Below are 286,562 nucleotides of genomic sequence, written 5' to 3' on the forward strand. Positions count from 1 at the left end.
ATTCATGGGTGGACAGGCAGGCGCGCCCTCGTCCCGATCGGTCATTCATTCATTCATTCATTCATTCAGTCAGTCAGTCAGTCATTCATTCATTCATGGGCGGACGGGCAGGGGCGCCCTTGTCCCGATCGGTCAGTCGGTCATTCATTCATTCAGTCAGTCAGTCAGTCAGTCAGTCATTCATGGGCGGACGGGCAGGGGCGCCCTTGTCCCGATCTCGATCGGTCATTCATTCATTCATTCAGTCAGTCAGTCAAGTCATTCATTCAGTCACGGGCGGACGGGCAGGCGCCCCTCGTCCCAATCGGTCGGTTGGTCATCCATTCATTCATCCAGTCATTCAATCATTCATTCATTCAATCATTCATTCATTCATGGGCGGACGGGCAGGCGCGCCCCCGTCCCGATCGGTCCGTCGGTCGGTCATTCATTCATTCAGTCAGTCATTCAATCATTCAGTCAGTCAGTCAGTCATTCATTCATGGGCGGACAGGCAGGCGCACCCTTGTTCCGATCGGTCATTCATTCATTCAGTCAGTCAGTCAGTCAGTCATGTAGTCATTCATTCATTCATGGGTGGACAGGCAGGCGCGCCCTCGTCCCGATCGGTCAGTCGGTCATTCATTCATTCATTCATTCAGTCAGTCAGTCAGTCAGTCATTCATGGGCGGACGGGCAGGGGCGCCCTTGTCCCGATCGGTCAGTCGGTCATTCATTCATTCATTCATTCAGTCAGTCAGTCAGTCAGTCAGTCATGGGCGGACGGGCAGGGGCGCCCTTGTCCCGATCTCGATCGGTCATTCATTCATTCATTCATTCAGTCAGTCAAGTCATTCATTCAGTCACGGGCGGACGGGCAGGCGCCCCTCGTCCCAATCGGCCGGTTGGTCATCCATTCATTCATCCAGTCATTCATTCATTCATTCATTCAATCATTCATTCATTCACGGGCGGACGGGCAGGCGCGCCCCCGTCCCGATCGGTCCGTCGGTCGGTCATTCATTCATTCATTCAGTCATTCAATCATTCAGTCAGTCAGTCAGTCAGTCATTCATGGGCGGACAGGCAGGCGCACCCTTGTTCCGATCGGTCATTCATTCATTCAGTCAGTCAGTCAGTCATTTAGTCATTCATTCATTCATGGGTGGACAGGCAGGCGCACCCTCGTCCCGATCGGTCATTCATTCATTCAGTCAGTCAGTCAGTCATTCATTCATTCATTCATTCATTCATTCATGGGCGGACGGGCAGGGGCGCCCTCGTCCCGATCGGTCATTCATTCATCATTCATTCAGTCATTCAGTCATTCATTCATTCATTCATGGGCGGACGGACGGGAAGGCGCACCCTCGTCCCGATCTGTCGGTCGGTCATTCATTCATTCATTCAGTCAGTCAGTCAGTCATTCATGGGCGGACGGGCAGGCGCGCCCTCGTCCCGATAGGTCGGTCTGTCATTCATTCATTCATTCAGTCAGTCAGTCAGTCAGTCATTCATTCATGGGCGGACGGGCAGGCGCGCCCTCGTCCCGATAGGTCAGTCTGTCATTCATTCATTCATTCATTCAGTCAGTCAGTCAGTCAGTCATTCATTCATGGGCGGACGGGCAGGCGCGCCCTCAGCAGCTGGGAGGACGGGCAGGCGCGCCCCCGTCCCGATAGGTCGGTCGTCATTCATTCATTCATTCATTCAGTCAGTCAGTCGGTCAGTCAGTCAGTCATTCATGGGCGGACGGGCAGGCGAGCCCTCGTCCCGATCGGTCGGTCGTCATTCATTCATTCATTCATTCAGTCAGTCAGTCAGTCAGTCATTCATGGGCGGACGGGCAGGCGAGCCCTCGTCCCGATCGGTCGGTCGGTCATTCATTCATTCAGTCAGTCATTCAGTCATTCAGTCATTCATTCATTCATGGGCGGACGGGCAGGCGCGCCCTTGTCCCGATCGGTCGGTCGGTCATTCATTCATTCATTGTCAGTCAGTCAGTCATTTAGTCATTCATTCATTCATGGGCGGACGGGCAGGCGCGCCCTCGTCCCGATCGGTCGGTTGGTCATTCATTCATTCATTGTCAGTCAGTCAGTCATTCAGTCAGTCATTCATTCATGGGCGGACGGGCAGACGCTCCCTCGTCCCGATCGATCGGTCGGTGGGTCATTCATTCAGTCATTCAGTCATTCATTTAGTCATTCATTCATTCATGGGCAGACAGGCAGGCGTGCCCTCATCCCGGTCAGTCGGTCATTCATTCATTCATTCATTCAGTCAGTCAGTCAATCAGTCAGTCAGTCAGTCATTCATTCATGGGCGGACGGGCAGGCGCGCCCTCGTCCCGATTGGTCGGTCGGTCATTCATTCATTCATTCAGTCAGTCAGTCAGTCAGTAATTCATTCATTCATGGGCGGACAGGCAGGCGCGCCCTCGTCCCAATTGGTCGGTCGGTCATTCAGTCAGTCAGTCAGTCATTCAGTCAGTCATTCATTCATTCATGGGCGGACGGGCAGGTGAGCCCTCATCCCAATCGGTCAGTGGGTCATTCATTCATTCATTCATTCATTCATTCATTCATTCATTCATTCATGGGCAGACAGGCAGGGGCGCCCTCAGCCCGATCGGTCATTCATTCATTCATTCAGTCAGTCAGTCAGTCAGTCATTCATTCATGGGCGGACGGGCAGGCGCGCCCTCAGCGGCCGGGCCGATGGACGGGCAGGCGCACCCTTGTCCCGATCGGTCAGTCGGTCATTCATTCATTCATTCAGTCAGTCAGTCAGTCAGTCAGTCATTCATTCATTCATGGGCGGACGGGCAGGCGCGCCCTCGTCCCGATCTGTCGGTCGGTCGGTCATTCATTCATTCGTTCATTCATTCATTCATTCATGGGCAGACGGGCAGGCGCGCCCTTAGCGGCCGGGCCGATGGACGGGCAGGCGCACCCTCGTCCCGATCTGTCGGTCGTCAGTCAGTCAGTCAGTCAGTCAGTCATGGGCCGACGGGCAGGCTCGCCCTCGTCCCGATCGGTCCGTCGGTCGGTCATTCATTCATTCAGTCAGTCAGTCAGTCACTCACTCATTCAGTCATTCATTCGTATTTATTGAGCGCTTCCTGTGTGCCGAGCACTGTACTAAGCGCTTGGGAACTACGAGCTGGCGACCTCTAGAGCCGGTCCCTACCCAACAGCGGGCTCACAGTCTAGAAGGGGGAGACGGACAACAGAAGCAGCGTGGCTCAGTGGAAAGAGGCCGGGCTTTGGAGTCAGAGGTCGTGGGTTCAAATCCCGGCTCTGCCAATTGTCGGCTGGGTGACTTTGGGCAGCTCACTTCACTTCTCTGGGCCTCAGTTCCCTCATCTGGAAAATGGGGATGAAGACTGTGAGCCCCCACGTGGGGCAACCTGATCGCCTGGTAAACTCCCCAGCGCTTAGAACAGTGCTTTGCACATAGTAAGCGCTTAATAAATGCCATCATTATTATATTATTATTATTAACAAAATAAATAGAATATGTACAAGTAAAATAAATAAACAAATAGAGTAATAAATACGTACAAATATATATACAGGTGCTGTGGGGAAGGGAAGGAGGTAAGACGAGGGGGGATGGCAAGGGGGAGGAGGGGCTTCATTCATCCATTCATTCATTCATTCAATCGTATTTATTGAGATCTTCCTGTGTGCAGAGCACTGTACTAAGCGCTTGGGAACTACAAGCTGGCGACATATAGAGACAGTCCCTACCCAACAGCGGGCTTACAGTCTAGAAGGGGGAGACAGAGAACAAAACCAAACGTATTAACAAAATAAAATAAATAGAATAAATATGTACAAGTAAAATAATCAATCAATCAATCCATCGTATTTATTGAGCGCTTACTGTGTGCAGAGCACTGTACTAAGCGCTTGGGAAATACAAGTTGGCAACACATAGAGACGGTCCCTACCCAACAGCGGGCTCACAGTCTAGAAGGGGGGAGACAGAGAACAAAACAAATTAACAAAATAAAATAAATAGAATATGTACAAGTAAGATTAGTACAGTGCTCTGCACACAGTAAGCACTCACTAAATACGATTGATGATGATAAATAAACAAACAGGAATAAATACGTACAAACATATATACAGGTGCTGTGGGGAAGGGAAGGAGGTAAGGCGGGGGGGATGGAGAGGAGTAGGAGGGGCTTCATTCATTCAATCGTATTTATTGAGCGCTTCCTGTGTGCAGAGCACTGTAGTAAGCGCTTGGGAACTACAAGCTGGCGACATATAGAGACGGTCCCTACCCGACAGCGGGCTCACAGTCTAGAGGGGGGAGACAGAGAACAAAACCAAACATATTAACAAAATAAAATAAATAGAATAAATATGTACAAGTAAAATAAATAGAGTGATAAATACGTACAAACATATATACATATATACAGGTGCTGTGGGGAAGGGAAGGAGGTAAGTAGGGGGGATGGAGAGGGGGATGGAGAGGGGGAGGGGGGGCTTCATTCATTCATTCATTCAATCGTATTTATTGAGCGCTTACTGTGTGCAGAGCACTGTAGTAAGCGCTTGGGAAGTACAAGTTGGCAGCATATAGAGACGGTCCCTACCCAACAGCGGGCTCACAGTCTAGAAGGGGGAGACAGACAACAAAACATATTAACAAAATAAAATAAATAGAATAAATATGTACAAGTAAAATAAATAGAGTAATAAATATGTACAAACATATATACATATATACAGGTGCTGAGGGGAGAGGAAGGAGGGGGCTCAGTCTTGGGAAGGCCTCCCTCAGCTCCCCCACACACACACTATTACTCTTCTTCCCCGGACCTCTGTTACGTCACGGATTCATTCATTCAATTTATTTATTTTATTTGTACATATTTATTCTATTTATTTTATTTTGTTAATATGTTTTCTTTTGTTGTCTGTCTCCCCCTTCTAGACTGTGAGCCCGCTGTTGGGCAGGGACTGTCTCTATATGTTGCCAGCTTGTACTTCCCAAGCGCTTAGTACAGTGCTGTGCACACAGTAAGCGCTCAATAAGTACGACTGAATGAATGAATTTATTGCACGCTTCCTGTGTGCACAGTACTGTACTACTAATACTAACACTAATAATTATGATGATGATGATGGTGGTATTTGTGAAGCGCTTACTATGTGCCAAGCACTAAGCACTGGGGTAGATACAAGGTCATCAGGTTGTCCCCCGTGGGGCTCAGTCTTAATCCCCATTTTATAGGTGAGGTAACTGAGGCCCAGAGAAGTGAAGTGACTTCCCCAAGGTCACACAGCCGACAAGTGCTGGCTATTCTGGTAAACATTTTTAGTGGGATCATGCGATGTGATGAATTTATTGCCCAAGGCATAGTCATGGTAGCGAAAGATTTGGATACCTATTGTGGTACGGTTACAAGGTACTCGAGTTGATGATGCCAAAGCCTTGATTTCAGCTAGTGGTCTTAAAATTCTTGCTTGTGATGACCTGGATGAAGCTTCTAAAATGTTTGAGTGAGTCTGCCATGATATTATATAAAGAAGCAAGAAAAAAGCTTGAAATTACAGTGACTGGTAAACAGAAAACAGATCAAAGGACAAAGTCTTGAAATGTTATATCTATAATTCTATTTATTTATATTGATGCCTGTTTACTTGTTTTGAGGTCTGTCTCCCCCCTTCTAGACCGTGAACCCGTTGTTGGGCAGGGAATGTCTCTATTTGTTGCTGAATTGTACTGTCCAAGGAGAAAGGGAACAAGTCCCAGACTAGGCAGCTAAAATAGCAAACTCAAGGCTCACAGCTACTGCTCCAATTTGCCAGACTGCCAGGATGACCTCACCGAAAGCTAAACAAAGAGCTGAACCAGGAAGGGAAACCCAAACAGAAATGCCCAACAAAAGCATAGACTAGGGCTGATTATCGAAGAGGTAGCGGCAGAATAATCTGTCCATGGACTCTGGGTATATATTAAGCCCAGAACCTTCCCACCATGACATCGTGATCTCCTCATGTTGTGATTTCACAACTATGAGAATGAGGAGCAGGGAGAGCTTTACAATTCCTGAAATGAGTGAGAATAGTCTGGTAGTTCAAAGCTTGTACACCGGTGAAGCAACTGTGCTCCCAAATACTTTGAATTCTGAACTCAAAATTCAGAATTTCTTGAGCAAGAGCAGTGTTGAAAGCCCAGAACTTCCGCAGGCAGAACGAATGAGTTTCAGGGACTCCCCAGAGAGTTACTTTCAAAATTTATTAAGTACTGAGCACTGTGCTGAATGCTGAAATGAACACAAAATGAACAACTCTCACAAAGGTCCCTGTCCTCATAATCTAAGTAGGGGAGACCACACAGAGAAAAGGGAAATACATTCTGGACAGCAAATTACAAATAATGGGAGCATTTAAAATAAAAACAGTCAATAACCAAAGTCACGGATAGATAGATTGCAGATAAACAGTTCTTGGAGAAGCCGTGCTGATGTTCCTCCCCATTCTAGGAGGTAATCCTGGTTCCCAAACTGCTGTTTGTTTTCCAAAGTCCTAACAATTCTATAAGCTTATTGCTGGGGGGACAGGGGAAGGATGACAAATGTTGGGTGGGATGGTGCAGCAAGCACAGTCTACAGCCTAGCACATCTTGAATGGTTCCCTTAAGTGCCTTAAGTCCCCCTTTTAGACTGTGAGCCCACTGTTGGGTAGGGACTGTCTCTATATGTTGCCAACTTGTACTTCCCAAGCGCTTAGTACAGTGCTCTGCACACAGTAAGCGCTCAATAAATACGATTGATGATGATGATGATGATGCCTGCCCTAAGCCAACTGTCCTAGCTGCCCCAACGCCCATTTCGTCTCTACGTGGAGGAGCAAAATTTGGAAAACTCAGCTAGAAAAACTAAATCAGAAATGGCAACTCGGATGGCATCTAAATGGCAGAAATGTTTGATGCAATTCCCCCACTCCAACGTTACTTAAAAAGCACTGGGAAGAGAACCAGTCAACATGCAAATGGGGTTGAAGGGTGGGGTGGGGAATAAAGGGGATGGAAACCAACTGAAGTAGAGAAAAAATAGGTGGAAGACTTTACCTAGGCTAAAAGATTGCAAATATGATGATGCATTCTGTGAATTAATTGGCTGAAGTCATTGCACGATGAGAAACAGTAGAGCCTAGTGGAAAGAGCATGGGGCTGGGAGTCAGAGGACTTGGGTTCTAGCCCCGGCTCTGCTACTTACCTGCCATGTGACCTTGGGTAAGTCACTGAACTTCTCTGTGCCTCAGTTCCTTCATCTGCAAAATAGGGATTCAATATCTGTTCTTCCCTGTTAGACTGAGAACCCCATGTGGGATCTGATTATATGGTAACTACCCCAGTACTTAGTATAATAGTGGGCACAGAGTATGTACTTAACAAATCCTATTATTATTATTATTACCAACTCCTATATCAGATAACCTGTAGAAAACTGAGGCGGCGCCTAAAGATTGGAATAAAGCCAATTTACAGTTTATATTTAAAAGAGGTAAACCTTGGAAGTCAATCTTACAGGTCATGCCCTATATCCAGAAAAATTCTGGGAAGTCAGGCTTCTTCAGAAGGAAAATCCAATAGCACAAAAACAAAATGTGACTAGGCACAGGTTAAACAGAAAAAGACCTAGGTGTCAAAATGAGGCATAAGTAAGCTTAAGGCAGTGAAGTAGCACTGGCATTTTAAAAAATCAACAAACAATACAGGTTTGCAAAAACGCCAGCATAGCTCTGGTTAACATACTAGGTCCAGTTCTGAGTCCCATAACTAAAGAAGGAGGTGGAGAACTCAGGGGTGATTCAGAGGAGCCTTCCAAAAATGGTTAAAAAGGTTGGAAAACAAGATGTGTGGAGAGGTTACAGAAACTGAGATTAGTCAGTCAGTTTAATAGAAGCGTTTGAATACAGAAAAGAAAGGGTCTTTTCCCAGGGGATGGTGTTCAGCCGCCCCCCAACTCCCCTAAAGATGGAACACAAGGAAATAGTCTTAGATAAAAAAAACATGAGACATTTAGGTCAGATATTAAAAAGGATTTTTTTAATGGTGAGGGTGGTTAAACGCTGTAATACATTACTGCCTCATGGAAGTTATTTTAAAATAGCAGAGGTTCACATCTAGTTCCGACAGGTTTCTGACAGAGAAAATGATCTCTCAAGGTCTCATCCAGCACTAAAATGCTGAATCTATCTTTCTACAACTAGGAAACTTTATAAATGATTCATTAATCCCTTAGTTTAATCACTGACAAAATAGTACACTACTATTCACAGTAGCAACAATAATCAGGATAGCCATTTGTTTAAATATGTAGTAAGCATTTACCATTTGAGCGGTAATCATAATAGACTCAGCCACTTGGTATTGCACTTAACGTCCAATCTATTATGTAAAATGGATCTGATGGTTCAGTCGAAAGGCAGTCTCTCCAGCTGGGTGTTTCCGTAACACTGGAATCACTTTTAGCTGCCTGTAGATGTCCTGCCTGTCCACAGAGTGGCTGGTTGGCTCTAGCAGCTCCATGTCCCGGAGAGTGCATTATTAGAATGGCTTCTGCGACACTGAGGACTCTGTAAGAAGTTTAATTGTTTGGTAAGAACACTAACTGGTGACAAATGATCACCAGAAAACATGAAAAAAAAAACCCACCCAGATTTCTCAGCATTCCGATCTAAGAGGAAAGAAGCTCCATTCGTAGAATCCCCAAACTGCCCTGAATTGAATTTATAAAATGTTAGGCAAGAATGACATCTAATACATTTACTGCATTGCTGACTTTGAGGGATTCTTAGTCTCCCTTTGCATGTAGGAGGGCCCAAACTGGGCATCCCTGGTAAATCGAGCTACTTCGTGACCTGCAGAAACTCCTAAGCATGGATAGAATATGGCCCTGGGAGTTTGAAGGGCCTAGGTTTTAATTCCGGATCTTCTACTTGTCTGATGCGTGACCTTGGGCAAGTCACTGACTGTCTCTGTGCCTCGGTTTCTTCATTTGTAAAACAGGGACGGAATACGTACTCTCCCCCCTACTTAAGACTGTGAGCCTTATTTGGGACAGGGACTGTGACTGCCCTGATTATCTTGTATTTACCCCAATGTTTTGTACAATCAGTGTTTAGCACAATGCTTGCCCCATTGTAAGAGCTTAAACACCGCAATTATTATTTACTATTATTAAAAGTAGTAATGATACAGCATATTATCTTTTATGTGGTCGTTTGTATATGTCAGGACTCTCTTCTATTGAACTTTAATGCTCTAAGGACGTGCTGAAGCACAACTTCAGTCTGTGAGCCATAGTCATCGACTGCAGGGTAACAGCAAGCAGTAAGGTCACTGACATACTGTAACCAAAGACAAGGTAGCTCTTTTTAAGCAAAGTCTCTATAAAGTTCAAGAGTTGAAGACACCAAGCAAGCAAAGAGCAACATTGGCTAGGGCTGCTAACCAGTGGACAATCGATATGTGTGCTCAAAGTGGAAAGGGCAGTAGGGCATGAATCAGCTTTCTTAATCATCAACATGGGAAGCAAGACAAATATGGCCTACAGCACCACAGTGAGTATTCTGGGATTATTTCAGTGGAGATTGAATATTTCTCTCAAAACTGAAGAAAACCTAGGCACAGACAAACAACATTCAGGTGTTGATTTAGATTAGATTAGATTTTACTCTATTTATTTATTTATTTATTTTATTTGTACATATCTATTCTATTTATTTTATTTTGTTAGTATGTTTGGTTTTGTTCTGTCTCCCCTTTTTAGACTGTGAGCCCACTGTTGGGTAGGGACTGTCTCTATATGTTGCAAATTTGTACTTCCCAAGCGCTTAGTACAGTGCTCTGCACATAGTAAGCACTCAATAAATACGATTGATGATGATGATGATGATTAGCGTGTAATTGTATAATCTTCAACTTTGAAGATTCAACTTTGAATCAGGAAAACTGATCTCGCCACTGACCCCTCGCCCATGTCCTGCCTCTGGCCTGGAATGCCCTCTCTCCTCAAACCCGACAGACAATTATTCTCCCCTTCTTCAAAGCCTTCAAAGGTACATTTCCTCCAGGAGGTCTTCCCTAAGACCCCCCCGCCACTTTTCTTCTTCTCCCATTCCCTTCTGTGCCACCCTGACTTGCTCCATTTGTTCTTTCCCCCTCTCAGCCCCACAGCAATTATATACATACCTGCAATTTATTTATATTAATGTTTTCCCCGCCCAGACTGTAAGCTTGTTGTCAGCCGGGAATGTGTCTGTTTATTGTTGTATGCTCCCAAGGGCTTAGTACAGTGTTCTGCACACATTAAGCGCTTAGTAAATATGATTGAATGAAGCACCCAACAAATACCATAAACAGTGCCCTGATTATACCCCTAGGGATTATCAGCATCGTAGACCATTTCTATATTTTCATCACAAAAATGCTTCCTCTGCCCTCAGGTCAAAGGTCCTTACTGGTGTTACTGGTCTCAAAATGTTGAAACAACAGCAGCCATTGGGGGGGACTGGAAAGAGGGCTGGTATAGAGGAGACATAAAGGAGCCAGGGAATGGCTCCGCCGTCGACCCCGGGCTCACATCCTCCTGTGGGCTGGAATGCCCTCCCTCCACACATTTGCCAAGCTAGCTCTCTTCCTCCCTTCAAAGCCCTACTGAGAGTCACCTCCTCCAAGAGGCCTTCCCGGACTGAACCCCCTTTTTCCTCTCCTCCTCCCCATCCCCCCGCCCTACCTCCTTCCCCTCCCTATGGCACCTGTATATATGTTTGTACAGATTTATTACTCTATTTTGCTTGTACATATTTACTATTCTATTTATTTTGTTAATGACGTGCATCTAGCTTTATTTGTTCTGACGACTTGACACCTGTCCACATGTTTTGTTTTGTTATCTGCCTCCCCCTTCTAGACTGTGAGCCCCTTGTTGGGTAGGGACCATCGCTATATGTTGCCAACTTGTACTTCCCAAGTGCTCAGTACAGTGCTCTGCACAGTAACCGCTCAATAAATACGATTGAATGAATGAATGAATGAATGAATGAGGGAGGTGAGAGGCTGAGCTGTGACTGAAAGACTTTTATTACTCTATTTATTTATTTATTTATTTTACTTGTACATATCTACTCTTATTTTGTTAGTATGTTTGGTTTTGTCTCCCCCTTTTAGACTGTGAGCCCACTGTTGGGTAGGGACTGTCTCTATATGTTGCCAATTTGTACTTCCCAAGCGCTCAGTACAGTGCTCGGCACACAGTAAGTGCTCAATAAATACGATTGATGATGAAAGACTACTCAACAATTCAGTTATCCTCCCTAGGGCTCCTCTCTATTAGGGAGCATAATCAGGAGATGATTATAGTATTTTGTTAGGATAAGAAAAGACTAAAACAGCCCTAGATTTGTTTGGGCATACTTCCTCAGGTTGTTTTAGATGAAATAATGCAATAGTCCTGGCACTGTAACCTAAGAAAGCAGGGAAAAGGTTACCTAAATTTATTGTGTTGAAATTTTTCCACCTGGCAGGTTTAGGTGAATCATTCTGTTGGGTGGTTATTTAGTACCAATCTGCGTGGCTCAATGGAAAGAGCACGGGCTTTGGAGTCAGAGGTCATGGGTTCCAATCCCAGCTCCGCCAATTCATTCATTCATTCATTCAATCGTATTTATTGAGCGCTTACTGTGTGCAGAGCACTGTACTAAGCGCTTAGGAAGTACAAGTTGGCAACATATAGAGACGGTCCCTACCCAACAGCGGGCTCACAGTTTAGAAGGGGAAGACAGACAACAAAACAAAACATATCAACAAAATAAAATAAATAGTAAATATGTAAAGTAAAATAGAGTAATAAATATGTACAAACATATATACAGGTGCTGTGGGGAGGGGAAGGAGGTAAGGCGGATGGGATGGGGAGGGGGAGGAGAGGAAGGAGGGGGCTCAGTTTGGGAAGGCCTCCTGGAGGAGGTGAGCTCTCAGTAGGGCTTTGAAGGGAGGAAGAGAGCTAATGACGAATTGTCAGCTGTGTGTGACTTTGGGCAAGTCACTTAACTTCTCTGTGCCTCAGTTACCTCATCTGTAAAATGGGGATTAAGACTGTGAGCCCCCCATGGAACAACCTGATCACCTTGTAACCTTGCCAGTGCTTAGAACAGTGCTTTGCACATAGTAAGCACTTAATAAATGCCATTATTATTATTCAAATTTCGTGGGAGAACCAGGCTTGTATGGTAGAGCCCTATTCTCCAGCTAGCTTCTCTGGTATAATTTAAAAGTATGGGCAGAGCCATCTTCAAAGACATTTATTGTATCTTGAGTGGAAAACTGCCAAAAGAGGAAAAGTTTACAAGAACCGTGGCAACGGCTCTGCTTAATTGTATGGTAGTGGAGTTTTGGGTTTTTTTCTTTTTAGCTGAGGGTTTGAGGTTTTGGGAAATTTGGAATTGGCCTCAGAACAAATGGCATTAGGCTAAGTGTATTAAAGGCAGAAGCTAGGTGAGACATTTGTAAAAGAGCAGTGATTTGAGTCCTTTAGAAAAGGCAAGGACGGCCTGAACTTCAGGCATACAGTGTTCCCCCTGTGCCATTCTCTTTGCCTTTTTGCTGAAATATTTTGATCCCTTAAGATCCCAGGGCCCTTTGGAAAATAGTTGATGATTTAGCACCATTGTCCTTACTCAATTCCAACAGAGTTACAGTTGTAACTCCTTTACTTATAACTCCTAAAATTATAGTTTGATAAGAAGGCCTTCTTTACTTCCAGTGGTGAGATCTTTTATTTTAGCTGTCTTTTTTCTTTTGTTTCATTTAAGGAAATATGAATTTAATTTAGGGAACCTGGGAATTTTCAGTGGAATGTAACCTTTGCATGAAAAAATATTGAGTTTCTCTACAGTGATACTAAAGAAATATCACATGCTTTCTGGAAATCACAAATATGACATATGTCTGATTGCCAATCCTAACACCTTTGGCTGGCTCAGTTTCCTCTCCTCAATTTTTAACCAAGGATGTTCTGGGCCCGATATCGTTCTCAATTAGCAAGCGTCAACCAACTCCTCACAGAGTTTTGACTATCACCACTATATGGCTCACCTCCAAATCTATGCAACTGCAATCTTAACTTCTCATCTGCTCCTTAAATTCCCAAGTCTTTCTGCCTCTGGGACAACTTCTTCTGGATGACCCACTGACACTTTAAACTCACCCCAAGCTGAACTCCACATCTCCTCTAAACCTTCTCCTCTTCCTAACTTTCTCATACCTCCTTCCCTTCCCCACAGCACCTGTATATCTGTATATATGTTTGTACATATTTATTACTCTATTTATTTATTTATTTATCTTACTTGTACATATCTATTCTATTTATTTTATTTTGTTAGTATGTTTGGTTTTGTTCTCTTGTCTCCCCCTTTTAGACTGTGAGCCCACTGTTGGGTAGGGACTGTCTCTATATGTTGCCAACTTGTACTTCCCAAGCGCTTAGTACAGTGCTCTGCACACAGTAAGTGCTCAATAAATATGATTGATTGATTGATTGATTGATTGACTGCTGAAACACTCTACCCTCCTGCCCCGCAAGCAGGAAATTTTGGTGTCACCTTTGCTAACCCTTTCTCATTTGTCCATCATACACGATCTTTCTCAAAGTCCTTAAGATTCTTCACAGATCTGCCCCTCCTCTATCCTTCAACTACCTTCCAAATAGACTATTAGAACAACCTATTTAATTGACTGCCTGTAATCAGCCTCCCCCCTTTTCTGTCTATCTGATTGGCATCTACTTCTCACTGTTCAGGGGCTCCTGGAGGAAACTGGAGAGCAGGATCAAGGATTCTATGGAGATGAAAAGGAGACTCCAGTATTAGAGAAAAAGGGGTGTCCTTGTGAAAAGAGCCCTGGCTTGGGAGTCAGAGGACCTGGGTTCTAATCCCTGCTCTGCTACCTGCCTGCTGTGTGGCCTTGGGCAAGTCTCTGCGCCTCAGTTTTCTCATCTGTAAAATGGGAATTCAATTCCTGTTCTCCCTCCTGGTTAAACTGCGTGTCCATGTGGGACAGGGACTATGTCCAAGCTGACTGTCTTGTAACTACCACAGTGCTTGGCCCATAGTAAGCGCTTAAATACTATAATAATACTCTGGGTACACGGCAGTTTCAAGCTCACATTCTGAGGATACCACATGCTCTGGGTGGTTTTTGTTTTTTTGCTTTTTAGTTCGCCACAATTGGATGCTTTCATATTGCATAACGTTTGTGAGATTTTTCAGAAAATGATCATTGACACACGCGTAGCAGGAATTTGAGGAAGGACCTAGATAAAATTATCTGAACAGCAAAGATTGCCAAAGGTTTTGTTTTTTCCTCTATCTTGAAAGAAAATATTTTCTTGAAATATGTTTAACATCATTACTCACTGATCATGCTTTTTAAAAAAACGTAACAGGGAGAACTGATGCTATTTTTGCTGCTGCCTAGCTTTCAAACACACCCACATTCCAACCTCTCACTAAGGTCTCTGGGCAACACAGGTGAGATCAATGAATTTCTTTGTGATGTACCAATCCAGAAGGGGTGGGTTCCATAGCCGAGGGTGGCTACTCTGGAAAAGGGAGACTTGCATAATTCTTTAGTTGGAGGTAAAAGAAGTCACTCAAAGAAACTGGGAGGAGCAAGGGTGAAGGCAGAGAGTGTTTCCTTTAATGTCTGAGAATGTAGTAACACTAGTGGCTGTGACTCCTTCAAAGGCAGAGGGTGGAGGTAACATTCAGTCAAATCATAGAGTCACTTTTACCAGGATCCCGAAAGACTAGCCCCTAAGGACTGGCTTGGCAAGCTCCACATCACTTGGTGATTAGTTTCTGTACCTTCAACCCTGAAGCAAAACCACCTAAGAAGTAATTCCTGAACAACTATTTCAATTGTCCATCAACCATTCTATTTGTTCTGATGACACCTGTCCACATGTTTTGTTTTGCTGTCTGTCTCCCCCTTCTAGACTGTGAGCCCGTTGTTGGGTAGGGACCGTCTCTATATGTTGCCAACTTGTACTTCCCAAGCGCTTAGTACAGTGCTCTGCACACAGTAAGCGCTCAATAAATACAATTGAATGAATGAATGAATGAACCAGTGGTACTTATTGAGGGCTCACTGTGTGCAAAGCACTGTACTGAACATTTGGGAAAATACATATAATAGAGTTGGAAGATGCAATTCCTGCCCACCAGGAGTTTAGTCTACAGTGCTCTTGTAAAAGTGCAGCTGAGTTTTAATCTTGGAATTACTTACAGTGCTGTGCTGTGAAGTTTACCTTGGCTTATAGACTTGTCTTCTTCTCCTCATTAAGCTTTAAAGTATTTTGACTGAACTGAATAAGGGGATTAAAGCCAATTTCAACTTAACATTACTTCATACCAAATCTATTTAGTATAGATAGTGCCATCTCTAGTCGAGTGCCATAAGGTATCTTTTTGCTAAAAAGGATGCAAAAGAACATGTACTTATGTTGATTGCTTTCAATCTACTGAATATACATTTTACATTGTTTTGGGCAATATTTTTTGATTTTTGGATTGCTACAAGACACTTTTCATTATTTCCTATAGGTAATTATACTTAGTATTCTTGGCTTTATACTACATATTTTATGTCTTATCACTTTCACCTACCAAGTTCAACCCACACTTCACCACGGAGGGAGGATGAAATAGAAGGAAAAGAAGGCTTGCTGAGCCTATGCCCTCAGTGGTGAGGGTTTCTGACTGAAGAACCCTCTAGGGCATCTTGCGTGGCAGACAGACTCAGTAAGATTTCGAAAAATAGCTGGCTAACGTGTGCGGGGAAGACACCAATGTGGCTACTCTTCAACTGCCCGCTCATCACTGAGGTTACAACACAGCATGAACCTGTCCTGCAATCGCTGGTTTTCCTGATGGAGCCAACATGGGTGTTAACTGGGGTATTTTTTAATTTTTAAAAACTTTAATGGCATTTGTTAGGCACTGTCTATGACTCAAGTACTGTTCTAAGCATTGGGGTAGATTCAAGTTCATTCATTCAATCGTATTTTCTGAGCGCTTACTATGTGCAGAGCACTGAACTAAGCGCTTGGAAAGTTCATATTCAGCAATAAAGAGAGACAATCCCTGCCCGCACCGGGCGTATAGTCTAGAGGACAGTCCCAGTCCAAAACGGGGCCCACAGTCTAAGTAGGAGGGAGAACAGGGATACACTGGTAAACTGAACCAATGGTACTTGGAGAGGAGTTTCTGCTCCTGTGACTTTGAATGAGAATCACCGGGTCGAGCGACAGGGCAGTTGTGATCCTGACCCTGCACCAATGAGGTTAGCACTCAGTACAGTGCTCTGCACACAGTAAGCATTCAATAAATGTTATTGATTGGTTGATAATTTTCCATTTGACATTTAGCCTAATATTGTGCTAGTCTTAAAAGAACTTAAAAGCATTTTGCAGGCTTCCTGGCTGTAAATTTAAAACAAAGAGGATTCTGGGGGAATGTTTACATCGCACTAAAAATGCTACACTGCTGCTAAAAGAAACAGGCTCAGAGTACCTGACATTCTGATTGAAAGGATTCAGGAAGACACAGGCATTTTAGCAAACCACATGAAAAAAAAGCCCCTACCCTAATCAATTCACCCATTTAAGTGAGTAGCCAATTTCTCCCATGGATCCCTCAAAAGCTTCTGTGGCACTCTACAGCACCTCTGGGACACCCTAGCAATCCTACATGCCATATGGGATTCACTGGCATAAAATGATTCCGGTGAGAATTTGCTACTCGGAAGGAAAATATTCCTGGAAACTTTCTCTTGAACTCATCCTCCCTTCTAGTGGGTTATCTGAGGATAGACATTGTTCTTGCAGTCAGTTTCTCAAAACATGTATTTTTAGAGCAGGAAAAAGTAAATTCATTTTCTTACCGCATGTTCATTGGATAGCTAAAATGGCTACAGAGAGTCATTGAATGTAATAAGAGAGCTATAGTGTTCAGACTTAGTGTTCTTCATCTTACAAAATGATGAACATCCTGAACCAGAAACTGGTTGTTCTCCAAAGATGGGTAGAATAGCAGATCATAAATCAGGGGGTGAGGGCCAATCAAACAAAAGTCTCCTAATTTTTATCTTTCTCATCAGCTGTCTTCAAATGAAGAAAAAAAATTATTTTCTCGTCCCTGAATATTCCCCCCCGGGGTGCCTAAAGTTCATGTGGGTTCTGACTGATGAAAGCACGGCAGCCATTTCAGAATGTCTGACAGATGTGATGAATGGATTAGGCAGAGAGTCAAAAGCCTTCTAACTATCTATCACAAAAGACTGAGGGAAGAATCGAAATCAGTCCTAACAAGGGCAAGGTGGATTATGCCGAAGGTTCGGAGAAATGAAAAGTCAACTTCTTGGAAAGGACATCACCCTTCTTTGTGCTTGGGTGAAATTTAGGAGTCATTTCAGGCATTGTGCATAGCTGCTGCAACTTCAGGATAAAAGGAAAAAAAATGAGTTAATCACACGGCAACTAAAAATCCACAGAAGGTTCACTACTAAAGAGGTTAAGTGACTACGATTGGGCCCATGGGATTGGTTAGCTCCCAGGATGTGAGAGATAACAGAGGTACAGACTGAGAGAACATCGCTTTAGGGCAAAGGTCAGTTAGTGATGAATGAATGTGGTTTCAACTGATGACTGCTCGGAGGCAACTGAAATTTAATTTGTGATTTTTTTTAGAAGTTATTATGCTAGGTAACTATGTTGTGCACTCCCAATCAGTTCTCAATAAACAGGTGTCCATATAATCATAGCCATTACTACATTTGGCACAAACTTTAGCTTTTATAGTCTTAAAATCAGTGAACCGGGGCCAAGAGGAGGAAGGGAATAAAAAGAAGTCCCCTAAACAGAATCCCTCAAATATTCCAGAAAGTCTTAAATGCTTAAAACTTCTCTCCCAGTCGGCCAACCATGCAACCACATGCTTGGTATCTGAGACAGTTCAGTCCAATTATGTGAACCCATACTTTGAAGGCTAACTCACCTCTGAACCATAAGAAATTTATCTCTGCCAAATAAGGCCCATGGGCACATAGGCAATATGGATTGAGTAAGTCTTGACTGCCAGTTAACAGATGAGTCGAGTCTGTTAATACTGTGACTTTCGTCATTTCTAAATCTACCAAAAGAAAATTTTCACACATAATGAGTTAGGTGACCTATTTAATTAGTGTGTTACTTATTTCAATTTGTGTTGGAAGTAGTCAGAAAGTATGGCCTATTAGCCATAGGGACAAGGTAGGTCTTTCCCTCTAGACTGTAAACTCACTATGAGAAGGGAATGTGTCTACCAACTCTGTTATATTGTATCCTCCCAAGTGCTTAGTACAGTACTCGGCACACAGTAAGTGCTCAACTAATACAACTGCCTGATTTGGGGACATTTTTATATTCCTGAACAGCTCAAGAAATAGGCCTGGGATTATAGTAGAAGCAGCATGGTTTACTGGAAACAGCACGGGCCTGGGAATCAAGAGGACCTAGGTTCTAAATCTGACTCTGTCACCTGCCTGCTGTGTGATCTTGGGCAAGTCACTTAACTTCTCCGTGCCCAGTTCCCTCATCAGCAAAATGAGGATTCAATACTTGTTCTCCCTCCTACTTTGTCTGTGAGCCCCACATGGGACCTAATTATTTTGTATGTGCCCCAGCGCTTAGTAAACGGCTTGTGGCACAGAGTAAGTGCTTAACAAATACCACAATTATTATTAGCACTAATACTTCCATCGCGGGAGAAGAAGAGAAATATATGGACCTCCCAAATTCCATGGCCAAACCTGCTTTTCTCATGTGCCCAACACTGATTCCTTCTTCTCTACAGAGGAATTGAAGTGACTGATAAGCATATTCCTGGGGTTAGGCGAAGGGTTGTTTTGAGAAAGTAGCAACCTGACTAAATTTGGTCCAGTTAATAACTGTGGTATTTGTTAAGCACTTACTATGTGCCAAAGACTCTGCAAAGCAATTGGGGAAGATACAGGGAAAGTAGGTATTGAATCCCCAATTTGAAGATGAGGGAACTGAGGCAGTGAAAAGTTAAGTGACTTGTCCAAGTTCACACAGTAGACAAGCTGCGGAGTTGGGATTAGACTGTCAGAGGACTCCCATTCCTGTGGTAGACTCATACTGAAATAGTTGGATGAGGAACTACTACAACTACTACTAAGGGAAATCAGCTCTTTTAAATTACATATTTTCATAAAAAAATACCGATAGGTGACTCAGACATTTTCAACCTTTGCTCAGGAACATCATTCAATTCGGCAACTTCTGAAAAATAGTCTTCCTGTAAAGAGGTATTTAAGGCACTCAACACAGCTGGACTCTAGGAGGGGTGCTGGAAGAATAAATTAAAGAGAATGAAGGGGGGAAAAGCACAGAAGGAAGGTGCGCAGTGGAAAAAATATCCAGAAATGATTTTTTAAATGGAGTACGAAAGAAGAAGCATAGCATGTAGAATTTAGTGCTTAACCAGGAAAAGCATTTTAAATATCAAGGGAGTGGGGAGGGTTTTGCAAATGGCAGTGTTCTCAAGCTGCTCTTTGTATTAGTCTAGTTCTTCTTGTCACCTGAAAGGCGGCATCACCATGGGTAGATTAGATCATGCAATGAAGGAAAGCCCAATGATGGCTTAATGAGGTGCCTGCAAGCTATTGGCACAGCCTTCCAATCTCGAGAGTTCAAAGGAAGCTCTGTTCTCTTACCAACCTCAGGCTTTACCTCACTGTGGATTTTAGCTAAGGGCTAGGAGGGGGCAGTACTGTCAACATCATAGGTGCCTGTGAAGCCATGTTTAAGTGGAATAAATGTACAGATTGCTGCCACCCTCATTTTAAATCCAGGGCCAAGTCATGGAGAAAACTAGTTATGACATAGCGTGCAAGGTGAATGAATCACTGGGATTGGGATTGAGGCATGCTGGCATCTATTATCTCCGGGTCCCACCCACATCTCCTTAGGGTTCACATCTTTAGACGGGGTTTGTTTTTGCCATTGTTGGTTTTTGTGGTTTAAGGGCTGGATGGGCATCAACCTGAGCCTATGGAGGACTACATGAATCTGTTACTGAACCATGGGGAAACAGCACAGCTAGGTACAGCCGATATCAAATTGGATTTTGCACTGACATCTGCAGATAGACTGGATGCCAGAGTGGGCAGCTCAGCCTGTTCTGGTTGGTGATGGGCAGTAGAGCCACTTTCAAAGTGAGATGCTTTGGGTCCTGGTGCATGGCAGCTAGGTTTGGAACAGTCACACTTGGGCGGCATCAGCGGAAGAGGTGGGAGTAGGAATTGACAGAGACTTTCTGATTTGTGGCCAAAGGAGCTGGAGTTTAGACTCCAGCCATCCAGAGCAATCACCAAAGTACCACCAAGTGTTCCTAATTCGGTAATTTAGGAGTTTCACAGGAGTAAAAAGGGGTCCTTGGTAATCATAATTTGGCCCACTTAGATGGTGGGCTCCAGCACAGCTGTACCACTTAAACAAGAAAGGTTATCTGCAAAAAGACCAGTTGAATTGATATGCAGGGGTCACCAGCACCAACTTTTCACTGTGACTCTGGGGATTATGTACTCAGAAGGTAATGGCTGGGAAGGTACCCATAGAAGTTTCAGTATCGCCTCCTTCCTTCTCCCACTCTCATTCCTTTCTGCTGAGCTCTGTGGACGGCTATCCTGCCCATCTCAGAGGGAGGGATAGGGCACCCCAACTCTAAATCCTTGGTGTAATCTAAGAAGCAATCTTTGAAACAATCCAGGACCTACTTGTAAGCAGGGAACATGTCTACCAACTAACTCTCTGGTATTGCACTCTCCCAAGCACTTAGTACTGTGCTTGGCACACAAGAAGTGCTCAGAAGATATGATTGACCTCTGCCTCCACACAGGGCCCTTTATTGAGGTGCCCTGGACACTGACTAATCTAACTGACCAAGTAGATATCACTCCCTTCGTTCATCCCCTATAGTAGAAAATGGTTATGAAGACAGGGTAGGATAATGCCTTGCTTCCCACAGTGCTATACTTTTTTTTAATGGAAGCACTGGGGTAGATACAAGTTAATCAAGTTAGACACAGTCTCTGCCCCATATGGGGCACACAGTCCAAGTAGGAGAGAGAACTTTGACTGCACATGACACCCATGCTCTTTGTAATGGTTCTAGGGATGAAAAGTGTTAAGGAGGAGAGTAATCTGCCTGCCCAAACCCAGTCCTGGCCTCTCAGTGGGTGGGGTGAGTGCAAGGACAGGTGTACCAAGGTGGGTAATTGCTCTTGGGGCTTAGGGGGATCCATCTGTCGTGCTAAGTCCCACCATTAGAGGAAGTGCTCTGACTACAGACTGACTTTAAAAACACCCAGATTTCCAAGGTCAGGATTTGAGGCATGCTCTTTGGCTGGGGATAATAACAAAAATTGTGGTATTAAGTGATTACTATGTGTCAGGCACTGTACAAAGCGCTGGGGTAAATACAAGCAAATGGGGTTGGACACAGTCCAACGTGGGGCTCACAGTCCTAATCCCCATTTTACAGATGAGAGAACTGAGGCACAAAGAAGTGAAGTGACTTGCCCAGGTCCCACAGCAGACAAGAGGGGGAGCCAGGATTAGAACTCTGGTCCTTCTTACTTCCAGGCCCATACTCTATTCCCTAGACCATGTGGATTCAAGGCAGTTCACAGCAGGCATGTTCTAAATTATAGAACTGTATGTTCATTCATTCAATCGTATTTACTGAGCGCTTATTGTGTGCAGGAGACTGTACTAAGCGCTTGGGAAGTACAAGTTGGCAACGTATAGAGACGGTCCCTACCCAACAGCGGGCTCACAGTCTAGAAGGGGGAGACAGACAACAAAACAAAACATATTAAAATAAAATAAATAGAATAGTAAATATGTACAAGTAAAATAAATAGAGTAATAAATACGTACGAACATATACAGGTGCTGTGGGGAGGGGAAGGAGGTAAGGCAGGGAGATGGGGAGGGGGAGGAGGGGGCTCAATCTGGGAAGGCTTCCTAACCAAGGAGTCTTCGCCTTCAGGCTCTTCCTTCTAACTCTTCTTTCCTACACTTCCTACTTTCATATTACATCAGTTAATCAGTCAATCAATGGTATTTATTGAGCACTTACTATGTGCAGGGCACTGTACTAAGCGCTTGGGAGAGTGCACTGCAACAGAATTAGCAGATACGTTCCCTGTCCATAACGAGCTTACAGTCTAGAGGGGGCCCACTACTTCCTTCATTTTTGGGTGAGTGGCCACCACCATTTGGGTCCCCGTCCCTAGTTGAGCTTTAGGACCCCCTTCAACCCCAGATTCTGCTCGGAGTTACACCTCCCTTCCTCTGCTGATTTCTTCCAGTGCTTAGAACAGTGCTTGGCACATAGAAAGTACTTAACAAATACCTTCATTATATTCTTCTTCTATTAGAGTCTGAATAGGAAGGAAAGGTTTGGAAGCAGTAACTATTGTAGTTTTTCAGAGGGGCCGGCAAAGGACCGTTCTTGTGGGAGTATTTAAGGGTGAAATCATTCATTCAATCGTATTTATTGAGTGCTTACTGTGTGAAGAGCGCTGTACTAAGCGCTTATATTCGTGCCCCCTTGACTTACTGGCTAGGGGAAGGGGGGCAGCCCTTCCCTGAAGTCAAACTCATTCTGGCCTACAGAGATCAGGGTCATCTATCCTGGCCCGGTCCTGCTGCTGACCCAGGGGAAAGTACAGTTCTGGGAATCTAAAGAGCTGGGTTCCAATTCTGGTTCTGTCTGTAGCTGGCTAATGTGGGTGAAGACCACAGGGGCAATTTACAATGTGCTGGACCCCTGTACACCTACTTGCTTGTGGCATTCTGTGCCCCAGAGAAAGGATGACTGGCCAGAAGAGGGTGAATCACTACGTAAATCACTGGCACTGAAATCAATTCCTCTGTGCAGGTCCCTAAGTCTCAGGAGTGAGACTCAATTACAGTTTTGTTTTTTATAGTATTTGTTAAGTAGTATCTGCCAGGTATTATAGTAAGCGTTGGAGGAAATATACACTAATCAGGTTAGACACAGTCCAGGTCCCACATGGGGCTCAGCCTTAAACCCCTGGCCCAGAGAAGTTAAGTGACCTGCCCAAGGTCACACAGCAGGCAAGTGGCAGAACTGGGATTAGAACTCAGGCCCTCCTGTCTCCCAGCTCCGTGCTCTATCCACTAAGCCTCGCTGCTAAATTTCCTGCCAGGAGACTCCATCATCATGCGGGTCCACAAAGGTCTCTGCAGCCCAAGCGCTTAGCCCAGTGCTCTGCACACAGTAAGCGCTCAATAAATACGATTGAATGAATGAATGAATGCAGCCTTGGTGGCAACTTCTCACTTTGAGGGCAAGGATGAATAGGAGATAAGGCCTTTTCATATGGGGAGGAAGTGGGAGGGGATTTGGGGGAGTCAGACAAAAGGACCGGATTTGGGGTCTTTAAAAGCCCTTCTCTGAATCGCTTAACCCTTTCTGGGCTGGGAAGAAGTTCTCAGGTCATCATCACCATCATCAATCGTATTTATTGAGCGCTGACTGTGTGCAGAGCACTGGACTAAGCGCTTGGGAAGTACAAGTTGGCAACATATAGAGACAGTCCCTACCCAACAGTGGGCTCACAGTCTAAAAGGGGGAGACAGAGAACAAAACCAAACATACTAACAAAATAAAATAAATAGAATAGGTATGTACAAGTAAAATAAATAAATATGTACAAACATATATACATATATACAGGTGCTGTGGGGAAGGGAAGGAGGTAAGATGGGGGTGTCAAAGACCCGGAAGGTGACAACTAGGAATCTAGCCCCCCAAAACCATGGGGGCAAAACAGTGGCTCAGCCTTCACACCTTGAATCCCCGAGGAGCGAAGGTCCCTGTTGCCCCTGGAAAGTTGGCCCTTAATTATGCTGCCTATGTTTGTCCGCTGTACTCAGCGAAACCTATATAGTACTGACCCACTGAAGAAGAGCGGGCGGAACCGGTCGGTGGTTTTATTATGGCGCTTAGAACAGTGCCCAGCGCTTAGAACAGTGCTTTGCACATAGTAAGCGCTTAATAAATGCCATTATTATTATTATTATTATTATTATTATTATTATGGCATTTGTTAAATACTTACTCTGGGTCAGGCCCTGCACTAAGCACTGGGGTAGACCCACGCTAATCGGGTTGGACACAGTCCATGTCCCACGTGGGCTTCACAGCCCCCCACGGGACAACCTGATCATCTTGTAACCTCCCCAGCGCTTAGTACAGTGCTTTGCACATAGTAAGCGCTGAATAAATGCCATTATTATTATTATTATTATTACTCCCCATATTACAGAGGAGGTAACCGAGGCCCAGAGAATAATAATAATAATGATGGTATTTGTTAAGCACTTACTATGTGCAAAGCACTGTTCTAAGCACTGGGGGGATACAAGGTGATCAGGTTGTCCCACGTGCGGCTCACAGTCTTAATCCCCATTTTACAGATGAGGTAACTGAGGCCCAGAGAAGTTAAGTGACTTGCCCAAAGTCACACAGCTGACAATTGGCAGAGCTGGGATTTGAACCCGTGACCTCTGACTCCAAAGCCCGGGCTCTTTCCACTGAGCCACGCTGCTTCTCTAATAATAATAATGATGACGATGGTATTTGTTAAGCGCTATGTGCAGTGCACTGTTCTAAGTGCTGAGAAGTGAAGTGACTTACCCAAGGTGACACAGCCTACAAGTGGTGGAGCCCTGGATGTGCCCGGGTCCTCTGAGTCCCGGGCCCTTGCTGGGTCCACCGGGTCCGGTTGGCTCCGTTGCTCCTCGGGGTCAGGGGGGAAACCTCGGCGAGTCTGAAGTTGATTCATTCAATCGTATTTATTGAGTGCTTACTGTGTGCAGAGCACTGTACTAAGCGCTAGGGAAGTACAAGTTGGCAACGGTCCTTACCCAACAGTGGGCGCACAGTCTAGAAAGTTGATTGACGGGCCCGACCTCCTGGGCCCAAGACTTCCAGTCTTGAGGGCGGCCTGTGGAGGGGTCGCCTCCATTTTGAGGCCCAACTAGGCCTCAAGCAGGGGAACGGACCGACAGGTTCAGATGACCGGGTCACCCAGACGACACAATAATAATGGCATTTATTATTCCCTTCAAAGTCCTACTGAGAGCTCACCTCCTCCAGGAGGCCTTCCCAGACTGAGCCCCCTCCTTCCTCTCCCCCTCCCCCCGCCTTATCTCCTTCCCCTCCCCACAGCACCTGTATATATGTATATATGCTTGTACGTATTTATTACTCTATTTTACTTGTACATATTCTATTTATTTTATTTTGTTAATATGTTTTGTTCTCTACCTCCCCCTTCTAGACTGTGAGTCCACTGTTGGGTAGGAACCGTCTCTAGATGTTGCCAACTTGTACTTCCCAAGCGCTTAGTCCAGTGCTCTGCACACAGTAGGCGCTCAATAAATACGATTGATGATTGATCGATTCTAGACTGTGAGCCCACTGTTGGATAGGGACTGTCTCTAGATGTTGCCAACTTGGACTTCCCAAGCGCTTAGTCCAGTGCTCTGCACAAAGTAAGCGCTCAATAAATACGATTGATCGATTCTAGACTGTGAGCCCACTGTTGGGTAGGGACTGTCTCTACATGTTGCCAATTTGTACTTCCCAAGCGCTTAGTCCAATGTAAGAGTAAGCGCTCAATCAATAGGATTGATTGATTGACCTGAAGTTGATTGACAGGCCCCGGAGACTCCGCCCCCTGGGGGGGGCGCGTGGCCGGTGGGGCGGGGGCGGGAGGTCACGCGCCGCCCTGCCACGCGGCACGGCGCCAGGCGATCCGGCGCGTGCGCGGGGGGCGGGGCCTGGGGGCGGGGGGCGGGGCCCGGCCGGCGGCCCGGCCAATGAGAGGCCCGCGATTTGTCAACGTCACAGCGTGACGTAAAGGGAGGGCTGAAGAAGGCGGCGGGCGGGTTGGCCGCTCGGCCTCCCGCTTTAGTTCCCCTCGGCGGTCGGCGGTGGCGGACGCGTCGAGCGGGGCCCGGGGGAAACCTGCGTTTCCCGGGCGGGACACCAGGTAACATTCCCGGCTTCTTCCTTCTCCTATCCCTGCCCTTCCCTCCGCCGCCCAGCTAGCTCCCTTCAAAGCCCTTCTCCCCCTTCTAGACTGGGAGCCCGCTGTTGGGGAGGGACCGTCTCTAGATGTTGCCAACTTGTATTCCCAAGCGCTTAGTACAGTGCTCTGCACACAGGAAGCGCTCAATAAAGACCACTGAATGAATGGATGACTACTGAGAGCTCACCTCCTCCAGGAGGCCTTCCCAGACTGAGCCATCTCCCCCGCCTTACCTCCTTCCCCTTCCCACAGCACATGTCTAGGTGTTTGTACGTATTTATTTGCACGTATTTATTCTTTTTATTTTATTTTGTTAATATGTTTTGTTGTCTGTCTCCCCCTTCTAGACTGTGAGCCCGCTGTTGGGTAGGGACCGTCTCTATATCAATCAATCAATCAATCGTGTCTGTTGAGCGCTTACTGTGTGTAGAGCACTGGACTAAGCGCTTGGGAAGTACAAGTGCTCAATAAATACGAATGAATGAATGGATGAATACTGAGAGGTCACCTCCTCCAGGAGGCCTTCCCAGACTGAGCCCCCTCCTTCCTCTCCCCCTCCCCATCCCCCCCGCCCTACCTCCTTCCCCTCCCCACAGCACCTGTATATAAATATATATGTTTGTACGTATTTATTACTCTATTTTATTTGCACATATTTATTCTTTTTATTTTGTTTTGTTAATGTGTTTTGTTGTCTGTCTTCCCCCTTCTAGACTGTGAGCCCGCCGTTGGGTAGGGACCGTCTCTATATCAATCAATCAATCGTATTTATTGAGCGCTTACGGTGTGCAGAGCACTGGACTAAGCGCTTGGGAAGTACAAGTGCTCAATAAATACGAATGAATGAATGAATACTGAAAGCTCGCCTCTTCCAGGAGGCCTTCCCAGACTGAGCCCCCTCCTTCCTCTCCCCCTCCCCATCCCCCCCAGCCTTACTTCCTTCCCCTCCCCACAGCACCTGTATATAAATATGTGTTTGTACGTATTTATTACTCTATTTTATTTGCACATATTCTTTTTATTTTATTTTGTTAATATGTTTTGTTGTCTGTCTCCCCCTTCTAGACTGTGAGCCCGCCGTTGGGTAGGGACCGTCTCTATATCAATCAATCAATCGTATTTATTGAGCGCTTACGGTGTGCAGAGCACTGGACTAAGCGCTTGGGAAGTACAAGTGCTCAATAAATACGAATGAATGAATGAATACTGAGAGCTCACCTCCTCCAGGAGGCCTTCCCAGACTGAGCCCCCTCCTTCCTCTCCCCCTCCCCATCCCCCCAGCCTTACTTCCTTCCCCTCCGCACAGCACCTGTATATAAATATGTGTTTGTACGTATTTATTACTCTATTTTATTTGCACATATTCTTTTTATTTTATTTTGTTAATATGTTTTGTTGTCTGTCTCCCCCTTCTAGACTGTGAGCCCGCTGTTGGGTAGGGACCGTCTCTATATCAATCAATCAGTCGTATTTATTGAGCGCTTACTGTGTGCAGAGCACTGGACTAAGCGCTTGGGAAGTACAAGTGCTCAATAAATACGAATGAATGAATGAATACTGAGAGCTCACCTCCTCCAGGAGGCCTTCCCAGACTGAGCCCCCCCTTCCTCTCCCCCTCCCCATCCCCCCCGCCCTACCTCCTTCCCCTCCCCACAGCACCTGTATATAAATATATATGTTTGTACGTATTTATTACTCTATTTTATTTGCACATATTTATTCTTTTTATTTTGTTTTGTTAATGTGTTTTGTTGTCTGTCTTCCCCCTTCTAGACTGTGAGCCCGCTGTTGGGTAGGGACCGTCTCTATATCAATCAATCAATCGTATTTATTGAGCGCTTACGGTGTGCAGAGCACTGGACTAAGCGCTTGGGAAGTACAAGTGCTCAATAAATACGATTGAATGAATGGATGAATACGGAGAGCTCACCTCCTCCAGGAGGCCTTCCCAGACTGAGCCTCCTCCTTCCTCTCCCCCTCCCCATCCCCCCAGCCTTACTTCCTTCCCCTCCCCACAGCACCTGTATATAAATATGTGTTTGTACGTATTTATTACTCTATTTTATTTGCACATATTCTTTTTATTTTATTTTGTTAATATGTTTTGTTGTCTGTCTCCCCCTTCTAGACTGTGAGCCCGCTGTTGGGTAGGGACCGTCTCTATATCAATCAATCAATCGTATTTATTGAGCGCTTACTGTGTGCAGAGCACTGGACTAAGCGCTTGGGAAGTACAAGTTGGCAACATCTAGAGACGGTCCCTACCCAACAGTGGGCTCTATATGTTGCCAACTTGTACTTCCCAAGCGCTTAGTCCAGTGCTCTGCCCACAGTAAGCGCTCAATAAATACGAATGAATGAATATGTATATATATTTGTACGTATTTATTACTCTATTTTATTTGTACATATTTGTTCTATTTATTTTATTTTGTTAATGTGTTTTCTTTTGTTCTCTGTCTCCCCCTTCTAGACTGTGAGCCCGCTGTTGGGTAGGGACCGTCTCTTTATGTTGTCAACTTCTACTTCCCAAGCCCTTAGTCCAGTGCTCTGCACACAGTAAGCGCTCAATAAATACGATTGAATGAATGAATATGTATATATATTTGTACGTATTACTCTATTTTATTTGTGCATATTTATTCTATTTTATTTTAATATGTTTTGTTGCCTGTCTCCCCCTTCTAGACTGTGAGCCCGCTGTTGGGTAGGGACCGTCTCTTTATGTTGCCAACTTCTACTTCCCAAGCCCTTAGTACAGTGCTCTGCACACAGTAAGCGCTCAGTAAATACGATTGAATGAATGCATATGTATATATATTTGTACGTATTACTCTATTTTATTTGTGCATATTTATTCTATTTTATTTTAATATGTTTTCTTGCCTGTCTCCCCCTTCTAGACTGTGAGCCCGCTGTTGGGTAGGGACCATCTCTATACGTTGCCAACTTGTACTTCCCAAGCGCTTAGTCCAGTGTTCTGCACACAGTAAGCGCTCAATAAATACGATTGAATGAATGAATCTGTGTGTGTGCATGCGTGGGTGGTCCCCCGATTCAGTCGTCTTCATTGAGCTCTGACTGTGTGCAGAGCACTGGACTAAGCGCTTGGGAAGTACAAGTTGGCAACATACAGAGAGGGTCCCTCCCCAACAACGGGCTCACACGGAGCCCGTATCTCGTCCGAGCCCTCCGCGGCGATTCATTCCTGGCGCTTTGAGACCTGGGAATTTGGCGCCCCGTATCCCGTGACCCGCCGAGAAATCACGGAATAAAGGAAGTTAATCACCAGCAGGAAATCTGCAGCCACCCCCTTATCTAAGAGTGAGGGGGCTGGCCTAAGGACGGCGGAAATCAAATCCTCTTGGACTGTAACTTGATATTAAAAAGAGGGTGACGTTCATCTTTTGATGGAGTTCATTTTGTAAATAACTGGACTGTTATCGACTTCAGCTCTAATGGCTCTATTAAAAATAAACTACTTAATCTAATCTACTTAAAAAGAATCTATTTAAACACCTAGGAGCCCTTGAAAGTTACGCCTACGGCATTAATACTAACCGCAATGACAGTGCTATGAAACACTCTTCTTTGAAGTATATCCGGGAAATATACTAATGTTAATGCCAACTTCCTGTGTGCCTCATATTGTACTGGACTCAAATCAGTTCATTCTTTGGCTTTTCAGTGGTGAGGGGGCTGGCCGAGGGACGGCGGAAATCAAATCCTCTTGGACTGTAACTTGATATTAAAAATAGGGTGACCTTCCTCTTTTGGTGGAGTTCATTTCGTAAATAACTGGACTGCTATCGACTTCTCTAATGGCTCTATTAAAAATAAACTACTTAATCTACTTAAAAAGAATCTACTTAAACACCTAGGAACCCTTGAAAGTTATGCCTCCGGCATTAATACTAACCACAAAGACAATGCTATAGAACACTTTTCTTTGAAGTATATCCGGGAAATATACTAATGTTACTGCTAACGTCCTGTGTGCCTCGTATTGTACTGGACTCAAATCAGTTCATTCTTTGGTTTGGTGCCATGTGAACTGTTTATCACAGAAATGGATTCACAAGACCAGAGGATTGGTTTTGAAGGATAGAGAACTGGGGTGAAGGGATTCTGAATAGTGAACACAGTTGTTAAAGGGAGAAACTTTCATTGTTTTTACAATTATCATGCTTTCAAATCCATAAAAGTACAGGTACTATGTCTTGCTATATTGTTGTCCCGCACTTTCATGCCAAGTTTTTCTTCTGAGAAAAGCAACTCAAAGCAAATCAGTGTTAAATGTAGATTTAAATAATAAAATTTGGATCAGGCGTCAGTATGAAAGATCAGCTTTTTCATGTTGCAAAATCTAAAAGCAGGATCCTAAGGGTTTGCAGGACTGTCTAAGATAAAATCCTGAGCTTCCGGCCCTTTCCTCACTTGTTTGAGTATTGTGAAGAGGTGCTGCACAGCACTCCTGAGATGTATAAATCAAATTTAAACAGATTTGTAAATTGACATTGGGGGTTAATGCTGACAAGACAGACCGCTGGAAAAAAGGTTTTACACAGTAGCATGGGGTAGTTCAGATTTCGATGTTATTTCCTTAAAGTACAGATCAGTGTGGAACAAGAATTAGTTTAGAGCAAGGTACTGCTGAATCAAAAACCTAAAAAAGAACAGATTTACTTAATTCCCGCTCCTTCTGAACTGAAGTAACTGCCTATGCTCAAGCAACTTCTGCTTACTATCATCAAGTGCATGAAATAACTCAGAGTCCAGTCAGTGGTAGGAGAGCTCTGATTGAGACCTGTGCTGTAAAACAAGTTCCAGAGCTTCAAAAAGGCAGTTAAGATATTCAGGGAAGGGATTTGGGATTGAACTTGTAACACACTTTTTTGTCAATCCACAGTGTCTTCTTTCCTCAACTGAAAGGATTTGGGGGAAATGACCCTTTGAATAGCATTCTTTAAATCTGAATCTATCAATGGGATATGTTTCACTTTTTTCCCCCCTACTGATTCTTTTGCCCAGGCACAAGTCTGAAATCAAGTCAGCTTCAACTACTGTTAGTAGCCCTTGCTCCATATTGGAATAAGAGCATTATAAAGGTGTTCTGAAGTGCAAAGTATTGTTGCTAACTAACTCTGTGCTCCAGACCAGTTGGTTTAAAACACGGTTCTTGTTCTAATTTTTGTTTCACCTAGGGGCCTGTTATGCTGCTGCCACAACTTTTTATTGCTTTATGTAGGAGAGAATTGTGAAAGAGGGTGTGTTCATGTGATATATCTCTTTTTGGATTTTTTGAGGTCTCCCCATATGATTTGTGAAGTTGAGTCATGTGTATTCATCTAGATGAATGCATGGGCTTCTGCTTATAAGTTTAAAACACTGTCCCCCAAACCACAGCCACTGTGAAGTGACTAACTTTGAATATTTTTCTTATTAAATTCCAAACTTCCTTTTCTGCTGTCCCGTCCTCTGCCTCCATCCTCTCACAAAACAGCAACAAAAAAGCCCACTGCTGGTAGGGACAGCTGTGTAGTAATAATAATAATTTTGGTATTTGTTAAGCGGTTACTATGTGCAAAGCACTGTTCTAAGCGCTGGGTAGGATACAAGGTGATCAAGTTGTCCCATGTCGGGCACAATCTTAATCCCAATTTTACAGGTGAGGTAACTGAGGCACAGAGAAGTTGAGTGACTTGCCCAAAGTCACACAGCTGACAAGCGGCAGAGCTGGGATTTGAACTCATGACCTCTGACTCCCAAGCGCGGGCTCTTGCCACTAAGCCATGCTGCTTCTCTATTTTCCTAGTAGTAAAAGTCTGTGAGGCAGTGGGGCTGTGTTTTGTGTTACTACAAGGAAGGAATTTGGATGGTTCCTTCCACTACCCTGGTTCAATCCCTCATCATCTTCCAGCTTGACTTTTAATATAACAGCCTCTGTATGTATCCAGCCTTCATTTTTCTCCCCTCTTCAGTCTCTATAATACAGTGACCCAGGTCATCAACTTCAAACACCATCTTAGGACACTTCACACCCATCCTTCAATGAAATTATACCCGCTGACCCCTGGCATCAGATTCTCCTTCAACTCTCTCCTCACCTACTAGCTCATATTAATTCCCCTTCCCAGCAACCGTCTAACTCTACCTCGTTCAGAAATCCAATCCATGGTACGTGCTTTTCCCCCTCTCTCCCTGTAATTCATCAAAATGGTTTCTCCCCACTTTTGAAACCTTTCTTAAAGGTCACTTTCAAGAGGCATGCCCTCATTAATCCCCATCTTTTGGTACTATCACTATCCACACTATCAGCCACCTCAGCACTCAGCTTGTTACCTGTTTAATTGCTTTTTTTTGTGTTAACATTTGTATTTATGTTCTTGTTTCTGTTCCATGAGGACTGAGACTGTGAGCCCCACATGGGATAGGGACTGTGTCCCACTTAATTTGCTTGTATCCTCCCCAGTGCTTAGTTCAGTGCCTGGCATACATAGTAAGTGCTTAACAAATACCATCATTATTTAAATTTATGGGTGAAGCAGTAGGAGGGAAGATAGGGTCGGGGAAAGGGAGTTTAGTCAGGGAAGGCTTCCTAGAGGCAGTATAATTTAAGTAGGGTTTTAAAGATGGGGAAAGTGCTGGTTTGTTGGATAAATAGGGGAAGGAAGTTCCAGGCAGTGGGAGGGATTGAGTAAAGAGATGGGTGAGGTGAAAATGAGGGGCAGTGAATGGTATTAGAGAAGCCATCTGGAATATAGTGAGAGGACTGAGGAAAAGTGAATGGGGGGTGGGGTGGGGGGGGAGAGAACTGATTGAATCTGATGGTAAAGAATTTCTGCTTGATGCGGAGGTGACTGGGCAACCATTAGTGGGGAGATGTGCAGTATGTTTTTATTTTTTTAAAACAAAAGAAACCAGGCAGCAGAGTTAAGTGTGGACTAGAGAGGAGAGAGATAAGGAGGCCAGCAAAGAGACCAATGCAGTAGTCAATGGCATATGGCAATTGCTTGAACCAGTCTGAAGGCCATTTGGATGGAGAAGAATAAGGGAATTCTGGGCATATTGTGGAGGTAGAATTAAAGAAAATTGAGACATAATAATAATAATGACATTTATTAAGTGCTTACTATGTGCAAAGCACTGTTATTTGTCTTCCAGAGTCTCAAAGTTTTGAGGTCATTTTGTCAATCTCAAAATAAAATCAATTTCTGGCTAGAACACACACTTAACACCAGATGTTCAATTCAAAACAATAATGCCACTTATTGCCTACTGTCCTGTAGAATATTTCCATCATGGTGGGTGAAGAGAAACCTGTGAGAAACCGTCGGTTAAACTCCTCGACTTATGAGACCCTTGAGAAAGATGAAAACCAGAGAAGACCAGAGGAAGGACAAGTCACACAAACCCCAAATAATGGTGAGAACTGTGCAGTTTGGTCATTGAAAGGCACAAATAATCTTACTGTCTAGGTTATTTTGTGAAGCTAGTATAGACTCTTCAAGAAGGGGGTAAAAGAAGTCAAGGGCAATAAATGCATAGCTAAAGTCAAGTGGAATTCCAGCTAGTAAATTGTGAGGAGTTTTTTTTTTTGGTGGGGGGCGGGGGCTGGATGGGGAGGCTAGAAGGGAAAGGGTTTAAGAAACATATCCTTGACCCGGGGTAGGATCTAGTAATCCTTAGTTTTTTAATTAAAAAAACCCCATTGTATCCTGGGTTTTTTTCCCCTGCCCCTAACTTTTTTATGTATATATTATAAATAATAACAATAATGGCATTTATTAAGCGCTTGCTGTGTGCAAAGCACTGTTCTAAGTGCTGGGGAGATTACAAGGTGATCAGGTTGTGCCACTGGGGGCTCACAGTCTTAATCCCCATTTTGCAGATGAGGTAACTGAGGCCCAGAGAAGTTAAGTGACTTGCCCAAAGTCACACAGCTGACAATTGGTGGAGTCGGGATTTGAACCCATGACCTCTGACTCTAAAGCCTGCGCTCTTTCCACTGAGCCAGGCTGCTTCTCAATATAGATATTGCATCAGAATCATTACTCTATTGTGAAGTTGAACTGGGTTGATGTAATTAAGGATTTGGAGCATAAAACTTGTTTGTGTAGTAAACAAGCAGGGTGAAACTGTAAGACTGTCACCTGAAGATTCAACTCTTAAAGATCTCCACTTCCTTTCTCCACTTCCTCTTTAGTTAATCAGTGCTTTTCATTGAGTACCTATTATGTGCAGACCACCATTCGAAAAACACTAGAGAAGATATGGTAAAAGACATGGTTCCCGTCTCAAAAACTTACAGTTTAAAACCAATTCTATAGTTTCCTTGGTTTAGCTTGAAGTGGTTGCATTGAAATTCGAAGTCATCTTTTATTTAGAGAGCATTTGTTTCTCTTCTTAGTAAAATGTCATTTTGAAAGCACCACACTATATCCCCAGGTTAACTCCACTACCCAACACTTTTTGTTTGTTTTGAGTACTGCTGGTCTTTTTACAGACCTGTCTGTGATCTGGATATATGTACTTAGTAGGCAGTGCAGCCCAGCTGGGGGAAACTGTAGAACTTTCCTAACAGCTGGTGGTGTTCAAAAAATGAGAGAGAACAAGTAGGAGTCCAAAGCTAAGCACTTTGGCCTAAGGTTACGTGGGAGGGGAGGAGAAGCAAAGAATGTTTAAGGTTAATATCCTTTCTCGGGACATAAACATGTCCAGTGGTGCCCCTGCTGCTGATCCCAGTTGTCTAATGCTGCAGGATATGTGCTTGGTCTTCCCCCGCCAATCCCCCCCTAGAATCGATTTAATATTCTCCAATTCTAGGTAGTATACTTTTTTTATATTGTAGAAGGTAAAAAGTATTTCTTAGTTTTAGCCTACTTCCTAAGCCTTTACTACATCAAATTCCATATAGATTTCTTATATCTCTGAGTCTCAACTGCAAGCCTTATCTTGATATAATTTGTCAATCAAAACTTGTTTCTTTTTCTTGTTTGGCAACACACCTCGATTTTTCTATGCAACTTAATCATAAAATCAGAATCACCCTCATTATTCAGTGATTTCAGTGGCAAGGGATATTAACAGTGGTGCCAACCTTTCACTTTGATCCTGGTAGAAGGGAGATTTAAGAAGACAGGGAATAGAGGGTTAAGTGGGGGAAGATGGAAGGAGTAGAAGAGGGAAACTGTAAGCTACTTGTGGGCCAAGATTGAATCTACCAACTCTGTATTATACTTTCCATACTATACTTTCCTGGGGGTAGTGGAATGTAACAGTGATCCCTGTTCATATGACCAAGAAGGGTATCTTTCCCCTTCCTTTCCCCATCCCTCACATCTTCCCATCCCAAGATTTGCTGAACTCTTTCAGATTGTCTGAATAAATGCATATATGTATATGTCCAATTTAGGTTCAACAGCCTTCTTAGTGGGACACCATGTTTCAGACTCCTTTTGAACACCCCTGCACACCTTTGAACTCCGCTGTCCAATTGGGTCTTCAATCATTTATAGAAATTAGGTGAACAAAGGAGAGGGAGAAGAAGAAAAAAGGGCTTAGGGAAGGGCTCTTGGAGTGATGGCTGGTACCTCCTCTGCGGTTAGCTGTCCTCTGTTAAAGTAATGAGTCAGATGTCCTTGTGGATTTAGGGGGGCTTGACCATCCCCCATTTCCAATGTCCTGAGGAGTATTCAGCTCAGCTCCCCAAAGTTGGGGGCTGTGGTGGGGTGTGTCCTTCAACTACTTCAGTGGGAAAAGTTCCCCCTCTTTTAAGGGATGGTTAGCCTCCATGGTTTTATATTGTGTTGATATGCCCTCTTATTAGGGAGAAGTAGGGGTATCTCATAACTAACTTGATTTTTCAAGGATGATTATTGTATCTTTTATAGTCTTGAATTCAGTTCCAATGGAAACTGTCACCCAGTTTTAGTTTGGAGTGCCTGACACTGACTCATTGTGGCATCGGTAGACTTAAACTAAGAAAAATTTTAAGTCAGTTGGTTTGTGCACTCATCTCAGTGAAAATCTGGAAATACTTTCTAGATGGTGGGGGAAACATATTTAAGTATTAAATAATAAAGGGTGGTACACTTTGCCTATTTTTTGTTTTGCAGGGGATGGGGTGGGTTGATATTTAAGTATAAGTGATCTGCCTGGGTTTCATTAGGGATTTTTGCACCCAGGGCTTAGAACGGTGCTTTGCACATAGTACTTAACAAATACCATTATTATTATTTGCAGCTTTTTTTGGTGGGGGGGACGTGTTGGGCCAAGGCTTACATTAAAAATTTGTAACTTCTGCTAACCTTTTACCCACTGACAGATCATGTTTTTAAAAAAAGAATGTCAGTCAGAAGTTTCTGTACACAATCAAAGGGTGATGTGACTTAACTTTGCTTTTGAATTTCAGCAACCATGTGAATAGAAGCTCCTGTTTACAACCTTTAGCCCCAGTTCATATCCCAATGCTCTAGAGTCCAGTGTGATGCAAGTGAGATGAGTTAAGACTTTCAAAAGGTACTCCAGGTCAGTAGTAGTTCATGGCAGGAATAGATAAATGGATTGTGACTGCCTGTTATCCATTTGACTTAGAGATGAGGTAAATGATTCACTGACCCCTGTGGCCCCCCACCCCCGCCAATAATTTGATTGTGAAGTCTATTAGTGCCGTATACTACTTCACATGTAAGTATCTATATCCTAGCACTTTTTTCCCACAAGGTCTAAGGCTTGAGGAAATATGTATATGAATACCAGGAACAAGAAGAATTGTCATCTCATGCATGTTAGCCAATCCTCTTGGACATAGTAAGAACAAATCTTTGTAGACAGAACTGAATGTGCTGAAAACTATTATTTGAAGGTCCTCCTGACATATATCTAAAGGTCCAAGTAGTTACTTATTAATAGGCCAGTCAGTTTTGTCATGTCTGGAAAAAATTATTCAAGATGCTTTATGGTACATTTCTTCATTTTTGGCTGTTAAATATCTGAGTAACATTTCCATGTGATGGCTTACACCAGTATATTTTGTAGAAGAGTATTTATTGGAAATTCTGTACTGATATATAAAAATACCTGAAATGATGAAGTAAGGAAAACTTTACAATGGGAAATAGAGATCTTCAAAGCCAGTTTAACAAGATTAGTTAAAACACACAAACCCTTGCCAAATGTACTTACGCAGCACATCAACCAGGCATTTGTGTCTATTGTATGGAGTACTGTGGACTTTATTTAGGAAACAATAGATTGAATTCTCCTACTTTCAGTTCATGGCAGAATTAGATTTAGGAGATGTCAAGGTTGACACAACCTTCTAAAGTTGGCTTATCATGCTTTCAGGGTTAGCCTTAGAAACCTTGAATTGAATTATGGAGCTAGTGAGACTATAGCTCTTTAAAGAACCATCTCAAACTTTAACTGTGGGGGGGGGGTAGTGTCCCATTTTTATTAAAGTTTTAATGGACTCACAAGTCTAGAAGTCAGATCAATTTATGCTTTGCCTAACCCCTTTGCAAATGTAAAAACTGATGTTTTTTCTTTGTTTATTTGGTGCTGCAGCTGTTCTCTCTGATACTGCTTTGTGCTCCTAAAAAAGCCTCCTGGTTGCAGCCCTCTGAGCATGGTTTGTGTAAGGAAAAATTTTAGCCTTTTCTCCATCTGGGGTGAGCAGTGCATTCATAAGTAAGCCTGCTGAAACCCTAAGGCCCTGCCAGCAGCACATGCTGCATGTTCAGTGATTGAACAACAAATATCGTGGGTATTGTACAGGTAATAGAATGTGCTGTTGGGTTATTGTTAGGTTCAGCATTGTAGATCTCAAGGCCTGACCAATCAAATCATATTCATTTTGTTAATAATGTGCATATAGCTTTAATTCTATTTGTTCTGACGACTTTGACACCTGTCTAGTGTTTTGTTGTCCGTCTCCCCCTTCTAGACTGTGAGCCCAATGTTGGGTAGGGACGGTATCTATATGTTGCCAACCTGTACTTCCCAAGCGCTTAATACAGTGCTCTGCATACAGTAAGCGCTCAATAAATACTATTGAATGAATGAATGAATTTATTGATTACTGTACTAAATGCTTGGGAGAGTAAAATACAGCCGAGTTGGTACACACATTTTCTCCCTACAAGGTGCTTATAGTCCAGAGGGATGGACAGACAGTATAAATAAATTACAGAAATGTAAACAAGTGCTGTGGGGCTGACAAAAGTATCCAAGTACAAGGGTGTTGCAGAAGGGAGAGGAAGTAGAGGAAATGAGGGCTTAGTTGAGGAAGGGCTCCTGGAGAAGATGAGGTTTTAATAAGGCTTTGAAGCTGGAGAGACTGGTCTGTCAGATATGAAGTGGGAGGGAGTTCCAGGCCAGAGGCAGGATGTGGGCTAGAGGTCAGCAGCAAGGTAGATGAGATCGAGGAACAGTGAGTAGGTTAGCATTAGAGGAATGAAGTGAGCGTTCTGGGTTGCAGCAGGAAATCAACCAGGTGATATAGGAGGGGACAAGGTGATTGAGTGCTTTAAAACCAGTGGAAAGGAGTTTCTGTGTGCATCATCGTCATCATCAATCGTATTTATTGAGCGCTTACTATGTGCAGAGCACTGTACTGAGCGCTTGGGAAGTACAAATTGGCAACATATAGAGACAGTCCCTACCCAACAGTGGGCTCACAGTCTAAAAGGGGGAGACAGAGAACAAAACCAAACATACTAACAAAATAAAATAAATAGAATAGATATGTACAAATAAAATAATAAATAGAGTAAAAAATATGTGCAAACATATATACATATATACAGGTGCTGTGGGGAAGGGAAGGAGGTAAGATGGGGGGGATGGAGAGGGGATGTGCAGAGGGGTAGGGGCAACCAACCACTAGTGGTTCTTGAGGGGGCAGATGTGGACCAAGTGGTTTCGTAGAAAAAAGATCTGGGCAGCAAAGTGAAGTGTGGGCTGGAAAGGGGAAGTCAGATTAAGCCCCCCCTTTTCCTCAGCTCCCCGTCCCCTCCCCCTGACTCACTCCCTTTGCTCTACTCCCCCCCCCAACACCCCACAGCACTTGTATATGTGTACATATCTATAATTCTATTTATATGAATGCCTGTTTGTTTAGTGTCTATATATCTATAATTCTATTTCTGCTGATGCTTGTTTAATTGTTTTGATGTCTGCCTCCCCCTTCCAGACTGAGCCTGTTCTGAGCAGGGATTTTCTCTCTTTATTGCAGAATTGTACATTCCAAGTGCTTAGTACAGTGCTCTGCACATAGAAAGTGCTCAATAAATATGAATGAATGCGTGGAAGCCAGCAAGAAGGCTGATGCACTAGTTAAGGTGTGGTATATGTGCTTGGATCATAGTGGTAGCAAATGGTAGACATAGCATTCCAGGGTCTTATCAGAATTTTTGGTTTAGAATATCCAAGTGTGGAAATCCTCCCACCTTTGAGTGCCTCAGTCTCACTGCCGACCACTGGCCCACGTCCTGCCTCTGGCCTGGAATGCCTTCCCTCTTCAAATCCCACAGACAATGATTCTTCCCCACTTCAAAGCCTTATTAAAAGCACATCTCCTCCGAGAGGCCTTCTCTGACTATGCCCTTTTTTCCTTTTCTTCAACTCCCTTCTGCATCACCCTGACTTGTTCACTTCATTCTCTGCCCCCAGCCCTACTGCAGTTATGTATATAGCTGTAATTTATTTATATTGATGTCGGTCTCCCTGCCTCTAGACTGGAAGCTTGTTGTGGGCAAGGAATGTGTCTGTTGTTGTACTTTGCCAAGCACTTAGTGCAGTGCTATCACTGAAATACTTGCCTTTTCCTCTAATAGTGCCTTGTCTTCTTCCTAGTTGACCCGGGGGGGTGGGGCGTGTGTGTGTGTCCAAAAGACCAAGTTGGCTCCCTTTGATAATAGCTCAGATCTCACTGTTCATGGATAAAATATTGACAAGAATTGCTTAACAAAAAGCAACCCATATGAGGCAAAGACCAAAACTGCTGCATAACTACTGAATTAATGAGCAAGGATACTGCATGGTTATCAGACACTTCTGGAGGAGTTTCTGGCCAATCAACATCTAGATGGGGGCATAGAAGGGTTATGGAGAGAAATTGTCGGAGAAATTTGAGGGTTTCTGCAAGGGGTTGCCTGTCCTCACCTCTTCTCTTGCTTTTCTCTCAAACCCCCCTAGTTTGGGTTTTTTGGCCATCTGTTCCCTCGCTAAAACTCCTAGTTTGGCTTTTTCAGCACACTACCCCCAAGCTTCTGCCCATCATATGTTAGTGCTTTTAGGATTAGTATTTCTTTGTCTTATGCAATAAGAATATAGTGACAGACAGTATTCAATGTGCCAAAGTCTGTACTTCTGCAGTGTATCTGTATCTGGACAGTAATATCTAGAAACTTAACCAGGAGCAAGCATACTTATTGTATTGAATAGTGGTTTGGATTATAAAATTCTACTTAATTGAAGTTGAAAATTGTTGTCACAAGCTCATCGTGTCTGAGGAGGTGCATTTCAGATGTATAATTGTAGGTTTAAATGATTTGTTCCCCTTCCTACCTGGGATTAATTTTTTTATCTATATCAAGTTTCTAGAACTTGAGGAGCATATTCTACCTTAATATTGAAGTTCTTTTGGTAGATATGCTTTTGTTTGCTTTGATTTAGGCTTCTTACCATAAATCCAAGGACTGACAGGGGCCCTGTTTTGGCTGTTTCATGTGACTAATCGTGATTATAGCTGACTGCAGATACAGTTGTCTGTGGGATAGGAAGTGAGGTGTTTTCATACCAGGGAGAATCAATATTTAAAACAAACCAAAAGGAAAGCAGCCTACAGACTACCAAGATAAGTTGAGAATGACTGACTTTGTTTAATCATATTTTTCAAGGCCAACAATATCTAATGTGGATTAGAAAATGAGGGGGCACTTCTAATTTTTCTCAGAGATGCTTTATTTAAAAAATAGGCTCAACATGGCCATCATCTAGGATGATAGTGTCATAGAAAATGGCCAGTTGTGACTGCTGTTCTCCTGTCCTAATGCATGCACAGCCATCCTAGTGGCTGCAGAGTTTTTTCAAGTTGTAGACGACATTTTCCAGGTGCCTTTCCCTTTCTCCCTTCCCAGAGTTGTCTGAAGTTGAAGAGTGGGTATCGTCTGGTATTTTAGGAGAGATGAATTGAAACGTTCTTCCTGCATGTGCCCTTGACGCTTGTGAAGGCCATGTTGGCCTTTTAGACCTTGTTTGTGTAATCCAGAAAGTAGAGATAACAGTAGTCCCTTCCTGCCAAACAATATTGTGGGGATGGTTTGTTACATGTCTGTAAAAATGCTATTTAAATAAATATGCAGGCATTTCTCCTACCTATAGACATTTCTTTACTGCAAACTTTATCCCTAATTTTGCCTGCTCTTTCCTGTGTCACCTATGTACTTGGATCTGTTCACTTTTAAGCACTTGATATTCACCCTACCTTAAACCCAAAACACTTCTGTTCATATCTGTATTTTAATGTCCATCTCCCCCTCTAGACTCTAAGCTCCTTGTTGTACTCTCCCAATTGCTTAGTTCAGTGGTCTGCACACAGTAAGCACTCAGTGCTGTTGATTGATTTCCACTGGGAAAGATGGTTCAAAAACAATTGAATAATACATGTCTCCTCTTACACAGGGTGAAACTTAAGAATTTTGTGAAAGATGAAAAAGTGAACTGTTGTACTAATTTCTGACAGTGGTCATTAGCATCTGGAGGGTAAAATCTGAGTTTAAAATCAGTTTCTAGCAAACAGTGAATCTTGCAATTGGTTTCCTTTTGTAATGCTAGTGAAGGGCTTAAAATACGGTTTCCGCAGGAGGCCTCTTTGCTTAAAACAGCATGCCTGGCAGAAGCCCATCTCAATCAGAGGTATTTGATTAACTCCTGAGCACAAAACACTGAACAAAGTGCTTGGGAGAGTACATCAGAAGCAAAATGCATATTTCCTGCCCTCAAGGAGCTCAGGCTATGGTAATCATATTTCCCTATTCATTGCATAATGAAAATACACATTGTAGCAGGAATGACTGTATTATTCTTTTGAGAAGCTTGGATTCACCAGTGCTCAATGGGTTTGCAGACCATAGTTTATCTAGGACTAGCAATATATAACTGCTTGAAATGGTTCTGATATCTTTAAATGACCTTGGTGATTTAACTTGTTTATTTTAACCTCAATTAACAAAGAAGATGAATTCAGAAAAGTAGTCCCATTTTCTCCCTTCAAATTTCTCCTGATTATTTTGTGTAAACTTGCTTCTTGTTGAGAAAATTCACACAATCTAACTGATCCCCTTCTAGACTGTGAGTCCGTTGTTGGGTAGTGACCGTCTCTGTATGTTGCCGACTTGTACTTCCCAAGTGCTTAGTACAGTGCTCCGCACACAGTAAGTGCTCAATAAATACGATTGATTGAATGAATGATCAGCTGGCCCTATTCAGTCTCCATGTCCATTAGAAAAAGAGGAAGAGAAGGAAATGACAGGGCTAGATAGAGAAGATGCCCCCCCCCCACCCCTTTAAAAAAGAAAACAAAAAAACCCCAAAATTTGGAATCTAACTTAACCAGAAGTTTGTCATAGCCCCTATTAAAATCACATGTCTTCCAAGAGGCCATCCCTGACTAGGTCCTCATTTGGATTTATACCCCTTAAGCCTCCCACCTTCACCCCCATACTCAATCATTTCCCTTTCATGGATTGTGAATCTCTCGAGTGATAAATTCCACGACTAATTCCCCACTGCACACTTTCTCCCAGTGCTCTGAACACAGTAAGCACTTGATAAATACTATTATAACTTTAGTTCAGTGTTTGTCTCCCCCTCTACACTATAAACAAGGAATATAGATAAGTAAGCATTCTTCAGGACTGAGAAATGTAAATATCAAGATCCCCGATAGATCCATGCTAGGACTGCTTTTATTTTCCAACTTCACAAACGACCTGGCAGAGAAAATGTGTGGCTTCCATTCAAGTCTCCAAATTTGCAAGTGACACTAAGCTCTTCTGGGTGGGTAATCGTGCTATAGGACCATTAAAACAGATTGATTGAACTGAAAACTGGCAGGGGCAATATTGAAGCTCAAGGTAGTGCACCCATCGGAAAATAATCCAAACTAAAACTATGTAATGGTTCTGGGTTGTAAAATATAAGAAATATTTCTTGGAATCATCAACTGTTCTGTTAAATAACTGATCCATTATCTGACCTCATTGTGAAGAGCTTAGAAGACATGGAGTTATTTTGCTCCTTTATAAAATCCACACCTGCAGTAACGCATTGTGTTTGACATGTCTTAGGAAGGCAACAAAATAGAGTTGTAGAAAGTACAGAAGAAGGCAGCCAGAGTGATCAGGGAAATAGAGAAAATAGTCCTTATGAGAGAAACTGAAAATGTGCAGGTTGAGAGGAGATATGAGTGAAGTTTATAAAATCATGAAGAGTGAATGGGGCAAAAATTGAGTTCACCAAATCCTATAACATTATGATGAGGGAGATGACCTTATGAAGCTTGAAAATACTTATAGCTTGTGGTAAGGATATAAAACTTATTCTAACAAAGTTGTACAGATTCAAAGGTGATTAGGATTCTTCATATGGATGAGTATTCCATAGTGGGTTCATCAGGGGAAAAGTTGTTAATATTAAATGTTCCATCCCCTTACTGTGAGGATGAATGCTAGAGGGGCAATCATCATTTAGTTCCTCCAGAAGTTTAGTTGTAACTCTTTAAAACAAAGTTGGGATGAATGGATCATTGGTCTGAACCAGTAATGACATTTCTTATTCTTTATGGTGACCCTTTGCTACTCTGTATTGTACCTTTGTGAGTAACAGTAGGGTATGATTAAAAAGATTATGCTGAAAAAGCATGAATATGCTGAAACTTGAACCATAGGAAGACTGGGACATGGAACAGCTGCCAAGTGAGTCTAGTCCCGGAATGGCATTGAAGCAGTTGCAATGGGTCTGAAGGCACTTGGGGGATGGGGGGAGTACAGTGGTCATGGGGGGGAAAAGGGTGAGTTGGAATAGTTGGGAGAGAAGTTGTAACTACCTAAGGTCATCTAGCCCTGGAAACGGGGAGAGATGTTGGTGGGGGAGACTGGGAAGGAAGGGAGAGTGGAGATGGGGAAGGGAGTCTGAGTCTTTTCATTTTAAGATGTGTTTTTCTCATGTTCTCCCAAGCATGGCAACTAGCTGTATTGGTCAGTTGAAAATGGGACATATATACAGTTTTTTTTGTCTCCCTCCTCAGGTCGACTTGACATCCAGCAACTGATAAGGAAGAAAATACAGCTTACAGCAGAAGCAGAGGTAAATAGTACTGTTATTGCCAAAGCACTAAAATGTAGTTCAAAGGTACCAAATGGACCGTATAAGGCAAATTCATGTTAAATCGTTTAGCGGAAACAGTCTTTTCCCACTTAGGGTGGGATTTACCATCATTTAGAACAGGCTAAACTCAGGTGACCTCAATTCATTTTAGTCCCTTCATTTTTGACTTATCAAATGCAAGATTTTTGGTAACCTGGTGCTAAAATCTGCACTTTGAATAGTTGGCTTTTTAGAAATGCTCTTCCTTTAGGGGTTTACCGGAATTTTAATAAGCATTTCCTGTGAGGTTTTTAGCTAATTATTTACGAGACTAATAAACTATGCTCTGTCTTCTCCCCAACTCTGCCCACAGATAGAAAATAAGTGTTTACTTATTGGAGTTTGTTTTAATAGCACCTATGCTCCAGGAAGGGAGTGAACTGGAGCTTCCTTTACTACATTTTTAATGTGATATTAACTGAGCACTTACTGTTTGCAGATCACTGTACTAAGCACTTGGAGTACAATATAACAAAGTTGGTAAACACATTCCCTGCCCACAATGAGCACACAGTCCAGTGGGGAACTGTTTGTGGCTTTGTCCTTAGAGAAAGGGACATCCAACCCAGTAAAAAGTTCATTTATTGGGTAATCTTCATCTTTAGTTCTTGTTCAGAAAAACTCACATACATACTCCTCTGATAAAGACCTCATAAAAGCAAAGGACTTTGCATAAATATTAATTTTTTCTAGAAAGAGCCTGCTATAAACTTGTGAATTTTTCCCAAGCTTATATGGAATTGAGTATTCCTCAATTTCTCATTTATCACATGGTCTATGCAAGTATAACACGGAATAGGAGCCAAATTCAGGAGTAGTTGTAGTTCCTTGGTTGTAGTTGGCAACTCTGTCCTTGTAGAAATATGATAGAATTTGTTTTAAGCAGAGGCAAATTCCACCGAGTTGTCTCAATGAACTGTAAATAGGAAGGTGCTTTTTAATTATTTTTAATGCTTTGGAAAGGGTACATTCCTCCCACTGATAGCCATGCTGATGATGAAATTCCCGTTTTAAAAATATTTGGGGGCATATTCTAGCAAGTTTTTTTAAAATAATGGAATTAAGCCTCAAATATATTTTTCCAACATTATAAAAAAAATTTCTTGTGTTGTGCTTAGTACAGTGCTCAGCATAGAGTAAGTGCTCAGTAAGTATTGTATCTTTTGGTGGGTTTTTTGTTTGGTGGTGATCTTTGTTTAGTGCTCCATCCCTACCCCCTTACCTAATCAGGGGCCACCTATAGCTTTATTTGTCTGTCAGAGCACCTGCAGTCCTGGGCCTCCCGTCCTAAGGTCATGTAGTTAGCCTCCCTTGAAACCTCTGGCTGGTTGGTGCATGCTTTTTCTCTAGGAAGCCAGGAGGTCCTGGGGTTTGGGTGGGATTTGATTCCTTTCCTTTATGTCCTGTTGGCCTTGTCTTGCAGATGTCAGTGCTGTAGTTTGCCAGGCAGGGAACATGTGCCCTGATGGGGGTGGCCCTGACTAGATCTTGTTTGTCCAATTTGCCCTGCGATCATATTCTCGCTCCCTCAGAGATTATAGCACTTAGTGCTGCAGTCACTGAGTGGGGTAAGCCAAGGCTTCCTGCCAGGGAAGGTCGGGTGGCTTGCCTGGAGTTTTATTTTTCCAGTCTTTTGGTCAGTCAACAGGACTTCTGGAGAAGAGGTAAGACCAGAGAGTCGGTGGCAGCCCTTAACTGCAACATGGACCCACTGCGGTGTGATGAACAGTGAAGCTTTTCACTATAGCAGTTGCAGGGTTCATTATAGTGTAATCTGAAATTATAGTGATTAAGGACTGTCAACTGCAAGTTCAGAAGTATTGATTTGGTACTTGATTGTGTGGCTTACTACAAATGCCACTCTTTAAATATATTGATCTAATCAGAACATCATAGGTCTTTGTTAGCTTCAGTTGCTTATTAAAAAGTTCTTTTAAATCTGGAATTATCAGTCTGCAGCAATCTGTTGCTGTCCCAGAAGATAGCTCATTCCTTTTGAAGGCAACAGACTCTTATTTTGAACAGATCAGCTAAACAAAGACTAATAGAGAACATCTGTCTCTGAGTTTGGTTTGTGAAATAAAACACTCAGTACGAATAGTTAATACTACCCTAGATTGCTGTACTACCCTGTTGCAACTAACTTTAGGTAGCAGAGACTCTTTAGAGCTTCAACTCTGGACTGTGAATTACCTGTAAATTGAGCTTGGGTGTTCTCTGAGTGGGAATTTCTCCTCTTAAGCATGATCAATGGACTTCTCTCCCTTTTTGTTATGAAATATTTTGAAAACACTCCCAAAATTCAAGTACTAATCTCTTCAGGATCCTTTCACCCTATTTCAACCGTCCCTATCATGAAATAATTTTTTATTTGCTTCTATTACTTGCCAGAACTATTTCTCAGCACCTTAGAAAGTCTTAAGAACTGGGAGTGATGTCAATACTTTAGGATTAATTCTCTGAGGGAGCTTACTGCAGGTGGGTGAGAGGGGAGTGCTCTACCCTCTCACCCACCTGATCTCAGAGGCTCCTGTTCTAGCGCTTCAAGGAGGATGAGCAAGTATAATAATAATGATGGCATTTATTAAGTGCTTACTATGTGCAAAGCACTGTTCTAAGCGCTGGGGAGGCTACAGAGTGATCAGGTTGTCCCTCAGAGGGCTCACAGTCAATCCCCATTTTCTCTGAGGCACAGAGAAATTAAGTGACTTGCCCAAAGTCACACACAGCTGACAATTAGGGGAGCTGGGATTTGAACCCATGACCACTGACTCCAAAGCCCATGCTCTTTCCACTTAGCCATGCTGCTTCTCCATGGGCCTTAGCATCAAAAGAGGCAATCGAGTCCGGCTCTTAGCCAGCTACTTCCACCTTCATAGACTCTTGGGTGAAGTCAACGTAGCTGTGGTTGCAGATACAACCTCCTGGCATGCCCTGACACTGAGAACATCAAGCTGTGGTATAAATGAATGACTCTGTGGTCGTCTTGGAGCCAGATAGGAACAGGCACAGGAGGAAGTGGTTGCACTGGCAGGATATAAATGTCAGAGTGAGCATGTGAGAAGGGTTAACAGCCAGCCAAGAGGGAGGGCTTTACACACCAGAAGTCTGGGAGTGGTCTGCTGACCAAAATTGCCCACCTCTACTGCTTCCAGGCCTAGAGTGAAGAGGAATTTAGTTACCTTCATAAACAATAACCAACTCTTTTAGACTAATTTAAAGCTCGTAGGCATGGCCTAGTAGATAAAGCGGGGAAGCCAGAGGATTGGGTTCTAATACCAGCTCCACCACTTGCCTGTCGTGACCTTGGGGAAGTCGCTGTGCTTCTGTTCCTGTTTTATCAACTGCAAAATGGGGATTCAATACTTGTTCTCCCTCCAAGTGACTTTGGTTTTTCTTTATTTCTCAAGAAAGAAACCTTTTAGAAAGAGACTCCCTTCTATACTAAGTGTAAGATTAGGCTATATAATATATTTTTGTGCATATAAGCACAATCTCTTCATACTAGTATGAATCTACTGGAAAGAATAACTGGGTTATAGCCAAAGGACAACTGCATTCAGGGAGACCACTGCAGGTATCCCTACTGCACACTGTGGTCTGGTATCTTCCTTCCTCTCATCCACCCTTATCTGAGGCTGCTGTTCCAGAGTAAAAATAGGCTTGGCCTTGACAGAGTAAAGCATTGGATCCATACTCCAGGTAGATCAGGAAGACACAGAACTCACCCTGGAAATCCCTTTGGCTTTCATTGCTTGGAACCCCTAACTGACCCTGGGGTTCCCATATAGCCCAGGGACTATTAAGAACTTGATCTGGCTTTATTAACTTTCCCCACTAACAGATGTAAAATTGTTCTCTTCCCTTTCATTTATACTGTGTAATATGCAACTCATTGAGAGGCTGTAGTGTTTGACTCTTTTTGTGTCTAAACTTGGCAGCAATTGAAGCCAGTTTTTATGAAGGAAGTGGACAATTACTTTGATGAATTTGTGACCAGTTTGATTGAGAAATCAACATCCCTGGACTCCTGTAACCCCTCTTCCACATCTTTCTCTACTCTCTCAGAGAGGAAAGACCATCACAGAGTCAAGTAAGGATTTTTCATGGGTAGTTTGTCATTTTTTAATACCTTTACTATCATAGCAGTACATTTCTTGTGATTCTTCAGTTGTGTTAATTGCCCTGTGTTTTGTGGTTTCTCTATCTACAGAGAGCTGAGAGCACCTCCAGAACATGGAAAGATCTTTGTTTCAAGGAGATCTCTCTTAGAGTGAGTATTTAAACCACCTTTCCATTTTACCAGCTTTGAGTCTAAAATTCTCCTCCTGAAAATAAAATTTCCATCTCATCCTCCTTTAAAGCCTAACCTTGTTTGCTCAGCTATTATTAAACTGGGCTAAAAGTTTATCGTATTTGTGTAATTGCCCTATTTTTTCGAATGATTCCTGTAATTTTCTCCACCCTTTTCATAATTTCCTGCCACTAAAAAGAGTTGAAAGGTAAAGGATGAGCAGGATGACTCATGTACTCTGGAAAAACAATCAGTGGTATTGAGTGCTTGCTGTTGGCAGAGTATTGTTCTAAGCACTTGAGAGAGTACAGTATAACAGAGTTGGTAATCCATTACCTGCCCACAAAGAACTTAGAGTTTAGAGAGGGAGATGAAGAAAATGTCATGTAAATTCAAGGTATTATCAGTCCTCTTGTGTTTTTTAAATCTGTTTCCTTTGTTTGAATTCCCTTTATAGTGAGCTATTTGAAGTGGACCACATCAGAACAATTTATCACATGTTTATTGCTATCCTAATCCTCTTCATCCTCAGTACTCTGGTAGTGGATTACATTGATGAGGGAAGGTAAGAAAACGTACTAATAATTGGGGAATTTGATAATGAATGTGGAATTTTGAATCTTTTCTAAAGAAGAACGTTTATCTTAAATTGCACTGAGTAATCATTCCCATAAAATACAAACCCAAAAAACGGAATTGTGCACCTTCCTCCAGTAAACCTAGAAGAAAATCAAATTTGTAAAACACTTGAATCTGTAATACTGCACTTTAAAATATAAGTATAGATGTCTATACTTACATTTAGATGTCTAAGATTTACATTATTATTTAGATGTCTTAGATATTTAAGCAGCGTGGCTCAATGGAAAGAGCACGGGCTTTGGAGTTAGAGGTCATGGGTTCATATCCCAGCTCCGCCAATTGTCAGCTGCGTGACTTTGGGCAAGTCACTTAACTTCTCTGTGCCTCTGGTCCCTCATCTGTAAAATGGGTATGAAGACTGTGAGCCCCCCGTGGGACAACCTCATCATCTTGTAGCCTCCCCAGCGCTTAGAACAGTGCTTTGCACATAGTAAGTGCTTAGTAAATACTATCATTATTATATCTAAAGGACTCATTCAAGAGGGAAAATTTAAGCACACATATCCATCAAGCTCTGTGCTAAAGATAAATGATTTTTCTTTTCTACTAATGTATGAACTGAAAGGAAATTTAGCTTTTTAAAGAGTTTGAAAATAGGTAAATTTGGAATAGTCATTCAAGAATCTTAGGTGTTAAACTGTTTTGTAAAGTTTGAAGTGCCAGTTGAACGAAATAATCCCATCCCCAAAATGGATTTTTATTTAATGCTGCAGAAATCCATATGTTAGTCCTTTTAGTAAGAAGTTAATTTTACTTCACCAGATTTCACAAATGTTTATATTATTCTGTGATCAATGGACAAAATTCAGTCCCTACTTTCAAAGTAGTCCTCTAAGTAAAGCAGTATTAATAGGAAGCCATTTAGGTGTTTCAGGGTTATGTATAGTGTGAGGTGGGGTATATTTATAAGAGCTTTCAGGAGAGTTTCGATTATCAGTGTGATTAATTCTACCCAAATGAGAATGGGTAATATGGTTTCATTTTGACCATTAGCATCTAACTTTGTTTTTATGTGTACCCAGTGGTCAGTAAGTCATTAATACTTTAATTGCTTTCACAAGCAATTGTCAGCCAATTTGTAATCTGAAAATTAATGAAACATTTGCCTTTCATTCAAAATCTTAAATATCCTAAATATTTACCCTTCCAGAATCTAACCAATTGTTTTGACCACTGGCATGTTAAAAAAAAACAACAACAACAAAAAAAAACTCTGAAACTTCCTGGGAGTTAATGAGCTTGATTCAAAATAAATTATCCTTCGAACAGACTTGAGCCCTTTTTTTAAAAAGCAGTCTTCAGGTAGTTGGTGTAGTGCTACTTATCCACTTATACTACTAATATCATGATCCTCCCAATCAATCACTTACTGAGCAGAGCACTTACTAAGTGTTTGGGAGAGTAAAGTAGAACAGACCCATTCCCTGCCCACAACGAGCTGCTTGTAATTGTGGCATCATCTTCAACTCATCTCTGTCCTTCAACCCACATATTCAATATGTCAGTCACTAAATCCTGTCAGTTCTACATATACAGTACTGCTATAACTTACCTTTTCCTCTCCATCCAAACTGCTACTACACTGATCCAAGAACTTCTTATATTCCACTTTGACTATTGCATTATCCTCTTTACTGGCCTACCTTCCTCCTGTCTCACTTTGATGCCTGGATAATTTTTCTAAGAAACTGTTCAGTTCAAGTCTCCCTGCTTGTCAAGAACCTCCAGTGGTTTTCCATCCACATCTGCATCAAACTCCTTTCCATCATCTTTATAACACTGATCAGCTTGTCCCTTCCTACCTCATTTGCTGATTTCCCACCCAATGTACTTTGTTCCTGTAATGCTAACTTATTCACCGCATCTTGATCTTCTGTATCTCACAGCTGACCCTTTCCCCAAATCCTCCCTCTGGCCTGGAACTCCATCCCCCTTCATACACAACAGATTACTCTGCATCTTCAAAGCTTTATTAAAATCACATCTTCGAGAGGCCTTCTCTGGTAAAGCCCTCGTTTCCCTACTCCCTATCCCTTCTGCACTGACTGTGCACTTGAATCCCTATCCTTTAAGCACTTTGATATTCTCCCCAGAGCACTTATGTACATAGAAGCAGCGTGGCTTGATGGAAAGAGCACCGGCTGTGGAGTCAGAGGTCAAGGGTTCATATCCCAGCTCCGCCAATTGTCAGCTGTGTGACCTTGGGCAAGTCATTTAACTTCTCTGTGCCTCAGTTCCCTCATCTGTAAAATGGGGATTAAGACTGTGAGCCCCCTGGGGGACAACCTGATCACCTTGTAACCTCCCCAGCGCTTAGAACAGTGATTTGCACATAGTAAGCGCTTAATAAATGCCATTATCAATCATCATCATCATATCTTTAATTTGTTTTAATATCTCTCTCCCTGTAGTTTGTAAGGTTGGTGTGGGCAGGGAATGTATTGTACTCACCTGAGTGCATAACACATTGATCTGCCCATAGTAAGCACTCAAATACCATTGATTAAGTAGCTGATGTACTTCATCACAAGTAAAAGGGGCATGTCAACCCTTTCAGGTGACTCAGTCTGGTAGCCCTCCTACTTCTTACCCTCCAGCCTCTTCCACTCCACATCCTACCTTACCTTCCTAAAATTTTCTCCACTTTTCCCTTCTCTTTGAGACATTTTTACAACACTGACTCTAGGGAGTTAATGCCATAAGACTACTGATGTGAAGCTAATAGGATATAAATTTAAATAAGTTGTGAGTGTGTTGTCCAAGATTGAGGACTGTCTGGTGAAGCTGCTTTACCTTAATCCTGAAACAATATAAGTGCCCTTCAGCACTTATGTATCCCTATTCTATGCTACTTAACCCCCTCTGAATTGGTTTTAATGTCTCTCTCCCTCTAGAGTGTAAGCTCCCTGTGGGCAGGAATCATGTCTACCAACTCTGTTATGTGTACTCTTCCCAAGTGCTTAATACAGCTCTGCCTGCAGTGCTCAATAAACTTCACTGATTGACTTTACTAAGACACCAGACCCCTCTCCGTACAGAAATGTAAATTTGAATAGTGACAGCCAAATCATATGTTCTTAGATCTTCAAAATAGAATGTGATTTTTTTTTTCCACCCCACTTTTTTTTGAAAAATGTATTGGGATGGCAACAACATCCCTTCATATTCATTGGCTTCTGACTACACTGAGTTTTTCAAACATTCTTGAGCCTTTGGAAATAAACCAAAGTTTATTTCCTTGAGTGGGCAATGCAAGAAAACTAGTAGTTAAATGAAACTAGTGTTAAACTTTCCCAAGTACCTAATTTATTGTTAGGTAGTAACTTAAGCACTGGGGGGATTTGCATTTGAAATTAGTGCCTATGATGTATGCTACTCATCTGTTCAGTTGGCATTTGTCTTTTTGTTGTTTCCACTTGTCATTCAATTTTTCTACTTAAAGATAAAACCATTCCAAAATCAGCATATGGAGAATCAGTTCTACAGTAAATTGGCCCATTTAACCTTGCACTGTTGATTTATTCAATGCTGAAGTATTGTGCCTGGGTGCAGTCAGGGAATCATAGGCTCAAGAAAAGTAACCTAATGTAATTCAGCTACTTGCAGCTTAAAATTGGAGTGATATTCCTTAAAATTGAGGCTTTAAAAAATTCATTTATCTATATTAGGGGTATAGATCTTGCATGGCTAAAAAACTAGTTTGTCTTAAATTATATAAAGGAATTTAATACATCAGTGATGATTTGTTAAAATGGGCGGAAATGGTTAATCCAGAGGGTGGATCATCCAGGCAGTCATCTTGTGGCTAAACAACATTCTAACAGAATATTGCACAACATTAAATGAGTATGTAGTCTAGTATATTAATGATGATGGGAGTCAAAAATGCCAGAAAAGCAGTAGATTAGTAATGTAATGACAAAACAACTTTAAAAAAGCATAAAATGATAAATATTGTATCACAAGAATGATGGGATTCAGGAAGGAAGAGAAAATGAATCCTGCTTGACAACTTTTGAGGAGGCACTTGGCAGTGAAAGAGACTGCCTAGTTTTAATCAGGTAGGTTCCAACTCCTCTGAAAAAACACCTCACATCCCCCTACATGGGCATAAGAAAATAAAGATGGCTTGGTTCCTTTTAGTGAAAAAGGAACAAAAGGATTGCCATGGGGCAGAAAGGGTTTGTCTGGTCAGATACTGTTTGATCACATTGATGTAGGTCACTAAAATAGGGTGTTTGCTATACCAGGATGAAGAACAACGTACTGAAACTACAAATTGCCAAATATGTTATTTCTGGGATGGCAACGTTAAATCACGAGGATTATTTATATGTATAATGTTTTTAATGTTTTCTAAAAAGTTAAGATAAGCTTTTTAGGTAAAGCTCACTTGTTTGTTCTGTCTTTTTCTTCCAGGCTGGTGCTAGAGTTCAATCTCTTGTCCTATGCTTTTGGCAAGTTTCCCACTGTTATTTGGGCATGGTGGGCTATGTTCCTGAGCACACTAACTGTTCCCTATGTACTCTTTCAACAATGGGCAAGAGGATACCCCAAGTCCTCCTATCCAGTGATCTACTCCTTATTCTATGGACTGCTTTTCATGCTTTTCCAGATCATAGGCTTGGGATGTGGACCAACCTATGTTGTCCTGGCATACTCACTGCCTCCAGCCTCCCGGTTCATCATTATCCTTGAACAGGTAAGATTCATGGTAGCACCGTTGTAGTCCCTGTGAATTGGTAACTACAGATATACACCAAAGGAGTATAAATGTGATGCTGCCTTGCCCAAGTCCTGCTGTGGACTGGGAGATCGGCCCATGGGTGCCATCTCTTTCTCTCCCACCCTCATTTCAGGTCACTAAGGGCTGAGGGGAACAATGACGGTTAAGCTGCCATACAAATGTGAAGAACTGCATGTGGCAGATGTCTATTTGATAAGGGTTACTATTCCCAGGACTCCATAGGGGCAACTGTGTATGTACTCTGTATGTGATCCTTTCAGATGAGAGAAATCACCTAGCTGGATTTTTAGGCCAGATCCTTCTTTAGTGCCCATCTACATCTGAACCTAGTTGTCAGTTGAGCCCCAGGATTTTGTCTCCTTCAAAATTCCCATGTCTATAGTGGCATCCCAAAGGGCAAAGGGAAATTCCCAGGTGCTCCATGTATGGTTGTCAGGTCAAATCTGAAAGGTTACAGACATATTTGATAGTAAAGACTATTGTAACTTAAAATGTTCTGAAGGCCAGCTTTGATGTAACAAATGACAGCTTCTTAGTTCTAGCATATAACCAAACTTAAGGTTTAACAGTTATCCTGTGATTAATGTAATCCAGCAACAGTAGCAGATAAAATGTTCTATCTTTAGGTAAAAGACAGTTTTAGTCTAAAAAAATGTTTTTCCTTCGACAGTGAAAAAGACTATCCAAGGAAATAAGTTGTTGTGAAAATGGGAAAATTGTAAATTGGGGAAAGGAACAATTCAACTAATCTAAACTTATACATGAGTACTTTAACTCTGAATAACTTTTGTGGCTTCATTTCTCACATTGCTTTAGCCTATTAAGGCTATATTTGAAAATCATTGCAAGGATTCCCTTGGGATTGATCATTCTTGAATGGTGACATGATAGTGGTAGTGTGAAGCTCAAAGGGAAACGATTCCTAAATTGTGTACTGTAGCTTCACAAAAGAATGCTTTTTGCTTCTTTAGCAATCTAATATCACTTCCATTATCTGGTTATACATTTTCAGAGGACAAACATGGGCCGTTACACCTAGCATCAAGAGAAGCGTTGGAAAATATTTTATTTATTCCAAAGTGGAATTAAAAATCATTCTAGATTCTTATCTCTCTTATAGGTTCGATTTGTGATGAAGGCACATTCGTTTGTCAGGGAAAATGTGCCTCGGGTCCTGGCCTCCATTAAAGAGAAATCCAGTAAGTAATGAAGTACAGAGAAATTCAAGAAAGTGGACAAAGCATTTTACCCATTGTGGCCTACTAATATACTATAGGTATTCACTGAGTCACGTTTACCAAAAATAGGTAGTATCCTCCCTAGATACACCCACTTATATATTCATTATTTCATTTTCCCTTTGGGATTCAACACTTTTTAGTTTTTTCTCTTGTCAGCAGTACTGGCAGAATTTTGATCTTACTGGTATCTGAATTTGGTCTTGAATTTTCTATTATTCATTTAATTTCGGCTTCCCTTTATTTCTAGATTTGGTGGGATAAATAGGAGCATCAACATTGTTTGTCTCTCACACTCTTTTTGTTTTTTCCAGATGTCCCAATTCCCCAATTGAACCAGTATTTGTACTTCTTGTTTGCTCCTACCCTGATCTACCGAGACAGTTATCCCAGGTAATGACAGCATGCAATAGAGTATGCCTTCTTTGCTTTATAGAAATGCTCCCAGTTAATGATCATTTTAGCAATACTCAGGCTTCAGTTTAGGAGGATAAAATTTGGATTTAGGAGTAGGAAGGAAGTTTAGAGAAGGGAATATTGGAATACAGGAGACAAGTCTAGTTTGTCTCACAAATTTTCCCCTCCCAACCCCTGCAAATCCCTCGACCCACAAACATTATACCAGCCTTTCAACTCACTCATGAATATCGTGGTGATTTTAATATGGTGGTTAGCAACTGACAAAGAACTATAGGACCACTCCAGAGATGAGGGGCAGGGACCATGTCCACCAATTTGGTTTTATTGCACCCTCCCAAGTAATTGCTTATTACAATACTCTGCACATAGTAAGTGCTCAATAAGTACCATTGATATAGAATTTTCGGTGCAAGTTGGTAAGTCCTGACTTCTTTAAAGCACTACCTTTGGAGGTGGCATCAAACTGCAGGAGACTATTAACAGTTGGTCTTGGAAAGAACTTTTAGAGTTCTTCCAAATTAACCCTTTGCCTCTATGCAGAACCTCATTCACACCGATAAGTTGTTTTCCCCCATCTTCATTAACTGCGGGGCAGACCGCTTCCCAATTCCTTCCCTATGATCCATTCTAGTTCTTGATTCTTTAGGATTGGGATAAGGACTGGCCTAATCCAGGGATTTACTGGTTGGATCCAAACTAGCCCCAGCAGACCCTAAATCCTACCTAGGCAAAAAAAAAAAAAAATTAGACCTGTTAAGTGATAGAGTCAAAGAGCCAAAAACATCATAAAATGCAATCTTTCTCTTCAGACTGTTTTAAAATAGTTAAATTGTTAAAGATTGTTCCAAAACTAATTTAACCTAAAAAACATTCCTTGCAGTTTTCCTCCCTGGTCCAATATTTCATACTCCAAATGCTCAATTCACATGGTTTCTCCAAGCCCTCCAGTCTGGTGTCTCTGCACAGTGTCTGTTAGGCCAAAGATTTGCCTGTCTCTTTTTCTTGCGTCCTAGCTGTACCAGAGCTCCTTGGAGATTCCCATGGTAAAAGGCTTCTGATGTCTTCTGTTTTTGCCTGGCAACTATTCGAACAGGCAGCTCTTTGGTCAGGTAGCCATGTAAACAGCTCTCTTGGCAAGCATCCTGTCCTTAAAGGTTTCCAGGCAACTGGTTTTGTCCAGGCTATAAATCTTCTAGTTAACTGTACCCTGAGTGGGACTACAATCACATCTGTTAAGCAGACTGGTCCTTCCCAGATGAGGAGGGTTAAAAAAATGCCCTCTTTTTAACTGTATTTTAAAACTCCTAACTTGGCATGAAGTGAAAGATATAGACAAGTGCCATCTATTTATTTCCTAGGTTTTCAGTAATCATTATACACATCTGTCATATATTTGCAGTTTCCAACTCTCTTGAAGGAAACCAGTAAAACTACCCCATACATATTAGATTCTCAAGACTTGTACACCGACAGGACACTTACAATATTAAATAATCAACTTTAACCCATTTCTAGAAGGATTATCAACTAGTATTAGGTTTAGAGATTCTCTTAGATTGGTTTGATAGGACAATTTTCCACTAGATTTAAAAGCCAAATTCAATAAATATCAAAACTTAGTAGAAACCATCCTTCAGTTCAGTCAGTATTGATGAGTTTATCCATTAGTGTCACTGAGGAAAAATCACTCGCATACTTTGTCCACGGAAATACAGTAGGCACCTTTTTTGGTTTGGACACCAAGGGTTAAGGGGGAATTGTGAGATATCCTACCTGTAGGAAGATTTGTGCTTGTTTTGTAGTAGTTGTGATGACTTGTACTGAGCACACCAAACTCTTCTCGTGTCCCCACTCCATGCTCAGTGGCATGAATTACAAGGCGAGGGAAAATGGTTGTGGCTTACGGTCCTGGAACATAATATATCTGAGACCTCAGACATCCCTGGGCCTTCCCCCCATTTTGTAAGCCATTATTGAAAATAATACTTAATGACTGTGAAACAACTCCTTTTTCCCCTTTCCCTACCACCTTGTTCTGAAGCAGTCTTTTCTTCTTGAAATATTAGCTATTGGGGGTGGGTGGGTGGGGAGAGACTGTTTCCATGAGACATCCTTCATCAGACTATCAGCCTCGTTTTGTGGTGTGGTATTGACTTTTTCCACGTACAGGGCCCATGAAACGGTACTTTCTAGGTGATTAATTCTCATTGTCAAACCATTTTATGGTCAAAAGTAGTTACATTATGGAAGTGGCACTTGTAGGGACTGAAGGTGTAGGATAGGGAAATTTTTTTTGTGGCTTGTTGTTGTTTCTTTAATTATGGTGTTCACCAACTCAAAAGAAATATTTTGTCCCAATGCTGTTAGAGAGGAGGCACCCTACTATGATACCTAAAAGAATTAACAGCCCTTTTCCAGACCAGGCACTCCAAGAGAATGAGTTTTGATATCTGGTCATATCCAAAATGAAACTCTGCATGAATACTGTGAAAAAAAAAATCATGATTGTACATGTTGGCTAACACACATAATACTGTAATAGGAGATAATTAAAGACAGTAAATTCAATGAGATTGAAAACCACAAACTGTGATTTACCACAGAAGATAATCCAAAACGATAATCAGTCTCTAGTTCCTTGGAATACATTTCAATCAGCTTAATTACATGATATGGGCTTACTCATATAAAGCCAGCTCTGCAGAGGTAGATTAAAATCCCTCTTCCATGGACCAGTGTTAGAGGGAAATGATGGGGATATTTTTCGCCACTGATCCCAAGAGAATGCGAAAGGGCTTAGTTTCCACCCAAGACTACCCTTCCCAGAGATGAAAAAGTAGCTGCTAAGTGAAGCTATTTCCCATTGTTTCTTTGCAATTTCCTTTCCAACTCTACCCTTTAGATGTCTTGAACATACAATAATGATAATGCAGCACAGTCTAATTGCTACCTTATCTCTTGTAGGACTGCTACAATAAGATGGAGCTATGTAGCAACCAAATTTGCACAGGTAAATTTTGTGTGTGTGTGTATTTCTTGTCTGTTAATTCAGTGTGTGGGCCGGGGGGAATTGATGGAAAGCGTGCATAATTAAAAACATTGTACTTGGTCTCCAAATAAATCATAAAGCATTGAAGATCCTAGAACTATCTTCTTGAGAAAGGATAACAAAACCCATCTAGCTATTCCAAATGGGGTGAACAGTTGGCTCCTTTACACATCCCAAGTAGTGCATTTGACTTTTCTCAGTCAAATATAACCCTTGGGACACTATGGGTCCTTTCCTCAGCTTTATTCCATGTGTAGTGGTCTATTTTATTGTGTTGAATCGAATCATTATTTTGTTTGAAATGGAGTGAATTGTTTATAAAATTAGAACAAATGTCAGAAGTCTCCTATGTTTTGGCATGAGGGCCAAATCAAATTACTAACTACAAGGCACATGTAGAAGTTAAAGGAATTAACTTTGCTGTGGGCTTAAAGGGGTCCATTTTCTTTTGCCAAACCTGGATGCGTCGGGCGCAGCAGAGCATAATAGAGCATGGGATTGGAAGTCAGGAAATCGATTTTTCTAGTCCTGCTTCACCCTGTACCTTTGTGACTTTGGGAAATTTACTTAACTTTTCTGTACTTAGCTGAAATATGAGGATTAAAATATCTTTCCTCCCTCAGAGTATGAGTGGTTTTTGGGATGGGGCTCTTTGACCTGATTATCTTGTATTTACTCCACTAATTAGCACAGTGCATGGTGCATAGTAAGCACTTAATACCACCATTATTATTAGCAGTTAATAAGCATCAACATTATTACTGAGTAGCAGAAGAGAAAGATGTGATCATTTGGGAAAGGGTGGAAAAAAGAAAATATATATCATGTTATACCTGGAGCTGGACTGCCACAAATTTTGTCCTCTTTTCTTGCCTTCTTTTGGGTCACAAGTGGAACACACAAATTCCTCCTTTGCCCACAGTGGCAGTGGTAGGGAGCTCAATGGGGAATGGTAAGAGAACTTGAGAAAACAACACCCCATTGCTGTCACTCTCTGCCCATGGTTTCTGTTGGGTAGGCAGAGGAACACTCGATAACCAGTGGTTGTAAAGGTAACTACTTTTTTAAGCTTGTCCTGCTAACTACAGCTACACACCAAACTTAACTCTGGAGGAATATGCCAGGAGGATTTATTGAGTGCTTACTGTGTGCAGAGCACTGTACTAAGTGCTTGGGAAAGTACAGTGTAAGAGTTGATAGACATATTCCCTGACCACAGTGAGCTTTACAGTCTGCTTAATCACCAACTAGATGGCACTTTTTTCCAGAGTGAAAAAACCAAGTACTTTATTAACAATGAAAGTCAACCAAAAATCCTATTTTTCCTGTATTTCATCCCAGGTGTTCGGCTGTTTATTTTACGTATACTATATCTTTGAACGACTCTGTGCCCCCTTGTTTCGGAACATCAAGCAAGAGCCCTTCAGTATGAGAGTGTTGGTCCTCTGTGTCTTCAACTCCATTTTACCAGGTAAGATGGATAGCAGAACAGAGCCCCAGCTGGTAATGAAAAGAGGAAAAAAACGCAAGATTCTAGTGGAGGTTTTTGTAACACATGGAGAGTGCACTGCTCTCTTTGAGAGTGACATATTGAGTAATCTCCCTGGGTTGAAGTTCAGGAATGAAGCTTTTTTTTGACCAGAAGTAGCACTCTTTAGCAAAATCTCTGCCTATATGTAGAGACTCATTAGTGATTGCTCAAATAGTGAAATCTTTCACGTGCTGGCATATGGCCGATTGCCTAATAACTGGATTGCTACGTTTTCTTCCTGCGGATACTTCCGTTGCTCTGTAAAAATAAAGCTTGCAGCATAGTATTGATATTTAAAGAAAAAAGTGATCAAAGCGTGTCTCTGCAGTTGTTTCTTCAGTTGTGTTCTCATGGCCCTTAGTACACAATATTCTTAAATGACTGTACTGTTTTTATTGACCAAGTTAACTAGGTGAAGAATTCTGTGATGTGTTTTGGCTGTAACTGACTCTTGGTCACAGCCTGTCAGCCGCAATAAGGGGCTGGTTTCAGTCAACACAGTGGCTTAAGACATTTCTGTACCTGAAGAAAAATTTCATGGTACAATTGCAAATAGGTGAAAGATGTGACTGTAGTATTTTAACCTTCCTGACAGGGATGCAAACAAGTTTTCCAGGTGTTATATCCATGTGACTTGAAATAATTTCAGTTGAAGCTGGGTTAAATAGCAAACTTGATTGTGATTATCTCTAAAAGCTGGTGTTTGGTGTAGAAAAAATTATCAAGCACTGTACCAACAGGAGACTCTGTAAGTAATAGGGAGATAACAAATACAGCTATTTTAACATAGAGCCTTGCTAAGCAAAGACTGCGGAGTCACACATGGACTTGCCAGGAAAAAATCTGACTACTTTAAATACTCTCTTTTCAGGGGTACTGATTTTTTTCCTGGCCTTTTTTGCCTTTCTGCACTGCTGGCTAAATGCTTTTGCTGAGATGTTACGCTTTGGTGACAGGATGTTCTACAAGGTAATGGGGTTGGACAACCGTAGATATTTCCTCACTTCCTTTTTCTTAGTTTACTTCTATCCCCAAACTCTGTTCATTTGTAATTAGTGATGGCATTTGTTAAGCGTTTACTGTGTGCAAAGCAGTGTTCTAAGCGCTGGGGAGGATCCAAGCTGATCAGATTGTCCCTCGTGGGGCTCACAGTCTTCCTCCCCATTTTACAGATGAGGTAACTGAGGCACAGAGAAGTGAAGTGACTTGCCCAAAGTCACACAGCTGGCAATTGGCAGAGTTGGGATTAGAACTCATGACCTCTGACTCCCAAGCCCGGGCTCTTTCCATTGAACCACGCTGCTTCTCTAATTTTGTAATTCATTGGGGAACTGCCAAGCATGATTACTGGGTAACAACATAAACCTGTTAATATTGATTTAACCTGTACCTAGTCTTTTCCCACCCATGTACAAGTTCAGATAGTTGCCAAATGAAACAGAACTGGCAAGAATGTGATGAGACCCAAGTAAAGGCATTTCTTCCACAACACAGTATCTGTGCTCCTGCAATTCCTGTATTATCCAAAATCATATTGTCAATAAGTTTGTGAGAAAAGAGGGATTGGGGGAAGATGGTTCAAAATTAGTTGGCTTTTATTGCATAGGTTGATATTCAAGAAGGTTGTGGAAGATAAAATGCTGTCAACCCCAGCGCTTAGAACAGTGTTTGATATGTAATAAGCACATAACAAATACCATAATTCTCTGGCAATTATCAGTGGTCATTAATTTACCCTGTTTAAAATGCTTCTAGTAAATATTGATTTTTAAATCCTTGCAAATGGCTCCCTTTGTGATGCTAATAAAGGATTGCAGGGTTTCCCCAGATTGTCATTTTGCCAGGAAGCATTTCTGGAAGAGGCTCATCATCACAACCTACTCACACCCATTATATGGGTACTCTGGTACCCTGCGCTTCCCATCATGTTCTCTCTGAACTGCAAAATGAAAGCACACAATAGCAGTAGTAGCATTTATAAATCTCATCTACCAACTGTTATACTTCCTCAAATGCACAGTAAGCATCCAGTAAATGCCAATGTTTGATTAAAAGTATTATTTTTATTGTTAGCTTCCCTCTCTCTTCTCCCTTTCTCTCCAGTTGCCAAATTGCTTTAATATCCTTTTGAGGAAGGAGATTGGAGAAGGAAAGCATTTCCCTGTTTGCTTTCCAAGGCATTCTCCTGCTTAAAACAGTTGTTTTTGAAAGTTCCTGGGTTTCAATACTTGGACTAGACTAGAAGAGGGTTTTCTCCAACTCTGGCTTCATGCTGTCAATTAATTGTACCCACTCTGGTTTCTTTGGCGAAGACAACATATGAAAGTAGCAGATTTCAGCAGCTTCCAGAGAACTTCCCAGAGAGGCATTCAAGCTATTCTGCCTGGCACCCTGTCCAGGGTACTGGCATGGGCACTGGGTGTTGATACTTATCCTGACTTTCTGGGGGACTCCTGTTTGTCCTTTTTTTGGAGCCCCACTGATGTAATGTCATCTCTCCAAATAGCTAGAGGCAGCTAGAAAAGTAGAATTCCAGAACCTGAACACACTTTACACCCGGGCTAAAGCAAATGCTCTGTTCAGCATCCCTTCATATGAAATGAGAAATCTTCCTGTTGAGACTCCCCACGCCCTGTTTGATGTGGATTAATGAATAATTAGCACATTATTGAAGTGTTACCATCTTGAGAGCATAATGAAAGTAAAACCTCATATGGCTCAAGTTGCATTCTTGTAAATCATAATGGAATGTGAAACTGTACCAAGAACATTTAAAAATGCCATTCCTTCTTACACTAATAGTCAGTCCAGCCTAGGATTCTGTCACAGTACTTGGAGGAACAGGATGCTTGGAAAAGCTGTGTGGCAGGGTGTCTCTGGTTGTGGAGTGGGTGGCTCTCTCCTGGGTAGAGGAAGGGGTGAATTTAACCATGCCTTCCTAGTGCTTCTGCCTACTTGCCTCTTTAAATTTGAGTGTGAAACAGAATGTAGTCTACTTTTCCCCCATCAGCTTCTCACTGAGGCTGCACAACCTGTTCTGCTTATTAGGAATATTCTAAATTAACCAAATCCTTTTGTTAGAATGTAGAGCAAAAACTTCCTGCTTGTATCAGAATCTGCTTTTCTTTAGAAGAAGGAAGGCAGGAAGCAGGGCTATATTCACATAGAAACAGCATTTTACCAAGGAGTCCCTCATTCCTCAATCAATCAATGCTATTTATTGAGCGTGCAGAACATTGTACTGAGTCCTTGAGAATACAATTCAGTAGAATAGGTAGACACAATTCCTGCCCTCTTGGAGACTAGAGTGGCAAGGCCAAGTATCAGTCTTATTTTGTTGAAATTATAATATGTAAAATAAAATGTGACTGTTTTCCTCCCCCTTTCACTCTCCTCCTTCCTCTCTTCTCCCCAGGACTGGTGGAATTCCACATCCTATGCCAATTACTACAGGACCTGGAATGTTGTGGTACATGACTGGCTATATTACTATGCTTACCAGGACTTCTTGTGGGTAAGTAGCGAGCTATAGATTCTAGTCACTTTAGTGTATGATCACTTTTTTTTCTTTTTTTGAAAGGCAGCAAAAAGCAAAAGATAAAGGGGCATATTTATCCAGTTCCCCAGTGACAAAGGTAGTGTTGGGGTCTTCCTGCCTTTTTGGAAGGCCCTGGGCCTTCTAGAGCTCTAGCTTTGACCAGACTATTACTGTGAGAGGAAGCAGGCTGTATTAGCTCTAACGATTTTTGGATTCTACATGATGCCTGAGGTAAACTAGGAAATAGCTAGGGCAGGGTGGGTGAATCTTACCAAATTGTGTTGGTGGAGCAGTAGTACAATAATTGCTTTAATCTCATTGGATAAAATCAGTAACATCCATAGAAAGAGCTCCTCAGTGGTGTCAAGGGATGGGGGAAGAAGCTGTTTCATGTGAAATTCATCATCTTCTGGCTCAAATGTAGAGTTTGGTCGGGGAGGTGGTTTCCCCATATTTTCCACCATTTTTAAGTGGCACTCTTATCATGTTACCTAATGGTCTTGGAGAATCTCAAAAACATCTATTTAAATAATTTGAAAAGGCTTGCTTTTTGGAGGAGTGGTGGAGGGATTGTGTGGGGTTGTTTTTATCATTTTTAATACAGTTTAGAAGGGTTAAAAAAAATCTGAGTACATCTGCCTTAGCTATGACAAAGCTGAAGGACGTTTTACTCTTTTTTTTTCTCTCTTTAGAGTGTGAACTGAGGGCAGGATCTCTGTATCTCCTTGTATTCTCCAGTGTATAATGCTGTACATTTGGGGTTCAGTATATACTAATGACTCTTTGTTCCCTCACTCAAGTTTTTCAGTAAGAGGTTCAAAGCAGCTGCCATGCTGTCCGTCTTTGCAGTTTCAGCTGTTGTTCATGAGTACGCCCTGGCCCTCAGCTTGAACTTTTTCTATCCAGTCCTCTTTGTACTCTTCATGTTCTTTGGAAGTAAGTTTCTCTCTGTTTGGAATACTGGGTCTGAAAGAGGAGAATAGACCGGGAAGATTGGAGCCAGTATAGTGTAGAAAGTTCTGCAGGGAACTTTCTGAAAATATCAGCCGGTAGTTTGTTAAAAATGGAGATCACTGGCTGGTCTCTGGGATGGTTTCAGCCGTACCCGAAAACAGGACAATACACGATGATCTTTTGAGGTCCCTTTCGGATGTTTGATATAAAGGGTTATAATGCAAGCTGTCCGTTAATTTACCCTAATGCTCACCTATGCTCCTGAGCCTTCCTAGGTCTGGCCTTCTACAAAACAAGTATAGTATTTCAATTTAGGACAGACCTTGGGAAACCTGAAAATTAGGGTTTCATGTATTTTGAATAACCATTTCTCCATGTATTGTTTAAACTCAAATGTCTGCTTTTAATCCTTCACTACCAAAGAAGATTGTTTTTGTAGGGTTTGTTTTTGTTTTTGTTTTTTTTTGTACTTGTGAATATTCACAGGGGTACAAGGATATTCTCCTACACCACTATCCCTGCAAGCTGTTATTCAGTGCATGCTGCTGGTTCCATAGGGCCCAAGAAAGAGTGTGGATGGTGCATACATACCCTCTCCAGTACTTCAAAAACAACTCCAGCAATAGGCTATCCTTCCCTGTTCCTCACCCTTCAAACTCCAACCTAAAACTATATAAAATAGACTTGCTGAGAAGACAGTGCTGTTGGCCAAGGCCTTCGTGACTGACCATTCCTACTGAGAGCTGCCATACATACCTAGTAAAGGGCTAGAAAATAGCCTGCCATTTATTTGTATGTCTAGACAGTGTCACTTGTGAACATGGTTGGGGTCCTTCTACCAGCAGCACTGACTTTTCGTATGAAGGACAACTATATATTGATTGAGGAAATGAACTCAGTACTGTGGTCTATGTTCAGAACATTCTAATAGGGGATGACAAATATCTTGAGCCGCTAATCCTATTGAGTGTCTCAATGATTAATTTGCTTATCCTGTTCCAGTGGCTTTCAACTTCCTTGTGAATGACCATCGGAAAAGGCCTATTTGGAATGTGATGATGTGGACTTCTATCTTTCTTGGCCAAGGTGTCATCCTTTGCTTTTATTCTCAGGAGTGGTACGCGCGCCAGCATTGCCCTTTGAAAAATGTGAGTAATCATCTTGGAAATGTGAAGAATCTGTCCTGTAATCCTGAGCGGAGGTGGATGGCTAGTGAAAGAAGAAGGGTGGGGGCTAGTGTGCCAAATTAACATTTTGGGGAGGGGAATAGGATAAATAGAATAGGAAGAGAATGATCTATGCTACACCATGGAATTGAGTTCTGGTCACTCCATTTACCTCCTCACATATGAGAATACTTGTGTGTTTTTATCTTGTCCCTATCCAAGAAATTTTAAAAAATGAAATTTATAAAATAAACTTGTACTATAATAAAAAGTATTATTAGCTTCATGAAGTCAAGCAATAAGACTGGAAAATCTTTTCTGTATTTTTTTCCTCCCAAACAGACTTAAAAAAGAAAGTATATGGCCTAAAATATTTTAGAAACCTGTTATAAGCATATAACACAATTTCTTGAAATTATGACGCTCTTGCTAGTGCTCTGCATTCTGAAGCTGGCCTGCATGTAATGTTCATTTTTTTTCTTTTCTTTTTTCACCCCTCCCCACCAGCCCACATTTCTGGACTACATAAGACCACGATCCTGGACTTGCCGCTATCAGTTTTAGAAGATGAAACTTCGTATCTGTGAAAATCAGTTATACTTTTTTGATTATTGGGTAGCAGCTGCTCTTTTTTTTAAGCTGTTTCAACTGAGTCAGTTCAATTTACATGGACTGCGAAAGACTTGAAAAGTGGCTTATGCCATTCATTGATAAAACTTTCTTGACCATCACCTAAGGCTGAGCCCCTTGAAATATTGGTCAGCTGAGTAGGACTACTTCCCTTTTGGGGATTAGTAACCGAATTAGGACAGATTGTGTCTGGGTCAAATCTGCCTGAAGCTCGAATGGCATCCGTCCAATTTTCTTGAACTCATTCCATCTCTGTAACTCTTTCAGGTTTATCAGACTGAAATTTTGTACATTCTTTGAAGCTCTACTTTGCTGCTAGGGCACTAATATAACAAAAGCACCACATTTTTGTGCCATGGAATTAGCCAAACACATGAGGAGCTACTGTTACGACTTCTACAGTTCAGAATTTCTTTCCAATTATATTGTTGGGATGTAATGATGGATTAAAATAGAATTGGGGACAGGAAATAGTTATTAATCAAGTGCTTTTTCAATGGTGATAGAGAATTTTGAGTACTAGTTTGTATTTATAAAATTGCACAAATCTGGATTACTAATTCAAAAGGTAGCTTTCAGAGTTCTGACTGCTGATTTCTTTGTATTTTCTCAAATTATGTGGTGTTCTGTTCCTCAAAGTCATTATGATCCAAAAAGAAGTTTGACTTTTCCCTGGAGTTCCTTTAGTTTAGTCCTTTTGTGCTCCTTGGAGGAGGAAGAAGAGAAGATTAGCTTTCTCTTTGGGGTTTGTTTTTAAGTCCCAAATTGTTTATACTAAAATTCATTTTTTCAGATACCATGTTTGAATTTTTTTTGAACTTCTATAAAAAAAAGCAATTTGAAACACAAATCTTGACTTTGAAATCCAGGTTTAAATAGGTATTTCAAGATGAATTTGAATCTAGCATTGAAATCAGCCTCCAGCAAGGTTATTTTGTTGCCTAATAATGAATTCCTTCACCGTAAAATATTTTTCAGACTGTAAATTATCTTTAAAGGTGATTAGATTCTAAAGTTCCAGTAAGATGATCAATGCAGATTTCTTTTAGTTATCACTGTAGTGGCGATTCAGTTTGTGGAACAGCTTGACATACCAATCGTTTTCAGTAGAATCCTTTGTAGTCTTAGAGGATTCTATTCTTTTATGCAGTCAAATAGACACCATTAGGAAGAAATGTGAATTATTCTTCAGAGTGCCGGCACAACATTGGGTATAATCAAAGCTCTTGATTAATGACTAAATTAGTATTTCCAAAGATGCAAGTATCCCCTTGTTCTGAATCTGTAGCAAGTTAGACTGGTAAGAAGAGGGAGTTCTGTAACCTGAAAGAAAGGTTGACCCTCATGTTACTCTTAATAATTCACATTTTGGATCAATTTCTGCGTTAACTAAGATGTAGTACTTTTTCTTACTCCTAAAGTGACTATTTTTTCCCCCAGTCTCGACTTTAGCAATCACTGTAGGGAAAGGAAATAGATTAGTTCCAAAATTAATGAAAATAGAACTTTTTCTCCTTTTGAGCCATTCTAAAAAAAATATTCAAGACTGCATTGAATCTGAGGACTGACTAGCTATTTTGCTTTTCTTATTTTTCGTCACAGACAGAATTCTTAGTCTTCCAAGTGGGGTCTACTGGAGCTTTGTGTTCATTCTTATTCCTGGAATATCAATTATTCCCTTTTCTAGCTGACCTAATATGGTGCTTCAACTTGGAGAAATTTAGTTTTAGAACCATGTAGGGGCTTTATCTCCTGCTGCTGTCTCCCATCACTGAACGATCTGATATGAGAACTTGAGTTGAATCCTGAGGCTGCACTGAATGGGAGTTTGTAGAAGTTCTTGAGGGCTTCTGGGATGAAGGTTTGTGCCATTACCTCATTGGGAAGTCCAGCATTTAAAGTGAAAAGATGTTTTGGTGGGTTTTTTCTTAGAGCTGAAAGGTTAAAAACTGATTAGTAGTTGAAATATTATTGATAAAACCATGACCCGGATGACTTCAGATGCAAGCATGCAGAGGTCTTGTCTTTGAGAATGGAGTCCATAGCAATTTTAAAAAATTGATTTCCCACATATATTGGTGAACTTCTGGATATACCTTGATTTTTCTAATAGGACGTTAAGGAGACGTCAGTTGCTTAAGACCATTTAAATATCTGGTAGAACCTTGTGCAGTTAAGTATGGCCAAAAGAAACTTCAGATTGAGCACGTGAGCAGTGTAGCAACACAGTGCCACAAATAGCCTCTCCTATGGGGAAATAAAATTTCACTTACAATAATTATGTTTACCTGTGAAGGATGAGCCTCTTACTGTTGTACATGCTATTTCTTGGAATTTCAATCAGCAAAAAGAGGATAGGTCTTACATATCTTAGAATTCCGTCCAGGGATATACCAGCTGTTCCTAAATTACTAAAGATCTTAACTAGTCTGTGAGTCCCAGTTTCTTGCTTAGGTGCAACAACAGTCACAAGTGTTTGTCATCAGAAAAAGATGTTCGAGATCTTAAACAAGAAAATACTGTAGATGCACCAGGGAACACTCAGCATGAGCTTGCAAGATGTTAGAAAAACAAGTCAAGCATGTTAAACCTGGGTGGTTCAATAATATACATTCTCAAAGCCGATTTAACCAAGTTGTGGGAATGTTTTAAATACCTTGCCCTTGACTTGTAAGAGAGTTGCTATTCTTGGGAAATCTCATATTTTATTTTTGGTGAACTTGCAGGACTAAACATGCTCCCTTGCAACAGAATTTTCAAGGGCAGCATTGTTGAAGGTAACTCATGGGGTAAAGTTACTCTCAGGTACCTGCTTTGATACTTGGAAGAGCTGCAGAGTTGAACTTAGGTATAGTCCTAGATGAGGTAGCAAGAAAAATTGGGCTCACAGGGACTAGCAGGATATTTCCTTGTTAGATGTGATTGTTTCCACCGATAGGTAAAAGGATATCTCAGGAACTGTTTACCCTTCTCTTGCTATTGATTTCAGTCCCTACTGTCTTAAGTGTTGAAAAATGTTTGTTTTTTTTTTCTTTTTTCACATCTAGGACAGATAAATGATGTTAAAACTTTTTTCATCGATTTCTTGCCAAACGTTTAGGGCTTGGAAAGTTAAAGCCAAAATTTGGAATTGGAAAATTATTGGTGGACAATGGAAATGTCAAGATACAGTATGGAATGCAATGAATGCTTTTTAGGGAAGTTTCATAAGATCCTTATGACTTCATGAAATCTGCCCCAGGCTTATATTGCTGGGAACAATGGGCAGTAGAATTAACCTTGATATCTACTTATTTGATTTTAGGTTGGTAGTTGTCTCCTTACATTTTCAGACTGTCTCATTTAATCAATAGGATTCATGTTTTTCAGAAAGGGGAAAAAAAGGGGTCTATAGACTTCTTTTGGGGGGGAAAAGAGGGAAGTTTAAGGAGCAAAGGCAGGAAATCTGGGTATAAAAGCCTTACATGTTATTCACTGTCTTTGTTGACCAAATACCTCTTCCTTTCCCAAATTTAGCTGAAATTCACTGACTCAAAATGGTCAAGCTGCTGAAACTAGATGAGGGACCTAATAGCTTGTTTATGCCCCCAATTGAAAGTGTGGGGATCGCCACACTTTCCACCTTTCATTTTTTATAAAGGCTTCCCTTTCTTTTTAGGGAATACTTTGCCTATATATATTTGTAAAGGAGTTTCATGGCTGACTTCCATGTTTGAGCGTCACACTTCTGTCAGCACAACTATTGTTAATATATGAACTGTTTAATAGGTGCAGCACATTGTTCTTAGAGATGTCGGTTTAAATGTTCAATGATAGGGCACTCTGGCCTCACAGTGGTGTGGAAACCTGGGAGGGATGCCCCAGCCAATTTCAACATTTTCCTTTTGAGCCCAATTCTGGGGCTAAACTTCATGGGCAAAAGTGCCAAGAAATGAACTTTAAGAATGAGGGAGGGACCGGAGTAAATATCCCAAATCAGCACTTTACCTCTTGAGCCCAAACACTTTTTCTTCACTTGTTTCAACCATTCAACATTGTACATTTATCCAGGCTCTTCAGAGAACAGTAAAAGGGTCACTCCAATCTGAATTTGTCTTTTGTAATCAGAATTGTACAAACTTCCCTGCCTTTTGTTGCTTTCCCTAGTGGCTGTTGTCTTTGATGAATCTGAATCCTTGTCCAATCACTGGTACTACAGCTTGTTCTGTATACATTGTACTAACTTTTTTAAAAAAGTTTTTTTAACTTTTTGAAAAAATATATAGGGGATGGTAATTCTGCATATATGAAGACTATGGCAAATAAATATATTTGAAAAAAAATTGGTCTTTCTGTTACAAAAATATAGCTTCTATTTCAGTTGTCCCTTCATATTAAGAGAAATATTAACAGCATTATGCGTAAGTGTGAGAGCTATATCCTCTCATTGGCATCAGGAGAGAACACTACGAGGGTTCTGTAAGTATGTAATAGAAATCTGATCCATGGTAAGGATGGGATGGGATGCAGGAAATGTCACCCAACTCTAATTTCTTTAATTCAGTTGTATTTATTGAGCGCTTACTGTGTGCGGAGCACTGTACCCCACCATAGCTAGAACTTGAAATTCCTCACTATTGGCTTCAAACCTCTCCATCACCTTGCCCTTTCATACCTCACCTCCCTTCTCTCCTTTTACACACTCAGCTCCCCTGGTGCTAACCTTTTCCCTGGGCCTCCATCTCACCTGTCCCACTGCTGACCCTTGACCCACGTCCTACCTCTGGCCTGGAATTCATTCATTCATTCATCGTACTTATTGAGTGCTTACTGTGTGCAGAGAGCACTGTACTAAGCGCTTGGGAAGTACAAGTTGGCAACATATAGAGACAGTCCCTACCCAACAGTGGACTCACAGTCTAGAAGTGGGCTCAGTCTAGAATGCCTTCCCTCCTCAATCAATCAATCGTATTTATTGAGCGCTTACTGTGTGCAGAGCACTGTACTAAGCGCTTGGGAAGTACAAGTTGACAACATATAGAGACAGTCCCTACCCAACAGTGGGCTCACAGTCTAAAAGGGGGCCCACTCCCTCCCTTCAAAGCCCTACTGAAGGCTCCCCTCCAAGAGGCCTTCCCAGATTAAGTGCCCCTTTCCTCAACTTCCCCTTCCCTTCTGCGCCAGCTCGACTCATTCCCTTTGCTCTCCCCCCCACCCCGTGGCACTTATGTATATATCTATAATTCTACTTAAATTGATGCCTGTTTATAATCATCATCAATCGTATTTATTGAGCGCTTACTATGTGCAGAGCACTGTACTAAGCGCTTGGGAAGTACAAATTGGCAACATATAGAGACAGTCCCTACCCAACACTGGGCTCACAGTCTAAAAGGGGGAGACAGAGAACAAAACCAAACATACTAACAAAATAAAATAAATAGAATAGATATGTACAAATAGAGTTAAAAAAATAATAATCTAATAATAGTAATGGTATTTGTTAAACGCTTACTATGTGCCAAGCACTGTTCTAAGCTCTGGGCTAGATACTAGGTTAGCAGTTTGTCCCACGTGGGGCTCACAGTCTTAATCCCCATTTTACTGATGAGGGAACTGGAGGCACAGAGAAGTTAAGTGACTTGCCCAGAGTCACAAAGCTGACAAGTGGTGGAGTCGGGATTCGAACCCATGACCTCCGACTCCCAAGCCTGGGCTCTTTCCAGTCAACCATGCTGCTTCTCAATTGTTTTGATTGTCTGTTCCCGCCCCGACTGGAAGCCCGTTGTGGGATCGTCTCTGTTTATTGCTGCGTTGTAGTTTGCAAGCGTTTAGTACAGTGTTCTGCACCCAGTAAGCGCCCAATAAATGAATGGATGGTTGAAAACCACCAGCCGCCTCCACAGCTGCCCTTGCTGTGGGGCCCGGCCGCGGTGGGCGGTTACGAGAGGCGAGGCCCCGGTTTCTATGGCAACAGCGCGGTTTGCGCGCGCGCGGCGACGGGCGGCCCTGGTTTCTATGACAGCAGCGCGGTTTGCGCGTGCGCGCGGCGACGTGCGGCCCCGGTTTCTATGACAACAGCGCGGCTTGCGCGGCTTTCTTCAGGGCCTCGGCCCTCCTTGTCGCCCCCTCAGGTGCGGCCATGACACCCAGGGCCTAACGAAAGCACCGGTTAAATTCCTCTTGGGCAGCGGGGAAAGAGACTGTGTGTGTCGGGGGGGGGACGCTAATCAGAGTAGAAGAGCCACTTTCTTAAAAAAATGGCATCCATTAATCTCTTACTATGTTCCAGGCACTGTGCTAAGTGCATATATGCATTCATTCATTCAATCGTATTTATTGAGCGCTTACTGGGTGCAGAGCACTGTACTAAGCGCTTGGGAAGTACAAGTTGGCAACATATAGAGACGGTCCTATATGTTTGTACGTATGTATTACTCTATTTGTATGTATTCTATTTATTTTATTTTGTTAATATGTTTTGTTGTCTGTCTCCCCCTTTTATCAATTAGTCGATCAATCGTATTTATTGAGTGCTTACTGTGTGCAGAGCACTGGACTAAGCGCTTGGGAAGTACAAGTTGGCAACATCTAGAGACAGTCCCTACCCAACAATCAATCGTATTTATTGAGCGCTTACTGTGTGCAGAGCACTGTGCTAAGCGCTTGGGAAGTACAAGTTGGCAACATATAGAGACAGTCCCTACCCAACAATCAATCAATCAATCATATTTATTGAGCACTTACTGTGTGCGGAGCACTGTACTAAGCGCTTGGGAAGTACAAGTTGGCAACATATAGAGATGGTCCTATATGTTTGTACGTATTTATTACTCTCTTTTATTTGTACGTATTTATTCTATTTATTGTATTTTGTTAATATGTTTTGTTGTCTGCCCCTTCTATCAATCAATCAATCAGTCGTATTTATTGAGCACTTACTGTGTGCAGAGCACTGTGCTAAGCGCTTGGGAAGTACAAGTTGGCAACATATAGAGACAGTCCCTACCCAACAATCAATCAATCAATCGTATTTATTGAGCGCTTACTGGGTGCAGAGCACTGTACTAAGCGCTTGGGAAGTACAAGTTGGCAACATATAGAGGCAGTCCCTACCCAACAGTGGGCTCACAGTCTAAAAGGGGGAGACAGAGAACAAAACCAAACATACTCACAAAATAGAAAAGATATGTATAAGTAAAATAGAGTAATAAATATGTACAAACATATATACATATATACAGGTGCTGTGGGGAAGAGAAGGAGGTAAGATGGGGGGGATGGAGAGGGGGATGAGGGGGAGAGGAAGGAAGGGGCTCAGTCTGGGAAGGCCTCCTGGAGGAGGGGAGCTCTCAGTAGGGCCTTGGAAGCCCTAGACTGTGACTAGACTTCTAGACTGTGAGCCCGCTGTTGGGTAGGGACCGTCTCTATATGTTGCCAACTTGTACTTCCCAAGCGCTTAGTACAGTGCTCTGCACACAGTAAGCGCTCAAATACCATTGAATGAATAAGTGCTGGGGTAGATATAAACTAATCAGGTTAGACCCCAGTCCATATCCCACACGGCGTTCACAATCTTAATATCCACCTTACGAGTGAGGTGACTGAGGCACAGGGAAGTTAAGTGACTTGCCCAAGGTCATACAGTAATAATAATAATAATGATGATGGCATTTATTAGGTGCTTATTATGTGCAAAGCACTGTTCTAAGCACTGAGGAGGTTATAAGGTGATCAGGTTGTCCCAAGGGGGGCTCACAGTCTTAATCCCCATTTTACAGATGAGGGATCCGAGGCCCAGAGACATTAAAAAAAATAATAATAATAATAATGGCATTTATTAAGCGCTTGCTATGTGCAAAGCACTGTTCTAAGTGAAGTGACTTGCCCAAAGTCACACAGCTGACAATTGGAGGAGCCGGGATTTGAACCCATGACCTCTGACTCCAAAGCCCAGGCTCTTTCCACTGAGCCAAGCTCAGTACTTCCTGAGTGCTTAGTACAGAGCTCTGCACACAGTAAGCGCTCAATAAATATGATTGAATGAATACAGTAGACAAGTGATTGAAGCAAGATTAAAACCCAGGTCCTGACTCAATCAATCAATCAATCATATTTATTGAGCACTTACTGTGTGCAGAGCACTGTACTAAGCGGTTGTAAGTACAAGTTGGCAACATATAGAGACAGTCCCTACCCAACAGTGGGCTCACAGGATCTATCCACTAGGCCATGCTGCTTCTATACTACTTTGACCCTTCTCGGCATCTAGGGGCTCAGGGCACCCATCTTGCTTTGAGATTTTTTAAAAAAGATTGCTGACACCACTTCATAATGCCCATTTAAGGCTGTTCTTAAGCTTAGTGAGCAAAGAATGTGTCTGCCAACTCTGTTTTGTATTCTCCCAAGTGCTTAGCACAGTGCTCTGCATAAAGTAAGCTCTCAATAAGTACCACTGTTGATGATGATGGTTTGTGACCTAATCCACCACCTGATTTCTACTTGACTGGGGCCAACGGTATCAGTTTTTGTCCCAGAGAAATGTCACTCCTCCCATCTACAACTACAACTTTGATTTTATTCCTAGATAATCATTTAAGATCTTGGCAAGTCATCAAGTGGAGGATAGCAGATCCAGTGCAGTATGTCTTTCAATAAAGCGCCTCGAGCATTGCCGCCACCTGTGCCAACACCTGAAAATCAAAAATGGAAGTTCCTGACTTCCACAAAGGAAAAGACGGGTAAAAACTCTGCAGGGAATCAGCAGTCTTAATCCACAAGTAGAAATTGTAACCCAGTTGTCCTAGTCCTTACCAGGGAACCTGGGAATTATATTACCACAGGATGGATAATAGCTCTCTTGCCCTATTATTTAGTCAAATTAAACAAAATAATTTTTTTAACTCACATATCTCAAGACCCAGATGAGAACCCAAATTTAAATTTCCCTGCTGAACTGTGTTGCATTTCCTATGTTTCATGCTACTGTGTGGTAACTCAATTTTTGACAATTTAGAAAAGTGTTGAAATAATTGCTGTCATATATCACACTAATGAATTGGTGTCCAATGGAACAGAAATCTATATGAAGCATTTTAGACTTTCACTGCTGTGATGTATAAATTAAAGTGGCTTTACACACTGGCCTGGTCTCTTGGGGTTAAGGACTAAAAGAAACTTTCAGGCTAGTGAGAAGTCGAAGTAGCCAATAAATGTTAATAAAATTTGGGAATGTGACGCTTGGAATTAGTATAGTACTTCAGGCTACTGCTTGGTGTTTCTGATCATCAGATCATCTCGTGGCTCAGTGGAAAGAGCACGGGCTTTGGAGTCAGAGGTCAGGGGTTCGAATCCCGGCTCCACCACAAGCCTGCTGTGTGACCTTGGGCAAGTCACTTAACTTCTCTAAGCCTCAGTTCCCTCATCTGTAAAAATGGGGATTAAGACTGTGAGCCCCACGTGGGACAACATGATCACATTGTATCCCCCCAGCGCTTAGAACAGTGCTTTGCACATAGTAAGCGCTTAACAAATGCCATCATTATTATTATTATTATTACTTCAGGCTACTGTTTGGTGTTTCTGATAATCAGATCATCATCTAGACTGTTAGCTCATTAATGGGCAAGGATTATGTCTACTAATTCTATTGTATCATACTTTCCCAAGCACTTAATGCAGTGCTATGTACATAAGCAGTCATGTACCATTGATTAGATTCAGAATTTTTTTTCTTTATGTAGAGGAAAGTTCCAATGATTTTTCTCTGAAAGGTCAGTGAATTTGATGTTGTTGTTGTTCAGCTCTACTCTTTTTGCCTTAATTCTTGGCAATGAGCTCTAGGGAGAAGAATTTGTCTTCTCATGTCCCCAGTCAATCATTTTTATTAAGACCTTACTTTGTGTAGAGCACTGTACTAAGTACTTGGGAGAGTACAACAGAATTAGCAGCCACATTCCCTGCCCATAATGAATTTAGAGTCTAGAGAGAGAGAGATGGACACTAATATGAATAAGTAACATATCATTTAAAGGTTTGGGGGTTGGGTGAGTGGTGGTAGAGCCACCTTTTTGGCAACAGACAGCTCGTGCTGTTGATCAGCTTCTAGCTAGACAGACTCCCCTGACTTAATGAGACTTCTGAGAAGCCCAGCAAGGAGTAGAAAAGAAGATAATTGGTGACTGCCACCACCGTCACCTCTGGCAGGGTTGAGAGTTTGTGAGCATTGCAGAGTCATTCATTCAATCATATTTATTGAGCACTTACTGTGTGCAGAACACTGTACTAAGCGCTTGGGAAGTACAAGTTGACAACATATAGAGACGGTCCCTACCCAACAGCGGGATCACAGTCTAGAAGGGGGGAGGCAGACAACAAAACAAAACATATTAACAAAATAAAATAAATAGAATAGTAAATATGTACAAGTAAAATAGAGTAATAAATCTGTACAAACATATATACAGGTGCTGTGGGGAGGGGGAGAGGAAGGAGGGGGCTCAGTCTGGGAAGGCCTCCTGGAGGAGGTGAGCTCTCAGTAGGGCTTTGAAGGGAGGAAGAGAGCGAGCTTGGCGGATGTGCGGAGGGAGGGCGTGACAGGGCAGGGGCAGGACGTGGGCCGGGAGTCGACGGCAGGACAGGCGAGAACGAGGCACAGTGAGGAGGTTAGCGGCAGAGGAGTGGAGGGTGCAGCTGTAGAAGGAAAGAAGGGAGGTGAGGTAGGAGGGGGCGAGGTGATGGAGAGCCTTGAAGCTGAGAGTGAAGAGTTTTTGCCTGATGCGTAGGTTGACTGGTAGCCACTGGAGATTTTTGAGGAGGGGAGTAACTTGCCCTGAGTGTTTCTGCACAAAGATGATCCGGGCAGCAGCGTGAAGTATAGATTGAAGTGGGGAGAGACAGGAGGATGGGAGATCAGAGAGACGGCTGATGCAGTAATCCAGTTGGTATAGGATGAGAGATTGAACCAGCAGGGTAGCGGTTTGGATGGAGAGGAAAGGGTGGATCTTGGCGATGTTGTGGAGGTGAGACTGGCAGTTTTTGGTGATGGATTGGATCTGAGGGGTGAACGAGAGAGCAGAGTCGAGGATGACACCAAGGTTGCGGGCTTGTGAGACGGGAAGGATGGTACTGCTGTCAACAGTGATGCACGGGTCACGTCTTGCTCGTCTCCCAGCTGAGCCACATCATCATTCATAGCTGAAGCAAATGTTCACTGATTTGCAGAAACCATTTGTTTGTAACTTTTATTTTTTTTCCAGTTTTCACCTTATGCAGATAACTTCCTGGAAAGGCACTCCAATTATGTTCATCTGTTTTATCACCTTAGCCTTCCCTAAGGTGATGAGTAAGATGAGTTTGATTCTCACCCTTCATTCCCATCAGATAAAATAGGTCTTTGCATATAAGTGAATATATCAGCCTACAGCCAATACAAGTGTGTGTGTCTGTCTTTCTCTGTCTCATTATTAGTAGACCCAGGGTTTACAAGCAAATCCAACTGGATGATTTGCTTGTTTGAGCAACCATCTCAGTAGGATTTTATTAGCTGGATTAAAGTGACCCTTTAGGCAGATAAATCTGTAATTGATAACATGACAGATGGTGTTTTTACTTTTTCTTCTCTCTCTCTGTTTTCCCAAAACCTATATCAACAGCTGTTCTTTCCTACTGTTTTTCAGAACTCCCAGAGCTAAGAGAGAAATCAAGTGCATTGGACCGTTCGAAGCCTCTTCCTACAACTCTCCAGCATGATTTTATCCCAGAGGAGATTCTTATATCTCTGACATCCACAGCCAATGCTGCTACTTGTCCTGAATCTTTACGCCCCCCCAAAAAAGTAAAAAGTATCAAAGAACTAAAGGTGTGTATATCAGTTCTAGGTGAAACATTTTGTTTTTAATTTTAAGCATTCTTAATAATAATAATAATGGCATTTATTAAGCACTTACTATGTGCAAAGCACTGTTCTAAGTGCTGGGGAGGTTACAAGGTGATCAGGTTGATGCACGGGGGGCTCACAGTCTTAATCCCCATTTTACCGATGTGGTAATTGAGGCACAGAGAAGTTAAGTGACTTGCCCAAAGTCACACAGCTGACAATTGGCAGAGCCGGGGTTTGAACCCATGACCTCTGACTCCAAATCCCGTGCTCTTTCCAGTTTATATGCATGTGTATCTTTAATGTTATATCATTATGGTTTTGTCATATACATAAATTTGGAAGGGAAATACATCAGCAAGACTAGTTCTTTATTATTTCCTTTAAATGATGCTAACATAGAGCTGTCAAAATCTATCATTTCCCTCAGCTCCCTGAAGTTACTGTTAAGTTATGTCTCATTTTGTTTCTTATATGCCACTGAGTAATTGTTCCTCCCTCTAGACTGTGAACTCCTTGTGGGCAGGCATGTTTCTACCAACTCATATTTTCCCAAGTGCCTAGTACAGTGCTCTGCACACATTAAGCATCCAACGAATTCCATTGGTTGATTGATTCTTTACTTTCTTATTCTTTTTTTCCAGTACTGAACTACTGAAACGGTGACAATATAAAATCCAGAAAGCCATAAGTGCCTAGTTGTCATTTAATAATCATAGTAGTTGTAGTATTAAGCACTTGCTGTGTGCTGACCACTGTTCTAAGTTCTGGGAAAGAATACATATATGAGAATTGGGCACAGACCCTGACCTCTGAGGAGCTCACAACTCATTCATTCATTCAATCTTATTTATTGAGCGCTTACTGTGTGCAGAGCACTCTACTAAGCGCTTGGGAAATACAAATCAGCAACATATAGAGACGGTCCCTACCCAGCAACAGGCTCACATTCCCTGAACAATTAAAAGAAAAGGAAACTAACAATTTAGTTTATTGACACATTTGTGAATGCCTAATTATACTTCTAAAGCACTTTACAACCATTCAAGTCCATATAAATGCTTCTTATTGTTACAACTATTCCTTCTATCCATGTTCCACAGGGATGCAATAAAAATCACAGATTCTTTGTGATGTTTGGATGTTAGGGTTAATGACTCGAGTCATTTTTCAGTTTTTTCAGTTTTTAGCCCAATTGCCAATTTCAAATTTAATGCTGAAGATGGGTCTCTTGTTGACACACAATGTAATGTGACTTAAGCTCTTAACCTCTCCTCCTGCAAGTTTCCAGTTTGGGATAATGAAGTTTTAATGATCAGGAAAGGAACTTAAACGCTTAGCTCCTTCTTAGGATTTACAAATGCAGCGTGATCATTGTAATGGCCTACCTCCGTATTTGGAGTATGAGAGAACATAGGTGCCTTTTTGAGTGGCACATGGTAGTTGTCTTTTTATATCTACAAGTGAGCTCTGCTAAATACTGATTTATCTCTGATTGTTCTTAGGATGGTCTGCGCACCGCAAACCCAATCTGGCACCATCCTACTCGCCGGGACAAATTCAGATTCTTGACGGACCATCCAATTTCCCTGAGAGGGGCTGGAAGGTAAAGAAGATAGGAGTGAAACAGAATGGTGAGATGGAAGATGCAACAAGGGAGCTAGCAAGCGAGGGTACAGACCTTTTGAAGTACATGTGTGGTCTTCATCCCCATTAGCCAGTGACAGACTAAATTCCCCGGCTAGTTCCCAGACTAAGGTCTCCTGATTCCCAGAGGTTTGCTCTTTACAGAAGACCAACATTTCAGTCCAAGCCTCAGTTCATTCTGTAGAGGCTTTCACATGGCAATACAATAGTGAAATTACCACCTGAAAGTTTGAAAAAGACTGCTTTTATGTGCCTATGAAACTATATCCTTAAAAACATTAGCAGGTCAAAATTTATGATGCCTAGGAACTAGTTTTGGTAAGAACATTGTGCCATTGGCTGTGTAAAGGAGTACATCCCCAGAACTTGGCATCATTAAAACCCTGGCTAAAGCATATTATTATAACAGAATCTCAAGGATGTTATAGAGAATGTAATCAGCAAAATGTGCTTTGAAAGTGACCTTTTTAGTTACTGGCCTCAAGGAAGAATTAACTTTTTCTGAGGAAAGTGTTATGAGAATGTTTAAAGATTTTTTTGTGCCATTTCACATTTTTCAAAGTGTGTTGTGTCATTATTGGGCAATTTTCAAATCTTCCTGGCTAATATACAGGCAAGAAAACCAAAGGAACTCGGGTCTTTAACCCTAACATCCAAACATCACAAAGAATCTGTGATTTTTTTTGCATCCATGTGGAACATGGATAGAAGGAATAGTTGTAACAATAAGAAGCATTTTTATGGGCTTGAATGGTTGTAAAGTGCTTTAGAAGTATAATTAGGCATTCACAAATGTGTCAATAAACTAAATTGTTAGAAAAATTCCAAGCCAGATATCTTCTGGCATTCACATTTCTGAAAGAGGATCCTTATGTTCATTCTGTGTACATTCTCCACCATAGTTTAGCAAGCAGTCAACAATATGGAAACAATTATCCGATCACATCTATCCTCTCTTCTGTTGTTTATTAGACATAATGGAATAAAAAATCAGTTTGGCTTAACAAACTAACTCTTTCTGATCGCTCCTAACATGATAAAAAATGGTCATCCCATCAAAAATCATTCTAGATCTTTACAGGTTGCTTGCAACTTAAAGCAAGGACAGAAATGATTTAGGAAGTAGCCATGCCAAATACTTGGGGACGGTGTGGGAAGAGTCAAAGAACATCAGTGGATATGGATAATAATGGATAGTAGTAGGTACTTTTAAAAATGACTCAGATTTGAAGTTGTTAACCTTTGGGCTTCTCTCAGGGTTACAAAAATGTGCTAACATACTCTTATTTGTGTATACTGGGGAAGCACCAGGCTTGGAGCTTCCCAACAGCTATGTCGTTCCTGTGGGTCAGCTAGTCAGTCCGTGGGGTTCCCTCCCGAGGTCTGGCGTTTGTCTGGAGCTCCTCCTTCCACTCCAGTGGTATGGCTTCAGGTGGTGACGAGACTTGAAGGGATTCTCCTCTGCTTCAGAAAAACATATGGAGCTCAACTCCTGGCCTTGGGAAGCTGAAAACTTTCTGATTCCTCCCAACTGTCCTTAAGGGTCTGCACCACTTAAGTGACATATTATAGTTCAGGATTAATCCAAGACTCCCTTCAGTGGATTGGCTCCAAGGTGAAGGTGAACCTGCCCACCAGACTTAGGGCTGGGAGCCATCCACAAGTAGAGGGGACCCTTCAGGGCAACTCTGGGCCCAAATGGATTTCCTGGCACTGAACCAATCCAGATATACATTCCCAGAGGTTACAGGACCTGATAGGCTACCTGACTGTGGGACATGATAAAGATCCTAGCATAATTTGCCGTAATTTCAGCAGTGGGAAATGTGGGGAAGGTAGTTTTGCTAAAGCTTAATGCCTTGACTCTGGAGAGAATGGGCTGTGTAAGGATGTGCAAGGACATATTTTTCAAATGTTGACCAGTGGGGGAAGAAGAGAGGGATTCATTCATTCATTCATTCAATCGTATTTATTGAGCGCTTACTGTTTGCAGAGCACTGTACTAAGCGCTTGGAAAGTACAATTCAGTAACAGATAGAGACAGTCTTTACCCAACAACGGGTTCACAGTCTAGAAGGGGGAGACAGACAACAGCTGTGTGACTTTGGGAAGTCGCTTCACTTCTCTTTGCCTCAGTTCCCTCATCTGCAAAATGGGGACCAAGACCGTGAGCCCCACGTGGGACAACCTGGTTGACTTGCAACCTCCCCGGTGCTCAGAACAGTGCCCTGCACATAGCAAGCGCTTAATAAATGCCGTCACCATTATTATTATTAATACCATCAAAATAGATAAATAATGTGCTCAGGGATAAGTATCACTTTATATGTAGACTGTAGTGTTGTTCTCCACATGTACCTGCCTGCTCAGTCCAGAGAGGGTAGGAGGAGGGGAGCTGGTTGCAGCATAGCTAGCATCTTCCTGAAAATGAAGGGGGAGAATAGAGCCTGTTATCTTCTTGCTAAATATGGCACGGTTCCTGCCAAATCATCGAATGCCAAAGGGCAAATCTAAAATGTTTATGCTCTATCATGTCGTTAATAATTTTAATCAAAATTAAAACTTGGCATTTTTAGAGGACCTCCCTCGAAAGAACCTGAAGTAATTGCAGGTTAAATATTTTTAATTGTAACTAGGGAATTTAGTATAAAAAAACTATACTGGGGTATCCCATGTAATAAGAAAATATTTTTTCATATTTCTTTAGGGACGTTTCCTTTCTCTACGATGTTAAAAATAAAAAGTTGGAGAATTTGGAGTTAGCAGAACGGCCCTCATCGGCGAGCGTGTCAGAATCTCATAAAGTGAGTGTAAATGTTTGGCAAGGCATTTGTTCACAGGAAACCCTGAAAAATATTAAGCAACGAATTTGTATGATAGACTGAATCACACTCCTAGGTTGGTTCCTTTCCCAACATCATTACTTATTTATAGCAATAGAAACTCTTATCAGCAGGAAGTGTGTGAATGACAGAGTGCCCTGCAGATACATTCAAGTGACAACATTCTCTGGCTGTCTCAACTTTTTTATCCAGAGCAATTTTTGCTCTAGGGAAGGTAACTATTTCATTTTTCAGAATGAAATCGTGCTGAAGATACAGGAGGCAATAGCACATAATATGAAAATCAAGTATTTATATTTTGCACTTTACTTGTTATTGCTGAAGAAGATTTTAGATTTGATTCATTGCCAATTATAATGTTTCTTATTTCATTGTGGGCAGGGAACGTGTCTTCCAACTCTGTGCCGTACTCTCCCAAGCAGTTAGTACAGTGTTCTGCATACAGTAAGAACTCAATAAATTAATAATAATTGTGATCTTTAAGTGCTTACTATGTGCTAAAGACTGTACTAAACATGGGTAGATACAAGATAATCAGGTCTCACATGGGACTCATAGTCTAAGTAGAAGGGAGAACGGTTATTGAATCCCCATTTCTCAAATGAGTAAACTCGGGCACAGAGAAGTTAAGTGACTTGCCCAAGGTCATACAACAGATAAGTGGCTGGGATTAGAATCCAGGAACTCTGACTCCCAGGGCCACCCTCTTTCCACGATCAATCAATCAATCAATCGTATTTATTGAGCGCTTACTGTGTGCAGAGCACTGTACTAAGCGCTTGGGAAGTACAAGTTGGCAACATATAGAGACGGTCCCTACCCAACAGTGGGCTGCTGCTTCCCTAAATACCATTGATTGATTGATTGATTATTGAAGATGTAATGCAGTATCCTCACTAAAAAGTACCTCACATATTTAATGTTCACTACATCACACCATGACCATTTCCAAAGGAAAGGGCCGTTTCAAGTTAGTAAATGAAATATCATTATTAAAATTCATTTTCTCCAAGCAAAACTAGAAGAATAAATAACCATTTTTTCCTTGTTCTACCGTTCTCACTCTTTTCTCAGGCAAAGAAATTAATAGATACTCTGATTCCGGAAGAATTTCATATTGTGTCAAACACGGGTGTCACCGGCTTGCAATATTATGATGAGTGAGTCTTTTGAGTCATGGAAAGTCCAAAGTAGAACTCAATTACTGTTTTTCCTCTTGATAAGGAGGGAAATGAGGGAAAGTTTGGGTTGGTTGTTTTACTACCATGTAAGGATCAAGTAAAGTTCTGGCAAAGGATGGTTGCAAAAAATTGGTTTTGAGTTGTTTATATTTCTCTTCTGTATGATTTTTCATTTTTACCCAAATACTTTAGTTTTTGGGGAAAAGAATTCCTAAAAACTAGCTGCTGCACAGAACCTCTGTTTGAAGAGTCATTTGGCAATGGTTATTGATTTTGTTGAAAGTGATGGCGTAATCTAGTTTCATATAGTATGTTCCTGTGATTATTTCTAAAGAATTGAATAGCACAATCTTTCTCCCAAATATCTATTTTGTTCCCAAATGGAATAGAGGATAACATTTTGTTGTACATTAGTTTCTCATGGCTTTCGTTTCTAAAATGGGATCTTTTTTGTTCCACTTCCAAAAGAGTATCTGACCATAAAACACTGTAGGTATTTTGTAATGGTAGTTGTTAAATGCTTACCATATGCCAGGCATAGTACTAGACACTGGGTTAAATACAAACTAATCAGGTTGGACACAGTCCATGTCCCACATTGGGTTCACAGTCTTAATCCTCATTTTTTCTTTGCAGGGCTCATGTTACAGTGGTGTAGGATTTAAAATGGGAATTATAGTACCAGCTTTCTAGTATTTAAATACCACTTCACTCTGCCCAACTCTGAGGAGAAGCTCATAGTGTCCAAGGTCAAAGGAACAGCCACTTCTCTTTTCTTATATAATTGCCAATTGTATCATTGCAGCACTGTGGTGAGGGATAAATAAAAATAATGTAAAATGTCTTTAATATAATTTTTAAAAAATATAAATAATCATTTTGGAAGGAAAATCAAATCTGTTCTTTGGTTACAAAAACATTCACTCTGGCCATACTCCACAATATCCTCTCTTGACAGGAGCCTCCCCTTTGCCAGGTTTGCAGCAAAGTGGTTCTGCCCTTTCTGTTGAATATTTGTATATGCTAAATAAAGGGCCTGCTTTGCCCAGGGCTTATCCGGGTCATCTCTCCCTACTTCCCTTCTCTGACTTAGAGTGCTACTACACTCCCAACTTCACTTATGATATCATCTCCACCTCATTTGAAGTTCTGTGGATGCTTCCTGTGATATTGATCTATTTAGGACTTCCTTTTAGGAAGTTCGTACAAAATTGAATTCTATTTGGCCAAAAATAAACCTCATTCTGACTCTTTAAATTGACTGCAGATTGCTCACAAATTGCAAATTTGAAACTGGATGTGTCTCTGCTCTCCATTTCCCTTAAGGGCAGCATAGTTTGAGCATAAAATGAACTTCCAAAGATTTTAGACCCTGAAGAGCTAGCTGAAGGAAGCCAAAGAACTATCTACCTCTGAAGATGCCCTCTTAAAATCCAGAGCTCACACATGACAGTATAGAGCGATGGGACCAGTTAAGGAAGGCTTCTTAAACTAACATTTTCACTTTGCTTTATTGCAGTAAATACACAACTCTTCTGGAAGACAGTGAAAACCGACTCTTGCTCTTTCCATCCATGTAAGTAGAACTTCTCCAAAATGTTCCTCGTGAGAATGACTAAGTGACTGTCAGTCATACATGGTGTAGTCTATTGCCTTTGAGTTGAAAATGCCCTACTATAACATTAATTGTATTCTCCTGCTCTGCGATCTGTTAGGAAACCAAATAAAAGAATAGAAGTCATCCAGCTGAAAGATGTGATGGATACCTTGCTTCAGAAGGCAGGTGTGGATGGGCAGAAATCAGTGGGACCAACCAAGGTAATGCCTTTCCAAGTTCCCCATTACACATGACATAACCTATCCTCAGGAATTTAGTCACAGAATAACAAAAGAGCACCACTGGAATTTTCTTCTCGTGAAATAACCTGTTATAAGGCCTTGCTGTGAGACCTTTCTGCCTGTAAAGAATTAGATAATTTCCTTGCCCCACTAGCAGCTAAATTTTCTGAAGAAAATTTTGCTGACACAAACGTATGTGGCATAAATTAACTGTATGGGAAAAAAAATCAGGGCAGCCAGCTTTTGCTTCTCTAATAATAGAAAAAACTGATGGATTTTTGAAAGGAAACCCAGATGTTACCCAGACAGGATGACAGAGAGGTATAAGGACTTGAGTGTTAAAGACCATCTGCTGAAGTCTTAAAAGGCTACCAGAGAATTTTCCTTCTTAGAGGTCATCTAAAGTTATTCTATGTATAGTATGAGGTGGAGGCAAGCAGAGAAATTCACTCTCCAGTATTTTCTTTTTGAACCTATCCCATTCTAGAATGTGCATTTTATTTCATGAGAAAAATACACCACAAACTCTTAAGTCTCTAACAGTGATTTTTTCCCCCAAGATTAGCTTACTAATACACATTTCTGTGGGTCAGTAAAATGCCGCTTGTCTTTGTCTTCTTCCAGCTGCATGATGCACTTCAGATATTAAAGACAGAACAGAACATTTACAATACAGTGTTTCATGAACTAATTCGCCAGATCACTGTGGAGTGTGCAGATCGAGGAGCGCTATTATCCAACTTAAGGTCAGGATTGATGGAATTTGCCAATTGCCTTTTGGGTTCTACCCCAGTAATTTGGTTAGTTTTGTGATTTAGAAAGGCAATATCCTCCATATATTGAAACATAGCTTAAGTGCATTCCTATACTATTTCATTCAGTAACTACTGTTCCAAAACTAGAACTGTTGTGGTAGCAATCTTTCTTATGGGGATTTCCTCTAAATGTATTTGACTCTTACATTTGCACATACATATATCTTGCATTTAATCAGTAGAGCTGACTGATTTCTTATGTGTATAAATGTGGCTCATTAGTCTTTTGTTTGATGCATCAAGAGCTGCAGCTGCCGGGTCTTCTTTGTTGCTTATGGTGCTGCACATCCCTGAGTTCTGGATGTTGGCACAGTCCATCTGCTGTTATCATCACTCAATTTTTGTTGTACTCCATTGTGCCCTTTAAGTATTGCTTTTGTTTGCTCTGAGTTTGATTGGTTTTTTTTGCTCTGTTGATAGAGGGTACCCACTTTTATGGATCACATTAGGTTGTGACTTGCTTTCCCACCCTATAGCCATATGTGCATGGGCACCGGAGCCCCAGCCACTTTGTATGGTGCCCCTACATTTATAAACGTGGGGCAAGCAGGAATGCAAGGAGCGAGTCCAAGCTGCACTTGGCCTTTTCTGGTTCTTCATTTGTCCTTGGAACTTGAACTCTGTATCTTTGGGATCTGTAGACTGACCCAAGTCAGTGGAGGGCTCTGGTAAGAGGGGAAGAATTCTCAGAATCTGTATGCTGTGGTGGTACTCTCAGGATGATAGTTCTGATGATGGAGACTTTCATCAAGACAGATGAATTAAACTGTAGATCTCAGGACTAAAACTCTAGGCAAAGGAATTGATTATAGTGATAGTTCTTTGCACAGCACCATTCATTCATTCACTCAATCATATTTATTGAACGCTTACTGTGTGCAGAGCACTGCACTAAGCGCTTGGGAAGTACAAGTTGGCAACATATAGAGACGGTCCCTACCCAACAGTGGGCTCACACTTACATTCTTCCCTGCCATTTGTGTTCCAATCGGGACAAGAAGTGCAATGAGCAAATAAGTGGACAGGGGTGCAGCGAATTGCACAATGCACATTGGCGTTTTTACAAACAATGATGACCAAAGTGACTGCAGCCTGCTGCTGTTAATGTACCGTAGCACCATTGTACAGTACAGTAGCAGTACAGTGCCTGCAGATAGTAAGCATTTAACAAAAAACACAATTATTATGATTGGCCAGCAGGTATTTGCCTAGGTACCTGTCCTGGTATTCACTGTGGACTTCACCGCCCACATTGTGAACTATTTTTCAGGATTCTTGCCAGACCTTTCGAACAAAACCTTTACCACTGATGTCATAGCCCCAGCAGGCATTCCCCTGTTTGCGATATTCTTTCCACTGGACCAACAGCAGGGCATGTGGCACTCCAGTATCGTGTTGTTAGAATCAGGTTGTAATTTTGTTGTTGGATTAATCGGTTACTTGCTTATTAATTTCTCTTAATATAGAAGCTTACCCAATCTCCCTTCAGATATCTCCATCATGCTTTTCTGAATATCTTTACTTTTTTTAATGATATTAGGTGCTTATTATGTGTCAGGCATTGTACTAAGCACTGGAGTAGATAAAATATAATCAGGTTGGACACAGTCCCTGTCTCACGTACGGATCAAAGTCTTAATCCCCATTTTATGCAGGTGAGGTAACTGAGGCACCTGGGGTAAATCACATTGAGGCACAGAGAAGTTGAGTGACTTGCCCAAGGTCACACATCAGGAAAGGGACAGAGCCAGGATTAGAACCCAGGTGCTTCTGACTCCCGGGCCTGTGCTCTTTCCACTAGGCCACGCAGCTCTGCAGCCCTTTGAGGAAACTAAATTATCTCCTTGGGATTGAACAAACTCATCTCAAATGAGCCTAATGCCACTGCAGGGGCAGTAGGGGAGCACCAGGAGTTTCCAATTTAAGGTAGACGGTAAGCTGCTCTGTAGACTGTAAACTCATCTCTAGATTTTATGCTTGTGTCTACCAACTCTGTTATATTGTTCTCTCCTAGAGCTTAGTACAGACCTCTGCACAGTCAAAGAGCACGGGCTTTGGAGTCAGAGGTCATGGGTTCAAATCCCAGCTCTGCCACTTGTCAGCTGTGTGACTTTGGACAAGTCACTTAACTTCTCTGTGCCTCAGTTACCTCATCTGTAAAATGGATATTAAGACCGTGAACCCCACATGGGACAACCTGATCACCTTGTAACCTCCCAAGCGCTTATAACAGTGCTCGGCACATAGTAACCTCTTAATACATGCCATTCTTATTCTTATAATTATAAATACCATTGATTAATTGATTAATTTGGGGCAACTACTGCTCTGAAAGAAGGAAAGTCCCCATGCTTAGATACCTAGCATATGCATATCCAGAAAACTGGGTTACCAAATTTTTAGTTGTGATAAACATTTAGAGGGGTGTGCTATTTATATTCAAGTCACTATGTTTATATATTTGTACATATTTATTACTCTATTTATTTTACTTGTACATATTTATTCTATTTATTTTATTTTGTTAATATGTTTTGGTTTGTTGTCTGTCTCCCCCTTCTAGACTGTGAACCCATTGTTATGTAGGGACCGTCTCTATGTGTTGCCAACTTGTATTTCCCAAGCGCTTAGTACAGTGCTCTGCACACAGTAAGCGCGCAATAAATATGATTGAATGCATGAATGAACATTGCAGACAGTCAATCGTATTTATTGAGTACTTACTATGTGCAGAGCACTGTACTAAGCACTGAGAGCGTTCAGTATAACAGACAAATGGTGGAACTGGGATTAGAACTCAGGTCCTCTGACTCCCAAACCATTCCACTAAATTACATTGCTTCTCATACCTGTTCCCTGCCCTCTTCTCTCCTTTTTTTTGTGTTTTCTGTTATGTCCATTACCACACCATCCTTCTCTTCTCAATACAGCCATGCGTGCCTTCTTTCTCTTACAGACAGAGGTATGTGCAACTTATTGAACGTGTATCTCATCAGATGGTTGACATGTACAAAGACATGATGGTTCAAGGAGTGATGGACAGACATATTGTAGAAGAACTATACAATTTTAAGAATGCTATTGAAGCACTCACAAGGTATGAAATTGCTTAAAGATGACCAGGAGGAGAGAGTCTGGGACTCTGTCACGACAGTCTAATAGTTTACAGAAGGAATGAAAGTAAGGGGACAGAGGGCAGTGAGGGGGCAGTAGGATGATGTAGAGGACTAGATTTGGCTGTAGCAGAAGGAGAGGTAGGATAATATTTTTGACAGCTGGAAAGCACTCGAATGAGGAGATGGATACCCTAGATGTAAGCTTTTTTGATGTTCCTTTCCAAGAGTGTAACGTCTGTCTTGTTATTTCAGGGAGCTGCACCTTGTTCGAGAGCACGATGCAAAGGTGACAAAAGATGCCGAGCTGGCCCACAGGGAGTTGGCCCAGGCCCTTGTTGACTCAGAGAAGAATGCCGAGTAAGTTGCTTCTAATCTACTTAACTTGGGTGGGGAAGAGGAAGATGATTGGGTTCTAAAGCATAGTAAGAACAGGTCTTTTTATCTGCAGAGCGAATTGAGTTTGCTGACATTGCTCTTTGGGTGGAAGAAAGATGGGCTGGAATGTTCTCCAGGGGAAAATTGCTGTTATTTCTACCATCATCATCATCATCATCAATCGTATTTATTGAGCGCTTACTATGTGCAGAGCACTGTACTAAGCGCTTGGGAAGTACAAATTGGCAACATCTAGAGACAGTCCCTCCCCAACAGTGGGCTCACAGTCTAAAAGGGGGAGACAGAGAACAAAACCAAACATACTAACAAAATAAAATAAATAGAATAGATATGTACAAATAAAATAAATAAATAAATAGAGTAAAAAATATGTACAAACATATATATACCATTACTTGGCCAAATAGGCATTTTCAGAATGTATTTTTCATTTTTCATTCAAGGTTTTAGGGAACTTCTTCCTATGTGTTGTGATTATATCATTTTCATTTAGAATTTTTAAGTGTTTCCATTGTCCTTTCCTTCATTACATATCAACAGACAAGCTCTCTTTTCACCCTAAGAGGACAAGGCCCAGATAAAAACAAACCAACCTATAGGGCTGTTTTATCTAGTGAGAACAATGAATTTTTGGCCCGTATACCGTGCAACTTTCAGTTGTCAAAGGTGTACTGATTCACCTTCTTACCTCCAGAGCCTATAACAGTCCAAAAGTAGCCCCAGAGGTACCAGGGAGGATAAAGATATCCAAGGACAGGTAGGGAAACAAGACAGTTGCCTAGAATGCTATTGGACCATGGACATCTCTTTTCTTTTTCCTACTTCTGTTTTTCACCTAATGATTCAGCTGCCTTCAGGTCCTTTCCTTTTTCTTGGTATGCTGAAGGGGCTTGAACTGGCCCTGAGTGCAGTGTTGGGGTGAGTATTGGCCTGGGACTTTTCTAGCTTCCATTCATTCATTCAATCATATTTATTGAGCACTTACTGTGTGCAGAGCACTGTACTAAGCGCTTGGGAAGTATAGGTTGGCAACATAACTTCCACTGAGTAAGGGGGTCTGGCTTGAGCCTTAAATTGCCACTGCATGCCCACAAACTGAATTCTTTCTTTCTTCTGTCATGACCTGTATTAGCTACAATGAAGAGAGATCAGTGTTTTGGCCTTGTTCAATCTTGGGACTGGCTCTATTGGAAAGATTATTGTGCCCAGCGAATGCTTGAATTTCTGCACTTGGGATGTCATCTCTGTTTCCAACATTACTGAGCTCAATTGCAGTTTCTAGTATCTCACTTTTGCTAAACGGACTTCTAGCAAATGAACTAGACTGGTCAAAGTTATTAAACATGTGAAATGCTCTGAACTCTGGTTAAGATTTTAAATCTTTATTTTAAGCCTGTGATCCCTTTCATGTGAATTGTTCATTAATTTTATATGAATCCCCTTCACGTGACCCAAATGAGTACCTTTGACTTTACTGAGAATCTGAATCTGTAGCTCTAACAGCGTCTCCAGTTAGAGAGAATAGTTGATTTTACTGGAGTCGGGAGGTAGAGATGTTTTTGTTGTGAGGAAATGTATTTGTCCCTGAAATCTGAGAATGAACCATAAAGACATCAGCAAACAGGAGTGAGAAAAGGACAACACCAAGGTGTTGGGCAGAAATAATTATTAGGTTTGGTTCATATTTTAGATAGGTGATTTATTTAAATTGAACTTGCTGCCATAAAATCTCTAGAGAGTTCAAACGTAAATTTAGTACTTTTAAAATCAACAGTTTTTTTCTTCTAAGAAAATACCAGATCAGAAAGTGAGTTCATACTGTGTGCTCATCTGTCGGGGTACCAGTTCAACCAGCCTGAGTTGACTTACGAGGAGTTGAGGCAAGGAACTTCTAAGGGAATAAGATATAGTTCTGAGGAATGTTAGCAGGAAGGTGCAAGAGGTATCCTTAATTACTCTGATGGTAAATATGAAAAGAGGTAATCCCTAAGGTTTTTGGTTCCCAAAGGACAAAGGCCTTTATAGATTAAAATTAGCTCCTATTTGGTAGCAGATGGGAAATAGTTTAGACTATAAGCACTATTACATAGGTCCAGCACTTCAAGCCAGATAGGCTAAAACCTGAAACTCCAGAGTGGCAAGGTGGTGTCTGAAGAACAGAAGCAAATCATCTTCAGCGTAGTTGCAAATTAGCCGGAAAGGATAAATTTATACAAAAAAAACTCTAAAGAGGCCTTAGGAAAATAAACAGGGTCACAAAAAGACAACATTCGTGTGGTAGACATATCAGAAGGTCTAGGGGAAGCACAGCAAACTACTTTATTGAAATCTCTTCCCTCTGGTTTTTTATTTTGTTATGGAATAGCGTTTCCCATAATTGGAAAACTATTATGTGCTATCCCAAAAGTAACCCCGTGGAAGTCTCCCAAGAGTCAGTATGCCCTTGCTCCATCTGTTTTAAAGACAAGGTGACAATTTATGTACTGTCCAAGTTTCACAAAATTTGTAATGTAATTGATTTAAAATGATTCTTTATTCAAGTGATTATTGTGCAGAAGCATCCAGGAAAGTATCTGCAAGAGTTAAAAAGAAAGTCCCCTCTAGACTATAAGCTTCTTGCGGGCAGGGGACATATCTATCAGCTCAACTGCATTGTTCTTTCCCAGGGCTTAGTACAGTGTCGGCACATAGTGAGCTCTTAATATCATTGATTGACTTACTGATTCATTTTGAGAACAATTAAAATTTTTCAAATAGCAAATGATAAAGCTGTTGAATTTGTTGTCCTTGAAAGTTGTGCCCTTGGAAATATCAATAGTTGTAAGAAGGATTTGAATAAATTAATGGAAAAGAGGTCCATAACTAATTACCTAAAGGAAAACTATAGATGTTAGACTGCTTATTCCTAAGCTTGAGGTTGAATATAAGGAAAGCAATCATTACCCAATTCTCCCAAACATTGGTCTGACTTATTGTAGCCTAGAGGAAAGCACACAGGCCTGGGCCTCAGGGGACCTGGGTTCTAATCTCTGCTCCACCACTTGTCTGCTGTGTGACCATGGGCCAGTCACTTAACTTCTCTGTGCCTCAGTTTCCTCATCTGTGAAATTGGGACAAATCCTACTCCCTCCTACTTAGCCTGTGAGCCCCAAGTAGGCCAGGGACTGTGTCCAACCTGAGTATCTTATATCTACCCCAATGCTTAGTACAGTTCTTGGTACATAGTAAGCACTTAACAAATACCATAAAAAACTACTTCAGAATGGAATTTCTATATTCTTATTCCATTTTCATGGTTATAATTCAGTTGTTTGGAAGTCAAGATCATTTTTGAAACTATAAGGCTTTCTAAGATATAAGATTAATGCAACATTCTGCCACCATAATTTACTTTTCCCCAACAAATGTATTTATCATATCTTGCTAGATCTCCTCAGTTTATGTACCTAAAGGTCTTTTCAGACTGATAAGCTCTTTCCCCAACAAAGATAAGCACTGTTACCTTTCAAGGTTATTGGCTCATTTATTAGTGTTGTGGATCTTCAGTGAGGAAACAAACCAGACATTCCAGCTTTCATAGAATCTTTATTTAAAGGATCAAACTATTTTCAGATTTGAACCACTATCACATAAATGCTTTGTGCTGTTCATATTTAAATCTCTTCCTCTTTTATCTTCCTGTGTGTGACCTGCTTTTCTTAATAGCAAGAGGACCAAATCAGGCTTGTCCATATATTCAGTTTATAATTTCCCATTATGCATTTTTAGTGGGCATAGACTTGAGGCGATTGGAATACTGTTTGTTCTGATGAACCAATGGAAAAAGAGGGAATGACCATGCATAGAAAAGGGAAAATTTACTGTTGAAGGAATAATTATTTGGTTTTAGTGGAGTCTTTACCGTTACTTAGTACATGTCATTAGTGATGGTGTTTCTTAATTTGTCTCCTAGTCTTGTGGAGGACTATCGTGGGTTATATGAGTTGCAAAGACGAAGGATGGAGGCTGTTATTAGCCAGTTAACATTAGAGAGAAGCATCTGGAGCTCAACTACCTACGATTTGGCACTAAAGGTAGGTATTGAAGATCTGGGTCCCCTTCCTCTTTGTTGAGAAAAATATCCACTTGACTTTTGCATTTGGCACTAGTCGAAGGGCTACAAAAGATGTGAATTGTATTTTCTTGACCTTGAGCCATGATAACCAAAGAGTCCCTTCACTTACTTTTGTTTTTCTCCTGAAGATGAGGGATATTTGTTTTTGTAACATCTTTCGTTACATCCTTCTGAACTTTAGGTAAGATCCTTTCCTATAGTTTGTGAATCAAGAGCATGCTAACACTCTGTCATACCTGCCTTGAAAAATAAACCATATACCCTGAAAAGGAGACTCTTACTTTCATAGACTGGGCTCAGCTCATTGTAATGCAGAACACAGTGACAGTTTACCATACTCTGTGGTATTCTGTTATTTTTTTGGATCATGCTGAAACTTATGGATACGCTGATGGCCCTTTCTAATGTAATCAGTCATGTAATGTAATGTAATCAGTCATACTAATTGTATTTTGAGACTGTCTGATATCTTCCATTCCTCACTGAATGTGTCTACTTGTTGCTTTTCCCCATATCCCACCTACAAATACCAGCAATGAAAAATAATAGCAGCAAATGTTTCTTTTAGGTGATTGAAAGAAATAAACTAATGATGGCCAAAAGGCTTTTTCTCAGCGAAAAGGCTTGGACAGAACATGTCGAATACTTCATCGTAATGCTGGCATCCAAGGTAAATCTGAATGTAAGAGATGTTTGTTGGAACAACCGCTAACATGTGTCTGTGCATGAAAATATAAGATCAATATTTTTCATTAAAGTTTTGGATTCATTCGCAGTTATTTGGGGAGATTGTCTTAAATTCCCATTTTCTTTTAAAGCTCTCTTTACTTCCCCTTTTTTGACTTTTCTGTTCTGTCCCCTCTTTTTGAAAATACAATAAACTTCATATGAACTAAAGCTAGCATCAACGTTATCACTCTCCACTTCTATTGGTAGTTATGGTCAAACTCCAAAGATCAAGTGATTAAATATGGACATGTTGGTTACATCCTTAAGACAACATCTGGAGTCTGCGAAACTCTGGAAGAATTCAAAGTGGTGATTAGGATAATTTCTGTCAGTTTCACAAGGGTAAATCTGATCCCAAATGTTTCAAATGGCCTAGTTTTAAATCCCAACTCTTCTAACTTCATTCATTCATTTCTTCTTTCATTCAGTCAATCGTAGGTTGATTTAGAAATTGCAGTACTTTATAAAAACACTGTTATCTGGCACGCTTGAGGAATTGGGATTGTCGTAATCAGGAATTGAAAAGTCAGGAATCCACAGCAGAGGACGCTGCATACTCACACAGAGGGCTCAGATGCTCCTGGAAAATCTGCCTCTAGTGAGAATTGGATTGAGAGAACCTTGCAGCTGAATCTCACTGATTGACTGAGCGTTGAACGATAGTAGCAGAGAGTTTATGCAAACACAGTAGAGCACCTAAAACCCAGGAAGGATTCAGATTTTGTAAATTCAAACATTGTAAATTACTTCTGGAAGGATCAAAGTATGTTGGCATGCCTCCCATATGCCAGATTCTAGAGCTCTCTTGGGGGTAAAGAGCCCCAAGCAACATTTTATTGTATTTTGCTGTTTGTTTCCATCCATTGCAATATAGGACGCATCTGACCTAGAAGAATTGCAGCAGTTAACCATGAATTGGAGAAAAACTTTGGGCCACTTCAGACTAGCGGTGGAAGAAAATGAAGAGCGCACCAGAGAGAAGCTGAGGCTTATTAAGACTGGTCTTTCCAAGTGGCTGCAGTACTTCCAGGAAAATAGGTGGGTCCCAGGGATGACAACTTTTCATTTTGAGCAGGGGAGTGAACTTGAGGATGGGGCTTTGAGAGGACAGGGGAGGGAAAGAAAGGAAAATAGGATGCAGAGGAATGAAGGAGGGAATTTGAAAGAGGAGGAAGGTGGAAGGGAAGGGGGGGAAAAAGAGGATGCAGAAGATACACAAGAAGGAGCACTGCCTCTTTCTTTAGTACCACCTTTCTGCTTTTTTCTCCTTTGGTGCAATTAAAGCACCAGATTCTGCTGTGACTGTTACTGGCAGTAGTCCCTTGGCATTTGCAAGAGATTGGTTAGAGAACCCCCATGAATACCATCTGCACCCCAATGACAACTACATTTAAAGCACTAGAAAGTTTATCCAACCACCCACCCATGGCCATCTGGGCTTTCCTAGGGGACACAGTTGGTGGCAAACCAGCCAGCCACTGTAGCAGCCTGGTTATGGCTGCTGGTGACCAAAATAATAGCAGAGAGCAGGGCTAAGGGCGGGACCAGGGCCTGCTGGTGCAGCTGGGAATGTAGATACAGCCAACTGCTAATAGGCGAAACCACTAACAAATCATTTTCAAATACCAAAAGGCTACTCTATTATTATGCCAGGTGTATAGTTAGCTAAAATCATCTAGATCTTTGAGCTAGACTTTTATGTGTGCAATTTGGAGCAGCCTTTGAAGATCTCTTGGAAGCTTTAGCTGCAGAATTCAGGGGATGCTTTTTGTATGTGTGCGGCAGTTGGAAGATAGTTCTAGCTACCAACTTGCATTAGTTTGGTTTCTGAAACTATGTAGCTTATATAGATTTCCCCCTTTGCCTGTGCAGTACATCAGCAGCCACAGTCAACAAGGATGGTTCTGCTCTATTCTAGAATATTGGAGGCTTAGGCCCCATGTGATCTTTAACTACTCTCCCTAGAAGTCTGGCAGCCACATTGCTTTTTACAGATGTAAATTTATATGCAGCACTCCTTAGTACTTAATATTGTTTATGGTATTTGTTCAGCACTTTGTGCAAAGCACTAAAATAAGTTCCAGTTAAAGTGCAAGGTCATCCTTTAGACTCTAAGCTCTTTATGGGCAGGGAACATGTCTGCTAATTCAGTTGTATTGTACTCTCTGAAGCGCTTATTAGTATAGTGTTCTTCACCTAGCAAGCACTCAATAAATACAATTGGTTGATTGATTCAGACAATATCTCTGGCCCAGGTAGGTCACAAGCTAAAAGGTTTGGAGGAAGGTGGATACACTGGCAAATTGAATAAAAAACAGTTAAACAAGACAAGCAGCAGTTCAATACTTCTAGTAGTGAATAGTCTTCCAACTACCCTGCTATTCCATGAATGGGTCCTCTTCCCAATGAGAAGGGGAGAGGAAGAAGAAGGGCATAATATTTTTTACCTTTTCGTCTGTCTTGACTCATATACCCTCTCATACGAATTCCTCTTCCCACTTCTCTAGTGTGAAGGAACAGTTAATTTCTCTCAAGGAAAATATTTCGAATAATATCCTAGAGGACTTCAAGACCTGGGAAAATGTAAGCTGGTCTCTGTTCAATTCTCTTTTCATTCCAAACTAGTATTTTTCTAAATATAGGTTAAGAAAATCTAACTTCTCTTCAGTTTTTCTGAACATTTACATTATTAAAGTGCACTTGAGCTGATTTAGAAATCCTTCCTAATTTTTGCTTTGGTTAACAATGAGACAGTTCATTTGTGTGATGTGTTGAAATGATCTCCACTGCTAATAAAAATGACATGTATTTTGGGAAGTTTTATCTAAAAGGTTTGTTCATTTTTTTAAAACAACCATAAACATTTTTTTTCTGGGATATTCCCCTTTTCCCTATTCTAAAGAATTGGGTATCTGGTACCCATGGTCAGCATGTGCTCATCTTTTTTTTTTTCTTCCAAAATAAAATTCTTACTTCAAAACTAAGATTTGGTTATTGTTAAGACTGACTTTGTAATTCAGTATCCTAAATTAAGCATAGCTGCCTTCGCTAAATTTCTGTGGTGTTGTGAGTTCATTTAGCCTTAAAACCTGATAATTAGCCTCTGAATTACTTTTTGTTTAACCCCCGCAAATCCATACCCTACAAATTAGGTCCTTGTAGTAGTAGTTTATTGAGTGCAATGCACTGTACTAAGTACTTGGGAAAGTACAACAGAAGCAAGAGATACATTCCTGCCCATCAGGAGCTTGCCCTCAGAAGAGCCTCATCAGAAAATCTATAGTGGATGATAACTGATTTTTTTATTTTTTTTTCTGTTGTTAGATGCTGAGTGAGGATACACAACAGTTTGGAGGAGATCAACTATTAGAGAAGTTAGAGACCCTTAAGGTTGCTAATAATTTGCAGAAAAAGTGGACGGATGTGGGGCTATCTATGCTCCTCCGGCATAAGAGTCTTGATGGGGAGATGCCACCAGAGCTGCAACTCATGGAGGATATAAACCTCAATACTACTAAACTTTGTGAAGAATATGATTTAAGAGTATCTGGGGAGAATGGTAAGAAATCATCAAAGAATAATGTATTTTACCAACAAAAAAAAGTTCTGATATGAATGTCGCTTAATTGTGGTGACCGTTTTACTTTTAGAAATCCCAGAACATCTCCACTTGTTTTTTCATTTGCTGGTTTTCATAGGGCTGGCCAAGATTTTTCCAAGTTTAAACAATTGTTTAGAAACCTGGGTGTTGAAGATGGAAGCCGGCCAACAACGGACTAGAATGTCTCATGCTGATTGGGTATCCCTGTATCAAAATCTTCCTGAAATGTTGTCACAGCTGAATGAGCTGCTAGTGACTGTGGGCAGTGCCCAGAAATTTGCAGATCGAAACAAGGAAGTTCCTCATGTCCCGTAAGTACCCCATCTAAATAATCTGTTTGGCATTTTGGTTAATTTTTCCGTTCACATTTGGAAGATGAAACGGGGCGGGGGGGCGGGTAAATAAGAATGAACCAAGATTTGACAGTGGTAAACCAATATTAAGTGCTAAATTTAAATAACTTTAAAAAGTGAAAATTTTGACTTTAATTGCTTGAAGTCATCAATTCTCTTCTGCCCGACTTCATCAAATCAGTGCTACCTCTCCTTTCACTTGATAAATGGGTGAGAAAGAGTATGGATAGTGGAGGTGTGGTTGTTGGGGGTGTGTGTTTGTGATATAAGAAATCATTTATCTTTTTAGTTGATAGGTACTTAGATCCAGATTAAGACACTTGATTATTTCTTTTGATATTTCCTTCAGAGTGGTCCAAGCTAATGTGTTTAACATGATTCAACAGTGGATTTTAACTATGACTAGTGGGACTGAAAAAGACAACATTGAACTTCATCAGCAAGTATGTAGTAATAAGTAGGAGAGTCCTCTAGACTGTAAACTAGTTGTGGGCAGGGAATGGGCCCACCAATTCTGTTATATTGTACTCTCCCAAGTGCTTAGTACAGTGTTCTGCATACAGTAAGAGCTCAAAAATACAATTGATTGATAGGAATGAAGCTCACAAGTCCTGGAGGGTTTTTTATGCTTATATCTTCCTTGAATTTAGGCTGTTAAGATGAACTGTTAGGGGCACCTAGCAAGCCTATTTAGGTGAGCCCAAGGCCATCCAAACATCATGATCCTCTCTCATCTCTGTGGTATTCTGCTCAGGTTTTTTTTTTTTTAAAACAAACTGGACCAGCAAAGTTGCAGAGTGGAGCACACGGTCACAACTAGGGCCAGAAGGAGCATGAGGGGATGAGCTTTGACTAAATGATCCCATTGTGTTTTATGGACTTAATCTGATACTAATAAGCACACATATTAATAAACATGACATGATTGACAGAAGAATAAAAACAAAAAAGGCAGTATACGTCAAACTGGGGCCGAAACATATAAACAAAATTAATATGAATATGTACAAGAACGTAGAGAAGCAGTGTGGGAAAGCGTGGGTCTGGGGGTTGGGAGACCCAGGTTTTAATCCCAGTTTTGCCATTGGCTTGCTGTGTGATCTTGGGGAAGTCATTTAATTTCTCTGTACCTCAATTTCCTTATCTGCAAAATGGGAATAAGATTCCTGTTCTCTGCATTTCTTAGGCTGTGAGGCCCTTACGGGTCAAAGAGTGGGTCTGATCTGATTATCTTGTGTCTACCCCAGCATTTACCCAAGCCCAGTATTTGGGACTTAATAAATGCTTCATAAACTTCATTTTTTTAAAGAAAACAATAGCTCTGAAGAATTCCTGGAGTGATTGAATTGTTTTTAATCAAGGATTCATTGGGGATAGTTTCGCACAAGATATGGGTTTTTGATAGAATTTTGGAAAAGAGGAAGAATACCTTTGACCTGGAACACCCTCCTTCTTCATATCTGACAGTGACTCTTCCCCTGCTTTCAAAGCCTTATTGAAGGCACACCTCCTCCAAGAAACCTTCCCTGACTAAGCTCTCCCTTCCTCTTCTCCCACTCCTTTCTATGTCACCCTGAGTTGCTCCCTTTATTCATCCTTTCTCCCAGCCCTGCAGCACTTATGTACATATCTGCAATTTATTTATACTGATATTGGTCTCCCCGCCCAGAATGTATGCTTGATGTGGGCAGGGAATACTTCTGTTTATTGTTGCATTGTACTCTCCCAAGCACTTAGCACAGTGTTCTGCACCCAGTAAGCACTCACTAAATACAATTGACTGACTGACTGACTAGAGGTACTTTAATGCTACTAAAATCAGAATTTTGGTCTAATAGTCATGCAGTGTGGCTTTAACTGGGTGTTCTTCAAATGGCTCTCTTTTAATATTTATTTCTTCAGGTTACAGAACTGCATACAACCATGGTCCACTGGATGGTGAATCTGCTTATCATAATAGTACCCAACCACATTGAAAAGGACTCTCTCCCCAAAACTGAATTAGATATCTCAGAGGAGAAAGAGTCTTACGATGTAGGCATCTCAAAACTGGAGCTGGAGGCCATTGATCTGGCTAAAAGCCTGAGCAAATTCTCCAACTACATGATGAGGTGAAGTTCTCTTTTTATCATATATTTTTAGATTTCTTTCTGCCCTTGTGGGAAAAAAAATGTGTAAAGTTGTGATAATGGTAGATATTTCAGTCAAATAAGAAAGGTTAGCCGCAGTCTTACAATTTCTGGGGAAGAGGTGAGGACCAAGAACCTACACCAGGTATTGATTATAATAATGGGGGTTTGGGTAGCATCACCCACACTCTTAGCCTTGCCAGCAGTGTTGCACTGAGGCAGGGGTGCCGCACCTTGTGAAGTGCATACAAGAGTTTTCATGCACAACCTATTTACTCCATAAGTGGCCACAGCATAGTAGTGGTAAGATATTTGTGAGCCTTTTAAGACATTTGGACCTCAATTTGGGGCTTAAAAATGTGAAACAGCAGCTTCCAGTTAGAAATGACTTGTAAAAATAAAGGGACCAAAAGAGAGGAGTGAAAAACCAACTTAGAGCAGGAAGGAAATATTTTGGGAGAACTAAGACCTTTTTGACTTCTATGACCACGACTGTTAGCCTTGGCCAATGTATGTGAACCTATAGCACTGTACTAAGCGCTGGGGTAGATACAAGATAATCACGTCAGACACAGTCCCTGTCCCACATGGGGCTCACAGACTAATCAATCAATCAATCGTATTTATTGAGTGCTTACTGTGTGCAGAGCACTGTACTAAGTGCTTGGGAAGTACAAGTTGGCAACTTATAGAGACGGTCCCTACCCAACTGTGGGCTCACAGTCTAGACTAAGAGAGAGGATGAACAGGTTTTGAATCCACGGTTTACAGATGAAGAAACTGAGGCACAGGGAAGTTGAGCTCACACAACAGGCAAATGGGATTAGAACCCATGTCTTCTGACTCCTGGGCACCTGTTCTTTCCAGTAGGCCACACTGCTTCCCATCCATATAGGTACCAGCTTTTCATTTTTAGTGTGGGGTTGAATGGAGGCTGAGACCTTAGGGGAAGTAGTGACTGGGAGGGGACAGGTGTCAAAGAGCTACAGGTCCAGAAAGCCACTGTTTTGCATCTTTTCAGTACTGGTTGGAATTTGTAGATTTTGTTAGAGTCCTGGGATAAGCATTCAGCTCAAAAAGCACTGGAGACATCTGCCCGCCCCCACCCCCGTCCCACTTGGAGCATGTACCTAACTGTGAGATTAAAGAATAAAGTACACTGTAAATGAAAGCTTTTGATGAGAATTTACTCTGAATTATTTGCAAACAGATTTCATTTTGAAAATACTCATCCTCACTTGCCTTGAAGATCAAGAAGGTTAAAATAAAGATTAGGAGAAGGTCCAGTGACAAAGCTAACATCTTTTACCAAGGACCTCTGTGGAGTGGCATGCTCAGCCACTGAAGTACCTCTCAAGCAAAGAAAATTATAAAGTGGTTGGGTTCCCTTCGTATAGAAATTATGAAATAAAGCACAGTAACCCCAACTCAGAGCACAGGCCTGGGAGTTAGAAGGACCTGCGTTCTAATTCTGGCTCTGTCACTTGTCTGCTGTGACCTTGGCCAAGTCCCTTCACTTCTCTGGGCCTCAGTTACCTCATCTATAAAATGGAGATTAAGACTGTGAGACCCATGTGGGACAGGGACGGTGTCGAACCTGGTTAGCTTGTATCTACCCTAGCACTTAGAACAGTACTTGACACATAGTAAACACTTAACAAATACCATTATTATTGTTATTATTATTAATAATAATAAAATGTAGTAATCCCTCCGTGCCCTATTGCTTTTTGTAATCCATTTGCCATGATGTGTCTTTGAGGACCTTGCTGACAGTTGGAGAATATTGTTGTGTTTCCCCAGCTGCTGCAATGATATGGTGACAACACTCACTCTGAAGGAAATAGCCTTGACAGATTCTGATTATTATCTGAAGGAGCTGAAGAAAATTAAGGTAATTGTTTCTTGTTCTCTTTATTTGTTCCCTAAGCCAACTTCAATCTCTGTTGCATATATTGCAATTACAGGATGATGGGAAGAGGAAGTCACTTTCCCAGAGGAAATAAGGAAGATCCTCATAAAAACCAAGCAAAATATTGGGAGACAGTAGGAAATCATACTTCCAAATCAATCAACTGTATTTACTGAGCACTTACTCTGTGCAGAGCCCTGAACTAAGCTCTCCAAATGTTACTTTCCTCCAAAGCAAACTCAGTAGTAGAGTTTCAGTAATGCTAGGTGGTGAAATAATCATCAACTGCCCCCAGTTCTTCTATCAGCGCTTAGAACAGTGCTTTGCACATAGTAAGCGCTTAATAAATGCTATTATTATTATTACAAACTTTGCATAAGGAAAACTTGTGCTGCATATATGCCCCCATGCAGTTTCTTCAGTGAAACAACACACCTAGCCCCAAAAGACTCACTCGGAAGAACGCTCTCTAATTCCGTAACCCCATTCTAGTCGAAACATATTGAAAGCACACGTTATGGTAGAACTGAGTGTGTCAGCACTTTAAATGAGATTCATTTTATTTTTTAATCTGCTCAGATTATTTTCTTTCCCTTTTTCAAACTTATTAGGCCACTTCATTCTCTATCTGGATTGTGTTTTTGCCTAAAATTTAGTCTTAATCGAATATTTGTTACTGTGAATGGGTAATGGGCTTTCTCATTCTCCTCAGGTAATGGAAAATAGTTCTGGACTGACGTGCTGTTTTTGATTAACTGTACAATGGCAACACATAAATGGGCTGTTCCATAAATAGCTCGTATCTAAAAGTTTTCTGAATAATAAAATCCTTAGTGGTGCATGCTTAAAAAGGGGCTCTGATGTCCAAAGTAAACTTGCTTAAAAGCTCTTGGCATATTAAAGTCACCTTGATTACAGTGAAGATTTCCCAAATATTTGCTCTTTTATGCTCGAATGCAATTTGAAAGCCTATGTTCTGGGCTGGAACTCCCTCCCCCTTCATATATGACAGATCACCACTCTCCCTACCTTCAAAACATTATTAAAATCCCAGCTCCAGGCGGCCTTTCCCATCTAAATCCTCATCTCCCCTTCTTCCTCTCCCTTCTGCATCATTTATGCACTTGAATCTATACCCTTTAATTGCTTGATAGTCTCTACAGCATGTATGTACATAACTGCAATTTATTTTAATGTCTGTCTCCCACTGTAGACTCTAGGCTTATTATGGACAGAGAACGTGTATACCACCTATGTTAAATTGTACTCTCCCAGGACTTTTCACCCAGTAAATGCTCAGTAAATACAATTGATTGATTGACTGATGGAAGTGGTTGCGGGAGGACTAGAGCCCGATTCTTTTGATTTGGCAAATCTACCTCTCCAGCTGAAGAATAAGGTCACAACCTTGTATTTGTAGGCTCTTAGTCACTCCTAATACATGATTGCACTTGGATCTGTACCTTTGGGCCCTTGGTATTCACCCCACCCTCAGCAGCACACATAATTATAACTTAAAGCTCATGAATAAATGAAGCACCACAAATGGCTTAGTGGAAAGAGCACGGGTTGGGAGTCAGAGGACATGGATTCTAATCCCGGCTCCTCCACGTGTCTGCTGTGTGATCTTGGGCAAGCCACTTTCATTCATTCATTCAATCGTATTTATTGAGTGTTACTGTATGCAGAGCACTGTACTAAGCACTTGGAAAGTACAATTCAGAAATAGAGAGAGATAATCCCTGCCCACACTGGGCTTACAGTCTAGAAGGGGGGAGACAGACATCAAAGAAAGTAAGCATCAATATAAATAAATAGAATTATAGATCTATACAAATCAAAACAAGTAAACAGGGATCAATATAAAGCCGCTTAACTTCTCTGTGCCTCAGTTACTTCATCTCTAAAATGGGGATTAAAACTGTGAGCCCCCAATGAGACAACCCGATTACCTTGTATCTACCCCAGCGCTTAGAACAGTGCTTGGCATATAGTAAGTGCTTAACAAATACTATAATTCTTCTTATTATTGTTATCCATATTTTATTTATTTTAATGTCTGTCTCCGCCTCTAGACTGTAAGCTTCTTGTGGGAATGGCATATGTCTACCAACCTTGTTTTATTGTACTCTCCCAAGTGCTTAATACAGTATTCTGCTTATGGTAAACGCCCAATAAATACCACTGATTGATGATTAAGATGTTAAATCACCATGATTGATACCTATAAAACAACATTACAACTCAATTCTGCCAAAACACGTTTTCACTAGACATTTTGGAGAGACCATGACAGTAGAAACAGTAATGTTCCAGGATCCTAATTCAGAGCTACCTGATGTATAAAGTTATTTGGCCAAAATTAAAGAGTTGTTGAATACATCATTCAATTTAAAGGACTTGTGTTATTTGAATATTTCTTAATAATGAAATGTTTCAAGTAGAATTTTTTTATAAAAAATTTTCTTCATTTGATGGTCAAGAGGCACATCGCAGCACGTGGATAAAGTCTTGAGCTTCTCATAGGGTAGACTGTCTCCCTGTTCTCTCCCAGGTAGAGTGTTTGAATTGGATTAACACCTGCAATCTCCTCCTTTCTGAGATCAAAGGCAGGGGAGTGACTTTATTATCACCAGAAGAGCTGGAAAATCTTCTTGGACAAGAGGTACTTAAATCAGACCTTAGTGTTTGATAAGAGATCTCCATTTTTATTTTGGGTGGGATAACCAAGTATAATAGAATAAATTATACTAAACCAAGAAAACTTGAATTTGATTTGATTTAGATTGGGATTCTGTGCCAAACTTTCTGCTCTAAGAAAATTGCTAGTTGTTAGTCTTAGATATTAGAATCATAAATCTCATTTAAATAAGAAATTATTCTTCATTTCCTAGAGTATTACTTTGTGGATTTTTATTGGTTGATAAAATGAGAAAGAGTTGTTGGAGGAGGTGAGCTTTTAGAAGGGCTTGGAATGTGAGAGTGCTCTGGGGAGGAATTCAGAATTCTACGTGTTTCAGAATTGATATGCATGAGAAGATAACTTGCTACAAAATCAGTGACAAGCCCGGCTCAGACTATATTAAAATGAGTATTGTTTACTCTAATCCTTGACATATTTGCTATGGCCAGAGAATAGATAGTATAACGTTTTAAAGCAGGTATCAGCTCTACTTTGAAGTGTGACGCCTGCATAATTGTTGCATTTATGACATCAGGATCAGACTCTGTCTACGCAACAGGGGTGTCAGTCTATTGTGAGCTACCAGTCCATTGTGTTAAACTTCTGGAGATTAGTAACATCCTGTGTGATATTACTAAGGGATGCATTTAGAGGCAGAGGCCCTCTGCCCCTCTCCTCCCCTCCTCCCCCCTCTGAAAAAATGCAGGTGTGACGGGTTACCCACAGGCTACCAAGCAAATGACCAAATGTCTCCAGATTAAGGGCTGGCCTATTAGTAATATAATGTAATATTGTTTTACTTTAGCTCTCTCCAGAAGAGACCCAATGCCAAAATGAATCTACTGATGCTAGTGAGGAATTCTCTTATGATTTAGTAGACATCAGAGGACAGAGTTTCATGGATAAGAAGTCTGAAGGTGAAGGGGAGTCAGTGGCAGAGGTAAGGACTTGTTGTTCAAAAATGTCTTTTTTAGTAATTTCTGTTTTGAAGCAGTGTGGCCTCGTGGAAAGGCCACAGGTCTGGGAGTCAGAGGCCCTGGGTTCTAATCCTGGTTCTGCCACTTACCTGCTGGGTGACCCTGGGCAAGTCACCTAACTTCTCTGTGCCTCAGTTCCTTCATCTGCAAAATGGGGATTCAATACCTGTTCTCCCTCCTACTTAGACTGTAAGCCCCAGGTGGGATCTGATCATGTTGTATCTATCCCAACACTTAGTTCAATGCTTGGCTCATAGTAAGCACTTAACAAATACTATGATTATGGTGATAACAATAATTTGCCATTGGCCAGCATGCCATGAACTCTGGAACTATTGTATAAACCAAGACTTTGCAGATGACTGGAGCTGAAATCCCCTCTGGCACCCTGCTGGTCTAGAACCCATTAAAAACGGCTTCTTTCATTTTCTTTCTACAGGACACTTCACCCCCTGACTCCAGAAGAGAAAGTAGGAAAATGACCAAAGAAGAGTTTATTAGATATGTAGGGCCAGATCTAAATGTCCACTCAAAGCCTCTGATGGGAGAGCAAGTGCCAGTTACAGGGGTATGTACCTTCATTATGAATGAACCCGCTTTGCTCAGGATTACTTGAGTGAATTCATCCTTTAATGAAAAAGGCCTGGGCCCTTGAAAGCTTAGATTTTTATCCTCTGGTCACCAGGACCTCTTAATCATTACTTGCTTTTCCAGGTTCCCCCCAACATCACTCCTTTAGCCTCCCTAAACTTAGAAGCTACTTTGCTTGTCATCTTCCTTCTCACCAACAGTATTTATTGAGGGCCTAATAATGGGCAAAGCATTGTACTTAAGTACTGAAGGCATTTGCCGCAAGTAAATGACATGGTACCTGTTTTACCCGAGAGACCCTTAAATTGTTTCTCCAGGACCACCTTTCTTTTTAAACCTGAGTCTCATTCCTGCTCTGATTTTTAAACGTTCTTCTTGAGAAACCTCCTTCTTAGTCTTCCTTCCTCTTTCTCACCCCCAACTTCTCTGACCACCCACCACTTGCTCTATAGGTACTACAATAGTGTGGATATATTAGAGGGTACTCGAGCCTAAATTTCATTGCCAGAATCTTCTAGGCCTGCCTTACCCGAACTAGACTTCTCTGGATATCCTGGGACAACTGCTTGGTCTTCTGCTACCCATGTGTCCAGATGCCTGATTACCTGGAATCCATCCCAGTTCATGGTAGCTTCCCTGAAGAAAAGTGGAAAATTTTAGTGTTGTGGAAAATCATTTTCTGGAAGTCCCTTGCTCTAGCACAATCATTATCAACCACTATCACCTACTGGAGGTGGAGAACTTAACTAGGCACTCAGGGGACAAAAAAAAGAAGTGGAAAACATGATTCTTGCCTTTAAGGAGGTGTATATTGTATTCTGTTGTATAAAGCAAGTTGACATAAATCAATGAAACAATGGCTGTAGAAGAGTAAGTATAAATGAGCACAGAAATCACTAACAGGTGCAGGCGTGTTGAGATGACTAAGGGCCTGGCACGACCAGAAAGGTGGGGGCATTTGTGAATGGCTCCTAGGGGAGGTGGCTTATTTTAAAAATGCTCTTATTCCAATTGCCAAGGCTGCAGCTGGCACAACTGTGGCTCTTGATACTGAATCCCATGCTAAAATCCACTTCTCTAAATAGCATCCCTAGTTATTCATTCATTCATTCATTCAATGGTATTTACTGAGCGCTTACTGTGTGCAGAGCACTGTAGTAAGCGCTTGGGAAGTACAAATCAGCGCTTGCCCGAGAGGCTCATCTGGGACATAGGAGACTTCAGATTGATGGCAGCATTAGCAGAAAAGGAGAGTGCATGACTGGGACTGAAAGAAGGAGAGAGGGAAAGTAGGGATCGAAGTGAAAATTTGTAACAAAAATTTAAGATCCTAATCCCTCCCACTTTCCTCCGCTTTCTACTAGAGAAAGGCAGTTTGGTCTGTTGGAGTTTTGGACTGGGCGGCCAGGCTTGAATCATCTTCTTGCCTCAGCTGATACACAGTGTGTTTGTGGACAGTTTACTCTCTTTGTGTCTGATTCTCCTTCCAAAATGGAAAGATTGCCACCTATCTACTTTTCTAGAGGATATATAAGGAAATACCTTTGTATCCTGGAAGACATGGAATTTATATAAAACATTCTTTCTCTTTTGCCAAGGAAAATGTTTAGTAAATTACAATGGGAATAGTAATGGGCAAAGATAAGTCCACCAAAGATAGCGAGCTTTCAAATTTGCTTGGAATTTGATTAATTTATCAATTCAGTTGTGTTTATTGAGTGCTTACTGTGTGCAGGGCACTGTACTAAGTGCTTGGAAAGTACAAATTGGCAACATCTTTGTAGACTGTCAATCTGTAGTATTCCTTCCCTTTCTAGTTTCCTTGTTACAGGGTCTGTAGTCGTCCAGCTTTTCATCTTGGCCTGAAACAGAGTGAAATGGGATTATTCCAAAAAACCTAGTCCATGCTGCTACCTCTCTCCGTATATATCCCTCTAGACCGTAAGGTCCTTTTTGGGCAGGGAACCCATCTACCCAAGTCTGTTGTATTGGATTCTTCCGAGTGGTTAGCACAGTGCTCTCCCCATAGTAAATAGTCAGTGTCACTGATTGATTCAAACATGTTTTTCTTTTCTTAGAAAGGAATGGTTGCTAGCATTGCATCCACCCGCCAGGACAAAAATAAATTTGATGTACTGACAGTTATTGAACATCTTCAAATGAAGCTCTTGTAAGTACTGAGCAGTGTCATTGGGAATAAGGGAAGAGAAGGGCAGGTATGAGCCTTGTTGGGTGTGTGCTAATGTAGGCAAGATAAAACTTTAAATGCAATTCTGCCCAGACCCTGGATCCCTACCTTTGAGCCCTTTGTAAACTAGATTAGGCAGTGAGAATTCAGAGCAAAAGAGAATCCAGAATAGATTTGGGCATTTGATATTCACCCCACCCTTCACCCTACAGCACTTAAGTGCATATCTTTACATAAAATATTGTAAATTATTTATATTAAAGTCCATCTCCCCATCTAGACAGTAAACTTATTGTGGGCAGGGAATGTGTCAGCCAATTCTGTTGTAGTGTACTCTCCCAGTAAGTGCTCAGTAAATACCATTGATGATGATGATGATGATGACATCTAAGGAAAAGTCTCCAGATCCATCTGAATTGGGTGAAGTGGGGGAATCCAGGTGCATCCTAGTTCTCCTGCAGCCCTGAATTCTCCACAGGAGACATGTCCCATCTGACATAAAGGACTGAAAGGAACCTGGGATCAGTCTGGATCCCTTAGGGTTACTAGGGGAAGACGTGAATGTCGGTTGTTTGCCATTCATGGTTACAACCCTTCTACCAGAAGGCATCACCCACAAACCGGTGAGGTATAACTCTTGCTATTGCATTTGATCACAGCAATTAACAAATAATAATAATAATAATTTGATAGCATTTATTAAGCACTTACTATGTGCAAAGCACTGTTCTAAGCACTGGGGAGGTTACTAGGTGATCAGGTTGTCCCATGGGGGGCTCACAGTCTTAATCCCCATTTTGCAGATGAAGTAACTGAGGCACAGAGAAGAATAATAATAATAATAATGGCTCACAGCTACTCTTTAGGTTCAGGGTTGGAATACATATTGGTAGGCCAGTTATATCCCGGGATACCAAGATGCTGGGCGGAGCTTTCAGGGAAAAGGATTTGGGGAATTAGTAACATCCTGCGTGATACCACCCAGTGCTAGGCTAGAGGTGTTGTTGCTCTGCTCCCTTCTCTTGGAAAAATGCAAAAAGTGAAACGTATTGCTCTGGCCATCAAGGAAATGCTTAATGTCCTAAGGTAATCTGATCTTACTTAGGCTGTTTTGTATTTAATTGTGTCTCTGGGGTTTTGCCTCTGTCAGGGAATCTGAAACCCGAGCTCAAGTTGCAGAGGAGGCATTAGAAAGTCTGAATGAGCAGCTGAATGATGTTCTCATATTAAATAAAGACCTGCAGATGCAGCTGGAGGAAAGACATGATGTCCAGGAAGAAGAAGAAGGAGAAGAAGAAGAACAACAAAAACAAGAAGAACCAACTTCATCAACAGCAAAGACAAGTGAGCTTCCACTTCTACCGTTTTTAGGTGGTAAATGTGACTCAGAATTTGTATGTCCTGTAAATTTTCTAGAAGGGTACCATGTCCTCCGTGCCATTCTTCAGGCTCACACTGGGATTCCCAGAAATTTCTTGAGTGCTTTTCTCTATGGTATTGAGTATAAATTTAATATCTGAATTATCAGTTTCTCCAAAGAAGAAGCCTCCTAGGTGCCTTTGGTTTCAGGGACTCATTCCTAATTTTATCCATCTGTTCCAAGGTGCAATTTGTTCCTGGAACAATCCCCATTTTTTTTTACCGATAATCAGGATATCATCCTGAAGAGCATAGAAAACCAAGCAGTGTCAGCACTATATGAGTGTGAGGGAAAAGTTAGGAATGCCAATGTTGAGGAACACTTCCCTCCCCTTCTCAAAAATCTCCAGTGGCCCCATCACATCTTGTTTAAAACTAGAGCTTCCAAGGCTCTTCATCACCTGACTCCCAATTCTGTAATGATGATGGAGTCTCCCACCAGGAACAAAAGGTGAGCCTTGGACCTGCGACCTCAGGACTGAGGATCTGCATGAAAGAATTCATTGTAATGCCAGTGGTGTGCACAGCGACATTTGCATTCTCTCGATCATTGCTCCTGCCAGTCATGTTGCCTCTGGAGCACAGAATGCAAAGAGTAGATGGGCAAGAGAGCAGTACATTGGATAGGATACCTCAAGGCTTTTTATGTGCAGGTCTCACTGATGCCCGAAGTGACCACAACATTAAAGTATGCTGGACCATTGTACTGTGACCTAGAAGACTTTTGTCTTGGTAGTCAATACGGTCTTTACAGCATGACCACATGAGCCAGTTTATTTTGGGGGATTTCTGCTCGGCCCAAAAGGTGGAATTGGGACTAGAGCCTAAGCCTACAGATTCCTAAAGCAGTGCAGTTTCCAGTGACTTTTCCTGCTACATCATGCTCTTCATTTCTTCACAAGCAAATGTCTTAACTACCCCCCCTCTCTCAGCTATTCCCCACCCTGGCATGGAGTACTCTCCTTCCTAAGTTTTGCCATGTCACATCACTCCCCTCCTTTAAAAACCTCTTTAAAAAGTCTCCTCTTCTGGTAGGCATTCTGTTATTAATTCCCTGGTTAATTCCTGGTCATATATTTATTTGTTTTTGACTTGTGTTTTCCCCTTCTCTTATTATCTCATTCTCTTAACTGATACATATTTGTCCATTTGTTTCTGTCTCTTAAGGAAAGGAATTTCATCTTTTACTTCTTTGGTATGTTCCCTAAATGCCCAGAACAGTGTTTAGCAGACATTAGATGGCATTCTGTTATTAATTCCCTGGTTAATTCCTGGCCATATATTTATTTGTTTTTGACTTGTGTTTTCTCCTCCTCTTATTTTCTCATTCTTTTAACTGATACATATTTGTCCATTTGTTTCTGTCTCTTAAGGAAAGGAATTTCATCTTTTACTTCTTTGGTATGTTCCCTAAATGCCCAGAACAGTGTTTAGCAGACATTAGATGGCATTCTGTTATTAATTCCCTGGTTAATTCCTGGCCATATATTTATTTGTTTTTGACTTGTGTTTTCTCCTCCTCTTATTTTCTCATTCTTTTAACTGATACATATTTGTCCATTTGTTTCTGTCTCTTAAGGAAAGGAATTTCATCTTTTACTTCTTTGGTATGTTCCCTAAATGCCCAGAACAGTGTTTAGCAGACATTAGATGGACAGTAAATTCTGCTGGTCCCAAAAGAACACACTGTTCTGTGAGCATCTTTTGTTGTCACTGTCAAAGATTGTTGTCACTGTCAAAGACAGAATCCGGTGATGGGTGGACTACTACGCTGATCCAATGACTTTATGTTCTTATGTAGTTGACTCTGTGACAGCTAACTCTTGGAGAAGAGAGGAATAGGAAGGATTCATTTGCTCCATCTCTCGGGACTATTTGTATTTTTTGAACTATGGAAGGGACAGCTTTTCACCTTAGTAAAGGTTTTCACCTTTCTCCAATTGGTAATCCATCAGTGTGCATCCTCCTTCTCAGCTTTGTACACTGTAGTTCATTGTTAGGCCCTGAATATTGAAGTAGAGTGCATTATTTTTCTTGCATAATTGTAGTTAAAGCCTCCTGAGTTGAACTGAATAAAAAGCTGATAGCCTTATATAAGACTTGTGTTTCTGCTAGATTGCCTCTTGTAGTGAGGGAACTAAATTCTTAGCTTTCTAAAATTTTGAAGTTTGCTTTCACCAATTTTATTTTTATATGTACCCAAGATTTTTTTTTATCTGAAAACTTATTTTTGGAGACAGTAGGCTTATTTTAGGAACTTAAGTCAATTTTTTAAAAAAATCCTTAAAAATGAAAAAATTTTTGTCAAAACATGAGTTGATTGCCTTTAAAATATTTGTGTTTTTTTAGGTAAAACTCAAAAAGGAGAGAGTGTTTCACGCACAAAATCCAAAACCCACGCTCCCCGGACTAAAGCAAGCAACAAAAGTCTCAAATTTAGCAAATCCAAACACAAATGATGATCAAGTTCCAGAAAGTGCCTTTCATTAACATTCAGTTATATTCAAATTTCTTCAGGCCGTTAAACATTTCAAATATGATAGTTCTGTCAGTGGAACTCAAATAGTGGATTTAAAGCTGTGTTGGAGAATAACAACTACTGCATCAAATGGTGTTTTTCCAGTTTTAATTTTTTTTCTTAAAGTCACAGTGATGGAGTGAGTTATTTCAATGACTTCTTAAAGGAAGAAACCAAGTGAAGCACAATTTGTTCAAAAATGTGGTGTTCTTAGTTTATTTCCTAGTAGAGAAATTTCCATATCAAATTGGCCAACTTCAAGAAGAAAATTTCAAGAAAAAAATAAACTTTACTTCCAGTTTCTCAAAGGGGAAACACCATATAAACACAAAATATCCCTGCATTTTTTAGCAATTTAGGAACAATTACCTGACTACACTCTTAATTTAAGAGTTTGTTTCTATGATGGCAAATAGTTCATGTACTGACAGGTGGCTAATGTACTGCATAAATGGAGAGTCACTTCTTGAGCGGAATGTTTTACTGATTATTTTACTTCAGCATTTCCGTCCTCCCCCGGCCCTTTTCTCATTGTATATAACGTGTACACTTCTCTAAGTAATTTAGAAAAGCTCCCAAAAACCTGAGAGGAAGGTTTGGCTCATGTTAAAGTTATCTAACTTATTCTTTCTAATAAGTACACTCTCTTGAAAAGGCCTGTTTCATTTTGGCCTTCTACTTTTAACCAGGTCTGTTTTCTAATAAGGCTAGACTATAAACTAATTTGAAGGCACAAAATCTTTCCATTTTAAAGAGAGTTTAGGAAAATACAAGAACCTCAAAGTGGTTTTGAAAAACACTGATGGACCCAAGCGTAAGTTCTTTTTTCAGAGTGTTTTCCACTGGGTTAATTTATTTGGCTCTTGTCCCCACTACACCTGATTACTTTTTTATGAGTGATACAGGGTTAGATACTCTGGCTTTTCTTAGCAGAATTACCTTTCCAGTTTGAAAATTTTTCTTAAAATGCCACAGTAAATTAATGCAGTGACTTGTTACACTAGAAGAGGCTTCATTCCGCTGGTATCCCAGCATGGCACAGTGAATACAGCACTCTTCACCATAGGGCCTGGGAATCAGGTGTTCATGGGTTCCAATCCTGACTCCACCACTTCTCTGCTATGTGGTCTTGGGCAAGTCACTTCTCTGTGCCTCAGTTTCCTCATCTGTAAAATGGGGATTAAGACTGTGAGCCCCATGTAGGACAGGGACTCGTATTTGCTTGTATCCACCCCAGGCTTAGTAGGTGCCTGGTACATAGTAAGCACCTAACAAATACCATTATTATTATCCTGTGTTACAAACAATTTTCATTTGTAAAGACATATGTGGCATTTTGATTGGCTGAATGTTATAGAGAAATCTCTGCCAGTTTGATAGCTCTCCTAAAAATCAGATTCTCCTTGGACCTTCTCATAACATGGGAGAGTCTTTCTTTTTGTGATCCACCGGCTCTGGAAGTTTGGGAGGATGAGGGAACGGGATACTTCCTTGGGTTTTATTGCTGGCAGAAGACAAAAGATTCAACAGGTCAAAAGGTAGAGGTAAGACCACAGTAGATGGTTTCTCTGTGGACAAAGACTGAAGCGTGTGGAGGTATCGAAGTTGAATAGCAGCTGGGCTTCCCGAGAGCATTTCAGCTGCCATCCTGAGAGATTCTGAGGTAGCTTTCTCCCCTTCAGCGGCTATCACCTAGGGCACAAAGTCAAAAGAAAATTCGAGGATATCTCTTCTTCACTTAGTCATTGTGCTGTGACTTGTGTTCAAGGCACAAGTGCTCTGACTATATCTAGAAGGTGACTCTTGGGAAGTCTACAATGGCTATATTATTCTCAATTAATCAGTCATACTCACTGAGCACTTACTGTGTACAGAGCACTACCCAAATGCCTATGAGACTAGAATATAACAGATTTGGTAGATATGTTCCCTTCCCACAAGGAGCTTACAGTCTTCTAGACTCTAAGCTTGTTATGGGCAGAGAATGTACCCCCTAATTCTGTTACTTTGTTTTCTCCCAAGTGCTTAGGACTGTGCTCTGCACATAGTAACAGCTCAGTAAATACCATTGATTGAGACAAAGGCATTAAAATAAATTACAGATATGTACATAAATGCTGTGGGGCTGAGGTGGGGAGAATAAAGGGTACAAATCCAACTGTCAGGGATGGGGAGAGTAGGGGGAATGAGGGGAAGGCTTTCATTCAGTTGTACTTACTGAGCGCTTACTGTGTTCAAAGTACTGTACGAAGTTCTGGGGAGAGTGCCATATAACAATAAACAGACACATTCCCCGCCTACAACAAGCTTACAGTCTAGAGGGGGAGAACCCTGGCCTGTTGATGCTCTGGGGGCAATGATGCAAATAAAATATGGTCCTTATTTATCCTTTCACAATTGTTCCAGAACCATGTCTGTATATTCCCTCAGTGTATAGTACACTGTTCTGCATTCTGTCAGTACTAATAAATACTACCGTTACTATCGCTATCGACAGCCATAGTTGTTTGTGAAGGGCTTGTCTGTCGGACCCCCTCAGGCTGAGAGCTCTCTCAAAGCACTCTGTGTCTCTTAGTCATTCCTTCCCAAATTCTTAGCAAAGGGCTCTGAACATGGTACGGTTTCTTGAGGAGATGTGATCTTAAAAACGCTTTTAAAGTGTCCAGAGTTGTGATCTGTTGTATATGAGGGAGGAGACAGTTCCAGGTCAGGGGGAGAACATGGGCAAGGGGTCAGTGGTGAGATAGATGAAGTCGAGGTATATCAAGTGAGTTTGGTATTAGAGGAGCAAAGTGTATGGAGTGGGCTGTAATAAGAAATTAGCCAAGTAAGGTAGGAGCGGGCAAGCTGAGTGTTTTAAAGACAATGGTAAGGAGTTTCTGTTTAGTGGGGAAGAGGTTGGGCAACCCTCGGAGGTTCTTGAGGAGCAGGGAAATGGGGAGTCAGCTTTATTTTTTTGGGGGGGTGGGCGGAGGATGATCCAGGCAGCAGAGTAAAGCAAGGACTGGAGGCAGGAAGGCCAGGAGACCGATGCAGTAGTCAAGGTGGGATATGAAAAGTGCTTGGATCAGTGTAGTAGCAGTTTGGATGGAAACGGTGGATTTTAGCTATAATGTAAAGCTAAAACCAACAGCATTTGGTGATAGGTTTGAATACGTGGGTTGAATGAGAGAGATGAGACAGGCAGGATGATGGTGTGTCTACAGTGACAGGAAAGTCAGGGGGAGGACAGGGTTTGGGTGCTCAAATAAGTCCATTCAGAAGAAAGAAATGGCTGGCTCTGAGAGGTTGACTACCCAGTGTAACGCTACCTTCACTTTGGCCTGTCTTTGAGCTTCTGCTTCCACAGCGAGTGAATATTGGAGTCCGGCTGGCAACCGTACATCTTTACTGGAAAAAAAATAGTTTTGAGTTCAGTATGTTTTCATGCTTAGTGCAGGCTAATAACCATTTCTCCTTTTACATTGGATGAGTAATGATTTATGACCAATTAATAGTAAAATATAAGAGGAATGTTTTTGTGTATGCATAGTGTCCACACACTGACCTTTCCAGCCAAACCCTCACATGTGGGTAGAACTCACTAACAGTAGTGAATTTTAATTATGAATTTTGAATTGTATATACACACATTTTATATATATATATACACATAGAAAAAATATTTACCCCCCCCCCCCCCCCCCCAGCAATTGGAAATTTGGGCTGGTAAAAATTGTGGACTGATAAATATTTTGGGCTTATTTACAAGGCTGAAGTAGTGGGTTTGTTATAATTTATGTTAAACTACCAGTTGTTCATAACTCATATATATATATATATATATATATATATACTCATATAGTCAACCTATGCATATACATATATGTATATGTATGTATATATATATGTATATATAAATGAAATCTGCATTAAAGAGTGCAGGAAGAGTGAATTTATAGATTATATACTTACACCATAATCTGTTGGGATTTTTTATAGGTTATTTTTAAACTCAACCTCATAACCTGAATAAAAAAATCCAAGTGCAGTAACTTCTAATAACGAAAAGCAATGTTGTTCTATGTATTGAAAACCTACACAAATGAGAAAGAGAACTGAGGAGGACCAGGGCTTAGTAGTGTGGATGAGGAAACAAAAAGATATCTTTATTTAACCTGTTAACCTTCTTGGCTTAACTCCTACCTACATTTCTGTTCTCTCCATTTTGATTCCCCAACGGCACGTGACTGCATCCAAAGCCACCTGTGGAGAGGCAAGAGCTCAAGGTCTGTGGAAGTCTCTTCAATTGAAGTTTCACTGTCAAACCTTTAAGAAAAATACTTCTATACTCATCATTGCCATAACATGGATTTTCATTAGGTGTTTTGGCTAGAATGGTAATAGGGAATCAGGCAACATTCTTCAAGTAAACAAGCTTGTTGGGATCAGATGCCATAGTTGCAGAAGAAGCTGCTTATTTGCTTGAGGATGGCAGCAAAGGACTACACCATAAATTTTCCTTAATATAAGGTCTTGCAAGAATACAACCCTCACATTATAGGAGAACTGGGTGTGTTTCTTAAAATTTCTTCCTAATCGTTCATAAGCCTGGACTTCTGGGTTGGAGTGTCGTTTCCAACACAAAGTTTACTAGGATGTCATTCCCAACCCCTATCAATCAGTGGTATTGAGGCCATTGCAGAGCATGTGTGCAGAACATTATACTGAATGCTTGGGAGAGTACAACAGAGTTGGTAGCCACTTGGCTGTGTGGCCTTGGACAAATCACTTATCTTCTCTGTCCCTCAGTTACCTTATCTGTAAAATGGGAATTGAGACTGTGAGTCCCATGTGGGTAGGGACTGTGTCCAACCCAATTTGCTTGTCTTCACCCCAGGGCTTAGTACAGTGCCTGGCATGTAGAAAGCACTTAAAAAATACCACAACTGTAACTATTATTATTTACCTGCCCACAATGAGTTGGGTTTTCTTTTTATGGGGAAGCAGCATGGCTCAGTGGAAAGAACCCGGGCTTTGGAGTCAGAGGGCTTGGGTTCAAATCCCGGCTCCTCCAATTGTCAGCTGTGTGACCTTAGGCAAGTCACTTAACTTCTCTGGGCCTCAGTTACCTCAACTGTAAAATGGGGATGAAGACTGTGAGCCCCCTGTGGGACAATCTGATCACCTTGTAACCTTCCCAGCACTTAGAACACTGCTTTGCACATAGTAAGTGCTTAATAAATGCTATTATTATTATTATTATTATTATTATTATTATTATCTTACTGTGGATAAAGCACAGGCCTGGGAATCAGAAGGCTCTAATCCTGGCTCCACCACTTGTTTGTTGTGTGGTCTTGGACAAGTCACTTAACTTCTCAGTGTACCTCAGTTACCTCATCTTTAAAATGGGGACTGAGATTGTTGAGCCCCATCCCAGTCCCTGTGTCCAGCCTGATTTGCTGGTATCCACCCCAGTGCTTAGTACCGTGCCGGGCACACAGTAAGCGCTTAAGAAATACCACAATTATTATAATCATAATTACTGCTGCAGCTGCCAGTGGATGGGGAAAAAAAAGTGACCCATCATCTGGCTGTGCATCAACAGCAAATGAATTTCAAGCTGGGAGGTGGAAAGTGCTCTATGACTTAATCATAATATTTTTTAAGCACTTACTATGTGCCAACCTTGTACTAAGTGCTGGGGTAGATGCATTCAAATTGGATCCAACATGGGGCTCACAGTCTAAGAGGGAGGGAGAACAAGTACTGAATCCCCATTTTGCAGATGAGAGAGCTGAGGCTCAGAGAAGTTAAGTGGTTTGCCCAAGGTCACACAGCAGGTAAGTGGCAGAACCAGGATTAGCACCCAGACCTGACTCCCAGTCGCATGCTCTTTCCTCTAGGCCATGCTCCTTCTCAGGACCACCTGGGTGATAGCCCTACTAAGCGCAGTGGAGTGGGTGGTGATGGAGGTGAGCGGAGAACAGCAGTGTGTATTTCTCCTTTTTACATTATCCACAATAACACCTTCTGCCGTTTGTGAAAATAATTAAAACCCTCCTTCCTTTCCATCTATTTTCATAAGTACCTTCATGTCCTGGGCAATGCTCTTTCTCTCTAGGAGTATTTCAGTGAAGGATCGGTGTGCCAAGAGGCGTTTCATAGTAGTCTGCACCAGCAACTGGACAGCATTGGACACATGGGTAAGGCTACTGAGGAGGAGAGGTGCGTTTTCCATTCGATAGTAGCAGACAGCATCTATTTCCATTGTAAACATATCTTTGGTCACCACCTAGGCAAAGAAGTTTGCATGATCAGGTGGACTCTAGGAACACTAGGTGGGGAGGAAAGAGATGAAATAGAGATTACACCGAGTAAATTCTAGAGTGGGGCGAGGGTGCCAAAAGAGAGATACCCCCCCACCGAGTCCTGGAAGGCCACTTGAGTGAGAGATGTCACCACTTCCTGGGGCAGCTGTTGGAAAGTCTGATTGTCAATTTACTCATTTTCTACATTTGGAGTGGGAAGAGCCCAGCAGAACATAAAACAAATGTTGGATGGGAATAGTGTTCTTTCCCCAAGCAATGAGTTTGCTGCCACTATTGAGCCATCAAAAAACTACTGGAAAGACTTACAAAGGAGAAAGCTCAAATAATTTTTCAGCTTACCTCATGGAAGGGAATCTCCAAAGTTTTGAGGCGAAGGTCAACCTTGTGACAGGTGTCCAGACAGGGTACAAAAAAGAAAAGACCTAAGAGAAGAATAGCAACATATGAATGAATGGCAAAGAAGAAAGAGGAAGTCCCATTTATTAAAATGAACTTAGTTTAAGCCCAGAGCACAGATGGTAAAAGACAAGGATGAAGGAAAAATGTTGCCCCTCTAAGAGTGGGGAAGAGAAAGCTGATAGAATAGCAAAGGTTTAATTTTCAAGCAAACTCACAAATAGGAGGGAAAACAAGCTGGAACAGAGAAAGAACTGATAAAAAAATGTAATTAAAGGTATTATCATCATCATCAATCGTATTTATTGAGCGCTTACTGTGTGCAGAGCACTGTACTAAGCGTTTGGGAAGTACAAGTTGGCAACATATAGAGACAGTCCCTACCCAGTATTAAAATCTAACAATACTGATGAGTTGCACCTGTACTAAGAAAATTGTCCTGTTATAATACTACTACTAATAAATATTTCATAAGTGGTTACTAAGTGCCAACCACTGTGATAAGTGCTGGGGTAGATACAATATAACCGGATTGGACAGAGTAGCTATCCCACATGGGGCTCTCAGCCTAAGAAGGTTAGAGAACAAGTATTCTATCCCCATTTTACAGATGAGGAAACTGAGGCACTAATAATAATAATAGTTGCGGTATTTGCTAAGCACTTACTATGTGCCAAGCACGGAACTAAGCACTTGGTTAGATACAAGACAATCAAGCAGTTAAGTTGTGGTGAGCCCACAACAAGCTGCCTTATTAGTGGCGGTTTGTGATCCCGTGTACAACAACAAGGAACAGATTCGCGAAGCCAATGATGTGCTCTACTTGAGGCAGATGATTGCAGGCCTGTGGAGGCAGAGCATGGAGGGAGGAGTGGCTTTCTTTTCCTGCTCTACCCGGTAAGGGGACTGGACCAAACAATGACTGCCACATAGAGCCATAGCTGCGACGCCTGAGGCTGATAAAAGGCAGTCACTTTGAATCGCGAGGAGGCAAGCAAAGGACATGCAGAAGCAAGAAGGAAGCACCAAGAAGCACTGGCAGAACGGACTCCCTTGACCAGCAGACTGGTATTGGAGCTTGGTGGAGAGCGTGAGTGTGTGTGCATATGTGTCACTCCCTTGCACGTTAGTAAAAACCAAGTAAAAAACTTTCCGCAGTAACCTTGGTGATCAGAGATGTAGTTTGACTTTTCTACATGTCACCAAGGCTTCCCCGGTCCAGGATGGTACATGCGGGGGAAGGGGCTTGTGACATAATTGACTTGCCCAAGGTCACACAACAGTCATGAGGCAGAGTCAGACCTGGAACTCAGATCTTCTAACTTTCAGTCCTGTGTCTTTTCCATTAGAGCATGCACAATCCCTAGTATAATGATCTCCCCCAGAGGACAGTGAATAAATATTTTTGACTCTCTAAACTCGAGTAAAAGGAAGATTGGAGGATAAGTAGCACCAGTGGAACACTCCCAAGACTCCCCCACAGAGGAAGAACTCTTTGTCTAGGTGATTGAACCCTGGATTATGCTACTTAAGGAAGTGTAAGTCTCCATTCCTGGATAGCTTTAAGGAAAGAAGAGACAAGGATGTTTCAGTGCTTCATTTGTGTGAGGCAGGTGAGAAGCAACTGAACTAATTTCTCCAAGGCTTTTCCAGCCTATAACAGTATGTTTTAACATTCTTTTGTCAACACCATATGCTGGGATAGAGAGCATGATCATTAAGATTGCACATAACATAACCCCCAATCTTGAGGGAGGAGGGGTGAGTTGGCACCTTCAAAGGTGGCATTAGAATTTAAAATGCCATGGTTAATTGGTGATCCAGTCAGAACAAGGAGAAAGAAATTCAAAGCAAGGGGAGAGTGGACAAAATGAACCATGAATACGGGATGGTAGATACTTAGAATACTTGGGATTCAGTGGTCATTGGGAATAGCAAAATGACCATGAGATAACAACGTAAAGCTGTAGTTGAAAAAAAAAAAGTTCTTAGGACATATATTAGGAATAGAATGCAGAAGTAGACCTTGACCCTTGTACCCATCCCTGAGTGGGCCCAGCCTTTTAGAAATTTTGGTGTGGAAGCAACAAAGGCTTGTGAGTGAGTTGTTGCCAACTTCCCAAGTGCTTAGTACAGTGCTCTGCACACAGTAAGCGCTCAATAAATACGATTGATTGATTGTGAGCCATTTCCTGAAATACACAGTTGTGTGGCTTGCACCTTTGGCTCAGGATATGACTCAGTGATAGGCCTTTGTGAAGCCGGCACCATAACATCATTCTACCATAAAATAAATTTTCTTTGCTTCCCTCTTCCCAGATTATAAGATCTAGGACACCAATATTCTTTGGTATTCTCCTTCCCTATTCCTCACTTTCCAGTTGTTTCTTGCTGAGACACCGGAAGTGTTATTTTCAATGTCATTACTTGGGAAGGATTGTCTAGAATTTAGGAAAAGGAAAAGCACAAAAGTAAGAGGAAAGAAAAGGCTAAGGGATTAAAGATGTTTTATTTACCAGGTCCTCTGGCTCTTCCCGGAAGGAGATGACCCAGGCGAAATATAATGGCTCGCTCGTATTCTCGCACAACCTGAAACGGGAAATTAAGAGCTAATAATCCCCTAAAATGTGAAGCTATTGGAATCTAAAAGAGACCAAATGACACAGAAATCCAGTTTGGGAATCAAGATATTTTATTCATTCACAAGGATGTGTGGCCAAACAGCTAGGGGACTCTTTCAAAATCCAATGGAAAGCAGAGTTACTTGGTCATGGTTTTTTCTTTTTGAGTTTGTGGATGAAACTCAAAATAAGCAATAGTCACTCAAAAACCATATATACTCTTTTGCTGTGATTAGGCCCTTTCATTCTAAAACTCTTGATGTATTCTATTCAGGGAAATTTCATTTTAATGTCCCATAATACTTTATATCTAAACACATGTTGGTTTTTGCACCTTCAAATAAAGTATGTTATACGAGGACAGGTATTTCAATCAATCAATAAATGACATTTATTGAGCAGTTATGGTGTGCAGAGCACTATACTAAGTATCGTGATCCCTGACTACAAGGAGTTCATAGTCTACAGGGAAGACAGGCATTAAAATAGATTAAAGATAGGGGATATAAAACTATAACATATTTACATATGGGTATATTTAAGTGCTTGCCTTTCTTTTGTTTCCAAATGAACTTTCTGTGCTCTCTCAGAAGTAAATTTGTTGCTATTTCATAGCAAATGCATGTTAACTTGGCATTTAAAATGGATAAAGGAGTGTTGGGTGGTATATACTCTGAAGAAAAGGTAACAATTTCAATCTAGGAAACAGGCCTTAGGGGTTAGAAGAGGTTTAGCTAGTGAATTTCTGATTGCACAGTAACTCAAGGAAAATGGTTCCAAAGGATTGTCTGGAGATCTGGATATCACACTTGAAAGCTATAGAAGGTCACGATAGTTAAACTATGAGAGTGCCTTTCTAGACAGATTATAAATCGTAAACCTGACTACATGTGTTCTAACCCTCTCACAAACATGTTTTATAACTAATATGCTTTAAGTCCTTCATTTTAAAATAATATCTTCTAGAATCTGCTTCTAGAACATAGGTCAGAGGGATAATTAAAATTATATTTCTGTTAAGTAATGTGGAACATCCCAGAGTTATTTATATTCAACATAGTTCAGAAAACAGTTAAAGAATTATCTGATTCAGTTACGGAGATTTTTTTTCCATGAAACATCTAGTAAGTGTTTATATACTAGGAGCTGAAAATAAATATGGGTCAAATGTAAAAACTGAACATGACAGAAGCTATGGTATTCTGTTCAGCAACTGTTGTTCATGCAGTCTCACCTTTATGCAGAACCAGATAGAAATGGGGAATGTCACAATGATGAAAAGGAGAGACAAGATAATAAGAAACCATTCACAAGCTCCCAGGCTGGAAGATTTTATGCCTATAAAAGAAGAAAAAAAATAATCACACAAGTGTTTACTGTGATGAATAGTTGACACCAACTGGGTCAGACTAAAAATCAATTTCTCAATAACCCAAGAATGTGCACCACTGAGATGGGGTGCTTGCATTTTTCATGCTCAACAGAGTAAATTAAATTGAAATAAAATAGGGAGTGCCCCAGGGAGTAGCTTCTCAGATGAAATTTGTCAGAAGTTCCTTTTAAATTCCCCATTGCTCTAAATCATATTTGTTTTAAGAAACTAGCTATAGTTAATATTACAATAGAGAAATGCTAAACTAGGGGCAAAATATGATCAGCTCTAAGGGCTTTTATAAGCCCTTTTTAGTTCTCTAAGGAGGCAGAGTGGCCTAATGGAAAGAGCCCAGCAGTGGGACTCAGGAGACCAAGTTCTAGTCTCAGCTCTGCCACTGGCCAGCAGTGGGTGACTTTGGTCATTTAACCACTCTGGGCCTCAGTTTTCTCACCTGTAAAATGAGGAGAAAAAAATTTGAGCCCCGTGTGGGACAGGGATTGTGTTTAATCTGATAATCATGTATCTACCCCAGCATTTAGCACATAGTAAAAGCACTTGATATTCACCATACCCTCAGCCCCATAGCATTTATGTACATATCTGTAATTTATTTTATTGTCTGCCCATCTATACTGTAAGCGCCTTACGGCAGCTTTGTCTACCAAATCTGTTATAATGTACTCTCCCAAGCACTTAGTACAGTACTCTACATACAGTACGTGCTCCATAAATGCTATTGATTGGGAGGTACATTTCTCTCCTCTTCCACCTGCTCCCTCATTTTCAAACAGTACCTTCCTCTTGCCGCTCACTTTCCAACAGAGCCATCACCTCAGTTTCCTCTTCGAAGGAGCCCATTACGTCATCCACATCCACCACGGTGGAGGTCTGGACTCTGTTATCCACCTCAAGAGTGCTTCTGGTCTCCTTTTTGTCTTCCTTCATTCTCCCCCTTTTGGAATTCTGTCTTTCCTGCCCGGCATCTTGGCCGCTCCCTCCACTTCTCTCTGCCTTCTTTTTGCCATCTCTGGGGCTGGAGTCCCTGTTGCGGCTATGGGACCTTCTGGAGGAACTTCGAGACCTCTTTTCCATCCTCAGCGGGGGCTCTGCACTCAGGAACATACAGCTGATGGGATCCGGCTCCAAGAAGGCTCACCCCGTCCAGCTTAGGCAGATTTATCCTCCTCAGCGGCGTCTTATCACATGGATGGGAGAAGGGAATGTTGTAACAAGGGGGAGTATCAGGGTCTCAAGCATGCGGCAGGGTAATTAGAAATGCTGGACTGTGAAATGGTCCAGCTGTTCCTTGGAGGATAATTCCCAATCATCAGCCATTTCATCTCAAGCACTGTGATTTTGGGAAAAGCAGGCTTGCATTCCAGCCTTTCAGATGAGTGGGTGTTTTAGGTGACTAGGGTATGAAGGCGGGTGGGGGGAGAGAGGGAGTTTGCTTGGAAAACAAGGTAAAATATGCATATGTATAAAACTCACAGCAATTCCCGTGAATCTACTGCCTGAAAAGCTAGCAAAACCACCAGGTGTCTGTGGGTGCCCTGGCGCCTTTTGTTATTTTTTGTTGGTTGTGAAAAATATAAATCAATTTAAATATCAGGTAGTATGAAAGGATACTAAATTGGTCAGCGTATATGCTGGTATTGGGGTCAGCCTGGTCCTGTGGCAGATGGTGGCACACCCAGCAGCCCTTTTGGGCACACTGCCTGCGCTGATCGATCCTACCCGACTTCTCACCCTGCTATGGCAAACTCCCTTATCATCATCATCAATCGTATTTATTGAGCGCTTACTATGTGCAGAGCATCACTCCCCACTATCCTCCTCCACATGCACAAAGGCATCAGAGACACCATGTCTAACTCCAGACCACTGGCTCTCATATTGTGGAAGAAGGTGTTTTCCGAGGCAAATATTGGGCAAATATTTGAGAGCGGGGCCATCATAATTATTATGCAGAATGTCTGTCGATATAACGGTCCCAAACTGCTTTAGCCCCAACCAAATTTCAGTGGAATAAGATAAAGATCATTTGAAAGAGAAACACCTTTGAGCTGTAACTGATTGAGATTCAAACTCCTACTTAACCACTGGTTTGCTGTTGACCATGAGCAAGACAGAACAGCTGCTTCAGTTTCTTTGAGAAATAATACAAATATTAATCAACTGCTTTATAGGGAGTTGACTAGAAAGATTAATGATTTATTTTCTCAAAAGTACCTTGAACCTCTTGGAAGAAAAGAACAACAAACTAGCTTCTGTGAGGGAGAGAAAGCCTCTTTGAACACTATATTATAGTTTTGTCCCCAGAGTGGGTTGATTGAGGGAGTGAGAAGAGAAAACAGGGGACAAGGTTTTAGGGGAGGAACTCTGCACTTGATGAGCGGAAACCTATGCTGAGTTAGCAGTACTTGGCTAATCTCCTATGCCTTCATCTAATTCCACTGTTCTGTGAACATTTAAGGAAGATTCAATAGATCTCTTATTTTCTCTTAGATTCCTCCTTAATTGGAAGTTTGGGGCATCCTCTTGATGAAAATATTGCAGGAATTTTTTTAACTCAACCTTTCACTTTTGTATTTCTTGAAAATTTGACATCTCTGGGAATGGGAATAATAGAAGACCCAACTGAGATTTTTGGTACTTGAATTGATCACTCTGGGATGCAACGTTCTGTGAGGCCTGAAATTTGTCCTTTTTTCATTTCATTTTAGTAGGATTTATAATGTAAGTGAATGATGGCCAATTTAGCTAGCCCATCACTTCCAGAAAAACTCCCCAGGTTAATTCAACATGGCTTTAAGTATTCCAAAAACATTTCAGTTCCACTAAGCTCCAGGAACGGTAAACTCCTTTTCCTGCCCTCACTCAAAAGGATCTTTCCTATGGATCTTTCCAAATACTATCCTCCAAATGAAGCATTGGTATTTCTTTGTGCTACTAAGGCTTTTTTGGTGGATTCACATGGCAAAGGGAGAGGCCATGTGCTGGATTTGCAGTGTCAGGCCTAGCTACGGTGTAACCTTCACTGTTGCTTCGAGTTAAGGCCAAGGTATCTCTTTTCATCACTGCTACCAGTGCGGAGGCAAGGTTGGAGGTGAACAGTTGGGTGGACTTCATAGCAAAGCAGGATTGAGTAGTGGAAGCACAGTTTGTAGCTGTGACACAAAATCTAAAATCAACCCTGAAGAGTGGTAATGTCTAGGTATTAGGCAGAGACTACTACGCCAAGGAACATGAAGCACACTGACGCTTGCTAATACTTGTTTTAAATGACAAATGCCTGTACTTGGGAAAATGAAGTGACTATTAAAAGAGAAAAATATTACAGCAACTGAAATAATTAGAAAATCATTAAAAAAATGTAGGAACATGACTGACAGAAATTAGAGCGTGAATGGTGCTCCACAAACTACTAACACTACAATCAGCTCCTCTGCACAGGTGTTCAGTCCCGAGATTTGAGCACCAAGGCTCATGAGTCATTCCTAAAGGGAGAGTCACCATTATACAGTGCTCAAAAAATGAGTAATAAACTTCCAAATGGCACAAGGCCACACTCAAAAGTCCACTTTTTCTTAAAAACGATGGCTTTTTCAGAATCAGGCTAAAAAGAGTCAGTTATATGAGAAGTGTGGAACATGGGCAGAAGAGAATTCCTGCCATTGCCTTGAATCCTTCCCATCCAGACTATCTGAAGGGAACAAATGGAATCACCCAGATGGAAGGGACCTCCCAATTCTGTGCCCCAGTAGGAACATGACTGACAGAAATTAGAGGGTGAGTGGTGCTCTACAAACTACCAACACTAAAATCAGCTCCTCTGCACAGGTGTTCAGTCCTGAGATTTGAGCACCAAGGCTCATAGGTTTTTACTGAAGGGGCACTCACCATCAAACAGTGCTCAAAAAATACCACTGATTGATTAGACCAGTTATTCTAATTTTTGTAAAATAATTTTAAACTATCAACATTTTTGCTAACCTGGGGTTGTGGGGGGAGGTAAACTCAGCTCTCTGGGTACCTCATAATCGAGCAAAAATTTACCATAATCCCCTTCAAGACTTGTCACAGAAACACTCCACCTTTACCTATCTGTTTTCATCACCTGCTATTCCCCAGCTGGCTTCTCGTTCCTCCCAAGCACCTGATTCACAATTCTCCTGCCTCTGACCCTTTTTTCACACTGTTTCCCATTTTAGAATTCCCTCTCTCCTCAAATCTGAGACCACAGTTCCCCCCACGTTCAAAGCCCTCCTCTGACATGTTCTCCCTAATTCCCAGCACTTCGTAAGAATTAATTTGTACCCATTCCCAGCACATGGGTGTGTTTTTCTTGTACATTAAAAAGTATTTTCACTACTGTATATAAACATTTAAATACCTGTCTCCCTCATCTGAACCTGAACTCTTTGTGTGCAGGGAACCACATCACTTCTGTATTTTGAACTTCCCAAGTGATTATTCCAGAGAATAGCACCACGTGGGTAACTCGATAAATACTACTTCTACCAACTGAGCTTGGTTCATAGCATTCTGCGTCAGGTCATTCTAAATTTCACATTATGGTCAATCAATCAATCAGTCAATCGCATTTATTGAGTGCTTACTGTGTGCAGAGCACTGTACTAAGCGCTTGGGAAGTACAAGTTGGCAACATATAGAGACAGTCCCTACCCAACAGTGGTCAGAAAAATGAAATTGTTTGCCTGCTCCAGATGCCAGGTGTTGGTCTCCTAGGCATAACGGCGTAGTGGGCAGACTCCGGGCCTGAGAGTCGTGGGTTCTAATCCTGCTCTGCCACTTTTAGTTCATTCATTCAATCATATTTATTGAGTGCTTACTGTGTGCAGAGCACTGTACTTAAGTACTTGTCTGCTGTGGGACCTTGGCCCAGTCCTTTCACTTCTCTGGTCCTCAACGACCCCCTCTGTAAAACAGGGATTGAGACTGAGGGCCCCACGTGGGACAGGGACTGTGTCCGACCCGATTGGCTTGCATCCACTCTACCGCTCAGTACAGAGGCTAACGCACGGCAGGCGCTTAACAAATGAAAAGCAGTTACTAGGCCGCAATGGGCTACCCAAGTGGATCCACCCCACTTTCAGAGGCTCCTGGGCCCGGGGAGGGCAGAAGCTGGTCGGAGCAGCGCGGCTCAGTGGAAAGAGTCCGGGCCTTGGAGTCAGAGGTCACGGGTTCAAATCCTGGCTCCTCCAATTGTCAGCTGGGTGACTTTGGGCAGGTCACTTCACTTTTCTGGGCCTCAGTTCCGTCATCTGGAAAATGGGGATGAAGACTGTGAGCCCCCCGTGGGACAACCTCATCACCTTGTAACCTCCCCAGCTCTCTTTTAGACTGTGATCCCACTGTTAGGTAGGGACTGTCTCTATATGTTGCCAACTTGTACTTCCCAAGTGCTTAGTACAGTGCTCTGCACACAGTAAGCGCTCAATAAATACGATTGATTGATTGATTAGAATAGTGCTCTGCACATGGTAAGCCCTTAATAAATGCCATCACTCGTGGCTCAGTGGAAAGAGCCCGGGCTTTGGAGTCAGAGGTCATGGGTTCAAATCCCAGCTCCTCCAATTGTCAGCTGTGTGACTTTGGGCAGGTCACTTCCTTCCTCTGGGCCTCAGTCGCCTCATCTGTAAAATGGGGATTAAGATTGTGAACCCCCTATGGGCCAACCTGATTGCCTTGTAACCTCCCCAGCACTTAGAATAGTGCTTTGCACATGGTAAGCGCTTAATAAATGCCATCACTCGTGGCTCAGTGGAAAGAGCCCGGGCTTTGGAGTCAGAGGTCACGGGTTCAAATCCCAGCTCCTCCAATTGTCAGCTGGGTAACTTTGGGTAGGTCACTTCAATCAATCAATCAATCGTATTTATTGAGCACCTACTGTGTGCAGAGCACTGTACTAAGCGCTTGGGAAGTACAAGTTGGCAACATCTAGAGACAGTCCCTACCCAACAGCGGGCTCACAGTCTAAAAGGGGGAGACGGAGGACAAAACCAAACATACTAACAAAATAAAATAAATAGAATAGATATGTACAATCAATCAATCAATCAATCAATCGTATTTATTGAGCGCTTTCTGTGTGCAGAGCACTGTACTAAGCGCTTGGGGAGTACAAGTTGGCAACATAGAGACGGTCCCTACCCAACAGTGGGCTCACAGTCTAAAAGGGGGAGACGGAGGACAAAACCAAACATACTAACAAAATAAAATAAATAGAATAGATATGTACAATCAATCAATCAATCATATTTATTGAGCGCTTCCTGTGTGCAGAGCACTGTACTAAGCACTTGGGAAGTACAAGTTGGCAACATATAGAGACAGTCCCTACCCAACAGCGGGCTCACAGTCTAAAATGGGGAGACGGAGGACAAAACCAAACATACTAACAAAATAAAATAAATAGAATAGATATGTACGAGCAAAATAGAGTAATAAATATGTACAAACATATATACAGGTGCTGTGGGGAAGGGAAGGAGGTAAGATGTGGCGGGGGGGATGAGCTGGGCCTCAGTCGCCTCATCTGTCAAATGGGGATGAAGAGTGTGAACCCCCTGTGGGACAAGCTGATCGCCTTGTAACTTCCCCAGCGCTTAGAACGGTGCTTTGCGCATAGTAAGCGCTTCATAAAGCTCTTCTTCCTTCCTTCCTTCCTCTCCCCCTCGCCCCCCTCTCCATCCCCCCATCTTACCTCCTTCCCTTCCCCACAGCACCTGTATATATGTATATATGCTTGTACATATTTATTACTCTATTTATTTTACTTGTACATATCTATCCTATTTATTTAATTTTGTTACTATGTTTGGTTTTATTCTCCGTCTCCCCCTTTTAGCCTGTGAGCCCACCGTTGGGTAGGGACCGTCTCTAGATGTTGCCAACTTGTACTTCCCAAGCGCTTAGTATGGTGCTCTGCACATAGTAAGCGCTCAATAAAACCTATCTATCCTATTTATTTTATTTTGTTAGTATGTTTGGTTTTATCCTCCGTCTCCTTTTAGCCTGTGAGCCCACCGTTGGGTAGGGACCGTCTCTAGATGTTGCCAACTTGGACTTCCCAAGCACTTAGTCCGGTGCTCTGCACATAGTAAGCGCTCAATAAAACCTATCTATCCTATTTATTTTATTTTGTTAGTATGTTTGGTTTTATTCTCCGTCTCCTTTTAGCCTGTGAGCCCACCGTTGGGTCAGGACCGTCTCTAGATGTTGCCAACTTGGACCTCCCAAGTGCTTCGTCCGGTGCTCTGCACATAGTAAGCGCTCAATAAATACGATTGATGATGATGATAGTAAGCGCTCAATAAAACATATCTACCCTATTTATTTTATTTTGTTGGTATGTTTGGTTTTATTCTCCGTCTCCCCCTTTTAGCCTGTGAGCCCACCGTTGGGTCGGGACCGTCTCTAGATGTTGCCAACTTGGACTTCCCAAGCGCTTAGTCCGGTGCTCTGCACATAGTAAGCGCTCAGTAAAACATATCTATCCTATTTATTTTATTTTGTTAGTATGTTTGGTTTTATCCTCCGTCTCCTTTTAGCCTGTGAGCCCGCCGTTGGGTCGGGACCGTCTCTAGATGTTGCCAACTTGGACTTCCCAAGCACTTAGTCCGGTGCTCTGCACATAGTAAGCGCTCAATAAATACGATTGATGATGACGATAGTAAGCGCTCAATAAAACATATCTATCCTATTTATTTTGTTAGTATGTTTGGTTTTATTCTCCGTCTCCTTTTAGCCTGTGAGCCCGCCGTTGGGTCGGGACCGTCTCTAGATGTCGCCAACTTGGACCCCCCAAGCGCCTCGTCCGTTGCTTTGCACATAGTAAGCGCTCAATAAGTACGATTGATGATGATGATAGTAAGCGCTCAATAAAACATATCTACCCTATTTATTTTATTTTGTTGGTATGTTTGGTTTTATTCTCCGTCTCCCCCTTTTAGCCTGTGAGCCCGCCGTTGGGTCGGGACCGTCTCTAGATGTTGCCAACTTGGACTTCCCAAGCGCTTAGTCCGGTGCTCTGCACATAGTAAGCGCTCAGTAAAACATATCTATCCTATTTATTTTATTTTGTTAGTATGTTTGGTTTTATCCTCCGTCTCCTTTTAGCCTGTGAGCCCACCGTTGGGTCGGGACCGTCTCTAGATGTTGCCAACTTGGACCTCCCAAGCGCTTCGTCCGGTGCTCTGCACATAGTAAGCGCTCAATAAATACGATTGATGATGACGATAGTAAGCGCTCAATAAAACCTATCTATCCTATTTATTTTATTTTGTTAGTATGTTTGGTTTTATTCTCCATCTCCCCCTTCCAGACTGTGAGCCCACCGTTGGGTAGGGTCCGTCTCTAGATGTCGCCAACTTGGACCCCCCAAGCGCCTCGTCCGGTGCTCTGCACATAGTAAGCGCTCAATAAGTACGATTGATGATGACGATAGTAAGCGCTCAATAAAACCTATCTACCCTATTTATTTTATTCGGTTGGTACGTCTGGTTTTATCCTCCGTCTCCTCTTAGCCTGTGAGCCCGCCGTTGGGTCGGGAGCGGCTCTAGATGTCGCCAACTTGGACTTCCCCAGCGCTTCGTCCGGTGCTCTGCACATAGTAAGCTATCAATAAATACGACTGATGGATTGATTGATTGATGATGATAAACGCCCATTACTATGGTTATTATTTTTCACAGGCGCGGCTGCCTTCGAAGCAGTAGGCCTCGTTCCCGCCTTTTTTTACCTCAGGTTCCTCCTTCCCGCCCCTCCCCCCCCCTCACCGAGGAGGGGCCGCGTGCGCCCCCCCCCCCCCCCGCTTCCGGTCTGCCCCTTGGCAATGGCGGGCGGCGGCCCCCGGCCCGCTCGCTTCCCTCAGCCCCCCGCGTTGGGACGGGTTGGCTCCTTCGGGCAGCCGGCAGGGGCGGGAGGATTGCTCCCCATTCCCGCCCCCTTCTACCGGCGGCCCCGTCCCCCGGGGCCGGGGCCGGTTGGGGCGCCCTGGGGGAGGGAGGCCCCCGTGGGGCCTCGAGGCTGTGAGGGCCGGGGCAGGCCGCGAGGGCCGCCCGCTAGGGGAGGCGGTTGGCAGTGGGGGGGCCCCAACGCCGCCGCCTTCTCCCGCCCCCCGCCCTGCCCGCAACGGCCTCAGGCCGCGTGGGGGCGCCCGAGCCCCCCCGCCCCCGCCGGCCGCGGGGCCTGGCGCGCGCCCGGGCGCATGCGCGCGGCCCCGCCTTCGCAGCCTGCCGCCGCGCCCCCTGCCGGCCATCCCGCGGTGGCGACCAGCTGGGCCCCAACGGCTCCGGCTTCTCGGTAAGTGGGAGACCAACGAAAAAACAGCTTTTTTGGGGGGAAAGGGAGGTACAGCGCAACTAAGCATCATCATCATAATGATGGCATTTATTAAGAACTTACTAGGTGATAAGCACTGTTCTAAGCGCTGGGGAGGTCCCAAGGCGGTCCCCCCGGGGGGCTCACAGTCTTCATCCCCATTTTACAGATGAGGTAACCGAGGCATAGAGAAGTGAAGTGACTGGCCCAAAGTCACACAGCTAATAATAATGGCATTTATTAAGCGCTTACTAGGTGCAAAGCACTGTTCTAAGCGCTGGGGAGGTTCCAAGGCAGTCCCCCGGGGGCTCACAGTCTTCATCCCCATTTTCCAGATGAGGTAACTGAGGCACAGAGAAGTGAAGTGACTGGTCCAAAGTCACACAGCTAATAATAATGGCATGTATTAAGCGCTTACTAGGTGCAAAGCACTGTTCTAAGCGCTGGGGAGGTTCCAAGGCGGTCCCCCGGGGGGCTCACAGTTTTCATCCCCATTTTCCAGATGAGGTAACCGAGGCACAGAGAAGTGAAGTGACTGGCCCAAAGTCACACAGCTAATAATAATGGCATGTATTAAGCGCTTACTAGGTGCAAAGCACTGTTCTAAGCGCTGGGGAGGTTCCAAGGCGGTCCCCCCCGGGGGCTCACAGTCTTCATCCCCATTTTTCCAGATGAGGTAACCGAGGCACAGAGAAGTGAAGTGACTGGTCCAAAGTCACTCAGCTAATAATAATGGCATTTATTAAGCGCTTACTAGGTGCAAAGTACTGTTCTAAGCGCTGGGGAGGTCCCAAGGCTATCCTTTTTAGACTGTGAGCCCACTGTTGGGTAGGGGCTGTCTCTATATGTTGCCAATTTGGACTTCCCAAGCGCTTAGTATAGTGCTCTGCACACAGTAAGCGCTCAATAAATACGATTGATGATGATGATGATGATCCCCCGGGGGGCTCACAGTCTTCATCCCCATTTTTCCAGATGAGGTAACCGAGGCACAGAGAAGTGAGGTGACTGGCCCAGAGTCACATAGCTAATAATAATAATGGCATTTATTAAGCGCTTACTAGGTGCAAAGCACTGTTCTAAGCGCTGGGGAGGTTCCAAGGCGGTTCCCCGGGGGCTCACAGTCTTCATCCCCATTTTCCAGATGAGGTAACCGAGGCACAGAGAAGTGAAGTGACTGGCCCAAAGTCAGACAGCTAATAATAATGGCATTTATTAAGCGCTTCCTATGTGCAAAGCACTGTTCTAAGCGCTGGGGAGGTCCCAAGGCGGTCCCCCGGGGGGCTCACAGTCTTCATCCCCATTTTCCAGATGAGGTAACCGAGGCACAGAGAAGTGAAGTGACTGGCCCAAAGTCACTCAGCTAATAATAATGGCATGTATTAAGCGCTTACTAGGTGCAAAGCACTGTTCTAAGCGCTGGGGAGGTTCCAAGGCGGTCCCCCCGGGGGCTCACAGTCTTCATCCCCATTTTTACAGATGAGGTAACCGAGGCACAGAGAAGTGAAGTGACTGGCCCAAAGTCACTCAGCTAGTAATAATAATAATAATAATGGCGTGTATTAAGTGCTTACTACGTGCAAAGCACTGTTCTAAGCGCTGGGGAGGTTCCAAGGCGGTCCCCCGGGGGGCTCACAGTCTTCATCCCCATTTTCCCAGATGAGGTAACCGAGGCACAGAGAAGTGAAGTGACTGGCCCAAAGTCACACAGCTAATAATAATAATGGCATTTATTAAGCGGTTACTACGTGCAAAGCACTGTTCTAAGCGCTGGGGAGGTTCCAAAGTGGTCCCCCCGGGGGCTCACAGTCTTCATCCCCATTTTCCAGATGAGGTAACCGAGGCACAGAGAAGTGAAGTGACTGGCCCAAAGTCACACAGCTAATAATAATAATAATAATAATAATGGCATGTATTAAGCGCTTACTACGTGCAAAGCACTGTTCTAAGCGCTGGGGAGGTTCCAAGGCGGTCCCCCGGGGGCTCACAGTCTTCATCCCCATTTTCCCAGATGAGGTAACCGAGGCACAGAGAAGTGAAGTGACTGGCCCAAAGTCACACAGCTAATAATAATAATGGCATTTATTAAGTGCTTACTACGTGCAAAGCACTGTTCTAAGCGCTGGGGAGGTTCCAAAGTGGTCCCCCCGGGGGCTCACAGTCTTCATCCCCATTTTCCAGATGAGGTAACCGAGGCACAGAGAAGTGAGGTGACTGGCCCAAAGTCACACAGCTAATAATAATAATGATATTTATTAAGCGCTTACTACGTGCAAAGCACTGTTCTAAGCGCTGGGGAGGTTCCAAGGCGGTCCCCCGGGGGGCTCACAGTCTTCATCCCCATTTTCCAGATGAGGTAACCGAGGCACAGAGAAGTGAGGTGACTGGCCCAAAGTCACACAGCTAATAATAATGATGGTATTTATTAAGTGCTTACTACATGCAAAGCACTGTTCTAAGTGCTGGGGAGGTTCCAAGGCAGTCCCCGGGGGGGCTCACAGTCTTCATCCCCATTTTCCAGATGAGGTAACCGAGGCACAGAGAAGTGAGGTGACTGGCCCAAAGTCACACAGCTAATAATAATAATGGCATTTATTAAGCGCATACTATGTGCAAAGCACTGTTCTAAGCGCTGGGGAGGTCCCAAGGCGATCCTTTTTAGACCCCCCCCACCCCCCAGACTGTGAGCCCGTTGTTGGGTAGGGTCCGTCTCTATAGGTTGCCAACTTGTACTTCCCAAGCGCTTAGTCCGGTGCTCAGCGCACAGTAAGCGCTCAATAAATACGATTGAATGAAAAGGTGAGGTGAGAGGACGGGCAGTGGAGGATGTCGGGAAGGGGAACAGGCCAACGGAAAGGTAGGTACAAATGTTGGGTCGTCTGGAGGACGTGGGGGAGCTTCTGAGGAAGCTCGTCAAGGGGAAGCAAAAAACAGCCTGCGTAGACTGTGAGCCCACTGTTGGGTAGGGACCGTCTCTATATGTTGCCAGCTTGTACTTCCCAAGCGCTTAGTACAGTGCTCTGCACACAGTAAGCGCTCAATTAAGACGATTGAATGAATGAATGGCTGCAGGAGGGCCGTTTGGGCCCCATCCTAAGACAGTTTTGTCCGCGTACGGGCCTATTTGTTGTCTGCCTCCCCCTTCTAGACTGTGAGCCCGTTGTTGGGTAGGGTCCGTCCCTAGATGTTGCCAATTTGTACTTCCCAAGCGCTTAGTCCGGTGCTCTGCACACAGTAAGCGCTCAATAAACACGACTGAATTAAAAGGTGAGGTGAGAGGACGGGCAGTGGAGGATGTCGGGAAGGGGAACAGGCCAACGGAAAGGTAGGTACAAATGTTGGGTCGTCTGGAGGATGGGGGGCAGGTTCTGAGGAAGCTCATCAAGGGGAAGTGAAAAACGGCCTGGGTGGCTGCGGGAGGGCCGTTTGGGGCCCATCCTAGGGCAGTTTTATCCTTGTACGGGCCTGTTTGTTTTGTTGTCTGTCCCCCCTTCTAGACTGTGAGCCTGCTGTTGGGTAGGGTCCGCCTCTATATGTTGCCAACTTGTACTTCCCAAGCGCTTAGTCCGGTGCTCTGCACACAGTAAGCGCTCAATAAACACGACTGAATGAAAAGGTGAGGTGAGAGGACGGGCAGTGGAGGATGTTGGGAAGGGGAACAGGCCAATGGAAGGGTAGGTACAAATGTTGGGTCTTCTGGAGGACGTCGGGGAGGTTCTGAGGAAGCTCGTCAAGGGGAAGTGAAAAACGGCCTGGGTGGCCGTTTGGGGCCCATCCTAGGGGAGTTTTATCCTTGTACGGGCCTTTTTTTTTTGTGGTCTGTCTCCCCCGTCTAGACTGTGAGCCCGTTGTTGGGTAGGGTCCGTCTCTGTATGTCGCCAACTTGTACTTCCCAAGCACTTAGTACAGTGCTCTGCACACAGTAAGTGCTCAATAAATACGACTGAATGAGTGAACGAGCTGACTGCACCCTGGTCCCTTTTGGCTACCTTCCGGCCAGCAGGGAAGACTCCAGGGCGGTGGGAGGAGATATATCTGATCCTTCACCACCTTTGACCTCCAGCCCCACCACTGCTGGCCGGTTGGGGCCAGGCGGCCTTATCCCCAACTTATTCCCCAGATCAGGGGACCTGGGAGAACTGCAGGTGCTGATGGAGGAACATCAGCTCTTGGGGGAATGGTGGACACCTGGCCAGCACCAGGACTGTCTCCTCCAGGGTGTAAATAGAAGGCAGTGGGAAGAGAGTAGAGCCAAATGCTTCCCTCCCTCCGACCCCCGGTTGCCTGGTGGGGTTCCCTAATAATAATAATAATAATAATAATAATAATAATAATAATAATAATAATGATAATGATGGCATTTGTTAAGCACTTACTATGTGCTAAGCACTGGGGGGAAACAGTGGGATCAAGTTGTCCCACGTGGGACTCACAGTCTTAATTTTACAGATGAGGTAACTGAGGCTCAGAGAAGTTAAGCGACTTGCCCAAGGTCACACAGCAGACGTGTGGCGGAGCCGGGATTCCAACCCATGACCTCGGACTCCAAAGCCCGTGCTCTTTCCACTGAGCCACGCTGCTTCCCTAAGGTGCAGGGAGGCCAAGTCCACCGAATGTGAGGGGAGAGGGGGAGAGTGAATCCTCTAGACTTTTAAGGCCCTTCTCCCAAATTCATTCAGTCGTATTTGTTGAGCACAGAGCACTGTACTAAGCGCTTAGCACTGCACAAATGTACTGATCTTGGCACCCACTTTCCCCTTTGGAATGCCCCTGGCAACAACTGGAAGATAGGGTCACCAGAGGACTCTTAGGATTAATGGTTGCTGTCACTTACCTTCAGCTTCTTAGTTACATAGGTCCCATCTTACGCCTGTAACTTTCCTCAAATAATTCAACATGGATCAAACAAGACTCCAAATCCTTTGCAAATTCTAACACTCCTAAATTTCCCCTATGAAAAGCCATTATCAGTTCTCTTTCGAGAATGTATCCCAAATCATCGACATCAGAATTTGAGTGACTAATAAGTATAGGACACTGTATTAGACATCAAGCGCTCAGTGCAGTGTTCTGCACGCAGTAAGCACTCAATAAATACAATTGAATGAACGATCGAATGAATCTGGGAACTTGCAGGAGAGGGCGAAGACATGGTCTCTGCCATCAAGAAGCGTAGAAAATAGTGTGGATTCAGACTCGAGACACAAAGATTACTGAAAGTGCGTGTGGAGTTTGGAGTAAGGAAGAGGAGACAAGAGTGTTTACTGAAATTGAGTGCTTTTACTGAAATTAAATGTCTTTTGTATATAGAGCCTGGAAGAGTACAGTAAAAAATGTCCTCTTAACTTTCCCATTCCTTTCCTCCTCATTGTTTCTTCCCTTTTTTTTGCTTCTGCTCCCCTTATTGCCAGATTTAATTCACCACATGATCGTCCCTCCCATGTTTTGGGGTTGCAAAAATTATTCCAAAAATGGGGCAATTATTGGAGTAATAAATATAACACTTTTCTGGGGAATAAGGTTAAGGATTTTGTGCATTTCCATATTCAACCAGGGTTGGTTAAGAAACCTTGAAGATCTTGTTTGCTAGTATCCACAAAGGAGCCAATGTACAATGTAGGGGTTTTTTTAGATGTGAAAGTCTACCTTTGACAATCGATTGAGACTTTTCTCTCATAAAGGCCATACCTCTTTCTCTTTATCTTTTCTTAGTACTGTCACTATGTCGGACCAAGAGCGCATACAGGAATGTCTGAGGAAGGAAATAAGGTCACTTTTGATATCTATCAAAGATGGAGTGTCCCCACTGCAATTAGAAAGAGAATATCTGTCTATGGTCGGTAATCCTCTACCTCTTCAGCTTCTGGGTTATCGGTCCACCATGGAGTTGGTGTTGGACATGCCGGATGTGATTCACATCAGCCATTGTGGGAATGGCAATATAATATTAAAAGGTAGGTTTAAGAATTGTTGGCTAGCCTTCCTTGTAGTCAAAACACGATCTTAAATTGAAAAAGAGTATCTTGCAGTTTTACTAGATCTTTGATCGCTTAGTAAACTGTTCTTCTATAACCAGTTTATGAGAGAAAGTTTTTTAAAGTTTTCTCTGGACACCAGGTGCATCGGTATGGATTTGGGACGGATCCAGGAATACTGATCCCTTTAAAAAAATTCCTATAATTTGTAGCATTTATAGATAGTCCACAAGCCTTATTTCAGTCAGTCATTTCAACTTTTCATATAAGCTAAAGACAGGATGGCAACGGCCCCCTTCCCAAACCAACCCAAAAGGCAAGTGAGCTTTGCGGGGTGAGAGAGGTTGGCAATGGCGACGGCCATGGTGGTGGCCAGCCACTGAAGAAGGCACCAGCCTTGCAGCCTAGGGACTCAATGTGATATAAAACAAGACAGGCAAGGCTGCAGCTCCTGGGGACCAAAGAAACAGTAGATAGATGCCAGGGCCAGGACTGGGTGGCACAACCGTTTTCCAGCCTGGCCTCCCTGCTTGTCCCTTCTCACCCCAGTCCTCACCACTTTAGAACTGCCATTCCATCCCTTATACCACAGGCCAGTTTGGATCGATTCCACTTCCCTCTAGCACTGGATGATAAGCAATATTTATCACCTCTCCGTAGTCTCCGGTGAAAATGCCCTCAGGCATTTGACCAAAGAACAGTGAGGAAAGCAAGCTAGGGAAATGGATAATGCACTTGCTGAGCTAGAGGAGGAAGGGAGACTTGTGCTTGATATTTATGCAAGTATTTTTTTTCCCATCTCCGTAGCTATTCCAGATGAAGCTACAAAAGGGATTGCAGATCTAGTTGCAAAACAGAGGAGCAGCAGCAAGATGAAAAATGGCATGCATAAGGGACGTTCTCAGTTTCCTTTTGGCCCACGCTCCAAAGTGCCTCCCCGGGGCAGAGTGCCCCCTGTCCTTCCCGCCGTAGTGAGGAGTGAGCTGAAGGATCTCCTGACATTTTCCCCAGTACTGCTTTCTGATTTTGAAAAGGCCTTTGCCAAGCGTTTTGGGCGATCATTCCAGTACATGCAGTATGGATTCCTCTCTTTATTTGAAACGCTCAATGCAGCTTCAGACATCATTGCCATTCAGCCGACCAGAGCAGGTTCCCTGTTAACTCTGAAGAAGAACCTCTCAGTTGAACATCCGAAGAAGTTATCAGTGGGTAAGAATTTAAGCAGTAGTAATTAGCATTTCCCCTTTCAGCGTCGCACCTGGAGAGTTTCCAGTACTCTTCCAGTCTCGACTATGGGAAGAAAGAGTCAAGCAGAGTCATATCCATTCCATTCCTAGCTTGGTCAGTGGCTAGCGCGTGGAAGGCCATCTGCTACAAGTCAAAACTCCACTGTGGTGGGCAGCAGCAGCATGGGAGAGAGTTGAGGGTGGAGACTCAAGCTTACGACACGGAAGGAGGCAATGGTAAATCACTTCCGTATTTTATACCAAGGAAACCGTATGGATACGCTGCCAGAACTATTGCAGATGGAAATAGGGTATTCTTGGAGAGATGTCCATGGTGTCGCTATGGGTCAGGGATGGCTCGACAGCATAAGACAAGACAACTAGCTTTTAGGTTGCAGTTCGAATCTCCATCTCCCAGGCTGCTCATTTACTGTTATAATGGGAAGACACAGTGTTCTCCTGCTGAGCTCCAAAGGTCAGGACCCGGGCCTGAAAATATTGCTGACTTTTCCTTGCCGCTTTTTTTTAATGGTATTTGTTAAGCCCTTACTATGTTCCAGGCACTGTACTAAACACTGGGATCGATACAAGCTAATCCGGTATGTACAGTCCGTGTCTCAAGTGGAGCTCACAGTCTTAGTCCCCATTTTGCAAATGAGGTGGTAGCCCCAGAAAAGTGGAATGCCTTGCCCAAAGTCACACAGCAGGCAAGTGGCAGAGTTAGAATTAGAGCCCAGCTCCTCCCGACTCCAGGCCCGTGCTCTATCATTATTCATTCATTCAGTGGTGTTTATTGAGCACTTACTGTGTGCAGAGCACTGCACTAAGCGCTTGGAAAATACAATTCAGCAACAAAGAGAGACAATCCCTGCCCACACTGGACTTACAGTCTAGAAGGGCACACAGTTCCCCCTCTCCATTCGGCCACACATTTCCCCCTCAACCTGTGGCTCTAGATGCGTTGCCATTCCCTGAAGGATCTGACGACCTTCCCTGCCCCCAAGCTCCGGAGCCCTTCCTGCTATCCACCTACCCTACAGTCTACAGTTCATGAAAGGTGGTGAGGAGACAGCAAGATATCTGGGAGGAAGGATTTCTCACCTGAATTTATTGCTGGCCAGCAGACTGGCAGGGTGGTGATTTCGTGGGGTGGGTGGAGGCACCTGAAGTCACATAAAGGAGCGGGGAGGGTGGTAACAATGATGGAATTAACGCCAATGTGTGATTAAGCATTTACAATGTGCCAAACATTGGGCCAAGGACTGGGGCAGCTACAAGATAGATCACACACAGTCTGTGTCCCACACAAGTCTTCTAGTCTAAAAGGTGCTCTTTTTTTACCTTGCCAATCGTGCTTTTATTAATGAAATAAATGGGGCTGTTGGTGACGATTGAGAAGATGTTTCAAAAGTGTTATTCGAAACTAGGCAGTGTTTCTAACACAAAGTAAATATTCTTTTTGGTTCTCCTCTTGGGTAATTAAGGTAAAGCAGTGGTCCAAGAAGTTGGAAAAAAGCAGCCTCTGATTCCTTTATCTACGGAAAAGACACACACTTCACTTACTGAACCTCCAAAACAGACATTGCACCGTGAGGAAACTTCGGAATTGTGTCAAGTGGAGAATTCGTATCCTGAGAAGTTAAATCAGGTGAGACATATCTGTCTTCAGTTTCAATTAAAAAGGTTGCTTGTCATTTGACAGGACAAATTAAAAGTAAATTTAACTGTACAAATACCCAGTTCTCTCTGAGATATACATATTGATTTTTTTTTTCACATGAAGTTCATTAGGATATCACAACTCCTGCTACCGTCTGGACTCAGTCCAGGGGCCTAGTACTGGAAATGTGAAAATAGCCTTTTCTGATCTTTAAGACCTTCTGGTTATGGAGTTTTTGAAAGAACCAAGATCAGTTCAAGATATGTTAATGGTCATTGTAATCATTCAAGTAACACTTTTGACATGCCTAGTGAATTGGAAACCTAAATTTTGATATTTTGAACTGGAGACCCGTTTTCCTTCCAAGAAAGTCCTCTATATCATAGAGACAGTGGAGAGAGTTCAAAGTTTAGAAAAGCCTTGATTCAGTCAACCAGTAATATTGATTGAATACATACTGTGTGAAAAGCACTGTACCAAGAGCTTGCAAGAGTACAGTAGAGGAAATAGACACAATCCCTTCCCTCAAGGACCTTACAGTCTTTTAGGGAGGCTGATATTAAAATTAATCAATATCCAAGTATAAGGATATTTGTCCATCTGTGCTTAGGAGGTGCAGACTCCAGTACGTAAATGCGGGAGGAAGGGAAAATAGAACGGGGAAAAGGAGAGATTAGTAAGGGAAGGCTTCCTGGAAGAGCTGTGATTGTATTAATGATGGCATTTGTTAAGCACTTACTATGTGCAGAGCACTGTTCTAAGCACTGGGGGGGATACAAGGTGATTAAGTTGTCCCAGGTGGGGCTCACAGTCTTAGTCCCCATTTTACAGATGAGGTAACTGAGGCTCAGAGAAGTTAAGTGACTTGCCCAAGGTCACACAGCAGACATGTGGCAGAGCTGGATTTGAACCCGTGACCTCCGACTCCAAAGCCCGTGCTCTTTCCACTGAGCCACACTGCTTCTCTAGAGCTTTGAAGATGGGAAAAGTGGTCTGTCATCTCACTGCCAATCTCTCACCCTTGTCCTGACTCTGGCCTAGAATGCCCTCCCTCCCTCATATAATAATAATGATGATGGTATTTGTTAAGCGCTTACTATGTGCCAAGCACTGTTCTAAGCGCTGGGGAGGTTACAAGGTGATCAGGTTGCCCCACCGGGGGCTCACAGTTTTCATCCCTATTTTACAGATGAGGTAACTGAGGCACAGAGAAGTTAAGTGACTTACCCAAAGTTACACAGCTGACAGTTGGCGGAGCTGGGATTTGAACCCATGACCTCTGACTCCAAAGCCCGTACTCTTTCCACTGAGCCAGACAATTGCTTTCCCCCGCTTCAAAGCTTTGTTGAAGGCACATCTCCAAGAGGCGTTCCCTGACTAAGCCTTCCTTTCCTCTTCTCCCACTCCCTTCTGTGTCGCCCTGACTTGCTCCCTTTATTCATTTCCCCTACTTGTGTGCATATCTGTAATTTATTTTTATTACTGTGTGTCTCCCCCTCTAGACTGTAAGCTTATTGTGGGCAGGGAATCTGTCTGTTTGCTGTTATATTGTACTCTCCCAAGTGCTTAGCACAATGCTCTGCATACAGTAAACACTCAAAAAATATGATTGACATATGCCCTTAAATTATGGAATGAGCGACTGACATCAGAATCTGGCTAAAACTCCCCAAATCCTGCCACCTATAATCAATAATTGTGTAACTTCTCAATTGAGGGGGTATAACTTCTTTAACACTGTTTGCCTTGGATCCTTTTAAGTTTAGTTTTTAGCATTTTTTCTTGAAATGATTTAGTGAGTTTTTTTGTTGTTGTTTCTAAGGTGGAGAATAAAGTTAAATCAGTGAATGTGCAGACGGGACCTGGAGGGACTGTCAGCTCAGAACTCAAGGAGAAGATTAGATTTGTGAGTATATTCTTTATTTCTGAGAATTGGGCAATGCAAATATATTGGGCGCAGGGCACCGTTTAGAGGCATGTGCCATGCAAACTATAAATTCTGCCTTTTTACATTATTCCACTTCAGCATTCTCTGAAAATGAAATAGTTTGACAATTTTATTTAAGTCTATGTTGTTCATTTGGGAATTTCTTATTTGAGTACTTTAACTTGAATTTTCCACCAACCAACAGAGAAGGTCTACATATTGTACATATTTATTACTCTGTTTATTTATTTATTTATTTTACTTGTACATAGCTATTCTATTTATTTTATTTTGTTAATATGTGTGGTTTTGTTCTCTCTCCCCCTTCTAGACTGTGAGCCCACTGTTGGGTAGGGACTGTCTCTATGTGTTGCCAACATGTACTTCCTAAGCGCTTAGTACAGTGCTCTGCACACAGTAAGTGCTCAATAAATACGATTGATTGATTGATTCTCAGCTGACCTGATGTTAACAGTTGAATTGAAGGAAAGCTTGCACTACGTTTTCCACTGTATAGCTTCTTTTTCTTACTAAAAATTGTGCTGTATTTGGACCTAGTCTAAAAGGTGAATCTGGGTTTGTATTTGGAATTGGAAATTGATGTTCGAAACCAAATTCCAGAGAAGAGGTGGTTTTCTTGGTTGTGTTGATTTAGGGGTTTTGGAACTTTAATAGTGTTTTTTCTAAAACTGTATTTGCCTTTGTCTTTTTTTTCCTCCCTTTCTGCTGCTTCTTCCCAGCAGCATAAATCTTACAGAATCAGCAGCTAGGCAGTTCCATCCAGCTGTCCTCAAATGTCAGCTTATGGCTGTCCCTTTGTGCTTCTCTACGTAGTTGCCTTGATTAGTGGTCTCTGGAATTTGGCCTATGACCCTTCCACTGGGTTTTTTTCTGCTGTGGAATTTTTATCATCTTAATATATTTTGGAGAGCATTCTCTGGCAATTAAGCTAGGGATGCTGTACATTTCTTTATTGACTTGTCCTGTGCTACCTGATGCCAAGGAAATGATCTTTAAAGGGAAAATAATTACGCTTAAAATTAATTCTGAAATTTACTTTTCTTTTACTACCTTGGCATGGTTTGAATTTCTCCTTTAAGATTGCAAACTATATTGCCACTCCTGGGGCCAAGGTGCCCCTCCTGTTAAAACAGGCTCTTGAAAGAACCTCCCACTTATCTGAAAGCCTGTTTTTATAGGACTTAAGCAGGAATTTCCAAGTGTATTTGTGCTCACCATATGTTGTCTTTTGGGCCCTCAACAAGACACAAGCCTCAACACATTTTGAAATCTAAAACCTGCTGAAATCTCTGAATATTTGTGTGGCACCTTGTTCTGACTTCACCAGGCAGAATAGTTGGAACTGACTTAATATTTTTGAGAGTGAAGTTGCTTTTTATATTTTAAAAGCTTTAACTAAATTAGTCTTGTTGAGGTGTCTGTGTTTTATACCAGGCCTCACTCCATTCTGACTCCTTTTCTCATTCAAATGTCTCTAGAGTAACTGAAGTTTATGCTGCTTTCTGTTTTATAGATTGCTGCCAAGTTTCCCGAGGGTTTGCCTATTTCTAAGCTACTTGGAGAGTTTGAGGTAAGTTTTTTCTTTGTCTTTCAAGCATAGTCTTTAAAAGCTTAATCTTACTGGGTAGACTTACCCAGTCATCAGACAGAAGTTAGTCTGCTTCTTCAGTTCTTTGCCAGCTCACTCTCATTTTATCCTGACGACCTCTTGGCAAATCACGTAACATATATTGTTTCTATTGTCCCATTTAGAAAATAGATATTTAATTGGTATTTCTGAAATATTGTGTCACAGTCAGAGAAAATATGCTGTTTGCTAGAAGTGTGTTAATTATTACTATGACATGATTGGGTAAGACTTTTCAAAAGAGAAGAGATCAAAATTATTTTAAAGTCAGCAGGAAATCACAAATGACAGGTTTCAAATTATCCTACTTAGGAATAGACCCCTTTCAGTAGTTCCAGGTCCAACTTGCTGGACCACCGTGCGGTAAAAAAGAATAGGCGATCATGAATCCTGTAATTCACATTTAAATACGAGAAGAATGTTTTGACCACTTAATGAAGGAGAATTATAAAAAGTTTGATTGTGGCTCTCAGCCAGGTTTCTGGTGTTTTTTAAATTTTGTTTCCTTGTTTTTCCCCAAATTGTTTTGTCTTCAGAATATCTTTTCTCCTATTGAAAATGTGAAACTCAAATTCTACGTCTATATTAATTGTTATATTTGGTGTTCCATGCGGGAAGTAGCTTAAGGTTAGTTTAACAGTTTTAAGGTGGAGCTCTGGGGTCCTCAGTGGTTGCCAGATTTGTCAACCACTGTTTTTCCTACCTCCAATCCTAAAAATGGCGCAGTTACATCCCAAACACTTGGGTCTCAGTTGTTCACCGAACCTCGAGCAGATCACACATACTGGGTAGTATCCTTAGAGTCCAAACCAGCCCTGCTTGGGTCATCCCTGGGTAAATCAGACCGGTTTTAGGGGTCCATCAGGGTATGGGTCATTTTCTACCTAGAAATCAAACCAAATCAAACTGGTCCCACAAATTAATGACTTGACCCTTTCCACAGTGAAGAGGGGATTGATTACCTTGGACCCTAGAGCATAGGTCAATGGGAACAGACATCCTCCTTCTTACCTCCACCCAGAGGAGCTCCAGGATAAGTGAATCCCATAAATTAGACCAGCCTTGGAACTAGGGAAAGAAGCTGTTTGACTTCCTTGGTGGCAACTGAGGCATTACAGCTTGGTTAGATGTATACATAGGCAGGTCATTAGTAGCACTAAACCTGGATTTTCTCTGAGTAAGAGTCTCCTTTCGGGTCATTCGTATATCTTACTGTTCTTTCTGCATGATTTATCCTGGATTTTTGTTTTCTGACCACAGGAAATCTTTAAAGAAAAACTTTCACCAAAAGAGTTAGGCTTCGTAAGTGTGAGAGAGCTTGTTGGAGCCCTCAGTAACGTTCTCCGTGTAGAGTTCAAGGAAGGCGAACAAGACTTGCTAGTGTTTGATGCAGAGAAGAAATCGGTGACATCTGGTAAGCAAAGACTGGTAGTAAAAGGTGAATCTGCTTTTTTAAAGTTGTCTGGAGAGTGCCCATAATCTTCTGTGCTGCATATGAGTACCGAAGTGTAATAGAGATAAAGCCTTCAAATAATAAGCATCCTGGTATTTAGGGTTTTAGAGTAATCTGAGCTAACTCTACTGCCTGGATCAAGGAATGTTTTACATGATGACATTTCTATGCTTTAAGCATTACTATCTACCATTATCTACCAAGTGTTAAACATAGAACACAAGGGTGAGGTGGAATGGTCCCTAAATGTCAATAGTTGGACTTTGAGGTTTCTCTCTAAATAAGGTGATAAACTCAGCATCCAGCCAGTTTCCAGAATGAATCCTCTTGCCCTCCCGTTAGCCTCAAAAGAGAAGCTGGCAAAAGTCCCAGACTCAGTTGAAACTGGGCCAGAACTCTGGTCACAAAGCGGCCACCTAACTCGCTTCTATTCATCAATCAAAGTCTTCCTGAGTATGATCAACGGGTATTCCTTGACTGATTCGAGAAATACCTCCTTCCTGTTTGTGGGGCTCTTAATCGGGATCTGCTCTCGAGACCCTCAGAGTCTCAAAAAATCAGCCAGGAAGCTTCATCCTCAAACTCCTCTTCTTCCCAGAATCCACCCTCTGGCTTCTGGTGGACAAACTTCTCCATGAAGCACTGAATGAACCAGCAGGAACCCCCTTACTGAAATGAGAGTTCCTAGATTTTAATTTTCAGCAGTTCATATAGTCCCCTTTCCTTTTGCTGTATTCATAAGAAACAGCATTGCCTAATAGAAAGAGCACAGGCCTGGGAATCAGAGTACCTGGGTTCTAATGTGGCTCTACCACTTGTCTGCTGTGTGACCTTGGATAAGTCACTTTCTATGCCTCACCTCATCTGTAAAATGGGGATTAAGGCTGTGAGTCCCATGTGGGACATGGACTGTGTCCAACCTGAATGTATCATATTTTCCCCAACACTTAGTATAGCGCCTGGCACGTAGTAAGTGCTTAAAAACAATTAAAAAATGGGTTTTTGTTTTTGTTTTTTTTCAGAGGTTGTCAGTCTTGTCATAACTGGTTGTTTTGAGGAAGGTTCAACCTCTTCCTCCTTTCTGAAGCTCTACCATGTGTTTGTTTTGCTCTTGGTTTCTTCTCTACATCAGAGTGTTAGGGCTCAGCCTTTTTACCTTTTTCCCTGCATCTTTTGCCAAGCTGGTCTTGCATTCTGCAGTGTTGCCCTCGGTTCAGGCGTTTACATTTATCCATCAGTTGAGTCATAAAATAGCATGTCCGAATACAGTATTGGCATAGTTATTCCCAAGGCTGAGAATACCAATCAGTGGTATTTATTGAGAGTTTCCTGTGTGCAGAGCACTGTACTAAGTGCTTGGTAAAGTACAGTTCAGCAGAGTTGGTAAATATGTTGCCTCCCCATAACAACCTTGCAGTCTAGAGGGGGAGAATAGTGATTATCATTGGGAATATGCGTCATCCATTCCTTAAAAATAGAAGGCTAGGCCCTCACGTCCCAACACCGTCTTAATGTGATTTTATGTGACAGGTCAAGTGTGTTCAAGTGAATATCTTGGACTAAATAAATGGGAGCTTTTTCCCTCAGGACAAGACAATCAGTGGCATTTAATTAAGCAGGGAGAACAACTCAATTTTTGAATTAACTGGAGTTCTGTTAACCTCTTCTCACACATTAAATTCTATTTTCTTGAATAATATACATTACTAATGTGCATATGAAACAGTCGTTTGCAGATGTTTTCATCTATGCATAGCTGAGCTCACCAAATGTACATAAATCGAGAATGGGACAGTGGGGAATGTCAGCTCAGTCTGGAAGACTGAACAAAACCAGATATATTTGGGTACCCCTGTGTATGGCCAAAAAAATGAACATAAGTGACCCAAGAAAGAACAGAATTGTTATTGATGTGTTATTTAAAGTCAGTTTTAGAGATTTCAGTAATACAGTGGTAGCCCTTGAGATCTGTTTAACGTTGATTAGCAAAATATTTGTTGATGCCTTGCACTGTTAGAAGAATCAATTGAAGGATTTTGAATTGTGCCTACTTTGGATGGGACTACTTTCACATTTTAATGAAGCATATTTGGTTCAATTAGAGAAGAAAATAGAAGACAAAGCCTTGATCTCCAGTCCTCCCAGAAATTCCCTTTTTACTGCTGATAATGGAGACACTGCTTGGGATTGGAATTCAGAAAGTCAGAAAACTTGTAACAAATTCAAAGCAATAGTAAATCCTGTGCAACAGGTTAGTAGGGTTAAATACCTTGAATTTGGGGAACTGAAGATATGATTATGGATTTCTGTCTGAATACTGTTTTTATGTTGTCATTTTAACTAGTTGCCTTTTCTTGGCCAATCTTTACATTTCTAAATTTACACTCTTATTTCAGCTTTATGACACATTGGGGTTGAATTTGCAACATTAACCTACTTTATGATGCTAGTTTTAGGGGCACAGGTGGTGTGGTGGATGCATGGGAACTGTGGGAACATGAAACAATTTCAAAGCCACTTTGGAAAAAGTTTAGAAAAGTGGGCAGGGAGAGAAGCAGGAGAGGCTGGGGGTTCAAGAGGGTATTACCTGATTACCAGCCAGAGTCCCCAAGGAAACATGACATACCCACTTTACTTCCAATGACATAAAAGTCAGTTACCCTTTAGTGGATCCTCTCTGACACAGTAGAATATATTAATGTAGTTGTTATTGTTCATTTCTATGATTAACTGCACAATTTGGGATAATTTTGGTAAAACTAAGTTATCCAACCTTGGTTCAGGAACCATCTCCCATTTATAACATAATTTCTCTGAGAAAATTGGTTCTAACAGACTACATTTCAACTCAAGACACAGTTTTCAGGAAGCAGTTGATTCATAAGTCAAAGGCTCGCCTGTATTTATTAAAAATTAACTGAGGAGAGTCTGCATTATTTTTATAAGTGCTTGTCTTCCTGCAGGTTCATTGTACTTCAAGATCATACTCATCACCGATAACTTTTACTGAGTGCTAGGCACTGTGCTAAGTGTCTGGAAGAAGGGATAGATTTAGACAGTAGTCAGAAGGTTTCTTAAAAAACAGCTAGAGTTTTGGCCAGCAGCATTCAACTGCTTAAAGGGCAGAAAAAGCAGAATAGGACTGTGGAGGAGATCCAAGGCTGGAGACTGGTGGTACAAGAGCAACGGAGGGACAGCGTCAAAAACTCTGCCGTCTCCCACTGTTAGACAGCAGTACTCTGGTGGGGGTCTTTGTAGAGTATATCATCTCCCCTAGTCAATTTTACATTCGTATGTATGGGTGAAAGGGGTAGAGTTGAGGGCAAGGGTTTTTAGCATGAGAGGGAGAGTTGGTAGGGAGTCCAGAAAGAGTAAAATCTCCAGCGCTTAGAACAGTGCTTTGCACATAGTAAGTGCTTAATAAATGCCATTATTATTATTATTATTATTATTATCTGAGGCAGGTAGAGTAGGGCCAGAGTCCAGAGATCATGGTGAGCACTGAATAGTGGGGAAAGAGCATGTGAATGAGGTGACAGGTCGAAGGGTGATGACTGAATAGTGGTAGATGAGAGTTAGTGAGGCTTGAGATGGTGCGTTGTCTGGAGATGATTAGATCCTGGGGGTATCTATGCTGACGTATGGCTGAAGTGGAGTAAAAAGGACAGGAGAGTTGAGAAATGGAAGGAAGTGGTTGCATGGGGGTTCATAAGGATCATCAGCATGAAGGTTGAAGTCCCCAAGGATCAGAGTAGGAGAAGAGAATGAAAGTAGGAGAGAAAAGTGTCAGTCATTCAGAAATCCTGGACCATGGTAGATAACAGGACATGTAGCTGCAGAAGGTGTCAGCAATGTAATGAGATGATGTAATATGCAGTGAAGGGAAGGTGGGAGAAGGAATTGAGATAGACCAGCAGTAGCATTGAGAAGAAGTAAGTAGATTACTGTCCCTTTTCCTCTGAGAAGGGAGTGGAAGGAAGTGAGGCCTCCCTGAGAGATAGTGGCAACGGAGGTGGTGTCATTAGGGAAGGAGGCGTGAGATGGGCCAGGGCCAGGTCAGTGATGACGAGGGGTTGGCCCATGTTCGACAAGGGATTCCTCAGACTATAACTGAATGGTGTCCTAGGAGGGGATGTAATAGGGGAGGAGAATGATGGGTGGAATGCAAGAAAAGGGCAAGGTGACAGTTTTTTTTTTTAGAGAGCCAAGGTTTAGTGAAGGAGTGGGAGAATGAAACAGGTATGTGGAGAATAGGGGAGAATTGATGTTGGGGAATATTTTCCCTTAGGGCTATATGCAGCTGAGACAGTAGAAGTCTCTCCAAGGTTGTCTTTTCACCCTCGTTCACAGATAGGAGGGACTCCAGCAGCTGTTTTACAGGATGTGCTGCACAGAGCACAAGAGTCTGAAGCCCAGATAACCCGGTCCTGCAATGATGAGGTCTTTAAGACTTTTTTTCTTCTACTTGTTCACAGGTGGGAGGGACCCAATCAGCTGGTCTTTGGGATGTTTTTCAGCCCTGGACATGAAATTCTGAAGTTCAGTTAACACTTTCTATTAGTGACTGATGAAGATTGGAAGGCCTTTCACTATTCACCTCTCTAATGTGTCTATGTTGTTTAGGATTAAAGGCGGAAAGAGATTTTCTAAGTCAATCCATATAAATCTTTAGATGGAAAATCATTCTCTTCTATATTCACTGCTGAAACATTTAACCTGATTTTGATTAATTATTACACCACTGGGTTGGTGTCTCATTCCTTAAGCTGGTGTTGGTTTCCTTGAATCTAATCTGCTTTTTCTTTCTTTTTCTTTGTAGCCTCTGGGATTGAGGGATTCCCGGCCCATCTTGGAGATATCTGGCCCAGAGATTCCCCCAGATGCTGTGTTAGACAAAAAACTCTGCCGTCTCCCACTGTTAGACAGCAGTACTCTGGTGGGGGTCTTTGTAGAGTATATCATCTCCCCTAGTCAATTTTACATTCGTATGTATAGCAGGGACTCATCTGAATTACTAGAAGACATGATGATCGAAATGAGGTATATTTTTCTGCGTGACTGACTCTTAATTATCTCCGTTTTCCACTTTAGGCTACATCAGTGATTAACCAATACCCAGACCTGTGTTTTGCCTAGTTTATCAGTCAGAGTGGTCTTATTTGGCATTTTGTTGTTTTTAAATCAGCCTCATTTATTAACTTTTGCTCTTCATATTGCTTTATCTATAGGGCCTGCTTCAACTTTTATTGTACTAATTCAGTGCTTGATATATGCCAAGCATTGTACTAAGCACTAAGGTTGATACAATATAAGCAGATGCTTATATTTTAGATGTCCTTCTGAAACTTTGGTCAGTAACGGTAATAGTATTTGAGTGCTTACTGGATGCAGTGCCTATACTAAACCCCTGAGAGAGGACAGCAGAGGCACAAGAAATATCATTTTTCCAAAAGGAGCGTACAATCTAAAGAAGGTGGACATAAGAATAATGACAAATAGTGGAATCAGAATAAATAACCGAATGTACAGTCGAAATCACACGTAAATTCTGAGGTTTGCGATGGGTATAAATAAACACGTAAGTGCTAGAGGTGGCTGTTGAGTTGAAACATCTCAGGGACAAGGGAATGAATTGGAGAAGGCTTGTTGGAAGATGGGGGATATTAGGAGGGGTTGAAGGTGGCAGATTTCATAAGGGAGGGACTTCTAGGTAAGGGGAATAGCATGGGTAAGGGGTCAGAGACAGGCGGGTTGAGAGTAGGGTGCAATTAGGTGAATTCAGCTGGAGAGGGAAGAGTATGAGCTCTTCAGTGTTCATTTATTCCTTCAGTGTGGAATATGAACTGAAGCAGGGGGAAGTTGGAGGCAGGGAGTCCAGCAAGGAGACTGATGCAGTAGTATAACCATGAAGTGAAGAGTACTTGAAACAGGTGCATGTTTGGATAGAAAGGATGGGACAAATCCAGGAAATGTTTCACTGGAAGAATTATCAGGATTTAGCAGCTGTTGGGATATGAGAGCTGAAAGATGATAAAGAGTCAGATGATACCAAAGTTGTGGTATTCAGGGACAGGGAGTAGGATGATGTTATCAATGGAGATGGGGTTGCTGGTGGTCAGGGAAGATGGTTTAGAATAGAAAATAAGTTTAGTTTGGGACATGTTGGGTTTGAGGTACCAGTGGACCATACATATCGCGAGAGGAAATATGAGATTAGAGAGAGGTCAGGACTTGAAGTAATCTGCACTACAGACTGCAAGGCATGTGAGCAGATGAGCTATCTGAGAGTGAGAAGAGTAGGGAACCCAGAACAGGGCTTTGAGAGACACACAGAGGATGACAAGAAGAAAAGGAGCCGGTGAAAGGAACAGAAAAGTGGTAAGGGGAGAACCAGGAGAAATCCGTGTTGGATCCAGTAGTATTCCAAGGAGAAGGGGTTGGCCAACGGTGTCAGAGACGGCTGAGAGGTTAAGATGAAATAAGACAAGGAAGAGGGCATTGGTGACTTTGGAAAGTACAATTTCAATATAGTTAAGGGGGTGAAAAACAGGCTGTAGTGGGTTAGTTGTCGGTGAGGAAATGACGGCATTGTGTGTATATACATCATTTTAAAGTGTATGGACAGGAAAGAGAGAGTGGGAGATAAGGGATAGCTGGAGGATGCAGAGGAATTCAGAAAAAGGTATTTTAGTTTGGTTGGACTTAAGTGGAGGCAGAGTGGAAAAGGCCATCTGAGAGTGAAAAGGTGAAAGTAACAGGGAAGAAGGGGAGAAGAGCAGGAGCAGATGTTTTTAAAGTATGAGGGGGGGGATGGGATCAGAGGCACCCCTTAGGGAGGTAGAGCTGGAGAACAGTTAGGAGATTGTCTTTAAGGAAACAGCTGGGAAGGAGGATAAAGAGGGGGATTCTCCCTTTTTCCACCATTGTTTGTTCGGTTGTCTGAAATTCCACAGACGCTGCTATTCTAATTCCCTGGTTTCTGATCGGTACGTCATGCCGGAGTCCATGATCCAACCTGGTCACCTTTGTTGTGTGAGGATCTCTGAGGACAACTGGTGGTACCGAGTCATCATCCATCGGGTCAGAAAACAGGAAGTTGAAGTGTTCTACCCAGACTTTGGAAACCTGGGAACCGTCCAGAAGTCCTCTCTGAGGTTCTTAAAGTAAGTTATTGGATTTAGCAGGAGTAATCAATTTATTCTTGAACAGTGGTGTGTCCAGACCAGATCAGACTGGGATTCTCCTCCCCTCTCTCCTTCTTTTTGTCTATTTTCCTTACCTCCAGGTCGCATGTTTCTCTGGAGGTAAATGTGATCAGTAAATTTTACAGATGGCTTACTAGCTTTATCTTTTGCTCCCATATGCCCAGGCTTAGGCCTGCCTCTCCTTTCCCGCTCCCCCCTGCCGCCCCATTTCTATACTGGGGCATGATTTGAATGAACCATGTGACTCAATCCTCTTGATCTTTCTAAGGTGATGTTTCACATTGGAGATACTTTGGGTTACAAATAAATTTTGCAGTGCTGTCTCCTGCATTATGCTTGCTTTTGCCTGGAGGGTTCTTGTTGTACATTTTGTTCCTTCAGCATTTTTCAGTGCTTGAAATTTAATTGAAAAGATCCAAATAAAATTCTGAATTATTTATGGGATATAAGGCCTACAAAGAGTATCATTTTCCTGAGAGGTTAGTTCTTGAATATAATTAAGTGATCATGGGTTTGATTTACTTTCACAGGTGCTGCTACACAAAGCTTCCTGCCCAAGCCATCCCTTGTTCCTTAGCTTGGGTGAGGCCCATTATGGTATGTGTATATAAATAGTTTTATTTTGTTTTTCACAATTTTAAAAGACTCTCCATTCTGAATCTTTCTCGTTCTCCTTAGCATAGACTTTGGGATTATTACTTCTTTGCTCTAAAGCACCTACAGTTTCCTTTAGATTAGCAATTCTTATAGGAGTTCATGGTTGAAATTAGTTAATAAATATTTCCATTGCCGTTCTCTGAATCTGTTTATCTAAAAGCTTACCGAATTTATTTATGCTTTAAGTGGCCTCCTTGGCCAGTTTCACAGTCAAGCAAAATGGTGCCAAAGAAAGCAGGAATTTAAGTTTTCATTTCAGTTATAGCCACAAGCCTGTGATCTTTTTTGTGTGTGCTTTCATGTGAATTTCTTTTCTTAAAAAAAATTTCAGTTTGTAGCAAAAGTTAAATATGAATGGTCTTGCCTGTTTTTGAAAAAATATCCTTTAGTCCATGCTTAGTTTTTTTTTTCAACCAATTGTTTAAAACCCGTGTGCCCCATCATTTGGGTTTTACCTTCAGCTGAAGTAATTGCCCTTAACAAAATTGAAAGCAGTGCAAGCAGTAAACTCTTAAAACTGTGTTGAATGTAAAACTGTGTCTCTTTTAGGGTCGTTGGACACCTGTAGCTGTTATGCAGTTCCAGAAACTGTGCGGCTTGAAACCATTGGTTGGGGTAGTGGATGAGTATGTAGATGGGGTCCTAAACCTCTTTCTGTGTGATACATCCTCAGATGAAGACATTTATTTTCACCTTGTTTTGAGAGCAGAAGGCCATGCTATTGTCTGCAGAGAAAATATCCCATCCGAGGTAAAGGAATCTGGATGTTTTAATATTTGTGGTGGGTTTTTTTTACACTGTAATACTCACCTTATGTGAAATGGTAACATTTTCATTTAATTCTTTCTGTTTCTTATGAAGAACATACCAGCTTCTTGTTTTGACATTTTGATAACTAGAGAGATTAATCACCATGGCTTAGTGGATAAAACGAGGATCTGGGTTCGAAACCTGGATATGCCATTTGTCAGCTATGTGACCTTGGACAAGTCACTTAACATATCTGTGCTTCAGTTACCTCATCTGTAAAATGGGGATTAAGACTGTGAGCCCCATATGGGACATGGACTGTGGCTAACATGATTAGTTTGTATCCACCCCAGTGCTTAGTATAGTGTCTGTCGTATTGTAAATGCTTAACAAATACCATTTAAAAAAAAAAAAAGACGACCTCTTAAATCTCCATGATTTGAAAACTGACAGCTTGTTAAAGTGATAGATTGAAACTGTCTTTTTATTTTATCTGTAATAATGCATTTTGTTTTTTCCCTCTTAAAATTGTAGGGCTTCAAAGAACTGAACCCCTTAGCCTTGTACACAAAGGCTATCTCAAAGTCAGAGGAAGCTGGTTTGACAGAGTTGTGCTTTTCCACCCAACGTTATCTTAGTGAGGACAGAAGAATAACCAATCCTCAGCCAGAGGAGAATAATGGGGTGAGAAAAATATAGGAAACAAAATTGTCGTTGAGAAGGGTGGGGATATACTGTTCTGGTAAATTGATCCAAAAGGTGCTTGGAAATTAAATGATCCATTGTGGAATCTATCTAGAATAAACAAACATCTCCCTTCTTTCTTTGGAATCATGAATGCTGCCATGATATATTACATGTAAAAATCAGTTGGAATAATGAATGCTGCAATGATATGTTACATGTTAAAGGCAGTTTTGTCTTCTGTAGTTTGCACTGTGATCTTTCTGAAGTTCATCCATCTGTCTGTCTTTGTCAACAGTTTGGTAGTCCAGTCAGGCATAGTATTTCTTAGCACTCCATCCATTCTTTAATTAGTACAGGTCAATAAGTTGAGCAAAAGGAAAAAAAAATCTTCAGGACAGTAAGAATTGAAATGACGATCGATATTATGATCCACAGTTTTATTTTGGCACTTAACTTACAGCAATCAGATGCAGAGTCATCACGATATCAGTGTGAGTGGAAAGTGCTAGAGAAAATTCTTTGGGTTGGAAGAGATTACAGTGCTGGACTACTTGATTTCTTTTCCTCTAATTCAGTAAAACATGCTTGTGAATAATTAAAAACATTCTCTCTGACCCAAATTCAATTCCTGAATTAAAAAAAATAGCTCTCTTCTATCTTTAATGTTAGGAATCATTTAGAAAAACTTTGCTGATTGGTGGAAAGCAAAAGGAGAACTGTGTTATGGAGTTTTTATAAGGAGAATGCCAGCTGTGGCCAGGGGAGAAAACAGGGTGGTCTCAAAATAATTGAGTTGTTTTAGATTTAAGAATTTCCTGATTGAGGTGTTTGAAGACTGGGTTGAGCTTCCAAGGAGGGAACCCCATCGGTGCAGGAGTTTAAATAAAAGAGCAGAAGTAGTAGTAAACATTTGCCCCGAACAAGTGTTCATTCATTCATTCATTCAGTCGTATTTGTGTGCAAAGCACTGTACTAAATGCTTGGGAGAGTACAATATAACAGACACATTTCCTACCCACAATGAGCTCACAATCTAGCGCGGGGAGACAGACATTAAATATACACAAATAAATGATAAATTACAGATATATACGTATGTGCTGTGGGAATGGGGAGGAGGATGAATGGAGGGAGCAAGTCAGGGCCATACAGAAGGGAGTGGGAGAAGAGGAGAAGAGGGCTTCATTAGGGAAGGCTTCTTGAACATGTACCTTCAGTAAGGCTTTGAAGTGGGGGATAAGGTTTTGAAGTATCTCAGCACTAATACTTGGAGGACTAACTCAGAGTCGTCCTTTCTAGCACTACAGATTTTATGATTTGACTATAGCAGTTGAGTAATTGATTTTTAGATAAGCTACTTTTGCCTCTTAATCTCCCTCACGTCTCCCATCTTTGAAAGTGATAACCTAGGAGAAGTTTGTGTGCGATCTTCAACAAATGGGTAAAAGTTGTTGTCTCCCACCCTTTATCTATTCCCTTGAAAGTATTGAATTATTCTCAGATCCTCAGATGATTTGGAAGTGAGGACAATGGAAAATAGTGCAGCTAAGGTGACTATCCTCTCTTAGGTGTATTACAGTGTAGAGTATGCCATGTGTTCAGGTATTATTTTTAATGGCATATTATTTCTTGTAAAAAAGCTGCCTGTGGGTAAAGGCAGAGAGAGAATAAATGTAAAGTATGCTTTTCTTTCATGTCTTTCCTTAGAAAACCACTAATAACCAACACACTGACATATACCTGGAACCCAGAGAAAATATGCGGATGGTGGATTCAGACTTCAATTCTTGGAAACCTCAAGAGAAGGTTCCAGAGAAACCTAACCCAGAGCCCACAAAGCCAGAACAGAAAATCCAGGTAGGAGAAGAGCAGGGTAATTTTTCAGAACTGAAGTTTAAGAAGTTGTGGTTGAAGGGGACTGAAATGAGAAAGGTATTTAAAATGTACCGCTTGTAATGAGAAACGGAATAGCAAATTCTTAATCAGTCCAGAAGGGATAGCTCTGAGCTGCAAAAAAGAAAAGGGAAACTAATGCCTCTATGTTATAAATATATTGCCCACTTGCCATTTTTTGAAAGACAGTCATTGGATACAATCTTGGGTGAAACCTAGCATGTGAACATGTTTACAGGTTTTTTTAAAAAGCATTGTTAACAAAAATCTTTCTGAATTTTCAAGGGGACTCTTAGGACATTGTTAAAGTTCCTTGATTTCTTGTCATTTCTCTCTTTCTTACTGCTTTTCAGAAAAAGGACCAATCTTCTTTGGAGATGCCATACCTTGAGTCAGTGTCCGTGAGTGAGGATATTTGGGATGAGAACTGGCTGATTACACAAAGTGGAACAGAGGTTCGTGACAGTGCCTTTCATGCAGGACCCCAGTGACAGGAAGCAGTCAGCATTCCCAGTGATTACTGCAGCAGGCTAGATTATCATACTGAGAATCTGACCCCCAGTGTGACATGGAGGGGTTCAAATAAGTAATTCAGGATACTTAAGACATAAAAAATCAAATGATCAGATAGTGAATTTTCTTTCCCAGTGGCAACAGATGGATAAGTAAATTAGAAATCAGTACAAATGCTTTTATATAGTGTTTTTTCTGCAGTGTTTTATACAGTCCCCTGTAACTAGAAATTATTCAATTTTTATCACTTCTTTTGGGAAGACTTTTTTTTCATCATAACTAATCTATACATTGGGAAGTGTGCCCAAATTTAGCGAGGCTTAATTTTCTTGTTCATAGTTTTTCACCAAAGAAAAGCCCAAAACAGTTATTCTTGGGTAGTTTTGCCACCTTTTGAAAACCTGAAGGTTGAGAAAGCTATAGAGATTAATTTTAAAACAAATTCAGAGCTATTTAAACAGAAATTTTTTATCATTTTTGTGGGCTTTTGATGCTTAAACTGATCCAAATTTGTCTGTACTTGTAAATTAACACATGGAAGGTCATTCATCTTCAAGAAATCTTGTTGGATTGAAATTAAAGCGTTATCAAATGCAGTCAGTTTTGCAAGGGTGACTAGTTTGACGCCCTCATTGTTTTAGCTCCTTTATCAGTATGAGAGGAATTCCCTGGCACTTTAATTGGTGAGAAACAGTGCTAAGGGAGGAGGGAAATGTGTTTTTCAGTAGCAAGCCATTTTTGTCATGCTCATTATTCCAAATGAAAAACGCCTCAGTTAAAGGGCACTCCTATCTCTCTCTTTTTTTAAAAAAAAATTGCTACTTTTTTTCCTCCCCTAGAGCAACCAGACAATTACCATACTTTATTTTTCCTCTGTAGGGGCAGTGTCATTCAGTTGCTGAAAATATGTGGGATGAGGGGTGGCAGTCTTCAAATCTGAAGAATATCCCGAGATTAACAGGTCAAGAATTAGAATTCCAGAAACAGAGTGGTCGGGAAAGAACTCCTGACACAACCAAAGACCCAAAGGTACTTGGCTAGGAATGATATGATATTGACTTGCTAGACATTTTGGCAAATACTTAAATTTTGTTTCCAAGTAAAATTCCTCCTCTCTAAATGGCCAAATGTATAAGGTTTTATTTTAATCCAATTGCAAATGCCTGGTAAAAAAATGTATTTGGCATTTTAGCCTCTAGCAAGTCTGTTGCAGACTATAACATAGTTGGTCAAACCTATGACAGAAATAATTGAGAGTCCAAAAGATGACTTGGCATCTTCCTCCGTGTAATCCATACCACAGGTATAGAGTGTTTGGGTACAACGTTAGTTTTTGGGTAGTTAAATGTGAGGGTGATCATATCTTTTAATAATAGTATGCCTTTATTCTTCTAAGGGCATCAGTTAGCAATGATAAAAGTCTGTAGAATGGGGTAATTAATCCTAACAGCCATACTCCCTGAAGAGACATCATTACTTCTTCTTCTGATTGTATTTGGAGTTAGCCAAGATATCTGCCATTATTATGTTTCGTGGTATGACCAGACACTTAAATTTAGTGGTAGAATAGTCTGAGTTTTTTTGTTCTTTTAAAAAAAAATTGATGCAATTTAGATTGATTTTTTTGGCTACAGTGAGGCAATGTTTCTCGTCAAACGTGAGTGCTTATTTGATTTGTTACTACTGTTTGTTTTCTATTATTTCCATTAACTCTTCAATGAAAAATAAAGAACTTCCAGAGTGACTAAAGATATATGTTAATAACAGTGCCAACAGCTCTATTTCCTGTGAGTGCAGTTCAGATCTTTTGATTTCCAGGTCAATATGCATTTTTGAAAACATTTCAGAGAGGTTTAATTACATTTCATGAAGCATTTGGGTCTTTACTAATAATACTTGAGGTATTTAAGTGTATACTATGTGTCAAGCACTGTACGCTATGTTAGATACCAAATAATGAGGTTCCTGCCCCAAATGGGGCACTCATCTAAGTAGGAGGAAGAACAGTATTGACTCTCCAATTTACAAATAAGGAAACTGAGGCACAAAGAAGTTAAATGACTTGTCCAAGGTCACACAGACAAGGGGCAGAACCATATTATTCTATTTTTTAATGTAAAATTGTTTAAGAGGGCAAGGAGAGATGGGGGACATTTGGTCTGCCCTTTGGACAGGAGCGAGATGGAGTAAGGTGCTTAACAAGACATTACTAATCTATTTTTCCCTTTCCTTCCTTCCTCCACTCCCTCCCATTGTAATGTAGCCATCAGACCTTGGGGATTCTTCAGATGCCTCAGTGTTGTCTAAATCGTTGGAAGAACTTTACATCTCTCTCATCCGTTCCCAGCAGTCAAATGAAGTGAGCCAGCATGAGCCTAAACATTTTCAAACACCACCTAAGCAGAGCTCTTTGCCTACAGCACCACTTACTTGCAATTTACTTTCTGCGGTTCCTGATTCCCGGGAGAAGCTCAATGGCATAAGTAGGTTTAAAGTTCACCCTTGAATATGCATGTTTGACAAGCGCATTGATGGGTGATTTCTTTTGCAGAGAAATTTGAATTTCCACTCTGTGCTGGTTTTTATAGATCCACCAGGGAATTGAGTCTTATCAGAGTGGAATTCGAGAAGGAGCCTCTTAGATAAAAGGGAACCTTTAAATAAAGTCTGCTCATTGTACAGGAAAGTGGAAGGGTTTCTTTTGGTTTGGGAGGAGTTTGTTTTGGTTTCTTGAGGATCATTTTCTGGGCCTCAAGTTTGTATGCTTCCATTTCTCCTCTCTGCAGTTCTATCATGAACTGCCTTATCCTTATAGTCTTTTCTGGATCTTCTTCCCGCCTCAAATTACTTTTGCCATGGTTATTTCCATTTTCATGTGCCTTACCATTGGAAAGTAAGTCCCCTTCCCTCCCCTGACCCCCCCAAAAAGGAGGAATTAATGAAGTGCAAATTAAGTGGTAAAAACATAGTATAATTGATGAATCTTGTTGTGTTGGTAAAATAAGACTGCCATTGTGGTTTATTTTCTACCCAGGTAGTTTGAAGAATGAAGATTCCTCTAGCTCTCCTCCCCTTCCTGTGATTGAGAACTGTATCCATCCCCATCACAAGGCTACAGAGCATATCTCTTTGCTATCTCCTGAACACCAAAGGTCCCAGAAGTTGTTCGTCCCCCATGGTACCACAGCAGCAGCCCTGGGAGCAGCAGCTCGTTTGGCCACATCCAGCAGCTTTCTCCAGTGGCACCCAAGCCTGAGAAGGATGGAAGCTTGATGAGAGAAGAGGAAAGACTGAGTATAAATAGGGGAGGTTTTGATTGATTTCTGGGAGAAACACAAAGAGAAATTGAGACAGGGACTCCAGCAACAATGCTTCTTCCCTTTCTTTACTGTTTCATTATGGAAGAGTTTAGTATGTCCTATCCCTTTACGCTGGGATTCTGGTTTACCGTGATGAAAACAGCTTAATCTGTCATTTTAATTTTCAGTTGAAATAGTTCTTACACTGTATAGCCAATTGCTTTTTATTTTGAATATAATTGTTGTTGAGTTGCAACATCATATTTAGGAGACTCACTTTCCTTGTGTTTCTGAAGGTTAAGTTTAGTTCTGCAGCATTGTGCAAGCCAAGGTTTTGAAAACTTGGAAAATTGACCAGTTCTAAGTTGGTTCTTTTACCCTCACACAATTCCATGCATTTGGACTTAGTAAACCTTTCAAGATATTGTAGCACCAAACTAGATACACATATGTGTTTCTAAACATGCTCATGTGTATATACAGCTGTTGCATAGGTGTTCACGGGTGGTAAACCTAGCTGAGCAAAGAATCATTCTAAAGCTAAACAGTGAAATCAGAAAAAAATGTCAAACCAAAGAGGCAGCCCGCACATCATCATCGGTATTTTTGGTGTTTGCCATAAGAAAGCTACTTCTGGTTGAGTTGCTTTGGAGAATATTTTGGCCCATTTTCACAAGACCTCTTCAGAGGTATACTCTTCTATTGTATATCTGTTGTAGATTGTGAAAACATGCAACAGCTGATTCTTCCTAATTCTCCCAAAGTTTGGCAGTTTTATGTATTCAGATGAATGGAATTGTTTGAGGCAGACGTGGCAGTCTAGAACTTAGTGACTTCTTATTATGCATTTATCTGTCTTTAGGTATAATATTACAAAATTTTTGGTTTTTTTTTTCATTACCCAGTTGTGAAGTAAAAGAAGCGATATCTAACTTCTGACTCCATTCTTTACTTCATTTACTTTTAGTACACTTTCCTGTTCTGGAAAAGCAGTTATCCCTCAAGGTTTTCCTGGCTTAATTTTAAAAGTCCATTAGTGTTCAGATACTTTCCTGGGGAAAAGACCAGTTGATGGGAGACAAATGTACCATAGTTATTACTGCTCTTCTAGGCTGAACTATGGAAGGGACAGTTGGCACAGTTCAGTAGAGTGAATTACTGTCGCAACTATTGTGCTTATTGTGTGCCAAGCATTATGCAAAGTGCTGATAGATACAATGTAATCAGACCAGTTACACGCTCTGTTTCCCTCTGAGATAAGGCAAGTATCACAGTTGTTCAATAAGAAATATTGTTTCAGTAAATATGGAGACCGTTTCTGTCTCAGTGACTAGTCGACAACTTCTGTATCGTGTTTGGGCATTTAGAATGCAGTTTTGACATAGACATTTAGTGGCCAACACTGCGAAGACAAGGGATGTGACAGAAGTGAAGCTGAAAGAATGCTCCCCAAGAAGAAAGAAAGGAACAATAGAGGCTAAACTGTGATGAAGCTTTGACAAGAGTAAAAACCACTTGCTGTTAAGTTTTTACTAACTCCCCACCCCTTCCCCATAACTATAGAGGTGATGGTAAAATTCACCTATGGACAACTGCACTTCAAAAGCCCAAAGCAGGATCCACATCTCTGACCGCAACTGGTTGCACAGAAAGACTGTCGTATAACTTGGTTTTATGCCATAACTACTGGCTGTGTTGCAATAGCAGAACAGCAGAGTATCCCTGCTTTTGTCCCCAGGTAAAAGGGCATAGTACAATTTTCCTTGTTATAAACCTAATTTCTTAGAGACACATCAGCCTTCCGCATACAAAAAGTCTATGATTTAGCATATAGCTGAAGTGAAAACAACCTTCTTTCTTTTTATGTACTTGTGAAAATGGATTTCCTAAAAAAAAAGCCATTTAGTTTACCAACTCTAATTGATTTCATTTTATCCCCTGGCTCAATCCTGTTGAAGAAACTCCTGTCACTGATCGCTCAGCCTTCACTTTCCTTCTTGTAGCAATGAGGCTTTTGATTTCACTCAGCTACTTACAGGTTAAGGACAGTAGGAGTCAAATAGGAATGATATTAAACCTGAAGATAGCAAAGAATTGAACCTAGTCTATGAAGCGTGTGCCAGGCATTCAGCAGCTTGTTTGCTTTATTTTGGCAGCTGGAGGTTTTGAAGTAGGAATGTCACATTTGTTTTTCAAGGGTGTTTAGTTCCTTTTTGTAATTAGTTGCTGACATGCTGATTCAACAGGAGTTTGCAGTTTCACTTAACTCAATCACCATAACCCTCTAGTTCAGTGAAGGGGAGAATGTGCATATTTTCCTTGAAGTTCCAGGGAAAAAGGGACTAAACACTCCTCTTAGCTAAATAATTTGTGCCTTTTTCATTGACACAGCCTGTTGATTTCATGTTAAACTGTCATCCATTTTAAGCTTTTGCTTTATTGCTGAAGTCTTTTTGCCCGTGGACTATTCTGAAGGAATTTTTTCATCCAAGTAGCTAGTCTTCCGCAGTCATGCCTCTTGAAACCTTCACCTCATTTTCTTACTGCCTTTAGTCCTTCTAATATGGGGAAATACTTGACATCTATCAAATAATTTGATCTCTGCTCAGTATACTGAGTTAAGAATGAAAGGAGCTGTAATGGGGTGAAGTCTCAGTGGTCCTGGGGTTGCCCATGGCTTTAATTTTGAGATGTTGTTCAAATTAATCTTTGCATCAGAGATCACTTGTGTAATCCAAATCTTTGGCATGACATATTCTTCTTGACTTTGCCCTTGAGTGGAGGTACTGCAGATGGAAAGCAAACGTAGTGGGATGGGAAATCCTGTTTAGTCTATTTGGATTGCTCTTCTCATTATGCATAATGAGGTGTCTATTAAGCACTTACTACAAGCCATGCACTGTGCTAAACACTGGTGTAGGTAGATAGACAATAATTGGATTGGGACACAGGCCCTGAGGAGCTCACAGTCTGAGGGAAGAAGAGGAGGTATTTTTGACCCCATTTTACAGATGAGGAAACTGGGGCACCAATTAGTTATTTGCCCAAAGTCACACAGCAGGTAAGTGGCAAACTGCAACTTGGGTCTCCTGGTAAAGTGGTCATTTTAAAATCACCTGAAATTTAATAGAAAGTAAATTTATTATGTTCAGGGGTAGAGGGGACATTACCAAGATCATTTTTAGTAATGTTTTTCTGTAAAACATGAAGTGATGATATCACGGGCACACATATCTAAATTAGGTGCTTTCTAAAATTCAAATGTAAAACTCAATGGGGATGTTGAAATATTGTAACAAAGTCTCTTAATTAAGGAGATGTTGCCAGGCTCAGTGACTGTCTGTCCTTATCGGTGAAAACTTGGACATCTTCAGTGATGTCTTAGTGTTCCCGTAGACAGAGAGTACTGCATTCGTAGAGGCCTATCCCTGAGCTTTGGAGAATGGCCTTGTGAATCAAGGAAATGATGAGCTCTGAAGGGACACTAACTATTAAAACTTTGCCCAGGAGGAAAAAACAAAACAAATGTCCAAATGCAGCTTCCAGAGTTTCTGTGACAGGAATTCTTTAGCTTTAGCAGACCATAGTCTGTCTTGATGTAGATTTGTGTTTTCTATACTGTGCTTTATTACTTAAGCATTTCTGGAAACCTGATTCAGTACAGACTTGGATTTATATTGTTATTAGCTATGCCTTTTCCTAATTTGCAATGACTTTTGTGCATAGTTCAGTGTAACTTCTTTATATCATCTTCAACTGGCACCCCACCCTGGTCTCACTGCTGGTTCACTCCCAGCAAACTCCCTATGACACCTCATTTACAGGCTCCTCATCTCAATCAATATAAGCTACCCTGACTGAGGATGGGTGTGAACATGTATTTGGGAAAGCAGACTGCCCTATTTCCCAGATCACAATGAAGGCATGAATGTCAGTAAATGTCCCCTGTGTGAGTGCAAGCGCCTTGAGGGCAGGCAATGGGTCCCTTTGTACTTCCCAAGAGCTTAATAGTACAAAGTGGGTGCTTGATAAATAAATGCCAATACACTAACCTAGCTACTGCATTTAGTTTGTGAGTCCCCTATCTGTTTATTGTCTCCCAGTGCTTAGTACAGTGATCTGCACAAAGCAAGTGCTTAATAAATACTGTTATTACTTGTATTAATGGCCCTTGTGCAAAGGAAAGTGACACTGGAAACTGAAGCATATATTTTTTTGATGGCATTTGTTAAGTGCTCACTTTGTACCGAGCACTGTTCTAAGGATATTCAGAAAGCAGAATTTGGTGCTAGGCAGGAAAAGATCAGGGGGAGTAGTCTTCTGGCCTTTTTTAGGTGCTGGTGGCACACAGCCTTTCTTCTAGTTGTAGGGTCCCCTTCCCCTAAGGTTTTGGGCAGTTGTGCTCCCCGGTAGTTGCTCCTGGGATGAGAAGGGAAAGCAATGTAGTCCCAGTGGAAGAGCCGTGTTAGAGGTTCTGACTTGGGACTCTTAGATAAAGTGCCTTTCCTGACCCTTGGTGTTTCTCCTGTGTAGCCCTTCCTCTAGACTGGGCGCTCATTATGGGCATGAATATGTCTACCAACTCTGTTCTGGTGTACTCTCCCAAGTGCTTGGTTCAGTGCTCTGCACACAGGAGGTGCTCAATAAATGATAGATTATATATCTGGTAAGGAGGTGAGTAGGGATGAGAAGCCTTTTCCGATATAAAGTACTCACTAGTCATTTAGTCATTTATTACTCTATTTATTTATTTATTTATTTTACTTGTACATATCTATTCTATTTATTTTATTTTGTTAGTATGTTTGGTTTTGTTCTCTGTCTCCCCCTTTTAGCCTGTGAGCCCACTATTGGGCAGGGACTGTCTCTATATGTTGCCAACTTGTACTTCCCAAGCGCTTAGTCCAGTGCTCTGCACACAGTAAGCGCTCAATAAATACGATTGATGATGATGATGATGATTTAGGCTGGGCCGTGCCTCTGCTTGTTGCTGCTAGATGGTGCTCGAAGACAGGAGCTCTATGCCTTGAGTAGGCTGAGATTCTGAACACTCTAAAAAATGTCTTATTTTGAATGTCAGCGACTTCTTAGTCAGGCACTGGTGGTAAAGCAATATCCCTTACACAGTTTGGCCCTTCTAAACCTCTTCAACCCCTTCAGTAGACAAAACATCGCCCTACTCATAGGTCCTGTTTTTCAATCTGCTGTTCTTCAAAGGCAGTGGGAAATCTCCAGAGACTCACTAGTCACTTCTTGAAGTCCTCACCATTAGCTTTTTTTTTTTTTAAGAAAAAAAGAAAGGCTTAGCTGCAGCTCCAAGGGATAGTTACCAGCCATGGGCTCATCTACTATTTAGCCTGTTTGTTATGAAACAGAGCTGATAAATGATTTCAGAAGCCATCTTGTCAGCCTCACTTCCTCTAAACCCAACTACCCATACCCCTAGCCCATCCCTACTCTAGGAAAGAAAATGCTACACCCTTCCAGTAATGTGTTCTATAATTGATAACACAGCAGGGGAATTTTTAAATCAATGTTTCATGCAATTTTCTTTCATTTTGTCCTCCAATTGAAATTTTTATGTGTTTGAGATCACTTTCTTGATAAGTTCAATAAGAACAATAAACTTTGAGCCAGGAGAGTAATCAGAACAATGAGAGCTGCTGTACATTATTGTTAAAGAGACAGTGTTCAGCATCATCCTGAATTCAATAATCACTACCTCCCAATGTTCAAAAAATCATTACTGGTATGTGCCACTGATATGTTTTGTGGTGGTCCTGCTTGAGCAGGTCAGATTGGACCCTAGTAATGAGGGACAGAAGAGGGACAGACATTGCTCTGTAAATGACTTATTTCTCCCAAGGGGCAAATTGCTTTGTCCACTGCCCCTGATGCATAGCTGTGGTGGCTGAAGTTGGAGGTTTAGTTCTCAGTCCTAATACTGGGTCAGTGGAGACTTTGGCCTTTTCACTGAAAAGGGAGTAGGATGTTTTCCCAACTGATGCTGTTTGGTGAACGGGTGTGAATTCCCAAAGACATATATGAGACCGGCCTGCCCCTCCCAGACAAGCAGAAATAGATCTATTTGTGCTGTGGTGCTATTTAGTGGGACTCCTACCTGTTTCACCAGCTAAGGGAGTGAGACCAGCTACAGGACAGAAGCACATTCTAGTGAAGCCTCCCGGGCTCAGTGTACTTTTGTGGAAGGGTGATGTATGGGATCCTTCAGGCCAGCACCGTAGCAGCTACGGCTTCATTTGTCCCCTAGTACGGGGCCTTCGACCCTCTCAGGATTGCACCTGGAGAGTTTCCAGTACTCTACCAGTCTCAGCTATGGGAGGGAGAGTCAAGCAGAGGCATTTCCATTCCTAGCTTGGGCAGTGGCTAGCATGTGGAAGGCAATCTGCTACAAGTCAAAAGCTCACCTGTGCTGGGCAGCAGTGACATGAGAGAGAATCGAGGGCGGACACTCAAGTTTACTGCGCAGAAGGAAGAAATGGTAAACCACTTCCATATTTTTACCGAGAAAATGCTATGGTTACTCTACCAGAACGATTGCCGATGGAAGGGAGGCGTTCTGGGAGAGATGTGTCCGTGGAATCTCTGTGGATTGGAAACCCAGGTCTCCTGGCTCCTAGCCCTGTGCTCCTTCCACTAGGACCCACTACTTCTTCTGGGTGAGTGTTTTGGGATGTGTGAGTGTGTTTGCTGTTTGTCTAATTTTTCACCTTTAAAAGTGTGTTTCTCATTCAGAGCATCTTTGAATATATACCTTATGGCCCCTGGAAATGACTTTAAAAAGTTTGCTCCACTCCCCATGGCCCATGTGCCGTTCATCATCTTACCCACCAAAGGTTTATCGTTATGCTTCAGTTCATTAAGGAAAGAAACTGAGGGCAGGAGGATGGAATCAGAGGGGAAGGAATGTACTCTCCTATGCTACTTTCTGGGTGTTGCACTTGTGCTTTTAATCTTGCTGCTGTCAAGCTCCATTAGGAGATTTGAACATCATCTTGCTTCCTCAGAGACCTGGCTTCCCACCAGCTCCTGCCGAAATGAGGGCAGCACCAGGGCTCCAAAGCCTCAAAGAGAGAAAGATGGAGGAACTTAAAGCTACACCCTCTCACCACAATGTACCATCTTCTTGGATGTTTCATCCCCCACCTTTCAGTGGGACCTCCACTTCTTCCTCCACCTCTGTAAGTGTTTGGGAGTTTAGTGGGGTTGCAGTGTTCGCAAGTAAGGGAGACTAAAGTGCTATGCTAAATAGTAAAGGCCCAGGCTCTGCACTCTCATAGTGACTGAAGAAACACCCCTGTGCTTTTTAGAGGACTACAGAGGTTGTCTAATCGTAGTAATAATGGTATTTATTATGTGCTCACTGTATGATGGTATCACCTTCAAATGAAAGAAGATGAAATTTGGGAATGAACTTGGTTCCCTTCACTAGCTCATCTACTTTCCATCCCTCGAGACCATCCCTATAACCCCCTCTAGATTGTAAGCTCATTGGTGGGCAAGGAAAGTGTCTATCAACTCTGTTAGACTGTACTCTCCCAAGCCCTTAGTAATAATAATAATAATAATAATAATCACATTTTTAAGCACTTACTATGTGCAGAGCACTGTTCTAAGCTCTGGGGGGGATACAAGGTGATCAAGTTGTCCCATGTGGGGCTCACAGTCTTAATCCCCATTTTACAGATGAGGTAACTGAGGCTCAGAGAAGTTAAGTGACTTGCCCAAGATCACACAGCTGACAAGTGGCGGAGCCGGGATTTGAACCCCTGACCTCTGACTCCAAAACAGTAAGCACTCAGTAAATATGATTGGTGCTTGTTGAGTGTTGCCATGACTTCCTGCTACCTGCCATCTGGGTATGAGAGCAGGAAGATGTGGAGGATAAAACCAAACATCCATGCAATCAGGATTGGATTGGATTGCAATATGCTAACCATTTTGGAGTTTAATTTTCCCTTTATCCTCAACCCTGAACTCTCTGTGAGGACCAGACCCTCCAGATCACCTCGTACTACTTTGCAATTCTGGAACATAGAACTGGAAGTGGCCCCAGTGATATGGTGGCTTTGCCAGCCTTCCCTCCCATCTCTTGTGACCTTGGGACCTCAGGCTTTGAGTTATGTGGGTTAATAACAACCTGGCCCCAGTCAGACCTCAATGTCCCTAGTCAAACATTTGAGGCCTTTGTCCCAACTCTTTGGGATGTAAACCTCTCCCATTTCTGTCTTCCTCTACTTCAATTCAAGCCTGAGGAAGAACCTCCCTTTGCTCTGCTACTGCAAATGTATGGCATTTTCTAGATAAGAAACACTGCTGTCTATGAGGGAAGAGGCAGTGTGACAGACTAGTTGAGAGAATTAGGTTGTCTGGGTTCTCTACCATATTCCACTGAGGATTTTTACATGGTCCCAGCAAGTTACTTACCCTTTCAGTTTCTCCATCAGTAAAAAAGAGCAGCAAACTGGGTCCCTTCCTTCCCTCCTGAGTCAGTACTGGGAATTTTACTGTTTCTGGGACAGGTACTGAGCTTTTGGAGGCAGGTGTTAGAGAAGTAAGAGGTGGTGTCAAGGTTCAGAAAAGTAGAATGGAACAGAACTAAGCCCATTTTATCTCTCCACACCTGCTCCTTCCTTCTCTTCCTGGCCTTTCTTCCTCTTTTGTAGCAGACCTAAGAACTCATTCCAAACAGGAGTAAGGATATGATTTCTTGCCTCTGTGTACGTAGCAACATGGCTGCACTCTTGGGTCTATTAAAAGGGAAACGGCTCCCTGTCAAAGGGCTTTTTCAGGAATCTGCCCCTCTTCTCTCAAGTAAACTGAAGCCCAGATGAAAAATGCATGTCACATCTGCTTTCACCACACATTTGCAGCTAGGTGTATTTTATTAATTGGACAGGTTACCTTGGCTTGGACACTAACTCCCTGGTTCCCCTGTCTGCCTCCCTGACAACACCCACACTGGTATGTGACGTTCCTTAAACTATAACCTAGACACTCACCCCCATGACACTTAGAATGATTTTCGGGCACATCCAGTGAGTGGTGTGAGGACGAGTGGCCTCCATTGGCAGCCCCACCGAGGAAAGTACTCTCAGGTGGCTTCCAGCCTCAATCAGATGTTTCTTTGCTCCCAGTCCAAGGTTCTATTTTTTAAAATGGTATTTAATAATAATAATGGCATTTATTAAGTGCTTACTATGTGCAAAGCACTGTTCTAAGTGCTGGGGAGGTTACAAGGTGATCAGGTTGTCCCCCGTGGGGCTCACAGTCTTGTCTCCCCCTTCTAGACTGTGAGCCCACTGTTGGGTAGGGACCGTCTCTATACGTTGCCAACTTGTACTTCCCAAGCGCTTAGTACAGTGCTCTGCACACAGTAAGCGCTCAATAAATGCGATTGATTGATTGATTAATCCCCATTTTACAGGTGAGGAAACAGGCCCAGAGAAGTTAAGTGACTTGCCCAAAGTCACACAGCTGACAATTGGCGAAGCTGGGATTTGAACCCATGATCTTTGACTCCACAGCCGGTGCTCTTTCCACTGAGCCATGCTGCTTCCCATTTGTTAATCACTTACTATATGTCCCATCACTTACTTACAGTGCTCTGCACCTAGTAAGCGCTCAATAAATACGACTGATGATGATATGTCGAGCACCGTTCTAAGTGCTGGAGTAAATCGGGCCAGCTACAATCGGGCCATATACAATCCCATTCCCATTTGGTGTTTGCATTCTAAATAGAAGGGAGAACGGGTATTGAATCCCCATTTTGCAATTGAGTAAACTGAGGCACGGTGAAACTGGCTTGCCCAAGAGCACACTGCGTGCAAGTGGTGGAGCCGGGATTAGACCCCAGGTCCTCGGGCTCCTAGGCGTATTCTCTTTGCGCTAGACCCCGCCACTTCTCGGGGTTGCCCCCCGGGCGAGCCCTGCTCTGGCCAAGTATTGACAGGATGGTCGGTGCGTGCTGGTGCACTGAGTCTCTGAGAAAGAACAGCCCTCTTTAAAAGGGAAAGGGGGAGAGCAGTATTAGTTTAGCATTAGGCATGGATAAAGGGTTGGTTGTCCTCTGTAATTTGCAGTTGGTAATTACCCTTATGTCACCTGGAAACTACCGTCCCCAGAAGTCAGCAGATTACCAAGGTCCTGTCTCTGGACAGAGAAGGGACTTGACATCTTATTAAAGACATTTAGGGTTCCGGGAGAAGGAGGAAATAGCTGCAGAAACATGTGAAGACCTGAAGACGATTTGTAAAATTGAATCTCTTCCCCTTGACAGCATCCTTTTAAAGAAATAACCCTTTCCCCGAAAGCACTAAATTGAAAATAAGTGAATCTGCCCAGTTTTAAAAAGCCAGGCACTTTGCCTTCCCCACTAAACCTTTTAGAAGAAAACAAGACAAAATGCACGTCCTAGATTGTTTCTGCTCAGAATAGATACCCTGTCAAATGTCTTAGTTCACTGTTCAAAACTGGTGAGGGGGTGGGTGAGTGGGAGGGAGGGAAAAGGAGGAGTTTGGGAATGCTAAAGTAGCATTTAACTAAAAGTTCTTTGAGGGGAGTATTCGTGACACTAATTCTACTGGATTCTTCCAAGTACTCCACCCTTAGAGTGCTTTATATTCACCCAACCCTCAACCCCACAGCACATATAGATATTTAACTTATTTATATTGTTTCTCTGCCCCTCTAAGCTAAGCTAGTTGTGAGGGGGAGGGGAACGTGTCTACCAACTGTTTTCCTTGTACTCTCACAAGCATTTAGTACTATGCTTGGCACATAGTAAGCGTTCAAATAACATTGACTAATTGATTAAGTGTTCTGCTTACAGTAGGTGTTCAGTAAATTGCTATTAATTTGTAACAGGAATTTAAGGAACTTGCTGGAATGATTTGATTGCGACCATGAGCCCCACTTGGAACAGGGACTGTTATCTAACCCGATTTGCTTGTATCCACCCCAGCTCCTAGTACAGTGCTTGGAACATAATAATAATAATGATGATGGTATTTGCTAAGCGCTTACTATGTGCCAAGCACTGTTCTAGGCACTGGGGGGGGGGATACAAGGTAATTAGGTTGTCCCACGTGGGGCTCACAGTCTTAATTTCCATTTTACAGATGACGTAACTGAGACACAGAGAAGTGAAGTGACTTGCCCCAAGTTACACAGCTGACAAGTGGCGGAGCCGGGATTAGAACCCATGACCTCTGACTCCCAAGCCCGTGTTCTTGCCACTAGGCTATGCTGCTTCTCATAGTAAGTGTTTAACAAATACCACAATTATTATTTGATAACTCATCTTCTCTTGTGAAGACAGCAGTAGAAAATAGTGTGTGGAGAGTTAAAAAATAATTTCCAAAAGCTGATTACTTCTCTACCTTTTTTACTGAAAGATTAAACTTTTTCTATGTCTTGGCATTTAACAAGAATGGGAAATGGGGGCTCTCATGAGTGGGATTGGTGTTTGTTACTGGAGAGAGGAAATGCCTTAATTCTTCATATTATTGCCCTGATCTGCTTTGGCTGAAATCATTGTAAGGAACCATATGTCAGAGGGTCAAATTCATAAAGCATGTGGTTGAGAGAACCTGGAGGTACAGTGTCAATTCCTCTTTCAAAATGGCAAAGCCAACATCCTGATCTTTTCCACAAAATTTTCTCTTGTCTCCTTTCCTTGTCATGGTTGGGGATTTTACTCTATAAGAGGCTGAAGGTCTCGATAGTGGAATTAACTCAAATTCTTCTCCTTTTTCTGCTCTTCCAGGACTATGTAATCACTACTCTTGCTGCTTCCTCTTCAGTATAACTAAATAAAGTCTGCCCTTTCTCTCTGCCTTTCAAGGTGAAGGTGTTATCATTCTTAGTCAGCTCTTCTCTCTACTTCACCTAGAAAAAGTACAGAAATGGCAACTAAAAGAAGGACCTGATAGGCAGTTATGTTTTAGAGAAGCATCATAGGAGTCAGAGGACGTGAGTTCTAATTCCAGCTCTGCCAGTGGCTGCTATGTGGCCCTGGGCAAGTCACTTCAGTTCTCTGTGGCTCTGTTTCCTCAACTGTAAAATGGGAATGAAACACCTGTTCTCCCTCCCCTTCAGAGTGAGATCCCTGTGTGTCCAATCTGATTATCTTGTACCTACCTATTCCAGCACTTAGTACAGTGCTTGGTACATCGTAAGCCCATAACAAAATACCACCATTTTTATTACTGTTGGGGGTTTTTGGTACTATTTGCATCAATTTCTTTATGGACTTCTCCATTGTTTACATCACTTCTCCCCTTCTTACACAACAGGAATTTTAAAGGATCCCTGAGGAAAGTCTTGGGAAGAGAAACTTAGGTATTTCAAGCATAATAATCCTTTTGATAGTATAGTTAAACACCCAAAGAGACACAGCATGGTGTAATGGGCCTGAGAGTCAGAAAGTCATGGGTTCTAATCCTTCTCTGCCATGTGTCTGCTGTGTGACCTTGGGCAAGTTACTTTACTTCTCCGTACCTCAGTAACCTCATCTGTAAAATAAGACTTGAGACTGTGAGCCCCCTGTGTCCAACCGGATTTGCTTGTATCCACCCCAATGCATACAAAGTGCTTAACAAATACCACAATATTATTATTATTGTTATTAGAACAAGCTGCTAAAAGGCATTTAGGATCCACATTAGGATGAACCTGTTGACTGATAGAGTTGGAAGATACTCTTAGGCATAAACTTGTGTTTATGCTTGGAGTTGAGGGATTTTCCCCTTTTCCAGGAAGCTAAACTGAAAAGGGAGAGTATTTTTTTATTCCACTGTATTTACCTTGAGCATCTTGCTAAAAATTCATTCTTTCTCACTAGAGCCATGACTACATAAGCTTCAACATTTGAACTAAAAAGCTTCATTCTTGGGATGCCTCCCACAACAAGCTTAAGGAATTCAGGGGAAAGAGAGATAAAGAGGGTTTTTATCATGGAGCAAAAACTTGAAAATACTTCAAGCACACTGATCTCTGTGATTTTCACCTTCCTCCTCTTTCCAGCTATCCACCCATCAAATGTTTCAGACAGTCCTTACTCCTTTGCCTCCCACTGTAAGGGTGTGGTGTGGGAACATATATAGCGGAACAGAATAATAAGTAAATAGCTAAATAAATACTTCTATGGAAATCTCCCGACATTTCCCTGATGACCAGACCAAGTAGCAGAAATGGAATGGCCAGGATCCAAAGGATTTGGCATTCTTCCATTCCACTTAAATATGTGATGGAGAAATGAAGAAAATATTCCTTTGATGTCTGTCTCCCACTTTCTAGCCTGTAAACCTGGTGTGGACAGGGATTGTCCCTATTGCTGAATTGTACTTTCCAAGCGCTTAGCACGGTGCTCTGCAGAAAGCATTCAATAAATACAATTGAATGAATGAATAATAATAATAAATATGATTGAATGAATGAAAGGAAAAGCCCCACTTTTTTTGAGCAGCCGCAGTGCTGGGTCCTCAGAGAGGAAAGTGGATCATAATGCATGCTTGCAGAATCTGCTGGTTTTAAAGTGAAGGGATTGGGTACCTGTCCCCTAAAGAAGGTGAATGTAAGTTGCTGAATTGTTAGCTATAGCACCATATCCATGGTCCTCGGGTGGTTAGATCTCTTCTGCAAAAGGCATATCTCAGCTGGGGTCATCTCATAAGCACTCCAACTTGTACTATTTTTTTTCGCTCTCTCTTCCTTTCCTCGGCCCTCCCCCACCCTGCATTTCATTCATTGGGGAATTCGACCGGGCTTTGGCCAGCTCCAATCACGCAGCTCAGCTGCTTCCAGGCTCTGCCTGCCCACCGTGCACCCGAAGCAGTAGCCTGGCTTTCACCTTGGCATTCAGAAAAGCACTTTGAGAGCAAAGAGCGAAGGAGATCCTTAGCCGGAGGCCCCGAGAAGAAAAGGAAGGGAAGTTCATTCGAGTCCGAGCTGCGGACAACACTAAAGCGCCTCTCTTCTCTACCTTCTCCCAGCCAGAACGGTGCTTTTCTGTCAAGGTAAAGGGTCACTGGACGTCTGCCCCCCTGCCTCTTTCCCCTTGTCCCCCCTCTCCCTTCCCTCACCCTGTGCTCTCTCTTGGGGGTCTGCGTACTGAACCGAAGCAAAAGTTGGGGCTTGGGGACAGTTACACACCATGGACAGCGTCAGCTGGGTTAACTACTTCCAGATTTCTCCCAAGGGCAACACAAGCCTACTCCGGCTCTGTGGTTAGCCTGGGGATAAGGGGGAATGGTGGGGGGTGGGGGAGAGAGGGAAGAAGAGAAAGGGAGAGAGACCTCGACAACGCCCGTTTTATTGATCTGATGTCAACTCCCAGTTGAATTCCAAAGATAACCCCCTTCCTCAAAACAGATCCCAGGTCGCTTCTGAATATCCCTTTCTCCCTGGGAGGGGAGGGGTAGACTAGGATGGGGTGGAGGGGCAGCCAGGCACAGGTTGAGGATATTTTCCTTCCTGTTCAGCTAGCAGGGCCACTTCGGCCCCTAAAGTTGTACCTCCCTTCTCTTCTCTTCCCTTCCCCTACCTTGTGGCCCGAGGAAGCCTCCGTGCTAACGGCAGCAGGCCCTCCTTTTCCCCATCCCCTCCCCGCTGCCCGAACTTTACAGCTCAGCTTGTGGCTGCTTCCCAGCGGGGAGGTGCAGAGAGGCCAACAAGGGACCCAAGTTTGGTGGAACCAACCGGCAAGTGTGTGTGGGAGTGTGTGCCTGGCTGGCTCCACGCCTGTGCTCTTTCTTCCATCCTTCCCCCATGAAAACCTCATTTCCTCTTCTCCCTGTGTCACCCTTGCACTTGGATTTTCACCCTTTATTCACCCCTCTTCAGCCCCACAGCACTTACGTACATATCCGTAATTTATTTATTTCTATTATTATCTGCCTCACACTCTAGACTGTAAACTCATTGTTGGCAGGAACATGTCTTCTAACTTTAACATATTGTACTCTTCCAAGCGCTTAGTATAGTGTTCTGCACACAGTAAGCATTCAATAAATACGATTGATTAACTGGACGTTTCAGGACCTGACAGTGGGCCAGAGCTATAATTGGCTTTTCATTTTCCCTAAAGCTTCTCAGAACTATAGGGGACGGGGCCTCCCTCTCCATTTGTTAAGCGTTTATGTGCCAGGGACTGTACTAAGCGCTGGAGTTTATACAAGGTATTTGGATTGGACATAGTTCACGTCTCACATTGGGCTCAGAGTCTTAATCCCCATTATACAGATGAGCTAACTGAAGTGCAAAGAAGTGAAGTGATGTGCCCAAGGTCACACCGCAGACAAGTGGCAGAACCGGGACTAGAAACTGGGCCCGGACTATAACTCCAAGGCCGTGCTGTGACTGTCTGTCTCAGCCTGTCTCACTCCCCAGTCGCTGTGTCTGGGAGCCCCAGGGAGGTTCTGGGTCTCCGCACTCCGGAAGCCTAGGCTTCACTTGGCGGAGCCACTGCCTTGGCCGAGCCCCTTCCCCACATTCACCCCATTGTAGAGCTTCCCGCCCCCGCTCCTCTCTTCCCTCCTCCCCCTTCCCAGGGCCCGGCTGGACCCGCCTTGGCCTTCCTAGCCCCTGGCCACCCCCGGCTGAGCCAGTGGGGGCGGGAGGATGGGGAGGCCAAGAGGAAGACCATGGTGGCCTCGGGGGTGGGTCCGCGCAGTCAGTGCTGGTTCGGTAAGGCCTCCCTCCCTCCCTTGCCCGGGCCCGGCTGGGCCGCTGAAGCGGGAAGGAACCCAAGGCCCGGCGGGAGTTTCCCGCTGGGCCCCAGAGCCAGGAGGATAGTTGCTCTGGGTGAAGTGAGGGAGGAGGAGGAGGCTGGCAGCGGCTGCTGGAGGGAAGAGCCAGCGTTGTGTTTGGGCAGTGAGCTGTGGGTTTGGTGGGGGCACCCTCCCGGCCCCCTGCGGAAAGCTGTCCGTTCCCTCACTCTGGGTGGCGTGGGTCTCCGGCCTCATATGTCCGTGTTCCTGAGGCAGCAGAGAGCGCCGTCAAAGGAAGCCTTCCCCAGCGATTCCCATTCTCCTCTCCTAACTGCCCACACGCCTTTCCAGCCATCGATCACTAGTCCTCATTTTTTTTTTGGTGGGGGGGCCCTCCCCCAGCTTGGCTAGCTGGACCGAGTTATCTCTGCCGAGGGGATGACAAAATCTGGTAAGGGGATGAGTCCTGCCAAAGCAGCCCGTGGCACTTTGGCCAGCCCAGTCGAGGAGTATCACTTTCAGGTAGATTGGAGTGGGAAGCGGGTGAGTACCAGGGTAGTGGGAAGTAATCAACTTCAACAGGTCAAGTCCAGATATGGGGGAATGAGATCTCTCATAGAACACCCATGGGCTGCAGATTTACTGCTCACGTTTGAGGGAGGGCAGACTCTTGTGGAAGGCGGGTTTAGAGTCTTCCAGGAACAAGGCGGGAATTATCCTATGTTCACAAAGAGCCCTATAGTGTTTTCCTGGGGAGTAGGGGGAAAAGGAAGAGATTGGGGAGAAAGAGAGGTCTGTCAAAGCATGTTGTTGGGTGAGAGGAAGAAATGATCCAAGTTGCTTTCCTTGGAAAGAATGGTTTACTTCTAAACTCTGGAGGAGCCTGTCCCACAGCCGATCAATCAGTGGTATTTATTGAGCACTTAGCTGTGTACAGATACCTGTACTAAATGCTTGGGAAAGTACAATATAGCAGAATTGGTAGACATGTTCCCTGCTTACAAGAACCAAACAGTTTAGGATGGAAGACATATTAATATAAGTAAATTACAGCTATATACTTAAGTGCTGTGGGGCTGATGGTGGAGGGAATATTAAGTGCTTAAAGGGTACAGATCCAAGTCAAAGAAAGCCTATTTGAGGAGAGGTTTGTGAAATGATGGTTAGTGCAGAGGATGGGTGGCTCTTTTGTGTGCAGACAGTACACCATCCCTGATCTGCCTCAGATTAGTTGTGTCTTTGCCTATCTGAATCACAGTTTCTGCATCTACCTCTTTCCTTTCTCCTAGAGGAGAGGGCAAGGTGGGAATGGAGTCATGGAATTTCATAGGCCAAGAGGATCTGGTGTGAAAATCATGGGGCTGTTGCCATAAGAAGTTCTGCAGTATTAGAAATTAATGTCAGATACCCCAGCAAGTGGAGAAGGAAGATTGCCCAATGAATTAATCAAAACCAAATCAGTCAATCCAGTGGTATTTATTGAGTGCTCACTGTATGCAGAGCACTATGCTCTGCACCTGAGAGAGTACAATAGAGGTGGTAGACATAAGGGGCTTACAGTCTAGAGGGGGAGATAGACATTAAAATAAATTACGGTTGCTGTGGGGCTGAGGGCGGGGTGTAGGTATCAAGTGCTTAAAGGATGCAGATCCAAGTGCATAGGTGAAGCAGAAGAGAGAGGGGGAAGTAAGGACTTAGTTGGGTAAGGCCTCATGAAGGAGATGTGATTTTATTAAGGGTTCGAAGGTGGGGAGAATGGTAGTCTGCTGTGTTTTTGTTTGCTCAGGGATCTCTGTTTTGCCTCTGGCTTGCCTGTCCGTAATTAGAGATGAGAGTTGCTTTGTCCAGACCACGCAGATTAGCCTGGAAGTGAACATCTCTAGGCAACAGATGAGGGGCTGCTGCTGCTGCCGCCACCACCACCACCATAACCAGAGTGTGGCTTACATTTTCCATGAGGAGATTCTATTCGGGGAGGTGCACCTTCCCTCTCTCCATGGGCCCCAAAGGCATTGATTCCGTATCTCCCAAACTGGAATATTCCATCCCCCTTTACAGAGCTCTCTCTTCCCCCATCCCTCAGCTCAGTTCAACACTGTATCGTGCAACATGCTCAAGGCTGGTCTGTATCTGAGCTGCTCTCTAGGCTGCAATTTGTGAAAAATGCCCAGGCGGCAGGGTGGTTTGGGGGAAATTTGAAGAGAGGATGTAAACCACCAAATTATGAAGCTGGAAAGCTGAAACCCGGGCTAATGAGGAAGATTGCTGCTTGCAGACCCAAGGGGAATAAGAAGGGTCGTAACTCCAAAGGAAAGCAGAAAAGCAGTGTCTGTGGCATTTTGTTCCCCTTGTTCCTCTGTGGTGCCTGTGAGTTTTCACAAACTTTCCCTCCACCTGTGGAACTTGGTCTGTATGAAGACTAACGTACAATGACTTGTACTTGTACTTGAATTGTACTTCCCAAGGACTTAGTACAGTGCTCTGCACACAGTAAGCACTCAATAAATACGATTGAATGAATGGCTTGCAGTGGAGCCACCCTGCTTCAGGTATAAACTGACACTCAGAAACTGAGCCATTGAGCCATGGATTCCACCTACTTTCAAATATGACACTAGGGTAAAATCATTTCTCTCCTTCCTCTTTGATCTACTCTGGCTTTCCAATTTTCAACCATGAACTGATGTCAAGGGCTTTTTCAAGGATCTGTTCGAAACCACAACAACTTGTGGACTCTCTGCTTTGTAGCTTTTTCTTTGAGCTGAAATCTTTGCTGTGGGGCCCACGGTCTGGCTTATCTTTTGACAGTCTGTTCCAGGCTTTGTTGTTGTAACAGCAGCTGGATTCCAGCCCAACTTGGATTTTACTCTCTTGTGTGTTTATGCAGGCATTTCCAGGCAAGAGGGCAATTGTATGGCATAGCATGCTTGTTAGTGTGTTTTCACTGAAGCTTTCAATATGCAGCAGAGGATGAGTGAAGGTAGGCAGGCAACATGTGTGTTTGGGTTTCAAGCCCATTTACTGTTAGGTAAAATCAGCCAAAGTGTTAAGGTCATTTCACTGTAAACCTTTATGCATGCTCCCACACAGCTCACCTGCTGAGACTGACCTCTGACTGACTGTTCACTTTCAAAAGGAAAAGGCTTGACTTTCTCCCCATATGAAACTTCTGGATAAATAAGGGAAATTGCCTTCTTTATCTCACGTAACCACTTTCCTTTTTCCTCCTAACAGTAAGTTATTTTAGTTCTATCCACTCAACTGGATTGAGAGCTCCTCGAAGGCAGGGATTATGTCTACTAACTCTGTTATCCTCTCCCAATTGCTTAGTTCAGGGCTCCAATTGTCTCAGCCATCTACTCGGCAATACTGGAAAAGAATCACCAGATTGGTGTAGAGTTTCGGGAGGGAGAAACATTTAAATAACATATTTAATTGCTGAGTTTGCAGAATGGAATTAGGGTCTGGTGACTTTACAGCCAGGACATCCAACTGCTCTGCACACTTTACATACTACATTGGTCTGGCTGAAAGTTAAGGATGTTTCTGTCTTTTTAGTTTGGGGGTGTCTGAGCCTCATAAAAGTTTTATTTTAAGAGCTGAGCCAACTCTGTTTTTCTAGAAATGGAATTCCCAAGTTGGGAATTTATGTAAACTGAAAGTACACCTGACATTGGAAGTGTCTGGTAATTTAGCTGCACCTGGTTACTCTGCTCTCTCAACCCCACAATTGAAAAGAAAATATTGATTTATGACGACCTCCGTGAAGAGGCTCACTCGAGGCAGGCTTTGTTATGGAAGCTCCCTTTATAAAGGTTCTAGATGTACTATACTACACCCTGGTTTGCTGGAACAGAAAACTTTTTTATAATGGAATTTGATATAAAGCTACTTTTCTGTGCAAGTGAGGCCACAAAACAAGTCTGATATTCAGGGTGAACTTCAGAGCAGCCTAGTAGAAAAAGCAAGGAAAAAGTCACTCAATTCCTTGGCCTTCCTCCCCCCAGCCCCCCACACACTGAAGCTCCAGTTCCTACCTTCCACATCCCAGGGGTGCCTGAACATACATAGCTGGCCTGCAGCCACTAAACTTCCCCCTATTTCTTTAAGAAAACAGAAGAACGGGATATATTCAGCCAATATGCCTAGCCTTGGAAATCTGACAAAAATCCAATCACTTAGTTCCATCGGGTCCTCTCTGACTGCTTCTGAAACACTAATTACTTTTGTCGTTAAGAACTTGGATGCTTTTCCTCTACTAACTGCTGAGGGATTCTTTATGTGGTTGTCTTGCCCTGGGCAATCCTATTAAGGGATTTAATTTCACTAAAGGGCATGGGTCCAAGGTGATAAAAGGAAGTGATATAGTTTATTCTAGAGATCACGAATAGGTCTCCTCTGACTAACCTAATCCAGTCAATCAGTAATTAAAGGATGGGGCCTTCCTGTGGATATGTCTCCAGAGATTCAGACAAGATTATCAAAAGGTTTATCTAGGAAACTGCTGCCTCTTAAAAACAACCATGTGGAGGAAGGCGTTGACAAAATTCTGGCCTCAGATCAGTTGCAGGGACTTTCAGAAATATTGATCTCTCTCCTGAGTTTTAACCTACTAATACCAGGTTATAAGTGTGGGGGCTAAAGGGGCAGGCTCTCATGAGAGAGAATTCTGGTTTCCTGAGTGGAGGTGTGCCAGATAGGAGAGTGGGCTGAGGTAGGAACTCAGGATTGTGATTGACAGATCAGTACTTGTTTCAGGATCTAGGCTTGTGGAAGCTTGGGAAAGTCGCTTCTTTTCCCATTCTGCTTCAGGTTATCCATCAACAAAATGGGGATAATAATTCAAATAGCTGTCCCACTACTCAGGAGCAACTGGGAACTTAGGCAAATTTGAAGATTGCCATATTTAGGAGGAGCAGAACAGATTCACGTGCCCTTTTGCCAAGTTAGACAACCTGGAGGGTCACTGTCAGTGTGATCTCATTTCCATTTAGCACTGTAGGTGTCTATCTTGGTTATCCCGGACAAACCTAGCGATACCTAAGCTGGCTTCCTCCTGGAAGCAAGCCAGAAGCACTGGTCAGTTTGGAAGGGAGCACTGGGAAAAGGATTGACAGTCTGGTTCCAGCAACGTGCGTGGGGGCTAGGGCAACAAGTAGTCAGTAACTGGCTGTGATCCTGTTCCACTTCTATTCTCAAGCCTCCACTTGAGTTGCAGAATACAATTTTATTGTTGCCAGTAGCACTTTGTTCTTGGCCATTACTTTTGAGCCTTCCCTCCCCTCTCCCCATCAGGCTAGCTGGAGAACAATGATGAATTGGTCTTTAAAGTGCTTTGAGCTCCTCAGAGAAAGGCATAATGCCAACCCGAGCCAGATTTGATGTATTATCTCTGTCTAAACTATAGGTATAGTTGTTATGATGATCAGTAGAAAAGTTTTTAATGTGTGTGGAGAGCTGAGTTGGAAGAGGATGCAGCTCGGAGTACCTTTTTTCTGTGCGAAGTAGTACATAGCAACTGCATTGGTCTTAATCCTGCCTGCTGCTCAAAAGAGATTTATTTGAATTTCAGAGCTTTGCACAATTCAGATTATTTCCCCAAATGTTTACCTGTTGGAAGTCAATGTATTTTCCAGACTCCTCAGAAAAACAATGAAAGCTTTTCTACTGTAATCTGAGGGAGAAAAGACTGCTGTAACTGGAAAGTGGAGTTTTAATGATATAATAATGAAGCAAAAAGTTCCTGATCCCTCTCCCTTCATCGCAGCCATGGGTTCATTTATCTACCTCTGATCCCAGCTCAGAGAGATAGTGCCATGATGGTGCAGGGTCTCAGTTTGGTCTTCCATCATAGCCCACCTTCCACTTCCCTCCTCCTCACCCCTACTTCAGGTTTTAGTGCCTGGCACCGAGGGCAAGTGACACAGATGGCCTTGGCTAGGGGAAGCTCTCATGGTTCCTTTTACTCCCTTTGCCAAGAGATGGGGAGTAAAAATGAGGTGGCAGGATCAGACTCGGGATCTTGGTACCTTCAGGGCCTCCTTTCATCACCATCTTTCAGAAGGGAATACATTAGGTTAAGTACCCCTGGGAAGGTAGGGGCCCCAAATTACTGCTTCTATTAGCATTCTGCTCCCCTGTCCCTTTGAGCCCCCTCTGCCATGCCAAGCTCCTGTTGTCCCTTTCAGTGCTGCTTCTTCCCCCAGGGTTCTGGGCTGCCAATTTTCTAGGCCCTGTCACCTCTGCCATCCCATGATGGTCATTGCTTAGTGGAGATCTGAACTGAAACATCTGTGGGATCCTTAAGCCTAATGGGGTCTGGCTCTCAGTTGAAGATCAACCAAGATTTCCCCAACATTGCTTGAGCTAGTAGACACAGAAAAGATTCCAGAGCTGAGGCCATTGTAAACAAGTGGTCAGAAAAGCCAGGCCATTCATGTGAGCATGACCTATAAATGGGCTGAAAGAGGTGAACAACTCAGGACCCTGGAGCTTTATGTTAAAATAGATGCCTACTTCATTTCTCATTTGAGAGTGAGTAAGCAACTTATTTTAGAGTTCTCAGCTGACAGAGTTAGTCCATTGGAAGCCTCAGGCCTTTTACCTGGGAAACTCCCCTCTCTAGAGCTTACTCCTTTTTTGCCCTCCATAACCATTTAGGACATCCAGGAAAACGGATGAGAACAGTGAGTGTGTGTGCCTACTGAGAACCTACCAGTGAGCCCATAAAATGGTGGCCACGTTAGGGCTGACTCTACGTATGAGGAGAAATTAAACTGTGGAAGTATCAAGAGCCATTGAAAGGTGGCAAAGCTACCTATTTGGGAACATTGGACCCAAAGTTATGGTAGAAAAAGCTGTGGAACAAAATAAAGAGCCAAGATTAAAAAAAAAAAAAGAAGAAAACTCCCAGGAACTCCAGGGACAGGTTAAATGGTTACAGCAGGAGAAAAGTTGAAGATTGGGTTCTATTTCCTCCTTGGATCTCTGGGCCTCTGCTGTAAAATAAGGAGTCTAATACTTCATGCTTAGCCCCCTCCCCTCTTTTCTCTCTCTCTCTCTCTCTCTCTCTCTCTCTCTCTCTCTCTCTCTCTCTCTCTCTCTCTCAACCAGCAACTATTATCTGAATTTCTCACTGTGGGTAGGGAATGTGTCTATTAACTCTGTTACATTGTTATTTTGAACTCTCCCAATTGCTTAGTACATTGCTCTGCATGCATTAAACTCTCAATAAATGACTGATTGATTTCTCCAAAATGTTGTCAGTCAGATGGACAAAAATTTCAAAGTAAAGCCCCAGTCATTTTTATCAGCCACCGTCCTTTTTCTCCATCTAAACAGCATTCTTTCTAGAGTGAACAAGCAGCTTGTGTCCAGGGCTATTGGAAGATAGGGCCCATGGCCCTTGGTCTCCAAGAAGACCTCTTCAGCATAGATGGGGCACTGACTTGGCAATATTACTGCAAGTGACATCCAGAAGACTCATAGCCTCTAACTTGTTGCTCTGACTACAGTTGGGGATGCAGCAAAAATATTCTTGAGAGTCACTGTGATCAACAGTAATTCATTAAGTGCTTTCAGATCCTGAGGCTGCCAGTAGCCAGGAAAGCATAAAGCCTCGTTACTATGACAGCTGGTAGCCTTGCTGTCTGTCTGTTTATTTATTAAACTTGCAGAACGTCTCTTTTCTGATGAGACCCAGGGATGGTTCAGAAGACTTTTCAACAAGCAGAATTCCCGAAGTGATTTGACCTAGCAGGAGGGGGATAAGACAAAGGTACAGAATAAATGTGAGAGGGAAAGAAAAGAAGGAAAGGAAAGAAGGGAAAGAACAACTGCCTCCGTCATACCTACTCCCTGTGCCTCGCTCACATCCATTACTGTTGATCAGTAATGCCTATATCCTCCCTCCTGCCTGGAACTCCCTGCCTCTTCACATCCAGCAAACCACTATTCCCATCTTCTAAGTCCTTCAAAAATCATATCTTTTACAGGGATCTGTCCCTGACTAATCTCTCATGTCCCCATCCTACTTCCCTCCGTACTGAAACACTTATGCATTTGAGGTCATGAGTCCCTAACCCCTAAGACTTTGGTACTTAGTTCCCTACTTCTCCCCATAGCATTTTATATCATTTTACTCAGTTGCTTCCCCTACCTGTAATCTATTTCAATGTCTGTCTTCCTTACTAGATTGTATGCTCCTTGAGAACAGGGATTGTGTGTACTAACTCTGCTGTACCTTCCCAAGTGTAAGTACTCGATAGATGATATTGATTGATTGGTCTAACCCAGTACTAGCTAGGACCAATTTGGGGTGGAAAGGAATAGGGGTTAGGAGGGGAAGGGTCAGAAGCTATGGTGATTGAACAACGCTTCGCTCTAGAGCAAAGGAGATAGTGAGCTTTGAATCTGCACCTGGCAATCAGAATTGAGATTTTCCTCTTTCCTGCATTCATTCATTCATTCATTCAGTCATATTTATTAAGCACTTACTGTGTGCAGAGCACTGTACTAAGCACTTGGGAAGTACAAATCGGCAACATATAGAGATGGTCCTTACCCAACAACGGGCTCACAGTCTAGAAGGGGGAGACAGACAACAAAACAAAACAAGTAGACAGGTGTCAATACCATCAGAATAAATAGAATTATAGCTATATACACATCATTAAGAAAACAGAGTAATAAATATGTACAAATAGATACAAGTGCTGTGGGGAAGTGGGTAGGGCAGAGGGAGGGGGGGCAATGGGGAGGAGGAGGAGAGGAATGGCCCCATTCCCAGTGGCTAGAGCATGGGCCTGGAAATCAGAAGAACATGGGTTTTAATCCCCTCTCCGCGACTTGTCGGCTGTGTGACCTAGGGAAAGTCACTTTACTTCTCTGAGCTTTAGTTACCTCATCTGTAAAATGGAGATTAGTGCTGTGAGCCCCATGTGGGACATGGACTATATCCAGCATGATTATCCAGTATCTACTTAGACACAGTTCTAAGAGCTGGAGTAGATACAGGAGCACAGCTAATCAAAAATTAACTGAGATACTGTGAGTCATTTCAAAGTGGCTTAACACTCACTGGCATGGAGGTTGCGGTGAATCTCATTTTACAGATGAAACTGAACAGCAAGAAATCCAGTCCCCAAATGGCAGTAATGTGTGTCCAGGCCATGCCTCCTCCCTACATTGCTGATCCTTTCCATCCCTGCCTGGTGGGCTTCATCACAGAGGCCCTTGTTCTGGGGGCCTAACTGAGTCAGTTTCATTCATTCATTCACTCAACCATATTTATTGAGCACTTGTTGCATGCAGAGCACTGTACTAAGCGCTTGAGAGAGTACAGTACAACAATTAACAGACACATTTCCTGCCCCTTCTCCAGTCCCCTTCCCCCATTTTCTAAATGAGAAAGCACTTGGCAACTGGCACTAGTGCGGCATCAGCCACCCAAACTGGGGATAAGAGTGTCTGTGACCAGTGCTGGTGCAGTCGTGCTTTGCTGTGGTTCTCCAGTTGTCACGTACTGAAGACAGCCACAAAATACATGTGTGAGGGCAGAGCAGCCCCCTCCCCAGTGCTGCCTGCTGACAAGTAGGAACAATTTTGGTGTATTGCGGCTATTTAAATGATTCCTATTTGGAGACAAAATGCAGGTGTAGATCTTTGGAGTCGGTACCTCCAAAACCAAAGCACAGGGGGATGAAGTGCTCTGTCAGGTCTCAGAAATGCTCCGGGGCCCACAAGAGAATGCAGTTTAATCCAGTGGTAGGACCTAGGGTAACTTAATTGCTTGTTTTTGATCTTTAATCTTTGCTGTACCACTGCTTGAGTCTCTTGGCCACCAGCCCATTCTAAATGAGTTTGGGGACTTGTTTGATATACTGTCATTTGTTAAAATGATTTCAAAAGGGAGCCTATTTATTTTATTTTAGAAATTTTCATGGTTCATGGGCTAAATGGAAACCTGAACCAATCATCGAACTTTCCCAAGGGTTCAGGAGAAGCAGGATTCAGAGACTCAGTTAAGAACATTGTAGAAAATAAATCTGGTGGCTCAACCCAGGGGAGCCAGTATGACCTTGGTTAGTCACAATATTATTTATTGTGTTTTGATTTTTCTCCTTCCTCCAAGGAGGCCTGAGGACTGAACAGGCATAATTTCATTCTTCCACATGACAGCTCTGTGGGGATGAAACAGGGGTCAGAATGACTATTACCGTTTGATAATCTGGGGAAACTGAAGTTTGGAGAGAGAAAATTTTAAAACTTTAACCAGAAGGAGGATTTTGGGGGACCTGTCCATAACCCTTGGCTTCATTGCCAAAGCCCCAAACAGCATGAGATTGATTAGACGATAAACTCCTTCTGGGCAGGGATCAGGCATTTCACTTCTGTCTTATTTTCCCAAGTGCCTAATACAGTGGTCTGCACTAAAAAAGCATTCAATAAATTCCTTTGGAGTGTTCGTGTAAAAAGGATTCCTGCTTGGCTCAGTCCGATTGGTAGCTGATGTCCAGAGATGCTCACCCTGACCTCTCATCCATCCAATGCCTGCTTTCCCGACCTCTGGGAGGTCACTTGGAGGGAAATGGGTAACAGAGTAAGGAATGGAAAAGCCTTAAGAGGCTCTGGTAATCACGTCAATGGGCTGATGTCAAGTGGGGTTCTTGTGACAGTTTTAATGGTGGGACCAGAATCAATCCATCATCAATATTTATTGAGCAGTGCTTGCAGAGCACTATGCAAAGTGCTTGGGAGAATACAGTAGAAAGAAAACGCATCCCCGCCTGCTCTCAAGGAGCTTAAACTTCACCATATCTGAAAGATTCAGCTGTGGTTGATGGTAGTAGTGGTTGTGAAGTTTAGTGCTTACGATGGGTGAAGCATTACAGTTAGTGCTGAAGAGAAATACAGGGATATTGATTGAGTTCTTAACCCGTAGGGGACTCACAGTCTAAGAGGAAGGAAGATGGGAGGACAATCAGAAAAAGAAAAATATGGTAAATTTAGCAAAATCAATAACACTTCAACAACTACACTTTGTGTTCAGTTAGCACTGAGCATTTTGCTTCCACTGAAGAGAATTGTGGCCACAATGATAGATTCCATAACTCCTCCGGATATTCTCACCTTCTACAGACCCGTTAATGTTTCATTCACCACTGGTCTCATGTGTAATTCAATCCTCCCCCTCTACTGCCAATTCCTCCTGAAAAAATCCGTGCACTTTTAATCCTCCCTGTGTCTAGAGGATGTAGTACTTAGAGCTGTCATATCAGATCTCTGCACATGGCTGCTTCGTAGCCAGCTCAGAACTTTCCTCTTTGTTTCTAGAATATTCCCCAAGGACCATCCATCACTTACTAATATTCTTTTCTCCTAGTTTCTTCTCCCTTCCTCTCCCAACATTCCTTACAAAACCATTAGTTATAGATATAACAATGCATGGAGAAGTGGCCCATAGTGGTATATGAGTGAAAAGTTAGTGAAGTTAGAAGCTGGGGAAGGAAAATAAGCCCAGGATACATAATTAGAAGGAAAAATGGTTCAGCCTTAACCATTAGGATGGATGTCAAGAAAGGCAACTTCCACACAATGCCTTCAAGCATTCTTTCATGTCATTAAGGGACATAGAAGACAGGGTTAATTAAGACCCTTGGTTTTAGTATGTTAGTATTTTCTCAGGGATTATGTCTAAATTCCTCCTGTGTAACTCTCCCAGCACTTAGTACAGTGCTCTGCACACGGTAATAATTTGGTAAATACTATTACTTCTACTTGACTCTCTCTACGTTGTTTCTCTCCACCTTAATTATGGTACTCAATAAGAGCCAATCAGTAGAATGGATACTAGATTAACAGCCCAGACATAATCCTTATCCTACACAGGATTCACTTAAGTGGAAGGGAGGGCACTTATACTAGTCCCATTTTATTCAGTCGTATTTATTGAGCACTTACTGTGTCCAGAACACTGTACTAAATGCTTGGGAAAGTACAATACAACAATAAACAGACATATTCCCTGCCCACTACAAGCTTACAGTCTAGGAGGGGAGACATCAATACAAACGTACATAAGGTACAGTACATATGTACATAAGTGCCGTGGGGCTGGGAGCTGGGAAGAACAAAGGGGGCAAATCAGGGAGACACAGGAGGAGTGAGAGAAGAGGAAAGAGGCTTGGTCTGGGAAGGCCTCATGGAGGAGATGTGCCTCGAAGGGAGGGAGAGTAATTTTCTCTCGGATTTGAGGAGGGAGAACATTCCAGGCGAGAGGCAGGATGCCAGTGGTTGGTGGTGAAACAGGTGAGACCAAAGCCCAGTGAGAAGGTTAGCACTAGAGGAGCAAAGTGTGTGGGCTGGGTTGTAATAGGAGAGTAGTGAGGTGAGGTAAGAGGGGACAAGGTGATGGAGTGCTTTAAAGTCAACGGTGAGGAGTTTTTGTTTGATGTGGAGGTGGATGTGCAACCACTGGAGGTTTTGGAGAGTGGGGAAACATGTTCCGAACTTTTTTGTAGAAAAATGATCTGGGCAGCAGAGTAAAGAATGACTGGAGTGGGGAGAGACAAGGGACTGGGAGGTGAGCAAAGAGGCTGAAATAGTAATCAAGTTGGGATAGGATAAGTGATTGGATTAGTATGGTAGTAGTTTGGATGGAGAGGAAAAGGCAGATTTTAGTGATATTGTGACAGTCAAATGGACAGGATTGACTGATGAATTGAATATGCCTGCCTTCACATCTACTCTGCCCAACCTAGGCTGTTTACTCCTATTCAAAGACCTCTTCTCATGCCCCCAAGGACAATTCAGCCATCTCCCATTCCCCTAAACAGTGGACTCTTCACTTTCAAAGACCCAAGGACAATTCAGTTAACTCCTCGTGGTTCCCCTAAACACTGGACTCTTCATTCTCCAGGCCCCAGGGACAATTCACGCATCGCCTTGGGGCTCCCCTAGTCCCTGACCTTTTCACTCTTTAGGACCCAAGGACAGTTCAAGTTCTACTCTGTGTGTGTCTTTGGAGAAGTCGCTCCTTTTCCCTGACTAGACCAGGGAAGAAACTGATGTTTAGCTGTCACTCAGGTATGTAGTCACTTTTGTCAGAAGCTCTCTTATCCTCGTGAGTCGTCAGATGGAGGACATGGGCAGTCCCTGGCCCCATGTTTGGCGGACAGTTGGGACATTTGTCTGTGAATTTGGAAAAGGCTTTGAGTCAAGCAGTAGATCTCCCTTTTGCATGGTCCTTCCCTTCTTTGACTTAATGTGGAGAAACAGGTTTTGATAGGTCCTTTTTCCCCCTCTGTTTCTCCATCTGAACCCTAGTCCACATGGGTCCAGCTGCTAGGGTTCCTTTAGGTACTGCCTCACCCATTCTCTGGGCTCAGCCCTCTGGAGAGCTTGGCAGACAGAGCTCTTAAAAGCAAGAGGATCCACTACTTCTCTGCTGTGTGACTTTGGGCAAGTCACTTGCCTTCTCTGTGCCTGTTACCTCATCTGTAAAATGGGGGTTAAGACTGTGAGCCCCATGTGGGACAACGTGATCACCTTGTATCCTCCCCAGCACTTAGAACAGTGCTTTGCACATAGTAAGTGCTTAACAAATACCAACATTATTATTATTAAGAGGATAGGGGAAGAGATGCTAGTGTGGGTTGATTTCTCGCTGTTCACTAAAATAAACATAGTCTAACGATGCTTGATGTGGAGGTGGTAAACCGTTCTTGAAGAGTTTCTACTAGGATTTTCCCAAGTTTTGAAATGTCCACAGATGTATTCACATATACCCAAGACATACATCCTTGAGGCCTAGTCTAATGCACTTTCAGGTAACACTTCTCAATTTGCTCCAATCAATCAATAATATCTGAGTGCTTTACACTTTGCAAAGTGCTGTACTAAGTACATGGAAGAGCACAGTGCAGTAGAGTTAATAGACACGATCCTTACCCTCAAAGAGTTTACAGCCTAGCTGGGATTGTCCCCTAAACCAGTCTTTTATTTTTAATAATAATAATAACAGCAATAATTATTATATATTATATATAATACATATTATAATAATAATGTATTATTATAATAAAATGGTATTTGTTCATCGCTTTCTATGTGCCAAGCACTGTTCTAAATGCCGGGGTAGGTACAAGGTAATCAAATTGTCCCACGTGGGACTCAGTCTTAATCCCCATTTTACAGCTGAGGTAGCTGAGGCACAGAGAAGTTAAGTGGCTTGCCCAAGGTCACACAGCAGATAAGCGGTGGAACCGGGATTATAACCCACATCCTCTGACTCTCAAGCCCGTGCTGTTTCCACTAAGCCATGCTGCTTTTTCTTTTCATCCATCTGCCCTTTTTCTTTTTTTAACCAAACATGAACACACCCAGATCCCCTACATCCAGCTCATGTGTATGGGAAGCAAATAATAAAACCATTAACTGAGGGCCACCAGAATCTTTGCAAGCTACAATTTGGAGGAAAGTGGCCTAGAAGGTGGTTAGCTTGCTGAATATTGATGATATCTAAGGCTGTCTGCTGCTTTCTTGCATATGGATTTTCACTTTATTGAGTGTTTCTCCAGGAAGTTCAAGACTTCCATTTTAATACATGTAGTTTTTATAACATTAACTCTCATTATGCTATTTGGGTATCAAACAATGAAAGAATTAGGAAATGTTCTTCCAACAAGTCTTACCTGGTAAAATATGATCTCCCAAGTTGGCAAAAATAGGTTTGTTTTGGAAGAAGTAGTTGTGGACATGTGTGGGTTGTCAGTCAAGGTGTGATGCTGCTAGTTTCCCAGCCTCAGTTTTAAAGTGCTTTCTATTTGTGCTTCTGCAACTTCACTGCATTTAATATAGTAAAATAGCAAAGAATGGCAAGGGTGTAAAACATTCTACTAGAAGAGGGCATAACAGTGACGTAGAAATTTGTACATCAGACATCATGGTATCTTCAGCCTATTTACCCTCAACCTATTATTTCCCAATGGTCACTATAACCCGATTTTCCCAACCCATTATTTCCCAATGGTCATTCTAATCCAATTGTATCATTATATAAGGTTTTCAAGAATAAACCCCCGCATTACTGGTCCACACCCAAATGCAGTAAAGCCCTTAGCACTGATGATATACAGTCTGGAAATCCCGGTGCTGGAGCCCTTGTAGGGAAGGTTGTGTTTCAGTTAAATGAAAGGCAGAAATGTTCCCTAAAGCATTATCTTTTTTTTTTCTGGAAATGAAAGGCCAAATGCATTACCCTGAAATGTATTTAACTGTTTTTCTGCTCCCATTGACTTTGCTATACTGTTTTCAATCGATCAAACAATCCATGGTATCTACTGATGTAGATCAATTTTAATTTATTTTAATAAATATTTTAATTTTGATTAAGGTTACGGCAGCCATATCCCATATTGAGTGAGAAAGCCTTAGTCCTTTTATCCTGCAGTTGTATAAGTTTCCCCTAAAAAGATGCCTAGAAGGCTGGTCATGGCACATATTTGACCTCTGCAAGGCTCTCTGTTTTGCCCACTCCTGTGTTCCTTGAACGTGGAAGCAGGGAGTAGGCATGTTAGCCATCATGGCTGGGAGCAATTCAAGAGAAAATTGCACTGGCAGGAAGTCAGGACCAAATTTATCCAATATCAGGAGCAAGAGTGTATGGGTATTTTCTTGCAATGGATGTCTCATTTTATAGTTTAACATGTAGGAAAAACTTTGCTTATATGTCTTCTTGGTTTTTAGTGCCCACCTCATATATCTCGGGTTTTTCTTTCTCTGAACTAATAAACAAAAAAATCTAGCCACGCAAACTAAAGCACATTCAGTAATTACCCCATCTGCTCTGAAGAGCCCACAGGTCCAGTTCCAGCTCTGTGATAGGCTAGGTCACTGTAATGTGCTCTATATGACTGGATCCTCTTCTGTGCAAAGGGGATGAAGGGACTTGCCCTTTGAACTCTTTTGAAACTTTGATTGCTCTGCCTGGAGAATAACAGTAGATACCATGTGAAATTCTCCCATTGCTTGGTAATTCCAGTGGGAAATGTACTCCCTGAGGTCAGGAAAGAAACAAAAACTCCTCACTGTTGGCTTCAAAGCTCTTTATCGCTTTCCCCATCTTACCTCACCTCCCTTCTCTCCTTCTACATCCCAGGCTGCTCACTCTGCTCCTCTGGTGCTACCCCTCTGTGCCTCATTCTCGCCTGTCCCTCTGTCAACCCCTGGCCCACATCCTACATCTGGCTTGGAATGCCCTCCCTCCTCAAATCCCCCACCCTTCAAAGCCCTACTGAAGGCTCACTCCTCCGAGAGGCCTTCCCAAAGTAAGCCTCCCTTTTCCTCAGCCCCCGCCCACCACATCTCCCCGAATCGCTCCCTTTGCTCTACCCCCCTCTCCTCGTCCCAGAGCACTTGTGAATATATGTGCATATCTATAATTCTATTTATTTATATTGATGCCTGTTTACTAGTTTTGATATGTATATATCTATAATTCTATTTATATTGATGCCTGATTACTTGTTTTGATGTCTATCTCTCCCCTTCTAGATGGTAAATCCGGTGTGGGCAGGGATTGTCTCTTTATTGCTGAATTGTACTTTCCAAGTGCTTAGTACGGTGCTTTGCACACAGTAAGTGCTCAATAAATACTATTGAATGAATGAAGATGGGGGAGGATATAATAATAATGATGGCATTTGTTAAGCGCTTACTATCATCATCAATCGTATTTATTGAGCGCTTACTATGTGCAGAGCACTGTACTAAGCACTTGGGAAGTACAAATTGGCAACATATAGAGACAGTCCCTACCCAACAGTGGGCTCACAGTCTAAAAGAGTGGGAAGCACTGTTCTAAGTACTGGGTGGGATACAGGGTGATCAGGTTGTCTCACGTGGGGCTCACGGTCTTCATCCCCATTTTACAGATCAGGTAACTGAGGCTCAGAGAATTTAAGTGACTTGCCCAAGGTCACACAGCAGACATGTGGCGGAGCCAGAATTAGAATCCATGACTTCTGACTCCCAAGCCCGTGCTCTTTCCACTGAGCCACACTGCTTCTCTGAAACTGGAGAGAGGAATGCACTAGTTTACAAAGACATGAATTAATATCAGTATCAGATCATGCATGCAATGAGTTGATGGTGTGTTATCCAACTTCCCAGGAGCTGTTCCTCAGTGATGTTCTAGAAAGATAGAAACCCCACTCATTTTTTTAAAATGCAAATCATTAGCACTCTGAAGCAGAGAACACAAGTGCTTATTAGTGTAAGTCACTTTGAATAAGCCTAGACAATTTGTGTGTTGACTAAACTGCAGTACAGTTTAGCGTTTATGTTTGCGACCCACAACTGAACAATGAAAATCAGAATGGGGCCTTTTTATTGTGGGCCTTGCTGCAAAAACTACCCACTCTTCTCTCCTGGAACAACTGGATAACTACACTCAGAGACTCAAGAAACTCCCGGCCAAAGGAAAAGGACCATTTCTTCCTGTTTCAGCTGCCAATTCCTGTTACCTTGATTGGTAGAGCCTCTCTCCCAGGGCCATTCCTATGTCACTGTCAGAAAAGTGACCCCATGAGTGAATGCTTAGACAACATCACCCCTTTTTAAGTGCAGTAAGCTCTGACGGGCCTGGTCCAGGTCCCCACTGTGGGCAGATATAATCTATTTTGAAAAGGCAGTGGCTGAAGCTGATTTTCCAATTAGGCCCGTTAGATGACTCTGGTAGGGGCAGCAGAGAGTTTAATTTAACAGACAGACGTCTCATTGAATTAGCAAATGCATCAGAGAGTGAGAGGGGGGCTTTCAGTGGGTGAGCTGGGTTGCGGGGGAGGTGTCCATCAGCACGAGAATGAAGGAGCTTGGGGTGACGTGGTCTGGAGGGTTGTATCTAATTTTCTTCCCATTTGGCACTCAGTAATTAGGGAGGATGTGTGAGCTGGAAAAAATGCAGCTGGGAGCTGGCAGACTGACCTTGTGCTGCTTGCCAAGGAGCAATTTATTTCTTCTAGCTCATGTGCCTGCACAGAATCTGCGAATCCTCATCTTCTGCTGCCTTTTTCTGTCTTCTTTGGGAGCCCAAAATGAGTCCTGATTCCCTTGCTGCCCCCTCATTTTCCCCAGCGGCCTTGTCCAGATTGCAATCCTTCTCATACCTCTTCCCTCACATGCTTGAGCCATCATGTCAGTGGGTTCCAGAGTTCTCACCTCTAGCAGGATCTAGGACAATGCACATCTTGAAGGGGATTTGGAAATAACCCCCAAATGCGACTGGTAAGTTGAGGAACCCGCTGTTCTCTGTTGACTCCCAATTCCCTGTTTAGGGGCAGATGTCAGTGCATCAGGGTGAGCAGCGCCAGCATCTCCTTTCAAGTCCCTCTGTCCCTCCCTTGATGTGTTAAGCTGCTGTCTCATTTGGGGTATCAAATTGCCATCATTGTTGCAATTATCTCTAGAAAGGACATCAAGAATAATAATAAAAATAATATATTTGTTGAGCGATGTGCCAAGCACTGTTCTAAGCCCTAGGGTAGATGCAGGGTAATCAGGTTGTCCCACGTGGAGCTCACACTTTTAATCCCCATTTTACAGATGAGGTAACAGGCCCAGAGAAGTTAAGTGACCTGCCTATGGTCACACAGCAAACAAGTGGCAGAGCAGGGATTCGAACCCATGTCCTCTGACTCCCAAGCCTGTGCTCTCTCCACTAAGAACAATTCTGAAACAAAAAAGGTCTCTGCCCAGCCTCTAAATACCAAACAGGTTGAAGTGAACAGGTTTGAGGTGCTCCCTACATGTTCTTCTGGGCCTGTCGTCTCCAAGGGAGGTTTAAATGCAAGGCTGGATGCGTGCCAGAGAAGTCCCAGAGGATTGTTCTTTTTGTCCTAATGAATCAAAATTGCTGAGCCATTTGGCATGACTAGTGGCCTGGCATATATCCAGTTGGGCACACTGATTCTCAACATGTCTCTGGCTGAAAACCCTGGAACCTGAGCCATTTTGTAGAGCCACCTTAGAGGGGAAGAAGGGCCAGCCCGTGGGGATTGCTCCAATCCCAGGCTGGCCTTTTGGGGCCCTGCAGACCCCTGGGGAAGGCTTGGTTATTCTTTAAGGATGAATGAATGCTTATCTTCTGAATTGAAGCCATGCCTGGCTTGTGGTCCCTAGAGTAGAAGCAGAGATGTGTTTGTCCCTTCATCAGAGCCACAAGGTTCAGCTCTGTATAACATGGTGCTCAGGGACATCTTCAGTCAGCCCTCTTACAGTTGAATGTTTATTGACTGCACATGGGAAGCTGAGCCCTAAATACCATGTGGGGAGGGGAGTGGGCCTTTTCAGACAGGGCAGTCCAAATCCCCAATCTGCTTGAAGGACTGCATTGATTTTCTCCTTTATGTGGATGCCTGGGCTCTTAATAATGATAATAATGATAGTATTTGTTAAGCACTTACTGTATGCCAAGCACTAAGTGCCTGTGCAGATGCAAGATAATCAGGTTTGTCCTTTGTGGGTCTCACACTCTTAATCCCCACTTTACAGATGAAGTAACTGAGGCACAGAGAATGAAGCAACTTGCCCAAAGTCACACAGCTGACTGTGAGCCCACTGTTGGGTAGGGACTGTCTCTATATGTTGCCAACATGTACTTCCCAAGCGCTTAGTACAGTGCTCTGCACACAGTAAGCGCTCAATAAATACGATTGATGATGATGGCGGAGCCGGGATGAGAACCCACAACCTCTGACTTCCAAGCCGTGCTCTTCCCACTAAGCCGCGCTGCTCCTCTGAAGGTACCTAAGGTGAGATGGAAGAGCGAGACAAGTTTCTCTCCTGCCAGCTGGGCCCCTTGCAGTGCTCCCAAGGGGATCTGGAAGCTGTTGCCCCTTCCCTCTACACCTTATTGTCACCTTCCCTTAACAACAGTGTGCCCCGGGTTGAAATGGTCAGTGTAATTGTGTCCAGATTGTTTGTTTATGGCATTTAAGCACTTACTATTTGCTAGGCACCTTACTAAGCCCTGGGTAGTTACGAGCTAACCAGGCTGGATGCAGCCCAAGTCCCTCATGGGTCTCACAGCCTTAAAGCCCACTGTACAAGTGAGGAAACTGAGGCACAGGGAAGTGAAGTGACTTGCCCAAGGTCACACAGCAGACAAGAGGTGGAGCTGGGATTAGAACCCAGGTCCTTCTGACTCGCAGGGCCCGGGCTCTATCCAGTAGGTCCTGCTACTACCCTTCCAAAATGCTGCAACATGCCAGCATCGGGAAACGTCTCTTCCAGTCAGTCAGGAGTATTGAGTGCTTACACACCCTTGAGGGATCCCTGCCCTCAAGGAGCTTACAGCATTTACTGTATCCAACCCAATTTGCTTGTTACAAACCCAGTGCATAATACAGTGCCTAACTCTTAGTAAGTGCTTAACAAAGACCATCATTTTGAGAAGGAGCATGCCTTAGTAGAAAGATCACCCGCTTAGGAGTCAGAGGTTGTGGGTTCTAATCCTGGCTCCGCCACGAGTCAGCTGTGTGACTTTGAGCAAGGCACTTAACTACTCTGTGCCTCAGTTACCTCATCTGTAAAATAGGGATTTAAGACTGTAAGCCCCACCTGATTATCTTGCATCAACGTTAGCGCTCAGAACAGTGCTTGGCACATAGTAAGCACTTAACAATTACCGTCATTATTATGATTATTAATAATAATAATTGTTTCTGATCCTGCATTTAGTTCAAATCCACCTGCCGAAGAGTTGCTTTTGGTATTGGTCACTGGCTGACTACTCATCACCTGGAATGGCGGTGTCCAGGTTTTTGTGAACTCGGAGTAAGTCAGCGAGTGGGGCTAGAAGTGAATTCCAAAAGGTAGGAAAGACAGAGAAAGGAGAAAGAAAAAGTCATAGAAGGGAAAAGTCGGAAAGAAGGCAATCAGAGGAACAAGGAGGAGAAAAAGAGGAGGATGGTGAGAGGGCAGAGAAAGTAGACTCATTCATGCTCAGGCACATACACAGAAAATGCGTACTTCCATCTCATGAGGGCTCACCTCCACTTCTGTTGCTTGAAGCAGTGTGATTCAGTGGAAAGAGCCCGGGCTTTGGAGTCAGAGGTCATGGGTTCAAACCCCGGCTCCGCCGACTGTCAGCTGTGTGACTTTGGGCAAGTCACTTAACTTCTCTGAGCCTCAGTTACCTCATCTGGAAAATGGGGATTGACTGTGAGCCCCCCGTGGGACAACCTGATCACCTTGTAACCTCCCCAGTGCTTAGAACAGTGCTTTGCACATAGTAAGCGCTTAATAAATGCCATCATCATTATTCATCATTGTTGTTATTATTATTATTATTATTATTATTATTATTATTATTATTCTGCCACACAGGCCCTGCTAACTGAACTCTTGGCACCACCCCCAGTACTTGGAGTACAGGAGGGCCCAGGTAGTGGTGGGGAGGTCCATCGGTGGGGCCTGAGTTACTGCATCATCATCATCAATCGTATTTATTAAGCGCTTACTATGTGCAGAGCACTGTACTAAGCACTTGGGAAGTACAAATTGGCAACATATAGAGACAGTCCCTACCCAACAGTGGGCTCACAGTCTACTGCATGGCCCAGGCAGGGATGGCAGCCACTGTGGCTGCCCCCTGGCCCAGCTATGCCAGCACTGTGCAGCCTATTCTTGTGGCGGGAGTTTCTGGTATGGCCAGTTTTCATCACCAAAGCCGAGGGTTTCTTTCCTGCCACTCAGCCACAAGGAAGACCCTTATTGGATTCCTCTTTAGTTCTTCCAGGTGGTGTCAAACTCAGGATGCCTGGTTCCCTTTCCTTCACCTGAGTAGTAGTGGTGATGATTTGTTCATAACGTTCCCTAGTCTCTCACTGTTAACCCTGTGTCCAGAGGCATGCATTAAGACTTGGCTTGACTGTGTGCTCCCCTCCTTCCCCCCAGCCAATTCTCTGCAGGCTGCTTTTTCTCCAAATGCCGAGGTGATGGTAGACTGCCGGTGCCTGAAATCAGACGACGGTCCTCACTAAATGATGATTTCTCAATGCAAACAGCTCTTTACCTCATCAGACACCCAGCCCCCTTAGGATTGCTGGCAGAGAAGAGGTGATGTTGTTCTCAGTCACTCATACTCATTCTCTTTCCAAGAATATGACTAATGCCCTCAGGGCCTGGTAACCTAGAAATTGATGCACAGTATTCCCGTCCCACCTCCCCCAGCCCTCCGCTGTATCTGGATTTTGGTCCAAATCTAATGGCTCATTAGTTCATCTAAGGGCAGCTTGGCTTAAAGTGCAGGGCTCCTGTGGCTCAGAGAGAGGCCCTCAGACCCCAGGACACCATAAGTGGGGAAGGAAGAATGATAAGTAATGAGGAAGAAGTGTAGAAGAGGAAACAGGGGAGCTTGAAGCTATTTGTGAGGAGAAGCAGAAAAGAGGCCCGGACCCGAAGTATTAGCAGCATGACCTACTGCAAGGAGCTTGGGCCTGAGAGCCAGGAGACCTGGGTTCTAATCCCAGCACTAACACTTGCCTGCTGTGTGATCTTAAGCAAGTCACCTAACTTCTCTGTGCCTGTTACCCTATTTGAAAAATAAGTATCCCTCCCCCTTAGATTGTGAGCCCCAAGTGGAACAAGGGATTGTTCCTGACTGACATGTACTGTATCTACCCCAGTGCTCAGTACAGTGCTTGCCATAGTCGGTGTTTAGCAAAACTATTATTATTGTTGGAAGGGTAAAGCAATTAGGTTAGTCCAGTTATTGTAGAAATACTTGAAACCTTGGATGGAGTTTTACCCCAGGATCAGGGTCCTGCATTATCAGAGAGGTGATGAAGTCTTTACTTGCCACTATAAAAGGCATTCAAGGCTCTGGTCTCTTGGTAGTTGCTGCCTAGAGCAGGCTGGATAAAACATGGTAGGCTTTAAAAGGAAAAGGGGAAACTTACATCCAAGAATCAAAGGAGAGAGAGGCCAAATATAGCCAGAACCCAGAAGCTAGAGTGGCAGGAAACTACTTAAGAATCATGGTTTAATGAAGAGGAGTCCAGATTAAGAGTCAGGATACTTAAATGATTCCCTCTAGACTGTAAACTCGTTGTGATCAGGGAATGTATCTGTTATGTTGTTGTGTTGTACTTGCCCAAGCACTTAGCATAGTGCCCTGCACATAGTAAGTGTTCAATAAATATGATTGATTCATTTAGGGTCTGTTCTTAGCTCCTGTTTTCATTCATTCATTCATGATACTAGTCAGGCTCTCTGATAGTCTTAGGAATCTGCAAAGAATTTTTTTTTTAATCTGGAAGGGGAGAACATTAGGGCAACTAAATAATATTTGGTTTATTGCCCAGAACTTTTAGTAATTTTCAAGGAATGTCATACCTGAGAGAGTTGCTAGCTGCCTTTCCTGTCTGTTTTAGACTTCCAGGTAGTGTTAGCTACTGTGTTCAGCGTGGCTCAGTGGAAAGAGCCCGGGCTTTGGAGTCAGAGGTCATGGGTTCAAATCCTGACTCCACCAGTTGTCAGCTGTGTGACTTTGGGCAAGTCACTTAACTTCTCTGTGCCTCAGTTACCTCATCTGTAAAATGGGGATTAAGACTGTGAGCCCAACATGGGACAACCTGATCGCCTTGTATCCCCCCAGTGCTTAGAAAAGTGCTTTGCACATAGTAAGCGCTTAAGAAATACATTTTTTAAAAAATGGCCTTTCCAATAAATGTGACTGACTGGGTGACCTTGGTTAGAATAAGTACATCACCCAGTCTGAGAGGAGCACAGAAATGACCACTAGATCTGGGGAGATCTAGGGGGCTTGAGACAGGTTGGTGGGAAGAGCATAAAAGACATCTCAGGAGTAGGGTTTGAATATTTCCTAACTACATTGGAGAAATCCAATTCCATGCCTCTGCCGTGAAATTTTTAGGTATGAGTGTAATGTGTTACACCCATTCCCATCCCAGCAGACATTGCCCCATGTTTATTCAGATTCAGTTTCAGGGATCTGACTGGCATGACAAAGCCAGCAGGTATTGATGGAGATTTAATAAATTGTGCAAATGGTGGAATGGGTTGGAAACCAGATGGTCTACTTTATGCAGCTGCCTTGTCCCCTTCATTCCATTGGGCTGCCTCTGTCACTTCTTAATGTTCCTTCAAAATTATTGTTGTATTTTTTTTACCTTTGGATGAAGAACTTGAAGTAATTTCAGATAGCATGGAAAATTCATTTCTTATTATCTATTTAATCCAAATATTAAGAATGCATTCTTAATATACGCAATCTTAGAAATCATGGACAAATGAAACATGGGGCAATTTGGCTGGATTGTAGAGTAACAACAGAGAGTGTAGAAAAAGAACCGAACAGTTATTTTGGTTTCACCCTTAGCCCACATTCTCTCATATAGTTAACCCTGTGTTGGAGGTTTGTTTTGATTTAAAACATCAACTATCCAGCCTTTAGGGCAGTAGAGCTTTGGGACCAGAGAAAGACTGGAGAAGATCAAACAAGCCACATTCAGGGACCCGCTGTCGTAGTTTTGAAACAGAGTCAGGTTCTTTGCAGCTCACCATGCCCATTTGCAACTGTCATGTTCTCCCTGACAAGGTTGTCCACCGGCACTGTGGGCCCCTGGGGAGGGGAATTGGGAGGAGGTTGGGGAGGAAGAATCACTTACTGGTGCAGCAATAGTTCTGCTCTTTGGACTACTCCTCCTGCCATTGTTCTGAAACTAAGCCTCTGAGCTGATTGGTACCAGGAGTCAATTTGGTCCTGGACTGAGCTACTCTGCTGCTTGTGTGGTGTGGGACCCAGCACATTTGCCCCCATTTGTCCTATCCTAGGGACGACCCTACTCCTGGGCATAGAGGGGACCAACCACTTCTCCCACTCTTTTGACCGCAATTCCAATACCCCATCACCCTCACACTCCAACAATCGGTCACTTAGCCACCCTCTCCACACTGATGCTACCAATCAATCTGCACATCAGGCAGAAACTCCTCACCCTGGGCTTCAAGGCTGTCCATCCCCTCGCCCCCTCCTACCTCACCTCCCTTCTCTCCTTCTCCAGCCCAGCCCACACCCTCCGCTCCTCCGCCGCTAATCTCCTCACCGTACCTCGTTCTCTCCTGTCCCGCCATCGACCCCCGGCCCACGTCATCCCCCGGGCCTGGAATGCCCTCCCTCTGCCCATCCACCAAGCTAGCTCTCTTCCTCCCTTCAAGGCCCGGCTGAGAGCTCACCTCCTCCAGGAGGCCTTCCCAGACTGAGCCCCTTCCTTCCTCTCCCCCCTCGTCCCCCTCTCCATCCCCCCGTCTTACCTCCTTCCCTTCCCCACAGCACCTGTATATATGTATATATGGTTGTACATATTTATTACTCTATTTATTTATTTATTTTACTTGTACATATCTATCCTATTAATTTTATTTTGTTCGTATGTTTGGTTTTGTTCTCTGTCTCCCCCTTTTAGACTGTGAGCCCACTGCTGGGTAGGGACTGTCTCTATATGTTGCCAATTTGTACTTCCCAAGTGCTTAGTACAGTGCTCTGCACATAGTAAGCGCTCAATAAATACGATTGATGGTGATGATGATGATGCCCCCTCCCCAGCCCTTCCTTCCCTCCTCCTTCCTTCTCTCCCTTTCTCTTCCCCTCTCCACGTCCCTTCCTCTCAACTCCTCTCTCTCTTTCCCCCCATCCCCACAATTTGTTCCAGTCAGGGTATATGAGCCACTGCCTGGAGGGAAAAGGCAAGAGGGTCACTTAGCTGCCTCTTTCTCCACACTGCTACCGTGTTCTGTCAATACATAATTGGCCAAGACTTGATGGAATGGGGTGAAATTGAGATCAGCCAGTGCTTGGGTCCCACTCAATTAACTTGTGCTCCTGAGGGGACTGGGGGCATGGAGTTGGGCGGAGGACTGTTAATTATATGTGATTGGGCCAGCTGCTCCTGGTATTTCTTGCCAACATTATCGGGAGTAATGAGATAAACCCAGCTGTGATGGAGTTGAAGTTAAGTGGGCTGCAAGAACAGAAGCCCATCTAGATCAGTGTTGTGCCCTAGGCTAGGCCAGCATAATGGCTTCAGGGCATCAACCCTCTCTGTGCCTGTTACCTCCTCTGTACAATGGGGATGAACACTGTGAGCCCCATGTGGGACATGGCTGTTGTCCAATGTGATTACCTTGTATCTCCCTCAGTGCTTAGAACAGTGCTTGGTTCATAGTAAGTGATACTAATAAATACCATTTTTTAAAAACCCTCCTGAGGGTTGATCCTGCAGCACTTTCTCCCAACGAGAACTCTGTTTCTTCTTCCCCAATTTGTCTGCCATGACACCTCAAAAATGGGCCTGAAAGGTCACCTCCCTCTCACCCCATAGGCTTTTGCTTAGGTCCCACCTACTTTCTAACTTCTGAAAGTCTTACCAGCTCCCCAGGAGTGTCACTCCCTCTCCCTTCACCGAGCTCTCTATTCTCCCCTGAAAAGCGTACACGCTGAAAAGCATGACCTTTTTTAGGCGTTTGCCCAAACCACTTCAGTATATGGCCAGCTTTAGGGATCTACTTTAAAAGCCCATGTCTGTTAACCTTAAAATTATGAGGTATTGTCATGCCTCTGAAGAGATTTCCGCGGGTGGTGAAGGTGGACATAGCATCTCAGGAGAGAAGAAAAAGAAGTTTATCATGGGAGAAGGAAAAAAGAATCCCATTCACACATCGGGAGAAGGAAAAAAGAATCCCATTCACACATCTAGCTCCACTCCAGGTCATAACTCATGATCAGTGATGAATCCCTCCCTGATATTCACCCTCAGATAAATACCACACGGTTTGGTCTTCATATTTGACCTTTACTGAGTCATATCAATGGTAGATGCAGCCCAGTATTCTCTCTCTGTTAGTGGCTACAGGATGCTGGAAGGAGCCGTATGTTAGTTTCCTCCCTGAGGGATACACCAGAGTTCATTCATCATACTCGGCCAGAAGTCACCATTCCAAAAGTAGAGGAGGATCTGGAGTGCTGACCAGACCAGGTGTTCCACTCATGCAGACAGAGGCCCAGGCTCTGAGCCATAATGTGACTATTCTGGCACCCCTGACTTAGTGTGTTGCTGCACCAGGGACCTGATATGCACTTGAGATCAGAATGTCGTTTTGGCTAGTACTATCCCAAGAAGGATTCCCCTACCGCTGCTTCTGTCCACATCCCCAGGTGGGCCAAAGTGGAGTAGCTTGATATCCGAGGAGTTCTGTGAAGTGAAGACAACACTGGAGCTTCAGAAACCCTAAGACTGTTCCAGTCCTTCAACATCTCAGGAGCCTAGAGCCCATGTCCATGGAGAGAAATCTCTGTAAACCTGCTAAGGCCTTTTGCTTTTTCTTACTTCCACTTCTGCCTCTTTTCTGTTTTTCTCCCTCACTGTTGGGCTTTCTCATTTTTTTTTAGGGACACATGCTCTTGGCAAAGAAGTTTGTCCAGTTGCTGCCCTTGCCTGTAATACAGTGACCCTAATCCAGCAGTTTTCAGTGTAAGTATCCAGCTCAGGTCTGTGACATGCGGGAGCCTCCCACCTCCAAGCCCAGGCTGGAAAAGCAGGGCTCTCCCTACCTACTATTCTGCCAGGAGTGGACAAGACTCCTATGTGATCTGGTCAGCCTTTTCTTGAAAAGTATTGACCATCATGGGAAGCGGAGAGGGGGCTGCCCTTTAAACTCATCCGAAAGTATTTGCTAGAGGAAGCCCCTTTTCCCTTCACGCTTAATCCACTTTCAGTACTGCCACATGGAAGACTTGCTGTAACTCTCATAGTTAATGTCGGCCTGGCTGGAGTGAGGTCTCCTTGGCTCGCAACGGCCTGACGGAAGGGAACTCATTTGGTTTGTAGCCCCCTGGTAGTGGATCCGAAGTCTAATCGGTGAACTAGAAATGGGTTGAATTTGTCTCACACACCTTCCTCCCTTTCCCTTGCAGGTCCAACGCACCCTTCATTGAACGTGAGTATCCTTGTTCACTTTGATCACCGGAATCCTCTCGGTCCTTCTTGCTGACTTCCTTTTCTGCTTGGCACTGTTGGTCCTGGGGAGTGATGATTTAGGTGTTTCTGAAATTGGCAGCATTAAATCCTCCATGAACGTCTGACACTAATATGTTTTGTTGTCTGTCTCTCCCTTCTGGACTGTGAGCCGGCTGTTGGGTAGGGACCGTCTCTAAATGTTGCCAACTTGTCCTTCCCAAGCGCTTAGTACAGTGCTCTGCACACAGTAAGCGCTCAATAAATACGATTGATTGATTAGTACAGTGCTCTGTCCATAGTAAGTGGTCAATAAATACGATTGAATGAATGAATTTTGTTAATACGTTTTGTTTTGTTCTCTGTCTCCCCCTTCTAGACTGTGAGCCCACTGTTGGGTAGGGACCGTCTCTAGATGTTGCCAACTTGTCCTTCCCTAGCGCTTAGTGCAGTGCTCTGCACACAGTAAGCGCTCAATAAATGCGACTGAATAAATGAATTTTGTTAATACGTTTTGTTTTGTTCTCTGTCTCCCCCTTCTAGACTGTGAGCCCACTGTTGGGTAGGGACCGTCTCTAGATGTTGCCAACTTGTCCTTCCCAAGCGCTTAGTCCAGTGCTCTGCACACAGTAAGCGCTCAATAAATACGATTGAACGAATGAATGAATTTTGTTAATATGTTTTGTTGTCTGTCTCCCCCTTCTAGACAGTGAGCCCGCTGTTGGGTAGGGACCGTCTCTCTATGTTGCCAACTTGTCCTACCCAAGCACTCAGTACAGTGCTCTGCACACAGTAAGCGCTCAATAAATACGATTGATTGATTGACACTGTAGTAGGTCAGACCCTTATTACCCAGTGACCCAGTTGCTTTCGCCTTTGCAATGAACTTTGTAGTGTCAGTGGATTGGGGGGATCCAAGGCCATTGAAACCTGGTTGGGCAAGCTTGTTGTACCTCGACTTTTTCCTCTTCCTGGAGAGCTGAGCTCCCGTTTGTTTTCTTTCCCCGGGTCCTAGGGGAGAACTGAGGGACTATTTAGAACTTATTCGGTCCGGACCTAGACCTCTCCTCTGCTGAGGTGAGCAGAGGAACAGAGTTAGCCTCATTCTGCATGGCCTAGTGGATAGAGCACTCACCTGGGGGTCAGAAGGTAATGGGCTCTATTCCCAGCTCTGCCACTTGTCTACTGTGTGACCTTGGTCAAGTCACTTCACTTCTCTGTGCCTCAGTTATCTCATCTGTAAAATGGGGATTGAGGCTGTGAGCCCCACGTGGGACGGGGACCCTATCCAACCTGATTTGCTTGTATTCACCCCAGTGCTTCGTACGGTACCTGGCACATAGTAAGTGCTTAACAAATGCCATTATTATTGTCAGTCAGGAAGTCGGTGGTTAGTATAATGGCTTAGCCCTGAACTATTTCCTGGGAGTAGGCCTGTATATATGTTTGTACATATTTATTACTCTATTTATTTTACTGTACATATCTATTCTATTTATTTTATTTTGTTAGTATGTTTGGTTTTGTTCTCTGTCTCCCCCTTTTAGACTCCGAGCCCACTGTTGGGTAAGGACTATCTCTATATGTTGCCAACTTGTACTTCCCAAGCGCTTAGTACAGTGCTGTGCACACAGTAAGCGCTCAATAAATACGATTGATCGATTGATTGGGAGGTTTCAAAGAAAACACTAAATAAGATGCTTAGCAATCATGAGCGCCATTCAAAAAGGCAGCACCCAAGTTGGGAGTATGTTGACCCAGGGAGTGACTATTTCAGGGACAGCAGTGGTGTTTCCCCTCCCCAGAACAAGTTCAGGACTGAGGGAGCAAAAAAGTCTCTGTTTTATTGGGTCAGTGAGTCAGTCAATTGAATTTTTTGAGTGCTTACTGTATGTAGGGCGTTGTACTAAGCAGTTGGGAGAGTACAATATAACAGTAATCAGACACATTCCCTGCCCACAGCAAGCTTACCGTCTAGAGGGGGAGACCAGCATTAATGTAAGTAGAATTGGGTCCAGGCTTTGGGAGCTCCCAGAAAGTTTGGGGCAGGGTGGGGGCATGATTCAAGCGCTTAGTACAGTGCTCTGCACATAGTAAGCGCTCAATAAATACGATTGATTGATTGATGATCCGATCTTCTCTGGCCCTGAGTTGGCTGGGGGCAGTGCCAACTGGGTAGGGCTGGCTCTACCGTACAGTTCGAGAACAATTGCCTGTAGCAGGGTGGGGCATCTGCCTTTTCTCATTTCAACTCCCACTTCTCATTCATGGTTCAACTGCCTTCTGCATCACTACCTTTAATTTAGAGTGCCAAAATGTCGTGAGCTGACCCTCAGGCTGCGAGTCCTAGTTCAGTATGAAGTGGCTGTTGCACAACACTCCTCTTGAAACTGACCCCCTATTTCATGTGCTCTTGAAGTGGAGAATGTCTCAAGAGTATCGGGCAGTTATTAACTCTTTTCTGGGGATCCCACTGGGCCATCTCCAGGATTATACATGTGGGAACAAGGGACTTCTTTATTTAAATGGTATTGGTTAAGCTCTTTCTATGTGCCAGGCACTTACTAAGTGCTGGGGTGGATGCAAGTTAATCAGGTTGGGCGCAGTCCCTGTCCCACACAGGGTTCACAGTCTTAGTTCCCATTTTATAGCTGAGGTAACTGAGGCACAGAGAAGTTAAGTGACTTGCCCAAAGACACACAGCAGATAAGTGGCAGAGCAGGGATTAGAACCTAGATCCTCTGACTCTCAGGCCCAAGCTCTTTCCACTTGGATCAATCTTGTGGTTTAACCTTGGGTTAAAACTAAGCTGCTGTCTGCCGAAGAACCACTGAGTACACTGCGTTGTGGGATGCATGTTATCATCCCATCCCTTCAACTAGGTATGAGGCGAGCTACCTCCACTTGAGCCACAGAACTAGATGAGGGCCTAGGAAAGGCAGAGGAGAAGCCGTGACTTATTTACTTATTCTACTGTTACATCCTTGTCTAACCACTTCAGTGCCAGAGGATGTCCCTCTCTTCTTGTTTAGTTTCCCCCCCTCTCGTGATTTTTTTTTCCTGTTAGAGGATGTGGCAACCTGCCTCCAGGGAGACAATTAATGAGCATCCTGTTGTACAACACCAGACCACAGTATGCTGTCATCTGCCTTTCAGATTACCTTTTGAGTTTAATTTCAGGGAGTGGCAAGAGGGGGACTCAGGCAATCCAGATGTCCTATGGCCATGTCATACTTTCAAGGAGAAAGGTGGGAAAAAGGAGAGAGAAAGTGTAATCCCTCCACGTCTCCATCTACAGAGATGGGGGATGTGAGCCAAAGCAGGAGAGTGCTGTCTCTATGGAACTTTTTACTTTCTGACAGCCTGTTTAGAATGGTTTAGACTCAGTCCTACCTAGAGGCAGGAGAATGAAGGCCCCTCCAGGCCTTAGCTTTTTTTAACGGTATTTGTTAAGCGCTTTTTGCCAGGCACTGATTCTTTAATTTTACCTTTGAGTTTCCTCTGAAATGTTTCCTTACCTGCCCGGAGATATGCCAGCTGGTGGAAGGAGGTAGATTCCACACAGATTTGTGACTCAGAGCTGCAAGTTGCATTCCTGCCCTTATAGCGCTGGCCCTGGGGGTGCTTTGAACCTCTCTGGGACCTAGAGAATCAAAGCCCCTAGACCCTGGGAGGAGGCACATGATCAATTAGAACTGGTCACGTACACAGCCCCAGATGTGGGGCTACAAATAAGATACTGCTGGCCTATTGATATGGTTCCTGATACAATTCCTATCTTTTTCTAGTGGAGTCTGGGGCAGGGAGGTCATGAGTGAAGCTTCCCTAACAACTGAACTTCCTAAATAAGGCTCCCAAGGGGATAACCCAAGTACTTCTACTTTTCAGAGTTTGATGGAGAATCGGGCGGATGACAGCGGGAACTGTTGTAATCACCGGCGGAATCCTTGCGACCGTGATCCTGCTCTGCATCATTGCTGTCCTCTGCTACTGTAGGCTCCAGGTCAGTGCCATCATGGGGACTGGATCCAGAGAGTGTCAGCCTACTATGGGCAAGCCCTTTCCCTCAGTTGGGGACAGCTGTTTTGACTATTAAGTTTCAGTGTCGGGTTGGGTGGCGATCGAGGGGAAGAGTAGTATAAAGAGTGCTATTCAGTTAGTAGCCTGTGCTGCAGGATCATTGCTTTGTGGCCACTCCAGTTTTAGGAGTGAGGGGCAGGGCAGTTGCATCGCTTGCTGGGTTTCTCTGGTCTTTTACCAGTTGCTCAGGAAGGTCTCTCTCTTTGCTGTGCAAACACACTTCCAATGTACTTCCATTATTAATTATGTGTTCCTTCCTGGGCCTACTGGAAGCTTGGGGACTGAGTGTTGGGCTTTCCATAAGGCAAAACCTTGAGTCAAAATAGAAAATGAGAATGAGTTTTGTCAGTAAGCTCTGCAAACCCCTAAAGGGAAGGGGAACAGGAGAGAGAGGAGGACAGTGTAATGGGCCCAGGGCCATCCCAGCCCCAGCTCACCCAGCATGTTCCAGTTTGGCTCCCTAGAAGAATTGCCCCACCTCACTTCCACTGCGTGGAAGTTCTGCTCCTCTTGATCACTGGTTCTTGAATTTCTGGCAGCCAGTGGACAGCATCCCTAATGGGTCTGGATTAGTCGTGCAGAACCCATTCAGAAGGGGGATGACGTGGGAGAAGTAAAAAGTGCCAGCTTAGCTAGACATGATGTTGGTTCTAAGAAAGGAAAATGTTGGCCCTTTCTGTCACTCCAGAGCCCAGCCAGGACACTTGGTCCTTCTATTTCATACACACCAAACTCCACTTCAGCATTGCAAACTTCCCATCTGGTTGGAGTTAGCACAGTGATAGGTATCTGGGCTTATATGTGTAATGGGTGTTCATGGAAATGTGTACATCTGCGGACATAGCTATACCCAGGCATCCATGGAGGAGGTGGGGGAGGATGCCTGTCACGTCTCACTAATTGGAAGGCTTCCTTCACTCCCCCCTCCCCCTGGGCAGTATTACTGCTGCAAGAAAGATGCATCTGATGAGGAGGAAGAGGAGGAGAAGCCCGACCTTCCCGCTCACTCCCGAGTGTCCACCTGCAATGCTTGCAGTTCTCAAGTCCTGGATGGCCAAGGCATGGCATCTCTCTCCGAGCTCTCCAACCAGCAGCAGCAGGGTGCTCAGAGCTACTGTTCCACCTACAGCTCCCCCTTCTACATACGGACTGCTGACATGGTGCACAACGGCGGGGAGAGGATCACCTACACCCCCACCTGCTACAAGGAGGTGGGGCCACCTCTCCAAATGGCGGCCTTCCAGAGTTATCCGGTGACCCGGCCCAGCCTTGGACGAGAGGCTTTTACCAACCCAAGGGCTATTAGTACAGAAGTGTGACCCCTATCCCCTATCCACTGAACACTGCTGCAGGAGCAGGGTAGGGCACAGCAGTGAGAGGACCCCACCCCTTGGATTTTATCCATTTGTTTCTGGCTTTTCTCGCCATGTGGAGTAGGGGCTCCTTGGAATGCATGCCACTAGGTGACAGAATCATCACTCTCTTGGCTCTGGCTCCTGCTAGGGCATTACAGGATGGCAGACGGGAGGAGAGTGATGCTTTGCCTCACAGGACAATTTTGTAGCCCCCTGCAACTATATTTACTTTGCCATTTCTACCCACTGGCAGGGCATGTCCCCTGAGGGCTATATACAAAACAAATCCATCTCAAGCTGAGAGAAGAGAGAGAGGGCTGTAAATTAATGCAGCATCCACGAACCCCTTAATGCCTCGGTAGATGGACTGAATATGCTCCGAAGAGAGAGCAAAGCCATTCTGTGCTACGTCAGGAGCGAGAACTGGCAGACATGAAAAGAAAGAGAACATGGAGAGTACCGCCATTTAAAGAGTGGGAATTTAGACAAACTTGTTCGATGAAGTTAAGAGGAAAGTCTATCAGCCGCTTGTTTCAAAATCTGGTGTTGTAGTAGTTGTAGTAACTGAATGCTGCTAGCACCTGTAGTCAAATTTAAGAATAGAAAAACCTATTATTGGTTATGTGAGTCTTCACACCAAACACCTATGGCAAACCCATAATCACAGAGCCAGGAAGGGCCTTTAAGTTCATCTAATCCGGTGCTCCAACCCCCACCTCCCAGAAGAAAGTGCTTCATTTTCTGACTTTTAAAAATTTAGGAAATCTATCCTCAGCAATGGCAATGGAAGAATTAAAATCGTTGGAAGAAAGAGATTTGGGAAGGACTCTGCTGACATATTCAAAGGAGGATTTTCAAGCTAATTCCCTAAAGATGCTTAAACTGCAGACATAAGGAAGGCATGTATTGTTCTTAAAGGATGAACATTTTTATGAAAACACTGTCTTTTTTGGCCACTGTGTACTAAAGTGTTAGACACCTCCTCCCCCTTTGGTGCATGGACAAAAATAACTGGGCTAAAATTTAATCTCTGATGGGATTTCTTGTGTTTTGTTGAGGACAGACAGGCCCTAATTTTGGATGATGACCTTGTCTGTTGCTCCTGCCTCCTTCTCTGACTCCATCATTCCCTCATCCCACCAGGTGCTTCAGTAGGACCTCCCATTTAATCCCCGCTCTACCACTTGTCTGCTGTGAGACCTTGGGCAAGTCACTTCTCTGTGCTTCAGTGACTTCATTTGTAAAATGAGGATTGAGACTGTGAGCCCCACAGGAACTACATCCAACCCGATTTGCTTGTATCCACCCCTGCACTTAGTATAGTGCCTGGCACAGAGCATGTGCTTAACAAATACCATCATCATCATTTCTCTCGCGCTGGTCCTGACTATGGAAAGACTTTTTCTAAAAATTCCATTGTTTACATCATTTGAGTTAAAGCTGATGAAGGTAGGTCAATTTCCTTCATTACTAATTGTAACATCACAGGCAGAGGGCCAAATCTTCACTATGGAATAAGGCCATTTTGGCTCGCTGGGTTTGTTTTCTGTTCACTAACCCAACCATGAATGGATCAGTAACATGCACTTCCTCACCACAATGAGTGAAAACAACATTGCTTAGAGTTCTGCAGTAGTTCATGTGACATACAGAATCCTCATTTCCTGCTTCAAGTCTTAACCCTCTTCTGCTCACAAAGATGCCACTGACATCTAAATCCTGTTACCAAAGTCAGCTCACCCCTCTTCAGCCAAAAGGTCCTGGCTTATGTTTTCAAAGTGGAAGTCCCTAACCTGCTTTTCAGACATCCAGCTAATAGGCAATGACCTAAACTGCTGCTGCAAATGAGTGACTAATCCACCCACTATCACATCCATATAGAATCCTAAGCAGAGATATTAAAAAAAAAAAGAAACATAGGCTGACAGACCCTGGGGCTTTCTCTGGGATATGGAAGGTGGGTGAGAACACAAAATGCGTGATAGTTAGGCATACCACTGCTTTCCTTGTAAATGGAACTGAAGTGCGCAGGCCTGAAGCCTGTTAATTGGCCTCATTACTGAGGGAGCAGCAGTCTGGGTGATCTTTGGGCTCTCAGGTGTGGGCCAACTGCAGGCCATGGCTCTGATGAATGCCTCTCCTACCCAGGCCCAAAGAGGGCTAAAACCCTCACTAGTATATGATGGTTTGGTACTAATGACTGGTTCATTCTGTAGCCCTGCACCAATCCACGGAGCCAGCTGGAGCCCTGTCCTTACCAAATAATGTCAGTGTCCACTCTTGCCCGTGGAAAATTCAAATGTCGCTACCGTGTTTTCATTTGTCCATGGCGCTATTTCTTGCAGCCTCTCCTACCTAGTCTCCCTTTGGAGCCCCATCATTAAGTCCTGTTGTTTCACAATTCTTCTTGCTTTAGCTTGACTGACCATTGAGCCTCACTTCCTAGCCCCAAAAAGACCACATTCTGAGGTTGGGATGCCTCGACTTCAAGACCCTTTCAGCACAGAACCATCTCACATGGGATTATGATATGCACGCATTCGCCCTGACAGCCAATAGGCCCAACCCTATTTTTTTTATGGCATTTATTAAGCGCTTACTATGTGCAAGGCACTGTTCTAAGCGATGGGGAGGATACAAGGTAATCAGGTTGTCCCACAAGGGGCTCACAGTCTTCATCCCCCATTTTACAGAGGAGGTAACCGAGGCCCAGAGAAGTTAAGTGACTTGCCCAAAGTCACACAGCTGACCATTGGCGGAGCTGGGATTTGAATCCATAACCTCTGACTCCAAAGGCCGGGCTCTTTCCACTGAGCCACGCCGCTTCTCTATTTCATTTGGGTCTTTACTTAGAACACCCTGGACCACCACCTGGGCTGCACCATCCTATCACCATGAGCCACTTCATTGCCTCTCTGCCCCTGAGCAAGTTACCTCTCCCTTTGGCTCCCAGATCCATAAGCCATGCTTACGTAGAAATCCTGCTTTTGCCTGAGAGAGCCTAGTAAATCAGACCAAAACAGGGTTTTGCTGCCTGGAAGACCCAGGTAATTGTGGCTGCCCAGATCTGATTTCAAACAGTTGATAACCCCACCCCATCCCAATGTAGATTCGCTGTTGGGTAGATCTACCCAACAGAATAGGGCTCACTTTCCATTCCTACCCTTAAGCCACAGCCCACACATTGAGCAGCCCTTAAGACCACAGTGGCGGTACAGTCAACTCCTTCACACACCAGCTCTCCTGTTGTTATTCTGCGTCTTTTCTCACTTGGCTTTGACTCCAGATTGATTGTCAAAAATAAAAAGATCTTTGAAATACAAATCAGATGTTCTCCATTTTTCAAAGGATGGGGGAAGAGGGAAGAAAGCAGCTGCTCCATGGCAGCACCATGTCCCAGCACCACTATGGATTTTACTTGTCCTTTCCATTTTCTCCCTGCCTACCATCCACAACCTACCCACTTCCACCAAGCCTTCTTTTGGAGACATACTCGCACAAGTAGTATTTTTATTTTATTGTATAATGGGAGTTCATTCTTTTAAGTATAATTTTGGCTGGAAAGGCACAACCAAGAACACGATGGGAGGGACACCGACTCCAAAAGCCCAGGGGAGTGGAAAGCAACTTTTATCTCAACTCCTTCTCTCCCATGAACTTACTCAGGCTTATTGTCTTTCCACCTCCACAGCTCCTTCAACCAGCAGAACATAAGAAATGAATTCTGAACTTCTAGGCCCTCTGGAGGTTGGGAAAGAGGGAAGCCTCAGCAGAGGTAAGGGAAAGAGGCATGGGGTTTTGGTTACTTGGGGTTGATCTGCGATAAGGACTCTAAAATCCCGGGGAGGGGCTGAGAGAAGGGTGAGATGGTTGGGGGGGGCGGGGGTCAGGAGGTAAGGGGGTGAGGAAAGAGAGATTTAGAGTGACAGTAGATGCCATCTGGCCAGATGCTCTGTGCTCTGACTGAGCTGAACCTTTGGGCTCTTCTCTGTGGGTGGAGGTAGAAAAACAAGGAGCCTTTTAGTGAGAGACAGAGAGAGAACTCTGCTTGGAATTTTCCCCCTTCTACCTCCACACGTTACAACATGGTTCAGCCTCTGGGCCACCTGTCTGTCCTGGCGCAGGTGGCAACAACACTCAGGGAGCTTTGCCTTGGCATGACCTGCAGCAAACCTTCCGATAATACCAGTGGGAACACAGCTTCACCTTCACCACGAGGGCGCAGTTGGCTGTGGCTCTATCTTCACAGTCATTGTCTAGGAAAAGGAAATTAGATTGTTAGGCAGTCGCCGCTCCCCAATGTAACAAGGGCCTTGTAGAAACTGCCCCTCCCAACCCGGGCCCTCTCTCCCACCTGGTGCTTCAGTTGGGCACGGCTCGACTTGGCACACCTGCTTGGCCTCAGGCTTGGCCGTTGGATCACACCCCTGACCCAGCTCCTCTCCTTGGTAACACTTAACCTCTCGCATCCTCACGCCCATGCCACAGGTCTTGCTACACTGTCAATAAAACCATGGGAGGAGGAGAAAGCAGGTGGGAGGCAGAAGAGAAAAATGTAAGAAACAGTGGTCCAGATGACTGGTCCCTCAGCTGGAACTTAAGAAACCCAAAATCAAACAGCTGGAACACAAACCCCTCAGACCAATTTCAGCTTCTGGTTCCCTGGATTTCTGAAAGCCTAGGCTTTCTTCATCCTCCTTCCACCACCAGCCTCCCTGGGGCCTGTTCTAGACTCTGAGTGTCACCCAGCTCCCTTCAAGCCTCCAGGGTCAGGAGGTGGCCATTCCAAAACCCGGGATCACCTGCCTGTATAAGTAACCCTCCACTGAGGATGCTCGCTCTGCTGAGAGGTGAGGTCTGACCCTACCTCTTAGGCCTGTCTCTGTTCCATCAAGGTAAGTTGTGTCATTCATTCATTCAGTCGTATTTATTGAGCACGTACTGTGCGCAGAGAAGCTTAAGCGCTTGGGAAGTACAAACCGGCAACATTTAGAGGCGGTCCCTTCCCAACAACGGGCTTACAGTCTAGTTGTGTCCTCACTTCCCATCCTTCCACTCCTCAGCACCGTGAATTACCTATCTGATCTTTCATGTAATCTTTCCCACCCTTCCCCCTCATGCCTGACTCCTTCACCAGTTCAAGTTGCCTCCTCCTACCCATCTCCCTACCAGAGACCAGGCAGTGGTGAGCCAGACGGAGCAGGGTCTCTTGAAACAGGCTGCCTGCACCTCGGGTTTCGGGAAGGCCTCACATTGAGCTTCAGGGTATTCCCGGTACACGCCATTCTCCAGCCTTGCACACAGCACACTGCGGGCCTTCATGCCCCTGCCACAGCTGGCATTGCACTGGGGCAGCAGGAAAAGAAACATTATGTGAATATTATCTAGTGCCTCCTTGGCACTTTGGTTTCAATCTGGGAGTGAACTTTACTCTTGCCTCCCCCAGCCCTTCTTCTCCCCTTAGAATGAGCTTGGGTAGAAGTCAGTTGGGCTCTGCCGTTAGAATGGAGCAGTCCTCATTTTAAAGCTCTGGCCTCCCACTGTTCATTTCCCAATCCTTTCCAGTACTCCCTGCTTCTCTCTCCGACTCAAAAGACTTCAAAATTCACCCAGGATGGAAACCCCAAAACCTAACAAAAAAAAAAATAAAAAATGGGCAAAATAAAACAGAAGGACCCCCCCTCACCCTCCCTCATCCTTCCCCTTGCTGTACTCTGATCCTGTTACTCTTAGGAACATAAATCCGTAGTGAGTCTATTATAATAATAACAGTAGTATTCATTAAATGCTTTTGTACTATGAACTGTACTATGCCTTGGAGTAGATACAAGGCTCACGGTGAAAGAAGGAGCGAGAATAGGTATGTTATCCCCATTTTACAGAGAGGTTAAATGGCTAGCCCAAGGTCATAAAGCTGGAAGGGGGGACTAAACCCAGTACTTTTTCCTCTAGGATGTGTTTCTTCTGGACTAATTTTGAGTCAACAGCCTTACACAGTGCAGCACCCACCAGCTGTTTGGATTCAGAGGAGCAGCGTGGCTCAGTGGAAAGAGTCCGGGCTTTGGAGTCAGAGGTCATGGGTTCAAATCCCAGCTCCGCCAATTGTCAGCTGTGCGACTTTAGGCAAGTCACTTCACTTCCCTGGGCCTCAGGTACCTCATCTGTAAAATGGGGATTAAGACTGTGAGCCCCCCGTGGGACAACCTGATCACCTTGTAACCTCCCCAGCGCTTAGAACAGTGCTTTGCACACAGTAAGCGCTTAATGAATGCCATCATTATTATGTGAGAAGCAGCGTGGCTCAGTGGAAAGAGTCCGGGCTTTGGAGTCAGAGGTCATGGGTTCAAATCCCGGCTCTGCCAATTGTCAGCTATGTGACTATGGGCAAGTCACTTAACTTCTCTGTGCCTCAGTTCCCTCATCTGTAAATGGGGATGAAGACTGGGAGCCCCCGTGGGACAACTGATCACCTTGTATCCCCCCAGCGCTTAGAACAGTGCTTTGCACATAGTAAGCGCTTAACAAATGCCATCATTATTAACAAATACCATCATTATTATTCAGATCAGGAATGCATCTTCCAGCAGGTTTTGGCATTTGTGTCTCTGGCTTTGTGATTACGGGCCCAGAGGGCAACCTAGGGCTGGGCGGGCATCCTCTGCCACCAGGCAGGACGCCACCTAAATCTTAGATTATCAAAGAGCGAACTAGCTAGCCAAGCGAGGGGCAATGGGCGAGCCCCCTTTTAGACTGTGAGCCCACTGTTGGGTAGGGACTGTCTCTATACGTTGCCAACTTGGACTTCCCAAGCGCTTAGTCCAGTGGTCTGCACACAGTAAGCGCTCAATAAATACGATTGATTATCAAAGAGCAAACTAGCTAGCCAAGCGAGGGCAATGGGTGAGCCCCCTTTTAGACTGTGAGCCCACTGTTGGGTAGGGACTGTCTCTATATGTTCCCAAGCGCTTAGTCCAGTGCTCTGCACACAGTCAGTGCTCAATAAATACGATTGATTGATTATCAAAGGGAGAACTAGCTAGCCAAGCGAGGGCAATGGGTGAGCCCCCTTTTAGACTGTGAGCCCACTGTTGGGTAGGGACTGTCTCTATACGTTGCCAACTTGGACTTCCCAAGCGCTTAGTGCAGTGCTCTGCACACAGTAAGCGCTCAATAAATACGATTGATTGATTGATTGATTGATAGGGAGGGGAGGGAGAGGCAGAGTGGAGACTTTTCCTGGGGACAATGTCGCCATCTGGTGGCTGTTAAGAGAACTGACCGTATTAGCTAATGTTCTTCCAGGCCTCCTCAGTAGCAGGTTGTGGGGGACCGTTGAGAAACACTTAGCCTTTTGAATCCCATAGAAAATTCCTCCTCCTCCATGCTTCTTCAGGCTCCTCATGAGGCGCAGCAGCAACGGTCTACTGTCAGCTTCCAGACCAGCCAGATACAAAACTCCCTAAATATATAGAGTACCCAGTTTCCTCTCTCCAGAGGACAAAACCAGAGGTCTGTCCCCTTTTTCATTATCCTGAGAAGCTGCATTTATCTCATCTACTGGGTTTCCCCCTTGGCCTCTGAAATTACCCCCAAACCAGCAGGACAGCCACCGAATGACCATCTCCCCATTTGTTTGTTTTTTTACTATATGTCCAGCGCTGTTCTAAGTGCTGGGGAAGACACAAGGTATTCAGGTTAGACACAGTCCCTGTCCCACATGGGGCTCACAGTCTAAAGAGGAGAGTGTAGGATTTGATCTCCATTTTACATTTTAACAGAGAAGTTAAGTGACTTGTCCAAGGTCACACAGCACAAAATTGGCAGAGCCGGGATAAGAACCCAGGTCCTCTGTTTCCCAGGCCTGCTCTCCTCCCACTAGGCCACGCTGCTTCTCCCCATTCCTCTCTCAATCAATCAATCAATCAATCAATCGTATTTATTGAGCGCTTACTATGTGCAGAACACTGTACTAAGCGCTTGGGAAGTACAAATTGGCAACACATAGAGACTGTCCCTACCCAACAGTGGGCTCACAGCCTAAAAGGGGGAGACAGAGAACAGAACCAAACATACCAACAAAATAAAATAGATAGGATAGAAATGTCTCTCCCCTTCGCTCCTCCCTGAAAATTCCAGTTGCACCCATCAACAGGTGCCCCCGCTGGGACAATTTAATGTGCGCCGGAGTAGCATGCACTGGGGCAACGGGAAGCCCCTCATTCACACTCACTGGCTCCCACTCCTGCTCCACCCAGTGAGCGGGGCAGTTCCTGTCCCCACAGGGGTAGATGGCCAGAGGCTTGGTCGCCAGGTCACACTGAGCGTCTGAGATCACCTTCCCGTCCACGTTGCGGCACAAGACGAAGCGGGTCATCCGTCCCTCTCCACATGCACCTGAGCACTTGGAAACACATGGCAGTCATCGGGTCAGCCCGGGGCCCTGTACCTTGGCCAGTGACTCTGTAGCCCTGAGTTCTCCAACAACCCAGGGCCTGGGGACAGCCTCTGCTCCCACTAGATTTCCCTCTGTGGCTCGATGACAATGAGGGGGAAAGAAATAAAGAAAAAAAATCAAGCAAAGAGAATTCCAGGGGAATCAATAATAAGATTTCAACTTGAAAGTGGGATTGGTCAGACCACATGGGCAGAATTTTTGAACTGCCCAGGGCCTCCTTACCATTTTGTACCTGGACTCTCATCCTGGAGAAAAACCTTAGTGGAGGCCTTGTCTCTAGTCAGTGGGAACGTGAGGAAACCTATATCGGGTTCTTTTTGGCCACTGGCTGAGCCATGTCCTACTTTTCCATGTCAAGTCTGGGTCCCACTGCCCTTTAGGGCAAGGAAGTCCTGCAAATGGTTGTATAGCTTGGAGGCTCTTTTCATCTCAGGGCACAGGAAAACTGGCTGTTGCAACTCACCGGGCCCCATTCAGAAGCCATCCAGTGCCAGTTGCAGGGGGGACCCTGACACTCCTTCTCGCTGGCCGGTCTCGTGGCATCACTGCACAGGGGTGGTTCCACTGAGCAACGCACCTCCCTCCGCACGGTCCCCATGCTTCCGCAGTGAGAACACTGGCTCCCAGGAAAAAGAAGGACGAAAACAGGCAGGAGGACCAAGAGACATTGGAGAAAAAAAAAAGAAATGAGATTTCAGCTTTTACTGTAAATATTTGGAAAGCAGGGGCGAATGCCAGATGACCCTCTGGCCTCTCAAACTGATCTGCCTAAGCTAGGAGGAGTATGGACTCTTCTCATGCAACTAGACAAGAATGGAATCATTTTCACGTCTTTATGATGACACATGGGGAACGAGAGAGCAAGTCAAGAGTGAACAGAGACAGAAAGGGCAGTGTGAGGAAGAGGGCCAGGTGGAGAAAATCCTCCTTTGTCTGTCTACTTAAATGCTCCAAGTAGATTTCATTGATTAGCAGTGCACAGGAGATGATGACATTGGGCCAGAACAAATGTCAACCCAAGCATGTGATTCCTCCAACGATTGGCAGGACTAGATTTCCCAGGGGAAAGCATGCTTAGACTCCCAGGCAGGCTTGGGCCAAAGACAGGACAATTCTGAGATTTTGGCAATTCCCAGCAGACCCCGGCAGGCAGAGGCTCAGAAACACTGCCCCACGCCCTCCTCTCCGGAAAGCTTCCCAGAGCCAAGGCAGCTCGTACCTCAGACCACTCGGACAGCTCCCACTGAGGGCCACAGGCCTGACTCCTGCAAACCTTCCTCTCCATGGGCCGCACCAGCCCCGCGGCCTGGCACACCTCGTCGTAGACGGAGCTGTCAAAGCCAGGGGCTAGCATCCTCCAGCAGCGCAAGTTTCGGGCCCGGTGACCCTCACCACAGGTCCGGGAACACTCGCTCCACCGGCTCGTCTCCCACCTCCAAACAGGGAAGCAAGAAGCAGACGTATTTGATGTCAAACGGGGCCTATCCTGAACCCCTTCCAGAGAAAGAGCCCCTGCTTTCTAACCTAACTCCAAAATGGGCAATTTCCCTTCCACCCTGCACTCTTCTTTCCCTCGCACCTTCTTCACTCTGGGACAACTACCAACCAGCTCATGCAGGGAGATGGCAGGTGTGCTTCATCATAATCCCTTGGGCAAGCCACTTAACTTCTCTGTGCCTCAGTTACCTCATCTGTAAAATGGGGATTAAGACTGTGAGCCCCAAGTGGGACAACCTCATCACCTTGTATCCCCCCCAGTGCTTAGAACAGTGCTTTGCACATAGTAAGCGCTTGACAAATACCACCATTATTATTATTATTATTATCCCCAGCAATATCTCCTGAGCCTTTAACTGAGTACAGAGCACTGTCCTGGGCACTTGTCGGCATAAGACACGGTTCCTGACCTCAAGGAGCTTATAGTTTAATGGGAAATGCCATGACTATCCTTGGAAAACTGACTGCTCCTAGGACACTGTTTCCCGACCAGTGATCTATGACTCTGGTCTGTGTTCCAGGGGAAATGGGAGATCGTTTTTTTGTTTTGTTTTGTTCTGTTTTCATAGAAGAAAAGCCCAGGAGAAGGGAACAGAACTGAGACCAGGGGCAAAAAAGGCAAAACCTGACCATAAAGAAATGCCCTTTTTGTTTTCATTTAGAAAAAACAGTTGGTTACATTTTTCTCAAGGGTCCTGGACCCATAATTCCATTTCACCTTTTCTAGTCTGCCATTCCAAAAGGTTGGAAAATACATTTCTAGAGAATGTCCAGCCACCCTCCTCCCAGTCCCCCACTGGCAGGATCACCGCTCCTTGGATCCTTGCTCTCCCATTGCCTGCCTCTCACTGTTTTTCTGTGACTTGTATCCACTATATGGCCGGTTAGGCCCGCAGGATCTCCCTCCCCAGATGGCTCACCCGGGTTGGCAGTCTCTCCCCGTGCAGAGTTCGTGAGTAGGCTCGGGCCTGGTCAGAGCGTCACAGTAGGCCTCCTCCACTTCCACCCCATCATAGCGTACACACAAGGCATAAGAGGTGCTGATGCCTACTGGACAATGGGAGCTACCCTTAGCCCGGGGCCTGCCAGGCCAAGAACAGAACCAAAATCCTTCCCTGGCAAGGCAGACGGGCGGGGATCCTCAATCAGACCTGGGTGCATACATACTTTCACCCAGAGCCAGGACCAACAAGCTCTTGCGAGATCAGTTATCCCCAGGTAGTGATGACTGTCTTAAAGGTGAAGAAACTGAGTCACTGAGCATCACATGCACAGACTCAATGGTGGATCCAGGAAGGATACCCAGGAGTGTTGTCTCCTAATGCGGGACCTGGGCCTCTGGATCACAGGGTCTCTTGTTGCCCATGGGGCTCTGGCTGGCTCCCTTTATCAGGGCTGCCACCTCCAAGTTAAGGGAAATGCCAAAGACAAACTGGAGTTCAGCAAATCAGGGACCTTTGAATCCAAGAGCTGAATCCTCAGGGCCAGCTTGTTTTCAGCTGGGCATGATCTTATTTGTTAAGCTCCAGAAATGGAAGGCTCCTGCACCAGGGAAAGGGGTGGCATGTCTCAAGAGCCTAACCGTTGAAGGAAATGGCCCTCAGCCCCTTGATGGAAGGGGAATCCCTCTCCTTCGCCTCTTATCCTACTGGCCTGTCCCTTCCTTCCCCACTTGCCAAGCTGTTGGACTTCGGCCCCAGGCGTGGGGCTGTCCAGAAGGACCTACCTGAGGCACAGGAGGTGCTGCAGGGGCCATAGGCAGAGACCTTCCAGTGGTACATGTCAGCCAGGCTGATGTCATCATGGCCAAGGGGTCGCACATCAAAATCATTGCTGGAAGAAAGGCAAGGGTGAGACCTGGGGAGAGGCAAAGGCTGCGAATGCTTCGCTCTAGGGGGGTCTGGGGCTAGTTTGGGGCCTCATTTGGGATGGTTCTGGCTCCCCCACAGCTCCCTATTTTAAGGAGATTTAGTCCTGCTCTGGCCCCAGGGTGGCTCTTTCTATGCTCCCTCTACCCTGCTTGGTTTAAAATCTGTCATCTCCAGGGGGGATGTTTTTGCAGTTTCTGGCTACCTGAAGCACTAGTCCACTATGAGTTGGGGCAATAACATAGCAAGGTTGGCATGAAGCGGAAACCTAATCATCCAACTGAGACATATGCCAGAGATCCCTGGCTCTTCTTCTGGGAAGCCACCTTGGGATCAGGTCACAACTTCTCTCCTCTTCCCATATCACGCTTACAGGGTCCACACTCCCTATCCACCAGCCTCTGACCCTGAACCAACCCAGAAATATTCTCCAAGTCACCCAGAGAGTTGAATAAACCTCATCCGATTCACAACCCGACTGTATGGCAGGGATGGGTCCGGTAGCATACAGTCACAGAGATGGGAAAGGCTTTGGCTTAGTGGCAAGAGCACGGGCTTGGGAGTCTGAGGTTGTGGGATCAAATCCCAGCTCCGCCACGTATCAGCTGTGTGACTTTGGGCAAGTCACTTCACTTCTCTGTGCCTCAATTACCTCATCTGTAAAATGGGGATGAAGACTGTGAGCCCTACGTGGGACAACCTGCTTGGAACAGTGCTTGGTGAATAACTCAAAGATTTTGTAATCCACACCCATCTCCAAATGGGCAAGGGACTGGGGAGTGAGTGGAAACAGGGCTGTGCAACTGGCACCTTGACCGATGGGATCAGAGGGTGGAAACGGGCACCAGGAGCTGAGAAGCCAAGACCAGATGACCTCCTTTGCATTGTTACTGACATTCAGAGAGGTGAAGCTAGAGCCTTGGAAGGGAAGACATGGGATCCCCACTCACCTGGCTGGAAATAACCCTTCCCGAGAGGCCTGCTGGGGAATCCATGGGGTACATCAGTGGGGTGTACCTAACTGTGAGATCCCCTTTCGGAAGCTTCCCGAGACCCAGTAACAGGTGCTGCCATCCCCACCACACACCCGGCATCTGTCCATCGTCTGGGAAGAGTAGAGGCTTCCGTCACACCCAACCGGCTGCAGCCAGAAAAGAGATTACGGTGGTTTCCCAGGAGCTCCCAAGATCTGATCCTTCTGTCCTTCTTGTATTCACAAACTTTTCTTGTTTTCCCCACCCTTGGCACCCAAAACCAGCAAGGGGTAGCCTCAAAGACACAGTCTTCCTGTGAGACAACGATAATCGTCATTATAATAATGGTTTTTGTTAAGTGCTTACTGTGTGCCAAGCACTGCACTAAGGGCTGGAGTAAATACAAGACAATCAGATTGGATACAGTCCCTGTCCTAAGTGGGGCTCATAGTCTAAGAAAATGGGAGAACCATGTATTGAATCCCCCGTTTAAAGATGGGAAAACTGAAGCACGAAGTTAAATGACTTGTCCAAGGTCCCACTGCAGACCAGTGGCAAAGTCAGAATTAGAACCCAGGTCCTCCGACTCCCAGGCCTGTGCTCTTTCCTGTAGGCCATGCTGCTCCTCCAACTGGTCTGTGTGCTACTTTAACCACGGGTCCATGGGCAATGCGATAAGAGTGTTTTGTGGGTGAGTAAACCACCAGGCTGATGGGCTCCATGGGTGATGTGATAAGAGTGTTTTGTGGGTTGGTAAACCACCAAGCTGATGGGCACCAAGCCTGGGGAAGACAGACATTGTGTTTGTTGACAAAAGGTGAGGCTTGACGGTGCTCATATATGATCCAGGTACTCAGAAGCTAATCACTACTGGAAGGTCTCCATAATGGAAAGCGAGGAGGGTGTCCTTCTTGGCATTTACATAGGGTACTGCTTAGTTACAGCTGAGGGCCATCAAGAGCTCAGCAAGACACCTCCTTGACCGACAGGAACTCCTTAGACTCCCACCTCCCTTCTCGGGTTGGTCATACCTCACATTTGCCACTTATGCAGACTCCCTGATACAGCCGTTCCCTACAGGAGGTCCCATCCTGTGCCTGCACTATTAACTGCCTCTCTCCGCTTTGAGTGGTACAATGGAGGTCACAGGGTTTGTTGGAGATGCTGGTGTAATCATCTATGGAGCAGAGGAATGGACATAAGTCAGATTCAGAACTGAGCTACCACCAGGTAGCAGAGGGAACAGCTGGGGAGGTGGGAATGGCTATTACTGCAGAGCATTGGGGGCTGAAGGCCAGGAGCCATCCATTAAGTAACCCCTATTTGCTAGTTGGGTCAATACACTTCCTCGCTTTAAGCTACTCTGCTCCTTTTTTCCATTACACTCTGGGCTCCCCTCAGCATTGAAGTTCGGGTCCTCTCCACAACTCTTCCGCCTTCAATACGGAGGGATGGAAATAAAGGCCACAAAGAAGCCTTCCACATCCAGGCCCTCCCTTCCACTCTTTCCCCTCCGCCCCACTGAACCCCACTCATTCCCCAAGCCCCCAGGGTAAAAGTTAGACTTTGGTTCTTGGGAGGCAGCAGGGTGTGCTTTCTTGAAGGGTGCAGGACCAAGAACCATGGACTCACCAGGGTAGAGAGGCATCCAGTGGTAATAATATTTCCCAAAGGCCTTGGCATTAAAACCGGAACACTGCTGTTGCTTAAAACTGTCCGAGTTAGCAGGGCAGGGCTACAAAATAGACAGATATCCTTAAGTGCTTAGTACAGAGCTCTGCACACAGTAAGGGCTCAATAAATATGACTGAATGAAATATCCCCGGCCCTCAGGATCAGTACAGGGCATCAACAAGGAGCAGCAGAATTCAAATCCCCTAAGCAGATGGAGACTTTTGCCACCGGCAGAATGTATCTTCTTCTGGCGCATCTGTGTCGTCAGGAGAAATCAGAACTAGACACTGTATCCAGCCCAGCCTCTCAGGGTGTCCTGAGTAAAGTATTCTATCATCCAAAGTGGCCATCCCTCCCACTCCTGTCCTGACCGAGCCCATTTCCACCTTTCATTTGACCAACAAATAAAGGTGTCCGTGCTCAGCCACTGGACTTGCCAGCCCTCCGGGATTGCGTGGAGGCAGGCAGTGTGAAAACAAGCCCTTACCTCTTGCTGACATAGCTGATACCGCTTGGACTGCCCTGTACACATTGGGGTGTTGATTCCCTGGGAGGTGAGGAGCCTGCAAAGCAGAGAAGGGTTAAACAGGGGAGGAAGGAACAACAGGGTTAGAATTCCACTCAAGTGAAAAATTCCAGGGGATTACAGGGAAGACAGAAGCATGCAATATATCTGCAGACAGAGACAACCCCTACATTTCCTCTTGTGCTGTAAGTCAGAGTAGCTTTCCATCTTCCAGGCTTCTACCGAAAGCCACAATCACAGGGAGCAAGGCGTGTGCTTCAGTGCAACAATCCATGACATTTATTAAGCACGTATTGTGCACGGAGCATCAGCAGCAGCAGTGGTATTTATTGAGTGCTTAATGTGTGCTGAGCACTGTATTAAGCAGTTGGGAGGGTACAGTACAACAGAGTTGGTAGACACGTTCCCTACCCACAAGGAGCTTACAGTCTAGAGGGGCAGACAGATATTAATATAAATAAATTACGACTATGTATTTAAGTGTTGTGGGGCAAAGGGTGGGGTGAATATCAAATGCTAAAAGGATACAGATCCAAGGGTTCACTTGTAAGCCACACTAGTATCTGCAACAGCGGCAGCCTGGATTCATCAGCCCCGCTGGCTACTCCACTCCTGGTCTTCCAAGACACCAAAAGGGATCCTAACTTATGGCTGTATCAAAAAGACCTGGTTTCAAATGCCAGTTCCATCACTTGCTGACTGTGTGACCCTGGACAAGTCACTCCACTTCCCCTCAGTTTCCTCATCTGTAAAATGGAGATTTAATTCCTGTTCTATCTCTTACTTAGGCTGTGAGCCCCATGTGGGGCAGGGACTAGGTCGGAGCTGCATATACTATATCCACGTAGTAAACACTTGTCCAATACCACAGTTGTTAATGTCGAGAGTGTGGCCATTCAGTTCTACACCTCAAAGCTTTCTTGGTGGTCATCCTCCTTCAGGGAGCTCTTTAAGCCTGAGGGAAGCATGACTTCCAAGAGGCCTTCCCTGACTAAGCCCTCTTTTCCCATATTCCCTCTCCCGTCTGCGTCACCTATGCACTTGAATCTGCACCCTTTTCATCCCTCCCTCAGCTCCCCCCAGCACTTAAGTACATACTCGTAATTTATTTTAATACGTGTCTCACCATCTAGATTGTAAGCTCCTTGTGGGCAGGGAACATGTCTACCAATTCAACTGTACTCTCCCAAAAGCTTAGTACAGTGCTCTGTACGCAGTAAGAGCTCGATACTATTGATTGATTTACTGACCTGACACCCCAGGACTTCCCTCAGAGGTTTTTGGTAAATCAGGATCCCCCAGCTCCTGCTTTATGGAGTATTGCCCAACTAGAGCACTCCTAGATTATAAAGTATTCCTCGCCATCACGCAGCGACCTGAAGTCGCTTTCCCGTACCAGCACTTGCAAAACTGAGGTTCCATTATCAAGCCCAGAGGTTCGGCCTACATCTTAGGATCAGGGATGGATCCCTTCTGGCCAAAACAGTTGTGGCCAGGGGATGAGTCTGACAACTCTGTTGAACTGTACTCTCCCAAGCGCTTAGTGCTCTACACATAGTAAGCACTCAATAAAATCCACTGATTGATTGATTACTACCCCCATGGAAGCAGGGAAGTGGGGGCGGCAAGGACGTTCCTTCTGACTAGTGTTCCTTCTGTGGTGTCCAGTGACTTTACAGCAACCCCTCCTACCCACAGCTTCAAGATCAAGCAAAATTACCTCTGAAACAGGCAATGCCTCTCCCGAGACATCACCCCTCCCCCACAGGTCCGGGAGCACGTGGACCAGGAACTCCATTCCCCCCACCATTTGGTGATCTCTACATCCCAGGCACCGGCTGCTTCGGACGCTTCACTGCTGTTCTGACAAAAACAGAGGAAGATCATTTGTAGATGGCAGGGAAGAAGCAGGGTTCCTTTATGATCACACCGCACATGCTGAAAGAGTTCTTCCTCCTAGGGAGAAACTGTAGGTAGTGGAAAGATTGAGTTGGTTTTTCTCAACAAAGGGCACCATAACAGGTTCTTCCATGTTCCCTCCACGTTTTAGGATACTTCTCCATTCCAAACTCTGGGGGGGAAAATGTGAACCAAAACCTACCTCTTAGACTGTGAGCCTTGTGTGGGACAGGGACTGTGTGCAATTTAATTATCCTCTATCCACTCCCATGCTTAGCACAGTGTTTGGCACTCAGTAGGGACTAAATACCAGAAATGAGTTAACCTTGCTTTACATGGAGAGAGGAGCCACTAGAAATGGATCCCTCCCAAGACCTGAATCAGTGCCTTTTTGCCTTATTATTTTCCAGTTAGATGGGTTAAAGAATTCATTGTTGACTCAGGTGGGCTGCAGTTAAGTGTCCCAAGAGGACAAATGGTCATCTCTAGGTGAAAGTAACATTCTGTTCAAAATAAGGCTGTAGCCTAATGCGGCACATTTTCCAGGATGGGTAATCAATCAATCAATCGTATTTATTGAGCGCTTACTGTGTGCAGAGCACTGTACTAAGCGCTTGGGAAGTACAAGTTGGCAGCATATAGAGACGGTCCCTACCCAACAGTGGGCTCACAGTCTAGAAGGGGGAGACAGAGAACAAAACAAAACATATTAACAAAATAAAATAAATAGAATAGATATGTACAAGTAAAATAAATAATAAATAGAGTAATAAATGAGTAAATGGGTAAATGAGACTGAAGAAAGTATTATTTGCTAGACCTACAAATCAGTCATTCTGTAACACGGGGCTGTAAAAACCTCACATTACGGAAACCTGGCATTTTAGCACTCAGCCCGTATCTGACGCCCCAAGCATGTGCACCAAGGTATATATCTCCAGGCGTAGATTGCTGAAAGAACATTCCCTAAATCTGCTGTCATGTTCTGGTCTAATGGACTGAAAGCTGAAAGGAATGATAGTATCTTGTAGGTGTACTGTAAAGTGGCTTTTGCAATGTTTTCCACCTCCTTAGTTGAAAGATCATAATTAGTAACTTAATAAGGGAACAAATACAGGGCTACCTTCTGAAATGCTACTAGGGACAAAAAGTAATATTATGGGGAATATTATTGCTTGAATTTTCAGAGCAAATCTCACTGTTACAAAGTCAGAACATTGCATTTTCATAATTGCCAGTGTTGCAGACTCAAAAGCTGAGGCTTTGAAATAAATCAAGCTGCATTCTTTCTGCTTCATACATCATTCCCAGCTCTTTGCCAACTACAAAGGCTCAGGAGTCAGATCTCTGACCCTTGTGAGGAAAACCTAGTACTGTTAGGCTAATCATTTTTGCTGTACAGCTGACTGTAGAGTGCTGAGAACAGCAAGATTCCCCTGCAGATGGTTCCATATGGAGCCTGATCCTGGGCCGAATCGGAATGAGGAGAGCTACTTTCTGGGTCCCACCCGGCTTCTCTCCAATATCCTGATGGCAAGCAGTCTGTTCTGCCTTAGGCCTCAGGGCAAGTCCAATGTAACTTTCACTGGATGTCTGACTGGGGTTTTAAGTCTTTCACTGACTACATTCGTGCAAAAATAACTGAGACATGGCACACGGACAGAGATTAAATAAACCCCCCCAGTCAGCTCTGACAGACTGGGTTTATTTTGTTTGCTCTTGACTCCCAGCTCTGGGTTGTTAGAAAGAGCTTGCAGTAGGAGGAAGGCTAATTTCTAGGAATCCAGCACTAATAGCAGGGGCGTATGTGGCTAACACAATAATTACCCACGCGCTAACATGGGGACCTCTTCCCCAACACCTGGACTACCTTAGACACAGTTAAGCATGGACTGAGCTACCAGGCCAGATTTATCATTGAAGTTCCCAACCCTCTGACCCCAGAGAGGAATTCCCTTAAAGCTGAAGTTGAGCTTTCCCTGCAGATGGGCATCTTTTTTGACACAGAAACAAATGAAATAAAATGACGGGAGCTGCGAACAAGCATCCGAATCTGGATGGGCTGACTCGGGGTCTTGGAGGATGGATAGCCTTCAGAGGCCGGGCAGGGGGCAGCTTGGGGTAGGAGGTGAAGCTTTGAAAGGGGGAAGAGCAAAGACACTTGGGGAGTCTTTGTGGAGAGGAGCAGATGGGAACGAAGGCCAAGTGACTGTAAAGGGCATGTCGGTGGAGGTCAGAGCAAAGAATAGTGAGCCCACTGTTGGGTAGGGACTGTCTCTATATGTTGCCAACTTGTACTTCCCAAGCGCTTAGTACAGTGCTCTGCACTCAGTTAGTGCTCAATAAATACTATTGATTGATTGATTGAATACAAGTCAATATGTCGGCTGGGGGGCGGGGGAGAGGGTCCCCAGGTCTGGCAGCTAGAGTTGCATTCCCCGACACCCCAGAAGGAGTGGGGAAAAGGAAGGGGCACCGAGGGGAGGGGGGTGGTGGTGGATCCCGGGGGGCTGCAGTCTCCGGCAAGAAGGGGAGAGAAGCCCCATCTGGTAGCTCCCAGAAGCAGCGTGGCATTGTGTTTGTGCATATTTATTACTCTATTTATTTATTTATTTATTTTACTTGTACATATCTATTCTATTTATTTTATTTTGTTAGTATGTTCGGTTTTGTTCTCTGTCTCCCCCTTTTAGACTGTGAGCCCACTGTTGGGGAGGGACTGTCTCTAGATGTTGCCAATTTGTACTTCCCAAGCGCTTAGTACAGTGCTCTGCACATAGTAAGCGCTCAATAAATACGATTGATGTTGATTGTGGACAAAGCCCGGGCCTGAGTTCTAATCCGAGTCCTCCACTTGCCTGCTGGGTGACCTCGCGCAGGTCACTTGCCTTCTCTGTGCCCACTGTTGGGTAGGGACTGTCTCTATATGTTGCCAATTTGTACTTCCCAAGCGCTTAGTACAGTGCTCTGCACATAGTAAGCGCTCAATAAACACGATTGATGATGATGATGATGTGCCTCGGTTCCCTCTTCTGCAAAACGGGGGATGGAGACGGTGAGCCCCAGGTGGGCCGGGGGCCGTGTCCAACCCGACTGGCTTGTACCCACCCCAGCGCTCAGTACGGTGCCTGGCACCTAGTGAGCGCTCACCAAACGCCACGATGATCACGGGGCTCGGGGGGGCTGTTCTTACCTCGGTCCGGAGGGCGGACGGGGCCGGCGTCAGGGGCAGGAGCAGCAGGAGGAGCAGCAGTTGGAGGGATTTGAGCGGGACTGCCATCCATTCCAGTGGGAGAGGCAGCAGCCCCGCATGGCTGAGGAATTAATGACTTTCCGAGCTGCCCGGTGGCCTGGAGAGGGGCCTGATGGACAGGACAGGACAGGACAGGACCGCCCCACTGCCGGGCTGAGGAGGGAACAAGGACAGGCCTGAGGGAAGGAGGACAGGGATGAGGGAAGGAAGACAGGGATGAGGGAGGAAGGACGGGCCTGAGGGAAGAGGAACGGGCCTGAGGAAGGAAGGACGGGCCTGAGGGAAGAAACGTGGGCAGGGAACGCTCCTCCCCAACTCTGTTGCATTGTACTCTTCCAAGCGCTTAATAAAATGCTGTGCCCACAGCTCTCAGTAAGTGTTACCGAATCAATCAATCGTATGTATTGAGCGCTTACTGTGTGCAGAGCACTGGACTAAGCGCTTGGGAATCAATCAATCAATCAATCGTATTTATTGAGCGCTTACTGTGTGCAGAGCACTGGACTCAGCGCTTGGGAAGTACAAGTTGGCAACATATAGAGAGACAGTCATCATCATCATCAAACGTATTTAATGAGCGCTTACTATGTGCAGAGCACTGGACTAAGCTCTTGGGAAGTACAAATTGGCAACATATAGAGACAGTCCCTACCCAACAGCGGGCTCACAGTCTAAAAGGGGGAGACGGAGAACGAAACCAAACATACTAACAAAATAAAATAAATAGAATAGATAGGTACAAGCAAGATAAATAGAGTAATAAATATGTACAAACATATATACATATATACAGGTGCTGTGGGGAAGGGAAGGAGGTAAGATGGGGGGATGGAGAGGGGGACGAGGGGGAGAGGAAGGAAGGGGCTCAGTCTGGGAAGGCCTCCTGGAGGAGGTGAGCTCTCAGTAGGGCCTTGAAGGGAGGAAGAGAGCTAGCTTGGCGGAGGGGCAGAGGGAGGGCAATGATCTCCCGAATGATCTCCCTAGTGTTTAGTGCAGTTCTTTGCACATCGTAAGTAATTTAGAAATATCACTATTACTATTATTATTTTACGAGTAAAGGAATGAATACAAGTTGAGGAAAAACGTCGGTTTTTCTTTTCTTTTTGGCCTTAGGACCCCACTGCGAATGGTCATATCATAGAACACTTGCCCAAAAAATAGCCCTTTTAGCAATTATGGTTATCTAGGGCCACATAGATTTTCGGCACAGACTTAATTCCTGTGACATGAATGGGAGCTCTTGGCAGTTCATTACTTTTTATCAATGTGTGTAGGATCGTACTTAGGGCAGGGGTACTTATCAGGGATACCTGTATATATGTGTATGTGTTTGTACATATTTATTACTCTATTTATTTTACTTGTGCATATTTATTCTATTTTATTTTGTTAATATGTTTTGTTTTGTTGTCTGTCTCCCCTTTCTAGACTGTGAGCCCGCTGTTGGGTAGGGACCGTCTCTATATGTTGCCAACTTGGACTTCCCAAATGCTTAGTACAGTGCTCTGCACACAGTAAGTGCTCAATAAATACGATTGAATGAATGAAGGACGGGCCTGAGGGAAGGAGGACGGGGCTGAGGAAGGAAGGACGGGGCTGAGGGAAGGAAGGACGGGGCTGAGGAAGGAAGGATGGGGCTGAGGAAGGAAGGACGGGGCTGAGGAAGGAAGGATTGGGCTGAGGGAAGGGGGATAGGCCTGAGGGAGGAAGGATGGGGCTGAGGGAGGAAGGACGGGGCTGAGGAGGGAAGAAGGATGGGCCTGAGGGAAGGGGCCCCTGGGGCAGCGAGGAAGAGTCGGGCAGCTGAGGGATGGGGTTCAGAAGAAGTTCAGAGGGACAGGGCTAAGTGACTCCATGGGGTTGGATTGAAACTAATATCGTTCCACACCAGTGGAACTAGTGGGTGTAGGCTGCTCCACTCACACTGGGAACAAGATGGAGATCGTGAAAAGTTGGCAGCAACACTGACTTGACATACCTACTACTTTTGAAGATGAAGACATCTTCAGCATCCAGGACCTCTTTTCCTGGTGGCCAGGGGAGGCAGGAGGGAGGGAGGGCGGGGCCTGGCCGCCCTCCATCGCCTGTGGGAAAGGAAATCTGCCATGGCTCTGTTTAATAATAGCGATGATATTTGTTTAGCGCTTACTATGTGCCAAGCACTGTTCTAAGCGCTGGGATAGTTACAAGGTTATCAGGCTGTCTCACATGGGGCTCACATTTTACAGATGAGGTAACGGAGGCACAGAGAAGTGAAGTGACTTGCCCAAAGTCACACAGCTGACAAGTGGCGGAGCCAGGATTAGAACTCGTGACCCCTGACTTCCAAGCTCAGGCTCTTTCCACTGCCCTGGGGGTTGTGGAAGAGCCAGAGTGGCCGGGCAGTGGTGGGGTAGCGGGGACACTCTCCCAGTCACCCCCTTTGCCTACTCTTCTCTCCCCCACAGTCCTGGACCAGAAGCCAACAGACCGGACTGGCCAGTGCCATAAACTGGAACAAATGACCACCCTAATGGAGGGGGAAGGATGCCTCTGCCCGCTGTGATTGCTCCCACATTCACTCTGGGACCCAGGAACCGAGAAAGCAAACTGACACCAGTCCCGGTAGGATGGCTTATTTCTTCCATAGTAGATGCTGAGTCTGCTGAACTAGGGGGTTGGGAGCACACAATGAAAGTAAAACTCACAACCCCTACCTAGAAGATTGTATCTTGCATATGACTCTGGTCCCTTGTTCTGGGAGGGGCCAGATCTCTGGCCCAGATCTCAATCAACCATCAGTGGTATTTACTGAGCGTGTACTACGTGCAGAGCACTGTACTAAGTGCTTGGGAGGGTACAATGTAACAAAATTAGCAGACACATTCCCTGCCCATAACAAGCTTATGTTATAGAGGGGGAATCACACAGTAACCTGAATAAGTAATTTATAATATATAATTTAAAGATAGGTACTTAAGTGCTGTGGGGTTAAGGGTGGGACAAATATCCATTGTCCAGAGGTCACAGATCCAAGTGCAAAGATGATGCAGAAGGGAAAAGAAGGTTTAATTGAGGAAGACCTCTTGGAGAAGATATGACCTTAATAATACTTTGAAGGTGGAGAGCGTGGTGGTCTGGTGTATATGGAAGGGGAGGGAGTTCCATGCTAGGGGAAGGATGTGTGAGAGCGGTCGGTGGCGAGATAGATGAGATAGGGGCACAGCGAGTAAGCTGGCGCTAGAGGAGTGGGGTGTGTGGGCTGCGATGTAGTGGGAGATTAGTGAGGTAGGATGGGTCAAGCTGATTGAGTGCTTTAAAGCCGACGGTAAGGAGTTTCTGTTTGATGTGGAGGTGGATGAGCAGCCATTGGAGTCTCTTGAGGAGCGGAGAAACATGGACTGAATGTTTTGTTGATAAATGATCCCTGCAGCAGAGTGAAGTATGAATTGGAGGGCGAGAGACAGGAGGCGGGGAGGTCAGCGAGGAGGCTAATGCAGTAGTCAAGGTGAGAGAGAATAAGTGATTGGGTGAGCATGGTAGCAGTTTGGAGAGGAAAGGGTAGATATTAGCAGTGTTGTGAAGGTAGAACTGACTGGATTTGGTGACAGACGGAATATGTGGGTGGAATGAGAGATGAGTCGAGGACAGTGCCAAGGTTTCAGGCTTGCGAGATAGGGAGGTCTATCAAATTTGTCACTTGTGTGTCACCTGCTCACATGTGTAGTCACAACGTCCCATAGCACATATATACTTAGTACAGTGCCAAGCACTTAGTACTGTGCCCTGCACACAGTAAGCACTCAATAAATAACAATTGAATAAATACCTGCCTTCCTACCATAGCACTAACTCATCTATATGTCCTCTTTTCCTTTTTTCTCCTATTTGTAAATCATTTTAGTCTATCTCCGCTAGATTGTAAACTTCTTGAGGGCAGGGACCATCTTTATGAACTCCATTGTAGGTAACCCAGGCGAACAGCTGGGCTAAACCCAACAGGGGCTGTTGAGGCCATAGGGTCTTTCTTGTCCACCGTGCTACTCCCCATTGTGCAGCTGCCACCAGGACCCCCTTCTCCTTTAACCTGCAGCACTCCCTCTGCACCCGTGAAGGAGTTATCATATCTATCCTTGTTAAGCAAGAACAAAACTTCCTCCATCTTTTAAAGCTCCCCTCCAGCCCTTCCACCAATAAAAGACTGTATGTTCAATTTTACTCTTTCCACAGTGGTTATCAATCAATCAGTGGTATTTATTGAGTGCTTACTTTGTGCAGAGCACTGTATTAAGTGCTTATGAAATGTGTGTCTATTTCTGAGTGGTTTTTCCAAACTGGATGGTGCATTATGTCTGCAATATAAAGTTTTCCTCAAATTAACCTGGATTTTCTATTTACAACAGTCAAAACCGTCACCATCTACAGTTTAATCATCTGTCGTTTTGGCAAAGAATTACTTGGTGTGACATGTGACGTGCACATATTTCAGTGCTGAGGCAAATAGATAAGAGCCCTCAATTTCTTAAGGAGCTAAATGTTGCATTCTATACTCCAGCCAGAACATTTACTGTGCCCATTGGAATAACCTGTGGCAGTCAAGGTTGTTCATTTTCCACATGTGTGTTCTATTAACCAACCCCACTCTGTCAAGCAAATTTCCCTTCATTTTATATTTACGTAACATTTAGCTCTAACTACCCTAGCCTATCACCAATCAGAAAGCCTTCCCTCAGGCAAATTGGTTGCTGCTCCATCACTGTGCTAATTGCATATTGCTGCTGCTGGGTAGGTACTATGTAGCTCGTTTTAATTCCAAGTCTGAATGTGCTGGGAATCTCTTTTAAGCCCGGTACTGGATTGTAATCTATATTTTCAAGCTTTTCTGCTGTTAAGTCAGTCTTTGGTTTGTACAAGGCAGCAATCTGACAAGGTGTAAAATTATCTCCTCAACTTTATCATAGTGGGGTAATTGTAGATGCTAATTACTACTCTTTTCCCTGCATTTGCCTGAGTCTATTGAGAACACAGAGGGTGTTGAGTGAAATGCCATTTGGCTGTTCACTCCCAGACTTTATGAAGCTCAGTGAAACTGAGTTCTTGCTTACTGTTTTGGAGAAATCAAGCTGCCAGAAATTCAACAGAGCCCAGGTTAGACGGCCCAGCCTCCAAGTCCCTTTGGGATAAAGCAGCTGGACATAGCTAGGGTCCCACAGAAGCCATGTGGCTTCTTTCTGTGGAGGCACAGTCTCCAGCTGGAGATGACTGGTGGTAATTCTGTGGCCATTGATTTGACCTTTGGATTACTCTCATGCTCTGGATGTGATCATGCTGCCCTTGCATGCTGGTGACACCATCTGTAGAGTGAAGAGTGAATGGGGATCAGGAGTACAGAAGAGAGATTTATATGCCAGATGTAGCGTACTTACTGTGGAAAGTTGATCTGAACATCAGCATGTCTCTCCAAGCCAGGGTTTTTGGCTAAACAGGTGGAGGAGAGAAATTGCTGAAGGATGTCAACTCTGCTGTGTGACCTTGGGTAAGTCACTTAATTACTCTGTGCTTCTCAGTTACCTTATCTGTTAAATGGGGATTAAGATTGTGGGACATGGTCTGTGTCCAACCTGATTAGCTTTTACCTACCCCAGGGCTTACCATAGTAAACACTTAACAAATACCATACCATAGAGTGAGTAATTGAAGTGTTTCGTGAAACTGGGGAGCTGGGGAAGCAGAAAACTACAGACTTGTATTTGGCAGGGAAGAAAAAAGTAGAAAGTAATTAGGCTAGTCAATTCTAGGAACAGAACCCGCTTGAAGCTAAAATAGACATTTAATGAAGTAAGATGGGCAGAGACAAGGTGAAAGAGAAAGAAAAGGAGAGAGAGGAGAAGAGGGAGGAGAGAGTATATTCTCTAAGCAGGGTGAGTTTAAGGCATTGGTGAACTCTGCACAAGGGAAAGTAGTCTGGAGCAGAAAGAACATGTTGGGGTGAAGTGGGAGATGAAAACAGGGAAGCAGTGTGGCCTAGTGGAAAGAGCATGAACTTGGGAGTCAGAGGACCTGGTTCTAATCCCTTTAGCACCACTTGCTTGCTCTGTTACCTTGGGCAAATCATTTACCTTATCTGTGCCTCAGTTTCCTTATCTGTAAAATGGGGATTCAATACCCATTCTCCCTCCTACTTATATTGTGAGCTCCCTGTAATATAGGGACTGTGTCTGACCTAATTAACTTGTATATAACCCAGTGCTTAGAGCAGTGCCTGACTCATAGTAAGCACTTAATAAATATAATAATAATAATAATGTAAGAGGATCCAGGTGGAGCTTATGGTCACAAGACGTTTGATTTGATTTGAAGTGGGTTGGGAGCCACTTTAGATTTCTGAGAAAGGAACCAATAGAGTCGGAATGGAACTTGAGGGCAGTGAATCTGGCTGTAACGTGTAGGGTGAATTAGTGGGGCAAAGGAGCCAGAAACAAGGAGTCTGGAAAGGAGAAAGAGCCTGGATTAGGACTGGCCACAGGCAGGAGAGAAGGGGAGGTAGCCAGGAGATAGGAGGAGAGAAAGGCAAATGACTGGTTGGGTATTTTTCTGAAAAATCAATTTTATGTGGTTTCCCAAGAATGAACCCATTGGAAAGACCAACGATGGCTTCAGTAGCAGAGGAATGGCAACCATTATGTATCAAGAAGCTTGGAATGATTTGGTTGGAGTTCACATTTTGGAGAGGGGAGAGGGACAGGGGAGACAGAGAACGTTTCAATTCTATTATTGATTTATTTGTTTTGTAGAGTGCAAATTCCTAGAGGGTCCAGGTCAGTTCATCTCAGCTTGTAGAGTACCACATGCAGTGAGGCACCCTTATGGAGATCTGAAAACATGAAATTCACTTAATGGCTATCAGGAAGAGGTGTTGATGGCCCATCCCAGCAGGGCTGCCTTCAGACCCTAAGCAAGAGAAGCAGTTGTCTCAGGATGCACCCTCTGGAAGTGCAACTTGTGTGGTAAGGGTTTAGGAAGGGAAAAATCAATAGTTGTGGAGCAAGGGAGTGGGACAGTGCTTTGCACACAGTAAGTGCTCAATAAATACGATTGATGAATGAATGACAGTGGGTTCAGGGACTCAGATGGACTTCTGTAGGATGTCATTACATGATGTCATTACGTTGATGTTATGCTATGAGGGTTGATTGAAGGGGGCCTGGATTTTTCCCTACCTCAGGGTGGTGAAATGTTTGAAGCTGACCCCACTGCCCAGAGGACCCTGTGGGATGGGAATGTGTGCAGTTGTTGGTTAGCGGCAGGGCAGCCCAGAGTGGGGAAGCTCCCACTGTCCTGGCTCAGGGATTGGCCGTTGGTGATGGGAAGATCATCATCATCATCATCATCAATCGTATTTATTGAGCGCTTACTGTGTGCAGAGCACTGTACTAAGCGCTTGGGAAGTACAAATTGGCAACATATAGAGACAGTCCCTGCCCAACAGTGGGCTCACAGTCTAAAAGATCACCCAAGTGGCAATGAGGCATTGACTGGCTCTTAAAGGGGGAGAAATCTGACAGGCTCTCATGAGTGAAACATGCCTGGCTAGAGTCCAGGATGGCATGTCTGAGGAGCCCTGTTCCCTGGAAGAGGAAGAGGACTACAGGAAGCTGGCAGGCATGGTGGGTTGAGCTGCTGGATGGTTTCTGTAGCAGGGCCAAGAGGAAGTGCACCCAGCTGGGCCCAGGCAGGCACTGAAAGGGCAGCCCCTGAGACAAGGAAAAGCGGCTATGTTGATGAATCGGGAAATTTGCCACCATTCATCTGGGGCTAAGAGATCACAGGAAACATCGCAAGATCTGAATCAACCAGACTCCAGCTGCTCACAATTGGAGTCCGAGGGACAAAGGGTAATGGTCCACATAATTGTTTCACTTTATCAACACGACAGAGTGTTCTCAGAAGAGAATCTAAACATGATTTTCAAATAAATCTCAGTAGTGTTTATTAAATGCTTACTATGTGCAGAGTATTTTACTAAGCACTTAGGAGAATACAACAGAGTTGGTAAACAAGTACCCTACCCATAACGAGTTTACATCTAGAGATTCTGTTTGTCAGGGCAGCCCCAACTTGGCACTTGGGTCCTGGGCAAAGTAAGGATGGATGCAGCATCGGACTTCTGGATGACTGTCTATTTATTTTCAGCATCCGGCCTCCCTCCACCTTGGCTCCTGTTGCCAAGTTGTGCAACTGAGTAGTGGCATCCATATTCAGAGGATCTTGGGCGGGGAAGGCAAAGCTCTGGAGGGGAGCCAGGGGTCCTCCTGGAGAAGCTGTCAAAAAATGGGCAAACTTGGCATTACCATTATTGTGTGCTCAGGGTCATGTCATGTGAATTTTCTTGTCTGAAATCCATAAAGACCAACAGTGGTTAGCCTACCTAGACTGGCTCTTGTAAAACTTAGGAAGCCAGGCAGTTTGAGCACTGGGGAGTTATTCTACCTGGGTCACATAGTCTGACCTCTTCAAAATCCCAGGTAATTCAGCTAAATCTGTATGTACCCATTTCAGGCATTTTTACTCATTTCGTTATTGCTCACCTTAAATATTCTTAGATTACACACATACTCCCAGAGTCAGGTAGACAGTGAATAAAGTATGAAAAATAACTAACATGAAAATTACGGTTGGAAAACATTTATCAATAAGTGCTTATATCAACTTCAGTGCTTAGAACAGTGCTTAGGACATAGTAAGTGCTTAACAAATAATAATAACCTCACAATCAATCTGTCATGCCAGTGGAGTGCTTACTAGATGAAAAGCACTATATGTTTTGGAGAGTACAGGCTAAAACAAGGTTGTTTTTCTCTTGTTTTTAGTCCTGTCAAAATCCCTAAATTGACTGCTGTTTACCAGGCTGTGGGAAGCATTTTAGGTTAGTGGATATGAGCCCAAGAACCATGGCAGTTCTTACCTTGGCTTCACCTTGGCTTCATATGACCTGGGACAATCATACCCCCTCCCTGGGCCTCAAGTGTTGCCCTCAGTAGAATGGGGAATTCTGGTCTCATCTGGTTGGAATGAGGGGGACCTAAACAATGATGTTGGTCATTTACTCAAGAATATTAACTCTGATCTTCTCCAGACATATCTCTCCCAAGCAGCCAAAATCTACATTTTTGTTCCTCTGCTCAGGACCTTCCTGCAGTGCAGTTGCCTCTTTCCCTCTAGGCCCCCCAGACTTGCCAACTGAGATCTATCAGATGTGTTTATTTTTTCCACCTTGGTATACACAGGCCTGTCAGTCTGTGTCTTTTCAGGTCACCCACAGGCCTAAGCCACAGCTGGAAAAAACATTATCAGTTGAAACGAGTGACCTGCACGGGTTTGACATGGGTGGTCTCAGAAATCATCCGTATACAAAGCCAAACTCAGATGGTGGCACCGACTTTCTGCTCTGAGGCCCCGAAGTGCATTGCCCCGTACTGAGATTTACCACCTCTCCCCGCTCATCATCATCATCAATCGTATTTATTGAACGCTTACTATGTGCAGAGCACTGTACTAAGCGCTTGGGAAGTACAAATTGGCAACATATAGAGACCTATAGAGACATATAGAGACAGTCCCTACCCAACAGTGGGCTCACAGTGGGCTCATTTTCATTCCCTTCCCCATATTTTGCTCAGCTCTTTGGGCTCAGTGAACTCACTGGGATCTCCTTAGCAGCAGAAGGAATAGTCTATCAGGTAGATGACCTCTTTGTTCATTTATAACCCTCAAGTACCCGTCACAGGGATCCCGAGGGCTTAAAGGGCACAGTTTCTCAAGTCAAGGGAGAAAATTCTATTGGCATCTTTATTTTCCCTGGACCTTCTGGAAATTCTAGTCACTAGGAATGCGGATGGGGGATAAGCTTGGGAGAAAGAGGTAAAGAAAGGCTCTGCTTGGCCAACCGAATGGAAGCTGGGCTCAACCTGAATAGCTACAGATGTTAGAGTGATTTTGAGAAGATCCCAGAATTCATAGATAAACAAAAAGGAAAAAAAAAACCCAACTACTTGCTGCAGAGGAATGTTGTGTGTTATTTTTCTAGGTGCCACTCCTGGTGTGGTATGTTAAAGCGTTGTGACCTCACCCGCCTATTGAAATTTTTTTGGTGTGATTCAGGCCATTTTTAGGATGTCTTTTCCAGTCCCTCATCATCCCCCCCAGCCATCAGCAGGGCGAAGACCTGTCCCCTCGGGAGGGCAGTGGACAGACTTCTAGAACACGACAGTCAAATCTAGGATGACCCTCCCTGCCTGGGGTGGGGAGGAGCCTGAGGACTCTTCCCTCTCAGCAGCTTTGTACCGCTGCTTTTGTTGTTGATTAATCATTTTTGCTGAATTTACCCCCATCATTTCTTTCCTGGCATGTCTGTACTGAATCCACCTTTTAAAGCAGGAGGCTTCTGTGGGTCAGGGATTGAGTCCAGATTAGAATTTTGATACCTCTCCTTGGCATTCAGTATAGTCTTCTGCATACATTGAACACTTAACAAATGTCATTTGTAAATGACTATTTTGAGGTAGTTTGAGCCTCAGCACCTTGCAAATAAGAATGCTTTTTTCTTTCCATGTGGGTATTTTTGAATTTGGATAACACTTGTAAGGCCATCCAGGAACCTGCAAGGTTTGCTATTAGGGGTGTAGGATTTCTTAATATGCCAATTCCTCTTTTCTCTCTCTCATTGTCAATGCAAAGTTTCAAAAAGCTGGACTCTTTGGTTTCATTTCTCCCCAAGTGCAGTGATCTTGGGCCTAAGTAGAGCTGTGAAAATCAGAGAATCAGTGGAGTCTCCTCTCTATCCTGCACACCCAGGTCTCCTGCAACACAGACTGTGTTCTTGCAAAACCACACGTTAAGGAAAATTTGTGTTGTAGCGTTCACTCTGTCCAATGCCATGCACACACTCATGCAGTACAAATAGTTTCTTTGGACACGTTGTTGGGCTGTATCCACCATGCAGGCTTGCATTATCAAAAAAATGTACCCTAAATCCTTAACAGTGTTTGAGCCAAAATACATAGTGGTAACACGTCTGATGGCGATTCTGAGTGAACACTTACTTGATGATGAAGTCTCCCATAGAGAATTATGGGCAAGCCTCAGTACTGAGGCTTCAGAATCAAGAACCTGTGTGACCTTGTCTGCTGTGTGACCTCGGGTAAGTCACTTAACTTTTCTGTGCCTCAATGATCTCATCTGTGAAATGGGGATTGACTGTGAACCCCATGTAGGACATGGTCAGTGTCCAACCTGATTACCCTGTATCTACCGCAGTGCTTAGAACAGTACCTGGCGCATAGTGTTTAAAAAATACCTTTAAAAAAGAACATGAATGAAGGAAAAGATTATAATTGTAGCAGTTTGTGATGTGCCACACACACTGCATTGTTCCTGCCTGCCATGTTCCCACAGGGGATGGAGTGCAATGAGTGAGTAGGCAGGTGGGGATGCAACATATTGTGACGTGCATGTGGAGGATTTTTCTTTTTACCTGCAGGACCCATTTTTGTCCAAAGTGAAGCCAGTTTAGTGGCCTTTCTGTGCTGTGGCTCCATGGCCCAGAGGATGGTTGCCATTATTTTATTTTATTTTATTTTGTTAGTATGTTTGGTTTTGTTCTCTGTCTCCCCCTTTTAGACTGTGAGCCCACTGCTGGGCAGGGACTGTCTCTATATGTTGCCAACTTGTACTTCCCAAGCGCTTAGTACAGTGCTCTGCACACAGTAAGCGCTCAATAAATACGATTGATGATGATGATGGTAGCCAGTGTGGTTTTGGCTGCCCATGTTGGACAGCTGTTTTTCAGGATTCCTGCTGGGTGGTTCTCTATACAGAAACCTTCATCACTGATGGCGTAGCCCCAGGAGACATTCCCTTTCTTGCAAAGTGGGACAAGAACCCAGGTCTTCTGATTCACAGAGTGACACTCCTTCCAGGGGAATAACAAGCAGGGCTGAATATTTAATATAGAAAGGGCTTCAGTGACACAGCTTGCCCACCAGCGGATGCTGTGTAGGAAGCGACCTGTTTCTCCCTTCCCATTCTTTGAGAAGTTCAGAACTCAAATTGTATCTCTGAACTGAAGGTAATAATAATAATAATAGTGATTGTGTGGTGTTTAAGCCCTATATGCCAAGTACTGTACTAAGTGCTAGGGTAGATTCCAGATAATCTGGTCAGGCACAGTCCCTGTCTCACAATCTGCGTGGGAGGGAGGACAGGTATTTCATCCCCATTTTAGACGTGCAGACACTTAGGCAAAGAGCACTGAAGTGATTCGTCCCATGTCACACAACCCGCAAGTGGCAGAGCCAGGATTAGAACCCCAGTCCTCTGACTCCTGCACCAGTTGCTTGCAGGCACTGGGGGTCTGGCTGCTCCTGATCCCTTCTTAAGACCCTCTTACTTGGAATTTCCTGTAGTCACCATCCTCCTCCCCATTACTGAACTACCAGATCCATTGGCAGCCAGATTCCTGTCTCAGATCTGCTGTCTTCACCACCTTCACTGCTGCTTTCATAGGTCAGCACTGGTTCTGCTAGTGAAGTGGTCTTTCCTCCACTCATTCTGTCCCCCTCATGCCTCTGTCTTAAGGGGAAATAGCTGGATGTGTGTGGGGAACAGGGAAAGACAGAGAGATTGATTCTTTTACAGGGCCAAACAGCAGCTGAGACAGGGGTATATATACAGCACAAGCTCCTTAAAAGTTTCCTCCCTGGCTTTTCAACCTCTGGGCAGCATATGTTCACATACCTTCACAGTTGGTGCAGTTAAATTACCAGTCAAGAATCAGTCCATTAGATAAATTGAGATTTATTTTTGGTTGTGACCAAGAAAATTATATAAGGCACATTCTTAAATATCCCCAGGAGATAGAAACACAAGCATCCCCCACTACATAAAATGAATAGATTGCCAGAGAACTTAGTGCATGCCAGGAACATGGAAGCTAAAACTGGCACTAATCAGTGCCATAGATCCATAGATCATTAAGGAAGAGGCAGAGTGAGGTGGTTTTCTTCTATGGTAGTGTTTCCCAATATTTTGCTCCAGTCTTTATGTACTCTTGAAACTCAGAAGCGTTTCCTGAAAGAGAACAACATTTGTGCCCTAAACACCAGAGAAAACAAGTGAGACTATTTCCTGACTGAAGAAACCAATCTACGGGTTCGCGTATGTAGGGAGTTTAGGACAGGGAAGTGACACAAGTGTTCTTCAATAGAATAAGGTGGAGAGGTGCTGGTGCATATATTATGTGGTCTATGGAAATCATTTACAAATCTCTACACAACTGAAGTGAAAAGGGGGAGGGTAATGAGAGGGTTTCCTACACATATTTGTTTTGGCTTAGTGTTATTTACCGGAAAAACAGTTGGGAAGCATTGCTATAGGGAAATAATAGTATCAGGGTGGCACACCAACCTGAAATAAGCTTGATAGAGTCATCCTGGACCCAATCAATGAGAATTGGAGTCCATAACAGCAACTACCTCACAACCTGATGGTCTCTGTTTGGGAGACAGATGGATCTAGAAACAAGTCAGGAATAACGCACATTTGCAATGATTTCTTGGGAAAGCTACCAAAGAGATCACACACCTAGTACCAGTCTTGGCAACTGCACTAACAGTCATGAGAAACAGGCCTGAATTTTAGACCACAGGAAACCTCTCAAACCCTGTCAAGATTTTTGGTTCTGGTAGTTACTTTCACAACCTCAGTGTTATTTAAAAGGGAAACTTTTGTAGGGGAATTCTTTTTCATCTAGAAATCTTTGGGAGACAAACATGAAAAATATCCATAGAGCCCTTAGTGGTAATTTTGTACTTAGTTTGTAAATTAGACATGTTATTTACCTGAAAAGCATTTTTGAAAGTCATGTTAGCTCGTAACACATTTCAAGTGATTAAAAAATATGAATTTTTATCAACTGCAGATTCTTTTTAAGATTGAACATCAACTTAAAAAATAATTATGTGACAGCTTATTCTGGATATAATGTATCTGTGTAGTGGATTTTTCCTTACCAAAAAAAAAAATAGAGCCTGGGCTTCTCAAATTACTCTTTCTTTGAAACTGAATACAAACATTTGATAACTACCACCATTTTCATCCCCATTCAGCAGAAAAAGAATGTATGAGACGGTAGTAAGTAAAATGCTAAATATCAGATAACGGGGTGCCAACCTGAACAAGGACTCAGTGGCCCAAATTCTGACAACTCAGACTTGAATCGCATTCTCTAGCCTAGCTCCATTCACAGTTCTGTACTATCAGAGGGGATGAAATCTTTGGAGGCTGAATTCAGCATGCCAAGCTATGCTGCCACTACCTTTTTGCTCCATGAACAGAATTTGCATTATGGGATTTTAGACAAGACCAACACATTCTTCATTTCAGCCCCCATACCAAATTTGTAAAGCTTTTTGGGCCTCTTTTTCAGTTCTCCTTTGCACCTTGGACTTGAATCTGTGAAGTTATTAAATAGCACAACTATTTTCAGATGCAAGAAAGCATAGAAGATAATGGGGAAAAATTGATGTCTAATGGTGGTTCAGATCTCCCCTCTGTGATTCCTCTGTGGTACTCCAAAGAAGTCAGAAGCCCATCTTCCTGAGGGCAAACAGGTACTTATCCCTGTGTTGGGGATAAATTCTTTCTTTGTCTGGAGATATTAACCATTTGAAGCATCTAATTAAATTAATGCAAATTCAATAGTGCCCAACTCTATTCATTTCTTTCCTTGAATCCTAATGTTATAGAGTATGCAAATCCCTAGTAAAATTCCAAATAGAAATCATTCAGGCAACACTGAAGCAGCAGGAGCAGCAGCAGTTTGCTTGGGGAAGCAAGCCCATCCCTACTTTTTCCTGTCAGGCTTTGGTGGGAGACAGCCCCTGGAAGGAAGGGATAAGCCTTAGAAATGGACGGGGAGAGGGACTGATACCTGGAATGAGACCCATTCTTGCTGCTGCCAATAAGGGACTATGTAACCAAAAATTACCTTCCAAATTAGCTGTTTCTATTCAAATCTATTTATAGGGAAGTTGAACTGTCACCCTGAGTAATTCTAAGAAATTTTATTTGGGATGGAAATCTTCCCCAGAGCATTAGTTATAGCTAGTAGTAACTTATAGGTCCCTGGGAGTTTCTGGGGAAATACCTGAAACCTTGTACATTTGGCAGTTCCTAAGCAGCTATTTTAACAATATAGGCCCAAATCTACCTACCCTTACCATATCTGACCTTTTCCCTCTCTTACAGCTTCCTACATTCTGTTCACTCTGCTTCACTACTAATCTCCCATCTTCTGAGAAACATTTCCTTAAATCACTCTAGAATGATTTCACTTAAATTTCACTAACCAGCTTGGATTCTCATCACTTCCAACAGTTATGTGATGTCACCCTGACAATCAGAACAGCTTCTGAGTTTGAGATGGCAGTGGCCTTTGAGTTGTTGTTTCAGAACTGGAATAAGAGCTTTATTTTTCCTGCCTATACCACTCATAAAAGAGATTACTATTATCAGACCTTACCCTGTTCAAACAAGCTATAAAAATCGGTTCTTAAAATTGAATGTGAATTGGACCAAGTAAAACAACTGTAATTCTAATTGCCATCTCCTAAAATCAGCCATCACCCAAAAAACTCTATTGCTCTGTAACTCAAATAATGGTGATTCCTAGGGTTAGTTTTCCCCTGAATTATTCTCCCAGGACAATTGTGCTCTCTGGATTTTTCTCTTTTCGGACATTTAAAAATGCCTCAATTGAGGAAAAAAAAAGGCCACTGTGCTACACCTTCATTCTGGCTGATCAGGAGTCTCAACTGGCACCCTAACCTGCTTAGCCTCACCACTCTTCAATCAGGAAGAGCCTTCACAAGAGGTTAAAAACAAGGCACAAGTGCGAATTTTTACAAAAGGATCCAACAGTGCTTTTCAGCCCCAAACTCATCAAAGCTGTCAATGCAGTCCACACCCCACTTTGCTACCACTGTTGTGGCTGGCACGGATACATCTCAACATTCAGTTTTCCAGAATGCAACCCTGCTCCTCTATGATTTTAACCGGCTGGACTGGCAGCACCAGGTGGGAGATTCGACTCCACAGCCCACTCAATTTATCGGAGTCCATGTGATTGTAGGAGTTGGGGGTGTCTGAGTTAGTGAACCGATCCCAGAGCAAATCTCTCACTTTCTCCTCGACCTCCCTCGGGTTTAAACTCATCCCCAGAGTCTCCTCCTCCAGCAGGACCGTCAGCACTAGGGCCACATCTTTGAAGGCCGCGTTCTCATGGTCGCAGTACTTGTAGAAGATCAGGGTGGAGCCCGCAGGGAGTGACTCAAAGCGGTGAACCACGGCTGCCTTCTTGCCGTTCCGGAATCCAGAGCTCAGCTTCTCATCCACCTCAACTTTACAGTCATCACTGTCTTTCAGGCTTTGTGTAGTGCCGTCAATCCGAATGGCAGGGAGATTCATGAACGAGGAGTAGGCATCCGCAAGGTTGTGGCTTAGGCACTTGAGGGTTTCCTTTCCTTCCCAAGCAGCTGTCAGGATGACAGTAGCTGGCTCTGTGGGGTGCGAAGTATTGAGGTGCTTTTTCAGAAACTTGTGCCCCCTCTGCCACAGGAAAGAGCTCTGGCCTGGAAATTTGTGTTTTAGGAGGCTGAATTCAGCCAAGAAGGCATTCAGGGCAGGGTTGTCTGGCACAGACTGAGCCTGAGAAGAATATAAATCCGAATATAAATCCATCTTGGTGATCAGGAAAATACTAAGGACTATACCCATGAAAGCATAAAAGAAGTACTCTGTCAAAGGAAAATGAAGATGGGAAGACAAAATGAGTCAGAAACACAACATTTGGATCGGAAACAAATCCTGTGGCAAACTGCAGAAGAAGCCTGGTGATACTGAGAAGCAGTGTGGCCTAATGGAAAGAGCACATGCCTGAGGAGTTAGGGGACCTGGGTTCTAATCCCGGTTCGGCCACTTGCTGGCTGTGTGATCTGGGACAAGTCACTTCATTTCTCTTTGCTTCAGGTACCTCATCTGTAAAATGGGGATTTAAAAAGTCTGTTCTCCCTCAAACTATGAGCCCCATGTGCAACAGGGACACTGTGTCTTACCTGCCTATACTGTATCTATCCCAGTGCTTGGCACATAGTAAGCACGTGACAAATACCACAATCATTATTAGACCCTGCCCTGAAGTATCAAGAACAACATATCTTTCAGGTACTGGTAGCTTATTACCTGAACAATTTTCCACTCACATGTCCTCATAAACCCATACTTCATCTTGGGTTTAATCATGAGAAGAGAAACCATTAAATTGAATACTTAATTGAAAGTTGAATGCCCTGAACTCTTGAGGCCCTTAGCTTTGAAAAGCAAGAGTGTTTTATCTTGCAGAGTCTCTGATCTTTTGGATTGCTGTAGCTGTATTTCTTTCGGGGACTATATTTTTCTTTGTAATTGTTTCTCCTCCTTAAATTGTGAGCTTTTTATACACACTGACAAAATAGTTACCTTTATTTTAACTTCCCCAGGGCCCAGAATAGTGCAATGCACAAAGTAGTATGCTTAATAAATAACTATTGTAGATGGCAATTCAAATATTAGATCTGGTGACTTCCAAAATTAGTCTTTATAACTGCTTCTTGCTAAGTGTAATTTTAAAAACACACACAAAAAATACTTTATCATTTATTCCTGATGTTCAGCTGATCTGTTAATTTCTGTTTTGCTGAGCACGGCAAAACACTATTCAGCTTCCCCTCGAGAGTTCCTAACGTCAGTACAGTAGCGCCTCTCGTTACTTCACTTGTCTTTTTTTTTGTACCCCACCTCCAGGACTAAAACAGAACCAAACGTTATGCTAATTGACTGGTATAATTTATTGACTTTCTGACTTCTTCAAATTGAAAGCACCTGAATGAACATTTAACACTGTAGAGAATGCAAGTCTTTTTCTTACCATATTTCAAAAAAATGTTTCGAATGATTTCCCTTCCACTGTCAGGTGTTCGCTCTCTGCTTTGTTGCCCAAGGCTTTCAGCTTCAAGGAATAAAAAAGTGAGACTTTTATTAGCCAAAGCTCTGAAGAGACTGCTTCAGTCCCGCTCCCCTCTGATGCCTGGTCCTTCGGCTTCAAACCCTATCACAGCCCTCTGAGTAATTATGTAAAGTGCCCCGTGCTGGTCAGTCCTGACTTCTTCACAAATCAGTTTTTGAGATATTAGCACCCAGAATGGCAGATTTTAAAAAAAGCAGCTACTGTAAACTGTAATCTTTCCCCTTCCTCTCAAAACAAAAAACTGTCTAGATGGAAAACTGGATGCTACAAAAGAATTGGGTCGGAAAAGTGCTGAGAATATTTGGAACCAAGCTAACAGAGAAAAATAGCACTTAACTCTGCCACTACCTTCATTGCATTGTAGACTCAGTTTCCCCACCTTTAGAAGGAGATAAATGAAAGAAGCCTGGTAAAACACTAGGTGAGTAGAATGATGTTCTGGTTAAAAGGACAGAAGAGAGTCTCAAAGGTTAGACATGTAGATCCTCCCTTCTTCAAAGATTTACAAACACCCATTCACTCAACAACACAGAACTAAGAAAGAGAAGATGTTACTCTTCTTTGTATAAAAGGGATCAATCAGTCGAGTGCAGAGCACTGGAAACTTGCTGAGAGAAGTTATTTGTTTTAACTGGGAACTCGGGAATTCTAGGATCCCCTCCCTAAGTCCAAATGCTGAAAATAAATCAGATTGAAGTACGATCTTAGTCCCTGGATTCACCCTCAGGTCAAGTTAGACACACAATTGATAAATCTCCTCTGGTTCTACTTATAAATACTTTCAGAATGAGCCACGCTGTGAGGGTACTTGTCTACTTGTTTTTCTTTGACTCATCTCCTCAACCTCTATTCACTACCCCTAACTTGCATCATTCCAGTAATCTTGTCCCATCTCCAATTTCACAGAATGATCTCCCCTCCTCAAGAGTTTTTAATCTCCTAGGTGTGCCCCCATGCCCCGTTTTTGTTCTATAATCTGCTCATATAAAACAACATGGCTCCAATCAGAAACCTCTAAACATAGTTCCTCACTCTCTACGTACACTGGAAATTTTTGAGGAGTAAGAAGATGTGCAGTATGATGTTTTAGAAAAATAATCAAGGCAGAAATGAAGTATGGACTGGATACGGAAGAGACTTGAGGTGGAGACTGATGCAGTAGTTAAGCAAAGACGAAGGCATTGGTGATCTTAGAGAATTCAGTCTATGCGGAATGAAGGGAATGGAAACCAGCTTGAAAAGGGTCAGAAGGGATTTGAAGGAGAGAAGGAAGTAGCAGGTTTGTACAACTAGTTTGACAATCAAGCAATCGATCATATTTATTGTGTGCTTACTGTGTGCAGAACACTGTATTAAGTCCTTGGGAGAGTACAGTATAACAGAATTGGTAGACATGCTCCATGCCCAGAAGGAGTTTACAGTCTAGCGGGTGAGACCGATATTAAAATAAATTATGGATGTGTACATAAGTTCTATGGGGCTGAGTGACGCAGAAGGAAGAGGGAGTAGGAGAAATGAGGGCTTAGTCGGGAAAGACCTCTTGGAGGAGATATGATTTTAATAGGTCCGTGAAGGTGAGAGAGTGGTTGTCTGTTGGATATGAAGGGGGAAGGCCAGAGGCAGGACACAGGTGAGGGGTTGGCAGTGAGGTAGGCAAGATAGGACAGAAATGGGAGTTTGGGCAGTAGTTGAGGATACAGTGGCACTCGGGATTTTTTTTTAATATGGGAAAGACATGAGCATGTTTGAGCGGTGGAAGATGAAGGTACGGAAGGAAGAAGTGTTTTTCGAAGGGGAGAGGAGACGGTCAGAAGCATAGGTAGAAAGGCTGGATCTCAAAAACAGGTTGATGAGGCTAATTTGGAAGAACTGCATTAGGCAATAAAATATATATGTACATTCTAGAGATGTGTTATGCTGGAAACCAACAATATGCAAACTATTTTTCACTGGGGCTTACAGACATCTCTTTAGTGTTAAGTTAAATCACAAATTTTGTGCAAGGCACAGAGGATTGTGGGTTGGCTCAGAGCAGGAGCAAATGATTCCTGAGAGTCCTGCATGACAAACTGCTGTGATGGCTTTTCCCAAAAGGTAGCCAGCTTTGCATACCTTTTCCCAAGGCTAACGGGAGATTCTGACAGCAGCTTCCGACCACAGGCAGAAACCCTGGCCAAACCATATGGATCAGGAACCAAACAACTACAATCCGCACCTCCCCATCAGCACAGACACATCCTGACTCCACTCTCAAGGTTCCCCCTCTCCCCTCTGCTGATGGCTCATCCCAAACACATCCTGGGAGAGCCCTCCTCTCCCTCCCATTCACAGCTGCTGCTCCTCACCACTTTCTTGTAGGGGGTGATGCTCCTTCAAGATCCTTTCCTTCTTGGGTGTCAAGTCAGAAATTGGCTGGGTTTCCTTGGGGTCTGGAGTTGGTGGTTGAGCATCGACAGTCTGTTGCTCCTGGGGAGCTTCTGGTGTCTCATTTTCTTCACTTGAGAGCGTTAAGGAGCTGTTCCCTGGAGAGCCCAATGCTCTTTCTACATTTTCGCTTGAAGAATTGCTTGCATTTTGCTCCAAAGTTTTCGTTCTGTCAGAGATTGGCTGGGTTTCCTTGGGATCTGGAGTTGGTGGTTGAACATCAACAGCCTCCTGCTCCAGTGGAACTTTTAGTTTCTCATTCTCTGCACCTGATGGTGTTGACAAAGTGCTCTCTGGGGAGGTCAATGCTTTGCCTATATTTTCACTTGTGTTTTGTTCCAAGAGCTTTTCAGGTAATTCTTTGAGGTTGGGGGAATGCCCATCTTTTCCTGTTGGAGAGTCTTGGACATGATCCATCTCTTTTTCTCTCTCTGGAGCTCTCCTTTCATCTGTTTTGTCAGAATTTGCAGGTTCACTCTCTGGGTCTAGGTTTTGGGATCCAACTGCATCTATCTTTGGGGTCACAACCATATGATCAGAAGTAGAACTTTCTTCACAGGGACCTGATGTGATCTCACCCTCATTTTCCAGAGGTGTCTCTGTCAGTGTGTCTTCTAATGAATAGCCTGTTGAAGCTGAAGTATATTCAATAATTTAGTTTATTTTTTTAAATTATGGAAAACATCCTTCTTTTGGTGGGGGGATTGGAAGGACAGGAGGGCATTTATAAAACTCCCACAATGCTTCCTCTTCCTCTGATCCCCACCTCTTGTTGTCACTCATTAAAGCCAACCTCTTATCTTGAGAAGCTACCATAGTAAAGATCAGCATGTACTAACTACGGGTGTTCAGTAAATGTTAGTAAGCAGAGTGGCCTAGCGGAAAGAGCACAGGCTTGGGAGTAAGAGGACCTGGGTTCTACACCCTGCTCTACCACTTGCCTGCTGTATGACCTTAGGTAAGTCAGTTAAATTTGCAGTGCTTCAGTTTTCTCATCTGTAAAATGGGGATTAAATACCTGTGCTCCCTCCTACCTAAGACTGTGTGGGACAGGGACTATGTCTGACCTAATTATCTTGTAACTGCCCAATCACTTAATACAGTGCTTGGTATAAGGAACTCCTTAACAAATTTATTATTATTATTACTCTTAATATTAATCATAAATTATATTTAAATTTTCTTTCATCTATTAAACTTGATCAAAGTTAAACTTTAAAACTCATTTTTGCTTAGTGTTCTTCAGTTTTAGCCCATCCCTCCTTATTTCCCCATAACATTGTCCCCTGGGGCTCTGATCTTCATATTCCCAGGCAAACTGTACCTTTTTCTGGTGACCGATATTCACTTTCTGACATTGTTACTTTCTCCCAGAGAGGAAAGGACAGGTGTTGAGTAGAAGATAAGATTTTACAGTCTGGTTCTCCTTCTGGAGGTGCCTTGCTTTTCCCTCTCAGTTCTGAAGAGTTTCCCAGGTTCCCAAAATCTCATGCCTCCTCAAACTCAGACCAGGGCTTTGGATAACTAAGAGTAAACACCAAAACAATTAATGTCAGGATCTGCTATACATCCAATGAAAGGGAAAGAAATCAATTCAGTTACAGTAAAATACTTGCATAAATTTGTCAAATTTGTTTTCAGTCCAAATTTCCCGGTAGAAAGGAAAAAAAAAACAACCTTGCTTGTTTTAAACTGAATATATATTTCCTTTATGATCCTCTGGGATTCACAGACCTAGAAAGTGCAAGTTTTGGATACAAAACCTAATTACCCGAACTAGACTAATTTTCCTAAAGAAAATCAAATGTTCTGATGACTGAGCCTGTCCATTGAGTAGGTAGCAAAGTCCTATGTGTCAGCTTTGCTAGGCAAGGGCTTAGAGCCAAGTGGCGAGAAAGGGCCCCAGAAATGCCCTTATCTCAGAAAGGAGCAGAGAGTGCAGCTTTTATCTTGGATGGACCTTAATCCAGCAACTGAGTGTGCTTGAGTACCACTAAAATCAGTCAGATTAGTCAATCAATCAATAGTATTTATTGAGTGCTTACTATGTGCAGAGCACTGTACTAAGCACTTGGGAGAGTACAGTACAACAGAATTAACAGACATGTTTCCCCACAGAGTAAGTGCTCAATAAATACCACTGACTGATAGATTTAATAAAGAGAGCAAGTTGGGGAGTAGAAGGTGAAGAGAGCAACTAAGTAATGTGGAGTTAGTTGGTGGTGGGACTCTAAGCTGATGATGAGGCATTTTTGTTTGATGTACATGGAAATGGGAGACCAGTGGAGGATTTTGAGTTGTGGAGAAATGTACACAGAGTGATGCTTTGAGATGATCTGTGCAAAAGGGTGTAGTATACATTAGAGTGGGGAGAGGCTGGAGGTAGGAAGATCTGCAAGGAGACTGACAGGACTGTCAAACCATGTTATGATCAGAGCCTGTATCAAGGTGGTAGCTATTTGGGTGGAGAGGAAGAAGTGGATCTGCGAGATATTAGGTACGGAGAACCAGGAGAATTTAGTGGTAGAGTGAATGTGAGATTTCATTCATTCATTCATTCAATCACATTTATTGAGCTCTTACTGTGTGCACAGCACGGTACTAAGAACTTGGGAAAATATAATACAGCAATAGAGAGACAATCCCTGCCCATAACGAGCTCACAGTCTTGCGGGGGAGACAGACACAAATACAACTAAACAGACATCAATATAAATAAATAAAATTGTGAAAGACGGTGTTGAGGGTGCCACTGGGGTTGCAGGCTTCTGGTTCAGTGAGGATGGTGGTATATCTACTGACATGGGAAAGTTGGGAGGAGAAATGGGTTTGAGAGAAAGACGTGTAGTTCTGTTTTAGACAACTGAGCTTGAGGTGGCAGAGGGACGTCAAAGTGGAGATGACCTTTTAGCAAGGGGAGAAAAAGAACTGCATATCAGGTCAGTGGATCATATTTAGTCAGGTGAACTTCTGGACTAGAATGATAGATATGGAAGTCTATTTGGCCTAGAGAGGGTAGCTGAATCCATATGAGTGGATGAGCTCCCAAAATGAGCGTAGAAGTGTTTTGCAAGTGTGGCCTGTAAATTACTAACCTATCTGCCTTTATTTATAATGACTAGGCTCAGCAAGGTAACCAAAAATGCTACCAGATACTGTAGTTGAGTTATCCTTTTAGAGCAAACCCACTATCTTCCCACACTTTCCGAGATGCCTTTTCACTTCTGTTTCCATTCTGTCAGGCACTTCCCAGCCTAGAAAGCATGGTCCCAGTCAATCTGTAGAACTGCCTACAATTGTGCCACAAGAGATAAAACTATTGCTGACATAGCTGCAACAAGAATAGAAGCAATAACTTCTAGAAAGTATATTCTTTGGACTAAGCTGTAAACGCCTTGAGAAAAGGGATCAAAGTGTACTAATTATGCTGTTCTCAATTAAGCACTTAAAAGGTGCTCAATAAATACCATTGATTGATTCTGTAATTTCATCTGAACTCTCACCCATGATAAATAAAACCAGAGCAGAGTACAAAGAAGAAAAATAACTGAATGGAAAGTCTTAAATTCCACCTTTCCAAAAAAATCCATTACATAATTTGTTATCTCTCATACTGTCTTAAATTCACATCTGTTGCCTCAAACATAACTTTTAAGGTGTGTAAGGAGGAAAAAGAGAAAGTTCCTATTGGATCCCAAATACGATTCAATGGTCTTTGAAATAAACATATGACTCAAAAAGGAACTCTAATAAAAGTTGACCAAAAAGACCATGACAAACAAGAAAGCCCATTTCTCTAACTGGCATTAAGTTTTGCAATTCAATGTTTGTGACATAAGTTAGCTGGCATGAAGTTTTGCAGTTAAGTATTTGTGATGACTTAAGGAGGTACAAAATAGATTTGTTTAAGACAGAGACAAACGACTTTAAAATAAATGCGTTTTAATGTAAGTGCTGAATAGTGAGGAATAGCAGGTAGGTGGGAACAGGAAGAGATTCACCATCCAGTTGTGAATGAGATGGGCATCTTGTATTTACGGTAGGCAATCAAATTATTGGGTGAATAGCAGAATTTGCATGCCCTGCCCCTTCAAACTTTTTTCCTTTCTGAATCCTCTAAAATACTGTACAGTACTCTTCCACATAAACCCTAAATAACAATCCTTGGTCAGTAATCTTCTGAAGAGCATTCCCACTATCCAACTTGTCGTGGAATTAAATTCGGCAGTTGTTTTTCTCAGGTCTGGCTACTTGTTTAGTAGCTCTGAAACTGTTGCTTTCAATTCGCCACCCTTACTCTGAAACTCAGAGAAACGATTTCTCTTTTGTACTTTATTCTCGATAGCGTTTTTGAGAACGGAAGAGTAAATATTCTAGAGAGTAAACAATATGAAATAAAATATTAATTTTATTTACTTACTCAGATTCTTCCTGGAGCATGGGGGTCCTTAAAAGTTGGATTTATCATACAGACCCAAACGGAGGCCAAATGCAAATTTTGAGGAAAACCTTTAGACTCGATTCCGGGCAGGAAAAAAAAAAAAAAGCAGGCACTAACCTATACACCCACAACCTCAAATCCTTCCCATGTCAACGTGACAGTGAACTCTGCCCTCGGAAAAGGGCTTCCCGAGGGATACTGGGATTGGTAGTTTTTTCTTTTCGTTTTCTATGACGTTGTAGAATTACACTTCCTATTTGCAAACACCAAGTATTTGACAAATTTTAGTTAGCAGATCCGAACTGGTTTTCAGTAACTTGCAAGGGAAAAACAGCAACTTTCGAATTATCAACCCCGGGGGGGTGAAAAATAAAACTGTTCGGAATCTCGAATAATGCTAATTTCTCCCAAGGGGACCTAAAGAATCCAACCCTCCTTTTCCCAACCTCCGTCAGGGTCTCAATTTTCAAAAGCATCGTAAATTTAATATAAACAAGTTTTCTTGTATTTTGATAGCTGAGATTTGTGGGATAACCGAGCCCCGATCGTTCAGGAAATCGGTTATTGTTTTCCCCTCCTCACTAATAAAAAGATGTAACTTTCTTTTTACGTCGTTGTCAACCTGATCCCGAGCGGAGGTAGGAATGCAATTTGAGATTTTTGAAAGGGCAATGTTATTTCTCCCCGAACCCCTGAAAGAAAAAAAAAATGTACTTGTAGAACACAAGACTTCTATGTAAGCTAAAAAAACTGCTCCACAAGACTGCTAGTGTTGGGAAGTGAAGTTATTGAAGGGAAAGCAGCACTCTGTAATTTTTCTCAAAAGAAATCTTTAAAAGTACCATAAAATATATAGAGAGAACACAAGGGAAATAACACTTTTCAAATTCCTTTTATTATTAATAATGATAATAATAGTAATTGTGGTATTTGTTAACTGCTTACTGTATGCCAAGCACTGTTCTAAGCATTGGGGTAGATAAAAGGTAATCAGGTTGGACACAGTCCATGTCCCTCACGGGGCTCACAATCTAGATCTCCATTTTACAGATGAGGTAACTGAGGCACAGAGAAGTTAAGTGACTTGCCCAAGGTCACATAGCAGACATGTGACAGGGCCAGAATTAGAACCCATGATCTCTGACTCGAGGCCCATGCTCTTTCCACTAGGCCATGCAGTTTCTCTACTGTTTCTTTCTTCTGTGTCTTTTGAGCGTCTTGAGCATTGCAGATAGGTGAACCTCTGCATCACAAAGGTTTTCTGACTAAGGAAACATAGACATTTGCTCAAGAGGGACACCTGGAATCTTTTAAATGGGGATTTTCTATTATTCAGAGGCTAGTGGGAAAGAGATAAAGTTAATTTCTATACTCCCTCTTTCCCTCCACCCCCACCATACCTTTAATAGTAATTATGGTACTTGTTAAGCGCTTACTATATGCCAAGCACTGTTCTAAGTGCTGGACTAGATACAAGGTAGTCAGGTTGGACACAGTCCCTGCCCCACATCGAGCTCGCAGTTTTAATCCCCATTTTACAGATGAGGTGACTGAGGCCTAGAGAAGTAAAGTGACTTACCCAAGCTCACACAGCAGACATGTGGTGGACCTGGGATCGGAACCCATGACCTGACTTCCAGTCCCGTGTTCTATCCACTAAACCACGCTACTTCTCCCAAAGTAGTGGGTGCCTTATCTAGGAGGCCCAGAATTTCTTCACTGAACCAGTTCTGCCTTGTCATGAATGTCGTGACTAATCTTTCACCTTAATTTTTTTTTTTTTCCTTTGGAATAGTACCTGCTGGCTTCCAGGTCAAAGCTACACAAAAGTGGGAGAAGCAGCGTAGCTTTATTAGCATGTAGATCATGGTGCTGGGAGCCAGAAAGACCTCGGTTCTTGTTCCAGGTCTGCCACTTGTCTGCTGTGTGACCTAGGGCAAGTCACTTAACTTCTCTTTGTCTCAGTTACCTCATCTGTAAAATGGAGACTAAGATTGTGAGCCCTATGTGGGACATGGACTGTAGCACTGTGCGCGATACCACTGTACCTAAATATGTAAAGGAAGGTCTCATTTCCCTTCTCGTGAGGTAAAATGCAAAGCTTATTTGTACCTTCTTCCTTACTGTTGTTCCCCATTTTAAGAGGGAGGTTCCTCTTTTGCTGAACTATCAGATTTTTATACAATAATGTTTATAAAGCATGTAAATACGGTAGCTGTTAGAATACTGTTTTAAAGTGTGATAATGGTATTACATCCATACTCTGGGTGTCACCAAGATTGATCCTAAAGATAATAAATACCCTTTATTATCACTTTGAATCAATTCTCTCAAAAAGGCTCCATTTCAATTAATCCTAGTGAAAAACGCCTTCTTTTACAGGGCAGGAGTGTGTGTATTTTGGTGAATAACTCATATTTTCTCCCTCAAGGCAATGTAGTTTGTCAAAATCTGGTTGCAACAGGAGTGGCAGCCATGCCAAAGAGTAGACTGGGGTATTCTGACTTCTTAATACCTGTGAGGTATTTGAAGGTGGATTTCCACTTGTCCCATTGTGCAGCGCAAAGGCCCCTACAACAGGGATTCCCAAAATTCCTCTGAATTAGAATGAAACCTTGAGTTGATTATACCATTTTTAATGTCATGGCTCCGTAACATCCGCCGGCATACAGAATTCACTCAAACGGAATGACGCAGTCAAAATTTGGGGACTCTAGCAAGAACTTGGGGGTGGTTTTGCTTTCGGGCCGGGCTTGACTCCAAATATTTCACCAAGTTAAGGCTTTTTTTTTAATAGCATTTATTAAGCGCTTACTATGTGCAAAGCACTGTTCTAAGCGCTGGGGAGGTTACAAGGTGATCAGGTTGTACCACCGGGGGCTCACAGTTTTAATCCCCATTTTACAGATGAGGTAACTGAGGCCCAGGGAAGTTAAGTGACTTGCCCAAGGTCACACAGCTGAGAGTTGGCGGAGCCGGGATTTATAATAATAATAATGGCATTTATTAAGCGCTTACTATGTGCAAAGCACTGTTCTAAGCGCTGGGGAGGTTACAAGGTGATCAGGTTGTCCCACGGGGGGCTCACAATCTTAATCCCCATTTTACAGATGAGGTAACTGAGGCACAGAGAAGTGAAGTGACTTGCCCAAAGTCACACAGCTGACAATTGGCAGAGCTGGGATTCGAACCCATGAACTCTGACTCCAAAGCCCGGGCTCTTCCCACTGAGCCACAGTGCTTCTCAGGCTTGAATCAATCAATCGTATTTATTGAGCGCTTACTGTGTGCAGAGCACTGTACTAAGCGCTTGGGAAGTACAAGTTGGCAACATATAGAGACAGTCCCTACCCAACAGTGGGCTCACAGTCTAAAAAGACTGCTTGAAGAAGGAGTTGGGATAAACAAACCCTTAAAATGGGGGGGGCGGGGAGACCTCTGGCCATTGTCCCTCTGAGGGGCAGGAGGGTGTCGGGAGGGGGAAGTGGCCGCTTGAACCAGCGTGGCTGTGGTACTTGTATGGGAAGCAGTGTGGCTCAGTGGAAAGAGCCCGGGCTTTGGAGTCAGAGGTCATGGGTTCAAATCCCAGCTCCGCCTCTTGTCAGCTGTGCGACTTTGGGCGGGTCACTTGGCTTCTCTGTGCCTCAGTTCCCTCACCTATGGAATGGGGATGAAGACTGTGAGTCCCCCGTGGGACATCCTGATCGCCTTGTAACCTCCCTAGCGCTTGGAACGGTGCTTTGCACATAGTAAACGCTTAATAAATGCTATCATTATCAGGGAAGCAGCGTGGCTCAGTGGAAAGAGCATGGGCTTTGGAGTCAGAGGTCACGGGTTCAAATCCCGGCTCCAACAATTGTCAGCTGTGTGACTCTGGGCAAGTCACTTGGCTTCTCTGGGCCTCAGTCACCTCATCTGTAAAATGGGGATTAAAAACTGTGAGCCCCCCATGGGACAACCTGATCACCTCGTAACCTTCCCAGCGCTTAGAACAGTGCTTTGCACATAGTAAGCGCTTAATAAATACCATCAGTATTATTATTATCATTATTATTATTTGTTTGCTAGGCACTTACCACGTGCCAGGCACCATTCTAAGAGCTGGGGTGGAAACCGGCAAATTGGGTTGGACCCTCTCTGTATCCCACGTGGGGCTCACAGTCTCCATCCCCATTTTGCAGATGAGGGAACTGAGGCACAGGGGAGTTGAGTGACTCACCCAAGGTCATGCGGCAGACAAATGGCAGCAAACCTTGTGACTCCCTGGCCCGTGCCCTAGCCCTATGCAGCAGACAAATGGCAGCAAACCTTGTGACTCCCAGGCCCATGCTGTAACCCCATGCAGCAGACAAATGGCAGCAAACCTTGTGACTCCCTGGCCCGTGCCCTAACCCCATGCAGCAGACAAATGGCAGCAAACCTTGTGACTCCCAGGCCCGTGCTCTGTCCCTATGCAGCAGACAAATGGCAGCAAACCTTCTTCATGCTGCTGCCCGGATTGTCTTTGTCCAGAAACGCTCTGGGCATGTTACTCCCCTCCTCAAAAATCTCCAATGGCTACCAATCAATCTGCGCATCCGGCAGAAACTCCTCACCCTGGGCTTCAAGGCTGTCCATCCCCTCGCCCCCTCCTACCTCACCTCCCTTCTCTCCTTCTCCAGCCCAGCCCGCACCTTCCGCTCCTCTGCCGCTGATCTCCTCACCGTACCTCATTCTCGCCAGTCCCGCCATCGACCCCCGGTCCACGTCATCCCCCAGGCCTGGAATGCCCTCCCTCTGCCCATCCGCCAAGCTAGCTCTCTTCCTCCCTTCAAGGCCCTACTGAGAGCTCACCTCCTCCAGGAGGCCTTCCCAGACTGAGCCCCTTCCTTCCTCTCCCCCTCGTCCCCCTCTCCATCCCCCTCATATTACCTCCTTCCCTTCCCCACAGCACCTGTATATATGCATATATGTTTGTACATGTTTATTACTCTATTTATTTATTTATTTTGCTTGTACATATCTATTCTATTTATTTTATTTTGTTATGTTTGGTTTTGTTCTCTGTCTCCCCTTTTTAGACTGTGAACCCACTGTTGGGTAGGGACTGTCTCTGTATGTTGCCAACTTGTACTTCCCAAGAGCTTAGTACAGTGCTCTGCACACAGTAAGCGCTCAATAAATACGATTGATTGATTGATTGATTCTGACTCCCAGGCCCATGCCCTATCCCTGTGCAGCAGACAAATGGCAGCAAATCTTGTGACTCCCAGGCCCGTGCCCTATCCCCATGCAGCAGACAAATGGCAGCAAACCTTGTGACTCCCTGGCCCGTGCCCTATCCCTATGCCATACTGCTTATCTATCGATGGTTATCGATTGACCTCTGGTATGTACTGAGCGCTCGCTTGCTTTGTGGAGAGCCCCGCACAAAACGCTCGGGAGGGTACACTACAACAGAGTTGGTAGATGGGACCCCTACCCACAAGGAGTTTAGAGGAGTTGGGCGTTAAAACAGATTATTGGATCGGTTTCATCACACCCCACAGACAAACGTTTGAAGTCGACGCCTGCCAATGACAAAGGAAGAAATCATCTTTAGGAGGCGTGAAGATGGAGCCATCTAGTCTCGGCTTGCTACCGCTTCAGCAAAACCCTTTCATTTTGGCCTCATGATGGCTTCTGCTTAGTTACTAGGTTTGATGAAAAATTGGATCTCGCACCTGCAGTATTGGGGAACATCCAGCTCCTCAATTTTACTCGCTTTTGGCCCGCTACACATCCGCCATACACCCCCTGGCCTGGAATGCCCCCCCTCCCCACATCCGTCAAGCTAGCCCTCTTCCTCCCTTCAAGGGCCTTCTGAGAACTCACCTCCTCCAGGAAGCCTTCCCAGACTCGGCCCCCTCCTTCCTCTCCCCCTCCTCCCCCTCTCCATCCCTCTCGCCTTACCTCCTTCCCTTCCCCACAGCACCTGCATATGTATATATATATATATATATATGTATGTTTGTACATATTTATTACTCTATTTTACTTGTACATATCTATTCTATTTACTTTATTTTGTTAGTATGTTTGGTTTTGTTCTCTGTCTCCCCCTTTTAGACTGTGAGCCCACTGTTGGGTAGGGACTGTCTCTAGATGTTGCCAACTTGTATTTCCCAAGCGCTTAGTCCAGTGCTCTGCACACAGTAAGTGCTCAATAAATACGATTGATTGATTGATTGATTGATTCTGACTCCCAGGCCCATGCCCTATCCCTATGCAGCAGACAAATGGCAGCAAACCTTGTGACTCCCAGGCCCGTGCTCTAACCCCATGCAGCAGACAAATGGCAGCAAACCTTGTGACTCCCAGGCCCATGCCCTATCCCTATGCCATACCGCTTATCATCTATCGATGGTTATGGATTGATCTCTGGTATGTACTGAGCGCTTGCTTGCTTTGTGGAGAGCCCTGTACAAAACGCTTGGGAGGTCACACTACAACAGAGTTGGTAGATGGGACCCCTGCCCACAAGGAGTCTAGAGGAGGAGTTGGGCGTTAAAAACAGATTATTGGATTGGTTTCATCACACCCCACAGACAAACGTTTGAAGTCGATGCTTGCCAATGACAAAGGAAGAAATCATCTTTAGGAGGCGTGAAGATGGAGCCATCTAGTCTAGTTTATTACTCTATTTATTTATTTATTTTGCTTGTACATATCTATTCTATTTATTTTATTTTGTTAGTATGTTTGGTTTTGTTCTCTGTCTCCCCCTTTTAGACTGTGAGCCCACTGTTGGGTAGGGACTGTCTCTACATGTTGCCAACTTGTACTTCCCAAGCGCCTAGTACAGTGCTCTGCACACAGTAAGTGCTCAATAAACACGATTGAATGAATGAATGAATGAAGGACGGGCCTGAGGGAGGAAGGACGGGGCTGAGGGAATTGATTGATTGAGAGGAAGAAAGGCCTCCTGGAGGAGGTGAGCTTTCAGTAGGGCCTTGAATAATAATAATAATAATGGCATTTATTAAGCGCTTACTATGTGCAAAGCACTGTTCTAAGCGCTGGGGAGGTTACAAGGTGATCAAGTTGTCCCACAGGGGGCTCACAGTCTTAATCCCCATTTCACAGATGAGGCAACTGAGGCCCGGAGAAGTGAAGCGACTTGCCCAAAGTCACACCAGCTGACAGTTGGCAGAGCCGGGCTTTGAACCTAATGATGGCATTTATTAAGCGCTTACTATGTTCAAAGCACTGTTCTAAGCGCTGGAGAGGTTACAAGGTGATCAAGTTGTCCCACAGGGGGCTCACAGTCTTAATCCCCATTTCACAGATGAGGCAACTGAGGCCCGGAGAAGTGAAGCGACTTGCCCAAAGTCACACCAGCTGACAGTTGGCAGAGCCGGGCTTTGAACCTAACGATGGCATTTATTCAGCGCTTACTATGTGCCAAGCACTGTTCTAAGCGCCGGGGGGGATGCAAGGCGATGAGGTTGTCCCACGGGGGGCTCACAGTCTTCATCCCCATTTTACAGATGAGGGAACTGCGGCCCAGAGAAGTGAGCCCGGGGAAGCGAAGCGACTTGTCCAAAGTCACACCAGCTGACAGTTGGCAGAGCCGGGCTTTGAACCTAACGATGGCACTTATTAAGCGCTTACTATGTGCCAAGCACTGTTCTAAGCGCTGGGGGGATACAAGGTGATGAGGTTGGGCTCACAGTCTTCATCCCCATTTTACAGATGAGGGAACTGAGGCCCAGAGAAGCGAAGCGACTTGCCCAAAGTCACACGGTTGACAAGTGGCAGAGTCGCGATCTCTGACTCGAAAGCCCGTGCTCTTCCCACCGAGCCACGCTGGTTGACGGGAGTAGCTCGGCGGATAGGCCTGAGGGAGGGCACTCCAGGCCCGGGGCGCGGCGGGACTGGGGAGAACTCGGCCTCCCCGTCCCTCCTCCTCCCGTTTCTTCTTCCTCCGGGTCAAGGACGGCGACGTGCTCCGCTTCTCCTCCTCTTCGGGGCCTCCAGCCAGGAGGGCGGGAGTGACCCGGAGCAGCTGACCGGAGGCAGGCGGGCAGGCAGGCACCGCGACTCTCGCCGCCGCCGCCGCCGCCGCCGCCGGGGAGCCACCATGGGCGCCGAGGAGGGGAGCGACCGCCACGGCCACGGCGGCCCGGCCCGAGCCCCGCCGCCTCCCTGACGGGGGAAGCCAGCGCGCGCGCGCGCCCGGGCCCCCGTCGACCACCATGGCGGGCGAAGGGTGGGCCGCGCGCGTCACGCCCAGGGCCGCCCTGAGGGAAGGGCGGCGCCGGCCCCCCTCGCAAAATGGCGGCGGCGGCGGCTGCGCCTCACTTCCGCGGGAAGCCCCGTGGGCGCCGGCCGGCTGGCGCCGCCCGCGGCGGGAAGTGAGGTTCTCCGACCTGCCGCCAGAGGTATGCGGCGGCGGCGGCGGCGGAGACCCGTCCCCGCCGGGAACGCCAGCCCCGGCCGGAGAAGAGGAAGCGCGGGACGACAACGCCTCTTACCCACGGGCTCGTTGGCGGCGGCGACCTCGGGAAGCGGTGGCGATGAAGACCAGGAGGTTTGCCCGGCTGCAGGAGCGGCGGCAGCGGCTGTCGCCGCCGACGACGAGGAGGCGAGCCTTGCAGGACTCGCAGTCCTCAGACGGTGAGCGGCGCGCGCGCGCGGGCGCGCGGAAGAGAAGTTCCCGCCTTGGGGCTGAGGCGGAGGCGCGCGCCGTGGGAGCAGGCCGCGCCCCCCCCCCCCCCCCACCTCGAGCGGTCGGGGCCGATAATATATACGTTTGTACATATTTATTACTCCATTTATTTTACTTGTACATATCGGTTCTATCTTATTTTGTTAGTACGTTTGGTTTTGTTCTCCGCCTCCCCCTTTTAGACTGTGAGCCCACTGTTGGGTAGGGACCATGCTGCTGCCCGGATTGTCTTTGTCCAGAAACGCTCTGGGCATGTCACTCCCCTCCTCAAAAATCTCCAGTGGCTACCGATCGATCTGCGCATCCGGCAGAAACTCCTCACCCTGGGCTTCAAGGCTGTCCATCCCCTCGCCCCCTCAATCAATCAATCAATCGTATTTATTGAGCGCTTACTCTGTGCAGAGCACTGCACTAAGCGCCTGGGAAGTACAAACTGGCAACATAAATTGGCAACAAACATACAAACATTACAAACAAATTGGCAACAAACATACCCACTGTTGGGTAGGGACCATGCTGCTGCCCGGATTGTCTTTGTCCAGAAACGCTCTGGGCATGTCACCCCCTTCCTCAAAAATCTCCAGTGGCTACCGATCGATCTGCGCATCAGGCAGAAACTCCTCACCCCGGGCTTCAAGGCTGTCCATCCCCTCGCCCCCTCAATCAATCAATCAATCGTATTTATTGAGCGCTTACTCTGTGCAGAGCACTGCACTAAGCGCCTGGGAAGTACAAACTGGCAACATAAATTGGCAACAAACATACAAACATTACAAACAAATTGGCAACAAACATACCCACTGTTGGGTAGGGACCATGCTGCTGCCCGGATTGTCTTTGTCCAGAAACGCTCTGGGCATGTCACTCCCCTCCTCAAAAATCTCCAGTGGCTACCGATCGATCTGCGCATCAGGCAGAAACTCCTCACCCTGGGCTTCAAGGCTGTCCATCCCCTCGCCCCCTCAATCAATCAATCAATCGTATTTATTGAGCGCTTACTCTGTGCAGAGCACTGCACTAAGCGCTTGGGAAGTACCAATTGGCAACATAAATTGGCAACAAACATACAAACATTACAAACAAATTGGCAACAAACATACCCACTGTTGGGTAGGGACCATGCTGCTGCCCGGATTGTCTTTGTCCAGAAACGCTCTGGGCATGTCACTCCCCTCCTCAAAAATCTCCAGTGGCTACCGATCGATCTGCGCATCAGGCAGAAACTCCTCACCCTGGGCTTCAAGGCTGTCCATCCCCTCGCCCCCTCAATCAATCAATCAATCGTATTTATTGAGCGCTTACTCTGTGCAGAGCACTGCACTAAGCGCTTGGGAAGTACAAATTGGCAACATCTAGAGACAGTCCCTACCCAACAGTGGGCTCACAGTCTAAAAGGGGGAGACAGAGATCAAAAACAAGCATACTAACAAAATAAAATGAATAGGATAGATATGTACAAGTAGAATAAATAAATAACTAGAGTAATAGATATGTACAAACATATATGCATATAGACAGGTGTTGTGGGGAAGGGAAGGAGGTAAGATGGGGGGATGGAGAGGGAGACGAGGGGGAAAGGAAGGAAGGGGCTCAGTCTGGGAAGGCCTCCTGGAGGAGGCTACCTCACCTCACCCCCTCCTACCTCAGCTCCCTTCTCTCCTTCTCCAGCCCAGCCCGCACCCTCCGCTCCTCCGCCGCTAATCCCCTCACCGTACCTCGTTCTCGCCTGTCCCGCCATCGACCCCTGGCCCCCGTCCTCCCCCGGGCCCGGAATGCCCCCAATCCCTCTGCCCCTCCGCCAAGCTAGCTCCCTTCCTCCCTTCAAGGCCCTGCTGAGAGCTCACCTCCTCCAGGAGGCCTTCCCAGACTGAGCCCCTTCCTTCCTCTCCCCTTCGCCCCCCTTTATCCCCCTCATCTTACCTCCTTCCCTTCCCCACAGCACCTGTATATATGTATGTGTTTGTACATATTTATTACTCTATTTATTTATTTTACTTGTACATATCTATTCTATTTATTTTATTTTGTTAGCATGTTTGGTTTCGTTCTCCGTCTCCCCCTTTTAGACTGTGAGCCCACTGTTGGGTAGGGGCTGTCTCTAGATGTTGCCAATTTGTACTTCCCAAGTGCTTAGTACAGTGCTCCGCACATAGTAAGCGCTAAATAAATACGATTGATGATGATGATGATGATGACCGTCTCTAGATGTTGCCAACTTGGATTTCCCAAGCGCTTAGTCCAGTGCTCTGCACACAGTGAGCACTCAGTAAATACGATTGATTGATATGTTGCCAACTTGGACTTCCCAAGCGCTTAGTCCAGTGCTCTGCACACAGTGAGCGCTCAGTAAATACGATTGATTGATATGTTGCCAACTTGGACTTCCCAAGCGCTTAGTCCAGTGCTCTGCACACAGTAAGCGCTCAATAAATACGATTGATTGATTACCTCCTTCCCTTCCCCACAGCACCTGTATATGTGTATATATGTTTGTACATATTTATTACTCCATTTATTTATTTTACTTGTACATATCTGTTCTATTTTATTTTGTTAGTACGTTTGGCTTTGTTCTCTGCCTCCCCCTTTTAGACTGTGAGCCCGCTGTTGGGTAGGGACCGTCTCTAGATGTTGCCAGCTTGGACTTCCCAAGCGCATAGTCCAGTGCTCTGCACACAGTAAGCGCTCAATAAATACGATTGATTGATTGATAATACAGTGCCTGTGTGACCTTGGACAAGTCATTTCACTTTGCTATGCCTCAGTTACCTCATCTTAAAGTGGAGATTGAGGCTGTGAGCCCCACGTGGGACGGGGACTGTGTCCAACCCGATTTGCTTGTACCCACCCCAGTGCATAGTGCAGTGTCTGGCACAAAGTAAGTGCTTAACAAATAGCATTAAAAAATCCTTGTGGGAGTGGGATCCAATCACCACTGTGAGCTTTTGAAAGGTTTTGACTTTAAAGTCTCGACAGGCAAGGTGAAGCATGTCTCTCCAAGCTTCTAGAGGAGGGTTCTGCACACAGTAAGGGCTCAATACATGCCATTCACTGATTGTTTCTGGGCTTTGTCACTTGTCATAATAGGTGAAATAACTCACAACACCTGAGTTCCAGAGGATGCACCCAAGACTGAATAAGACTCCTGCTCCCATTAGGACAAAGCCTTCCATAGGGCTGATGTCAAAAAACTATTACCGGCCTTGGGAACAATGTAATCTCAGGTCAAAACAAAGAAAACTACTCTCTGCAGTTCTAACAGAATCGTAAAATAACATCTCAGAGATGCTAACAGAAACATACCTCCCCCACGCACACATAAACAGTAGTTGTGAATCACAATCGGAAAACATAGGAAGAGAAAGGGGTTGGATTTAGGCTCTGATTTGAGCATCATCTGTCAAATGTAGACAGTTGTGGGCTTTGGAACCCCAAAGTTCCTGCTGGCTTTGCATGTGTATTATGCTTAGTTTCTTCAGTATTTTAGAGTACAGGAATTTGCGGATTCTTTAGTAAGCTTACACCTTTTTGAATACTTTCAACTTATTCCTTTCCTTGACGATTCTTTGGTTTTTCTTCCAAACCGGTTCTTGCACTTTTTATCATTGACATAGTTTTGCTTTTTTTTATTGGCTGGGAATGCTTGTTCATGCATGCCATTCCTCTATTGAAGAATTGACTTCAGTTTTTGTAAACTGAATCAGGGTGGAGTTTTCTAGGTAAGGAAATATTTGTCCTTTTTAGGTGTGACATATTTGGAAAATGAAAAATGCATGTTTTTTATGTAGTGTGAATTTTAACTCTTAAATGCTTATTTTTTTTAGAGGATGAACCAACTTCCCAGACTATTAGGAGCCATACAGTCTCAACAAGATCTATCAAGAGAACTCAAGGGGCAGCAGGTATCTTCTTGTCATTAATTTCTTTATTCAATAGTATTGAGTGCCTGTGGTGTATGTAGTCCTGGGGAAAGGCACAAGATTGATTTAGACATGGCCCACAGGAGGCCACAGTCTAAGAAGGGTAGAGGGGATATTATAATAATGATAATAATGACATTTATTAAGTACTTACTATGTACAAAGCACTGTTCTAAGCGCTGGGGAGGTTACAAGGTGATCAGGTTGTCCCACGGGGGGCTCACAGTCTTAATCCCCATTTTACAGACGAGGTAACTGAGGCACAGAGAAGTTAAGTGACTTGCCCAAAGTCACACAGCTGACAGTTGGCAGAGCCGGGATTTGAACCCATGACTTCCGACTCCAAAGCCCGGACTCTTTCCACTGAGCCACGCTGCTTCTCTACATTATCTGTAGACTTGTCAGGAAAGACTGAAATGATAAATCCAACAAAACAACAAGAAAATAAGGGTAACAACAAAAACCTTAAAGACACACATAAAAGACCCGTTTAAAGGCTAGTGTGAATTTAGACTGGTTCATCAATTCACATGCAGTAGGCTCTTAAAAGTGAATTCAATCATTCATTAGACCACAATATGAAGCAAGAAGTTTCCTGTTATTAAGAGATAAAGGAAATAAGTACTGTAGCTTGAATTCATTGCACAACCCAGTTTTATTTGTATAGTTGTCCTTTGTATTTAAAGAAGGCAGCACTGATGGTGAAATTCAGGGTGTGATTGAAGGCCCCTCAGCCCTAGCCACATTGTATACATTGTATACACAGAAAGGCTGTCCCTTGTTGTTTTATCAGGCATGATGTTTACAGCTGTTGTCTCTTTTGCCTCCTTGTTTCTCGTTCCTTACAAAGCTTTTGCTCCAAAAGAGCCACTCTTTTCATGATAGCAACTGACTTCCAGTTTTCAGAGTGTCTTTCAAGCTAGGAAGAAATAATCTTTCTTTCACAAAACTTTCACTTAACACCTAGAAATATCTCCTAAATGTTTACATTATATTACTTAGCTAGTGTGATTAAACATCCCCCATTTGAGATGTATCGTCTTGTACTAATGGTAGAAAAGTGGGTCGAATTGGGAATTCATTCATTCATTCAGTCGTATTTACTGAGCGCTTACTGTGTGGAGAGCACTGTACTAAGCGCTGGGGAAGTACAGGTCGGCAACCTATAGAGACGATCCCTACCCAACAGCGGGCTCACAGTCTAGAAGCGGGAGACAGACAACAAAACAAAACATGTAGACAAGTGTCAAAACCGTCAGAATAAATAGAATTATAGCTGTATGCACATCATTAATAAAATAGAGTAGTAAATCTGAAGTAGATTCTTGGGCACTGAGGTGATGACACTAACGAAGAAAATTGGGTCAACGTTCTTCTGAGAGAGAAATTTCCAAATATAAGGGCATTTAAGTTTGTTTTAGATTTTGTCTTGGAGGGTGATAAATGACAAATTAAATACCTTATTTTATTTAGATTAATGTGGTGTTTTCCAGTAGCAAATTGTCAGTTTGAAAGCTTGCACTCTTTGCTCCTACCCAGCTCACCATATCACTCTACCTCATCTTCAGCATCTCATTCATGTTGTTCCCCAGGCCTTCCTAAAATATGCCAGAACATCTTTCCCCATTTTCAACATCCTCTTGAAATTCCATGAACTTCCTCCATTAAGCCTTCCCCAGTCATATTAACTCAACATCACCCTTAGCATTTATATAGTTTATTCTTATCTTCAGCACTTACATTCCAATGTCTGTTTTCATTTGTTCATTCAATTATTCAGCTATCTCAACCTGATACATTTGTACTACTCCGTGTCATATCCTTGTGTTTCTTCCTGCTCCCAATATTTGTAAATATTTTTTCTATGAAAGCGTATCCCAGGATAATGTAGGCTCTGGGTGGGTGGTAATTGTGTATTTTGCTTCTGCTTTATTCTGTCGCATGTTTAGTACAGTGCCTTGCATTTAGAAGGTGCTCAGCAAATACTCTTTATGGTGATGAAAGTCTGCGCACCAAAGGAAAGAGGTGAGAAATGTACTTTAATGTGTCTAAAAGTTCACTCCTGAATTTACAAAACAGTGTTCTTTTCTTTTAGCAGTTGTTAGTGTGGGCTCTGAAAGTGTAGCTGATTTGTGTCGACCACCTATACGAAGTTCAGGATCTGGTAAGAGTTTATTTTCTGCTTTGTTTATGGAGTTAGGCCAGTGAAAAAAGTAGAGTTAAGGATTGTAGCCCAGAACTGTCAAAGTCATTGTATAAGGCCATCTTATATTAATTTAATGGGCTATGATCTTTGTTTTCTGATTAAAAAATTATTAGTAACTGTACTCTTAAAATAACTGTGAGCTAATCTTACACCTCAAGGTGAAGGCCAGTGAGCTCCTTTAGAGTAGTTATTTTCTCTTATATGTTCAAAATAGGGCCTTGCACCCTTTAGGCGATTGAAAAGGGAAAACAATAGCATCAGAGTAATTGAAAAGGTAGCAGTGTTTTTAATTTTCCTAACTCCCTCATTCATTATCAGTCACTGCTCAATAAAGAATTTTGTTCAGTTCAGTAGATTAAAAAAAGAGATTATTTTTCAGGTGACTTCACATTTTTGCTGTATGACAATGATGAAAACATCTGAATGTGAAAAAGTAAATGTGAAGCCCCGGTAAGATAGTGGATGATGCAATTCATTTTTTGGTTTTAGTTATTTTTCCATTTGTCTTGCAGAATACTCTTCATTTGGGACAAATGGAGATACCAAATTAAATGAAACAGGTTGGTACATCTAGGTTTTTCATTTTTTGAGTGTTTCGATCTGTAACTAAATATTAATCAATCCCATTTATTGAGTGCTTACTGTGCTTGGGGGAGAGTTCAAACAGCAATATAACAGCCACACTCCCTGTCCATAAGGAGTTTACAGTTTAGAGGGGTAAACAGACATTCATGTAAATGTTACAGATATGTACGTAAGTGCTGTGGGGTTGGGGGTGGTGAATAAATGGAGTGGAAATGGAGGAAGAGAGGATTTAATCAGGGAAGGCCTCTTGGAGGAGCTGTGCCTTCAATAAGAGAAGCAGCGTGGTTCAGTGGAAAGAGCATGGGCTTTGGAGTCAGTGGTCATGGGTTCAAATCCTGACCCCGCCACTTGCCAGCTGTGTGACTTTGGGCAAGTCACTTAACTTCTCTGTGCCTGTTACCTCATCTGTAAAATGGGGGTTAAGACTGTGAGCCACATGTGGGACAGCTTGATCACCTTGTAACCTTCCCAGCGCTTAGAACAGTGCTTTGCACATAGTAAGCGCTTAATAAATGCCATTATTATTATTATAAGGCTTTGAAGGTGGGACGAGTAATTGTCAGATAAGATAGAGCGCATTCAGGCCAGAGGCAAAATTGGGGCGAGATGTCACATGTCAAGTGATATGGGATGTGGGGTAACGGGGTTTGAGGAGGGAGTTAAACATCTGGAACAGCTGGCGAGGGTAATGGGCATGGGTGTCACTAAGGATGGAGAAGTAATCTTGCTGGGCAGAGGAGAGGGCAGATTTAAAGCATGCAAGGAATATCAATGGATACAACTTATTGGCTATTTACATACTGTTATATAGACTTTCTTCCTAATATAACTCTTATGCAATCATGACAGTTGAATAATAAGGTTAATGTAATGAGATTCTGACTGAACCAAATGGTTGAAAGAAGTTTGAAGTTTTGAAGCCTTATCGGTGAAAATCCATTTTTCAAGTTCTGGAAATCTGAAGAGAAAAATGCTGGATGTTGAGCCTCAGGGTTACTGATTCTCTAAGCCACTTCTTTCAGACATTAATATTTTCAGCTATTGCCTCAGCTCCAACATTTGCTGTGTAGTCCTTTTGCTTTGTGAAGTTGTCCTGACTGGGAGAGGAACTAGGCATGTAGTTTTGATTTTTCTTATGCAACAGTTCAACTTGGCAGTGAGTCCCAAAAGGGAAGTGCCAGTTCCTTTAAATTGAAATCAATTTTCACTAAAATTCATGAGGTAGTTTTACTCTTAATGCTTCTAAATCAATCAATCAATCAATCGTATTTATTGAGCACTTACTATGTGCAGAGCACTGTACTAAAATCCTGAACGTCTTTCAGTTCAGCTGATGTCCCTCTCACTCTACATATAACTCACCCATCAAGTACTCTCTTCACAATAGGCAGCCACAATCTGACCTCTTTTGGGAGAAGTGGTAATGCCATTCAGCAGCACTTTTTGGTGTCTCAACTGCCCTACATAGGGAAGCAGTGCTTATCCTGAATAAAAGAAGCCAGAAAAGTTGTCCTTACGTATTAAACACCATGCAAGATATTGCCTCAGTGACACACACATGAACGCAGTCTCATCAACAGTAGTAGCGGTGTTTTTGGACATGGGCAGCTGTACTATTGCTTAAACAGTAAATGAGGATGTAATGTTTTTCTTTTTATTTAGAAAAAAGAGAAATGAAAAAAAGACAACGAAAATTGGAAGCTGAATATGCTGGTATGCTGAGCCTAGAACAAATACAAGAGTTTCTGAACTGCTCATTTGAGACCATCTATAACAATGATGAAACCCATGTTATGATCAGGTTTTTTTCCAACTGTTAATGGAAACTAGTCTTAATTTTTCTTTAAAAATGTTACCTTGCTTCAGACAGAACATCACAGCATTAAGCTAATGCCAACAAAATACACATAAATGGCTGGGGACAGGAAGAATTTCTTATTCTTTCTGTTTTCTCCTTAAGCCATTACTTCTTAACATCACTTCACCTTCTCTTAGAAGAGAGAACTTTTCAGAAGTTCCTTAGCACTGTTATATTAAGCCATTCTCAATCCATCTTGAGGAATCCTTACTACAAAGTCGACTGCCTTTATTGCTGACCTCCTAAATCAATATTCTCACTAGTCTTTGTGTATAAGCACTTTGCTGACTGTTGAGAGCAGTACGTTTAGTCCCACTTTAGTTTCAGTTGAATCAGGTGTCTAAAGCAGTGGAGTACTGGCAAACCAATATACCTTTATATCTATCATAACGTTTTTTCATCAGATTATAAATAATATCCTAACTTATTTGGCTCTTGCAGCCAAACTATTGGTAAAAGATGTTCTGAAGTAATGCCACTGAAAGTAGAGTTAGGTAGCAACTAGCCAATCATATTCACCAAAAGGAGCCAGAGACAACTTTTGTCAATCACAACCTTTTTTTCCCCTAGACTAGAAGCAGCATGGCCTAATGGATAGAGCATGGTCCTGGAAGTCAGAAGGTCATGGGTTCTAATCCCGGCTCTGCCTCTTATCTGCTGTGTGACCTTGGGCAAGTCACTTTACTTCCCTGTGCCTCAGTTACCTTATCTGTAAAATGGGGATTGAGACTCTGAGCCCCACGTGGGATAGGGACTTTTCCAACCCGATTTGCTTGTATCTACCCCAGTGCTTAGTACAGTGCTTTGCACATAGCGCTTAACAAGTACCATAATTATTATTCTCAATGTATGCACTCCCCCACTTCAAAACCTTCTGTTGATAGTTGTTTATTCCACAGCTTTGGTCTCCTGTGCACTAAAATTAAACTTGTGGTTGTGGGAAGTACTCATTCCAACTCACTGTGATAGCGGTTCTATCATTTGGGCAACATTATACAAAATGTATAAGTGATATTGGTAGAAGATGTGGAACAATTATCAAAAACTGAAGTTTGAGAAGTTGAAAACAGCTCTGAAATTTAGCTAAAATAGAGTGAGCTCCCAGGTCTATGTTTTAGTCTTTCCTTTATGTAATCAGTTACTACCAATTATCACCTTATTTTTAAATTACTGCACTCAGTTTGGATGGCACATATAAAACCCACTGATTATTTCTCTTCTATTTTCATTCTACCCTTAGGAGGTGTTAGAGTTCAGAAAGTTGACTTCTCTGAAGAAGGTATGGACCTTTAGCTTAGTAACAATGTGTACGTCTTTGATTCTAAATTCCATTTGAATTTTACCGTTAATGCTTATTGTAGTCATGAGTACTAAGGAGGCATTCTTGTGTCAAAACTAACAGGAGATATATTGCATCTCTCTGTGTGCGCATTCCCACGTGATTGGCAACGTGGACAATGAAAAAGGTGAATGTTGTTTTACGGAGTGGTATTGCCTATTTCTGAGAAACATTCTGAAAATCATTTCATGATTTATATTCCTGTGATTTATAGTCATGCTTTTTTAATAGACCGACCTATCTAGACTTTCACATCAAATTATATCTGGATGGATCAGAAACATGACTCAGTCTTTGTTTTAAAGAAGATCGAAATGAGATTTGTAATATACTCCTCACTGAAGAATCCCCTAAATTTTTAAAGGCAATTCTTTCCCTCTGACGTGATGTACGTTAAAGCCTACTACTTTTACATAAGTGGTCAGAATCAAAATTAAACTATGGACTGTTTTGTATATGGGGATTTTAGGGGATATTTTGTTTAGTTCTTCTTCCCACATGTTTAAGTACTCTTTGCTGACTTGTGGGCAGACCTTTAGATTCCAGCAGGTGTATTTGTCCAAGGAATAATATGGATGCTTCCAGGACCACCAGTGGATGTGAATATTTGTAAACTATTCAAAATAGAACCATGTCACATAAATGCTGTCTGTGTATGTTATGTCTTGGTATATGTCTTGGTATATTTTTGTGTACAGCTTCGCATGACTTACTGTGGTTAAAAATATTTTACCCACAAACTAAAATAAAAACTAACTAGAAATAAATGGAAAAGCATTTTTGAAAGACTCAGTGAACTGGATTTGATGTAAATCTAAATTTCGTGGTGTCCTGGAAATCTTAACACTAGGGGCTTTTCGGGCTGCTAGATCAATGCATCATTCACTACTTTTCTAGGGGAAACTGGGGAGGAAGAAAACCAAGACAGTTCTGGAAGTGAGGGGACTTCTGCTAAACCCACAGATGGGGATTCTGCTTCACCAAGAGGTAATGCTGAACTAATTTCTGACACTTTTAATTACCTCTCTAACTTTTAGAATTGAAGGTGGGAATTCATAGAGAAAAGCATGTTATTTTTGAAGTTGTGGCTTCCATTTGAATTTTCTTGTGAAAAGTAGCAGTAAGTCGCCTTAGTGTTTGAGCAGATAAATCCCTCTAGACCGTAAGCTCCTTGTGACCAGGGAACATGTCTATCAACTTGTATTTTCCTGAACACATTGTGTAGTACTGTGCACATAGTAAGTGCTCAGATACAGTTGATTGATAAATCAGTTCCTTAATAATTGTAAAAAAATGAAGAAGCAAAAAGCCTTTAGAACTTCTGCATAATCAGTTTCTTCGTGTTTTTGTTCTCAGCATGATGTTTAAAAATTACTGGATGGAAGACTCAAGAAATTATTAACAAAGTTCAGGCATGTCACACTCATTTCTGTGCAGGACCACATTTGGGCTGTACTTTTATAAGCAGTAAAATCTAAATCTGTTAGCAACCTGATAAGATATAGAACAGAACAAAAGGAAATGAAGTTGCTGAAGAGAACTACTTTGTAGTTCTTGTAGGTGAAGTGGGAGGGGACAGTTATCCAAGAACAGCAGGGATGGGGAGGCAGGAGAAGGAGGGAGAGAATGAGAAGCAGAGACTCAATACATATCCTCTCTCTCAAATATACTCCAGATAATTTCCCCCCAACACAGAGGAGAAACACCCAACAGGTGTCTTTCACCCACCTCTGCCGAGCAAAATCAATCAATTGATGGTATTTGTTGAGTGCTTACTATGTGCAGAGTACTGTGCTAAGCACTTGGGAGAGTATGAAACAATAGAGTTGGTAGTCACGATTCCTGCCCATTAGGAGTTTATAGTCTAAAGCTCTCCTTCTGCTAGACTTGAAGGGCTGCTGCTGCTTCTCTCCCAGTTTTCTAGCACTTGGGGACTGAATGGAAAATCACCCTGAGAGAGAAGCAGCAGCACATGCCCTTCAGCCTAGAGCTGGAGCAAGGATTTGGGCAAAACAGAGGTAGGGGTTGAGCACCATCGCTGTGTCTTTCTCCTCTCCATTCCCTACTGTGAGCGGATGTTCTGCAGGCCACACAAGGGGCTGTGAGTTTGATATGCCTGATGCCTTTCATCTCTAGTACCTGACTTAAACTGACCCTGACTTTATAGAGATAATTATAAATGTTGTGACCTATTTTCACTTGCCCATGAAAATCAAACTAGTGGTTTTTAATCAATCGATTTAACCTTGTTCTAGAAAGGAACTCTCTTGTGTAGGGAAGCATCACCACGGTTTGACATTAAACGAATGACTAAAATCACTTATTTTTAGAATCTAGGAAACAGGATTGAGCATTTTGCCTTAGCTGACATTTAGATGGGGCAGATTGACAGAGGAGTAAATTATGGTATCAGTCCCTTCCCAGATCTCCCAGCCTTTCCTCCCTTCGGTTTATACCACGTGTCGTTCCCTCGATTACTTTTTTGGGAAATCTGTATAGATCAGTAATTGCTCTCTAATACCAATTAAAAGTGCCAATCTCCAAATCAGAACAAGTATTCATCAATTTTAAAGGGAAAATTATACTGTGGAGAAAATTTAAGTTACTGAAATAAACTTAGTTTTCCTTATTTTATCATTACTAGTGACTTCTATTTGCAGAGCATCTTGTCGTGTTAAAAAAAATTCTTACTCTAATACCAGCTCTAAAAGGTTACGCGTCGTGTTTATGCACACAGACCATTCCATTACCATGGTACCTTATAATCAAGCAGGCTCATGTTGTCCAGTGAACTTTCCCTAATTCCCTAATGAAATCCTAGTCAAAATGCATAGTGAAAATATGTATTATGGGAAAACTGAGTGTTGTCTAGAGGAGGGAAATTGTAAAAATCCATTAAAAATGTTACTCTGCATGCTCACATGATTCAACTACTTTGTTAAGTAGAAGCACTGAACACCTTGTGGTTTGTTTGGCTATGGTTTTTCCTTTTTGTTGTGGAACTTAGAAACAATTCATGAAATGAATTAAAATAAATGCTTAATTATATATCTCTGCCTTCAGGTTTAGATCCAGACTTCAGGCCACTCAGTAAATTTCCAGACTCTTTCCGGAAGCCAGTACCAAGTGTGTAAAGACATATGTTATCCTTTGGTTATCTGCATGCTGTGGGTGAATAGTAAGGGATAATGATCCTGCAGTAACTAGGTCTATGATATTTGGAAGCTTTCAGATGTGTAGCTTTCCTAGGATCTCCATCGATTAATTGGAGTTACAGTGACTTCTACCAGTGTAAAAATGGCACTTTTTATTTGGAAGGTTATCATCGTGCTGATGCCCATACCTTTATAATACACATATTTCTTTAAGCCAATGCATTTCATGTAGTGCTGTCCTTCAGAGTTACTCAGGAACTTCAGGAAGTGCAGCATGTAGCACACCATGCTTGCTATCTGCATTCTGCAATAACCACAGATTTGTTTATAAGTACAAGCAAGAGAGTTCACTATTTAAAGACCTTTATTATGCTCTAACTTCATGTTACAGATGGCTGTTTTCCACGTAAAAAATGTACTTCATCCTTTACTTGGGTGTATTTATGGAGTTTGGAGAATACAAAACTTTTACGCTTATGTCTTGAAATGTATTTCCTTTTTTTGGATACCTGAATCCAAATATTTTTTAATGATTTTTAGGCTTTTCTTTGACTTTCAAAATACTCTACAATGTTTTATACTCCTGCCTTTTGTTTCAGACCAAGACTACAAACTTAACAAACAGTCTGAAACTTTCTGGGAACAAAGCCACGGTATATGTCTTTCTTTTGCTTCACTTGCTAAAATCATGTAACCATATTTAGTACTTTGAAATGAGAATGTTGTGTCAGATATTTGGCCCCACCTCCCATTCCATTTGACATGATTTGTTATACTGTGTTTGCTTAACTGGGCACTCTGCATGACATAATAACATTAGTGTGACATGAGTCCACTTGAATGTAGAGTGTTTCTCCAGGGTTCCTCCAGAACCATTGCATTCCCCTCCTAGGTACCAGTTACCTAGGAGGTACCAATTACTCTGCACACAGTAAGCGCTCAATAAATACGATTGAATGAATTAATAAAGGTGCCACTTCTCCGGTGGAAGGTAACGAGGCACTTTCAAATTTTCAGCCACCCCTGACTCCTCTGACGGTGCACAGAGGTGGCTGCGTCACTTGTTTACCTTTTGTAGCGGGCCCTGTTTGTTCACTACTACTCAGAAAAAGACGTCCTCTCCTTCTTTTGGTAGATTTCCACAAGGAATTCCTCAAATACTACCACTTTCCAAATGTTTTGATGTTGTATCTGTTTAAAAAAACAAGATTTAAAACTTGTAATCTGTTGAAGAATGGTATGGATTTCACTGTTTGGGGGTGTAAATGTCCTGCGGTAAAAGTGCTTTAAAATCTAGTTAATGTGATCATTTTTTTGATTACGCATTAACATTTTCATCTTCACCCCTAGTTCCCCCATCCACAACAAAACTTCAAGAATGGTCTGATCAGAAAACACATTTACGGACCAGATTACAAAGTAGGTGAACAATTATGGTTTGTTATTGAACTGCATCAAAGGTTGCGTGCTTGGTTTTTGTGGCGTATGGGAAGATTTGGATCTGTGCACAGGGGGATGCTAAATAAACAACCGATTTAACAAACTCTGGGGATGAATAACAAAGCCAAAGGTATAATTTTGCCTCTGTATAAAGCCATGATATAGCTCAACTTGGAAACTGGATGCAGTTCTGTTTCCTGCAGTTTGCAAAAGATATAATAGCGGTGGAGATGGTAGGGTGATTAACAACCACGATGATCAGAGAAGAGAGAAACTTCTCTATGAAGGTCGCCTCAAAAGATTTGGACTCTTGTCTGAAAGACAGAAGCTGAGGAGACACATGATTGAAGCTTTCAAAATTTTGAAGAATTTGAATAGGGAGCGGGGCTCAGTGGAAAACGGCACGGGCTTTGTAAGTCAGAGGTCACGGGTTCAAATCCCGGCACCACCACTTATCAGCTGTGTGACTTTCGGCAAGTCACTTAACTTCTCTGTGCCTCAGTTACCTAAATTGTAAAATGGGGATTAAGACTGTGAGCCCCAAGTGGGACAACCTGATCACCTTGTATCCCCCCAGTGCTTAGAACAGTGCTTTGCACATAGCGCTTAACAAATACCATTATTATTATTATAGGCAAACACGCAACCTTCTGTTTACCATGTCTTACAATACTAAGATGAGCACCCATTGAAGCTTGTGGGTTGTGATAGTAATAGTATTTATTAAGAACCTACGGTGCACAAGGCACTGTGGTAAACACAGTGAAACAGTATACTGGGGAAAATTACAGGTCCTGGATCCCACACAGAGCTCATAATAAAAGAAACAAAAAAAACACTTCTTAACACTTAACACTTCTTATGTTGCCAACTTGTACTTCCCAAGCGCTTAGTACAGTGCTCTGCACACAGTAAGCGCTCAATAAATACAATTGATTGATTGATTAACCAGCTGGTGGGTAAGCAAACAGGATTTGCTACGACAAGTAGTTGTGCAGGCCAAAAATATCAATAGATTCAGGAGCAGTTTGAATAAATTTAACGACGTCGCCATAATTATTTTACTAGAAGGGCCTGTTGAATTTGGGGAACTTAAGCATGTTTCATAATCCTGAACTGTCTACTAATTACTAGGAAATATAAAAAAATACAATGAGGATTATGACCTTAGTGATCTCTGGTAAAGTAAAAGTAGTGATAGTGTGAATAAGAGTTATTACAGTTGATGTGTTATCCCAATCTAGACTCATTTTGATGACAATCTAGCAAATTTATAATTACCTCATCGTTTTTGCCTTCTGGCCAAAAGTTGGATAACTACTTTGGTCTAGCAGTGCCTTCCCTGATCATTTAGTCCAGCGTGATCCTGATTGTATGCTAGTTTAAAGGGCTAAATCCAGTTGTTGATCATCTCACCTTATACCCAGGGACATAACCACTGTCTTTTTGTGAGATTATTCACTACACATCCATCTTTATAGTTTTTGGTTGAAATGAGAAGCAGTGGGGGTAAAAAGGAACTAGATAGTGGTTTTCATCTTAAAAAAGTATCCTAATAGATTGTATTCCCAAACTCAATTCTTCCCTTTTCTCCCCCCCCCCCCCCCGCCTTTTTTTTCTTGCAGTTTCCAAGAGTTTAATGCAGGAACATTTTTCAGATGGTACAGTACATCATTAATTTCATTGTATTTTACTGTTTCTCTTGTTTCCTTCCTCCTGTCTAACTTAGTATCCAAGAATTCGCATAACTCCAATTAGTAATGGGTCCGGCACACATTCCACACCAGCTATTGGCCAGTTGATTTTTCTTTGTCGCTTGGCGTGATTTTGCTGTTCTCTTAGATATCCAAATTCAGATACTAACTGATGAACTTTATTTCTTTTTCAATCTTGTCAGTAGATGATAGCCATTACAAATTAAATGTTGGAAACAAGCTGACAGCACATGTCAAGAAAGGTAAGTGTACTCCCTTAACTACCATAAAGGCAGAATTTGAAGGTGCTTCTTTTTGATAGATCTTGTCTGTGGATTTATGAAACAGTCATTCTAGACTTCTGTAGAATCATGATCTCTCAGGAGAAGCAGCATGGTTCAGTGGAAAGAGCAAGGGCTTTGGAGTCAGAGGTCATGGGTTCTAATCCCGGCTCCGCCACATGTCTGCTGTGTGACCTTGGGCAAGTCGCTTAACTTCTCTGAGCCTCAGTTAACTCATCTGTAAAATGGGGATTAAGACTGTGAGCCCCACATGGGACAACCTGATCACCTTGTATCCCCCCCAGTGCTTAGAACAGTGCTTTGCACATAGTAAGCACTTAACGAATGCCATCGTTATTATCAGGCAATCAGTAGTATTTACTGAGCGCTTACAGTGTGCAGAGCACTGTACTGAGTGCTTGGGAGAGTACAATATGAGTTGGTAGATGCGTTCCCTGTCCACAACAAGCCCCTTAACCCCCCTCTTTCAAGGCCCAGTAGGGCACCCTGCCCTCCACCCCATCACCCCCACACCCAACATCCATTCACTCAGCAAGCAGACACAACTTATCTTCTGAGATGCTGCCAATTATTATTTGTGCTTACATTTGTATAGTTAAGATCCAGTTACTCCTGCAAAGCTTTTATCATTTTTTAAATCCTCTGTTAGTGGCATATTTTTATATGTACTCATGTACGGTTTTATATGTGTTCCTGTAAAAATATTGTAAAAAATAACCTCTGTTGTACCTAATCGAGCATCTCTTGATCCACCAAAATCTAGTCTCATGATGTCCATCGTAAATCTCAGAAATATCTATGAACATACAATTTAGTGCTAATTTCACTTCATTCTATGGTGAGTTTAAAGGACTTTTCATACCAACGTTCTACAGTTTTGAATCAGTCCAATTTGGTATCCCTTTTTAACGTATTAAGCTTGTAGTGCCGCAGCAGATAAAATATTGAAGTGAAAATGTTCAGTCTTCGTGTGTCTGCACATTCCACCTGATTAATTTGTTCAGCCAAGAAATCGAAATGGCACTTGCAAAATTTAATGTTGCTATCAATCAGTTATTTTTCATTGAGTATGAGAGCAGTAATTATGCCTTTTTAATCTCTTTCATTTTTTAGCAGAACCGACTGGACAGTCCAAGGAAAGAACCTCTGCTAAGATATGGCTTTGGGTTATAGTAACAGCGGTGATACTAGCGGCTTGCGTCCTAGGTCTCTGGTCCAGGTTTATGCCCGACTCATCACTGAGTGGAGAAATCACGGCTGTGCAAAGATTCCAGCTCCAGATGAAACAACTTATGAATAAATACCCAAGTCAGGATGAAAAGTTGTGGAAGAGGAGTCAAATATTCCTTGAAAAACATCTCAACAGCTCCCACCCTCGACTTCAGCCCGCCATCTTGCTGCTCACTGCTGCCAGAGATGCTGAAGAAGTGCTCAGGTGCCTGAGTGAGCGGATTGCGGATGCGTACTCTTCCTCCTTCAGCGTCAGCGCGATCCGGATCGACGGGGCTGGCAGAGCTGCCCAGAACAGCGATGCCGTCAAGATGGAGATGGACTCCCAACTAAACGACGGGTTCAGAAATGGCAAGAAGGCAGCTGTGGTGCATCGGTTCGAGTCACTCCCTGCAGGCTCCACCCTGATCTTCTACAAGTACTGCGACCACGAGAATGCGGCCTTCAAGGAGGTGGCCCTGGTGCTGACGGTCCTGCTGGAGGAGGAGGAGACCCTGGGGACTAGCCCAGACCTAAAGGAGATTGAGGAGAAAGTGAGGGATTTCCTCAAGGTCAAGTTCACTAAATCAGACACCCCCAACTCCTACAATCGCATGGACTCCGACAAACTGAGCGGGCTGTGGAGTCGCATCTCCCACCTGGTGCTGCCGGTCCAGCCTGAAAATGCTCTGAAGAGAGGGTCCTGTTTATAAGACGCAGGAGGAATGGCAAGCGAGATTCGGGTTTGAAAACATTTCACATCCTCTGACCTGAGGCAAAAGTCAGTGCTTATTGTGCACGAACTATTTTTCTTTCTACAGAAATGAAAGTTCTAGTTAATGTAAGCACGGGACATTCATCCCCTAAATCACTTACTCATGGTCTGTGGGTGAGAGAAGATCTTTCCTCTGTGATTGCTTTCCAGATTTGCGGTTATTGCTGTCCAGAACCAGGTTGTTTTGGGAGCGTGAGTTGCGGGCGAAACAACCTTTTTGAATTCTAGGGCAGAATTATTATTGGTTTGACTGTGGTACTAGAAACAGACTTTTAAAAATCCACAACAGAGTTATTTTGGGAGTGTGGGTATTGGACAATACAGTCTTTTTGAATTCTAAAGGAGAATCATTATTGGTTTGCGTGTGATATTAGAAACAGACTTTTTTCCATCATCCTCCAACTTTCTAGTTTAGGTATCTCTTCCAAGGCTTACTAATTTGTAAAATGGTGTGGAAGGAACACTCCCTTACCCCAAATATCTAAGCGTGTTTTATCGCTTGCCCTTCCTGTCACAATGTGAGTCTCAGTTCCCTGTCTACTTTTTTTAGTATACCAGAAATACGGAAACCTCCTAATTTAAGGGAGTCATGCACGAGGTAAGATATTCCAATAAGCCATTGACACCTAGATGAGCTCTTAGTATTTAGAAAGCCCATGTTCCCTCCGTGAGTGAAATGTTTGCTTAAGACATTTAGTCTCAAAAAATATCTTTTCACAGAAATAATTTCTGATCCCGCATTAAGGTTTTGTAGAACACCCCTTGGCTGATCAGTCTAAACAAACTTCCTTCTCCATTCCCTACCTTCCCCAAAAGTTGGGTAAGACTGTGTCAGATATTAGGGCAAGTTCTAGGACTTCAAATGTAAACAAAAGCAGATTTTTGCATAAGGAAACCCTTTGTTTACCTGGTGTTGTGGTTCTGAAAGAGAAATTGACATATCTGTAATCCTTTTCCTTCTAAATCCTCTAATGAAGCTTTGTGAAGTCATTTAGAGATTTGCTATGCACAAGTTAAACTTCTTTCTGAGTGCCTCATGCCAAAAAAGTAAATTTTATCGAAGTTGAATTTAAGAAGTGTATTAGTATACTTAGATGCAAAATCCAATAGAAATATATATATTATATACATATACAGCACTTCTGTCTCTCAAGTCCTGTTTCTTAATTCTTGTAAATGGGAGCCATGTAGATTTTTCTGTGTTCATAGAACTAGAAAGGTCCTTGTCCCTTTAGTAAATGAAATAGTTCTTGCCAAAGTACCAGAAATAGCTTCATCTTTTTATCTGATGTTCTTCTAATAGTGGAGAATAGTTTGGTTCCTCCATGTTGAAACAACCCATATCCATAAATGATCCTCCCCAATTAAACATGTTTTCCAGGATTAAAAGTCAAGATCATTAAATCATTTTACGCAGATGACCAAAACAGCTGAATGATAAAACTGCTTTTATTTTATACTTACGAAACATTGGGTGGAGAAGTAAATATGTCTATAGTAAATATTTCACTGACCAAACAGTTTTTAAGTGATTAATATGCTAATTACTGTACCTTTTGGAAACAAGTGAGCGAGCAATTTGTAAATTACTTAAAAGTATTTTAGTAATTTAAATAAAATTTACTTTCCTGGATTTTTATTTTAAGGATGTGGATTTTGAATTTAATGAGTAGAATTTTTTGAACTGAAGCCGTTGATTTATGTAATTTCCCCAAGTGACTCTTACTAGAATAGCTGAAGCTATTAAAGTAGGGTGGGTCCCTCACTTACACACTCTTAATTTCCCTAAGGCAGTGTGGTTGGGAAGAGAGTAGCCGTGAACTTCCTGTTACTCCCAGGGGTTTTGGACTGTACTGTTCCTGCAGCTGCTCCCAGATTTGCTTGATAATCAAGTATAGTGACATATTCTACGAACACTCATATAAAACAGGTCTTTTTAACTGCCGTTTAGTTAGCTTGCAGTTCAGTAAGGAAGTTAGTATTTATGCATAGTTGTCCTTTGATTTTTGAAGACGCCACTGACTGTGTTTTTGTGAGTGGATGAAAAGTATTTAAGGGATTTTACTGAAGTGACTAGATTCACATTGCTTTAGCCACTTTACTTGAAAAGCGGTAAGATATCAGGATAAAGAAAACAGAAGTCAGAGCTTGCTTTATAACTTTGGAAATGTCATGTAAGTTCTGATCTCTGGTAATTGTGTTCAACACCTGGGAAAGCAGCAAGGCAGGTTACTTACTGGTTACTTATGTATTTGCCTAGAACCTTTCTTTTGCTACCTAGTTTCATAGACTTCTGTTTCCTTGAAACAAACTGTGTTTTTTATGTATTATTTGGCATTTAAGAACTCCCAGTGTGCAAAGCACTT

General features: G+C 43.3%; 8 protein-coding genes and 2 non-coding genes across 24 annotated transcripts; 7 read left to right on the forward strand and 3 right to left on the reverse strand.

The window, feature by feature from the left end:
- The first annotated feature begins 26,105 nt into the window (after nt 1-26,105).
- On the forward strand, nt 26,106-69,920 carry SOAT1 (sterol O-acyltransferase 1). Of its 2 annotated transcripts, XM_038757600.1 has the most exons (16): nt 26,106-26,172; nt 33,501-33,636; nt 44,525-44,583; nt 48,585-48,736; nt 48,857-48,916; nt 49,395-49,502; nt 53,999-54,281; nt 55,447-55,525; nt 55,879-55,957; nt 58,949-58,994; nt 60,375-60,504; nt 61,436-61,533; nt 63,980-64,078; nt 64,903-65,038; nt 66,059-66,204; nt 66,730-69,920. In XM_038757600.1, exons 2-16 carry the CDS (start codon nt 33,513-33,515, stop codon nt 66,784-66,786), a joined length of 1,656 nt encoding a protein of 551 aa, XP_038613528.1. In that variant the 5' UTR covers nt 26,106-26,172; nt 33,501-33,512; the 3' UTR covers nt 66,787-69,920. The 2 variants fall into 2 exon arrangements, with proteins under 2 accessions (XP_038613528.1, XP_038613529.1); XM_038757601.1 differs by lacking the exons at nt 26,106-26,172; nt 33,501-33,636 and adding an exon at nt 36,697-36,741.
- Nucleotides 69,921-72,914: 2,994 nt separating this feature from the next.
- On the forward strand, nt 72,915-113,851 carry AXDND1 (axonemal dynein light chain domain containing 1). 2 transcript variants are annotated; one of them, XM_038758246.1, is made up of 26 exons: nt 72,921-72,965; nt 75,419-75,572; nt 78,510-78,691; nt 80,215-80,315; nt 83,064-83,160; nt 84,274-84,359; nt 85,900-85,956; nt 86,096-86,198; nt 86,844-86,965; nt 89,991-90,131; nt 90,403-90,507; nt 94,499-94,619; nt 95,229-95,330; nt 96,264-96,427; nt 97,897-97,972; nt 98,714-98,948; nt 99,088-99,301; nt 99,693-99,786; nt 101,246-101,454; nt 103,276-103,366; nt 105,939-106,049; nt 106,873-107,007; nt 107,484-107,612; nt 109,714-109,805; nt 110,974-111,167; nt 113,592-113,851. In XM_038758246.1, exons 2-26 carry the CDS (start codon nt 75,476-75,478, stop codon nt 113,699-113,701), a joined length of 3,168 nt encoding a protein of 1,055 aa, XP_038614174.1. In that variant the 5' UTR covers nt 72,921-72,965; nt 75,419-75,475; the 3' UTR covers nt 113,702-113,851. The 2 variants fall into 2 exon arrangements, with proteins under 2 accessions (XP_038614175.1, XP_038614174.1); XM_038758247.1 differs by lacking the exon at nt 113,592-113,851 and having other exon boundaries at nt 72,915-72,965; nt 111,060-111,167.
- A 1,136-nt stretch (nt 113,852-114,987) lies between these two features.
- NPHS2 (NPHS2 stomatin family member, podocin) lies at nt 114,988-125,616 on the reverse strand. The gene is made up of 8 exons (XM_038758251.1): nt 125,261-125,616; nt 124,326-124,429; nt 122,987-123,059; nt 120,414-120,496; nt 119,834-120,037; nt 117,950-118,005; nt 117,072-117,150; nt 114,988-115,452 (listed from the first exon to the last, which is right to left on the reverse strand). Exons 1-8 carry the CDS (start codon nt 125,586-125,588, stop codon nt 115,174-115,176), a joined length of 1,206 nt encoding a protein of 401 aa, XP_038614179.1. The 5' UTR covers nt 125,589-125,616; the 3' UTR covers nt 114,988-115,173.
- Nucleotides 125,617-133,737: 8,121 nt separating this feature from the next.
- On the forward strand, nt 133,738-163,630 carry TDRD5 (tudor domain containing 5). 5 transcript variants are annotated; one of them, XM_038757887.1, is made up of 19 exons: nt 133,738-133,796; nt 139,527-139,768; nt 140,597-140,998; nt 142,500-142,663; nt 144,498-144,581; nt 146,137-146,193; nt 147,511-147,688; nt 149,806-149,954; nt 152,054-152,143; nt 152,523-152,743; nt 154,657-154,866; nt 155,439-155,505; nt 156,115-156,315; nt 156,850-156,999; nt 158,710-158,859; nt 159,249-159,350; nt 160,288-160,437; nt 161,672-161,891; nt 162,443-163,630. In XM_038757887.1, exons 2-19 carry the CDS (start codon nt 139,537-139,539, stop codon nt 162,679-162,681), a joined length of 3,066 nt encoding a protein of 1,021 aa, XP_038613815.1. In that variant the 5' UTR covers nt 133,738-133,796; nt 139,527-139,536; the 3' UTR covers nt 162,682-163,630. The 5 variants fall into 5 exon arrangements, with proteins under 5 accessions (XP_038613815.1, XP_038613816.1, XP_038613819.1 ...); XM_038757888.1 differs by having other exon boundaries at nt 147,511-147,664; XM_038757891.1 differs by having other exon boundaries at nt 162,447-162,529.
- On the forward strand, nt 141,030-141,168 carry LOC119938870. Its single transcript, XR_005454566.1, has one exon. It is a non-coding gene; the product is annotated as a small nucleolar RNA SNORA7 (small nucleolar RNA).
- Nucleotides 163,631-168,991: 5,361 nt separating the features above from the next.
- On the forward strand, nt 168,992-169,124 carry LOC119938809. The gene has a single exon (XR_005454513.1). It is a non-coding gene; the product is annotated as a small nucleolar RNA SNORA7 (small nucleolar RNA).
- Nucleotides 169,125-176,641: 7,517 nt separating this feature from the next.
- FAM163A (family with sequence similarity 163 member A) lies at nt 176,642-213,131 on the forward strand. The gene is made up of 5 exons (XM_038758118.1): nt 176,642-176,749; nt 205,914-205,995; nt 206,439-206,461; nt 210,367-210,481; nt 211,497-213,131. Exons 4-5 carry the CDS (start codon nt 210,389-210,391, stop codon nt 211,875-211,877), a joined length of 474 nt encoding a protein of 157 aa, XP_038614046.1. The 5' UTR covers nt 176,642-176,749; nt 205,914-205,995; nt 206,439-206,461; nt 210,367-210,388; the 3' UTR covers nt 211,878-213,131.
- Nucleotides 212,414-232,086, reverse strand: LOC119938680 (ADAMTS-like protein 2). The gene is made up of 17 exons (XM_038758595.1): nt 232,000-232,086; nt 230,746-230,940; nt 228,628-228,770; nt 226,869-226,944; nt 226,340-226,442; nt 225,739-225,884; nt 224,751-224,874; nt 224,462-224,651; nt 223,592-223,698; nt 222,786-222,912; nt 221,588-221,801; nt 220,832-220,984; nt 220,144-220,314; nt 217,083-217,259; nt 216,268-216,412; nt 216,120-216,169; nt 212,414-212,494 (listed from the first exon to the last, which is right to left on the reverse strand). The coding sequence occupies exons 1-17, from the start codon at nt 232,084-232,086 to the stop codon at nt 212,447-212,449; spliced, it is 2,256 nt and encodes a 751-aa protein (XP_038614523.1). The 3' UTR covers nt 212,414-212,446.
- A 12,791-nt stretch (nt 232,087-244,877) lies between these two features.
- TOR1AIP2 (torsin 1A interacting protein 2) lies at nt 244,878-265,542 on the reverse strand. Of its 4 annotated transcripts, XM_038757785.1 has the most exons (7): nt 257,004-257,167; nt 253,908-254,107; nt 252,505-253,218; nt 250,061-250,141; nt 248,278-248,891; nt 245,503-245,609; nt 244,878-245,166 (listed from the first exon to the last, which is right to left on the reverse strand). In XM_038757785.1, exons 2-6 carry the CDS (start codon nt 253,939-253,941, stop codon nt 245,538-245,540), a joined length of 1,515 nt encoding a protein of 504 aa, XP_038613713.1. In that variant the 5' UTR covers nt 253,942-254,107; nt 257,004-257,167; the 3' UTR covers nt 244,878-245,166; nt 245,503-245,537. The 4 variants fall into 4 exon arrangements, with proteins under 4 accessions (XP_038613713.1, XP_038613712.1, XP_038613711.1 ...); XM_038757784.1 differs by having other exon boundaries at nt 244,878-245,609; XM_038757783.1 differs by lacking the exon at nt 257,004-257,167 and adding an exon at nt 265,520-265,542 and having other exon boundaries at nt 244,878-248,891.
- On the forward strand, nt 265,111-285,835 carry TOR1AIP1 (torsin 1A interacting protein 1). Of its 6 annotated transcripts, none has more exons than XM_038757776.1 (13): nt 265,111-265,661; nt 269,538-269,615; nt 271,729-271,797; nt 272,352-272,399; nt 274,087-274,137; nt 275,523-275,561; nt 276,519-276,608; nt 278,685-278,747; nt 279,376-279,429; nt 280,127-280,195; nt 281,842-281,877; nt 282,114-282,173; nt 283,326-285,835. In XM_038757776.1, the coding sequence occupies exons 1-13, from the start codon at nt 265,241-265,243 to the stop codon at nt 284,132-284,134; spliced, it is 1,887 nt and encodes a 628-aa protein (XP_038613704.1). In that variant the 5' UTR covers nt 265,111-265,240; the 3' UTR covers nt 284,135-285,835. The 6 variants fall into 6 exon arrangements, with proteins under 6 accessions (XP_038613704.1, XP_038613706.1, XP_038613705.1 ...); XM_038757778.1 differs by having other exon boundaries at nt 283,329-285,835; XM_038757777.1 differs by having other exon boundaries at nt 282,117-282,173.
- The last annotated feature ends 727 nt before the right edge of the window (nt 285,836-286,562 follow it).

This window comes from Tachyglossus aculeatus, chromosome 16, assembly GCF_015852505.1.
Source record: "Tachyglossus aculeatus isolate mTacAcu1 chromosome 16, mTacAcu1.pri, whole genome shotgun sequence".
NCBI lineage: Eukaryota > Metazoa > Chordata > Mammalia > Monotremata > Tachyglossidae > Tachyglossus > Tachyglossus aculeatus.

What these genes read in the sequence shown, in the direction of transcription:
- SOAT1 (XM_038757600.1), top strand. Translation starts at nt 33,513, where the DNA reads ATGGTGGGTGAAGAGAAACCTGTGAGAAACCGTCGGTTAAACTCCTCG. An exon ending in TAGCAACCAAATTTGCACAG is followed by an intron (nt 58,995 to 60,374) that starts GTAAATTTTGTG and finishes ATTTCATCCCAG; the next exon opens with GTGTTCGGCTGTTTATTTTA. An exon ending in AGCATTGCCCTTTGAAAAAT is followed by an intron (nt 66,205 to 66,729) that starts GTGAGTAATCAT and finishes CCTCCCCACCAG; the next exon opens with CCCACATTTCTGGACTACAT.
- AXDND1 (XM_038758246.1), top strand. Translation starts at nt 75,476, where the DNA reads ATGTCTTTCAATAAAGCGCCTCGAGCATTGCCGCCACCTGTGCCAACA. An exon ending in CAGTACTTCCAGGAAAATAG is followed by an intron (nt 96,428 to 97,896) that starts GTGGGTCCCAGG and finishes CCACTTCTCTAG; the next exon opens with TGTGAAGGAACAGTTAATTT. An exon ending in TTCTCCAACTACATGATGAG is followed by an intron (nt 101,455 to 103,275) that starts GTGAAGTTCTCT and finishes GTGTTTCCCCAG; the next exon opens with CTGCTGCAATGATATGGTGA.
- NPHS2 (XM_038758251.1), bottom strand. Translation starts at nt 125,588, where the DNA reads ATGTTCCTGAGTGCAGAGCCCCCGCTGAGGATGGAAAAGAGGTCTCGA. An exon ending in GCATTGCCCAGGACATGAAG is followed by an intron (nt 118,006 to 119,833) that starts GTACTTATGAAA and finishes GCCTCTCCACAG; the next exon opens with GTGGCTTTGGATGCAGTCAC. An exon ending in AAAATGGAGAGAACAGAAAT is followed by an intron (nt 117,151 to 117,949) that starts GTAGGTAGGAGT and finishes TTTTTTTTCCAG; the next exon opens with TAAAGATGTACGGTTGCCAG.
- TDRD5 (XM_038757887.1), top strand. Translation starts at nt 139,537, where the DNA reads ATGTCGGACCAAGAGCGCATACAGGAATGTCTGAGGAAGGAAATAAGG. An exon ending in CCCGGTCCTGCAATGATGAG is followed by an intron (nt 152,144 to 152,522) that starts GTCTTTAAGACT and finishes TTTTCTTTGTAG; the next exon opens with CCTCTGGGATTGAGGGATTC. An exon ending in GGAGAAGCTCAATGGCATAA is followed by an intron (nt 161,892 to 162,442) that starts GTAGGTTTAAAG and finishes TTTTCTACCCAG; the next exon opens with GTAGTTTGAAGAATGAAGAT.
- FAM163A (XM_038758118.1), top strand. Translation starts at nt 210,389, where the DNA reads ATGACAGCGGGAACTGTTGTAATCACCGGCGGAATCCTTGCGACCGTG. An exon ending in TCTGCTACTGTAGGCTCCAG is followed by an intron (nt 210,482 to 211,496) that starts GTCAGTGCCATC and finishes CCCCCTGGGCAG; the next exon opens with TATTACTGCTGCAAGAAAGA.
- LOC119938680 (XM_038758595.1), bottom strand. Translation starts at nt 232,086, where the DNA reads ATGGCAGTCCCGCTCAAATCCCTCCAACTGCTGCTCCTCCTGCTGCTC. An exon ending in AGGCATTGCCTGTTTCAGAG is followed by an intron (nt 226,945 to 228,627) that starts GTAATTTTGCTT and finishes TCTGCTTTGCAG; the next exon opens with GCTCCTCACCTCCCAGGGAA. An exon ending in AAAGGGGATCTCACAGTTAG is followed by an intron (nt 224,652 to 224,750) that starts GTACACCCCACT and finishes TTCCCTTCCAAG; the next exon opens with GCTCTAGCTTCACCTCTCTG.
- TOR1AIP2 (XM_038757783.1), bottom strand. Translation starts at nt 253,941, where the DNA reads ATGTCAGAAAGTGAATATCGGTCACCAGAAAAAG. An exon ending in TCACCCCCTACAAGAAAGTG is followed by an intron (nt 250,142 to 252,504) that starts GTGAGGAGCAGC and finishes TATTCCTTGAAG; the next exon opens with CTGAAAGCCTTGGGCAACAA. An exon ending in AAACATTTTTTTGAAATATG is followed by an intron (nt 248,892 to 250,060) that starts GTAAGAAAAAGA and finishes TTCCTTTGACAG; the next exon opens with AGTACTTCTTTTATGCTTTC.
- TOR1AIP1 (XM_038757776.1), top strand. Translation starts at nt 265,241, where the DNA reads ATGGCGGGCGAAGGGTGGGCCGCGCGCGTCACGCCCAGGGCCGCCCTG. An exon ending in TTTCCGGAAGCCAGTACCAA is followed by an intron (nt 278,748 to 279,375) that starts GTGTGTAAAGAC and finishes CTTTTGTTTCAG; the next exon opens with ACCAAGACTACAAACTTAAC. An exon ending in TTTCTGGGAACAAAGCCACG is followed by an intron (nt 279,430 to 280,126) that starts GTATATGTCTTT and finishes CTTCACCCCTAG; the next exon opens with TTCCCCCATCCACAACAAAA.